Source organism: Parasteatoda tepidariorum, chromosome 8, assembly GCF_982258835.1.
Source record: "Parasteatoda tepidariorum strain Cologne lab strain chromosome 8, Ptep-v5.0, whole genome shotgun sequence".
In the NCBI taxonomy this organism is placed as follows: domain Eukaryota; kingdom Metazoa; phylum Arthropoda; class Arachnida; order Araneae; family Theridiidae; genus Parasteatoda; species Parasteatoda tepidariorum.
The window spans coordinates 68,310,059-68,547,782 of NC_141762.1; the positions used below are offsets into that span (position 1 = coordinate 68,310,059).

The 237,724-nt window shown below is 27.8% G+C and overlaps 3 protein-coding genes and 1 long non-coding RNA gene across 7 annotated transcripts; all 4 read right to left on the bottom strand.

Moving 5' to 3' along the window:
* Window positions 1–4,855: 4,855 nt before the first annotated feature.
* On the bottom strand, window positions 4,856–29,261 carry LOC147806254 (serine/threonine-protein kinase Pink1, mitochondrial-like). Of its 2 annotated transcripts, XM_087169041.1 has the most exons (12): window positions 28,515–29,261; window positions 26,033–26,192; window positions 24,631–24,699; window positions 23,369–23,467; window positions 22,926–23,030; window positions 20,095–20,193; window positions 18,104–18,296; window positions 15,548–15,715; window positions 12,356–12,519; window positions 9,150–9,268; window positions 8,505–8,735; window positions 4,856–5,380 (listed from the first exon to the last, which is right to left on the bottom strand). In XM_087169041.1, the coding sequence occupies exons 1-12, from the start codon at window positions 28,974–28,976 to the stop codon at window positions 5,120–5,122; spliced, it is 2,130 nt and encodes a 709-aa protein (XP_087025167.1). In that variant the 5' UTR covers window positions 28,977–29,261; the 3' UTR covers window positions 4,856–5,119. The 2 variants fall into 2 exon arrangements, with proteins under 2 accessions (XP_087025167.1, XP_087025168.1); XM_087169042.1 differs by lacking the exon at window positions 22,926–23,030 and having other exon boundaries at window positions 28,515–29,149.
* Window positions 29,262–31,272: 2,011 nt separating this feature from the next.
* Window positions 31,273–35,956, bottom strand: LOC147806255 (uncharacterized). 2 transcript variants are annotated; one of them, XR_015435877.1, is made up of 3 exons: window positions 35,862–35,956; window positions 33,428–33,616; window positions 31,273–31,431 (listed from the first exon to the last, which is right to left on the bottom strand). It is a non-coding gene; the product is annotated as an uncharacterized LOC147806255 (long non-coding RNA). The 2 variants fall into 2 exon arrangements; XR_015435878.1 differs by lacking the exon at window positions 35,862–35,956 and adding an exon at window positions 34,776–35,840.
* A 10,365-nt stretch (window positions 35,957–46,321) lies between these two features.
* On the bottom strand, window positions 46,322–179,532 carry LOC147806256 (glucose dehydrogenase [FAD, quinone]-like). The gene is made up of 11 exons (XM_087169043.1): window positions 179,022–179,532; window positions 85,728–85,930; window positions 80,406–80,595; window positions 74,292–74,423; window positions 64,343–64,464; window positions 61,788–61,958; window positions 55,980–56,133; window positions 54,435–54,598; window positions 53,367–53,544; window positions 48,155–48,377; window positions 46,322–46,629 (listed from the first exon to the last, which is right to left on the bottom strand). The coding sequence occupies exons 1-11, from the start codon at window positions 179,146–179,148 to the stop codon at window positions 46,458–46,460; spliced, it is 1,836 nt and encodes a 611-aa protein (XP_087025169.1). The 5' UTR covers window positions 179,149–179,532; the 3' UTR covers window positions 46,322–46,457.
* Window positions 179,533–210,250: 30,718 nt separating this feature from the next.
* Window positions 210,251–233,979, bottom strand: LOC107449345 (tumor susceptibility gene 101). 2 transcript variants are annotated; one of them, XM_087169044.1, is made up of 12 exons: window positions 233,745–233,979; window positions 231,689–231,747; window positions 226,851–226,935; window positions 226,561–226,626; window positions 224,797–224,960; window positions 224,585–224,717; window positions 220,274–220,381; window positions 218,194–218,441; window positions 218,024–218,116; window positions 214,534–214,667; window positions 211,352–211,454; window positions 210,251–210,545 (listed from the first exon to the last, which is right to left on the bottom strand). In XM_087169044.1, the coding sequence occupies exons 2-12, from the start codon at window positions 231,734–231,736 to the stop codon at window positions 210,462–210,464; spliced, it is 1,266 nt and encodes a 421-aa protein (XP_087025170.1). In that variant the 5' UTR covers window positions 231,737–231,747; window positions 233,745–233,979; the 3' UTR covers window positions 210,251–210,461. The 2 variants fall into 2 exon arrangements, with proteins under 2 accessions (XP_087025170.1, XP_087025171.1); XM_087169045.1 differs by lacking the exons at window positions 231,689–231,747; window positions 233,745–233,979 and adding an exon at window positions 227,625–228,139.
* Window positions 233,980–237,724: the final 3,745 nt, after the last annotated feature.

Genomic DNA, 237,724 nt, shown 5'->3' on the forward strand with positions numbered 1-237,724 from the left:
TGCACATTCGGGGACACTTTCCTAAAAGTATATTCTGAGACTTAAAAAAATACGTTGGCACTCATCTAGCGTAAACGCGCGAATGGAATTTTTCCTTTTTGAATAATTAGGCAGTATGCACATTCGGGGACACTTTCCTAAAAGTATATTCTGAGACTTAAAAAAATACGTTGGCACTCATTTAGCGTAAACGCGAGAATGGAATTTTTCCTTTTTGAATAATTAGGCAGTATGCACATTCGGGGTCACTTTCCTAAAAGTATATTCTGAGACTTAAAAAAATACGTTGGCAATCATTTAGCGTAAACGCGAGAATGGAATTTTTCCTTTTTGAATAATTAGGCAGTATGCACATTCGGGGACACTTTCCTAAAAGTATATTCTGAGACTTAAAAAAATACGTTGGCACTCATTTAGCGTAAACGCGAGAATGGAATTTTTCCTTTTTGAATAATTAGGCAGTATGCACATTCGGGGTCACTTTCCTAAAAGTATATTCTGAGACTTAAAAAAATACGTTGGCAATCATTTAGCGTAAACGCGAGAATGGAATTTTTCCTTTTTGAATAATTAGGCAGTATGCACATTCGGGGACACTTTCCTAAAAGTATATTCTGAGACTTAAAAAAATACGTTGGCACTCATTTAGCGTAAACGCGAGAATGGAATTTTTCCTTTTTGAATAATTAGGCAGTATGCACATTCGGGGTCACTTTCCTAAAAGTATATTCTGAGACTTAAAAAAATACGTTGGCAATCATTTAGCGTAAACGCGAGAATGGAATTTTTCCTTTTTGAATAATTAGGCAGTATGCACATTCGGGGACACTTTCCTAAAAGTATATTCTGAGACTTAAAAAAATACGTTGGCACTCATTTAGCGTAAACGCGAGTATGGAATTTTTCCTTTTTGAATAATTAGGCAGTATGCACATTCGGGGTCACTTTCCTAAAAGTATATTCTGAGACTTAAAAAAATACGTTGGCACTCATTTAGCGTAAACGCGAGTATGGAATTTTTCCTTTTTGAATATATTAGGCAGTATGCACATTCGGGGACACTTTCCTAAAAGTAATATTCTGAGACTTAAAAAAATACGTTGGCACTCATTTAGCGTAAACGCGAGTATGGAATTTTTCCTTTTTGAATAATTAGGCAGTATGCACATTCGGGGACACTTTCCTAAAAGTATATTCTGAGACTTAAAAAAATACGTTGGCACTCATTTTGCGTAAACACGAGTATGAAATGAGAATTTGCAAGATTCAACTAACGTTAATTTTCAATTTTTTCTAACTATTGCTTCAATTTCGTCTGAAGTAGGTTTATTTTGTTTCATAACCAGTGTTGAATAGTTTACGACAATCAATGCTCAACTCCGTGGCCATGTAATTTTGAACCCTACCCAGAAGACAAAGGGACTCCTGGATCAAGCATTAGTAGCATTTATGGAGGATTTTTTGATAAACTGACCCGCAATTGCGTTGCCTGGTTTAGGAAAACCACAAAAATCTCCCAATGTTAGCCCGACGCCAAGGGGATTCTAACCCGTGATCCATCTACGACCAAGAACATTTTTCGTTTGCACTGCGGTCGGTGCAAGCCTGTAGCTAAATTCGTATCAACCAGTCACAGCTGGGATTCGAATCTACCAGATTTAAATGGAAATGTAGCAGTTTTCGCTGCATTTTCTTTGCGCAACAGAAACTAAATAAATAATTAACAAGCTGTTCTTTTTTTGTTGATTGACTAAAAATTTGAAGTAGTTGTCGAGTTTGTCGTTTTCAGATGTCTCCAAGGAAACGCTTAACACTATTATCTACTTAACTTTTCCACAGAATTCTTTTTTCTGTTAATCATTCTATGTTAAGCTCTTCTAGCAACAATTGTGTCCTGGTCCCAAAAGGTCTTACAAGAAATGCTTGAAGGGACAAAAGTCTGAATCGGGTAAAACTATATAGGCTCAATATGGACTGATTATGAAATGTGGTTATAAAATATTGAGTGAATCGATATCTAAATTTAGGAATTTAGACAAAATATTGGCTGATAATAGCTTTTTTTAACCCTTTTTCGGTCAAAATTCTCAAATATAAGTTCCGTTTAGCCCAAGCTGTTTAATTTTAAATTACTTTGCATATTGGTACTATGAAAAATATTTCTAAAAAATATGTTCTGATTTTTATATGACAGGCAATATAATAGGCTTTTAACAGTTATGTAATAGGCGTTATTTATATGTAAAGAATGCATAATTCGACATCAAATAAATTCATAATTCCACTGAAAAAAATAAGCTCATTTTATTTCAGAGTTTGACTCGTTTAACACTTATGGATTTAAATTTGGTAAAGGCCAAAGCAAATAAAGACTATCTAAGAAATGGAAATTAACTAATGCATAAAAATTTGATGAGTGGGTCGATTTTCGTTAGAAATTTTAATTATCTGTGTTTCTGCATTAAGGATAGTATCGAAACAGCTGTATTTTTATTTCTTTTTTGTTCACGTCATGTTGCTATAATAAGTGACGTAAAGTAGTACTCTACCTTTCGATTGATTTTTAACTAGCCCTCGTAAATTATCTGTTAAATAAATTCATAATTACTGTGAAGTTATGAAAATAAAATTTACCACGAGACTGAAAACTGTTGCACGTATTACTTGTCATCAAAACAACATCAGAAAATATCGATGACGTTGATAAAAATAATGCAATGAATTTCTTCCCTTTACCTGAAAAACTTATTAGTGAAACAATTAAAAGAAAATAATTTTTTATAAGTTACCGTATATAGTCAAAATCTTTTTTAACCAGTGGTTAAAAAAGAAATAAATGTTTGGCTGAAACTTTTAATAGCAGAGGTTCCCAATTTTTTTCGACAGTGGATCCCTAATCGATTAACCTACTTTCGACGGTACCCTAATTTCATAGATAAAGTAAATAAAGACAATTGGGCGAACGTATTTATCAATAAAAGAATTCATTTTTAAAACACTTGATAAAAAGAATGAACTTCGTTTTATCATTCGTTCATCGTTTTATCATTAACTATATTAAGTCAGTTTTCAGAACCGACAGTTAAATTCGAAGTCATGGAGATGTATTTTGTCCAGTTAAAAATTTGTAATGTATGCTTATTTTACGTACATTATGTACTTCAGTTGTCATGTATGCTTCTCACTGAAAATGAATAAAACAAGCAGAAATATATAAATATATTTCTATTTATATAAAATATATCTATAATAAGCAGAGTTCGTTTTAGCTTCTATGATATAGAAACGAACTGCTGTAAAAGTTGAAGATCATTATTAGAGAATTACATTTCTTTATTAATAAATTTGGTAATTTTATTTTCATTTGATAAGCGCAAGGGAAAATAAGAATGGAAGTTTTATAAATGTATGATATTTTCATGATTTATACAGTATAGTGTTATTAGAAAAAAATATTGATTAAAAAAATTATCCATTTTCTTTTCAATGGCATTTTACTTTAACTTCATAAGGGTAACCGAAATATGAAATAAAGTAAAGAATTATTGATTGGATATAACTCTATCTAAAAGTTTCAAAGGTTACAGGTTAAAACAAATGTCCTAACTCTCGCAACCCCTTTAACTCTTCCACGAATCATCATTTGGCAATTGCAGGTCTATAGTTTCGTGTCTTAGTTAAGGAGGTTAGGAACGACACGAAGTAAAATTTTATTTCGACTATAAACTTTCAGTAAAAGCACATTTTTAAAGATACACAGGAAGCAATGAATTATACAAATAAGTTTCAAAAGCGAACCAGTGAATGAGGAAATTAATTAGTTAACCGATCATAAGAGAATCAACAAATAAACAATCCACTATATGAGCATGTTTACTATTGAGCGAATCAACCCAATTATCAATGAATAAGTGAAAACAACAAATCAGCGTCCTCCAACTTGCAGATTTGTTCATTCGCTGTTTCAAAGATTCGTTGATTCATAGGTCCGAAGATCTGTTAAATAATGAATAAATCCGCTTTCTTGTTTTCATCTATACAACGAAAAAAATAATTTTCTGCGCAATCCGATTACTTGAGCGTCACACGCATTATAAAAAGGATTCCAACTGAAAGTTGCAGTAAATACCCGAAATAAAGTTTTTCTTCATGTCTTCTTTAGCGTCCAGCAGTAAGAAGACGAAATTATGGATGCTCACGATAACACTTCAAAATTTTGCGAAAAACAATAAAATAATAATTTAATTGAAATAATACTTTTGACAAATATTTCTAAATTTTTAATCTTTAACTTGTTTTTTAGTAGGTTTTATTTAAAAAAATAAGCTGCAACAAACATTTTTAAATCATAATTGAATTTTGGTAATGCCCTCATTTTTAATCATTCAGCTGTAAGATTACACTTTAATAAATCTTTCAATTAAGAAGTTTTTTTAATGTTTGTTCCATCGCTATTTCATCAAAATTAGTTACATTTATTTTTTAGATTTTCAATCTGGAATGTCTTATTAAATAAATAAGCATGAGTAACAGTTGAAACTATTTGAAATGCAAATGATTTAGAATAAAAGTTCAGACAAATTAGTAAATACATAATCAGTAAATCAGAAATCAAAACCAAATAATTTTAAATGGTGGATTTGTTACATATTATCACACATTTTCCTTCTCTCAACAAACACTTTCTTTCTACGGCTTATTAATATAACTTAGTACTAGATATAATTGGTTGTGTTCGAGAATATTCTAGAAAATTTGCATAATCAAAATAAGCTTAATACTTTATAATCATTATCATACTATTGTCCCAAGCTCTTTATGAACAAAAAGTAAAATGAAAAATTGGAAAGCTAAATACAGTTAGATTATTTTTATTAACAATAGCAATCTATACATTGAATGCAATATACAACATATTGAAAAATATCCTTTCATTTCAATATAAATATATTTTACAATCTGAAAACTAAATATTTTTTTCAAACTTTATCCTAATAAAGCTGAAGCAAATAATCCATCATGGTTTTAAATAAAACTAAAATAAATCAAACTAATTCTAATAACAAAACTAAAATAAAACCTCAGCAACCACACTACAATAACTTTTAGTTGAGGTTGATTAAGACTTCAAAATAAATTGTAAAGCTTCAATAACTTCTAAGTACTGAATGCGAGAACAAAGTGTGCTTCTTAATTCTAACTTCACACTCATATCTTCTGGCTGTAAGACGGAAGCTTCTAAGTATGTCTTAGCAGACAGCTGAAACATCCATTTCAGAGCTCTTTTGTATGCTGCTCCATCAAATGTACCAAACAGCAAACTTGGTGGTGCATGGAGCAATAACTGACAAACTGTTGCAGCAAAATTTGGGCTTGGTCTCTGAATCAAATAGAAACAAAATAAGTGATAAAAAATACACATAAACATTTAACACTAGATATGGTTAAAATTGTTTATTAAAAAAGGAATTAAATAAAGGAAAAAAAGGGTGCATTCAATTTTTTTATCTGCTGTCCCCTTATTACTAGAAAACCATTAGGCGCTATAAAAAACTATTTTCTTTTCTTAACAAGATTTTGATTAAAAAGGAATTTTAAAAAATATAATTTAAAAAAGGTTACAAATTTTAGAATCTATTTAATAAAAAAAATCCATTCATTTCTCAATTTTCATAACTGATGATAACAATTTTATAATAGATTTTTCCCTTCAGTCTTAAAGTGGTAGAACAAAATAATGGAAACACTTCCCCATAAACGCATTTTTCGATCTTTCTCAAAAAACACTTTTGAGAATAATTTATAAATTTAGAAGCGTTTAGTTTATGCGATTTTTCATACTTATCAATGAAGCTTAAAAATTTTAGAGGTTTGAGGGACCGACAATAAATTACAAACGGAAGATATTTTTTATTACTTTATGCTAAAAAATGTAGCAATAAATTTGTAAAAATTATTTTGGTTATTATAAGCAACAAGTGCACAAAATTTCGTAAATCTAACTTAAATATTTATGCATAATGGCCATTTTTAAAGTTTTTTTTTTTTGCTAAATATTCAATAAAATTAAGCAAACTTTTTGGATTACTTAAACGTTGCAATTGTTTTAAAGTTTGAGAAAAATTTGTTTAAAACTGCAAAAGAAATGAGTAATTAAAGTATTTCTTTTATACTGTGCATGCGGGGGGGGGGGGGGGGTATTAAATTTTTCTTCGTAATTTTGTACTGAATCGTATTTGGCTAATAAAAAAGTCCAATTTATGTATCCCAAAAATATAAAAAGTTTCGAGCAATTTTCTAAGTAATTTTCGTACCTATTAATATAATGCTCAAAATGATAAGGATTTTTCAAAAAATTTATTACATTTACTAAAAATGACGCTGGCATTTTTGGGAATCATCCCCCATAAAAAGTTTATTTTCTTGTGCATATTTTCTTATCTTATATAAATTATATTTCAGAGAATGAATGTTCATTGTATAGTATCATGATTTGTTATTTAATTTTATCTTATGATGCAAAATAATATTTGTAGAAAACTCCTTATCATTTTGAGTTCTGTTTAAAAAGTACAAAAACTACTTAGAAAATTGCTTGATACTTTTTAAATTAAGATATTCAAATAGGATTTTTTTCATTCATTTGCCAAATGCGATTCACTACAAAATTACAAAAAAATGACACATTTTTTCTGTAAATCACTATAAAAGATCACTTTAATTACTTATATATTGCAGAGTTTTCAAAGATTTTTTTAAAAAAATTCTGCCAATTATTTTAAATTGCTCTAAAAATTTCGTTTAATTTTATTGAATATTTTTTAAGTTTTAGCTAGAAAACATAAGACCAACATTTAGTTTTTTATAAAAATGTTTACATCTCCATAATTATTTAGGCTAAGCTTACAAAATTTTGTGCAATTATTAGATATAATAACCAAAATAATTGTTACTAGATACAAATTTATTGCTACATATTTTGGCATAGGGTGTCCAAAAACAATATTTTCAGTTTGTAACTTATTGTTGGTCCCTCAAACCTAAAAAAAGTTTTAAACTTCATTGATATGTATGAAAAACCACATGATCTAAGCATTTCAGAAAGTATAAATTGATTTTACATATTTCTTGAGAAATATGAAAAAAGAATTAGTATTGAAATGTTCCAATTATTTTGTCTATCCCTTGTATCTCAGATCATAAAGTTAAAAAAAAAGAAGAAAAAGAAAGATACACATGAATAACTTTTGAATTAATGATCAGATTTTCACCTAATATGCAATCTTGATGGTTTTAGTGATTAACTTTAAATAAAGAATATATATATAATGAAATCAGATATAGAGACATACTTCTCCTTAATAAAACTTTTTTTACAGATTTGAATTCGTAATACTCAAATTATTTGGGGTATCCACTATATAGAAAATATGAGGCAAACACTTTAATGAGAAAATTGGTCGAAAATTTGAACCCTTTACTTTTCATATATTGCCTCAAAAAATGAAAAATCTTTTGCACACATTTAAAAAAATTGCCTCCATAAGCTTCTTATACTGGACATAGCTCAAAATGTGTATTTAAGAAAATATACACAGTATTCAATTTCATTTTTTAAAAGTTCTTCTCTCAAAATTGTACTTTTTTTTAAAGAATTTTTGAAATTTATTTTCTTAAACATACATTTTGAGTTCTGCTTATTTTCTAACACACCTTTTGGATTGTGTCCATTACTTTAAACAGACATTTTGAGCTGTCTTTATTTTCTTAAATACGCAATTTGAGCTATGCTCACTTTCTTCAACATTACTTTTGAGCTGTGTCCATTTTCATAAAACACATATTTTGAGCTGTGTCCATTTTCATAAAACACATATTTTGAACTGTGTTCATTTTCTTAAACAAACAATTTGACCTATGTCCATTCACTTTGAGCTGTTTAGAATAAAAAGCTCACTGACAATCGTTTTGCTAAAGATAATTCAAGCAAAAAATGCTATTTAATAACTATTTTTCTTATACTTTAATAGTCATCCAAAAATGTTTGAATCATACGGCATAAAAATTTTAACATTGTTCATTTATGAAAGGCAAAAAAAAAACATTTGAGTAAAATTGATTGAATAGTTTCAAAGAAATAAGTTTTCATAAAATTTGTAATTTCAAAATTTTCATTTCCTACTAATTTTTTATAAATGACCAATCTACCTTGATTTTTTCCTGTTTTACAACCAACTTGATACACATTACTTGTCCTCATTTTCAAAACATTTATATTGGTTTATAAAGAAAACATTTACATTCAGTTAAATAAATAATAAGTAAAAAAATTCGAATTGAAAAACCTGTTCATCTAGGAAGCTATTGTTATAAACCATGGGATTTAATTATTCTTCACAAACAAAACATTCAATACACATAAAATGGAGAGGATAATTTCTTATTATTTCACGATAAAACTTTATAATTTTAATCTGAATTTAAAAATAATTGATTAAGACTACCTGAGAAGGATTGACCGAAAGCATTTTCACGACTAAACTTTTAACAGCAGGAGGAGCATTTTTTGGAAAAGGTGGCAAATCTTCTTCTTTATAAGTACTGTTTTTCACACTTGAATGAGAATAGAATGGATTGTTACCACCAAAAATTTCATAAGCTATAGTTCCAGCAGCCCACAAGTCAGCTCTTGAGTAATCGATAACTGAAAATGGTCCAGGTTCGCATTTTACAACCTAGGGATTAAAAAAAAATTAAATATGGTTATTAAAAAATATATGAAACTAAAGAGTTTATACAAAGTATAAAAAATAATACCTAATGAATTAAATTTAAAATTAATTTCACATGTCTACAGAGTTCTGTTCTATTATCTATTAATTTAACGCATCTACAGAGAGCTCAGTGGTTAAGGGTGTTCCGGTGGCAGCTAGGAAAAGTAAAGCAGCCACCACAATACAGATCACAAAATTGTGGAACTGTTGCCCTAATGTTTAACAGCATTAGCTAAAATAATAAAACAGCAGAATTAAGCAGGCCTAATAAAGATAAGTACATTTTTAAATTCTTTACAATTTAAACCTTCACTTATCAAGATGTGGAATTCTACATGAACTAGAAATTTTAACCATTCAAAAATGTATTCTTACTTCAGGAGCCATTAGGGATATATTCCCACCCTTGTTGATGTCATAGGATGTATAAGGCAAAGAGAGATTTTCCAAGCAACAACCGAAATCTGCAATTGCCAACCTGGGGGATGCAATTCCTACAAAAAAATTTTACATTTATTTCATATCAATAATATTATCTATGAGGGGTAAACAAAACAGAAAAAAAGTTATAATTTCGTAAGTTTTTAAATCTCAGAAGTGTGGTTATTTTTAGTGTTAAAAAAATTTATTAAAATTATTCTTAAGAATTCTGATATAAAAGTTTATAAATATATACTATTTTATTTGTTTACTTAATTTTTGTTGTTGTTTGTTTACATTGATTCTGGGGTGAAAAGACTTCCAGCAAAAGGAATCAGTGCATCCTGTGTATTAGATCAGTGGTTCTTAACCTTTTTAAGCCGCGACCCAAATTTGAGAAATATGTTCATGTCGCGACCCAAAAGAAAGTCAAAATTAGGCTGAGTTAGCCACAATGACTTCTTCTAGGAGGTGTTGGTATTACTTATTTATTTGGTGTATTACTAACTTTTTTGGTTCGACTCAGCGCGACCCAAGAAATATGCTTCGCGACCCAATTTTGGGTCGCGACCCATAGGTTAAGAACCGCTGTATTAGATCAAAAACCGACACTAAATATTCCCAAAAGTGCAACATAGATAACAAGTTTAAATATAAACAAGCGTTATTTTCAATTTTGATTGCATTCTGCATAACTGAAAGTTTGAATGCATTACTAATCTTACTCTTGTAATATGCTATTGTTTTTGTAATATTTTTCTACTTTAGTTTTTGTGTAAATTTAAATATATGTATTGTAGATATTATATCTTACCTTTTCTAATAAATATTCACTTTTAGTATTATATCAATCATTTATCTCTGATCATGTTTCTGGACTTAACATTGTAATTTACAGATACTGATGTGGACAAAATGAACTCCGTCTTATGCATGTAATTAATATTTTGAGCAAATTACTCCAAAGTTTAAAATCATTCATAAAATGTTTTAAGACAGAAAAAAAGATTTTATAGAAACAGAAAAAAATATATAATTTAATAAAATGATATATAATTCAATAAATGATATTTATATACGTATAATATGTATACAGAGAAAACAAGGAAAAATAATAAGGAAAAAATATAATTTTAAAGAAAATCTATAAATAAATAAAAAAAATTTTAAAAATCAACAGTTTGCAGCTTTAGTGCTTAATATTATTTGCTGTTATCTCCTATTGCTTTACTTTCCTTTTCATTTTGTTTCAGTTTTCGATTTTTCTTCGTGTGTTTGGAAGGTTAGTCCATTTTTATAGATTTAAATAGAAATATCAATTTAGCGCCTGGTAAAAAATATGTTAAATATATTAATTCTTCCACATATTGTACCCTAAATGAGGAGTCTAATTCAGAAGGGACCTTTGGATCAACAACCAGCTACTCTGAAAACAAAAGTTTTTTTTAAATTTAATTCAACACCAGAATTTTTACCTTCTTATAAAGTGGAGATAAAAGACATAAAACTTGTGTGTGTGTGTATATATATATATATATATATATATATATATATATACATAAATGGTTAAAACCAGCATGGTAAAAACCTCTTTCTGCTTCATTTATGACAGAAACTTAGAAAATGACATAAATAATTTACTGACTAACAGTAGATAATACATAGGAAAAACAATTAAATGCTGACCAATGAAAAATTTATTTACAATAATATCACCATTTTAAATCAGATATTACGTACATTGCATGCTCTTTGCAGTAGTCTATATAACAAAACAAGTTTTGATGCGGTTTCTTAACCTAACAGATTCCTCAATTTATTATGCACGAATGAGAAATTGGAAAAGATTCTTTCAAGTCCAACATAATTGAAAGGCATAGCCATCGAAGAACAAGCAAGATTTTTAAAACTTTCATCAACTGCCCATTTTTTTTCAAAAAAATTGGTCTATCATGTAGTAGCTGGGAAAATTATCAAAACTTGACTTGAAATGACTTGAAAAATACATTTCAGGAAATGGGCAGCTTTGTTTTACAAAGCTATGGTATAAGATACAAAATCTGGGATAATATTGGCAATTAAAATTCTGGCACTTTCTTCTTAATACATAATTTTAAAAACCTAATTACATTAAGTTTTTAAATTATAAGTACAGTCGGACTTCTATTTAACAAACTTCCATTTTGCGAATTTCTCTATCTTACAAATTTTTTCTAGGAACCAAGAACATTTTGGAAATTTCTTCGTAAAATAACTTCCTAATAGCAAAGTGAATTTTCTATTTAACGAAATTTTCTTTGAGATCCACTTTCCCTATTTCCCAAAATATTTAAAACTTGTTAACACATTTTATAAAGGAAATGACCTTCAACTAATTTTCGAAACCCCTTAACTTTCAGAAAAAGCAGTAAAATCCCTTTCCCTTTTTTTGCATTTCAAACAAAAAACTCGGACAAAATTAAGGGATTTTATCAGGAGCAATTAAACTTAAGAACTCATGTGGTAATGTACGTTTAAAATTATTTTGCAGTTACAATTTTATACAGCAAATAAATGAAACCATAATTATATACATAAATTTAGCTTTTTTTTAGTTGAAAATGAATGTAGCACGTTTAAAATTATTTTGCAGTTACAATTTTATGCAGCAAATAAATGAAACCATAATTATATACATAAATTTAGCTTTTTTTTTAGTTGAAAATGAATGTAGCACGATAGTGTAACAATGGATAATGTTTTGCTCTATTCTCCCTTTCCATGCAGATTTCTTTTATGGCTAAGATTTATAAAATAAATAGTAGATACAAGTTTACAAGATAAAAGTGTATAAATTGCTATTTTAATTATGTCTAGTGTTTATAAATTTAAAACCTGTTACGTGTTTAAGTATTTCAAAAGGTGATTTTCGATTTAACGAATTTTCCATTTAACAAACTTATTATCGGGATTTAACAACTTCGTTAAATAGAGGTCCGGCTGTATATCAAGTTTCTTTAATGAGGAAATAGTTAAATTTTTTAGCTTACTTAAACGAATGTTATTTAGTAATTACTAGAACGATGAAAGACAGTTTTTGGTTTATACCGGTTATAACTATAATCTGCCATTGTCAGAGCAAAAACTAGTTTCTGCTAGTAAAAATAAACTGAAGTTCTTACCTAAAGAGAGATCAAGCAAGATATTATCAGATTTCAAATCCCTATGGGTGATACCATTTTGAAACAGGTGAACTAGAGCTTCTAATAACTGAGTAAACAATAGGAGAGATGTCTCTGGCCTGATGTTTTGAGATCGGAGATAGTCTTTCAAGCAACAATGATATCTACACACAAAAATATTTTTTAGAACAATTATCTTTTCTGCATATTAAATTATACCACAGTTCCTTATGTACTCAAAGGTGAAATGTTACAACCAAAATCAACAATAAAAATCAGATTACTTAAGTTATTAAAATCAGAAATTTTATTATTATCAGATTTTTTTCTAAATTAATCTTTTTCAGCAGGATATTTTTACTTTCTATTTTCTAAACAAAACTGAGTAAAAATACGAGCTATCTAAGGATTCTAAAGTTATTAAATTCTTGAATGGCACATAATTTATACATATTTAAGACTAAATTCACATAATTTTACAAATAATAAATGTTTTACTGATATTAGAATAAACAAAATTAACTCATTGTTTTTGTATCCTTTCTGCACCAATTGATTTAAAAAATCATAGCACACTAAGAAAAAAAATTCTCTCACTTTTTGCAGATTTCATCTACTTTTCCTGATATTTGCAACTTGTGGCTAAAGTTTTATTATAAATTTTTAAGCTATGTTTTATTCCTACACATAAAATTACACTTACGCTTTCTACAAGAATTAAAAAAATCCATTTTTCTTTTTTTTTAAATCATAACAAGACCAATACTTTGGAAAAAATATTTTGGCTTTAGCTATCTCAGACTTGTTCATTCATTTTCCTGTTTTTAAGGTTATTTTAATTAAATTTTCTAACTTTTTTCAGATTGATACAATTTCCCTTCTCCATCTTTTATGGCCATAAAAGATGGATGGTACTTTTATGGCCACATAGAAAGAAAAGAATATTAAAACAATGCAAAAAATCATTTTATCAGTAACTATGAGCTCTAAAAAATGATATCATATAGGTAGACAAAGAAATAAAATTGCTCTTTTCTTCAGAATCTTAGTTCAGAAATATTTACTACCAGACTTTTTATTCTGACAGCAATTACAAAAACAAGATGTTAGAAAAACATCTAATATCTGTAATCAGCAAATTTGTATCACTTATCTTTGCATAGCTAAGAACAAAATTGCTGTTTTATTATCTTGCAATCAAACTACAATATCAAATTCAAAGGAGAAAAAAAATTTTAATATTGAAAATTTGGGATATTGAAAAAATCATAATTTCTGTAATATATTTTAATGAAAATGATAACTGACTTGAAATTTTAAAAGGTATATAGCCTGCACTTAATTTTTAAAAAGAACATTAACATGAAAACGATTTTATAGGAGTAACATTTATCATGTATATATGAAGAATTTAACTTATGATAGAATACAATAATAACATGATTAGCAAGATTTGTAAGTTCAAAATTTGGAATATTAAGGAATTATAATTTTTGTAACATATTTTAGACAAAACGATAACTGAGTTGCAATCTTAAGTTATTTAGCCCACATTTAATCTCTAAACAGAAAAACCATAACATAATAACTATATTACAGGAGTCACGTTTATTATTTATACTAACAAAATTAAAATTTTGATTGCATACAAAATTAAAATGAATATTAAAATCCTTATGTATGCAAAATCCTGATTAAATTCACTTCCAACATAAAACTCACCCCTCAAAATCTCACAAAACACAATTAAATTTTTCTTAATTCTTTTATACTTTTAAAAAATTATAGTTTAAGAAAGCATTACAAAAAATAATAATAATAATAATAATTAAATAAATAAAAGAAGAAAAATTAATAATTTCTCTTTCTTTTTTTCTTTTTTTTTGTTCTTTTAAGCTATTTGACAAATTTAAATTATTTTTAAGCTATTTTAAAATTATTTTTTTATAAATGAGCCCTTTTTAAAAAAGAAGAAAATTTAAGATTTGAAAAACATTTTTAGAAATGTTAAAGAATGGCTATTATTGTAATAAAATTGAATCTTGAATTTAGTAGGGTCTCAATATTTCTTTGCATATTTGGCATGTGACAAAAGTGGCAACAATAAAAAAAAGGGAGCCAAAAATGGATGGAGATGGACAAAAATTTAAAATAAATAGATACAGAGTGTTAACAAAGCAGTTCCTACAAGCAAAATATAATTTTCATCAAAGCATTTTTTTAACAATAATTTATACAAGCATTAAATAAGATTAAGCTACAAAATAAAGTTCTTTTAATAATGCATTATAAAGTAGATTGATAAAAAAAACTTTATATTATTTAAAGAAACTTAACGAAGATTACATCATTGCCAAAATACATTTGAATTTTGCAACATATAAAAGAATAACAACTCGAAGAATCTGAAACATAAAGCAAAAAATCCTAGCATAAAGATCTCAATTATGGAAAACATAAAAACAGTTAAAGAAAACATTAAAATTACAGCTATTCAAAGAAGGAAATCAAAACTAATGAAAGCTTAAAAATCACAGTCATGGAAAGTATGAAAATTGCAGCTATAAAAAAATATGCTTTAATGATATAGTTTGTAGTTACTATTAAAATTTTTTTTGCAAGTATTAGCTTTTATAAAATCATTTGATACTTATTCAACACTGCTAAGAATCATCATTATCAACACCTACAAATCAGTGCTAAAGCATAAACTGATCTATTTACAAAACAAAAACTTTTACTTCCATTAGCAAGAGTTGTTGAAATATCAAATAACCAAAGAATTTCATTAAAGTTTATTCTTCTGTTTACAACATTAACAAACTAAATTTTAACATAAAATTAAACTGGGGCACGGAATTTTTGCATTCCCTGATCTGTCACGTCAATAAATGATAAAACTACAAATTTTTTTAAAAACTCACTAATGTCTAATAATAATGAAAAAACACATCACATTTCATCTATAAAATGTCGCAATTTAATAAAAATTAAAATTTCATAGTAGAAACTGAACAAATAAAATAAGAACAATAAATATATTTATACAAGAGATTATCAAATAATAACACTCAATAGAATTAAATCATTATAAGCATAACAGTTAAGATAATAGTTAAATAACTATCTTTAACTTATAATTTAAATTGAACACTTAAAAATAAATTGATAAAAAGGAATTATTTTTTTTACCTTTTCATTACAAGGAAAAGCGTCATATTTCTTCCGCAGCCATCATTCAAAAGACGTGAGGGCAAAGCTTGGGGAAAACTTTTCGTAGCTCCAGGGAGTAAAGGGAATTGGTCAGCAAACACAGAATACATTTTTACAATATTAGGATGAGGCTTCAGTTTCTTTTTTCTATAAATTTAATGTAAAATAAAGTAAGTAAAAGAAATAATTGTTTTAAATTAAGTATAAATAAAGCAAAAACATATTTCTCATTGCAATAAGTCAATAAAATTAATTTTATATAAAAATACAAAGTATCAAAATTACAAGTTTTTGATGTTGAAAATATTGTTTAAAGTGTAATAGAACACTAAAACATAAACAAATAAAACATTTTTCGTATGCTTTTTACATAAATTCTTAAAATAATTATATTAACAAAATCTTCTGAAAAAAGTATGGTAAAAAACAAACAATATATGTTATTTAAAGTATATTATTTGCTTTCTATTTAAATACAAATTAAAAACATCTGCTTTCAAAGTGGACATATGCAATTTCAGAAGTGAGAAAAATAATTAAAAACATTTAAAATATAGTTTAAAAAAATCTTATATCTAACAACTGACAAAAAAAATTTTGAAATTTGCAATAAATCATTGATTAAAATAAGAAAGGACTTGTACTTTTTAAGAAAAATTGGAAAAAAGCCACCTTTTTATGGTAAAAAATTATAAATGCTTTTACACTTTTTAAAAAATATATATATAAAACCAAATATTAAAAAAATATATCACTGTACTGTCTAGCACAGAGCATTGCTTCCATTTTTTAAGCAATAAAATACTTAACTGAAAACAAATTAAGTCTCTTTTAATAAAATAAAAAGTTGTCAGAAAATATTAATAGTCGGATGCATGTAAAATAGTGGTTTATAAACTTTTCAAGAGAGCAAGGTCCTCTGAGGGAAAAAATAGTCATGAAAATTAAAAGTACTTTAATCACACCATTGAAAACAAATTGAAGTAATCCAATTTTTAAAAAATGTTGAATGGTGTTATTCTACTTAAATTAAGAATGAAACATTAGAGTGTAAAAAGTAAAAATATATAAAATGATTCTACCTGATTTTTTTAAAGAAAATTAAACTGTAATATATATATATACTTTCTAATATTTTGACTATGCATAAATTACATATTTTTTTTTTCAAATATTAATGAGTTAAAGTTGTGTAAAGTTTCTTCAATTAAAAAAATTTTCATCCAATGCTTTCAAATTTTTAAATAAAATTAGGATTCCTTTGTTCTAGTTTAGATGTTTAATCAACATTTAATAATTTTTTTTTTAATTTTCTTAAGCAATTTTCAAATTATGTTTTTGTCTAGAAGGAGATGAGTATATCAGGGTGGCCATTCAAATTTCAAATTTCCCTGATTTTTCCAGGTTTTCCAGACAAAAATCTTAAAATTTCCAGGTTTTTTTTTTTTTTTTTCTTATAAAGTTTAGGATGTGTACAAGAGAAGTGTCTATATTATAAAATATTTTATTCACAATGTTATTTTTTTTTAACATATCATTTTGAAAAAAATTATTTTTGACAATTTGGCAAGATTTCTTAATGTTTTGGTACAAAATTTTGAATCAAAAATCATATATCAACCGAAAAAAGAGTAAAATTAAATATTAATATATAATTGGTTCTTAAAAAAAACTTTTTTTCTTAAATAAAATATGTTATAAAAGGTTAAAATGAAATTTAAAAAAAATAGCATTACTGCAACAATTGTAATGATTTGTTGACAAACATTGCTGTTAGCGATTGTAAAAAAATGTGCGATGGGTTGGTTAGCTGAGAAAAAATAATTCACAGATTTCTTTGAATGGGAGTAGAAAAGCTTTCAGAAAAAGAGTGCAATATAAAATCTATTTTTATTAAATTATAACCAAATAACTTTTGGAGAATTTATAAAGTTGAAAATACAAAAACATTTTATCAAAATTACCACTAAAGCATCAGAACAAACTTGAGAAATAAATGGAGCCATAATTGGGCTGAAGCCCAAGGACAGAATTTAAAAACTGAAGCTAATATCCTAATCCCTTTTTCCACCTCCACCAGAATCTTTCCTAAATTGCACAGTCCCATAGCGGTCAAAGGTTTCTATATTCGTTTAGCAACAGTGGGAGAATTTTATGTGGCATTCTAATTTAACAGAGCTGTAATGGAGCAAATTTTGATGCAAGCAAAGTATTCCTAAGTTGATGATATTTAAACTTTTTGGCAATACATTTCCGTTTAAAAAAAGGGAAGAAATAATTTAAACTAAGAAAATTAGTAAATAATTTAAATTAGTGAAATTATCAAAGAAAAAATTTCCAGGTCTTCTTTAAAATTCCCTGATTTTTCCAGGTTTTTATTCAAATTTCCCTGATATTTCCAGGTTTTTTCCAGTATAAAAAAATTCCCTGATAATTCCAGGTGGGTGGCCACCCTGTATATAAACCATTTGAGGGTCTCATTTGATACCAAGGCTATAATTTGTGCACCTCTAACCTAGAATAAAATATCCATACCTCACTTTAGTCTCCCATGCATCTCCAAAAGAAAATTCTCCAAACAGTGGTAAAGTTTCTCTATACATAGCGTTCCAAATGGCATAGGCATTGGATTCTGCACTGTAATTAAACATAACTTTTACAGCCATATTGTACTTGCCAAAAGTTTCAATTTCAGAAGTTACATTTTTTTGGACACCATCATTTTGATCTAAAAATACAAAAGTAAATAAAAATAATCAATTAATATAAAGGTAGTGTCAGAGGTTTTATTTAATTACTGATCTTTAAAACAATGTATTATAGGTTTTTAAACTTATGCTAGTCTAGGGAGAGGGAATTATGACCTAAAAGAGTTGTTTAATATTACGGTGCCACCAATCGTTGCACTATGCTACTATTTTGCCTACAATGGCACCTGTTATGTTGCATTACTATGGCAACAGTATCGAAAATGACTGCTTATGAAATTTTTTATTTTTTTTACATGATACTGGATAAAGGACATCATCTTGATCTTAGTTCAATCGAATAATATGACTAATAAAAGTGAATGAATGGAAGAAAAGAAAATTGGAGTTCTAAGCACAAGAATTAATATGAAAATGTTCTCCAATTTTGCTTATTTATTTTTGATAACATCAAATGTTCTGTATTTAAAGATGTAATCAGGCTGATGGTGGTACAGTTTCCGAAGTATTGTGCCAGTCTAATACAATGCACTATTTTTAGCGTAGTAGCAAATGAAAACTATTCATTATTAGAAAAAACTTTGTGACTTACTTTAAAAGTATCAAATTTGAACCTGCCCATTGAGCACTGCTTTTTCAAACTATACAAGAAAATGTGCTTCGCATAATGCTTTTAATATGATGTGATAGTAGAACCACAATGATTGTTTCCATAAGTGGTCTCATAATTTCTTAACACCCTTTAATTTTTTTTGCCTTTTTATAAAAATTAAAAAATAAATGGCATTTTTTTAAATTTCTTTAAAAAAAAGAGTACATTAAAAAAAATTAGTTTTAAGTTGCAATTGAAAAAAGAAAATGTTTCATTATTATTTTTGAATAAAATTGTTTTGAATGTAAATTTAAGTTATTTCTTACATCTTCATCTTCGGAAATGCACCAATTTGAATTTGCTAATGGTCTTATAATTTTTTAAGATACTATATTAGTTAATAATTAAAGTCTACCTTTTTTTTTAATATTAGGTGTTTCTTTAAAATATAAGTTAGATACTTCTAAAGGAAGTTGTCTTCATCATAAGATAGGTCATTTTTAACTGTTTGATGCAGATGGGACACCAGTGTCCTCTTCATTATTTTTTTTTTCTTTTCTAGCTTTAATAACAAGCAAAAATATATTTTGGTATTTTTAATTGTAAAAAACAGTCCAATAGTTACTAAAAAATTTTTGTTAGATTATCAGAATTATAATTGTTTTAAAATATAAAAAAAAAGTAGTTTAAAAAAATGTTTTCATTTACATTCAAAAAATTTTCTATAATTGATTTTGTAAATTAAAAAAATTTCAAGACTGAATAACTGCTTTTCTTATCTAATTGACTGAAAATAAGTACAATTTTGAAAAAATTATTGTTTGGAATATTACTGGAATCTGGAATATTTTACCCTTAGTGCAGAAAAAGACACCTAGGTTTCATGCTACATTTCATAATCATAAATTATTAAAATTCCAAACATAATATTTTTCACTTATTTTGATACAAAATAATGAAAAACATGTTTAATAAAAACTCTGTGTTAAAAGGCTATAAATAGTTCACATCATATTTTTAGTTAACATGAAAGAAAAGCTGGCAGACTCTAAGCTAAATTAGGCTAACTAAATTTAGTTGTTAATTAAGTTGTTAGCTAATGGCACTTAAGGCTGTTGTCTTTTAATAATGAAATTCTACCTTTAAATTTCCATTAGAAATATCTTATGCTTATTTTAGAATCTAATCTAATAATAATATTAATAAACACAATAAAAAATTCTAACTTTGGTGTCCTTCAAAATGTGGCATGAAAAACTGATTCTGAACAGAATTTTCAGGATTCTTTCCCATTTCTTTCGTTTCAATGTTTTCATCAAATATACCTAACATAATCAAATAAATAAATAATGTAAATCACACAAACTATTATTTACTAATTAAATTTAGAAAATTAGTAGGCTGGTTAATTAGAAAATTAGTAGGTTGGTTAATAAGTCCTAATTATAATTTAGTTCAGAAAACAAAATGTCAGCAAAGTCATAAAGAAAACTTATTTTTACCATTTCTTGTGTAAACAGTTTGGAAATTTAAATCCTTTTAACTTTTTAAATCAATAGAGATACCTAGACTATTTTCATAAACATCAACTATGATATTTTATTTCAGTAAATTATGTACAATGTACATGACTAACATTTTCCTCAGTTTGCATTTTTAATTGCAAACTGATTAAGTCCATTTACTATGAAAAATTAAGATAAAAAATTCCTGACAAATACATAAAGTCATCATGTTACGGTCTTTTATATAAACAGTCAAAAAATTAGTGGAAGTTTAACAAAACTTACCTTAAATTAAATTAAAATCAATTCAAAAATCTCAAAATTAAATAATTAAATCTTTCATATTTTAAGTTTGCCAATCCTTATACATTAATACTAAATGTCAACTATAATATTTTATCTAAGCTTATCAAGTATAGATACATGATTTTTTTTTCAACTCTTATCATTAACTGATTAAGTCCATTTTAAGTAAGCAAAGTGCTAGTCAACTTGGAGGTATTTTATCCATGAAATTTACAGTTTGTGTTCTCGAAAAATATGCACAAGCCATAACATGTTAAATAAGAATAGTATAAATAGTAACAGAAGCAAACATTATGGTACGCAAATAGAATTCACAAAATGTTTATGTCGTGCACAACTTTTATAATATAATCAAAATTTCAAAAATAAATTTCAAAAATTAATCCAACAATCTGGAAATTATATATTTTTATATTTTAAGTTTGTCAATCCTTAAATGTAATTCAATAAATTTCTTACTATGATATATATCAAATACACTAAGACTGCAAGGAATAACAAATAACTCACTTTTCAATCAAATAATAAATTTGGAGTTTATATATATTGTAAAATAAATAGCATTAAATTTACAACTTTAGTAGAACATTTATTAATATTTTTATTGCTTGTTTTCTTAAACTTTTATACTTCATTTTTTTTTTCTAATTATTCACTCCTTTTTTAGACTAAGTATAAAAACATAAAAGAACTTTTCTATGTTTTATAAAAACTAATAGTTCAAAAAAAAGTAAAAAGAAGAACAATGAAAGATAGAAAATGTTAACAGTAAACAATATAAACTAGAGTTTTAAATACCATAAAAGAAGTAATATTTTTCAAATTAAAAGTTATAAAAAAAGCAAAACAAATATTAATTTTACTAAAGCAAACATGTTAATTTCTAAAATGAAACTGAAAATTTAAAAAAAAAATTTCTGCAGCTAACAAAACACAGATATAAACCTAAAAGAAATAAACAACATAGACAATGTGTGTCATCTCAAGACTTATAAGGCCAGTGAGATTTTACAAAAATTGAAAAAATAAAATCAGGAGAGGCCAAATATTTTGTGCATTGAATCATTCACTGTTCTACTTCAGTCAGTTTTAATATTATTTAAAGCCACTGTATCTCTATGGTTTTGGTTAACTTTTATACGTAGATTAAAAAAAATATTTTTGAAATATTTCATTACTTCATTTACATCTTTGTTCAACCATTATTTTACTGATCTAAAATAATAGGTAAAAATGTAGTTTATGTAAACTATTACTTGAGATAATGTTTCAAAAACCATGCTGTAAATATGGTTAGTATAAGCACATTATCGTTTCACATTTTTGAAATAAAATTTTATGAGGAATAGAACCTATGTACCGAATTTTCTGAAACAGAAGTTAAGAACTTGGCAGTCTATAGACTCTATCAAATACAAAGTGAGATTTTCTCCTTTCTTATAAACGTAATAAATAAAAATGATATTCAACTCATTATGGGTTCTGATGTTTTTGTTTTCACAGCTTCTGAATACTCAGTTTTTTAAAATACAACTGTGGTTCAGGCTATCCCCCGCTTTAATCCGAAAACTGTGTAACAAAGGGTCATTTTTTTCTCTTATCTAATTCTAGATTGTGTGGGTTTCAGTTTTAAAATATCAAAAGCTTTTTTCTATATTTGGACTCTCTGTAAATTGAAAATGGAGTGAGGATTTTAATATGCATAACAATTTGGCAGGATAAAAAATTTGTCAGTTTTTATGTGCACAACACTGGTAGCAATTCTTCACATATCTGTAAGTGTGAAATATTACATAAAAATTAGTCAATTATATACATATACAATCTAAATGAATAACATTTTTGAGCAGAATGGCATATCTGAATTTGTGTGTACAATCAAAAAATCCTCTGAACTTGGTCCAATGGCTCCTGTATTCAAAAGCAGTGCAATGGTTTCCAATAATTTACTTTCTTTAACTCTCAGATACTTTTGCCAATGAGCAAAATTTTTAAAAAGGTTTCTTCTATATGCACTGTTTCATACACAAGAATAACTTGCTTGCTATATGATTAGGGAATAAAATGCACGCAAACTTACTGCCTTATACATTTTGAATTAGATTAAAAAAACATTCATCACTTTGAAAATTAGAAAAAAAAATAATTTAAAAAATAATTTTTGGACAAGTGAAAACTGAATAAGTTCAAAAATATCAAACAATTTCTAAAAAAAAATTATACATGATAATATGAAACAGTTTTACCTTGTTGCACTTGAAAATGAGGCATATAATTGGATGAAGCAGGCAAAGGAGGAATATTTTTTCCATATTCTGTTAACTCGAGATTATCTTCATCTTTTTTCATGCCTATAAAATAAATGTTTCTACATATTATCTTTTTAACAAGCCAAAACTAAAAATACCATAAAGCAATTTTTTTTTTTTGGCACTAGTTAATATATCAATGGGAGAATGTTTTAAAATTTGAGGCTATTAAACCTCATTAAAACTATGAATACATTATTTTATATTCCAATTTATCACATTTATACTTATGTATCTTAAATTGAATTCAAATATTATAATGCTTACAAAAAATAGTAAAAAAAAATCTGAACTATTTGTATAATAACAATAGAAAATTGAGTAACTTCAAAAATATTAATTTGAAAAATTACTTATGATCATATTAAATGCAATTTTACCTTGCTGCACTTGACAACGAGGCACATAATTGGATGAAACAAGTAAGGGACCGATATTTTTTCCACATTCTGTCAATTCAGGATTATCTTTTTTCATGTCTACAAAATAATATTTCCACAGTACAGTGTTAAAACAAACTAAAATTTAAAATACAGTAAAGCAAGATTTTTTGGTACTGACTGACATATCAATAATAATGGGAAACTTCATTAAAACGATGAATACATTATTTGTTTTCCACTTAAAAAAATAAAGTAAATGAATCTTGACTAATCTAAACTAAAATTAAATATGCTAAAAAAAAACTCACAAGGTTATTAATTCTAAAGGCTCAGTTTAGTTAGACTTTTTGTCACCTATCTATTTCAAGAAGCCGTAAAAATTTGCCAATGCATTATTAAAACCAATGTTGCTTGATTAAATGTTTGAGGTACAAGTATTGTGCTAATCGATATCTAATATACTATAAATACAGTAGGGAACCGATTATCTGGAACGATCGGGACCATCGCTATTCCCGATAACTGATTTTTCCGGTTTTCTGAATCGCTACAAAAAGCCGTTTTTTTTATTGTTAAACCAAACTAAAAAAAAAAAAAAATTGGAAATAATCTTAAAAAGAAGAAAAAACGAATAAGTAATACACTAATGAATATTTCCAAAATGATGCTAAGGTAAACATCTTTCAAGAAAGAAAGAAAAATCCTAAAATCTTATGAGGAAAAAAAAAAAATTTTTAAAAAATGGGGAGAAAATTTATCAAATTTTGTTACAGTTTTTTGGTTTTCTGAATTCCGGATAACGGGTTCTGTACTGTACTTTAAAAAAGGATTTTTACAGCCTTCTCAAAATGCAAATTTTTGCCAGGAGACTTCCTTTAGAATAAATATTCACTTTTCTAAGGAGTTTCAAAAATTTAAATTAAAAAAGCCAAAAGTAAATGATTATTTCTTTTACCTTATCATGAAGCTTACTACAATCAGATCAAGACCAAATATTCTTCATGATAATAAAAGAATCTCATTTTTACAGCATTTTGAAAATTAGTTATTTGAATAGTTATTTGAATTACAGTTATTAGTTATTTGAATAGTTTGAATAGTTATTTGAAATTTAATTTCACATACAACTCTGATTTTTGTAAACAAGTAACATGTAAGGAATGGAAAGAAAATAAAAAGTTAACCTTCTCACAATTAAAGCTTACATACAGAATTTTAAAAAAAATCTAAAACCTTTAAGCAAAAGTGGTACAGCTTACCATTGGATTTTTCAGAAGAAATATTGAAATATGAGACATCCTTTCCCAATTCCTTCAACTCAGAACTACCTAAAAATAAATTAAAAGATATAAGTTTTGTTATACATTGTTAGTTATAATAAAAATAAGGAGCATTAAAATAATTTTTTTTTTTGTTTGGTTGAACAAATTGATCATTGTTACAAAAGTTGCTTAAAATAGTTAAAATAATAATAATAATAAAACTGTGATAAATCAGTGATAAATGGATTAAAGGCTATCCATGAATGAGTTTGGTAAAAAATCAAAAAAGCTGAAAATAGAAATCAAAAAACACCAAGTGCAAAAAACTTTTTAAATAATTGAAAAATACTTGAAATTTGAGCAAGAAAGAGTGCATTTAGAAAACATATCATAGAATATTATCACAGTTTAAATAAAAAATATTTCAGTATGATACTTTTTTATAAAAATTGTGGAAATAGCATTTAGATGTTAGATTTTTAAATCCTGAGAATACAAGTTCTAATGTGGGATTTTTAAATTATGTGAATATGAAATGAGAGGTGGGATTTTAAATTTTGTGAATACCAATTGCAATGTGGAATTTTAAATTGCGTGAATATAAATTACAATGTATGTTTTTATACCATGTGAATGCAATTTAAATTTTTTTTCACAGAGATCAGAAAAAGCTTAAGAAAACTAATATTTCTCGGGAATTCGAAAATGCAGAATTTTTTTGAGAAGACAAAATCTATATTTTTGTTTAATCGAAAAAAAAAAAAAAATTTAAAAAATCAGTTCTGTATCCTTAATTGAAACAAGTCATTTTTAGCTTTTACTATCTTTAATTAAAATAACACTTTAAAAATAACAAACAGTATCACATTTTAATATTTAACAATATGAGAAGTTCACTTGTATATGGCAGTTCTTGTAAAGTTGAAGCATAACACAGACCAAAACTTTAGGTTCAGGCAACAATTAAATTGAATGAGAAAATTTTAGAATAAATTTATAAATCTAGAGACGGAAATTAACATAAATTATTATAAAAGTTTTTATCCTCAAAAAAAAAGAAGAAAATGGTGTAATTTTGATTATTTGAATTCAATTATTTTTAAAACATTAACAAATTGATTTAAATTAGTAAAATGACTGCAAACCTAGATAAATTGAAAAACAAGTGAAAGTGAGAACATTGGCAATCCATAAGCTTGTTATCTATTAGTTAGGATATCAAACAATATTTAACATGTATGACATTAAGCTCGTATAGATTTTACTTCATCCCTCTAAAGCATACATGTATATCAAACATAAAAATATTAATATTACATAATGAGATTTTAACTGTTAAAAGATTTCCTTACACTAGAACTTAGAAAAAGAAAGAAAAAAATATAAAAACATGTCTTACTTTTAATCTGATCGGAGACACAAGCACTATAAATTGCAGCATTGCAGCCTTTTGCAATCAATTCTCCAATTTTTAAGTCAGCTAGAGTAATATTGGACAACACTTTACCTTTGTCAATATTTAATCCTTGTCCGTGAAATGGAAGTGAGGAGAATGACTCCTAAAAGACAAAGTAAAAATTGCATAAAATTAGAACAAATTCATAATAAGAAGCAGGAAAAATTTCTTATTTATTCAGATTAAATATATTTCTAGCTCTACACTTTCAGTTTTGCAGCAAGGAGGGAATGTATAAATATTCTCTTTGCAGTTACATTTATAACAGAATTTTTAGATGATTATTTTTTTTCATTTCAAATGGAAAGTAAACAATATAAATCAACATATTTTTAATAATATGAAACATTTATATTTTAATTAAATATGACCATAAGTCATCCAAGGATCTTGAATGTCATATTTTTTAAAATATAAGAAAATAAAAAATATTAGATATGATAATGTATATTTTTTCAATAAAAAGTTAATTTCACTGTTGATAAATGTTTGTAGGAATAATATATTAACAATAGAATATGAAAAAGTTCATTAAATGTAGGGTCAAAATCAGACAACTTAGATGAAATGAAATAGAGCAGAACACCGACTTTATGTTTTCTGTCGAAGTAGTGTTAAAAAAACAGACAAATCAGGATAATGTAAAATTGGGGTAAAAAATGATAAAATATAAGTATTTCCAAGAAAGACTTAAGATGAACTTCTAGAAAAAATGTGCAATCTTTACTTGTTTTCAGATATAATTATAGCAAGATTCCTCCTTATATATTTACTATTTGCAAATTTGCTTTATGGTTTTCAGCCACAAATGCTACATGGTTACAAATGCTGCATTATTACAGATGCCTCATTATTTTATTTTGCCATCAACTTTAATGATTACAAACGCAAACAAATAATTTTGCCTTATTCTAAGCGGTACGTGTTTTATTTAATTGCAATAAAACATGTCTGCTTACTTCGTATGAATAAACAAATCACATAAATGTTCTGGTAAATTCAAATAAAAAAAGATTTTTTAAGTACTTATCAATTTTGGGAGGTAGAAAAATCCTCTAATTTGTCTATTGAAAGAACTCCCCTCTGCCACAAGGTCTAAGACTGCTCTGCTGCCACAGAAACAAGAAATAATGCATTTCAAAGATGGGAGCTTCTCTCTCCCAAGAATAATTTTTTCTTCCCGACTAAGGTAAAATTTATCTTAAATACATTGAAACAATTAAATCTTGTAACCATAATTACCTAAGCAAGAAGAGTTTTTTGCATACATAGACTATAATTGTACAGTATCTAAGTACTTTTTGGTCTTCGCCAACTTTTGTAAACACATAAAAATTGAAATGAAAAAAATTATAAAGAAAACTAAAAAAATAGTTGAATTGCCTAGCTTAACGAAAAGAACCAATACCACAGAAACATTACCCAAACATTAATAGTACCTATTAACACAATAATTTATCATCATTGTGTCAATAAAAGTTTGACGATTTTTTATAAGCCCCCAAAATTGAATAATAATCGGGAAGATTTCTGTATCATGATTTGTTGCAGAATGACATCCAAGTATAGCAATTTCTAAGCAGCTGGCCCACAAGAAACTAAAAAAAAAAAAAAATCAGATATGAATAACTGGAAGGGTATAACTCACGGTAACCTTGCGGAAACCTCTAAGATTTTTTATTACTTTTCCATTTTACTGCCATAAGTAAATGCAATTTTTTTCTTTGGTTCTTTTTTAATAGATATACCAAAAAATAAAAAAAAAAGTTGAATTAACATTAACTGGTGACTTTTAAGGGGATATTTCCGTATCATGATCTGTAGCATCAACTACAGTCGCCAAGGTACCAAATAGATTTTAACCTTGCAATTTTTTTTAAAAAAAAGATGGAGGTGTTTGCCAGGGGGCTGCTATGAGTTATGCCTTTTGAGTTGGTCCCTTTCTGTGATGTTTTTTTTTTCAGTTTCTCGCTGGCCACTGCCCGGAAGTTCCCAAGACTTGGCGATTATTCTGCCACACATCACGCTACGGAAATCTCCCCACTTTTAATTCGCAACTTTATTGACTGCGTCAAAAAATGGAGAATAACTATTTTCTTAAAAATTTGCAACCTTAAAATCTATTTTGTACTCATGGGATTAGCATGACAAATCACATTAGATACAGATATATCCCAAAAAAACCTACCTTGGTTACCGATTATGATTATTACACAATTATGACATTATAATAACATAAAAACAAGTTCCATGCTCATAGTGACAGAGTTCTAACATAATCTTTGTTATAATACTAAAAATCAAATACCAATGCAAAGTCTAGCACAAAAGACCGTTTGTCAGGTACAAAAATGTATGTCAGATCAATTCTGAAAAAATTTAAAAAAATATATAATGGAATTATACTGATTGAACATAAACTAACTCTGATTAAAAATGACACTCCTTCAAGCTCTTCCTCTTCAGTTAATAGAGATGGTTTCTTGGCCAAAGCAAATCCTACGAAGCAGAGCATAGGCCCCCTTCCTCCTCGATAGAACTTTCGAAATAAGTCTTCTCTCCATGAATTCGTCAAGGAGTTGGTACACCATCTTGAAGTTACTCGATAAATACTGCCAGATTTGTAAGAGCCAAATTTGAACTTGGTAGCAGATGATGGTTGCACATTATCTTTAAAATATTCTACGGGGAGTCGATGCTGTTTACGGTAAACTCCAGAGGACAAGGAATTGTTTTTAAATAAACCGCGAAAGAATTGTCGTGTCGCATTAAGGGTATCGTGAAACAAATATTGAATAGGGCAAGAACATTTCGAGGTACTGTCAGAGAATAATGCTGACCGAACAGGCAGCCAAGAAGATCCCGTAATTAAGTTCTTCGATATCATAACTACTCTTAGCCTAGATCCATGTACGCCATGATTTAGGAAATATCGTTAAAAATTGTCAAAATTTACAACTGCGTCAGAATTTTACAATTCTATCTCAATGTCTGCCTTGTTTTGTTTTGCTTAAAGGAAAAACATATGATTTGATTGGGTCATATATGAAGTAACAAAACAAAAACTTAATAGCAGTTACAGTTATTATAACCATCCGTTTTCAAAACATTTTACACCCACGGTAGCTGAGCAACACTCCCAAGATTGATGCACACGCCATCTAAGTAGTACGCAGAATAATTCCATGTATCATACTCTCTTTTTTTTCATTGCATGTGTTACCGGCAAAGTATAAAATCCAGCATTGTATAGAATGTCTAGGTCTTGTATAGAATGCCTAAAATTAGCCGCAAAGTATGAAATGATTTATACTTCATACATTGCCTAGGCATTCTATAGAATGCCAAATGAGAAACCGGCAAAGTATAAAATACATGTCCGATTCTTCAAAATGTCATTCAAAAATGGCAAATTCAAAACGTCATGCGATTTGATATTAATTTATTCGTGGATATAATTATATTTATTCGATATTTTAATACTGACGATTACATTTATTTATTTTAATACTGACGATTACATTACATTATCGAATAGATTACATTTATTCGATATTTTAATACTTACTGCGAGTGAAATACATTCTTATTTGAGCGAAACTCTTGCTTTGCGTTAACTCAAACTTGAGTGGTATTTATTAAGCAATATTTGAGTGCTTTTAACTCAAACTTGAGTGACTTATTTATTATTTAATTGTGTGCGAGATATAAGCTGGAATTTCGATCGTTTTATTTTAAAAAGCGAACGATAATAAATCTAAATAAAATTGTTATGTTCTGTGATCTAAATTCGCGATCGCAACGCTCGAGTACACCGTCTAGCGGGAGCCTGTAAATATCAGACATTAATTTATCACGTTTTCATTTAGTTCCATCGAAATCATTGACAGAATCAGACGCCATTTTTTAGCAGCAAATAAGAAACAAAATTTCCCTAAGGAAAAGGCCGAAGAACTTGAAAAAAATCTCCAGAATATTAGTAAATCTTTCAGGAACAGAACACGCCAAACATTTGAAGAAAAATTCCGCAATAATTTTTAATTTCTATTATCAACAAACTTGCAACTGATGACTTCCGATTTCGGATACTGTTACAGATGTGTGCCCACACAGCCACAACACATCTTTGAGATATCTCTTGGATAATAAAACTGGATATTGCCATATCCACCAGAGATCCCCGAGACGTCTGAATATCCATGAAATATCCAACAGAAATCCAGGGGTCGCATCTGTATGATGTCTAGCAGATATTTGGATATTGATGTCTGTTGCATATCCAAGAGACATCAGACTGATATCTTTGACCTATCACAGTTATCCAAGGGATGTCCTAAGTTAAACATTGATATCTCTCTCACATCGCTTAGATGTCTGTTATATTTAGTTTCTGGATATCCCAAGGATATTCTTTTAGATGTCTCAGAGACAACCCTGAATGTCTGAGAGTTTTTGTTTACTAAAGTATTTAAAAAATGCTTATTTACTAAATTTGTATTATTTATTATTAAACGATACAAATTTTTAATTGAGAATTTCTCATTAAATTGATTTATCTTGTATTATGAGTATATTTAGATTGTATATCACGTAAGTTTTGAGAATATTAATTGCAAAATGTTAGGATATATGTAAAATATACTCATAATACCCGATTCACATTATTTGACAAATTATTTCAGAATTCTAATTTGAAATATTTGTATACTTTAAATTATTTTTTGCTTTGATTGCTACCTTAAGAAATTTGTTAAAGTAGTAAATTTTATAATATACTGAATTTAGTAAAATTTTATTAAAATACATTTTTTTCCAAGGTGATTGTAATATTCAGAAAGAGTGTTTTTTAAATTAGAAACGTAATTACAATTATGGCATAAAAAATTTTATTGGAAGAAAAGAACTGGTTGTAGTATTTGAAAAATGAAGGTTGAAGGAATAATAGGAAAATATTTCAAGATTCTGAATTTTTTCAATTATGAAAAAAAAAAATTGAAAAACATCAATGTTTCATTTTCTAAAATTAAAAAAAAAATTTAAATTAACGTTAAGAAAAGTTTAAATTATTATTATGAGTTTTAATTTAAATTAGAAAAAAAGGAACATTTCTGAAACTGAAATTTCTTTACATTTTCACGCTTATTGAAAAGAATGTTAAATAAATAAGGGTATAAATCGAAACAATCATATATAAATAGTTTATTTACAAAAAAGTAAAATTTACAATTTAAAATTTTTTAATGAAGAAACATTTCTTGCTTTTTGCATGCCGTTTTTCATACATTTTTCAATTTCATGGTCTGTTGCTATGTCTTGGATCGAAGGATTTCTCCTCACAGCACCTAAAAACAGAGTAATGGCATAGCATAAGTTTTAGAAATGATTGAAATTAAATATTTATTTATGACATTCAAGAAAACTACCTATTCTTTCCTTAACAGATTTTTTTACCCCTCAATTCTCCATCAGAAATTTTTTTTTCATAAAAATAGTCAAAATTTTAAATTTTGTTTCTGTAGTTTAGTTTGTTTACAGAAATGAGTTAAAGTAAAAAAATGTGTAAAAAAGTTAAATGTGACTTTTTAAAATAGCATTTACTCTCAATAAATGTTAACTTTTTAATTGCATACAGAATGATATGATGCACTATTTTGCCACTATAAAGTACACATAATTTTTTTTTATAATCTGGTTAAAAGCAATAAGCTAAAACTAATTTGATTGATAAAAATAGAAGGAATTATGGAGAAGTCTACCAGAAAGAGCATAAAAATCCTTTTAATTTATGCTAAGAAGGAAAAAAAAAATTCTAAAATGTGTGCTGGTGAAAATTAAAAGACCAGTGGTTAATTTATTGGCATATTAGTTTAAACATTTTTGTTGTAACCTTTCTCCATATTTTTGCTTCTTAAAATTACCCAATTGTACTTTATCATTTAAGGATACAGTAATAATATTTATACAGCATGCATAATCAAATTTTTCAACAAAAAATGAGCACTCAAAAAATATTTTTTATCACTTTCCAAAAAAATACAAACACATTTTTGAAAACTTAAACTAGTTTCGGTTAAATATTGCAAAGAAAATCGTGAATATCACGTTTTTTTTTGTTTTTGTAATTTACAACAACAATCGCCACACTAAAAAATTTCTTTTTAAAAGATAGAAAATTAAGCACTTTTTTCAAACCCACAATAAAATAAAAACACCTTAAATATCTTTTAAAATATGAAAATAAAAAATAAGCACTTTTTAAAAATGCTAGGCGCTCTGTTATGTTAGAAAACGAAGGTAGATTTCATCACATTTTATTACACACCTTGCTTGCTTATATATATTAGATAATTATGTTTCAAATTTAAAAAATTAAATTTTTTTTCTTCTACAAATGCCATGAGTCAGACAATGAACAAAATAATTAAAAAAAAAATTTATGAATTGATGCATTGTAAATAAGGGCACATTATTTGAGTGATAGCTCATATGCTTTTGTAATTATGGTTAAATACTAACTCATAAAAAATTTTACTTAAGGAAAAAAATTTTTCTTAAGAAAACAAATAGTAAAAAGTGACAGCTATTTTTTTCTTAATTTAATGATTTTTTTTCTTCTCTTCACTTATTTTATAAATTTAAAATTTTTTATAAAATATGTGTGCATACATACACATATATATATTTCTTTTTTATCACATTAAAATCAACTCATAAATAAAAATGTTTTATACTTCTTATGTCATTTTGATTTATTTAATCAAATCGGTAAACATATGAAATAAATGAAAATTTTGTTGGGAAAGATTTGTAAAATATACTATTTTTAACTTCCAAATTATTTTGTTGAGAAATGGGAGTTTTAACAGTGTCTAGTATTGGGTCTGGTAACAGGTTTAGATAATATAAATAGGCTTTAACTTTCCAAAATTGGTTAAGAACAATTGTATCAGATTGAATGAATGTATATTCAAACTTTACATCTAGATCTGGGCTAGATCCAGTGGTGCACTGTAAAATTCTGAGTTAAAAAACTTCATAACAATAACAATATTGAACACTCAATGTAACACAGGAAAAATCCAAAGGGGAAGAAAAGTAAGAAAAGAGCAAGGAAGTAAATAATAAAATAGTGAAGTATACAGCACTCTGAGATTGTACTGATTGTATTGATTGAGAAGAACAAATTAGTAATTAAATAACAAAAATTATACAAAGTTCATCACATCCTATTTAATTATATACAAACATCGTGTCTTAACTGGTGTATACGTACCAGTTGAAATTGCATTTGGACAAAAAAAAAAAATTCTTTTAGTAAAAAGTTATTAAAATATTCACCCAAAAGTTTTGCTTCATGGCAAATCCAATCTGGAGAAGGTTTAGTTAGCTTCATAACAAGTTTCATTACTTCATACGCTTTTAAAGGAGGCCACACACACAACCTTTTGTTGACAACCAGGTCACTGGCAGAACTGCAACCTCATCAGTCAATAGAAACTTAACAATTGAAAAATTGTTCGGCATTATCTATATAAAGCAAAATTAAAAGTACTTTTGAACACATATTTCAGATATATACATGAATACAGCAATTACAATATCAAAAAAATGAAAATAAAGAAATTCTAAGTTAATGATTTTTTTAAATTAAAAGCTATATATACAATGATAATTCATTGTATTCAAGCAATCATGTCCGTGCATGGAAACATTGTTTTGATGCACTTGGTCATTATCCATATAATGCAAAATTAAACATACTTTTGAACATTTACATATTTCAGATATATACATGAATAAAGCAATTGCAATATTATAAAAAATGAAAATAACAAAATTCTAAGTTAAACATTTTTTAAATTAAAAGCTATATATACAATGATAATTCCTAACACTCAAGCAATCATTTCAGTATGTGTGGAAATATTGCTTAAGAAATATGATTTTTTTAAAACATGCAAATTGCACAAAGATAATATAATGACCACCCCTGTGGCAGAATTTTTTCAAGCTATTTGCAACAAAACTGTCTGGCACTAATATCTTTCTGTAAGATAACTTCAATATAACAAACATATATGTTAGTAATTTAAAAATAACAAAACAGCTGTGTTTCCAAAAAAACTATAATTTTTTTTAATTAAACATGTAATAATTTTTTATTCTAATATTATGGGTGTTATTTACGCATTTTGTTGGAGGGAGCGGATGTCACACAAATTATTTTCTTCTTCGCATTTTGTAAATAATCATCAAAATTTTAAAAAATAATGTAATCCATTATATAAGAAGAAAAAAACGAAGATTAACGATGAAATCATGCGAATTGGTCTCATCAAAAAGGGGTTACTCAAATGCGTAATAAATAATTTTAATACCGTATAAAAATATCCGATATAAAAACTATTGAGAAATCAATAGCTGCCAACAATTAGACAGAATCATTGCCTTAAAAGTAAATACTCAAATGCAAGATTTGAATTTTCCATATAGTGTGAAATAAATAGAGATATTTACAAAACCAGGTGAAAATCAATATCAATAACTGCCGAAAATATAATGGAAACTTTACATTGATTTACGATACTACCGGTGCAAATTAAGCACGTCAAAAAGTGATTATCTAAATGCATGGTTCAAATATTATGTGTAAATTTCTGTAGAAAAGAAAACTAATTTTTTTTACTTTTTAAAAGAAAAATCTTTCTGCAAGAACCGTAACATTCTGTGACAATGTCGCTGTGATTCTGCCATGGGGATGACCACAATAATAAAATATTATTAACAATTTCAGCAGCCAATATTACATATACAATATATACAAATAAAATAATGATGTATTAATATCATCAGCCTGACAAATGGCTAATGTATTCAAAATTAAAAATTTGGCTCAGCAATTTGCAAGTGGGTAAACAAAATAGAAGAATCGTATATATTTATATATATTGAACAGAATTCAACGCTAATATTAAAGGAATGATTTTGTGAGGAAAACAGGAATTCCTTGTTAAAACTTTCAATTCTACTAAGTGAAAAAAATTAATGTATTTAGACTTGTCAATCTGAACTGCAAAGTCTAGGAAAAAGGGGCTGTTGATATTAATAAGACTTTTAGCGAGAAGAGAAAAATTAGTTCACATTAAGCGTGTTCACATGAGGAAGATTAAGTAATTTATACAAGAACAAAACGATCCGTTTTATTTGCAATAAGATATAAAAAGTATGAAAAATAATAAATATGTATAATGTAATATAGGTAAGAAGCTAAAATCTAATTAGAACGTAATTAATATTTATAATACAAAGGAAATATGTTGTAATTATCATTTTCTTTTAAGGCAAGGCATTTACATAAAATATGGTTGACACACATAAAATAAAGATGAATGATTCCGAGCCAAAAATATATGAGATTTAGCAGGATATTCATAGCTGTGAAGATTTAGCAAGATATTCATAACATCAACACAGCTAAGAAATTTGGTGACTACAATATTTACACTACCATCTGATATTTTAATAATATTTTTTATTAAACAAATAGATTTATCTTTTAATAAGCATACATTATTAGAAAATGAAATCTTTAAAGAAAATTTTTCAAACAGTAACTCTTCATATTGTAAGCCATAACAATTTATCAAAGTCTGACTTATATCCAAGTTCATACATTTCAGAGATATGTAAAATGCATATAGGAGAAATAAAAATGACAATATAACCAATAAGAAGAAAACAAATATTTCAATAATAAAAAACTCTTACTTACTTCAACAATAAATGATTTTTATATCAAGATTGTATATGAAGACGCTCGCTAACAATAAATTCTGCAGTTTCGTATTTCTATTTTTGTTGAGTACGGTTAGAATTCGCGATCGCAACGAACTATAGGGGGCGTTGTTGTGTGAGCCGCTTACCTGCGATTTCTATATGAACCGTCATTCAGTTACTCTGGAGACGTCGTTAACGTAGCGTGTAGCATTGCAACGTTCCTTCTTTATTGTGGCTAATTAAATTTAAAAAAGAAAAATGCTTGATATTCTTTCTTCTGCAAACGAAAACTAAATGGTATCTCTTTTTATTAGAGAAGGAATATCCAAAACGCATCGGAAAAATATTTGTACATTAACAGAAAAAAATATGTATATTTCTTATAAGAGTTAAAACCTAATTTCCCGAGAAATAGTATTACTAAATTTAATGATATAACATGAAAGGCCCATTTAAACTTTACATTCTATAGTTTTAAGAATCATATTACTTCAAAAATTAAAATGAACAAAAAGTATACATAAGCCTCATAATTTTATGAAATTTAATTTTGTAAGCAAAGTTTTTTGACAACAATTTTTATCAAAAAATTTGAAGTTTCAATAAAAATCATTATTTAGAAACTAAGAAACGTAAAATAAAGAATGCTGACGAAACAAAAACAAAAAAAAACAATTCTTTTTTGTCGCCATTTTTAGTGCTACGAAAATTCGTCTTTGGGATTTGCCAAAAACAAAACAAGAAGCAATTTTATTTTTTCAGGAGGGAAATATTTTACCGAAAAAACGAAAATGTACCAATTCCCACAACATAAAACTTTATCTTGGTAAACGTACGTTTTGGAAATGTTATTTCATTTGGAATCTTATTTATCAGAGTTCATATGGCGATATGATTGTTTTGAATCTATGCTAAACTCTATATCGGCTCATTTTCCACCGAAATCCGATTGACTATTTTGATTTTAAATAAAGTGTTTTATTTTATGAATTGTCGCAAAAATTTTAAGTGTAGATTGGCGGCACTTAAAAACCGCCAAATCTGTAGCGGCGGTGGCGTTAATAAGTAAGTACCGAATTTTTATTCCATAGTTTTCGGAATCATATTACTTCAAACATTGGAATATACAAGAAGTATATATAAACACATAATGTTATACCATTTAATTTTTCAGAAAAAGTATTTTGAGAACAATTTTTATCAAAAAATTATAAACTAAAAAACGGAAAATAAAGAATTCTTAGGATAAAAAAACGATTTTAAGAATTCTTTACATTGAAATAAAAACTTTCATATTGTTTCTTTTTTTATTATTCTTATAGTTCTTAATCAGACGTAAAAAACCATTCTGTAGAGAACCAACATCAAATGAAAAAAAAAATATTTACAAGCAAATTTTTTATTGTAAAAATCATTGCACTTACCTGATTTATAATTCCCGGAGAATACCAAAATGATAAGTTCCTTGTTTGAAAACTTTATTCTCAAATAATATATGCATAGTTTATCCCTTCATTACTTTTAGATAACATACTACACAGTAAAATTTTATAATTGATATGAATTTGAATATGTAGCTAAAAACAGAATAGCTGAATTCTAGTTGAAATTATTCCTTCAAAACAAAATAATAATTTCCAAGAAAACGATTCAAATTTATTAATAATCAGCACAAATGAATCTATTTCAAGTAGTTCGGATGATTCTTTATTGTTGTTTTACGAATAATAGATACAGAAATATATACTGTTCTATAAAGAAGAACAATATTCTATAACTACATATTATACAGTTCTGTGCATATTCTGAATTCTTATTTATTCATTGGAATGACGAAAGCAATGCTGATTTCACTTTAATTTGTAATGAATTGAAGACAGAAAAAATTATTTTACCGTAATGCACACAATCTGTAACAGCAAGTTATCATGAAATTGGAAGTTATGTTGTTGGTAATAGAAAGGTAAAAATTATCCAGAAATTGTTCTTCAAATGCTTGGCGTGTTCTGCTTCAATGTTTGGCATGTTCTGATTAGTTTTTTTCAAGAAGTTCTACCTTTTCCTTAGGGAAATTTTGCTTCTTATTTGCTGCTAATGAAATGGCGTCCGTCGTTGCCAATGGTTTTGTGGGAACTAATGTCCGATATTTTCAGTCTCCCGCTAGATGGCGTACTCGAGCGTTGCGATCGCGAATTATAATTATCTAAGAATATTTAAAAATTCAAAATTCTGTTTTAATTCAGAAAAAAAAAAATCTGCATCAGAAAAAGAAAATTATATCAGAGTTTGGAATTGTAAATAAAAGAATATCAATATCCGAAAACTGAAATCTCTGAGATATCGAAAACTGGATCTGCGTCAGCTATTGAGTACGATTTGAAACATCTCTTAGACATTCTACAGACATCCAGTGATCCATGTCTTAAACTTATCTATATTAAATATCCAAATGATATCCAAAATGTCCATATCTAGAACTTAGATATGCCTGGATATCTCTATAATAACCAAATTACCACATCCCTCAGATATCCAAAAATGATATCCCAGAGATGTCTAAAATATCCAACTCATGGACTTAGATGTGTTTAAATATCTGTAAGAAGTCTGGAACATATCCGAATATCCACTGGATATTTGGATAAGCAACAGACGTGTTTGGATATCCCTGGGATAGCGGTGGCTGTGTGGGTGTATTAAGGTAAAATGCATTTCTTCTGTCTTCAATTCATTACGAATTAAAGTGAAGTCAACATTGCTTTCGTCATTCCAGTGAATAAATATGAATTCAGAACATACAGAATTGTAATAGTTAAAACATATTCTTCTTCGTTATAGAATAGTATATATTTCTGTATCCATATAATTCGGAAAACAACAATAAAAAATTATCCAAGTTACTTGAAATAGTGCCATTTGTGCTGATTCTTAATTAATTTTAATCGTTTTCTTGGTAAGTATTTTTTAGTTTTGAAAGAATAAGTTCAACCAGAATTCAGCTATTCTGTTTTTAGCTACATATTCAAATTCATATCAATTATAAAATTTTGCTGTGTAGTATATTATCTAAAAGTAATGAAGGGATAAACTATGTATCTATTATTTGAGAATAAAGTTTTCAAACAAGGAACTTATCATTTTGGAATTCTCCGGGAATTATAAATCAGGTAAGTGCAATGATTTTTACAATAAAAAATTTGCTTGTAAATATTTTTTTTTCATTTGATGATGGTTCTCTACAGAATGGTTTTTTACGTCTGATTAAGAACTATAAGAATAATAAAAAAAGAAACAATATGAAAGTTTTTATTTCAATGTGAAGAATTCTTAAAATCGTTTTTTTTATCCTGAGAATTCTTTATTTTCCGTTTTTTAGTTTATAATTTTTTGATAAAATTTGTTCTCAAAATACTTTTTTTGAAAAATTAAATGGTATAACATTATGTGTTTATATATACTTCTTGTATATTCCAATGTTTGAAGTAATATGATTCAGAAAAGTATGGAATAAAAATTCGGTACTTACGTATTAGCGCCACCGCCGCTACAGATTTGGCGGTTTTTAAGTGCCGCTAATCTACACTTAAAATTTTTGCGACAAATCATAAAATAAAACACTTTATTTAAAATCAAAATAGTCAATCGGATTTCGGTGGAAAATGAGCCGATATAGAGTTTAGCATAGATTCAAAACAATCATATCGCCATATGACCTCTGATAAATAAGATTCCAAATGAAATAACATTTCCAAAACGTACGTTTACCAAGATAAAGTTTCATGTTGTGAGAATTGGTACATTTTCGTTCTTTCGGTAAAATATTTTCCTCCTGAAAAAATAAAATTGCATCTTGTTGTGTTTTTGGCAAATTCCAAAGACGAATTTTTGTAGCACTAAAAATGGCGACAAAAAAGAATTGTTTTTTTGTTTTTGTTTCGTCAGCATTTTTTATTTTACGTTTCTTAGTTTCTAAATAATGATTTTTATTGAAACTTGAAATTTTTTGATAAAAATTGTTGTCAAAAAACTTTGTTTACAAAATTAAATTTCATTAAATTATGAGGCTTATGTATACTTTTTGTTCATTTTAATTTTTGAAGTAATATGATTCTTAAAACTATAGAATGTAAAGTTAAAATGAGCTTTTCACGTTGTATATCATTAAATTTAGTAAAACTATTTATCGGGCATTAGGTTTTAACTCTTATAAGAATATACATATTTTTTTCTGTTAATGTACAAATATTTTTCCGATGTGCTTTGGATATTCCTTCTCTAATAAAAAGAGATACCATTTTGTTTTCGTTTGCACAAGAAAGAATATCAAGCATTTTTCTTTTTTAAATTTAATTAGCCACAATAAAGAAGGAACGTTGCAATGCTACGTGCTACATTAACGACGTCTCCAGAGTAACTGAATGACTGTTCATATAGAAATCGCAGGTATTAGTCTCATACAACAACGCCCCCTATAGTTCGTTGCGATCGCGAATAGATTATGTCTTCCTTTTTATTTTACGTTTAAATTTTTTTTCTTCTGGGAAATATGTCATTTAATATTTTGAATTAAGAAAAATTAAAACAACTTTTAGCTCACAGCGGTATTTCTGAAGAAGACGCTGTTTCACTTTTTAGTAATTAGAAGTGCCTTGTTGCTTTTATTTTGAAAATAATTTTATTTTGCATTTGTTATATATATTACGGGTTATGTAATTATTTAGGTCAGTATTAATAATGCTTAGTTATTATGAATAATGACCATTAAAATTGGGCAATATGATAAATTTGAATTACTTTACGATAATTTCTCACATTGCCCGGTCATTATAAATACCGCTATTATTTCTTTGGGCACTTTGATTAATTGACAGCAATGGGACAACCACGTGCGTGTGGTGTGATTCTGGCTGGCCAATATTCACCGGTGAATGTTGACAATCAAATTAGTCGCTTTGGTGAATGTCCGAAATATTTATTACATCCAATTTGATACTAATTTATTCGTGGATATAATTACATTTATTCGATATTTTAATACTTACTGACGATAGATTAGAACAAACATCAGTGTTTGGAGTATCGGGCAAATATATACCGGGCAATGGCACTTGACTTTAAAAAAATATCAGTGTAGGGTATACCGGGCAAATGTATACCGGGCAGTGGCACTTGACCTTAAAAAAACATCAGTGTAGGGTATACCGGGCAAATGTATACCGGCCAGTGGCACTTGACCTTAAAAAAACATCAGTGTAGGATATACCGGGCAATGGCACTTAACCAGACCTAGTATGACTAGACCTTTGGTAAATGTCCGAAATGTATACTAGGTCTAGTGCCACTTTTGCTATAGCTTAAATATTTAAAAAAAATTAAACAAAACTTTTGAATCAATTTTAAACTGATACGGAAATTATTGCTTTAAAATTAAAAAAAAATAATAAAAACTGCGCCAGATAAGAGTAATTGAAGTAGTTGCTTTATACAGCGCATGTGTGGGAAAAAATTTAAAAAAAAATTATCCAGGTGCATCTAAAAGTGGATGAATATCCCAAGACACCCTGTGGCTGTGTGTGACAGAAATTGCCCACTTGACTTTTAGCATTATACATAATGACCGGGCAATGTAATAATTGCAACATAATTTATCATTTTGTCATATCCTTTTGGGCACTTTTTATATTGCCCGGGCATTATAAACAATGCCCAATTATTTACATTGCCCGTGACATATACACATTCTATTTAAATTAGTTGTTTTTCAGCGTTTTTTAATACAACACCATTAAATTAAATTATTTGTCAAAAAATTTTTTTAAAATTGAAAGTGTTAAATGTGGATGATTATGGAATATTAAAAAAATCTGATTCCTTGCTAGAATCCTTGTCAAAGCATGTGGGAATATATTATATCTGATAAGAGTTTTAGAATTTTTTCAGATTTCATATTAAAGTTTTAACACTTTATTTTAATATAATAAATTTATATCCATGTTTTAGTTTTTTCGATGTATAATTTTGGTAAAAAACATTTCTGGATAATTAATTTCATATCATTTACTTCTTTTATAAAAGATATTTACGAAATTATTGTTCATACAATCTATAATTGCTGTTATTTAAATTGCTTTCTATTAATAAAGTTGGCTGTCTTTAATTTATGAAAGTTCACATTTGCAACATCCATTCTTTCAAATCAAAATCTTCAGATATTCAATGCATTTTATTATAAATATATCATTCAAAGAAAAAGTGGAAAATATTATATTTAAAAAAATTAAGCAGTATTTTGAATTTTTCTGTTTTTATCCTGTTTTTAGCTTTTATTTAATTGGAATTCAGAATTAATACTATCTTCGTATTTCATAAAGTATTTATTACATTATACAAACTATTTTTCCTTTGTTGCTAGCATAAAAGTTCTTACCACTTTTCTTCAAGTTCAATTTTCGAGGCAAAATTGAAAACGCAGAATTAATATTTAATTAAAAGTAAAGTATTTGAAAATGCAAATAAATTAGAATTTTACAATAGTTATAGATTAATCGTAAAAAAATAGGAGCAGAATTAAAAATAATATTTATTATGAGATATAGTTCAATTTGAATTTATATACCTATATGCCAGCTGAAAATAAACTGTAGTTTTTCTACAGAACTGAAGTAATTTCGTAGTTTTTCTAGAGTTAACTGCAAATTTTCTGTAGTGCAATCTTAACTGTAAAAGCACTGCAGTTATTTTGCAGCTAATGCGATGTAATTTCTCAGTAATTTATTTCGAAAAAACTTTTAGCAATTGTTTTCACTTTATTTGATTTAACAAATAAAATCTACTTGAACTTTTTGTGCTTAAAAATTTGGATCAAACAGCTTATTTCAAAGCCATTCTCCGTAACTTAAAAAAATGCAGCCATACTTTTATAAACATATGTCCATCAATTTTTCAAGATAATTTTAAACTGTCCATGTAACGATTTTAAAAGTCATACATAAGCCATATTTTCATGAACACTATCGAGTTACAAGTGCCAATTTAAAAAAAAGCTAAAATTCCATTCATAGAATATGGCTTCATTTATTATAGAATAACATACGTAGCAACTTTTTAAGCCCAAAAATATAGTTTGCAAACCAATAAATTAATATTAATTTTATAACTGTCTTTTTGTAAATAGATTTAAAAATTTCATTGCCTTCAAAAATATGCTGATAGAAATTAAAGTCCATTTGTTCCAGGCTTTATTGCTTGGTCGAACAATGTAAATTCAATCAATGCCGAATTATTATACAATTTTTTATCTTACTATCAAGCTTTTTTCCAAGCATTTTAAATTTCAAGATTTTAATTATAATAGTTTGTGCTAATTTGACTAAATGTTAATTCAAACCACTTTATAACCCTATGCAATTTTTTCTCAGGATTTACTTTTTTGGATCGAGAGGTAAAGAAAGATTAATTAGTTGAATATATAAAGAATAAATTACACAGACTTCTATTTAACGATACTCAAAACAAATTTTATTAAACTTTTTAATAAAAATCAAACAATTATGGTGATAACATTATAAATCGAATTGACAATACTTTGTGGAATGTAGAATGTAATTACACATTAAAAATTTTATTAAAAAAATATTTGCTTTATTGAAACACAACAAATTAAAGGGAATTAACATCATTAATAGTTCTATTTTTTAATAAAATAACACGAATTAAGATTAAATGTACAGTAATATTTTTCATAGTCACTTCAAAAACAATTTTTTATTCGTGCATTTATTTAAAAAATATGTAATTTACTTTAGCAGACCAAAATAGCATTTTATAATTGTTCTTGCTAAAATTATGTATTATATGATTACATAATTGAAATAATTACAATTACAGTAATACAATTACAATAATTTCAGTTAATACAATTAATTAATACAATTAATTTAAATTCATGATGAGTTTTACTAATAATAAATTTGTAAAAAATATTATATTAATTTTAAATGTTTTGACTTCTTACAGAAACTTCATAAATTTATAAAAAGAAGTTCGAAGTTGCTTTAAAAAAAATCAGAATAAAACTTTTTTGGAGTTCAAAAACACTTTTTAATTACATTAGTTAAACATGAATAATGATTAAAAACAAAATACATTTTTTTCCTAGTTTTTTCAGAAAATATTTTTTTGGAATTACACTTATATATATATAAAAAAAATGAAGCTTCTTTAACAAATCAAAATAACAGGAAAAGCATTCTTTAAAAAACTTTTATCGAAAATGAGTTATGATTAAATGTATAATAATTTTTATTGATAGAACTTTCATAATCAAATTTTTTAGCACATAAATTTATAAAAAAGATATGATGATGGTGGGACTTGTAAACATTAATGATATTTCAACAAGTGCATATTTTTTTTTAAAAAAAAACACCATGAATTCCAATACATCCAACCCTCAAAGTACTTTTTTGCAGACATAGTCACCTCAAGAAGTACATAGAAATCAAATATATAAAAACACATCTGACTCAAAAGACCCGTATCAGGTACGATAAAATAAAAATTGCTAAGGCACGTAAAATCTCTCAGAAACAATAGAAATATTTATAAACTTTGAACAGTGTTTACAAAAACAAACATAAAATAAATAAATATATTTACAAAACATTTCAAGTACTACTCTTAGAGTAATACGGAATGGCAACATTGAGAATCATAGACTTTGATTTGAAAAGCTCAAAATCAACAAAGACTACAAATTTCTCTCGTTTGTAATGAAAAAACGAAACATTAAAATACATCTCCAACTTTGAAAATAGATCTAAAAAGTTAAAAAGTGGTGGCAAAATACATTTACTAGTTATTAGATATATTTGGACGCAAAAGTTTTAAAGCTCTTTATAAAAAATAAGAAATTAGATTTTGTTTGGAGCCTGGACAAACTGCACAACAATTCCCCTATAAAATGCTCATCGCCAGACATTTCTCCCCCTGGACTTCATATGGTTAGTTATAAATCGTTAGGTACTGTCTAAACAACCTAAGAACTCTTTCCGCTACAGGGCCGTCTGATGAAAATAAAAACAAGAAAAAGTGTGTTCTAAAGAGAGGAGCCTTAATATTCCCCTCACAACACCACTTGAAACAGCTTAACCTTGCAAAGACACCATAGTGTTCCAGACAACTAGCGAGGGGAGTTCTTTAGCTAGACAGACAGTAATAAACTCCTATAACTAAATAATCCTTGATTTGGTTTAATAATTAATTATTATTAAATGGATTGAATTACTATGTTAGAAAATTTTGAACAAGTTGAACCGTAACATTGTTTAAATTTGTTGCAACCTTAATGCTGTACCAAATTGAACCATAACATTGTTTAAATTTGTTCCATTTTTAATGTTGTGCCAAGATGAACCATAACATTGTTTAAATTCGTTGTCACCTTAATGCTGTGCTTAATTGAAAATATATGATTATGCAAATTAATTCTTCTTAAATTTAATTATCTGGCACTATGCTCTACCTTGAAATTAAAATGATTAAATTTAATACCTTAATATGAATTTGCACGTTGTTTTTAAAATGAAATTTTACGGGATAAAAAAATAAATAAAAAATTCAATTTCTTTGAATAATGTTTGATCTTATGTAAATTCCCTCTCAAATTTCGTTGTTTGCGTTAAAACTTAAATAAATGAAATACTGATACGATATTTATTTAAGTTAAAAAAAACAAATTTCAATATAGATATTATCTGAAGGTTGAGAAACTTTTTTTTTTAAGCATAGTTAAAAAATTTGAAAATTAAAAAAAAAATAAATAATACCCTGTTTTGAAGCATAATTGTTATTACTTCTCACACAGTACGAGTAATGAAGGCAAATTTTCCAGGGGCTGAATGTCTGTAAACCACCACTTTTTACGTTTTGGACACATTTTCTTGTCACATCAATCATGGTTTAACGTATTAATTTACTTTTAATTTATTTTCAGAAATCATATCTTTCGAAATGTGATTTATTCACATCTTGCAATATTTGACATATTTTTTTATTTGAAATTTCGATATTTAGAAAAAAATAAGCCGGCAATACAATTTGCAACTCATTTGAAAGATTTAACTTCTGAGCATAAAATAAAAATATTGTCCTTAAGCTATCGATTTCGAATACAGTTGTGGGTAAGCTCTGCATTCTTTCTTCATTCTTTTACATATTTCAGGATGCAATAGAAAAATATTCTATAAAACTCTTTCCCATAGATTTAGATAGTTATAGAGTTCTTATTTAAACTTGAATATTTGTTCTTCTACAATGTTGAAACGGTACATTTTTTTAAAAAATATCATAAATTGTCGATTCACAAAAATCACTTACATTTTTTTTCAAGTAATCTTTTAAATCCTATTAACATGACAGACTTGAATTTTTTCAATTTAACAAAAATTTCTTCATAACTTTCGAGACATAGAATATTAGCCGTTGGTTAAACCGCGTAATTTAAAGACTTATTATGATATTCAACATTCGGCACTATAATCTTAATGATATTTCACAATGTCAGAGAAACACTAATACACAAAACTAGCTATCACCGTTTTTTCTTTTTCTTTTTATCTTTTCGTCGTATTACCGTCCTTACACCTTTGATCATATCAGCAGCTTTTTCTGCTATCATAATTATTGGAGCATTTGTATTGCCAGTCACTATATTTGGCATTATTGAACCATCTACGACCCGCAAGCCATGCACCCCCTTGACCCTGAAAGGGAAGAAAATTATAGTTATTATCAATTTTGTTAATATTATTAATATTTCTAAATGAACGCATTTAAGATGAGTACTGAATTAGGCACTTCAGTGGCGCAGTAGGCTATGGCCTCGCTCGCACCTCCGGGGGAGTGCTAAGGTCAATAGTTCGAACCTACCTGGCAGCCAATTTAACAACCGGCGTGCATATGAAGTAATGTGCATATCAAACTCTGCTGTGGCTGAAAGTCCTGTTTTTGGTTGTGGCGTGAAAGTATGGAGATAAAGATGCCAGCTCCGTTGCTGGCAACGTCGTCTCACAATGATAAAAAATGCGCAGTATTCATACCATGGCCGTTAAAAGATATAGCCCTGAAAAAAGGCCTAAGTACTTGGACAGGGTACGGTGATGTGCACTGAAATGGCAATTTAAATCACTGAAACTATTCGAAACACCATTGTGACAATGATTTAAATTGATAATTAACATACAAGTTTCATTGTTTTATTCTCTATATATTTAACTAATAGGTGATTTAAATTCGTCAAATAATTTATAAATTTTTTCGAATCAGTGATATTAATTTGTTGAAATATTTTTATGCTGATTCGAAGCAGTGATTCTAATCTGTTGTGGTGAATTAATATTCGAATAAGTTTATTTGTAGCATTGATAACTTGATTTAGTTGCTGATTTAAATCAACAGACTAAAATCAATGATTCGTATGAATATCTCAATAATTAATTTTATTTAAATCAATAATTCTAGTATGTTTATTTGAATAATTTAGTTAAGGAAGTTGTTTTGAATTAATTTGAATCAGTGATTCTTGTCAGTTTATTTCAACCAGAAACTCAAGTCAGTTTATTCGAATAACTCAATTCAAATCAGTAGGATACATCAGGTGATTTATATTACGTTGATTTGAACCCGTTGATTTTTAAATGTTGATTCACGTTAATGGATTTTATTGTGTTAATTTGAATTTGCTAAAATTAATTCGTTTATTAACTTTGATACTGATTCAAATCATAGATCCTAACTTATTGTACGAATCGGTGGTTTTTCATAAGTGAGTTGAAAATACAAACTTTAATGAATTAATTTAAATAGCTTAAATAGAAAATTTATTAGAAATCGCAATTTTTAAATTTTTATCTTCCAACACTAAGACCATCTAAACTATTCCGCACATATTCATTGCAGGAAATTCTGTAGTGATCACCTGTAATATACATTTTCAGAGCTCTTGTCAAAAATGAAATCTAAATAGAACCAAAATATTGTAATCAAAATAGTATTGGAAAGTAAAATTTAAGTGAAAAAGAAACAAAACGTCATTGAAATCTGTTGAATCACTAGTGATGACGATGAATTGAAAAACATTAAAAACGATTTAATTGCCTGAGGAAATAGGAGACGTTTCTATTAATCACTTTTCAGCTCTTTTTACTTAGATTTTTAAAAATATGGATGAAGAATATTCATTACAAAACTGTTACCTGCATGTGTTAATCAAACAGAATAAGTTATTACCTCAACTGTGGATCAACCACTGCTGTTGGATCATTGGCAGCCCCCATTTTGCAGGTGCCTACAGGATGATAGATGGTTGATGTGTAAGTGCGAGCAACACAAGCCAGGTACTCATCGCTATTTTTTGTATAGATCTCGCATCCTGGAAATGTGGTCTCATAGGGGTGACCTCCGAATTTCTTGAATGCTGGTGATTCTCCGAAGGCCATGCAAATCTTCATTGCTGTAAAGTAAAGTTAGTTTAATTGGCCGTCAATAATCTCACTCTCCATATGTATACATATATGAAAACACAGTCCAGTCACATTAATGTGACCACCTGTCAAAAGCCAGAATAACCACCTTTGGCACAGCTGACCGCTGCTAGACGTGCTGGAAGGCAGTAAATTAGGTTTACTCTTGGTAGTCTTTTGGTTCATCTGGGCGGCCAGTTGCTCAACAGTTGCACGTCTATTCGCCCGAACGCATCTCCGTAGCCTTCGTTCGTCTTTATCATCTATAGCCCGTGGTGCACCACATGTGCCACGACGATGATTTTGGATAGTGCCATTTTGCCATGCACGGTATACTTTTACCACGGCGGCACGCGCACAGTTCGCAAAATTAGCCGCTTCCGAAATGCTTCCACCCTTGGCCCGAAAGCCAATAATCATGCCCATTTGGACGTCAGAGAAATAGTTATGTTTCTGCATTACGCCAACGATTGAAATGCTTTCCGATGCCCTAGGACATCCTTTATATACACTCTATAGTAATGTGCTGCCACCTGCCTTCTGTGATTGATTATTTCAAATTGACGTCGAGAGTGGGTGGTGTTCACATTAATGTGACTGGACTATAAATATATATATATATATATATATATGACCTTGGCCCATGTCCTTGAGGTCGTGAGTTTGATCCCCGACGATCGAAGACTCAGAGAACAAGAAGATGAAGTAAATGATGAGTGGTGCACGTTAAATTTGTCGGATCACAAGATCCCCCATGTTCCTATATCAGATCAATGCCTCTTGGGTTATGGAATTGGAGATGAATATTTTTCTAATTCAGGTCAAAATTACGATCTGTGAATGAATGAAAGGACGTATGAAAGGGTCCGTCCTATAAACGAGCTGTGACGTGTGTGTGACTGACGTCACATTCTTGCCCATAGATCAGTGTTTCTTAACCTTTTTGATATAATGGACCCCTTTAAGAAATTTTTAGGAAGTCACAGACCACCCCCTGTAAAAAAATTATTGCAAAAACCATCAATTATTTTTATTTTACTTTATTTTCAATTGAAATAAAATTTGAAAGCTACTTTGTGTTTTTAAAAATTTTAAATTTTTATATGGTTTGCGAATGTTCTTTTCCTCATGTTGTGGAGGATTGTTGGGATATCTAAGAAGAAAGAGCAAAGGGACGGCTCATAAAAATTAGGGGTCGATAGAGGATTATAAAAATAGTAAATCGGACGTAATCAGGGGGTTGCCCCTGATGGTGCAAACTGAAAGCCGGTTGGTGGAGAATGTTAAAAATATGACAGGGATATTAGAGGGTCCGCACTGAATTTGGGGTATCTCAATCACCTAGTTTCAAATATGTATGTATTTTCACCCTTTAGAAAAAAAAAGATCAATGTTATTTAAATATTATTGATCCAATCGTCTTAAAAGTAGTCGGCGTACCCCCAAAATATGACCCATGGACCCCTAAGGGGTCCATGAACCACAGGTTAAGAAACCCTGCCATAGATGGTGATATCGAAAAACACGAAACGCTACCTCTGCCTTAAATTCGCTTGGCTTCACCAAATAGGCTGGATGATAGACTGGATGATATTGGCCAGTTGTATCAGAAACAACAACAAAAATTTTTAAAATGTATATATTTTGAAATTTAAACAAAATAATAAAAAAAAAGGGGGGGGAAGTATTTTGATGCTATGATTTTTTTGCGCTATCGATGTGTGAGGAAAATAATAGAATATCGATTGTTCGTCACCGTTCAGGTGAAACAGCAGACAAGCGTTATCCGAATGAAATCCCATTTTTTAGAGCAAAATATTCTCGTATTTCCTCTTATTTTTTAAACGAAAACAAATAAAAAGATTTAACAAATATAATAGAATCAAAATAGCACTCAGTTCATCTGAAATATTTGCTTTGAATTTTTTTCATGTATGCTTTTGCTATCTGTGATGTAGAAAGAGTTCTGAAATAAACAGTGAAATGTAATGTTCGGAAATCTTAAATGATTGAACGACCTAGTTAATGCTAATTAATTGTACAATTTATTAAATACATTATAAAGTTGCGAGATAAAATTTAATAGCCTACTTAGATTTTCCAAATTTTCACGTAGGAAAATTTTTTGGATTAGTAACTATAACTGTCATTTCTGGTCAAAAAAAAAAAAAAAACTGTTAAAAGCCAAAATCTATGATATTTAAACCATTCATTTGGTAATTTTTCCCTTCGTGTAACGATTTACAATAAATTTTATTATTCAAAATTATAGTTTGTATTACTACACATTTAGTAAAAATACAAAACTGAAAAGTAAATTGAACTGAATTATGGTTTTTATACCCTGCTCTAAGGTACCATGATGAAATTAACCATATTTCATCCAATGCTATAAAACCATAATTTATTGATAGTTTTACTAAATTCATTACTATAGCACTTCGGTAAAAATAACCTAGCTTATTTATTTTTCCATAAGGTATCATGATACTATCAAATTTGACCGCATTTACTTCTAAACAGTATGGTAATAAAACCATATTTTTTCTTAATCCTACCCAAAGTCATTACCAAAGCGTTTCGGTAAAAATTACCCTGCTTTTCGGCGTTTACATGGGACCAGAAACATGGTAAATCTTACCATATTCTAGTAGTTTTGATCAAACTTTTTTTTCTTAGTGTAAAGTTATTCCGTGACTGAAAAAGTTGGATAATATCTGCTTTAAACAATATAGGAAATTTGAATGCATTACACTGATTTTTAATTTCAATTAAATCTCTGTTCAAGTTAAGATCATATAGTAGCTAATTTGCACAACATAATAGTTTAGCCTCGAACCAATTGTTCTGGGAATGTATGTAACAAAGTTAGATATTGTTAATAATGTATCAAAGTTAGATATTGTTAATAATATATCAAAGTTAGATATTGTTAATAATATATCAAAGTTAGATATCTCTATATAACATAAGAACATAATGATATAACACTGTTCTTTATTTTTGTCGGAGCATTGATGAAACACGTGGTAGGATTGAATTTTAACATAGTAATTTCAATTTTTCTGGTTGTTATTAGTCATGAAGGTACAGAGCTGCCAACTATAGTTGGCATATGGTTTTTATAAAAGCATAGTATACTATGCTTTTATAAAAAATATTTTATAGCGAGGTAAGCTATGGATACCAGCAAGTGACATACAGTGAGTATATCGATTCTGATTGGTTGATGAAGCGTGGCATTTGTGTACGTAAACAACTGTTCATTCTTTTCTATTGCGAGTAAGCCAAGTCTGTCAAGTATCAATTCTCTTACGTGACACATTCTATATTCTTTCACAAATATTTCAATTCTTTCACTACATATTCTTTTACTACTTAACATAAAGACAGGCGTGGAGCCATGTAGAACACAAACAAACTAACCATGCATCAATGTTACCAGGTACACAAAACAAAATATATCACGATTACAATAAAATACGTAAACAAATAATAAATCGAAGTTAAGTAAAATATATAGACGATAAAGAATTATATTTTAACAAATCCGATGTGTGATACGTCGTTGTATTTAATTAACTTCAAGTTAATAACATTCTAACTTATGTGGAGAAACTTAGCTCGACTTTAACACACCATGTTGCTTATAAATGATCAGCTGGCTCTGAAGTTATAGGTCACGTGTCTGTGTATCAGTGATTGTCTTCTTCTCGAGTTGCAAGCACCCAATCAAAAACTAAAGCTTTCATAATTTTTGGTAATTTTGCCCACATTTTAGAACACTTACGATAGAAGATCTGGGACATAAATGTGTTCCATATGAACTTTTGAATTCTTAGCATGTGGTGGTAAAATTAAGTTCAAATCAAATTTATAAAACAAAGAATCATACATTAAAACATAAACTTAGCTTCCACTAGAAGAAATTTTACCAAAAATCACTGAAAGTTGGCAATCCTGAATTTATTGATTTCAGATAAAATATTTTTGTATTCTTAATTTAAAGGTATTTACCTGCAATATTCATTTTTTCTTTTTCTGCTCTACTATTTTTAATTTTTTTGATTTTGATTTTTGTTCTAAATGAAGAGTTTATAACCAAAAGAATTGTTTCTTTATTATAAAGTATTTCTAAGATGTTACCTTATTATGTCAGATTTCAGAATGAACTTACATAAATATTGGACTAAATATTTTAATTATTTTACAATTATTATTTTTGGTATAAATTACATTAATATGTTATCATAAATTTTCGTTAGAGTGATTTGTTAAATGGCTTAGAACTTAACTATCAGCTTCAAGCAGAAAGTGACGCATGTGCTAATTAGATTTAATAAATCAGCCTAAGTGAAAATTTTCAATTATGGTTGTTAATTCACCAAATTTGCTTTAACAATATACCTCTAATTTTAAATGTCATTTAAAAAATGATTTGTAAGCTAAATTGTATATGTTCACTAAGCGATCCTAATAAAATCTTTTGAGATATATTTGGATGTGGAATGAGGGCACAGGAGTAAGTAAACAGAATTCTTTTTAGTATATATTTTAAGTCAATAATTTTAACTTTCGTAGAAAACTGTTGCTCAGAAGAAACAAAAATTATTGCTAATCAGCCACGGTAGCTCGGGGGATAGAGCGTTCGTCTCCCAATGAGGTAACCCAGGATCGTAACCCAGAGATGGCTGATTGATACGAATTCTGCTTCCAACTTGCACCGACCACAGTGCTGACGTAAATTATCTTCAGTGGGAGATGAATCATGGGTTAGAATCCCCTTGCCGTTGGGCTAACCGTGGGAAATTTACGTGGCTTTCCTCTCCATTTTACAGTAGGAAATTTTCCTAGGTTTTCTTCTCCATGCGGCTGCAAACAGGGTGCTGGGCCTCGAGTTTTAACAAAGCAAATTAACATAACAAAGGTCAATATTGTTGAAAGTATTAGGAAGTAACATAGAAAGCTATATATCTTACCATCCACCATGGTGAGAACATCTTGAGGATGAGTGAGGTATCTTGGATCGATTACTGGAGGATCATAGGGATCAGTTGTCCGCAATTTAATATATCCACGACTCTTTGGCCTCAGAAGAACGGGACAAAATGTATAAGCATCTCTGTAGGCATAAGGCTTGTAAACCTTCTCCCAAAGCTGCAACAGATTTTTTAAAATAAATTTGCTGTGGAAGTGTACAGGAAAATACTGTAGTATTACTAGCATATTTTTATTACTATGTTTTTATGAGTTCGCTATCGTATTTTCATAGTTTAAATTTTACAATTGTAAACTACTTTCGGACTAGTTAGCACCCTCAAAATTTAAAGCTACGTTCCCGATGAAAATAGAAGTTTGATTAATTTCCAGACAGAAATTATAGTGATGATATTGCCAAAGAAATTAACAATCAAAATTCAATCCTCAATCAAAATTTAAACCTCTCTCCGACTAACGAATGTCTATTTTAAGTAGCAATACAAGTTTCAATTGTTTAATCTGTAAAAGTCGAGAATTGACGCAATTTTCCTCGACCAATACAATTTATCGTCAATCAAAGTTGCGATATTTTTCCTAAATAGTTATGAGTTCTCAAATTTCTACTGGAGATTCGAGATTAAGTCTATTTAATTCGTTTTTTTTTAAATGATGCAGGCAGAATTTATCACCACTCAAAAAATGTGTTCACTTTTCGACATTTACAAACTAACAGACACCTAACTAGACAAAAAGAGAAAAACATAAATGAAGTAAAATATTTAAAAGCTACGTGTTTCAAAAGGATTTATAAATGGAAAATATTTTAACAAGACTTAGTAAGTAAGGCATAGGTATGAAAACTTCTATCGTCGCTGAAAATTCTCCACCACTCTTCTTTCGAAGGTGATGCATCCTAAGTTTTCAAAATAAAATTATTTTTACCTTTTTCTCATCAAATAACACGAAAAAACGAGTATTTTTTTTAAAAACAAGACTCTACAATTAATCTTGCTGTAAAGAAAGGTAAAAGAAGTTTTAGAAAGTAAGATGCAAAATTTTAACTTTACCTCTCTTCTTTGGCCATGTACTCGCTGAAACGTTTGGCCACCATCAGATGCAGGTGACCCTGACAAGAAATGAATTTCTACATCCGGGAAATCCTCCGATTTATTGGCATATTTAGTATTGATGAAAGCTAAGCCTTCCACACCTCCCAGCACAGTTAATGGTCCTAGATGAATAAAAAAAAAATTAAGTCTAAGAATAAAAACAAGATGAATTTAACAGCCGAAATTGATCGATTGATTAATTTAACATTCCCCAACACAGTTAATGATTTTAGTTGAAATTATTTTAAATTAGAAAACTAGCAAAACAACTTAAGTCAAAAAAGTGTAATTCTTTGATTGATTCTTTCAATATTAACTAATGTCATTTTCCGTTGAATACATTCTTTTTATGTAAACTCTGTGATGCATGAAAACAAAGAATCTTTATTAGCTTTAATACAAAATTTTGTTATCAAATGATACGAGAAAGGAAACAATCAGAATTAAACAGAAGGAATTTTCTTCATTCAACGGTATATGCATAACACGGTTCCCAGCAGATCACCGAAGTCAAGCATCACTGACTGCGGTCAGTGTGCGGGTGGGTGACCACTTGGATCAGTCTGCGTAGGGACCGAGGGTGTGCGGTATTGGTCCACGTTAAACTGTTCTACCGTAAAGTGCTCGACTTCGCGTGCAGGTCGTCGGGCTACCGAAGCGGTGGTGCCATCCCCTCTGCAGAGGATCAAAATTGTGATGGCATGTCTTCGGATCATCCTCAGGGATGTTTCCCAGACCGTCGCCAATAGCCCATTGTGCAGCTCTAGTGCGACGTAAATGAACAACAAAAACAAAACATGCATAACTTTTTTTCGATGTTAGGTATTTTTAAAATTAGTTAATAAAATTTTCACCAGATGTGATGGTGAGGATGATTCTTATCTCTCTGATCTGTATCCGATCAGATGAATGAGTTCGCTTATTTCAAATACTTCCAAAACATACATAGATCTCTTCAGAAGGCCCTCGGGTACTAAGTTAACGCAATTAATCAGATATTTCGAAATGACTTCTGCTTTTCTAGAGTTGATGCTAACTGGAAATACCTCAGAACCATGGAGAAATCTGAGGGTTTTTAAATCTCAGTAGACAATCGAGTTAAAGTTATTAGTCGCAAAAAAGTTTATTAGTCATTTTGGGGGACAAAACCGTTTCTGAAATTTTACATTATTTGATTAATGAGCTATTCTTCGGTAAGTAGGATGTATTTTTTAAAAAAAAATTTGATTTTTTATATTTTAAAGATTTAGAGAAAAAAATAAATTTTTTATATGTATATATGTGTGTGCCAGAAGCAGATCATATATACATTAAACATACATCAAAACTACGTCACTGTATGATATGCTATGTTTTGTTCATTTATTCATACAATGATTTAATACAAACTATTTTAAGGATTTTCATGCTCTTAAAGAAATGAAAAAAAAATTGTATAAAATGGCATCTAGTAATTGAGAAAAAAAAATTTCAGTAACCACTTTTTGTTTCCCATTTACTAACCTCGGCCGATTGAGAGATATCGAACTATTTCTTTGAATGTAAAAACTCGTGGCTGAACAATGGCAACTGGTTCACTAACTAAGTAATGGATTCCACCAGGGAATATATGATCTTGTAAGTTATATCCAACAGGAAGATCTGCAATAACAGGTATCTAAAAGAAAATTATCAAATATAAATAACTTATAACTGTCATTATCGCTTGTTTTTAAAAGAGATTTCACATATTTTTTTTTAAACATGCAGTTTACATTTGCCAGCATTTTATCCAAAACTAATATAAATATATCACATTTAAGAAAAACACAGATCTACGATATTTTTTTTACAATTTCGTTTTGTTTTGGAACCAGAAATTTTTACTACATTTGGCTTTTTGGGTATTTGATCTGTAAAAAAGTATATTTTTAATTAACTCTACTTTTAATAATTATTCACGGTAATTACACTATAAGAACTGAGGTGTAATATCGCTCCAAATATGTTGTTAAACAACGCAAAAAATAGTGTGAAGGAACACTTTATTCTGGGCTAACACCAATCCAGTGTTCATAAGAGATTTGAAGGATGTTATTTAAATCTAAACACTTATAAATAGAATAATTTTACTCCAAAATCACACACTCTTACTCATCAATGTTGGCACGCAATCGCAAAAAAGTAACGCCAAGTAAAATATTGCGAGTCGATCGCATATAATTTAGAATGAACTGGCGAGAGTTGGTTATTATTTTCAACGCTGTTGTTCTTCAGAAACAAAAATTTGCCTTTAAATATGTATTATATTATAATGATTTTATACTGCATAAATTCTATTCGCCTCCGCTCTATTAAGCCTAGTTCGAATTCATCTTAAGTTCTTCTCTGTGCTATGCGCATGCTTGTTGTGCAAAACTAATGTTAAAAATTAGTGTGTATATTGATTCTAAATTGACTTCTACTTTATGCTGCAATTAGTTTATTTTATAACCGTCGTTGAACAGCCGACCCAATTTTTGGGTTCATGATTACTAATGCTCAACTCCGTAGCCTTGTAATTCTGAACCCAATCCAGAAGACAAGGTAACTTCTGAACCAAATATTGGGAGAAATGCGCCTTTGTGAAAGATTTTTGATAGAACTAACCCACATTTGCGTTACATGAAGAGGAAAACCACGAAAATCTCCCGCGGTTAACCTGACGGCAAGGGGACTCTAACCCATGATCCGTCTACCACTGAGGGTATTTTACGTCAGCACTGTGGTCGACGCGAGCCGGGTGTGGAAATCGAATCGAATAGCCATCATCGGGATTTGAAACCGGTTTACCTTATTCGAAGGCGAGCGCTCTATCCCCTAAGCCACCACGGCTCTTTATAATGTATTGTAAAATTAACTTTGCTGACTCTTATGTGCATCTTATCTTACTGTAATCATAAATTTTAGTGTTACTGAATAATAAAAATTACTTTACACCAAGTAGTGTAAAAGATCTTTAGCGTAGTTAAACAATAGTAATGTATGACGTTTTACTACATCACTTTGGTGTAAAGTAGTTGCCACTATTTTTGTCGCTGAGAAACTCTAAAAGTTTTTACAGTGTACTAAAATATTGCTCTCATCACCTATAATTAAAAAAGAATTGCACTGATTATAGTTTATATGCTTCGGTTGAATAATGATTATTAAATAGTTTTTTCTGACTCATTTAGATTTGTGAGATGGAGAAACGTAGAATATATTCTTTATACTTCGCAATTTTAAAAAACTAACACCGATTCTGTAAAATTGAATGATTTTTTTTCAGCAGAAACAGTCGAATATCAAGTTTTTTTTAATAAAAAGCTGAAAAAAGTATTTTACTAACTTCAGAAAAACGATAGGAAATATTTTCAGAAATACGTTCTACTAAATTTTTGATAATGAGTAATGATTACATAAATATTATTATACGAAATTGTAAACATAATATACAAATACGATACGTAACATAATAATTATACAAATGATTATACACTGTAAAAAAAAAATCCGGATCAAATTACGGAAATAGTGACATCACTCAGGGTGCCAGTACTTTTCACCGTAAAACCCATTTTTTACAGTAAAATTTTGATCAAATAAAAAATATGATGTAGCAACAATTTTACAGTAATATTTATTTATTGTAAAATCACTGAATCACTATAATTAAATAAATATTAATGCAAAATATTTTTTTTACATTTTACGGTAAAAACTGATTTTGCGGTAAAATAAATTTTAAGGTTGCTGCACTCAGAGTGCCAGTACTTTAAACCATAATTTGATCAGGAATTTTTTACATTGCGTAACACACTATAATTCTTGTAGATTTTTTACACAAATTATACGGTTAAAAGGCGCCATACCATTGGATTAGAACAGTAGCTATGCTTTCAAATTTTTATACTATTTTGTTTCAGCATTTATTTTGAAACATAATAAATTGTATTTGGATTTATTGAATACTTATATAAACGTGAAACGTAATTAAAGAGTAATTTTTACAAATTAATACTTTCGGAATAAATTTCAGAAATTTGCTTAGCAAAATGTAGTTACATAAAAATAAAGTTGCTAAGCACATGATGAGCTGTAACTGTGTCTTAATATCCGTTCAGTTTAAATTTTTCTGTGATCAAAGCATGGGTGACTTTAAATGTTAAAAGAAATTAATTTCGAATTGCACATTATATCAACTTGCAAATTTTTAGTTGTAATTTTATCTTGAAATATCAGTTGACTAACGGATTTTACTTATGCACTGCAAAAAATCCCGGATTTCACTTACAGTATATAGTACTGGTAATTTAAGTGGATCATCCGTAAAATCCATTTTACCGTAAATCCCTTGTTACCGTAAAATATTATACCGTAATTTTGACAGTAAAAGTAATTAGAATGATTCAGTAGTTTTAAGGTAATTATTACAGTAAAAATTGCGGTATATCAGATTTTTCTGTCTGTAACATGATCCGGAAAAATGGATTTTATGGTAGAAAGTACCGGCAGCTGTAAGTGCTGATAATTTTTAGCATAATTTGATGCAGAATATATTTTTAATTTGGAATAGAGCATTTGAGAAGTTAATTTCAAAAATTACATCCTGTAATTTTCCATCATGATTATTTTTTTGAAGAAAATAATTTGCAAAATGATGCCATACGATTAGTATTTAATTAGAAATTTCCCTCCATATTGGCGTTCGAATACTACGATTTTTTTTTAATGAAAACCTGACAAACATATTACGACTGGAGGGAAATTTTAAAAAGTTTTTTTCAAATTTGCTGTGTTTTTCATTTAACCTTTTTTTATTACCCACATAAATATTTGTCATAAAAATCTCACTGTTAAATGGTCCATGAAGTTATGTTTTGATTTGTAATTCTTTTTTTCTGACATTGCAGTCGTGGATTAGGTCATAAAATTAAAAAAAAAGAAGAAGTTTATTTTCTAAATACTAAAATCTATTTTACAAAAAAACATTTATTAAATATTTTCTAGCCTGAAATTACACTATTAAATGCATATTTTTTTGTTTATTAATTTAATAAAAATTCAGTTGTATAACTTTTTTTGAGATAGCTCTTCACCGAAGAAAAATTATAATTAACAATTTAAATCAAATCGAGAGCGTTTTAATGGGAGCGAAACTTCATCCTCAAATTTCAACATTGAAAATTATTTTTTAATTCAACTCACTTTACATGATCTTATGCTACTTTCGAAGCATAAATATACATATAATTCCATTGAAAATATCATCTTCCAGAGATTTATCGAGAAAGAATTTACAACGAAAAACAATTATTGATTCGAAAAATATCAAAATTTCTTCTTTCCTTCAGGGTGAATATTTTCAAATTTGTCCTGATTTTTAATAAGGAACTAAAAAAATATCTTACAGATTCTATTTTAGTTATTCTATAGTAGAAGCAAAAATATCACGCAAATAAGCCAACAAGAACTGATTTTGGTCGATACTTAAAGGACGAAAAAAAATTAGATTATTATTAGATTGCGTTCCATCAGTTTTCTTATGCCTCATTTAAATTTGTTTGTTATTTTTCTTTTTGGAAAAAAAAATAATCAGTCAAATTGAAAGTATGGAAAGGTTGAAGGTTTTATTATAATCAAAAGTAAACGCAAAATTAATGTTCCCTTAAAAACGTTTTTTTTATTTTTATTTTTAATTTTTTTAGAGATCATTTTTTGGCGAGGCATTTCAATTAATGACCCGAGGCGATGTACAGATTTAAACAAGCCTTGCACCACTGAGTATATAAGATATTATATAGGAGAAAAATTAAAAAATAAAAAATAAAGAAACACGCGAGCACTGGATATTAACGTACTTTTTTAATTATAGCAAATTTATTGCCAGAAAAACTGCAGTCATAAATTTGCAATAAATTACCTATATTTAAATATTCTTAAAAATAGATTAAATTTTTGATCTACTGTTCGCAGATTCGTTGCGTTGACAAAACAAAACGTGAGTATTTCTCTTACTGAATTACTTATTGATATTTATAGAGTGAAAGTTTTGTAAAATGGTCTATTAATCACATTTATTCGGTTGGATTAGTTTTATACTGATAACACTTATGGATTGTTGTCTTAATTCTTAATATATTTTTTCTATTTACAAGGAAATTTAAGGTTTTTAATTTGTTAGTAGCTTGAATGCAATAACAATTAAAATACCAATGAGCATAGTTTAAATTCATTCGTTTAATTAAACAAATTGTGATGTATTCTTTTCTTCTTTATCTTTTTATTTTATCTTTATCTTTTAATTTAAATTCTTTTTTTTTCTATAGTTGGTTCCGTAATAAATTTTATAAATATACATAGAAAAATCGTTTCTAAAAGGAAATCATTAAAAAAAGAAAAACATAATTTTTATGGCTTTCACAATACTATGACGATGCAACTGTTATTAATTATCATGACGTCACCTTGTCAGGTGAATTAATAACAGTAGAATATAAAAATATAATTGTAAAATGTTTAAATTTATAGAAATTGCAATAGACCTATTAGAGTATTCATTAGTGTAATAAACAGATGCCTATGCAAAATGACTGATATATTCTCAAAATGATTTATTATTGCTTTTATAAAAATTTACATTTATGTTCAAAGGCTGATATTTCCCAAAATTAAACAAATTTGATAAGCTATTTTTCTTATTTTAAAAGAGATGCAAAGCAATATAATTTTTGACTAATAACCAAAATCACTGCTGTAAAATTATTTTATTACAAAAGAAGTTATAGCATAGTAAGGTTTTCAAGAGTTGTAATGGTGGTTTGCAGAAAAAAATGACGGTATTCGTTATTTAAGCTTCAAGAGGTATGCAAGGTTAAATAAATAATACCAAGAAACTGAATCAGTAATTAAATCACTTGATTAATAAAAGCTTCATTGGTTTCAGCTATATGCAGATGAACAGTGCGGACATATTCAGACCTGAATGCATACATCTAGCAAGTCTTGAGGATGAGCGTCCATTTCGAGTGCTTGAAACCAACTTCTATTTCCATCTGCATATTTTGAAGCCGATGATGCATAAGTATAGTACGTGCCTTATAAAAAAATTTTCATCCCGGTAATTAATGCTTTATAAAAAAAATTTATAATTTTTTTTCCATGTTTCATAAAAAAGTTTTTAAACTCATACTAGTGTGAAGTTTCCATCTTTTAAAGGATAGTAACTTTCGGTTATTCGACTGATTCCAGAAATGTATACTGGAATGGATGGGCACAATTATTTTAAATATGTATAAAACTATAACTTACTCCCATTTCTTGAAGGTGATGTTTTGGGCCGATTCCGGAAAGCATAAGCAGCTGAGGACTGTTGATGGATCCTGCCGAAACGATGATTTCTTTACGTGCTTTAACAATGTATGTCATTTTAAGTCGATCGAATTCAATTGCTTTTGCTTTCTTATGATGATCAAAATGAATCTAAAACAAAAAGAAAAGGAACGGTTTTGAACAAAAATGTACGAATTGGCAATAAATGTTAAAGAATTGCATCTATACGTTTTTTTTAAAAATAATATTTATTGTATTGTTACATGAACCAATTTTATTTAGTGTTTTTAGCCAGACTATTCTCCGTTTATATTGCATAAATAATAAATAAACAATGTTTAAAAGTGTCATTCAAACATAGTTGATTAAGTTCACATATAAAGATGATACAAAAATAGTTGATAGAAAGTCAGTTCACTTTAATTTAATCAGTTCTGAAATTTTAAACAGTTTAAACTTTTGTATAGCAAATTTTGACATTTTTAAAAGCATTTTTGCTCTTTGTGAATCGTAGACAAAAATCATTATTGGGATTCATACTATAGCCAAGCAAACACGTGCTTTCATGGAAATTTTCATTTAAATAGGAAATTAGGAAGTGGAGATGAATATTTAAAAGGAAATTAACGTGCCCCTACATCAGATAGTTTTTTAGAAAAAGGAGTTACAACTCCAATTCTAAGGTTAATAGCATAATTAAAGCAATGTCTTGACTTTTGCGAACCTGCATACTTTACTTCCAAGTTAACAATCAAAATTAGCAACGATCCATGAAATGCTGGTAGAGTTTCATGTCACCACCCGGGATAGAACCCCAGCCCTTCATAATGAAAACTCTGTACCTTACTTACTGTGCTGTCGTGACTCAGAGCTGAATATGTGATAACTATCCCCAGTATATGTTTGGGATTATTGCATCTTCAAACAGAGCAAAAGTATATAGTTATTTTTTTCAACATACAATTGAAAGATAATATTCAAGTAGAGAGGAATATGAGTTACCATAAAATTGCATAGCTCAAATGTATTTTAAAATAGGATGAATTACATTATATCATAGGAGCCCACAATGGGCTACGTTTTCAAAAATTGCAAAATCTACGATATCATTGGATAGTAGGGTATGTATTGTACAAATGTACGCCGTCATCGGGTAGGACGGTATGCTCAAATTTACGGTATCGTTGAATAGTACGGAATGTACAAATGTACGGTATCATTTTACAAAAAAGTAAGGTCTTTTTCAGGTTGTTTTGAGGTTTACAAACGTAAAAACTAGACCTGAGGTAGAATATGAGGTTATGTTTTGCTCCAAAAATAACCTCATTAATAAACGTCAATTTCAACCTCATAAACTCATCCTCAAATGTAACTCAGCAATACTTTTAGTTGAGATTGGGTGAAATTATTCACACCTCAAAAATACTAGTGCAGAAAAAATAGCCTGTACACCTCAGAAATAACCTCGCTTAGCTTGTGGCTATGAAGTAGATTTTCAACAACCTCAAATGTGAATAAAAACAACTTCATACACCTTGATTTTGCACCTTGAGAGGTTGATCTTTTAAGGTTGTTTTTGAAGTCATTCTTAATACTTCAACATAATAAATAAGTAAACCTTACCTTAATCAACCTTACTTTAATCTGAATAAACTTTAAATCAATATTGACATCTCAAAACAACTTCCAATAAACTCAAAACCACCTTAAATTTTTTAAAGGTCATAAAATGTGCATTAGTACAATGATGGGTTTTGGTCTGTTGGTCAGGTTCTACTTGCAAATGTTCAACATTTAAAAAACAATAAACCTTGGCAAGTTTGGCTTAGTTTTAACGTGCAGAGCACTTGACTTTTGGTTCATTAAAACTGAAATTTTTCTGTATCGTTTATTTAAAAAAACATTTAATAATACTTTTGAAAAAAAAAATAATTACAAAAGTTTATTGCATTCAAATTTCGAAGTATAGTTTTTGTGACTTACTTTACTATGGAAAGACAAAATTAAAATGAGATTTGACAATATAGTATATTCCTTATAATTCAACATATTTCAGATTATAAGTCTAACGTCAAAATAATGCATAAATTATTGAAGAAAATAAAAAATTAGGCATAATGAAAAATATTATCTAAGTTTGGCAGGTATATAATTACCAACACTGTTAAAAATTCCGGAACAAAGTGCGGTACAAAGCAACGGCACTTTGGGCGCATCTTCCATAAAAACCATTTCTACCGTAAAATATTATATCATAATTTTAACAGTTGTATTTATTTAATTAGAGTGATTCAGTGATTTTACGGTAATTAATACTATAAAAATTACGGTATATGCGATTTTTGGTTCAGTAACATGTTCCGGTAAAAATAGATTTTACGGTAAAAAATACTGAATTAACGTAATTTCATACGAAATTTTATGCAATTTGTTTGAGTATCATGACATAGTTACTTTCTTAATTTCAGTGTATTTATTCAAAAAGAAATCTAGAATTGTTCAGCCTAATTCAATATTGTGAATTCAAATCTTACCTTGGTTGCGTACGCATAAGTAACTATATCCAGGTTCTTTCTCTTTTTAGCTGGTTGTAAAAATGCTTTTGAAGTGCTGCATCTGGCTCCCCGTCTTGTTGTTCCTTGCGGAATCAAAATACCTAAAATGGAGTAATCAACATATTTTGAATGCGATAGTAGTTTGGGCAGTCATGACACGAACAAATATTAATAAATATTTGAAAATTGCAAATTTGTATTAAAATTCTGAAACGTCGTGGAACTTCGTTGAAATTTTAGTACTGATTTCATTTTGTTCCAAGTTTGGGATATCTTTACTTACTTGGTGTATTTCCATTTTGTGTTTCGTGCTATGTATCAACATCTTAATTATAATTTAGAACTCAGTTTAATTTTAATTGACGCATTTAAAGAAAACAAAGCATTTTGAGCTTTATCACGCGAAATATGCTTTCAACAAAAGAAATTTTTAATTGGCACATACGCTCTGAAATTAATAAAAAAACTCTATTTATGCAGTTCACAATTAATAATTAATCATTGCTTCTGAAGAAAAAAATAGTTAGAGAGAGCATTAGAGAGAGAAGACAGCTTTATACCATGATTGAAGTACTGTTCATTACAAAGAGTTTTAAACAGGGCCGGGATAGCCTGGTCGGTAGGGCGCTGGGCCCATACTCAAGAGGTCGTGGGTTCGATCCTCGCCGGCCGAAGACACCCCGTGTAGTAAATGGTGACTGATGCACGTTAAATCTGTCGAGTCTCAAAGTCCTCCATGTTCCCACAACAAATCAATACCTCTGGGGGTACTGATCCAGGAGTTTCCTTGTCCTCTGGATTGGGTCAAAATTACAAGGCTACGGAGTTGAACGTTAGTAGTCGTAAACCCATGAAATTGGGTCGGCTGTTCAACGACGGTTATAAAAAAAAAGAAAAAAAAAAGGAAAAAAAAAAGAGTTTTAAACCATTCTTTAGAGCTACTGTTAACGACTAACTGTCAGGAATAAGCCTGTTTGCTTATCTTATAATCACTATAGCAGGTTTTTTGGCATAATTTTACAACCGGCATAGAACTTTAGACCCAATTCTGCTTTTATGACAACCAATTTTCAACTAGGTAGACTTGCAATTTTGAGCCCAACCTAGAAAACAAGGGAACTCCTGGATCAAGCTTTAGGGAAAACTGGCCTTCTCAGTGGACTTTTAAATAGAACCAAACTACATTTGCGTTACATGGAGAGAAAAAGCACGAGAACTTCCCACGGTTTGCCGAATGGCAAAGGGATTCTAACCTATGATCCTTGGGAAGGAGATCCTAACCTAACTTATGACTGGGGATATTTTACGTCAGCACTGTGGTCGATGTGATCTGGGAGCAGAATTCGTATCAACCAGCTACCACTTGGATTCGAACCTGAGGCACATCATTAAAAAGTGAAAGCTTCCAAGAATCATTGCAACTCACTATAGCAAGTTCGAAAGTTCCTCAATGCAATTTAGCTCTTATACTTTAGCAATGGAATTAAATTAAAGCTTTTTCTCTAATCGATTTGTACTTAGGGCCAATTTATAAGAATCGATCCTTTAAGAGAAAAAATAGTACACTAAGTGCTTCATTATTATTTATTCTTATTTTCCTGAAAAAAAATTCTGTCTATCGTGATATGAAGCAATATAATATAAAGCAAAGTATCCCGGAAATACTGAGACAAGCTCATTGGCTCTGGGAGAGATAAGGCATGTAATGAGGATAAAGAATTACGTAGTAACCCACGACTAAAAATGTCATCGTACGCCATTAGCTATTCTGAACGTATTGTCCGTTTGTCTTCAAAGCTGAAAATATCTTAATTTGTTGTTAATTTTGCGTTAAACGAATAATGTTGTGGGCTGATAAAACCGCAATCGCCAACTGTCCTTCCGACGACAAAACCACAATTTTGTGCCAAGTTATACCTTCGTCTTAAATACATATCCGTTATTTAAAATATCAGTGTATCAGCAGGTATATAGATCGAAGAGTATAATTATCTTTTTATAAGTAATTATCAAAAGCTTATAAACTTAAATAAAATTTATTAAGAATATATTTTTTTATAAAACAGTATTTATAAATAATAGATAAAATACTAATATAACGTGAAATTACATTATAATTAGTCTTAGGTACTTCGAAAATTTTTTCATTTGTAGGTAATATCTCCTGAAATAATAATTAATAATACTTTATCTAATAAGTAAAACAAAAAAAGAACTATTGTTGAATAGTCTAATGAGTATTAGAAAGTTATCTAATGTTTAACATTTATGCTTAATTTGTTTCTCTTACTGTAATCTAATTAAAAATAAATAAATTACGTGCAATGCTTATTTAGGAATAAAGATATCTGAAAAATTTGGAAAAACAAGGCCCTTTAGTTATCTGGATTATTTTTTGAAAAACCGTAGGTGGTTTGGTTTTATCAAGACCAGATTTAATCACATAAATTATTATTGATTTTTTTTCTAAATAGTTATTACTATGACTTATTATTAACAATGATTTTTCATAATTTTTTTTCAATATTTACAAAAAACAGGTTCGACGGCTGTTATATTAGGTAAATTAAATTTAAAACATTCTTCTTAAAACGTAATTAAATATAATAAATTGATATAATAAGATTATGCTGTTCTATTTTTTTAGATAATCGGGAAAAGTATTTGTTTGTTTTCCCAGTAGCGAAGCATAACTTAACCGAATTATTTAAAATATCTTGTTAAAACTTTCAGAAACTTTTTGTTTAGCAAAAAAAAAAAAAAAATGTATAAAAATTGCAATGGGAATTGAAAATGAGCTCTCTGCTCTCTTTTTAGTTCAGTGATTCGGAAAAAATGGAAAGAAATCAAAAACAGTTAAACACGTGTACGAAGGATCAAATACTAACTTCATTGATATGCAAGTAGAGAGTGTATTCCCAGATTAACAGATCAAAAAGTAAAACCTACCCTAAAGTAAAACCTACCCTAAAGATACAAAGTCATAAATGAAATTAGGTTACTTTAAATAGGAATGTTGTATTTTTACTCAAAATTTTTTGTTTTTAATACTGTAAATGAATTTTTTCCTCGAGTGTTCCTTCGAGTCGAAATATTAAAACAAAACCGGTTGGTTTTATTAAAAGAACAGTCTCTTTTTTTATTGAAATGTCTATTTTTCTCACAATGTTTAGTGTTGGACTGCAAATTCAAGATGGAGATTTTTACTCTATTTCCTTAAATTTTTCTAAAGTATTTTAGTAGTTTTTTTAAAGGTATATATAGTTTTAAAGAATAAGTTCAACAAATATTTTACGCGGCACTTCATGTTTTTTTTTTGCTTTATTATTATTATTTGCATGAATTCCAATTGAAAAAGTTCTTTGATGTTAATTAAGGCAGTTTCATTTTCAAGATCGAATCACAGCAAGAAAAGAGAAAACAATAGCGATAGGTTATAAAAATGACAGGAAAAAAAAGCATTAGTTGCATCGTTATTAGTAACACAACAAAGAAAATGTGAAAAATAGTTGCATTGTTATAAGAATCACTAGAAAAAATAAATAAGTAATTGTATTGTCATAAAAATCACAACAAGAAAGAAAAAATAATAGTAATATTGTTATAAAAATGACAGAAAAAAGAAAAATACATTAATTGCATTGTTATTGGTAGCGCAATATGAAAAATAAAACTTTAATTGTATTATACCATATCACTGTATCATTGAAGTATTGTTATAAAAATGATAGCAAAAACTAAAAATATTAGTTGTACTGTTATAAGTAGTTAGAACAGCAGGAAAATGAAAACTTTAGTAGTATAGTTATAAGAATTACCACAAGAAAAGGAAAAACAATAGCTGTAAGAACCACAAAAAGCAAGGGGAAAAATAGTATTGTTATAAAAATGTCAGCAAAAAGGAAAAACATTAGTTGCATTTTTGTTAGTAGTACAAAAAAAAAGAAATCTTTAATTGTATTACTTAAAGAATCATTACAAGAAAAGAAAATCCATAACTGTCTTGTTATGAAAAAAATAACAGAAAGAAAAACATTAGTTGCATTGTTACTAGTAACACCACAAAAAAAGCATTTATTGAATTATCACAAGAAAAAAAGTAGTTGTAAAAAGAACAAGAAAGGGGAAAATAACAGTATTGTTATAAAAATGACAACAAAAAAGACAAACATTAGTTGCATTGTTATTAGTAGCAAAAAAAGAAAACTTTAATTGTAATATCTTAAGAATCGTTACGAAAAAAGGAAATACATAACAGTCTGTTATGAAAATGGCAGCAAAAAGAAAAACATTAGTTGCATTGTTATTAGTAGCACAAAGAAGAGAACTTTAGTTGTATTGCTTGAAAGATCACGCCGAAATAAAGAAAGCTTTGGTTGTATTGTTATAAAAATCACAGCAAGATATAGGAAACGTTAGTTGCATTATTGAAAGATCAAAGCAAGAAAAAAAATAGCTGTAATGTTATGAGTTATTAATATCACGGCAAGAAAAGCAAAACATTCCTTTTAATATTATAAGAAACACAATAAAAAAATGACAACGTTAGATCTATTATTATTAGAATTTTAGCAAGAAAAGGAAAATTCAACAACCTTGTTAGTTTTATTAACATTAATTTGATTAATTAGTACAATATTAATTATTCACGTATTCATATGAATTCTATACCCATTTTTATGCGATCACGTACTATCAAATAATTAGAATATTGAGAAGTTAACATAATATATTCTAATTAATTATTGCAGTGGATATTTAAAACTACGAATGCAGTTACAAAAGCACACTTTCTTGGAACGCTTCTCCATTTTTCGACGGATTTAGATTTTTGGCTCTCAAAATGATGGAAAGGGGAGATTTAGGAGATGGAATTAACACCATTAATAAAAAATAAACTCACCTTTTAAAAAAGCGGTGAGTTTTAACATTTTTATTCCTCGAAAAATATTAGAACTAAATCGCTCAAGTGCTTGGTTTTGACCTTTAAAATTGAATTAATTAAAATGAAAACTTTAAAAAGTCATAGATACAAATCCTATATAATTCATAAATACGACTGAAATTGCCTCATGTCACTAATGCGGAAATCCTCTTGTCACTTGTGAGGAAAATATTTTTTTCCCGTTTAAATACTTAAAAGAAAGAATGAAGAAAAAAAGACACCGTCGATCGCTCTTTTGAAAAAAAAAGTATTTTGATCATACTTTTCTGTTTCTGGAAACTTCAATACCCGAAAGAGAGCCTTGGTGACACAGAAGATGGAGAGCTAGCTTCCCAATGATATAAAAGGTTCGAATCCCAGCGATGGCTGGTGAATACGAATTCCGCATCTGGCTCATGCCGACAACAATGCTGGCGTAAAATATCCTCAGTGGTAGACAGATCACGAATTAGAATCTCTTAGCCATCGGGCAAACCGTGGAAGGTTTTCGCGGATTTCCTTTCCATGTAGCGCAAGTGCGGTATAATTCCATAAAAAGGTCCTCCACTATAGCAAATTTCTCTAAATACTTAAGAAGCTCCTTTGTCTTCCGGATTGGGATCAAAATTACGGAGTTACAAGGCTCCCGAGTTGAACATTGGTAGTCGTAAACTCAAAATTAGGTCGGCTGATTAACGACTGTTATAAAATTAATTAAAACATCTGAAGGAAAATCTTGGTTGCTCAGGTGATAGAGCGTTCGCCTCCCGATGAGTTGACCTTGGTTCAAACATTTGCGGTGGCTGGTTGATACAAATTCTGCTCCCGGTTCTCACAGACCACAGTGCTGATGTAAAAATATCCTCAGTGATAGATCATGGGCTAGAATTTCTTTGCCGTTGGGCTAACGTGGGTGCCTTTCTGTATTTTTCCTCTCCATGTAATGCGAATGCGAGTTAGTTCTCTCAAAGAGTTCTCCATTAAGAATAGTTCGCCCCAATGCTTGATCCGGGAGTTCTCTTGTCTTCTGGGGTTAGGTTCAACGTTTAAAGACAACGGAATTGAACTTTGGTAGTCATAAGCTCAGAATGTGGTCGGCTATTCAACGCCAGTTATGAAATAAAATGCCCGAAGGAGTGTAATCTTTATTGGGTTGAAAAGGAGTGTATTTATTAGGAGAAAGAACATTTTTGTGTTGATTTCGCAATTTAATTCATATATGAGACTAGCTATGGTTTAAATGCTCCATTTGAAACCATTAAAATTAAATCGTAATAGGTGAAAATCCGATTATTAGATAAAAAATTATTCAAGATTCTCTTTTTCTGCTCACTGTTCATGCATGATTACATAAATGATTGTTATTATGATACTATCATGAACACTATCACTAATTATTTTTTCATGCAATATTTTTTGACGTACTATGTCAGAGGTGGCCAACCTGCGGCTCGCGAGCCACATGCGGCTCTTTGATGGATTATTTGTGGCTCTCGATAAATGTACCCGAGTTCGCTTTCAATTTTTGTGATATTATATTTTAAAAAGTTATTATCGCTCCGTATGTATTTCAAAATGTCTTTTAAATTACTGAGAACAAATATGAAAGATTAAGTGCCACGTTGTTCAATTCAAGGTGAGTTTTCGATTTCCAATATAATTATGACGCAAAAAGCATCTGAAGAATTAGAATTAATAGAGATGCAAGAAGATCAAGCTTTACAATTAAAATATAAGTCGACGTTGATTACTGAATTTTGGAAATTGAACCAGAATCGAAGTATCCTGAATTAAAAAAGGCTGATTGTAGAATTATTTCAATATTCGGAACAACGCACTTATGTGAGTCATTTTATTCCACTTTAAAATTCGTGAAATCTAAAAACCGATCAGTATTAACTAACTAGCATTTGAAAGAATTACTGAGGAGTGCTGTCGCCAATTATTCACCAAATTTTAAAGAAGTATCAAGTAAAATAAATATGTTTAATTTTTAATATTTAAATTCAATACACATATTTTGTACTTTTGCTTTTATGTTCTCAATAAATATAATTTATGTAAAAAAAAAATTTTAAGACCTTTTTTTGCATACCTTTTGAATACGTATTTAATTGCGGCTCGCAGAAAATTATAAATTTTGAAAAATGGCTCGACTATCAATGAGCTTGGCCACCCCTGTACTATATCATCAAAAAATAATAAATAAATAAACAATAAAAAGTACGCTTTGTGTTTGATTTTGAAATTAAATTCCTAGTATAGGATGAACTAGAATTCAAGACGTTCTTTCAAACTTTTAAAATAAAATTTAAGTATGTGAAAATTTGATCATTGTATCGTCGGTTATTCAGAGTTATGTAATCTTTTTTTATTTATTTATTTCACGCATGAGTTTTCTTTAATGATTATAATTAAACTAAATACCATCGTTTAATGTACTGTATCACAAAAAATATTAAAAAATAAATTTTTTTTTCTATCAAACATTGATTGAAAACGTTTAATCGTTTCTGACAATTGACATTAGAAATTTTTTTAAAGATATTTATTCTAATTGAAAACAGCCTCGCTGATTGAATCCTTGCAAAATTGTATGACTGTTTACAGGTCGAGAAAGAATCACAAGAAGAAAAGGACAACATTAGTTGCATTGTTAAGTGTTTCATTAAGAACCTTTAGAACACTGTTCTGAAGTTCACCAGCAGTACATAATGACGGACAGAATGCAAGTTGATGACCAAGTCCAAAAGCTATTCAAAAAGTAGCCCTCCTGTCGGAGGCGAGTGACATTTGAAACGCCTTGAAGATGAATTACGACAACTAGCGTGGAGAAAAATAAAAAGCCTCTACTAACAATACAATATGGTTCATTTTAAATAGATTTAATTTCCGTTTTGTCAGTTTTGTGCTAAGACAGCAGGTGTTTTGGGAACTCTGGGTTGGAATGACTGACCTGCGAAGGTGTTGAACGTTTTTTTTCTATGACAAGTGTATCAGATCAGCATATTTTAGGTTAATGTCAAGGGTTAGTTGTTGTCCGAGTTCAGGCACATGAAAAGCAAAAGATGTAAATATGTGTATTTCGTTTCATAAAATAGTAAAGAATTGATTCAATGATAGATGCATCAGCATATTTTAAGGTTAATTTCAAGGATTAGTTCTTGTTCGAGTACTTCTTAGGTAGCTCTTAGGTGCATGAAAAGAAAAAGATGTAAATATGTGCTTTTCGTTTAATAAAATAGTAAAGAATTGATTCAATGATAGATGTGTCAGCATATTTTAAGGTTAATGTAAAGCATTAGTTGTACGAGTTCTTCGTAGGTAGCTCTTAGGTACATGAAAAGTAAAAGATGTAAATATGTGTTTTTCGTTTAATAAAATATTAAAGAATTGATTCAATGATAAATGTATCAGCATATTTTAAGGTTAATGTAAAGCATTAGTTGTACGAGTTCTTCGTAGGTAGCTCTTAGGTGTATGAAAAGCAAAAGATGTAAATATGTGCTTTTCGTTTAATAAAATAGTAAAGAATTGATTCAATGATCGATGTATCAGCATATTTTAAGGTTAATTTCAAGGATTAGTTCTTGTTCGAGTACTTCTTAGGTAGCTCTTAGGTGCATGAAAAGCAAAAGATGTAAATATGTGCTTTTCGTTTAATAAAATAGTAAAGAATTGATTCAATGATAGATGTGTCAGCATATTTTAAGGTTAATGTAAAGCATTAGTTGTACGAGTTCTTCGTAGGTAGCTCTTAGGTACATGAAAAGTAAAAGATGTAAATATGTGTTTTTCGTTTAATAAAATATTAAAGAATTGATTCAATGATAAATGTATCAGCATATTTTAAGGTTAATGTAAAGCATTAGTTGTACGAGTTCTTCGTAGGTAGCTCTTAGGTGCATGAAAAGCAAAAGATGTAAATATGTGTTTTTCGTTTAATAAAATAGTAAAGAATTGATTCAATGATAGATGTATCAGCATATTTTAAGGTTAGTGTAAAGCATTAGTTGAACGAGTTCTTCGTAGGTAGCTCTTAGGAACATGAAAAGCAAAAGATGTAAATATGTGTTTTTCGTTTAATAAAAATTGAAGAATTGATTCAATGATAGATGTATCAGCTTATTTTAAGGTTAATGCTAAGGATAAGTCGTTGTCCGAGTTCTTCTTAGTTCTTAGGTACATGAAAAGCTAGGATGTAATGATATGTATCTCGTCTAATAAAATATTGTAGAATTAATTTAATGATTTTAAGGCATATTTTAAGGTTAATGTCAAGGATTAGTTGATATCCGAGTTCTTCATAGGTAGCTAATGTAAACAATTTAGGCTCACGCAAAACAAAAGACGTTAATATCTTTAGTAGAATATTTGAAAATTGAATTAATGCAATGATAATTTCTCCTTCTTACTTCTTGATTATATTATTAATTGCTTAAAACGAGAGCATGGAGCTGAAATTCATTTTTAGGAATTTCATTAAGTTTTTTACTGTTTAAAAATATTCTAATTAATAATTTTAAATAAATATTTTAATAACAGAAAAAAATATATCATTAAATTTGATTAATTAAATTAAGAAATATTGTTGATATTCGTTAGTTTTCTTTAAGTAATCTTTAAGCAATAATTTTCATTAATTTTCGTTTCGTTACGTTATCTTTGAATACAGAAAAACTGCTAATTTTCGTGTGCGAATATTTTCTAAATTATTACTATTTTAGAAATATTAATGTTATTGAAATAAAATTTAATTTAAAGTAAATATCAGAATATTTTTAAATTTTCATCAGCATTCACTTATTGAAAAAAAAAAAGAAGATAAATCCCGTAACACAACCTATGTATTTTTGAAAGAATATTGCAGAAAGTCTTAGTGCGCGTCTTTTTTGGCATTTGGATAAATGAGCGCGTGTTTAAAAGTCATTTAGATAATCGAGTTTTTACTATAGGTGCGCTTGAAGATAATGCAGGAAAAATTGAGATATTTTATGATCTTACCTGTTTGCTGTGGTCCATTTATATCAATGTTTTGATAACCAAGGTGTACTCCGGCTTCAACGAAAGAGAAGGCTAAGGGTGTAGCATACGATGGCGTAGATACGGTCAAATAACCTCCAGTCGCGTGATAACCTGATTAATAAACAAAAGAAAAAATGAATGTTTTCACACATTTCGCTAGGTGGAGAAAATACACTTCATTTACTAAAATAATCCATGCATACGTCATTATTTAGGCAACACAATGGACACTCTTCGAAGAAAATTTAACTAGCACATTGCATAAGGTTTCTTGTTTATAACATATCAATGTGAAATTCAGAGCCAAAATAGCTTTGATAGCCTAATGCTATTCTAATGAAATTGTAATTTAAATTTAATTCGTCAAAAATTCCACTCAAATTCAACAATATGAGTATTGATCTGTGAAAAGCAGTTGGTGATTTTTCTTGTTTCAATAGTTATAATTAGAGCCCGGATTTTGATGACCTAAAACAAACTCAATTAATGCCCTTAAAAAGTGCAAAAAATGCCCTTAAAAGTGCAAAAAATGCCCTTAAAATGTGAAAATTGCGCTAAAAATGCCTTATGACATGACTTAAATAGAAGTAAAAATATTGAACTAAAACAATGTTTCACTCTTCAAAATTATTATGAGTCGTTTCAAAAAATATAAAGCAATGCAATACTTGTTCAACGTTCATTAAAGTTTGAAAAATATGTTTTATATCCTAAAATAACAAAAAAAAAGGAAAATATATTGACTCCAAAACATTTTCATTTTGTATAGAAACTTAAATGAATATAACAACTTCCATCTCATAATATTACTAAATATCAGAATTACAGTGGATTATTAAATTTTTTTTTTAATATTTTGAAATGTACACGAGCTTCTCTTGTCTGAAAGCAAATTTTTATACCAGGAGAAGCTTCTTTCAACGTCTACTGATGTTATTGGTGCGTACTTGAAAAGGACGGTCACACTTACTGACAATTCTTTTTCAATTTGAAAAGATGTTGCTTCACCTGTTAATATCCTAGAAATTTTCTTCATTGTTTGGAAGCCAGTGTAATAATAAAAAATAATGAAAATTAGAAAAATTTAACAAAAAAATTTAAAAAATGCTTTAAAATGCAAAATTCGCCCCAAAATTTTAAAGAAAATGCCCTATAAATCTCAAAAAATGCTCTAAAGGACAAAGAATGTCCAAAAATGCAAAAAATGCAAAAAAAAATGCAAATGTCATCAAACTCCGGGCCTTAGTTATAATCATTCTTTCTTTCTTGTTTTTCGTTCACCATTTAAAAATCTGATACTAATCAATTAAGTTTTTGAATTTAGCAGCAAACTTGTAAGCCTCATTACCACCCTTTATTACTAATTCAAATAAAGCCCAGAATACATTAATTTAAATATTTAAAATGAAGGATAGTTTTTCTTAAGAGATACTAATATTTAAAAGCAGATAGCAAAATTATAACACTCTTAATTCCAATCACAATTGTTCATTTAATTCAATTAGGTACTTGCAATGCCTAACCATGTGATCTAAATCAGATTTTATCGGATACCAGTAAGTGACGTCATTCGTGTGTGTTGAACCTAATTGACATCTGAATTGACAAATGCTACGATTTACCCAGGATCACTTGCAGGTACCAGTTGTATAAGCTATGAGGAAACTGAGTCGTAAATTTTTATCTCTGATAATGTCAGTAAATATTCATAGAAAATAAGAAATATTGCTACAAATTTCTGAGTTTTTGTTTGTTGGTATTTTAGGCGAAAATTCCAAATAAATGCTTTTTTACCAAATGAGTATCAACTTAACGAATGTAATTTAATTTCTCGTGTTTTTGAGATCTACTTTTTTTTAACATGATGTCAATCAATTCGTTATTTCAATTCATCAGTAACGTTGCAATCAAGAATGGAGAGAAAAACTATTCGTACATCTTTTTTTCTCAACTTCTTTCAACGTGTCTGTAGGAAAATACGAAATTGTGTTACAAAAAAAGAAATCTTTTGCATCTTCTTCTATAATGAATTATTTTTGATTTGTTATGTCAGGCAAGCTCAAGCAAACTGAGTATGTGTCTCTATCAGGTAATGTAACTCGAGAAGAAGAGATTATGCCTAATCGTGTGATTTGAATCAGATTTAATTGGATATCTGTGAGCGACATCACGCGTGTATGTCAAACCTGATTGGTTTTTGAATCGACAAATCTCACGATTCACCTATGGTGACGTTACTCACTGGTTTCCAATTAGTAATTTGTATTCTATAGAGCCCCTGAATTAGACCCCTAGTATAGTAGCTTTAGTACTCTATTTGAAATCACGTGTTTATTTGTATTAAAATTACGTTTTTGCAGAATGTTTATCTCATAAAAGGAAACGGAAATAAAAAAAAAACATTATTTACTTAAGTGACATTTATTTAAAAAAAAATTAATTGTCAAAAATATTCACTAGCATATGTTGGCAGCAATCAATAATCGATTAACATCATTTTCGATGCTGAAAAATACTGATATAGTACTGCTGAAAAATACTGATAAAATACTGATTCTTTATTTTGATGAATTTAACTTCGATAAAGCATGTTTTGAGGAGCCGGTATAGTCTGATTGGTAGGGTACTGGGCCCTTGTCCAAGAAATTATGGGTTCGATCCCCGCTGGCCGAAGATCCCCGGCGTAATAAATGGTGACTGATGCACGTTAAATCTGTCGAGTCACTAAGTCCTCTATGTTCCCATAACAAATCCTACCTCGGGGGTACTGATTAGTGACATTAGTAGTCTTAAACTCAAAATTGGGTCGGCTGTTCAACGACGGTTATAAAATAAAACAAAGCATGTTTTGAATAATCTAATAACGTAAAGTGTTCAAAAAAAATAATAAAAAGAAATGGAAACTATATTTTAACTGATTTGATGTAGTTGACACATGGCTTTCTGATTCGGATTTGATTGTGTAGTGGGAAATATTAATTATCGATGTTTTTATTAACTTTTTACTGACTGACCAATTTATCAATTATTTAACTTTTTCTACTCCGTGCAAAGAATTGGCATTCAAATAGTAATAAATAAAATTTCAGTGCAATACAACAGATTTAAGGTATACAATGAACGATTCACGTCAACTTTTTACTATTCTATATCATTATCATGACAAGCATTTCGTGTTTTAATTACGTTTAACAAATCAATTGGGGTTCAGAATTAAAGGCTTCTCTTTTTAACAATACTCTCCAAAATCTAATACGTGTGATGCAAAATTAAGTTAAGTCCAAAACAACATAATCTTACATGATGGATGAAATAAGTCGACATGTAACTATAGGGTCTAAGCACGAGTTACATTGTTAAACAACAATAAGCTGTTAACTTTTTATGACTTGTTTGAGGTGACAGAAGTAATATCATTCACATCTACTCACTTTTTATATTTGACTTCAGGCGTTGATTGTGTTTGATTGTCAACAGCTAAAGCTTAAACAGAGACACTACTTTTATATTACTTGAGTGAAATGCACAGTCAGTGGACTTTGGAAAGGTTTAGTTTACGAATTCAACTAGATAAACTTAATAAATATATCGCAGTGAGTTTTGATAACGAGCACACTTTCGACTTATTTAAATTTTATATACAGTGACCTCTCACTTATGCACCACCTCTTTTATGCACCTTTTTCATTTATACGACGATTTTTATAGGTCCTAATACATTAGATAGGAAAATAATGATAAACATCCTTCGTTTATGCGTCGCTCTAAAAATAAATTTTTCAATTATGCACCGAAATTTTAGGCTAACATTTTAATTTTTTAATCCTCTAAATATTTTTTCTTTTTAAAAAAAAGATATTTTAAATTAAAAATGAAGCAAATAAGCAATCCTTGTTACAGATAAAAAGAATATATAATGTTAGATCCTATTGAATTTGCTTCCCCCTGTGACCTTTTCCTTTTTGCTGTTTCTGGAAAGACATTCTTTCTAGAATTTTGAATAGGGTGTCTTATCTGCTACACCAACAACAGTGAAAGCCCATTCATCTTTTAGAAACTTACCATTCCTCTTGTCCAGAGGTTAGTTTTACTCCCATGCTGTTTTCTAGAAAAAAAAAAGACACCTGGAATACGAAAGATGAAAGAGACCGCGATCACTTACTTGCAGTCACATGGACATTATGAATAAAAAAAGGGAGGTGATCTGTTTAGTGACAGAAGTACTTGAACAACTTATTGTGCAGCATATTATGACGTCAAGTACTTTTCTTAGAAATTTATCATATGATGTTTCACCCCCTTCCATGAAACTCAAATTTTTTGTGAAGAACTGTTCATTTATATCTAACTAAAACTTGTGAACGATGGGAACGTGGTGGATGATACTGACGAGATGATAAAGTTCCTCCAATTCACATAGCAGTATTGAAAGCTTTAGACACTATTCCTGACTACTTACAATTTAATTTTGCTTCTGAAACTCCCCCTTATCCCATTTATACGAGCTGAAAAAAAACTGTTTTTGAATAACATCGGCAAAAACAAATACAAACATGTATTAAGATTATTTTGTAAGAAAATAAATTGTCTTAAGGTATGTTAAATTTTTCTTTGTAAAATTATAGTAAATACCAAAACAGTATAAATATTAACATTTTATCTTTAGAAACATATGTATTCATATTGACACTGCAATTTACGTTGCGTCTTAGAATTTTGAAGTTTTTCACTTATGCGCCTCTTTTACTTATGCGCTTTTTTCTCTTGGCCCCTTACACCGGTGCATAATGAGAGTTCACTGTAGTTTCAAATAATGAAGAACTACATACACTGTAAAATATTCTGGATCAAATAACTTAAAATGTCGGTACAAAGTACCGACAATTTGAGTGCATCATCAGTCAAGTCCATTTTTCCGTAAAATCCACTTTTGCTGCAAAATATTATGCAGCAAATTGTAGAGCAATATTTTTTAATTCGAGTGATTCAGTGATTTTACGGTAATTATTCCTGTAAAAACTACAGAATATCAGATTTTTTTGTTCCGTAACATGTTACTATAAAAATCGGTAAAAAAAATACCGACACCCTGATTGCTGATACTGTTTTACTGTTATTTTTTACAGTGTATAGTCTGGAGCAATTAGGATATAACAAATACATTGATCCAGGTAAAAATTTAAAGCTCTCTAAAAAGGAAAGTATTTAAAATATAATGCATTTTATCTAGTTTTTGACACAAATTTATTAATATATCTTTATATGTAATAGGACGACTGCTGAAAATGTATAAGTTGTTTTATTAAAATTTTTATATTATGATTGCATGGAAGTGTTTAAAATGTTTGTTTTCAGTACAAATGTATCAGTAAAAAAACTTAGAGTAAGTATTTAAGAAATATTAATAAAAAAAGTTTGAAAAATATTCGCTTTAATCAATGTATTAATTTAATGAGTTTAGTGGAAGGAGTTTAAGGAAATTTCTAAAAACTAAATGTTAGCATGATTGTTTCATATATTTACTTTTTATAGCGTGATAATGGGTTTTAGGCGCACTTGTAAAATTGTCTTTGATTTCAGTTTTTAAACTTACGTCTTAAGTCATTTACAAATTATACAATAAAATGCACAAGTTATACAATAAATACAAAAGCTACTAGAATGTGGTAAAATTTACCATTTTTCTGGCACTATAGAAACACCAAAAGGGTTGGTAATTTTTACCGAAGTTCTTCGGCAATGACTTCGGTAACATTAATACAGTGAAATATGGTTTTATAATATAGGTTAAAATTTGGTAATTTTATCACTATTCCTTAGAGCGTGGCATCAAAGCCATTTATTCGGTTAAATTTAATTTTCAGTTTTGTATTTTTTATTAAATGTGAGGTAATAAGAATTATGGTTTTAAAAACCGGAATTTCGGATAACCGTCATCATATGATTGTGAAAATTACTAAATGAATGGTTTAAAAACCGTTTATTTTGGTTTTTGTCACCAGAATAATGTTTTTTTTAATACAAGAAATGTTATTACCATACGGTACGGTAGTAATTTTACCAGATTTTTTTTCTTCTTGCACGAACACCTACCATTTTTAGCTATTGCAGGATCTCGATTATCTTCGGATTTCAAAAAATAAGGAAAAACTTCATTCCAGCTCCAACCATGTGCCCCTCCCAGGGCCCACAAATCGTAATCTTTCTTGTTGCCTCTCACATACAGCATGTAATTGATGACGCTGGATCCACCCAAAACTCGTCCTCTCGGCCACCGACTTCTCTGTAATTAAAGAAACAATGGAGAGTCAAATTAAGCAAAAATCATCAAACCTGATTAAAGCTTTAAAAAATAAGTCTTATTTTTGTTAATTATTCTTCTGTTTATTTCATTCTGTCGTATAATTTCTAATATCAACAAAGGAAAGAACAAAAATCTACATTAATAACGTTTTTTCGCAACTATTCTTCCATTGTTTTAATAAGATTAATGGCCCATGTGATTCACCTAAATATATATTTTATTCAACGTAGAAATAAATTTAAAATAAAGAAAAAGGGTGAGAAATTGAATAAAATAAAATAAATCATAATTTATTTTTTTAAATGTACTTTTGTTTTCATTTACACACGCCATCTTTGAAGAGCTTACAGAGAGCTAAAGCAAAACAATAGATCTAAAATAAACCAACTAAATAAATGTTTTAGTGAATTTATAATTTCAATTAAAAATAATGACAGAGAACAATAAACTTATCATTTACCGAGGCGTAAGGCTGAAATTATTTAAGTGAGAAAGGTGCTTCTCTTCGGAATTTGAAAATAAAAAGGCCTATTAAGTGTGGAAACTTTTTATATATTTCTTAATGGTTATTTAAATTTTAAATAACAATCAATTTTAAAAATCTAATAATAACAAAGGAAAATACTAAGAAAGAATGATAAATAAATACCATTTACCCTTTAACGCGGAATTTTTTATTAAACACATTTCTTTTTCCTAATTTTGTATTAATTTAGGTCAAAATAAACGTAAAGTATTATACTTAGTATTTTAGTAATTTATGGTTATGAAATACAACATGAAAGACCGGTGTCTTTTTTCTGCGATAAAGGTTAAATCTTCCAAACCCGGTTCACTGTACAAAAAAAAAATTTTACATTTGCACTTGTTTGCAATTATTTAGATCCAAGCTGAACAGTTATTCATTATTGAAATTTTTCCCTTTTACAAAATCAGTTAATTGACAAATATTACAATATGAATGTAAAAATATTTCTACTAATTTGGATTATCATATTTTACTACAAATATAGATCCAACAGTCTAAGTCTAATGGATGCCGATAGTTTAACGCAGTGTTTCCCAAACTTATGACTTTTGTGTACCCTTTCTAAATTTTTCGTAACGCTGTGTACCATTAATAAAAAAATGGATGCATTTTTTACAATAAAAAAATTGCACAAAAGTTAAAAATCACAGCTGGCTGTTGACACCACTAATTATTAACTGTTAACTCTGCAAAAAATAGTCAATAGAAAAATACGCAATAGTAAATTTGCATGGCTAGCTTTGTTTTTAAACAATATTTATGAATTTTCATTTGTTGCAATATATATCGCATAAGAACGCGTACCCCTTCTAAACTGTTCCCGTACCCTTGGGGGTACACGTACCACACTTTGGGAAACACTGGTCTGAGGGATATAGCTTGTAATTAAAGCGTCTGAAAAAAAGAAAAGTCGTTCTCCCATCTGCATCAAAAGCTTAAGTTAGGTATAAAGAAATATTAAAAATTAATTTTATGATTTCAATAATTAGGTGAAAATTAATTTTATTTTGTTGAAAATCGAAGAATTCTAAGTTTTCTTAATTTAAAATTTGATCCTGCCACATGACAACGGCCGATAACAATGTGAGATGATTTTTGACCATTATCTTTTTATATTTCATTAGGCTAATAGATAAGTTTTTGGGCAAATAATTTGAACGGCTACATTTCGAAGAGGAATCATCCAATTCATGGTTTTTTAGAATGTCGTGGAAAACAAAGAAATTAGGAAATAGAACTTCAAAAAGAAATTTTTTATTAATATGCAGATTTATAAATATTAGATGCTTAAATTAATGCATTATTTTAGCTTTATCAATATTCTTCAATAAATTAACAACCATCATGATGGAAATTTCCTGAAAGAAAACTACATGATATAAAAATATACCAATGCGTCATTCTCGGTAGTTAAAGATACATAATATGAAAACAAAATCTCATAGTATATTGAAATTTGCTATAAATGTAATAAACAACAAGTAATTGAAATTCATAAAGTATCGGATGACTTAAAATGAATTCAATATATTTATAGCAGTTATGATATGGTGAAAGGTACTAAGTTTTACGTTCGTCATTTCTGTCTCAAACAAATTTTGCCGAACTTCTCGAGACTCTCTCTAGCTAATGATATTTGCAGAAAATGCAATTTTTACTTCAAAGTGCATAGTTTAGAACCAAAACCTGAAAATTTTAAACTCAAAAAGGTGAAAAAAATATTTAAAACCTTTCGTTTTAACCTAAAAAATGATTAGTTTTAATTATTGACATTTTCTGTGGATTAAAGGATATTTTTATAGATAATTTTAAAAATTTTTTTCGCATAAAAATGTTAATGAATAGTTGCAACTATTTTTGGTTTTGAAGTAAATAAAAAAAAAATTTAAGCACTGAATTGCAGCTATCATGTTAAAAATTATGTAAAATTGACAAAAAAATCATTTGTTTAAAATATTTAGCGCGAAATTATTACTAAAAATGTGCTTGTTTTTTAAATTGATTGTTTTCGCAATGAAGCCATAAATTGATTCTAATGTGCATAAAAATATTTTTTATTAGTAATAAAAAAATAATATAAAATAAATTAATAATAAAAATAAATAAATAAACAAAAAAAAAATTACGCATAACTATATCATTTAAAAATTAAATAAAAAATGCGAATGCATGGATTGTAAAAAATTTTAATATACCTCAGCACTAAACGTTGTGTCAATTATACACCAAAATTTTTTACAGTGTTGACTCTAATAAAAAATATTTATATGGCTTAAAACTGCCCAAAAGTATACTTGAATCTAATTTCTTAACCTTTCCGGTAATTTTTTATTGCAATTGAAATCTTCGAAAAATGACCTTAAATCCAATTATACTGTAACATAGATACCAATCCCTTTCTAAAGTCAGGCAAACAATAAAAACTAATTATTTAAACAGAAAAATCTTATTTTATAAAAGATAAAATTGTACCAAATATAGTTCAATATATTGGACCCTAAGTTTAAGGGAAATATGTATACCATAATTGGTTTTCAATTACAAAATACGTGTAATTCAAATTTCCTTAGTAATTGAATATTATTTAAATAAGGAATGATTTATTTTTGAAAATGATAATAGCTGCAATGATAGTAGGAAGGTAGGATAGTTGAAAATGATAGTAGGCTACATTTATTATTGATGCCACACCTTATGAACTTTTGCAGAAGGAGGCAACAGGAATGTGTGGTAAGAATTAAGGGCAGCAACTTATTAATATACAGTGAACGAAAATTGCCGGTTTGTTAAATGCAAATATTAAGTGTATTGAACTTAATTTCAATGTTATACAGTTGTAAAAAACTGTTGAACAATGAAATAATAATTATTTCGGTTTCTTTTAAAATTCTAATATTATTTATTTATATTATTGCAACATTATCTTGATGCCTTATTTATGTCATATTTCAAGATTAATAATTATTCAACAACTTATACTGGCTTAAGTTAAATTTATTTAGCTTTCAAACCTCTAGGAAGAATATATTTTAAATTTAATAATAGTTGAATAACTTATCATTGGATCTGTAAGTAGGTTTATGCGTCTTTCAGAACCTTGACTAAAAATTTTAAGTCAAGTCGTCATATTTTAAGTTTAATAATTATTGAGCAACTTATAGTGGCTTAAGTCAAATTTATTTAGCTTTCAAACCTCTTTGAAGATAATATTTTAAATTTAATAATAGTTGAATAACTTATCATTGGATCTGTAAGTAGGTTTATGCGTCTTTCAGAACCTTGATTAAAAATTTTAAGTCAAGTCGTCATATTTTAAGTTTAATAATTATTTAGCAACTTATAATGGCTTAAGTTAAATTTATTTAGCTTTCAAACCTCTTTGAAGATAATATTTTAAATTTAATAATTGTTGAATAACTTATCATTGGATCTGTAAGTAGGTTTATGCGTCTTTCAGAACCTTGACTAAAAAAGGTAAACGAGACGACGTAATTTTTTACGTGTGCTTGATATCCAAAATTTTAAAATAATTTTGACAAACAAATACGTAAACTTGTTCCAAAATATATAGTTATAACATACGAGTACAAATCCTGTTTGAATGTTCATAATCTCCCTGCGCAAAATAAATAAATAAATACAAATTAAATAAAGTAAATATATGAAATAAAAATTATATAAAATAAATACATGAAAAATTAATCAAAATAAATAAATGGAAGAAAATAAGTAAAATGAATCATAAAATTAAAAAAAAACGCTTAATTTAAAATTGATTTTAAATTAATTTTAATATTAAGCTCATAAACAGGCTGCGTGTTCAGTAGAACAAATTTAACTATCTAAATGAAACTAATGAACAAATGAATCAATAATAAGTGAAAAATGAAACGAACTCCAGAAACAAACAGGAGGGAAAAGGTGAAAAAAAAGTTTATGATTTTCTCGTAAGGAAAAGTAGAAAAATGTCTAGACACAGAGAGAACTAACAGACATTTTTGTCTAAAAAAAATTAAAAAATATATGTAACTGTAAAAACCAATTATGGTCTCGGATTTGGAAGTTTTGGTTTCTCCGGTAGTTGGAGTCGAGACAACAGTTTCTCGTAGCATCTGTTTTCTCTTTTCCAAACAATACTCGAATTAAAGACAATAAAGAAATCGATAGAAGTTTTTATCTAATTGCATTCAAAGTCTTAACAAGCTTATAAAAAAAAGATTTTGAAAAGTCCTCATTATCGAATCTTTAAAAAAAAAAGTACATTTCTACATTAGCCTTTAAAGCGAAGATCATAATCACCTAAATTCACTTTCAAATGAGTTCGATTCCCATATTCTTTTTAAATCTTATGTTATTAAATAGCCTTCCAGCGATTAAAAGATAATAAAAGCCTACTGACAGAGTAACCTCAATTGCCTGTTTATCTCCTTTCGATATCGTTTCTGTGAGCTTTCAATTAAAACAGAGCATCAAAATCCATTACACAATAATACTCCACTCAAGGAATCCATACAAACAAAACTCGGTGATACACATTTTCCGCTTGGCTTGCGTGAGATACGACAAAGAAAAAACTACTCACCCTGTTGATGAGACCAAAACACGCCGCCTCTTGTGGTTCGGTCTGGTAGGCCCAGTCAACGGGTGTTTGCTGAAGCATAGCGGCTGCCAGTGGAATATCTGTCACCAAATTCTCCTTGCCACCAGCCTCGATGACCAGGACCTTGACATTGGGATCTTCGGACAGTCGGTTGGCCATTACGGCCCCAGCTGATCCTGCGCCAACTGAAAGAGAAAGGTGATACGTTGTAAGAAGGAAAATGAAGTAAGCAAAACAGTTTTCGAGTCTGTTTGTGAGAAAAAACGGATTTTAGAATGAAAGTTTCGTCCATATCCTTCATGGAATTAGAATGTTTAAATTTTAAAAGTTGCGTAACAATATGAGTTTGCAGCGTTTTCTGACCATCTGAAGCAGAGTGTTTGCTTCTTGTAAAAGAGGATGGAAAAAAAACTTCATATGCTCCCTAGATCTAGTCCATGTCAAGCAGCTTCAAACGCTTTCATAAATTAGTAGCACTGGTTAAACCCATTAAGGAATACTATATTTATAACATTCCAAACAGATCAAATATAATAAACCTACTTGTATGTTAAGACACGTACTACTACTAGTTACTCGACTCAGTGGCGTGACAGCTCATTGTGAGCCAAGGCCAACTGTGCCCATCTCAGTTTTCTTGAGCTTGGACTCAGGGGTGTAAGAGCAGGTTTCAGTTGGATGGGCAGCCGAACGCGGAACACTGAGCGTTTAGTTCTCAAACATGTTTGGAACTCATTTTATCAACTCACTGAAGGGATGAAAGGTTGAGTCAACCATCCCCGGCTTAAGAATCGAACCAAGGACCTGTGGCACGAGAACGCGAAGCTCTACCACTCAGTCACCGTGGGGCGTCATGTTCACCGGAAGTGAAGACACATATATTATTTAATAACCAACGTTGAACAGGCACCCAATTTTTGGGTCCATATAGTAGTGTCACATATAGAATAATATTTCGATCAAATATTTTGTTAATGTAGGGCATGTGTAAGCCCTATATTAACAATGAGTATAATTTTTTTAAAAATTTCATTGTTTAGAAAACTCTCTAGTATTACCAAGAATTAATGCAACAGAAAATTAGAAGAAAAAAAAATAAAATAACAATAACAATATGCAAATTCGAATTATACTGCTTAAATGCTATCGGTAAAATGTTAAAGTTTGCCAATTAAGTTTGTCTGAAATACGCTAATAATTTTTAAGACACCGAAAACAATTTTCAAGCAAAGTGAATAAATTATAGTCTCGAATCTACAGAAAGTATTATCTCTCTCAATCGAGTAATACAAAGTTCTTTTATCATTAATATCAAAATTACTGCAGAAACATCCAAATGCACAAAATAAAATAAAAAATTTTATTTTACATAAATTCCGAGTTACGAGTAAAAATATACAAATAGTATAAAAATTATTACAAATCATGATGTACTGTAAAAATTTTTTAATAAAATTACTGTAAAAAGTACTGGCATTCAGGGAGGGTGCCGGTACTTTTACCATAAAATCCGCTTTTACTTAAATATGTTACGGAATAAAAGAATCTGATCTTAACTTTTATAACAATAATTATCGTAAAATCACTGTAATTAAACAAATATTATAGCAAAATTACGATACAATATTTTCGGTAAAAATGGATTTTACGGTACTTTACACTGTAATTTGATACGGACAGTGAGCACGTAACATTAAGAATTAGTCGAAACAACAAATTTTTAAAAATAGATGTATTAAATAAGGATAAAACAATATAAAATAGTTCTATGAAAATTTATAAATATTATCCTAATTAATTTTTTTGTTTTTAAAAAAAAATAGAAAATATTTAAAAAACTCACACACAAAAAATATGGCTACGTAATTGCTCTTCGAAACTTTATTGAATTTAAGAGCAAATTTTGCTTCTAGAAAAATTAATTTTACTGAAATGTATAAAACTGTTAAAAAATAAAAAAAAAATAAAAAAAAAATATCATAATTTATCTTTACATGCCAATTTCTATGTCTCTCTAAAACATAATTTTAACTGTAAAATTGTCAGTTGTAAAATAACTGTTACTGCTTCGCGTCTAAAAACGGCCATTTCGAATGCCTTAAACAAAAAACAAACAAAAAATCTACACGTTTAAATAATTCATGACATAACGCTCATAATAGTTGTGATAATTTTAGTGCTACATCATATAGTGCATAAAAAAAGATATAAATGCCCTATTTCGCTATATTTTACTTCAACGGAAGTATGGTAACAGTTCTTCTGATTTCACGGACGGAAGAACACTAGATTATGCTTAGTAAGATAAGTGAGAAGCTCATAAGAGAGGATAGGTTCTTCGTACATGCATGCTAAATCACGTTTGCTGATATTTATCGTCGTAACCTACTTAGTTTTCCATTATTATTATTAGACATATTCTATTCTTATATGTCATTCTTAAAGCTTAGTATGGTAATAAAAAAAACGATAAGTGTGAAAGTTTTATTTCACATAAAATATCCTATATACAGTGTGCAAAAAGAGTGTATACCTTGATAACTTTTGATCCAATGATCGGGTTTTGATACGAATTCTTTCACACTCTTAATGGTTCAAAGGCTTAACCTTAAATATGCTTATTAATTAGTGCAGAGGATTTTTTAATTTCGATACTAAATGTTCTTTCTCTGAATAAACTAAATCTAATTTTAAGATCTAATAACTAAATCCAATTTTAAAATCTCGTAAAAATCTACTTTTTTACGACAGAATTGGGTTTTTGACTCTCAAATTATTGGAGGTAGTCTTAATCTGGAATATGTTATCTTAATTGCTTAGGCAGAACAGCGGACAGAATTTGAGCTCTTTAATATTTCCCTTTTTGCATTTTTTGCTATTGCAAAGAAATAGTAGTTTGAAAGTTGGAATTTATCATTCAAAATTATGCAGATTAAATAGCAATAAAATCTTGTATACCTTGCAATTTAAAAAAATTTCGACAGTTATTAAATAAAGTAATAAAAATGATAACAAATTATTATAAATCATTTTTTACGTATGAATATTTTTGAATAACAGGATTTAATAATTGTGTGCACAAATGTTTATTTGCTTTAAAAGTTATGATATAATATGCGACATGTGAAATAAATATTAAGGATCTCCAAATTTCGGTTGTTCTACCGTCATAACTAATGAGAACATATTTTTCGGATTGCAACTAGCTGTTTTTTTAGGCTTAAAAATTAAACTTTTTTTTAAAAAAACTTTTTTTTTAAAGTTAATTCAATGAAAGTACGTTTTTGAGTCTTATAAATATTGTTTCTATTGCTTAATTAGCAAATTTAAATTCACCATTAAGAACGATTATTAAAGGAGTATGAGCCATTGAATCTGCTTTCGTAAATTTAAATATTGCTTACACGAATTAATTAGCAAATTAAGGTCGCAATTAAAAATCATAAATAAATATGTTTTATAGTAGTATAGGAAAAAAACGATCATTAGATGAAAAATTATTATTTTCCTTCCCACACTATACTTGAAAAGTTTGAATAAAGCTTGCTTGATTAACTTTAAACAGAACTTCATGCAGTAAGAAGTAATTTTAACCGATAAAGGAGTGCATCAAAAGTACACTGAGACAAAAGTATGGTCAAAACTACCAGGTTAGGGTAAAAATTGAAATTCATCGGGCTCTATGGAAGCACCAAAAAAACTCGGTAATTTTTACCGAAGCGCTTTGGTAACTTGTTTTTATAAAACAATAAAAAACAGTTTTATAATAAGTGACAAAATTTTGTAAATGTGTTAAAGTTTGGGAATTTTATCATGATACCTTAGAGCATGGCATTAAAACCATTTATGAAGTCAAATTAGCTTTTCAGTTTTTATTTTTCTAATTTTTAACTAAATATATGATAATAAAAGCTATAATGTTGAAAACCAGAATTTCTGGAAAACTGCTTCAATTTGAATATAAAAATTACATAATTCATGGTTTAAATACTGTATATTTTGTTTAACAAAATTATGATTCTTTTTAGAAAATTTTATTACTTTTTTTTAACTAGAAATTTTATTACCATATAGTGTAGTAATTTTACCAGATTTTTTTTTTCTCCGTGTACTTTCGTGCAAATGCCTATTTCAGTTGTTTAATCAGTCACCTAAGTAATTTTTTATAAATAAATTTAATAAAAATTGTAAATATTTTGAACATTATGTTTATTTTTTTACAATTTTCTTAACGTATTTTTATGTAAGACATTTCCATATTTTTAGCGAATTGGATTGGTTTTAGCGAAAATTAATAAAAGATGTATTGGCGATAATTTATGTATCGAGAATTATTGAACAGTTTTCACCTAAATTTTGTATTATGACATTTTAAATTATTTACCAAAAATAATATTTTTAAATTTATATTTTTAAAGTTCATGTTTTTTTTCAAAAAGAATTTTAATGGTACAAGAATAACTTTCTCAAGTGTTGTATTTGTTTTTTTCGTCAGTATTATTTAAGGTAAATAGTATTAAAAATCGTAAAATACTCTTGTTGTAATATACATACCTATACCCATGTTATAGTTTCAATATTGTAAAATTCCTTTTTTATTTATATATATATAAAATAAAATTTAAAAATTCAATTAAGTAACGATTATAAAAAGAAGTAAAAAAATTTTGTTAAAGCTTAAAAATATTTTTTTAGCTATTTAATTTAAAAACTATTGAAAGAAAGAAGAAAGTTAGACATCAAAATATTAAATATAGAAAACTTGGATGTTTGAAATGCTAAAAAAACGTAAAAAAGGATTTTGTAAAATATAAATAAAGAAATAAACAGAAAAAAGGGTGAAATCCAGCTCAAAAGTTTAAATGAAAAAATACTTTGTCATAAATTTAGCATTTTTCTATTTAATTATGAACAATATTTTTAACAGTCTAGATAAATCTCTTTACTTTTATTCTGTTGTTATTAAACATTCTTAATAAGTAATCCACATTAAATGAATTTATTTCTTGCATTTTTTAAAAAAAATATTGTAAATGTGAAACAAAATTATAATTATTTCAAAAACAATAAAAATTTAAACTATAATAAATTAGAAAATAATATTTTTTTAATAAAATATGTTGCAAAAGAATGCTTTAACATTCAAAATATACAAGTGTAATATTTTTGGACATTTTACTTTCTTTATTAAAGACTTTTTCGCTATTGTGTAAATGAGTGAGCGAGATGAGTCAATTCCTGTTTGAAACTAAGACTTATCGTAATTCTCTAATAATGGAATTAAATTAAATTTAACATCAATTCATTACGTTTAATACAATATCGATTAAATATATTTTACTCTTATAACGTTAATTCTAATATGTTTTAATTAGTTAACATTTTTTAAAATTAAATAATAAGAATTTTTAACGTGATAAATAGTAATACTGATTTAATGAACAAAAATATGTTCGTCTCTAGAATAATTCAAATTATCTTGGTTTTAAAGCTCCTTTTTTTACTTTACTTACATATATTCATTGATTTATAATATATATATTCTTCACTTAAGTAATGCATTTTACTACGCATTTAAAATTTTCCTTTCTTTTGCTTAACTAATACATATTTTAATCATTTAATATTGCAAAAATTAATTCATTTATCATCGTCTTGAAATTCCTTTTTTCCCACATAACAATGACACATTTTTAGGATTTGAAATATGCTCGTCGTTGAAATAATTTAATTTATCTCACATTCAAAATCCTTTTTTTTTCCAAACCTGACACACTTTTTTTCCTCTTTCAAATTAAGATAAGACATGAAATTGTCGGAAATAAATAATATAACTGTTTACATAACTTCATCAAAAAAATAATCTTTCAAATAGATCAAAATTACCTTCCGAACTGTCGCTAAAAATAATATTTCAATCTAAAAAATGGCACCGCATTCAAAGAATTTGATTTTAAGACCATCTGGCAGCTGGTCATTTTACGTTCACAATTGATAAGAAACTCGCGTAGCCAAAAGAAAAGATAAAAATAATATTACAACCCTCCTAGCACAAAACAATCTAGGCTAATGGGCTAATTATTGGGCATTTTTTTCTTCATCTTTTTGAAAATCTAATCATCCCTAACGGTATAAAAAAGGAGAATCTTTAACCCTTCATTTTGAGTGATTGTGGAACAGAAACTACAAGTTGATTATGCTTTTTTTTTCTTCTCGTTTCCTTGAAAGTAGCCAGATGATTTTCTTTTATATAACTTGAGCAGACAGAACGAACAGCTTTTATGATTCTAGGTCGATTTGTAACCGCCTGATGGATGAGTATTTAGCTGTCCGTCAAAAAGTTAGCATTTCCTGACATATTTGCTTTACATTTATTTTGGCGAGCTACTCCACCCATAAGCGTGTTAAAACAAGAATGCATAAGTGTTTTCTTCATTGGATTAAAATATCGTTAAGTCAACTTAGATAATAAATATTCTTTTTATTACGCATCAATGTAATGCCTCGTAAAAAGGCAAAATTCCACGACTTATTTATTTTAAATTTTATTAAGTACTCCACCCATATATTTTTAAAAATAAATAAACAAACGGAGAATTAAATAAATAACAAAAAAATCTAGAAGTTTTTTATAGTTTTAACTAAAGCTACTTAATGAACACTTTATCGGTCTGTTATTTTTAAATTTTATTTAAATAAAGATCCTCCTCATTACGAATAAGGTGTGTCAGTATAAAGAGAAAAAATTTTGATGAAATTACCATACTTTATGGTTAAGATATTTTTGGTAACAAAAACTATAATTCCGGATAAATAAATCCAAAATACACTATATTTAAACCGTTCATCTGGTAATTCTTTCATTCATATGGTAACGGTTTAACGGAAATTCTGGTTCTTTAAATTATAATTCTTATTACCAGACATTTAGTAAAAAATACAAAACTGAAAAGTAAATTTTACCTGAATAAATTACTTTTATGCCGTATTCCAGGATATCATAATAAAATTACCAAATTTTATCACTTATTATAAAACCAAATGTTTATTATTATCTTTGCATGAATCATTGCCAAAGTGCTTTGTTAAAAGCTGCCTATCTATTTGGTGTTTTCATACTGCCAAAAGTAGAGTACATTTTATCATGTTCTAGCAGTTCTGACCATATTATTTTCCTTGTGGACAAACCATCGACGTCAAACAGCAAAAATTCCAGATAAAATTACGGTAAAAACAGAATGTTTATTAATTTTTTTATTGATTTTACCAAAATATCATTAAATCAATTCAGATAATAAATCTTTTTATAGGTCTTTTTTCTTCATGTAACTAATTGAAAAGTAAATTTTTTTCTTCAAATTTACCTTAATTTTTTGGCGAGTGTTTCTACCTATAAACCTACAAAACTAAGAATTTATATTTCTATTATTAATTGTATCAAAGCAACATAAATTGCAGTTTCATGTAAAGTCTGTGTTTCCTTAGTATAATTTATTTTTAAATTCTACACATTTATTTTCACGAAGTATAAATAAGTTGTTTTGGTATTCTCCTAAATGAGTTGTTTATTGTTTTTTTTACACTTTAAGTGAAAATAAGAAAAACTAAGTTAAAACTAACTTGCTGGTAACTTAAACTAATTTACACCTCTGTAAAATTAACCTTTCGACACAAAGAGAAATAATTTGTTAGTTATCTTGCAATTTCGCATCAATACAATAGCCTTTCCACTTATAACTAATAAATTAAATCATTATTATCTAGAATCAAAAGGTTCCTACTATGATTTATAGCCCAAATTGGAATAATACAATAAAAACTTGCTTCAAGGACAAAAAATAAATAAATAAATAAATCAAACATCCTTTTGACAATCTGAAAACATGTCTTTCGTCTGAAAGCTGAAAAAGTAATATAAAACGATCTATGACATAAGCAAACAATTATATTTTGACAAAAAGTCAAATTAGAAACCATACGACTAATTCTAGCATTTAGTCCAAAAATTAAGCAAAAATAAACACCCTTGAGCATAAATCTAAATAAAAAACAAATCTGTTATCATGTAAACCAACATACAAGTTTTGAGCTAATACTTTAAATTTTTTAATTGTATTTTTTAACTAAATGTTTATGCAAGCTTGTGAGGAAATTAAATGTACAGAAACTATGTAAATGCCCTGAGAAAGAAAATATGGCCAAAATTACTCAAATATGGTAAAATGTACATTATTTCTGGTTCTATGGGAACACCAAAAAACGCGGTAATTTTCACAACAGACTTTAGGTATTGATTTTGGTAAAATTAACATAAAAATTTACTCTTGTAACGTGTGATAAAATTTGATAAACGAGGTAAAGTTTGTTAATTTTATAATTATACCTTTGACAATAGCATAAAAACCATTTATTTAATAGCTTTTAGTTTTCAATTTTGTATTACTAAATGTGTGGCAATAAGAACTATAATTTTGAAAACTAGATTTTTTGGTCGACCATTATCACATGAAGAGAAAAATTGTCAAATAAATAGTTTAAATGCTATATTAACCAAAATTACGGTTAACATAGTATTTAATATTGTTTATATTTTATTTCATAACCGTCGTTGAACAGCCAACCCAATTTTGGGTTCACGGCTACTAATTTTAAACTCCGTAGCCTTGTAATTTTGAACGCAGTCTAGAAGACAAGGGAACTCCTGGATCATGTAATGGCAGAAATTTGGAGCAAGTAACACGCATTTGCGTTATATGGTAAGGAAAGCCACAAAAACCTTCCACGGTTAGCCTAACGGCGAAGAGACTCTAACCCAGAATCCGTCTACTATTGAGGATATTTTACGTCAGCACTTTTGGTGGTGCAAGCCGGATGCGGAACTCGTATCGACCAGCCATCACTGAGAATCGAATCCGGTTCAATTCATAGGTAGGCGAACGCTCTATCCCCTGAGCCATCACCTTCTTATGGAAACGATGTTTGAATTTTCTTTTAATGCTTCAAATAAAAATAATAAAATTTAGGGTTAAATACATTTACTCATTTTACCGCATTTCCAAAGGAACAATAAAAGTTTTATTCTATACCAAAATATGCATTATCTTAAATAAGGTTCCTATATTTCACATTATGTAGGAGTATTTCCAACACCAATTATCCGTTAATCCCAAAATTCTAATAAAGAATGAGCGCTATAACGAAGTGAATGACGGTAAAATTCGATAATTCGAAAATTCCATTGTGATTTTATTGCAGGGAAGATTTCTTCCCACATTTGTTTACTAACCTCATTTCTTGTGAATGCACCGCGCTCGTCCCATTTCTTTACATAATTTATATGCAAGGCATCTTTCTTTAATTTGATTGCCATTTGGAAAAATACCATGATTCTAGAATTATTAAATTTAACGGTAATTTAGAATAAGACTCAAAACAAAGGGTTCATTTATTTTTGAGGAAGGTCACCTTTTTTATTACTTTTTATTGTTTGATTCTTATTCTTCTTTGTAAATGCTTCAAACTTTAGAAAAGAAAATAGTTTATTTTTTTAAAGAATTCTAGCATTTTTTAGAAAATTTTCTGTTCTAATTATAGTATTTTATGTAAATTTTTTGGATATTATAATTGTTTTTGACTTAATATTTGGCATTTATTTCTAATAGTACTAGAAATTGTAACAATTGACTCTGTAAAAATACTTTTGTATTTTCAAATAAAACAAAACTCTGTATTTTATTATTTCGATAAATATGAAGCAAATACTTAGTATTTCCTTTACATGTATACAAAAAGTATTTATAATAGTATTATGCTTGCTTATAGTAGTGAAATTGCTTATTTGCTGAATAATTATGCAATGTAAATTTTGGAAATGTTCTAAGTTCCAAACGTTGCTTTTTATTTTCTTACAATATTGTGTTTTTGTATCTTTTTTCTGATTATTAACGAAAATTGATTGCCTTTACATGCAAAGTTTTGAACTGAAATTTTTTTTTGCTAAATTGCTGCTATCATTTATGACCATTTATAATCAGTTGACAAGTACTATATTAATTTACAACTAATTTACGGGAACTAAACTATGTATTTTTTATTCATATAACTTTGATATTTAAACCAGGTTTAAAACTTTTTTATAAGTTTTAGTTTTATAATTATAAAATATAAACTAATATTTTGGTTAATTTTAATGTTTTAGAAACTTAACAATGACAGCTATTTCGTAACATTAATAATTTACTGCTTAAAACGAACATGATGAGAACTACGTTTAATCGAAATAAATAATAAGGCAGATAAATAATGGAAAATATTTTTCAAACAATTTACTAGTAAAATACAAGAAATTTCGGATCTAATTACAGTAGAAAGTACTGGCACTCTGGGTGCATCATCCGTAAAATCCATTTTCAACATAAAATTTTATACTGTAATTTTTTGCAATAATATTTTTTTAATTACAGTGATTCTACAGTAAATATTACTGTAAAATTTACGGCTAAAAGTTCTGTAAAATGTACCGGCGCTCAGAATGCCAGTACTTTTTACCTTAAAATTTCATGGAACATGAAATATCATGTACCGTAAACTTTACAGTAATATTTACTGTAATACCACTGAAAAACTGTAATTAAATAAATATTACGGTAAAAATCACGGTTTATAGAGATTTTTATGCTGTAAAACTTCATAACGGATAACGGATCCCTGAATGCCAATACTTTTTTGCCATAATTTGTCACGAATTTCTTACAGTGTTGGCTATTTCTGAAAACTTTAGATAAATTCAATACATTTATATAATTGCAGTTGTTCAGTGTATTTGTAGTAAATATTCTAGTAAAAATTACCAGTACATCAAACTTTTTTCTCCCTTAAAATTTTAAAATAAAAACAGATTTGGCAGTAAAAACTACTGGTACCTTGAGTACCGGTACATTTTACCTGTGCTTTTTACTTTTAGTGATTCAGTAATTTTGCTTTCATCCGGAATTTTTTAGAGTGAATTTATTCCCATACAATATAATAACATTCTCTTCGCCTTGATACTGAAATGATTAAGACTGAATGATTGAAATTGAAGCTTAATATAATGGTACATAAACCGTTCGGAACAAACACAGAATAAATAATTTCAAAAGCGTAATTCGTGTCTATTACTTATCTGGAATGAGAATGAAGTACTGATACATAATTATTGAACTAATCATTAGCATAAATATTGACATAATTATGAAACTCAAATAGACGCTGAAAATGGCTAGCACAGAAAATATTAGTGACAATTCAGCAAAAGTATTTGCAAAAGTGTAACTTAAACGAAACGTTTCTGTATACTTGGCAATTGCAAAAACTTAACTGAAATTAGAATTAAATATTGAGACATAATTATTGAATTACACTGTAAAAAATTCCGGATCAAATTGAGATACAATTTACCGGTTCTTTGGGACCATTCCTAAAACTCCTTTTACCGTAAAATCCATTTTAGTGTAAAGTCCATGTTACCATAAAGTATTCCATCATAATTTTTACTTTATTGAATGAAACTGATTCAGTGATTTTGGGTCAATTATTACTGAAAAAATTACGGTACATCAGATTTTTTGTCCCTGTAGCATATTCCGGTAAAAATGAATTTTACGATCAAGAGTACCGGTACACTGAGTGCTGGATTTTTACCATATTTTGATAAGGAATTTTTTACCGTGTATTTATTGATATAAATATTGAGACATAATTATGAAATGTCTAGCAGAAAATGGCTAGCAGAAAATGGCTAGCACAGAAAATATTAATAACAAACGCTGTAAAAATATTTGCAAAAGCTTAATTGAAAGAATGTATAATTGTTAATTTTTGAAACTTTGAGAACATACCATGAATTTAGAAACGTTTTTATTTCATCCAAAAATCAAAACTATGTTCCTTTTTTAAAAAAACCTTTAGAACCGCTAGAATAAAGGTAATAAGTAGATATTCATGGACAGACTTAATCATTGCAAAATAAATTTATTTGCTTTAAAAATGATCAAAATTTATTTTTAATAAGTTTTAAAGAAACATTCTTAACATTAAATTTGCAAAATATTGCCTATTGCTGCTTATCTTAATTTTAAAAAGTATTTTCGGAATTATTTGGGAAATTAAAAAATTACAAAAGTTTTATGTTTGCTAAGTGTCCACACAATGAGAATAAGCGAGAACATAAATGGTTTCAAAATGCATAACACTAATACTACATTTTTTGCTTATTGAAACAGCTAAAAAAACTTACAAACTCTTTATTTTGTACAAGAGATGAAGGGATGTTATTTTTTTAACCGTATCTACTCGTTTTAAGAATTTTAATTTATAATTAAAATCTCTACAAATTTTTTTTAAAGATCTTGAAAAACTTTTATTCTTCCTACCGCATTGCTATATTTCTAAGAACATATTTAAAATAAAACCTAAATAAATTATCAAATAGGACAAAACTAGTAGATTAATATAACATTAAAATTATAACATTTCAATTATTATATATTCATTACTTATTTTATTTTATGAAATACATTAGTGTTTACAAGAATTCGAAAAAGGCTCATAAGTTGTTAAGCTTATTCAGTGATATAATATTAAGGAAAAACTAATTATTTTGTTTACATTTTGCAAAGCAAGCTTATTTTAGATCTTCTAAACTTAGTTAACTAAGTTCTTTCAAAAACGTTTAAAACATTTAATGTATTTAATGAATTGTGTATTATAAAAGCCTGACTTCAATGACCTTGTTTATAACTCACGAAAAAAAAGGAAAAACAGCATACAAATAAATAATAAAAAAACTCAGTTAATCAACTCTGTCAAAGGTCGTTCATGATTTAACAGTGTAAAGTCGTGAATTGTTAGTTTTTGAGTTCGTGAAGTGCGAAATTTCTTTTTTAGAATTTCGGTACATCGTTTATTGCTGAACTTGACACCGAATTGTTCTGCTTACCGGTATTTAAAATTACTACCCATTAGCCGATACATACTTCACTAAGCCATTAAAATGTTTGTTTTTTGTTTTTCTGGTGAATGTTTAACGAATACAAACACTTATTATTTAAAGTTGTACACGAAGCAAAATTGTTTTATTTTGCTTTTAATCACCTTGCAAATAAGTACAAAATTCTAAACATAATTTGCTTAATTATACTTTTGTTAAATATTTATTTAATAATTTTATTAAATAAATGTTATTTATATTAAACATTTATTTAGTTAATAGCTTAATAGGCATCATTATTTTAGTTAATTTAATCTTTTATGAATTTCTTTTGAATTCAAAAGTTTCAAATTTCCTTTTTACATAATTTTTAAAGATTTTTCAGAAACACATTTAATAGGGAGTTGTATGAAAGAAGGTCTAATTAAATTAAATTAAAAAAAACGTGCTAAGTTTATTTAATATCTGATTAAAAATGTTCAGCTAAGTTACAAATTACTCTGTTATAAGTCATTATGAATTAAATTAATGTTGTCAATTACTAGTTGTTGAGTTAGTAAAAGAAGAAAAAAAAAATGCTAAGATTTTAAAATAATTTATGTAAAAACTGCGTAAACTTAGAGCATGAACTTAGTAGTTAGAACTTTTTGCTCGCAATCTAAAACTTGTTAATTAAATTCAACATGTTATATTAAAAATATACCATGTTTTTTTAGCTTTTAGCCATTATGAAGTGTTACACGACGCATTTTATTTTATTTTATAACCATCGTTGGACAGCCGACCCAATTTTGAGTTTACCACTACTATGTTCCTCTCTGTTGCCTTGTAACTTTAAACCCAATCCAGAAGACAAAGGAACTCCTGGATCAAGTATTAGGAGATATTTGCCTTCGTGGAGGACTTTTTGATGGAACTAACCCGCATTTCAGTTACATAGAGAGGAAAACCACGAAACCTTCCCACGGTTAACCTAAGGGCAATGACACTCACAACACATTGTTTATAATTTGTTCATTTATATCATTCAAAATTTTATGTAAAGTTAATATCTGCTATTTCTCTTATTGCTTTGTTTTGCTTTTAGCCATCGTAAAACAATGTGCAAAAATTAAACTAAGTCTGTATAATTAGAGCAATTTGTTTGTTTAGTTTCTTATTGCCGTGAGATATTTCAAGTTTCTAACTTCAAAGTAAAGTTTCTTCTCCAATTTAGTTGCAAAAGACTTTGAAACAAACATTTATTTCATTGTTTATTACAGGCATGCTACAATAATGATCGTATTTTAAACTGTCATCAAAGTGTTAAAGGTATGTACTATTTAATAAAAAGTAACTCTTATAAAATAATTAACTATTAAATACTCATTGTTAGGAATTAGTAATTCTTCAAATTATAAATAATACATAACAAAACTGCTTAAAATTTAAAAAGCCTTGCATTCATTTGGAAGTTATATTTAACCAGAAATTTTGTATGTTCAACTGTCCCGCACCGATTTGATAGAGTGAACAAAAAAATCATTATTTTGCGTTAAATCAATTTATAAAAATTTACAAAAACTCAATAAATCAAAAGATTTTGAATATTAAAATTTTAAAAATGTACACGGAGAGAAAAATTCTGGTAAAATTACCGTACTACATGGCAAAGACATTACAAAAAAAAAAAAAAAAAAAAAAAAAAAAAAAAAAAAAACAGAGTTTTGGCTATGGAAACAAAATATATGGTATTTAAACCATTGATTGGGTAATTTTTCCATTCATTTGCTAATTTTTGAATTCATTTGGTAGTTTTTTTATTCATACTTTAACGGTTTTTCCGGAAATTCTGATTTTCAAAATTACAGCTCTTTTTACCATACATTTAGTAAAAAATACAAAATTGAAAACTGAATTTAACCGAATATATAGTTTTCGTGCCAGAATCTAAAGTATCACCATAAAATTACTAAATTTTACCTCACTCATTTGATTTTAACACATATTATAAAACTATAGTTTATTGTTAATTTCAACAAAATCATTACTTAAGTGCTTCGATAAAAATTGCCGTGATTTTAAGAGTTTCAATAAATTCAGGAACACAGTAAATTTTACCATATTAGGTAAGTTTTAACCATACTTTTTTCTCAATGTAATGAATAACAAAAAAAAAATTCTTAAAATTATCAATGTAAAAGCAAATTTTAAAATTACGTGTAAAAACTTTTTAATTCTTTTAAACTGCTTCAGTTAATAAATTAAATTAATTAATATTACTAAAATAATATTAAATAAATTAATATTATCAAATAATATTAAATTAATTAGTATTAAATTAATTCATAGTAAATTAATTAATATTAAATTAATTAATATTGATTTAACTTACTATAATTTAAATAAATATTATGCAGCTCAAACTCTCCTGCTTAAACTTAGAAAAAAAACTAAAAATATTAAAAATTAAACTTTTTTGCATTCCAAGCTCTTCAAGAAAATGCTGTATTTAGTTTTCAAAAACATTCAAAACATCGGCATTTATTGGTAATTCGTTTACTGCACGAGCACGACATTCACAAGCCTGTTTACAGCTCATATCAGAGCGTGAAAGACAAAACCATAAATAACGAACTCTGTTAATTCACTCTGTCAAGGATTGTCCATTTATTATATGCTCAACAAAGTGGATAACTAAGAGGGTTCATGAACTAAGAAAAAGTTCAACATTTCATTTTTCGGCGTTGATTGATAAGTTGAACTTGGCCATGAATTCTTCCATATTTCCACTGACCGATACCTGTTCAATCAGGTCATTCGGTTGCTGATTGACATTTCTGATTGATTATATAACCTAAACAAAAACTGTCACATTTGGTTGAAAAAGTTCATTTCATTCTTTTCCTTCCTTATCAGAGCAATTAATCTTTCCCGTTGAGCAAAAAAGCTGTTTTAATTGAGAAAATCCCATTGTTACTACTCTTTTTTTAAAAAGAAATAATTGCATTTTAAAAATGTTTCAAACTGACAATAACAAGTGTGAAATTCTGAATAAATTAAACAGAACTGAAGTGCTTACAAGAAAGAAGAGAGAATCTTGTTAACTAGCACGAGATTTTACCTCTGTGCCATTTTTCTTTTGTAAACCTTTGCTGCGTGCTGAAACACAATTTCTTTTTTTGAAAAGAATTCCATACTTTTTAGAACGTTAAAAGGAAAACTGTTAGAACGATAAGAGGGTAATTCGAAAAGTTTGAAATATATGGCTTTGCTTGTATATGGAAAAACTTCATAAGCAACAAAACTTAAGGTGGAAAAATCAGTGTTTCAAGCCCTCAAAACGAAGCACCTATTATCAAGATCCTATAAGCCGAAAAATCAAAACAAAATTTATAAAAGAATTACAATGGTGGTAGCTATAAACCGAAAAGAAATTACAAGTTAAAAACAAAATAAAAAAATTTTCAGAGACAGAAACACGTTAGCTCTATAAAATATTAATTTCTACCCAAGGTTTCAATAATATGCGGCTATAAATCATTTATTCAAGTCTTGATGACGAGCATATCATGTTTTTTTTAAGTTACGAAATTTACGAAAGATTGTTGGCCTTTTCGTAGATAAATCTCTACCCGAAATTTCAATAATGTGCGACAACAGATAATTTATCGAATTCTTGAGGACGAACATATCGTGTTATATTTTAAGTTTTAGTAGCTTGATTTTTCTCTCTGCAAAAAAATTTATACTCTGAAGAACTATATCTGCATGATGGCGTTATATGCGTCAAAATAATTCTTATAGCACAAATTTAAACAAAGTTGGAAAACTAAAAATTATACATATTAAACTATCATATAATGCAAACACAGAAGGTATAAATTTAAACCATATTAACGAGTAATTTAATCCTTATAAAGCTTTAAACGATATACTATAGCTTAAATCGAAAGGAACAACTTGACGCCTGGTTGCAGCACAACGTAAATAATTACAGTAAAAAAAGTACTGGAAACTCAGGGTTCTGGAACTTATAACTGTAAAATACATTTTTACCAAAACATATTACGGAACAAAAAATCCGAGAAGCCATAATTTTTACAGTTAAAACTACCGTAAAATCATTGAATCACTTAAATTAAATAAATATTACTGTAAAAAATTGCGGTGGAATATTTTAGGCTAAAAATGGATCTTACGGTAAAACGGATTTTACGGATGATGCACCCAAAGTGCCGGTACTTTATGCAATAATTTGAACCGGAATATCTTGAAGGGGTTGGTAAACAAAGGAGAGTTCTTCATTGGATTTACTTTCAAAAAATTAAATAAAGTACAACACATTATGAGAGTGCTCTTGCATTCAAACTTGTTATCATTTCAGAGGTCAAAGGTAAGGATTAACTATTACAATAAGATTGATGGATACATACTTTCCTCTGTACTTCCTCCAAGACTTTACATTAGAATCAATAAACTCCTCAAGCATTTCTTCCTACATCCAAAACAAATAGTTGATCGGACTCCCCTTTGCGGTACTTAGGACAATGACTCAGACCCCCAACTGGCTTTCAGTCAAATTATAGATAATTATGTTACTTTAAAAGAAAGTTGAGATTTCTTTGTAATTCATTTCTTACATCTGAACGGTAATAAGTTTTTCTGTTTCTTTTGAAAAAAGAATTTCTTTTGAAAGTATTCAGTTTTAAGAACATCATGGCAATAATATTTTCAAGGTCAATATCCGTTAGACAGTTAAAAATGTTTAAAAAAGTTTTACGGGTGATCGACTTTTGTTATCAGGAAATGAAATTATAAAGAATCGAAATAATGTTTGACTGAGTTTGAATAATAAATATTTATGGTGTGTGATAATTATGATTTAATTGTTGTCGTCATCAGGTTTTTAATAGTTTCTAAAATTCGTAAAAGGTTTAATATACAACAGTTTAATCTCTCAGTCATGCTGTTGTTGTTGCCATTTAATTCTATAATTTGATAAACTCTACTGCAGAGTAAAATTCTATACCAATAATTTATCAAAACGTATTCATGCACAGTAATTGCAAGTAGTAATACTTATTCTAAAATAATATTTTGAACATTCACTTATTATTTTTTACTATTTTATTTAAAAGTCGAAAAAATTTTGATTTAGAAGGCAAAAAAATTTTTACTTCATTTTAAAGAGTGTTATTTTCAATGGAAAAATACAAAATTTGAGAGCAATCTTTTGCGCTTAGATATCGTCTGCACTTATAACTAAAAAAATATCATCTGTGCTAATTAATTACCCTCTGTACTTAAATATCGTAAGAACTAATTACTTAAAATATCATCTGCATTAATAACTTAAAATATCGTCTACAATAATAAATTAGCATATTTAAGGTTCGACTTTTGAACCGTTGAGTCCCAGGACGTGAAACTCAGTTGTAATTTCATAAGTTATTCAGGGTGATCCCTTTTCATTTTGCGCACTGTATATTAGAAAGAAAACTTACTAGCATGGTTTAATCACAGGCGAATAGAACGCATCAGCTCAATTTGTAATAGCATTAAAGTAAATTAAATATTATTAAACAAATGGAAAAGAATATCAGTTTTAAATCATATAAAAACAATTTGTAAAACTAAATAACACTCCGACATTTTTGTATTAATTCATTTTTACGACAAAAAAAATAATACCTACAATTTAAAAATTCATAATTTTACATTGTATAAAATTGAATAGATTATATTTTAGATATTCAAATTTCATATTATTTATGTGTTAAATGCTTTAAAACGCGATCTATATGGTTTTTTGGCAATTTATTCCTTAAATATACAAAACGAGAAACATTAATAAAAGTAGACCACAGTAATATTTCTATTATTTAGCTTTCTCTTTTAAATAGAAAATGACAATTAAGGAATCACTATCCTATTTAATACCGCTATAAATATACTTTTTGTACTCGAATATAAACTTAATTTCTTACAATAAAACTTGAATGTTGCATTTAATTACTGATTTAATAAGATTCAGTTCTTAAGAAAAAAGCACGCCTGAACTACAGCACAGACTTTTAAATCATGCACTTGCTTCATTTACAAAAATTACAATTAGTTGTTGTGCACTCAAACAATAAATGGTAATTCCACATAATTTACATGCAGTTACGTAGGTATAAGAGACCTATTATACAAATTTCGTGACTTAAACAGTTCAGATAATTATGCTCCTATACAATATGGTTAAAATGCTTAAAGTTAAGAATTACTTTCAATCTTCATGGCATTTATGACCTATATAAGAATAGAGTTATGTGATAAAATTAATGGGCTTTTCAAATCGTTCTACTTCGCAACAAAAATTTGCCTTAAATTCGAGAAGTATTCTTTCGACTAAAGCTAATATAAACATTGTACATTTAAAGGAACTCAGGAAAATATAAAAATAAGCTTTAATCTTTTGCGAAAATAATTAGAGTGAAATTACTGAACAATTTTATTTTCAAAAGTGTGCCAAAGTGCCTCTTCATGTTTGTACATAAAAACAAATTTGAATAGATAATTCTTCAAAATTGTGACCACAATTACGAAATACAATTTATGGATCATAATCAACAATTGTTATCTACATCTGTATCTCATAATTATGAGACTTCCCAAAATTTTCGTTAAAGACAATGCAAGAAAAGTAATGAGCATTATTATTTAAACTGAAAATCTAAAAATAAATATAATTACTTTGTTTACATTTTCCAAATCCATTACAATCCAATGTAAAATCTCATTATCAATAATAGTTAATGCGTAATCCGGTGCATTACATTAACATAAATGCAATGAACATAATCAGTAAACTCACTGGCATTTACAAAATTTGTCTAATTTATATTTTTAGATTATGGCATAAAAGTAATGGTTAAGTAAGTATAATTTTTAAAACATTTTTCTTGTTCTACATTAAAGAAATACATTGCAAAGCGTGAGAAATTATATTGCAAGTGGTTGAAAATCATTGATCAAAACGTTCCGTCAAAAATCTCTTCTTTTCACGATTTTGGACTTATTGATTTTGTTTCTTCTATTTTGTTGTCACGCATCTGTAGGTTTTCGTTGAGAAAAATTGAGTGAAGCATTGCTTGGCGAGATTAGGTGTTTTGAAACTGAATGACCCGCTTACGTTTGGAAGAAAAAAAGATGTAATTCAAAATTTTTCATTGTTTGAATTCAATCTCGCTTTTGTTAGGGGAATCAGTAACAAAAAAACTTACCCTGAAATCTCTTATTTTTAGTTCCCTAGCGAAAGGATAAGAGATGTTTTATTTTAAGAGTGTCGATATAAAAAGATAATCTAGTTTCCTGAATATCCGGTCACTTTTATACTAGGCAAATAGAAATATAAACTATACCTATAAAAACTGCCATGCTTCACTGATGGAAGGTGGCCTTTTGAAAAATTTTTAAAACGTTAAAATGGTGTGGTGGGAAAACAATGCAGAGTTAGTCTAAAATACAACACATATTCAAATTTCTCAGTTTTTGTTCGTTATTTTTGAAATACCGAAGCATTAACATGCAAATAAATACATGAATGAAACTGGATTGTTAATAAAATACCTTCCTTTGCAAAACCACACAAGTTAGTAATCGATACCAGTTCGGTTATTGTTCGAAATCTAAAATAACCAAAATGAGTTTTTCTGCCTGCGTGTCTCCAGAATCGTTTGTTAAGGGATTCTGAAACTTTTTCTAAAATATAGTTATTTTAATTAGCTTTTTGAGAATAATAAAATGTTTACGTAAACATTTGGTAATTTTGTGCAATATTTCTGCACATTCAAACACTTAATTTTCACTGTAAAGATAAATTTTCACTGTAAAGGTTCTATCCTATTCTTGAAGTTAAAAACCGTGATAGCACAGTGGTAAAGGTAATGAATTATTTTAACCGACCAAGGGTCATTTGAAGTTAAGAACCGTGATGGCACAGTTTTAAGGTAATGAATTGTTATTGTAAAGGACCAGGGTTTTATTACCAAGGGTGATTTAAGGCCTACCCAGCTTTAGATCGATTAGTATGAGCTCATCAGGGTAAAAAATGCTGTCGGTGTGAATGCTAATCAGAGTGCATTATAAATCCATTATATCCGGAAGTTATGAAATCTTCCTCTACTTAGCCAATAATTTTCTTTTGAATATTTTTATCTGTAATAACTCTTCAAAATGGACATTGTTTAAATTTCAAAAAACATATTTTTTTAGAAAATCCTACTTTTATAAAGTAAGAAACACTATTTTATAATGTGACTTTTATTTGTTTAATTAGTTGTTTAAAATGCAAAAAATAAGTTTCAAAATTTTATAAAATTAAGTGAATTTTCGTAATTTAAATTGCGGCTACGATTCAATTTTTAATTAATTAATATTTTGCTGAACAAAACTTCACGATTGTTAGAGTAGTTCAAGGTCACTATAATTTAAATAGTTGAATGTGGGAAGAAAAAGAAATAAGAAATATTTTAAATTGTGACTTTTATTTGTTTATATTAGTTGTTTAAAATGCCGAAAATAAGTTTCAAAATTTTATAAAATTAAGTGAATTTTCGTAATTTAAATTGCGGCTACGATTCAATTTTTAATCAATTCCTATCTTGCTGAACAAAACTTCACGATTGTTAGAGTAGTTCAAGGTCACTATAATTTAAATAGTTGAATGTGTGAAGAAAAAGAAATATTTCATAATGTGACTTTTATTTGTTTAATTAGTTGTTCAAAATGCCGAAAATAAGTTTCAAAATTTTATAAAATTAAGTGAATCTTCGTTTTAAATTGCGCTACGATTCAATTTTTAATCAATTTATATTTTGCTGAACAAAACTTCACGATTGTTAGAGTAGTTCAAGGTCACTATAATTTAAATAGTTGAATGTGGGAAGAAAAAGAAATAAGAAATATTTTAAATTGTGACTTTTATTTGTTTATATTAGTTGTTTAAAATGCCGAAAATAAGTTTCAAAATTTTATAAAATTAAGTGAATTTTCGTAATTTAAATTGCGGCTACGATTCAATTTTTAATCAATTCATATTTTGCTGAACAAAACTTCACGATTGTTAGAGTAGTTCAAGGTCACTATAATTTAAATAGTTGAATGTGTGAAGAAAAAGAAATATTTCATAATGTGACTTTTATTTGTTTAATTAGTTGTTCAAAATGCCGAAAATAAGTTTCAAAATTTTATAAAATTAAGTGAATCTTCGTTTTAAATTGCGGCTACGATTCAATTTTTAATTAATTAATATTTTGCAGAACAAAACTTCACGATTGTTAGAGTAGTTCAAGGTCACTATAATTTAAATAGTTGAATGTGGGAAGAAAAAGAAATAAGAAATATTTTAAATTGTGACTTTTATTTGTTTATATTAGTTGTTTAAAATGCCGAAAATAAGTTTCAAAATTTTATAAAATTAAGTGAATTTTCGTAATTTAAATTGCGGCTACGATTCAATTTTTAATCAATTCATATTTTGCTGAACAAAACTTCACGATTGTTAGAGTAGTTCAAGGTCACTATAATTTAAATAGTTGAATGTGGGAAGAAAAAGAAATATTTCATAATGTGACTTTTATTTGTTTAATTAGTTGTTCAAAATGCCGAAAATAAGTTTCAAAATTTTATAAAATTAAGTGATCTTCGTTTTAAATTGCGGCTACGATTCAATTTTTAATGAATTCATATTTTGCTGAACAAAACTTCACGATTGTTAGAGTAGTTCAAGGTCACTATCATTTAAACAGTTGAATGTGGGAAGAAAAAGAAATAAAATGCAAATGCATCGTTGACTCCAAGAAAACTCATAAATAAAATAATAAATATCAGAAAAGAATACTCTGATATACAGTCAATGAGGCGTGAAAAAAACATCCAAGAAAAACCATAAAGTGTCGATTGTTACAGTTTTTATTCTTCCTAAATATAAAATAATAATAATAATCTCGTCCCCAAACTACCCATTTAGCATCGATAAGTTTTATTTATTTTGTTGTTAAAATATCACGGATTTTATTTTAAGTAGAAAAGTAACAACGATACATTTGTTACAAAATAGGTCATAAATTATTTTCAAATGCTGGATTTAATTTGAAATTTGCACCTTTTGAAGAATAAAACAACGTAAAAAGGATTTGAAACTTATTCATTTTACAAAGTAAGGTTCAAGGATACATAAAAAGAAAAGGATTATTCTAATCTTTTCTAATGAATAAGGTGCTTCTAAGTTATGTAGAACCTTTGATTTAAGTTGTGAGATAACAATTACCAGTTTATTTGATATTTGAAAGATAGAAAGGTGTGAATTCTTGTTCCTTGCCTTAAAGAAAATAGTTTGAGACAAATAGAACATGAAGTTCCCACAAACACAATCATCTTAACTTGTTAGTTGTATAAGAGCTAAAATATCTTATTTAGCAATTGTGATTAAAAATATTTATTATAGAGTTAACAATGGAGCAATAAAATAACAATAAAAAAATTTTAATAATTAAAAATCCCTTTCTTCAAAGTGATTAGAAAGGAGAAAATAGTTGTATTTTTGCAGAACACAAGCAAAAAAATGTGGAAAGCTGTTTGATTTTATAAGTTGTTTAATTTTTCTAGTAATCACATCTGTAGGCGTGATTTTGAACAATAAAACGATAGAACAAATGTTATTCTGTCGATGAGATTTGTTTCATTTAAGCAATTGTTATCGTAAGAAACTGAATAAAGTTATTTATTTTCTTTTTCGAAATATTTTTTTTATTTTACTTATTTCAAAATGTTTAACAAGTAAAATTTAAAAATAGATTATGAGTAAAATAAAGTAATTTCTGATGTGAAAAATAAAATTATTATATATTTTTGTATTTGAGACCTTATTTTTAAATGAGATAAAATTGATGAAATAAAAATTAATTCATGTAACTTGTCATGTTAGATACAGATAAAAAAAAGTTTTTCTTTTCCATTTTATGCTATTTCAGTCGATTCTGATACGTTTTTTTTTTGGTTTCCTTATCATTAATTTCAAAGAATTTTGACTGGCAAACAAAAACTTTCGATTTAATTTCCTGAAAAGTTCAACCATTGTCTTACAGGTAAATAAAAATATCTCTTTGAATGTCTATTACATACTATCAAATAAATTTCACATAAACCTAGAAAAAATAATATTTTCAGCTTAAATGGTGAAATATTAATTTGAATTTAGTCATGGATGCAAGGAGAAAAATATTTGGTAAAATTATTTCACCAAGTAATGACATTTCTGGGAAGAAAAAAAAAACAGAATTTTTAGCAATAAAAACTAAAATTTACGTATTTAAACCATTTTTTTTTTGGTAGTTTTTCTGTTCATATGGTAACGATTTACCGTAAATTCCTTTTTTAAAAATTATGCTTTTTATTACCACACATTTAGTAAAGTTAGTTTTAACCGAAGATATGGTTTTTATGCGAATTTTACCAAATTTAATCACGTATTATAAAAGCTTTATTTTACTATTATATTATACCGAAATCAATACCAAAGTGCTTCGGTACAAGGAGCTCTTTGGTGTTCTCATAGAGCCAGAAACTGGTAAATTTTACAATATTCTAGCAGTTTTAACCATACTTGTTTCCTCAGTGAGGCAAATTTCTTTCATATTTAGGTAAAAACAAATTAAATTCAACCATCCACATACTGAAAATGTTTAACAAATAAATTTCTTTAATACATTTAAAACATTTCAAAGCTTTAAAAAAGTTTATACATTTTGAAAACTACAAAATCTACCAGAAAGTTTTTCTTAGTATTTATAACATAGATATGTTTTTTTTCTACAAAATTTATTTAAACTTTTAATTAAATTTATTAAATAAGCTTACAGCTTTCTAAAAAATATTCACTTTTTTAAATTAATATCTTACGTGCTAAAAAGATAATTTGTAACAGTGTACAAGGCTTTGCACCCAACTGAACCATAATATCGTCCTTATTGCTTACAACCTCAATATGGTGCTAGGTAAAAAACATATTATCGCACCTCCTTAACTTAATTACATAACGCAATTATGCAACTAAGATGGAAAAAATATTCAGTTTAAGGCGTAGCCAATTTATACCGTATTGCGCACAGAAAAATAAATGTGATAATAATTACAGTAATGTATGGTAGTCAAATTTCTTTGTAAGAGAACTATAATTCTGCTAATAAAAAGAAAATATGTGGATTTAAAGTAATCATTTGATAGTTTTTCCGTTTATATGATAACAGTTCACCATAAATTTTGGTTTTCAAAATTCTAGTTCTTCTTGAAACACAATTAGTCTAAAATACAGATCTGAAAAGTAAATTCAATCGAATAAATAGTTTTTATGTCCTGCTCTAGAATATAATGATCAAATTACCAAACTTTACCACATTTGCTAAATTTAATCACACATCACGAAACTATAGTTTATTGTTAATTTTGCAATAATCTTTCACCAAGCACTTCGTCAGAAATGACCGAGCTTTTTGGTGTTCCCATAGAACCAGACACAGTAAATTTTGCCACATCCTAGTAGCTTTGACCATACTTTTTTCCCCAGTGTGATTTAAGATGTTTCTAATGAGTATAATTAACATTAAATTACTTTCCAAACAACTATTGTGGATTAAAGCAAGCAGACCATAAAACTAACAATAAAACTGAAGCGCGTGAAGAAATTCGTATGCACTTTTCTGACCACGAATGGTTCAGCCACCTTCGAAGATAAAAAAGAGGAGGATAACCATCGGGCGGAAACCGTATCGGAGGTAAAAGTTTCTCTTCTTTTATTGTTTACATTGTGATAGGAACGCGAGATATGTCACCCTAATACAAGAAGATTTTATAGCTTGACTACTTTTTTTTTATATATGTAGGTCCATAGCAGCGTATATGTAGGTCAGTGATTCCCCCACTCATGCCGCTGACCTGTAGACCTATAAAAATAAATACTCTCCCTAGTTTTTGCTTAAATTAAGAATTATAAGAGGAAGTGATATAATGATGCATGTATAAAATATTATAATTAGGTGGTAGAGCTTTGAGGTAGGGAAAGGTAGGTATTTTGAAGAAAGGCCTGTGAGCCATCATTCATAAATTTTATCATAATAAGGATACTATGTTTTAGACCTGAAAATTTAAATTTTCAGTTAGTAGACAATGACCGGTAGCCATTTTTTTCCTGAAAATGAATAAGTCCGGTGATCTATACCGATAGATCTTTTTTGTTTAACAGCCACTTTTTGCTAGGATTAAATAAAGTTTTTTTTTCTCAATGCCCACTTGGAGAATAACCTTTCGTCAAACAAGCTTTTGAAGGGTCTATTTATTGGCCACTCTATGTATGGCTTATTGTATTTTAAAAGAAGCAAATAATGTTAGAAATAATTTACGGTTATAAAAGTTAATTCAACATAATGTAAAAATAATATAAATATGTAATAGAATTTAGCTAAACATAATGATTTGACTTCCTCGTGCAAGAAAAATTAGTTGCGCAATTTTAAAAAAAAATAACGTTAAGAAAAAATTGCTGGTTGTTTATTTAATTAATTTGCCTTTTTTTGTTTACTTACCACGAGGCGAATGGTCATTAAAAGGTCTACCATGTTTAAATTTGCATTGTAAGATAATCGTTGTGTTGAACCATACTATCACACAAATTTTCTGCAACCTTCGTATGATGTCACTTGGATCTTATTAAAAAACTTCTTAAACTTTATTACTGTGGATTAACTTCAAAAAAAGTTAAATTTCGTTCTTAATTGTGCTTAAACAAATATGCACCTTATTATGGTTTTAGATACCGATAATATGTTTCAATATAGCAGATTTTTTTGTGAACATAAACTTTGTTTCAATTATTTCAATGCATTAATTTTTTCCAGTTTTTTAAAAAAAAATTTAAGAAATAAAGGATAACAGAAAACATTTCAATGTTTTCTTTTATCAAGTTAAAATTCCTTAAATAAGAATTTCTGAGAATGAAATTATTGATTCTGAGAAAGAAACCTTTTCTTTCAATTTTCTTATATTTGAATACCTTTTTTGGAATGAATAATTTGAATATTTTTTAGTTAAATATCCAAATTTAAAATTGAATATTTTAATGAAATATCATTTCATTGGGTATGAAAATTGTATTATTTTAAGATTTAAAAGCAATATCCAATCTTAAAGTAAAATCAATTTTAAAAGTTCTTTTATTTCTACAACAAATTCCTCTTTCAAAACCATTTTCTTCATTTATGCTTTAAATCAGTTTTTTTTTATTATTTTAATTATTCTACAATTTTTAAAGTTTTTTTTTTTACAATTTTCTTGCAATATCGTTATCGATTTACTTAGATCTTCGCACTCTTTTTCTTCATAGTAAGCATAATTTTTCTGAAATATTTAAAGAAGGGTAGACAAAAGGATCAGTTTTTGCTTGACTGTTGAAGTTTTTGAGTTACTAAAAAATTACTTTTGCTTCATTTTATTTCCGTCAAAATTATGTGTAACCGGAAAAAAAAGCTTTTTAATAATTATTTAAACAAATCAATCTTTATCCATAATTTAAATCATTATTAAAAGTATATGTTAAAATTTCAGAACAAAATTGAAAAGCGAAGAGTAAATGAAAAGTAAGAAGTCAAAAAAAAAAACATTAATGACAACAATAGTCTAACTTGTGTAAAAACAAAGTAATATTTCAAGTAATTATTATTATGTCTTTAAAAACTATTTTATGTACACAATTCTCAATACCAAATGACACCGATATTTTCTTTTCACTTTCTGTAAACAATTATTATTTTTTCTTCCTGAAATTTGCTGATTTTTAAGATCCAGCCGACCTTAAACATGAACTATTTGAGAGGTAGAATTATAGATAGAAAATATCGTGACTTTCGCATACATCTATCACAGATAAAAGTTACGATTAGATTAAATAGAACAATAGCTTTTATTAAAATAATTGATGGAAACAATTTGAGAGGCATGAAATTAATAATTGATATAATTAAACTAAATAAATAAGCTTTTCAGGTGCGGTGTTTAATGGATTAAAAAGGTTCTATTATTTTAATTAGATACACTCCTTGATTTTGTATAGAAAATTCATGATATGCTGCAATCAGAACGCAATTGTATGGAAGGGCGTGAAAAGGTTGTGTGACTAGATTCATCAATTTAAGGATAAACTAAGTAGGTTACAAAAGCCATATATTTTCTATAATTTAACTTCTAAGCGCATAACAACTATTTTTTTCTGAATGATTCTAAAATATAGTAATAAACTCAAATAAATATTTTTCTAATCTAAACATTGTTAGAAATTTCTCAGTAAAAACCGTTAAATAACAATTTATTTAATTGTTATTAAACCATATTCAAACCAAACAATCAGCTAACCATAATTGAGATTATATTCAAACTATTAACTGTGAAAAAAATCTTTTAATAACTGCTGCTTTCACCTATTGCGATACAAGAGAATTTTATCGCATTAACTAGACCTATTGGATGAAACCACTTAGTTCCTTGCAGCTGGGTACCTAACGTAGCCGAGAGAGATTATCTGTCTATCTTATGACCGACAGAATACGGGTTCAAGTCTCGACTCGATGCCATAATATTTTCTTTATTCCCCTCAACACATGAAGAGTTTCTAGTATACTGCGCTCCTCAATTTATGATCCTGGACTATTAGAATGCGACACTCTCGTTCGTGCACAGAGTGCAGCATAAGTAAAGCGGCTTTACACAAAAAAGTTTGGTATTTCTGAATTCCTATGAGAGGTGAAACAACCAGATAAACTAGTAAAACCGCATTCCATTGTTCATTTGATAAAGCACAATTAAACCACTACCTAACTTCAATGACCATTACCTAACGAAATATCTAGCTCCAATCTCCAGCAAAAAAAAAATTTGAGCCCTGCTAGATGCAAATGGTTAAAAAAACCGTATAGCTTTGTAATCATGATTTTTTTACCATTTTAATAGTAGATGGTTTCAAAATCGCAAATCTAAAAAATGTTCTTTACCGTAAACTTTATAATTAATACGGCTGCCGGTAATTTTACCGTAGTTTCAGAATCAAAATTCTAACAATTAAAAAGGCATACATAATTTTTAAATATTCCCATATATATTTATATATTTTTAATATATATATATATATATATATATATATATATATATATATATATATATATATATATATATATATATATATATATATATATATATATAATATGGGGAAGAGGGAATGAATGAAATATTGTAGCGTCAACGCTGACACTTAAACAGTGGCTCTGTCTGTCATGAGATTGATAGATTAGCCCTCTCGGCTATACCCATAGATAAAATTCTGGTTGCTTAACCGTATTAGGTAAAAGCAGTAAGCGATTGCTCTTACAGTTAACAGTTTGAATACTATCCTATTTAAAGTTATTTGACTGTTTTGTTCAAATACAGGTAAAATAACATTTAAATAAATTGCTATTTAACTATTTTTCCGAGAAATTTCCAACAGTGTACGCTCATTTCATAATTGAATAAAAGAAATATTGTATATCATAAACAAATATGCCATTTATATTACTACTTTTCTTAGAAAAAGAAATGAAAATGTGTTGGGGAAAACAAATTACAAAAAATTAATTAAAAGAACTAAAATAAATTAAACAAATATTTTACTTATTAACAAATATTAAATGTTTTGGGTAATCTAATTATAAGTATTTCTCTATCATAAAACAATTGCAAAAATTCATGAATTAATATAAACTATTTTATTATTTTAGTCTCTAAAAGAACTTAAAGAATTATTCGATTATAAAATGAAATAATTATTTCTTAATGATTTATTAATGATTTATTTAAATTACTTATTAGTGATTTTGACAGCTGAACATTTACTATAGTTAAAACTGTGATAAATATTTGTATTGGCGCCATCTCCAAAATTCTTTTTTACATCGCGGCCATAATCATTTGATAATCATCCTACTCTCACGGATATGATCTCATTTCAAAATTAGTCAACTTTTAACTATTGTTGCACTTTCTCCGCAATTGGAGAAACACCGGTTTTTCTTTGAATCAGTTTTCTTTTCCTTGTAGATAGATCCGTTTGACCTGCTGTTTCTGTTCCTTTTTATCTCCAAAACATCACTATGCAATATCTGATTAAGAATGTTATATAATTGAATATTAATTAACAAAATTGTTTTCAAAGCAATGTCAAAAATTTTCAATTAATTTGCAATTTCAAAAGCTTGTTATTTGAAGGACATTTTAAATTTGATTGATGGTATTATTTATCCAATGCTTCGATTTCAGAAAGGAGAACATTCTAAATTACAGAAACATTAGATTACAGCCTTAATAGGCTTAAACTAGATGTTGATTTTTTTTAAAAAAAAGTTTAAAAAACGAGAAAAAAACTTTTCTAATGTTAATTCGAATAAAAAACAAAATTTAGAATTCGTAATATTGTTTTCTAACATGTAAATTATATGTAGACTTTTAAGACAGAATTGCATTGTCAAATAGTTTTATATGTAATAAACTTAAAAGAATATTTATTAACAATATAAACTTTTGAATCTTTCGTGAATGTGACGTTACGTAAATTCTAGTAAAACAAATTGTAAATGTTTGTATAATTGGTGCAAATATTTGTTCTGACTCATTTCTTTCATTCAATTTTAATCCAATAAAAATCTTTTAGTAATCTGCTTAAATGATAATGACATATTTTTTTAATTAAAAAAAAACACGATAATACAGTAATTTTTTCTGTGAAATCACTTAATGACTGAAATTAAGTAAATAGTATTGTAAAAATTACGATATAAGATTTTACTAATGCTGTAGTCAAGGTTTCAGCACTTTTTACTGTAAATTGATCCGGAATTTTTTTTTAAATGTTCGTGGTTTCAAATACCTTTTGAAATACAAATTCAGTGACGTCATCACCATAAAGTCACGAAATTTTTAACATAGATGTTACTCGTAATAACATAAGATAGGAAACTAAACATAACTAATTCATAAAAACGTTCAACAAAACTTATTGGTTTGTTAGAGCTTCAGGCTGGCAAATTACTCAGATAATATATTTATCAAATCCTATGCGAAACGAGGGGTGTAGCGTGGTCGGAGGGAATTTTATATCAAACAATTAGTAAATTTGTATCATACATACACACATATACACATTCTGCACTATATATAGATTGAATAAGATGAGTTATCTAACAATTAAATAAAAAGGTATGCACCTGAGGAAGTAACGAAAAACACAGTAACTATTACATTAACATTGCTTTTATTAAACAACATGTATATTAGATCAGCAAAGCGTGTAGAAATCATTTACAAAATACTCGAAGTGTAACAACCTTTGACTTGGGAAATATTTTATTTTGAATATGAAGTAAGTTTAATGGCCTTTCAATAACTAAAAGGTTTTTTCACGTTGTATTGTGCTTTGGAAAGCAAAAGTAATGATTCCACATAATTCATATACATTTTTTTCTTCAATAGATCAAAATATTGGTTATATTTTTATAAGACAAATGGGCCAGGGCAATGAACTGAGGTACAAAAGTGTTTTCTGTTAATTGTAAATATAATAATGGTATTTGGCGGAGTAGCAACTATTAACAATTAAAGGCCTACTGCGCCTACTGCCTGCTCGATGGCTATTAAATAATTATTATTCCATCAGGTACACCCTTTATATCAACGTAAAAGATAATATTGTATTAGCTATTACAAAACGAGAGTTATTAAAGGTGTAAATATTCAAATTACATAATTTTTTCACTTCTTAAAATTCGCTTCAGGTTAATAATTACAATTTATTTGAACACTTTTAGCTTAAAAAAGGATACATATTAAAAAAAAATAATTTATTATTACAGACGCTTCACTAAAATTTTTGTTAAAATAAAATAAATGAAATTGACAATATTTTGAAGATGCAAAAAGTTATAGATGAAAGTAAAAAAAAAATAATGTAAAAACTTGCATGTCTTTCGACTAAAATTAAGTAAAATATTAGAAAAAAAATTCTCATTAACTTCGCAATTTAGATTTCAAAAAATATATAAAAATAATAAGAATTTAAAATACTATTCACTACAAAATGAAGAAAATTATGCTAGCCTTGCGGCGATCACATGTTACCATTGGCAAAATGACTGTCTTTTTTTTTTTTGGAAAAGAAACTTTATTGTGTTTTCACATCTTGGACATCTTTAACTTTTAATCCTGAACTGCTCGGTACACAATTTCGCAGATATATTTAAATGCAGCTCAGACGCATTCTTTTTAAATTGCTTTGATGACTGAATAGACATTGAACAGCCAATCTTGATTAATATTAACATTTTCGGATTGGTACAATGGTGTTTGATGGAGATTGTAAGCTGCGTCATACACCCGTTTTTAATTCGCAAGTTTATACATGAAAAATTATTTGAAAGCCAGGCTTTTTTTCAATTTTACATGAATAGTGAATGAATTATTTATATTGCGGAGAAGATAGTCTACGGTCTTGTGTAAGTTATTGGGTACGTTGACAATGGATCCTTTTATCCCTAACTGGTGATCAACATCCAGTTCTCGTATTTGCACGAAAGGGGTTCGGAGAGTCACCATTCGCTCTTCTGTAGGATTCAATTCTCTGAGCCACTTTGGTACTTTAGTGAGGGTCGGGCTTCGTGCTTGCGTTTGCGAACGGAATACTTTCGCTTTTTCGATTGTGTGTAGTGCTCAAGGTATTCCCGTCTGCGTTCTTTGGCTTTGGTTTTTTCAGCCTTGGTAAGTTTAGACCTTGGCATCATTTTTTTCTTGCTTCAACTCTAACTTTTGGGACCATGTCAATCAGTTTAGACCCTCTTTATTTGTGATATTCACCTGAATTAGTATTGAAAACGATCCAGTTTGAACTGTAGGTTAGAATTTCTGATTCTTTATTAAAACAATAAAAACAAAAATATCGTTCAAATGAAGAAATTCTCTTTTATTCACAACTCAAGAAGTATTTAAGGGATCTCTATGGTCCCATATCTCAAAAATATACTCACTAACTTAATGCATAACAAAATTAAATGTGAAAAAAAGAATTCTAAAAAAAATATCAAACAGCAGCTGTCGCCATAGCAACGCATGCGCACTGTTTTCTAATACTCTTGATTATTGTAATTGGAAAGTGCGGACGCCATGAAATCTAAACCAAGACCCATTTTACCAATGGGTAATATAACTGAAAATTAGATATAGCAAAATAGAAATTAATTTCGCAATTACTTTATTATATAGTGGTTACCTTGCATATGGTGTTTATGTGCAAATAGGAAAGCCAATATGATGAGCAAAAATGAGTGATATTGTTCAAAGCAAACAACCAAATACAGAGCTAACAGGGGTGTAGGAAAGGCCAAGGACAGTTTCTTGTTGTTATCTTATCATATCGAGGAGGAAAGTTCAACTGAAAATAATACAATATGAAACCGGAATCATGATTATATCACCCACCGGAAATGAATTAGAGTATGTTACTTCCCCGTAGCAGAATAGTTGCCTAACTCGCAATTATGCCTTCAGGTAAAATATTTTACGTGAAAAAGCCGGAGCAAAATTCGTTCACAATCTCATGTACTTGAGTGAATAATTCATATTATTATTACAATATGAAAATTAACAACTCAAAACAAGGTGAATGTATTTTATTTTATAACCATTATGGAACAGCCGACCCAATTTTGGATTTACGAGTACTAATATAGTATAGCCGAGTATAGTATAGCCTTGTAATTTTGAATCCAATTCAGAAGATAAGGGAACTCCTTGAATAAGTATTTAGAGAAATTTGCCATCATGGAGGACGTTTTGATGGAACTAACCCACATTTGCATTACATAGAGAGGAAAACCACGAAATCCTACCACGGTTAGCCTGACAGCAATTGAACTCTTATCCATTATCCATCTAACACTGAGGATATTTTACGTCAGCTCTGTGGTCGGTGCGAGCCGGGTGCGGAATTCATATCGACTAGCCATCGCTGGGATTCGAGCCCGATTCACCTCATTGGAAGGCGAACGCTCTATCCCCTAAGCCATCATGGCTCAAGTGAAAAGCATCGAGTTTTCTTCAAGCTTTCAGAAATAGTCTACATTGTAAAAAAATTCGGGATCAAACTAATCTAAGAAGTACCGGCACTCAGAACTTTTTACAGTACTTTATAATAAGATTTAATGTAAAATCACAGAATCACTGCGATTAAATAAATATGAATGCAAAAATTGTGGTATAAAATTTTACTATAAAAGTGAATTTTACGAATAATGAATTTAGAATGCTAGTATCCTGTACCATAATTTGATTCAGAGTTTTTTACAGAGTATGTAAATTCTACGCATTCTGATTTTGATTTTAGTTACTTTTTTAAGCGCTACTGCCAAGGAAAATAAAAAAGCCACTGTTTAAGCGTCGACTCAAACAAGCCCTTTATAATATATAATATACAATATATACTATTAATAGTATACTATACAAGTGGCCTAAAATTAAACAAATCAGTTAAACACTTTTTTAATAAAAATTATAATGTTTTTTTAAAAAAAATTTCACCTAGATTTTGTTTTCCAAATGAGCCTAGGTTTTCACTTAGATTCTTTTTAAGATTTTTTTTCACCTAGTTGCAGCCCATTGAAATCAATTAATCTTTTTACACATATTTATCAGCTTAAACAATACAGGTGCAACTTTTCAAGTGTTTACAAAATTAGATTAAAAAATCTTTTCGTTTTAAAAAAAAACTTTGGTTTTTCTCATTTTGACAGTAGTGTCATTTCATAACCAGCATATATGACTTTGGCGAGGAATCGGCTGAATAATAACTCTAATTACTGAATAATAACTAGTATATAATAGCGAATAATAACCAGTATATAATAGCGAATTATAACTAGTATATAATAACTATTACATAATAACGAAAAATAACTAGCATGTAATAACGAATTATAACTAGGATATATTAATGAATTATAACTAGCATATAATAAAAAATAATAACTAGCATATAAGAACATAAAATAATTAATATATAATAACGAATTATAACTAGTTTATAAAAATGAATAATAACTAGCTATTTGCTTAAAAAAATCATTTCGTTTGACTAAAAGAATCTGGAAAGAAACCTAACTCTCTTCTTAAAACAAATACCCATAAATCGATATTAGCACATTAACATTTTTTATTATTTTTATTTCATTTATGTTTCATTATTTCATTTTATTATGATATTTAGAAAAATAAAGTGAATTTAAATGGCCATTTCCCCAATTTTCATTCAAAAAGAATAAACTACTGAACAAGTGCATAACGCACCAAAATTCTTATTCAAGAGATACAAATGAGAAACAAAACCAGTTTCTTAGCGGTTTTAGCCTGATTCAGTAGTATGTGGAGATAAATAGATTCTCTTGTGTATAATAATAGTATCTTTTCAATTCGGATGGGTCACTTGAGAATTTCGTAATGACCGGTCACCTGTATAAAAAGAAGTAGATGAATACACCCACATTTCAGCTCTCATTGTTGTTTGGGAAGTTTCAAGGTTAACCTTTACAATGAATCCACTTCAAATTAATCCGCAAAATGGAGTTTCACATATTGAAAAAATGAAATAGAAATATAAGCTTCTGCATTTTAATAAAATTTTGGAAGCAACTTGGTTTGTTTGTAGATTTACTATTTTTTAAAATTTTCAATGTTTAGTTATTTTAAAACGTTGAAAAATGTAATAAAGTATTATTATTTTTAATATTTTTGTATTTTGCAATTTTTTTATAATAAAATTTGTTTAACGTTTAACTCTATGTCTCAGATTTTTTATTAAACTTATTTTTCATATTTTTTTCATTATTTTGTATTAATTTAGAACAAAATTATTAAAATACATTATATTTAGTATTTTAATAATTTAGGATTATAAAATACAGCATAAATAATTGCCAGTGTCTTCTTCTGAGTCTTTTCAAATTTTTACTTATTTGCACTTATTTAAATCTAAGAGAAACAGTGTTTAATCATGGAAAATTCTTTAATTTATATAATCAATTATTGATAAATTTTTGGATATGAATTTAAATAAAAAATTCTAACTCCTTTTTCTTGGATTTAATATTTTAGTACAAATTTAATCCCGAAAATCTAACAGGTATTTATAGTACAGGGTTATTCATAATTCCCTCCGGGGTTTCGAAGCGTTATAGTAAAAAAACGAAGACAAATATGGCAAAAAAGAACACATGAAATTATTTCGAAAGTATTCAAGTTTTAATTTAAGCAGTTGCCGGTAGATGGCAGTTACATGTACCACTGAAGCCAGTTGTAGTAAAGAAAAAAGGCGTTTACAGGCGGAGGGAATTATGAATAACTCTGTATATATTAGACTGTTTTTTATAATTAAAAAATGCCAAAATATATTTTTACTCGTAATTAGAGCTTCAAAAAAATATATATATAAAAGAGACACTGGCGTCAAAGGATTAATACGTTTCTCTTGGTATCTGTGTATTTTGAAATTATGTTATATTAATATTTTACATTTTGTTAGGTTAACAGTTTTTGAAAATGACGTAATTGGGTACAAATCATATGTAATTGGATGTAACTGGGTACAAATCAGAGTCAAATCAGATGTAATTGGATACCTATAAGCGACGTCACATGTGCGTGTAGAAACTGGTTGGCTTCTGAATCGTCAAATCCAACGGTATTCAATTGATATGATAAGGTATTCAATTGATTGAATCAGGTATTCAATTGATAGGTAATGATCAAATAACTTATTTCTCTGAATCATTGATGCTTTGTAAAATATTTTTAAAAAATACAAACCTCTAATGAACAATGATCCTTTATTTCAGTGTTTATTATATTATTTATTTTTTTATAAATACATTAGCTCTTTTATAATTATATTATTTTAACTAAAAAATACAGTTTATAAATTATAAACACTCAAATACTCATTATTTTTCTTTTTTTTCAGACTAACACTAAAAACGCTCTTCAGCTTTTCCTTTATTTATTTTTTTCATCTAATGTAAAACCATTGTTTCAATTTTTAATAAAATATAAAAACTACTTTGTTTTTTGCGTAGTTTAAGTTAAATAAAAGTAAATAACCACTTAATTCACTTTTAATTTAGATTTTTTTTTTATTAGTTCTGAATTTGCATTGTTTCAATTCACATTCAGTTCACAGTATAACTTTTTTTCTTCAAATTCTAGCTTATTTATACAGAATTATTTAATAATTAATGCTGTTATTTTAAAGAAAGCAATGTTTGGAATTTATTTTGTAACAATTGTAATCATTTCAGAAATTGGAAAGAAAGAAAAAGACATAGATTCTAGCGATCCATGTCATATTACATATTATTATGAATCATGATGAGATAATAAGCATTTTAAAACAATAGCCATATGCTATATATCATAAAAAAACGTTGATGACATTTTGGTTCTCAGGATATAAAAAAAAAAAATTTGACAACACAACAATGTGAACACATAATAAGATCAATTCACAGTTTTTTTTATCACATGTCTATGAATTAAAATTAGGTCACTGTTAAACACTTTGAATATATGTTAATTTATTAGAAAGTACGTTATTCTTGGAAACTAATAATAAAAATCACACGTTAACTTATTCAGAATTATTTACAGTAAAAAGCAACTGATATTTTTTAAAGTAAAATCCTTCTTTATTGGAACATATTAGGAAACAAAAAAAAAACTGATATAGTATAATTTTTACGGTAACAATTTCCATAAAATCACAGAATCACTCTAATTAAATAAGTATTGCTGTAAAATTTTTGGTATAATACGTACTGGTACTCTAGATTGTAATTTGATGCAGAACTTATAACATCGCACATTTCCTTTCGCGCTAATTAAGATACTCCTCCAAGTGTCCAAAGTTCAAATAATTCTTATCCTATTTTTGTACACGGATTATTATTTTCAAAAAGTTATTATTCCCTTTATATATTATAACTTTGTAAACAGCAATTGACCAGAATACCTAAAGATTTATAAATGAAGAGAGAGGAGTGGCATTGTGATAAACCACTTTTTTTTTTTTGCAGAAGATGATACTTTTTCATCAAACTTTTGATTAGTATTGTTTACCGTTCGTTACTTTGCAATTTCGCAATTTCCAATAGATAACAGAAACAAAATATACAGAAACATCATATTGCTTGCATGGAAATCGTGTTATCACCAACATTGCTCTCATAGAAAGCCCTCTTAAAACATTTGAGATGTGGCTCATGCCATTGAATTAATAATTTTTAGAAAACTATGCAATGTTTATCAGGAAAACTATGTAATGTTTATCATCCCTTCTCACTCCGCCTGTCAGCCCCTGGAACTGCTGTCTTAATTTCCTTTCGAATAGCTTCAAAATTCGAGCTCATTTCTTTAGCTCATTGTTTACTTAGTTTAATCTGGATTTGCTAGTTTGCTAGCACCCATTTTAAAATAAAGCTCTAAAATGTGCAACATAAACATCCCTTATAATTTATATAGATACCATTCAGATTCTACACATTAAGGTTAGTCGAACATATATTTCCCCTTTGCATCTAAATTATATTTGGAGCAAATAATTCCTAGAATTCCCCTATCGACGCTATTATAAATTTAATCGTTTGAAGGCACAAAATTTATAATTCTTCTGTGCTTACATACTCGTAAAAGGTATAAAAACCAAAGAAAAAAAATAAGAAAATAAGAAAGTTAAGAAGCAAGGTAAGGAAATAGTAATAATATTTCAGAGATAAAACAAATACTTGCACTTAATAAATGAACAAACTTTTTTCTGGCTCATCTCTTTCTTGCATTAAGTAAGATTAATTAAAACTATGAAATATAGTTCTATATTGTTCCTTGACTTGTGTAGATTAATAAGCATAATTAATGCAAAAATGTAGAATAGTTTTAAACAGGAATATCCACTACGTAACGATTAACGTGCCCTGTAAAACATTCCGGATCAAAGTACGGTTTAAAGTACCGGCACTTTGGGTGCAACATTTGTAAATTCCATTTTACCATAAAATCCATTTTCACTTTAAATAACTGTACCGTATTTTCTACAATAATACTTATTTATCTAGAGTGATTCATTAACTTTAAAGGTAATGAAAACTTCAAGGCTGTGAAAATTACAGTACATGAGATTCTTTGTTTCGTAACAAGTTCTGGTAAAACTGAATTTTGCGGAAAACACCTAGGTACTCAGGGTGCCGATATTTTTACCGTAATTTGATCCGGAATTTTACTACTGTGAATGTAACTTGAGTAAATTTGATTAAAAACATGATTGAGATTAAGTCAAAAATACAGAAAACAAAACAATGAAAAGTTTTCCTTTACTTTTCATGTATAGTTCCCAATACAGATTTCAATTTATTTCTCAATTTCGTTGTCTACGCGAAAAAAGAAATTTCATCCAGGAACAATATAAATACAAATTAATATATTATTACAAACATAAATATTACGTTTTACAAGAAAAAAAAATACATTGATTATAGCAATTCAATGTCATAATGCATATTATGATGAATCACAATGGCATAATTAGCATTTTAAAACAATAGCTCATATGCAGTATCATATCAAAACGTTGATGACATTTTCGTTCGCTATAGAAACCTTTGACAACAGATTGATGTGAACACATAAAATATTTAAAGCACAGCTGTTTTATCACATATTCATGAAGTAAAATTGGGTCACTGTCACATACTTTGAATATATGTTAAATTATCAGAAAACTACTTCAATTGTTCACGCAGCTTTCGGAAATAGATAGTTAAGAACGACTTCCTTCCGCCTCAATTAAAATACTCCTTCATTAGCGATGTTTTTTCTTCCGATTTTCCATTGTCTCCAATTTTAGAAACAAGCAATAGAGTAATATCGCTATACTCTAATGACAGAAGAATAATTTTATCGAATATGTCTTTGCATGAGGAGAGAATGTTTGATTTAATCATCATTAATAGGATTTATCGGATGACTGATATCAAGGGAATCATCGACATTTTTCACGATACGCGTGTGCCGATAAAAATAATAATAATAGTGCGTGTTTGAATTTAGTTTACTAGGAATTCAGTGTATCAGGAAGCAAAGAAGAATTTCATTTTGTATGCATAGATATTCAAATGGCATTTTAATGAGTTGTTCGATTTGTTAGCGGTGCAGTTATTCTTAATGTATTTGCTTTCATGATATTTTTAAGAAAATTGTGGTACATTTTTAATTCAACAATGTTAATTTTTATAAATAGTTTTATTATTAACTGCAAAAAAGAAACTAAATATATGAATAACTTAAAAAGTAACTTGTAAATGAATATAACCAATTAAAACTAACTTAACAAAACTACAATTGATAAAATAGACTAGCTACGATTCTTACTTAAACGTAGAGAACAATTCTGCTAAAAATACTGTACTGTATGATAAAAAGATTTGTGGTTGAAAAACATAATTCTGGTAATAAAACCAAAATATACGGTATCTAAATCATTCATTTGGTATTTTTTCCTTTCGTATGGTAACGATTTACCGGAAGTTCTTGTTTTTAATATTATAGCTCTTATTAACGCAAATTTAATAAACAATACAAAACTGAAAGCAAATTCAATCGAATAAATAGTTTTTACGGCATTCTGTAAGGTGTCTTGATAAAATTATCAAATTTTACCACATTCACCAAATTTCATCATTCATTATAAAACTATATTTATCATACATTTTACCAAAACACTTTGAAAACAGTTACTATGCTTTTTAGTGTATCCATTGAGCAGAAACACAGTAAATTTTCCCATATTCTGGTAGTTTTAACCATACTTTTTTCTCAGAGAGTATAAGTTAAAAAAAGTAATAACAAATCATTATGGAGAATATAAGAAAGAAGATTTACAAGTGTCATTCGAAAGTAACGAAAATGAATTTTATATATATATATATATATATATATATGCATAAATGCTAAATCGCATTGTAGATCCAGATGAAATTCGCGATTAATAAGTCGATTTATAATTTTTTATCACGATTTATCAATCACACATCGCGATTCGTTTTTCGCGATTGAAAAATGTGATATCACAATGAATATCACGTGAAATTTAGAAATCTCACATTGCCTGCTCACATGATTAAACAGCCATCGCGATGATTCGCATTTTTCTAGTTTATAAATATATAAATTATATAATATGATAGAGTAAATTGAATTAATGTGATTTCAGAATTAGGCATATTAATTAGTATTTACGTGATTTGTAAACCACACATTGTGATTTATTGATCGCTGATTACAGAAAACCACAGTGCAGGTTTAAAAAACATCAAAAAAGTCCCATTTTTTAAAATTTTGATAAAATATTTCATTTGTTTTGAATATAAGCCAAAGGGATGTAAGATAACTAAGAGTGGCAATTAATCGGATTTCGGATAGTTGTAGTTTTACGGTACTCCGAAGTAATTAATCTCTAACTGATATCATTAGATTTCCCTCGAAAAAAGTCATATGACCTGAATTCATATATAATATTTGCATAAACTATTATCAAGCGAAAATAAGTGTTTGACCTTGAAATAAATAGACGCTAGTAGTAAAATTCATCAGAGGAAAGAAAAATTAAATCAGAGATGTCACAATTACCACCAAGTTTGATATGGCACGGAAACCTCCAATCCAATATCCACGGGAACTGAAATAAGGAAACAGATCTTCATCAGTTTCTTTTTCTGCTTATAAATATTCGTTAAGAAATCTTCAGCCTTTCAACAAGGATTACGCCAACTAATTTAGGAAATCACACACATTTGAAGGATAATATAGGAAATAATAACTACAGCGTGTTCTACAAGTTTAAAAATTTAAAATATGTTAGTATTTTGTTAAAAATTGAAGTTTAATTAAAGACGAATCAATTTATTTCATGCATTTTGTTATTGTCTGAAAAAGATTATACTATAAAATTTCAACATCTTCTGTATTACAGTGCAATAATAATAATAATAATAATAATAGTCCTTATAAATATAATAGTAGTAAAAATATTGATAATAACAATAGTAAAGAAGAAATGAATGACATTTTACAGAGAAAATTCTTTTTTGGTTAAATTAGCGTACTGCATGGTAATGATATTTTTAATTAAAAGCAAAATTCGGGTAAACAATAAAAACCGAAATGTACAGAATTTAAACCATTCATTTGGTAATATTTCTACTGAAATGGTAACGCTTTACCGGAAATTGTGTATTTTAAAATTGCAGTTTTTTATTAACATACATTTAGTAAAAAATACAAAACTTAAAGGCAAATGTAACTAAGCAGTTCGAATCCCGGACAAGGCATGGATGTTCTAATACTAAAAAATAGTGTATCAAATAGTGTAGTTGAAAATGAACTCCCATTTGTTTTCGATGGATAAAAAAGACACAAACGTTTTCCTATGGTTAACGGGAAAGTAAAATTATTCTATTCCTCGATCTGTCTACCTCAATTATTTGGAGCTTTTAATAATTATATATATATATATTTCTTAATTTTAATTTTGTACCATTTAAATTCAGCATAATTTAATCATTAGCTGCTGTGAATAATTTAATAATCATAGTAATAAATATTTCCTCGCCAAAGTCAATAATTTAACGTAGCAAACATTCATAATATAGAAACATTTTAAATTTAGGTGAATTTTTAGAAACTGTATACGAAGTAAGCTTATCTTAAAAAAACGTGTTTATTTCAAAAAAATTAGTTTATGTAAAAAATTATATATATATATATATATATATATATATATATATATAGTATATATATATAGCAAAAACTAATTATTAGTAGCTATGGATAATTGTTATACCATGTTTCTAAAGCAATAAATCAGTAACAATTTTTTCTTCATCACAGACAGTATTTGATATGTTAATTAATATTTTAATTTTCTTAATTTTAATTTTGCACCATTTAAATTCAGCATAATTTAATCATTAGCTGCTGTGAATAATTTAATAATCATGGTAATAAATATTTCCTCACCAAAGTCAATAATTTAACGTAGCAAACGTTCATAATATAGAAACATTTTAAATTTAGGTGAATTTTTAGAAACTGTATACGCAGTAAGCTTATCTTAAAAAAACGTGTATTTTTCAAAAAAATTAGTTTATGTAAAAAATTATATATATATATATATATATATATATACACATATATATATATATATATATATATATATATATATATATATATATATATATATATATATATATATATATATATATATATATATATATATATATATATATATATATATATATATATATATATATATATATATATATATATATATATATATATATATATATATATATATATATATATATATATATATATATATATATATAGCAAAAACTAATTATTAGTAGCTATGGATAATTGTTATACCATGTTTCTAAAGCAATAAACCAGTAACAATATTTTCTTCATCACAGACAGTATTTGATATGAAGACAGTTCATAATAGAGATAAATCTGAAATTTAGATCGATTTTTTATTAAGAAATAGTAGGCTATTGAGGCATATTCTTAAGGAAAAAAAAGACATATATTATTTTTAAAAACAAGCATTCTTAATGTCTTAATGGAAGGTATACGCATAAGTATCAATATATCGGATTGCAGAAAGATGTAACATTAGTATAGGACAGGGATGGCGAACCAATGGCACGAGACACAATATTTTGGGCACGCCACCGATCACAATTGTTATTACACTATGAATTGTTATTACACAAATGTTTTTTCGCTATGAAGCATATGTAACAATTAAATTAAAATTTGCAAAAACAAACAAAATAGTAAACAATTATTAATAAAAAAATTAACAATTAACCAGCAAAAAAAAAAAAACAGTCCTGCTTAAGCTAACATCTTACAACTTAATATAAGTTATTTGTCATCTAATCTGCAACAACAGAAGTCACACTGATGTAACTTTAAGTTGTTTTAAGACATGGCAAAATGTATTTTTTTTTTCAATGTAAATAAAGAGTTTTGAATTGATAGCATTTAGCATTATTATTTTCTCAATAATCACAAAGTCAAAATAATTTGAAGGCACGTCTATGACCTCATTAAACAATTTTTTAGAAAAATTGGCACGTTGGTGTATAAAGGTTCGCCACCCCTGGTATAGGACATGTGGCAACAGAATATGTAGCCACATTTAAACTATCGCTGTTGCTTATTATTTATTATTAAAATGGCCTTTTTTTCTATAATATCTTCTCGCCTCTGTATTTGATTTCCTCGGAATTTTATTTCCCCTGAATTTCTTGCTATCTAACCTAACCATAAATGACGCAGCAGATATTTTTTTCGAAATTTTTAATTTCTACATTTTTGAATGCCGTTATTCCATCGCTACATTTTAAATTCCTCTGGTGAAATTTTAACTGCTATCGAACTCACCATTGGCCTACAAATTGCCCAGATAATCCCATTTCATTATCCATCCTTACCTTACATAAAAAACATGTATTATTCTTAAAAAAACACACATTCTTCTTCAAAATCATATATTCTTCTTAAATAAAATCATACATTAGCTTATCAAAAGAACTTTTTAACATCAAAATATGCATTCAAAATTAAAAAATAGGAATGATAATGCAGTCGAATTGAATGAAAGAAAAATTATTTGTCTTATTAAGAAAAGTGATTTATTATGGATTGAACACGCAGCAATAAAATGATATGTGACTCTACAATTGTGCTTTTACTCCACTAAGGTTACGATTTCATTGTAGGGAAAAAGTGATAAATCTCAGTAAGTGCTGAATGTAAAAGTAATTTATCAGAGTGTATCATTCATAAAAAAATATGTCTGCTGCACAAGAAAATTGAAAACTGCTTGTTTTCACTCATTTCTTAAAAAGGATGACTTACTCCGAATAATTATGGTCTTCTTGTCTGACCTTGAAATTCATTGGTGAATGAAGAATTAATGATAGTTGTAAAATTACAGTTATAAAATTAGTATAGTTGTAAAGGTAAAGCAATAACTTTTCATTGACGGAATGAATGTAGTTTGAGAATTACATCGTAATCTAATTATAATAATTTTATTGCTAATTTTATAATCAATTTATAGCATAAGTGCGTTGCATTAATTAAATTTTTCATTTGCTACTTCTAAAAATAAAATGAGAAGAATCAAGCCATACTTCTTGAGAAAAGTTATTAAATTAGCATAGTTATTAAGATAAAGAAATTTCTTTTGTTGGCTAATAGTGTAGTTACAGAATTGCTGTTAAGCCTAATTACAGAATTGTTACTCCTAATTTTTTAAACTTATTAAAAAAGGTGTGTTACACTAATTAAATTTATCGTTTATTTTCCCTTTTCCTTTCGTTGAAAAGAATAAGAAAAATTAAAACTCACTAACAAAAAAATATGATCAAAACAATCAGAAAATGGTAAGATTTTCCGAGTTTTCTGCTTAGTGGAAAAATCAAAATTGAGACTTGAAACAAACCTTGAAACTCGTTTATGAATGAAGAATAAATGACAGTTGTAAAATTATAGTTATGAAATTTGTGTAGTTGTAAAATTTGTGTAGTTGTAACGGTAAAAGCAGTAACTTTCAGCTAACAGAACGAATGTAGTTCGAGAATTACAGCGCAATCTATTTATAATAATTTTGTTGCTAATTTTATAATCAAGATATAGCAAAAGAGTGTTATAATAATTAAATTTTTTATCTGCTACTTATTGAAATAAACTGAGAAGAATTAAACCATATTTCGTGAGGAAAATTAAAAAAAAAATTAGCATAGTTGTAAAGGTAAAGCAATTAATTTCCACTGGCTAATAGTATAGTTTCAGAATTGTTGTGAAACTTAATAACAGCACTTTTATTCTGTGATTTTAAAATCTTATTCTAGAAAAAGTTTGCTACATCAATTAAATTTATCGTTTTTTTTTCTTTTTTTGATTTTCCATTTGTTGCAAGACTAAGAAAAATCAAAACCCACTGAGAAAAAAGCATGGTCAAGACTACCAGAATATGGTAAAATTTATCGAATTTCTTGCTCAATGGGAAAATTAAAACGTATGGTAATTTCTCCCGAAGCACTTTCGTAATGATTTTGTAAAAATTTACTATAAAATATGGTTTTATACTATTTAATAAAATCTGGTAATTTTTTTGAAGATACCATAAAGCATGGTATAAAAACATTTCATTCGGTTAAGTTTTATATTCAGTTTTGCATTTTTTGTTAAATATTTGGTAATAAGAATTATTTTCTTAAAAACCAGAATTTTCTGTACCTTTACGAATGCAAAAACTACCAAATTTATGATTTTAATGCCGAATATTTTGGATTTAACAAACTGAATTATGTAATTTTTTTGACAGAAATTTCTTTACCCTGCAAGATGCTAATTTTACTAGAATTTGTTTTCCTTGCGTTTATAGATTAATCATATGTAAAAAAAGTTCTATAATGTTTTTGAAAAGTGGGCGACTCTTAGAAGAGATATACTATAAGACTTCACTACTTTCTTACATTAGTTCTATTTACAAGGGTGAGGTGAGTGGTTTTGCACTTTAATCTCTTACCTTTTTCAGTTTAATCTGTACAACGCAAAATATAGACATAACGAACGAAAAGAGTTCAAATTATTTGGTTTGAAGCCATTTGTACTACTTCTATGAAAACACCTAGATTAAATTATTTTCAAAGAATCAAAATGCTTAGTCTTTAGCATTCAGAAACAGCATGGATGCAGTCGCTCTTTTGTCTAAACCTTAAACTTAATTACTTAAACCTGAATTAAAAGTTTTCCGTTTTAATACGCAAGGGCAAACTTAAGCGTTAAATTAAGAGATTTGATTAGTAGGGAAGAAAAAAGTCAGTTGATGAACTTCCGGAACCACACAAGTAGATTTCTCCGTTTAACAATATTGAGCGTGACGAAAAGTTAATTCGGTCCTTTTAGGTGCATGGTCAGTCATTTGTATAATCAACAAACTAAGCTCCGATGTGAACAATATTTGTTTCATGGCCAACGATGTATAATAAGTAGATGCCAAATACTACAACAAGTCCAAAATATTCAATCACTAAGAAAATAGGATTAAAATCATCTAATCATGAGCATTGGAATAGAAAACCATCAACTAATTACTCCCAAGACAGTCTAATAATATTACAAAAGCGTACAATCATCATATTTGAAAACCAACGGGGAAAAACATGAAAACTGATTCTGAGAAAAAAAATGAATTTAAAGGATTGAGATTGTTCAGGAGCTAGCATACGATTGAAATTTTAAAAATAAACATTTAAACTAATATCAAAAACATTTATTTACATCCCCCAAAATTTTCAAAGCAAAAGTTACAATTTTTGATGTTGAGAAAAAATGAAATTTTAAATTGGATTGGACAAAAAGCGTTTTTCCTTCTAAGTACCTTCGTCCTCTTCCTTGTCTACGCGTGAATAAGATACCGTTTTTTCTCAGCATGGTCCATCTTCAAAGCGTAATAACTCTCGGAGAGAACCTATTTACCTCGTTATTGATTCGTCAAGACTTAGAAATCCTCATGATGCAACAGATTGCGATCCAATCGTCATTTTTGGGAAAAATGGACAAAAACCATTCTTCCCCCTTGGTTTTCATTTATCGAATTTCCCACAAAAATTTGTTAAAAAATTTTAATTTTTTATTTGTAAAACTGATATCTCGATTCTTCTATAAAGTAGAGTGACTATAGCTCATGAACTTTATATTATAGTTCAAATATTTATTTCATAATTCATATAAAGATGTCCCAGGTTTGAATCACAGCTATGGAAATTCGATGCGTAATTCCCGCGGATTTTGTTGATTACACCACGGTAAAATTGAGTAATAATAATAAAATAAATATAAAAAAACTTTATAGCAAGATGTTTTTACTTGGAACTATTTGATTTGTAGGAAAAATGTGTATTAATGGTTGCTTACTTTGAATTCAAAATAAGTTTTCCTTTAATACTTAAAGTTAAAGTTTAGTTTTCCTCAGAGGCCGACCAGGTGGCCGAGTGCCTGATTTCAGAGCCGATGGTTGCGGATTCGAATCCTGCTCAGGGCATGGTTGTTTCTTTCTCTTTCTCTGTGTTCTATATCCTTTCTCCTTTGTGTGTGATTGTGTGAATGTGACCCGCCCTATAAACGGATTTGTGGTTGTGTGAGGTGGGCGACGCTGCTCCACAGCCGTGGCTTCGCGGGACAATACATCCCAAATGCCCGCCATTTAAAAAAAAAGTTTTCCTCGGTGTGTTCATAGTGAAATATTAATTTTTTTAATTACAAAAATTAAGATTTGTAAAATGATTCAAGTGAAACATCCGAAAAAAAAGTACTGTGCTAAACAGAGAATGCTTCAGAATTACCTTGTGCTCAACCGTGGAAGTTAAAGAGATTTTACACATCACTTAAAGCAAATGCGATACAGAATTGCTTAGATCCTTGCCACTACATTTAGTCTTACAGAACATCAAGTGTCATCTAAGTCTATTCTAGTTTCATCATTTTACTGATCAAAAGTAGAATTATTCCCTCAACTGTAGGCATTAATACTTCTCTAATCGATCTCTAATTAAGCTTTTATTTATTTCCTCATTACTGCTGTTTTAACGGTGAGAGCCGTTAGCACTCGCAATAACAAACACACACAATAACAACAAAATATATATCTGTGCACCCTGTTTCTCACTCTTGTCTATTCACTTTTGTCTGTTTTTCACTGTGTCCCTAAGCTGCGAAGGCTTAGGGGATAGAGCGCTCGCCTCTCAATGACGTGAACCAGGTTCAAAACCCAGCGGAGGCTGATTGATACGAATTCTAATCCCGGGTAGCACAAAACCATAGTGCTGACGTAGAGTATCCTCAGTGGTAGACAGATCATGGGTTAGAATCACCTTACCTTCAAGCTAACTATGGGAGGATTTTTGTGATTTTGTACTCCATGCAACGCAAATGCTGGTTAATTCCGTCAAGAAGTCTTCCGCGAAGGCCAGTTTGTCCCAAGGCTTGATCTAAAAGTTTTTTTGCCTGCTTTGGGTACAAAATTGCAAGTTTACGGCATTGGACTTTGATAGTCGTTAACTCAGAATAGAGTGGGCTGTTTAAAGCTGATTATAAAATAAAATGTTATCATCAGGAATTTACCTTCAGAAAAACTAATGGTGTAACACTTAAGACTTTTTTTAAAAAAATAATAAAAGAAATGTAACTCAAATAGGTAAATAAGCTATGAAAAATTTTGAATTTTTAGTATTCTAATTAAAATTGAATTGAAACTACATTTTTCATAAGGTTACTGAAAATCTTAAACCTGAAATCATACTATTCATATTTAAAACTTTTTTTAAATGTTAATACTTTCAGGTCTATTTCTTTTCTAATTACAGTTGCAGTTTCAAATAGTTTAAAATATCTAAACTTAACGAATCTTTTTTTGCATTTTTCTTACATACTCGTAATGTTCAATTACGCTCTAATTTATTCAATGGTTAAAATACAGAAATATTTTGTGGAAAAAAATAACACGGATTCTTTTTATAAAACAATTTTGTACTTTAACCACTGAATGAATTAAAGCGTAATAGAATGTTCAAAAACTTAAGAAAAAATTAAAATAAGTTACAGTTTTTTTAAAAAATGTTTTCCATCTCTAAAACGATATTTCAAAAAAATTAAAATAATTAACTCGATGAGATTGCGTATTTTTCAAACACTTTAATTTATCTTCAAAAAATCAAAAATTTTGCTTTTAGTTTTGATGTATAATTTTAAAATATTTTAAATTCTGTTAACAAAAATTGATAAGTGGAAATGGAAGTTTAGATTCTTTCAATGTAACTAAATGAAAAAATGTTAAAAAATTTAATTATTATAATTTCAATAACGTCCAATATTAAAAATCCCATTTTAAATTTTCTTTTAAGAGCTGTGCAGAAGATTTTCTTTTTATTCAGTTTTGAATATTTTTAAACTCGCACAATACAAATTCAGAAAAATACACGTGTTTTCAAAAAAAAAAAAAAAAGCTTAAATGACACGCCTTAAATCCCGTAAAGAAATAAATAAAATGAAAGGACCTTGGTCACATACAAAAATTTGATCCAAACAACCATGACGACCCTTTAAATTTTTTAAATTTTCCTTTGCGTGTTTTGCAAAGATTCTCGATCGAGCTTTGTATATTCTTAAGATAACACAACACAAATTCAGAAAAATATATGCACTAAAAAATAAAGTTTCAAAAACATGCCCCTTGACTCCTCAAAGAAAAAATAAAAGGAAAAGGAAATGACCTGGCCACATACTAAAATTTTACAGAAACGACCATGACCTTAAATATTTGGTACTCGAAGTTTGAAATATTAGCAAATTTCATCACAATTAAGTAAGTTGCACAAGCTTTTCAATCTTACTTTGTATTTTATTATAAAAGCGCAACACAAATTCATGCATTTAAAGAAAAAGCTTCAAAAATATGCCCTGGACCCCTTGAAGCAAAAAAAAAAAAAAAAAAAGAAAAAAGAAGAAGAAGAAATGACTTTGACCATGTACTAAAATTTTACTGAAACGACCATGACCTTAGAAATATTTTTTACCCAAAGCTCAAAATATTAACTAATTTCATCACATTGAAGTAAAACGAAGGGGGAAAACTAAGTATCAGTTCAGTTCATTCACACATACACTATACGTGATGTCTTCACCGCACTACAATCCTGTCAACGAGGTAAGTGAAGACATTCCCTTTTAAAATTTGACCTTCATTTTCTCTAACAGAGGCAGCTTCATCAGTTTCCGAAATGGCTAATTGATCGCTAAGAGGCGACATTTGGGAAGAAAAAACTAAAACAAAATACAAAAGATGACCCAAGTATTTGAAAGGAAAGGGATTTGGAGAAAAAGGAAGAAAAAAAATTATCAACTAGATCACAGGTGAGTTAAACCTAATTCAAGGGCTAGTTGAATGCGGACCATTCCAGCTCAGACTGAAATGCCCTAGAAAATTGGGTCTCGATTATTAACTTGATGGGCAAGATAATGCGTCTCATAACATTCCTGAGAGAGTGGTACTGTCTTCTACTCGAGGCACTTTTTTTGTTACTTTTTAGCAGAGCTCCTTATCACATGCTTAGTTAATTTTTAAATGATATTAAGAGGTAAAAGTAAATACATGAAACATAATTTGAATTCTTCTTATTTTTAGATTCGCATGGTTTTTTGCTAAGATAAAATTTTATTTTTAGATCTTTTCGGATGCTGTCGGATAGAATTATCATGATATCTATGCATAAGGTGATGTATATTAGCTTATATTAGTTAAAGTATGATATAAATAGCCAGTAAAAAAGCGAAAGTATGCGTTTTGTCGGTCATGAGATTGTTAGATTAGCCGTCTCGGCTATAATATGCATCCAGCTGTAAGGAACTAAATGATTTCATTAAGGTGTGCCTAGTTGGTGTGATAAAATTCTTGCTGTTTAACCGTATAAGGTGAAAGCCATCAATAAACGGTTTTTCTAACAGTTTGCATACCATCTTTATTATGGTAATTTGACTTAGTTTAAATAGAGTAAGATTACAATTAAATAAAGTGTCATTCAACCATTTTTTAAACAATACATCAGAAAGAAAAATAGGCAATACTTCGAATGAAAGGTTTTTCTAAAAGTTACGGTTAAGAATACGTTATATACTTAATTATTTATGAACTATTGAAAATTGCTTTGACATTCTATTTTCTACTCTTTGTAAATATGTATTGTTTTTAAATAATTTTTTCTCCTAAACCCACTGCATAGTCCATGAAAATAGATTACTCTAAAATTTGAGCTCATTTTTCAGAACATATGTTTATATAAACCGGCTTTTTAGGTTATGTAAACATGAGATTAAAGTTTAAAAACAAACTAATTATTCGAATAAAACTTCCCACCCTTACGTTGCACCTCTGGTTTTAAGAAAACAACTGTACGTATGTCATTATTTCTTCAAAAAAAATATCTTTCAAAAGCATCAAAATATTTATATTTTTGAAACAACTCATTTTAGTACTACTTTTCATAAATTTTTTTTTAATTTATGCATGTCTCTTCTCTAATTTTGATATTTCAATCGAATCTATTTGAAGAATCACACTAATTATTTGCATAAAAGGATTGTAATTATTCATTTCAGCTAAAATGATTATAAAGTAGAACAGAATGACAATAGGAGTTGTTGTTGTTGTTTCTAATGTCACTTGCCACACGGGAAAGCCTGCTTGGTGAAACCGAGCAAATTGAAGGCAGAGTGTACGTTTCTTGTTTTTTCAGTGGAGCCATCCCATGGCCAAGAATTCGTCTTCAGCCATACACACGTCACAGCCCGTTTTATAGGGCGGACCCATTCATACATCCACCGATTGTAATTTTGACCTGAATCAGAGAACGATTGATCTCCAATCCAGTACCCCCAGAGGTATTGATTTGTTATGGGAACAAGGAGGACTTTGCGACTCGACAAATTTAACGTGCATCAGTCACCATTTACTACGGATGGAGTCTTCGGCCGGTGGGGTTCGAACCAACGAACTCTCAGACATGGGCCCTGCGCCCTACCGATTAAGCTATACCGGCCCATAGGAGGACTATTTTTATGATATTCAAAAGTATTTTTATAATATTTTCTATTTCCAAAAAGTTTAATTAAAAACAAAAATAACATTAGATGTACTAGCTCGAGTTCAATTCACACTGAAGTTCTATATCCCAATGCTAACAGCAAATTGAGAAAATTCTTTGTAAATTTGTTCACTTATTAATTAAATATCATGCAGCCTGTAGAAAAAAAAATTCAATAAATTATCGAACAAAAGTTTAAATAGGGTCATTTTCAACGTATCGTCTATTATCGGATTACAATGCGCATTTAGTAATGCTTGGATTTATATTTCGTTTTAAGCAAACATTTATGACATTATACATATGATAAGGGAGAATAAAATTGACTTCTTTGAATGACTTTTTTAATGATTGGATTTTCACTCACTAAGGTGTGATCTTAACACTTTAAGTATGTTAATTTCTACTGTATGCTAATTAAATTTTTAAGTCATAGTAAAAGATTCACAGTTCCTGAATAAATATACCCTTTTTTTAACTTCATATTTTGGAATTTTCAGATCTTAGTTATGAGCAGGATGATAGCATTTTGCTCATTCAGCAGATCTGTTTAAAGATAGATAAACCTCTTCCTACAAGGAGAAATAAATTCTGGTAAAATTACCGTACTGTATAATAATAAGATTTCTGGTTAAAATAAAAAACATAATTCTGGTAATAAAACCAAATTATACCGTATTTAAACCATTAAATTTCGTAATTTTTTCCATTCATATAATAAATTCCGTTTTACAAAATTATAGCTCTTATAATCACACATTTGGTGCAAAATACATAGTTGAAAAGCAAATTTACCCGAATAAATAGTTTTTTTATTCCATGCTTTAATGTATGATCATAAAATTACCTAATATTGTGACATTTACCAATTTTTATCACTATATTTTCTTGTGAAATTTACCAAAAATCGTTACCAAAGCGTTTTAGTAAAAGTTACCAAGCTTTCTGGTGTTCCCCTAGAGCCAGAAATACGGTACATTTTACCATGTTCTGATAGTTTTGGCCATAATTTTGCGCAGTGTACTGTCACATCCAGTGGTCGGAAGTAGCCCGCTGCAAGAGGTGAAACTACTGAAGTCGTAACTGTTTTTCCGTAGTTTGTAGTGTAGTACGCTACTTTTTAAATGAAGTAGTGCAAAAAAGCAGTAGTTCACAGCAATTCCTGGAAACTACTTTTAACGATAGTTAAATATAGTAACAAAGTTCAAACGCAAAAAAATTTTCGAATCTGATTGATGCAAGCTCGCCTTCGCGGGCCCGTCAACGTACGCAATGAGAATGCCTCTGTGTCCAAATGTCAGTAAGATCTACGTCTTATGCTCGGAAAAATTGGTGCGAAATCGGTTGAATTGATCCTGAGAAATCGAATTTTAAATATCTGACTTTTTTTAAAATTTGATTTCACAGGTACTATAAAGTACGTTTTTTTGTATGATTTCGCTACTTAAAATATCGTATGTATTAATTTATGAGCATATTTGATGTCACCCCCTCAAACTAATAAGATTGAATCCTGGAACTTAAAGATCCGATGCTTAGATCAAAAGTTATTCAGGGTGGTCCGTTTCTTGTTTTTCTCACTGTACTTTATTTCTTGGGGGATATAAAAAAGCATTAATCACTTTAAATCACAAATATTTGATTTCCTAGTAATTCTTAAATCACTGTCGAAAGAAAACATAGAGTTTGAAAGTTAAGAGAACAAATTCGTAAAAAGTGCTTTGAAATAAAAAACTATTTCATTTAATCATGAATGAAAACTTCTTAATATCTCCTCATTCAAAATTATTTTGAATATTGGTGAAAAATAAGTTCTAAAGTTAAGTTTGTCTTCTAACAGTAGCAAAGTTGTGACTACATTTGGAAAGTAGTTTGTAGTCGCTATGTTTAAAAAAAGTAGTTTTGGTTGTTGTTGACCATGATTGTAATAAAGTAGTTGCAGTTGTAGTTAATTACAAAGAAAATGCTTTTTTTCCTACCACTGGTCATATCTATGACATTTAAGTTTCACATAATAGTATTTTTTAAAACTGTTTAAGATAACTTCCACGAAAACAATTATTTTAATAATTATTTTTAACTTTTATTATTTATTATAATAATTTTAACTATATGTTTTTTTATAGATCTTGTTCTGAAGCAAAATGCCAAGTCGTATCCAAAGTTCAAACACGTTTCTTATACACCGGTAAACAGAAAATTTATAAAAGTTTTCTCAACTATGAACATCAAATTCTTTGATTTGCTTCAAAAATTTTACGAGAAAACGGCTGCATCAAATAATAACGATGAGAAAATCATATTAAAGATTTTGTTGTAAACAAGGTTCATAATCCTCCTATTTCATGAATATCATACCAATCGAATCGGATCATTGATATTTTCTCATTCCTAATTATGATATACTACTGCAGTCTTCAAATTATTGAAAACTACCTTTATCATGGAGCTATCAAGATATTATTTTGTCGGAACAAACAAACAAAACTGTCTTGTTTTCATATGCTCAACAAAAATGCATTCAGATAACTTTGCAATCAAGTTACTATTTCCGATGTAGTTTGATTGCCTCGCAGCGTTTTGTCAAATGCAGCATCTTTAACTTCATAGAATAACTGGCTGCCTACTTGCGACCGACATATCGCCAAGTGAATGCAACAGCAACAAACGCGGAAGCCTGGAGGGGAGGAAGATGGAGTCAAGGTTGGTTAGGTCCACTCACACTGACTAAGTTGGGATAGAGTAAAAAATAGCAAAAAAGCTGTTTTGAATTGATTGCAGCTACCTACGATAGCTCAATAGGTCGTCTTCAGCCATGTGTATATATTATGTACACTATTGAATGGATTTGCCGGTAAAAATGAGTTGTTCAAACTAATTTCACCTTAAGCTCGTTAGAGTAAAGCTTCTTAAAATATCACTTTCAAATCAATCATTGTTTTACAATGGTTGCTAGGAAGTAACTCAATAGTATAAAAATAGTATTCAAGTAAATAAGTTTTTATTAAATTCTGTTCTTAAAAATAGATAGTGAACACTCGGGATTGTAATCCATATAGTTTAAAGATTATATATTTTTTAAATGATTTCTTTAAATTATACGGGTAATCAGGGGTCTGTCCAGACATTTTGTAAAGAGTCCGTTTTTGTAAAATTGTGAAAAAATTACTCGTAATTTGTGAATATAAAATAAACGTTAAGACACATTCTTTCAACCAGAGTCCGCTTTTGTGAATTTGTGCAAATAGGGTCCGTTATTGCAAAAAAACTTTTTCAAAGGGTTTTTAAATTGTAAAGACATACAAGATTATGCTCAACACTGTAAAATTATAATTAAAAAAAATTAAATATTTAAAAATAAACAGCAATTGCAGCTACTAAATTAGCGATGCAACATATAAATATTTGGTATTTAGCCTATACTGCTGAACGCAGAATATTCATTTCTGACGAATAAAGGAAGAAGCGTCTGCGGAAGACAAAATTTAGTTCGTTTACTTCTGTGTTTCTCCCCCCACCCCTTCCTGGGAAGGGTTTATTCGATTAACAAAACAATAATGAAGATAAACAAATTTGTGAAGGGTCCTATTAAAAGATAAATTATTTTGTGAAGGGTCCGTTTTTAAGTTAAAATATTTTGTGAAGGGTCCGTTCTTATGAAAAGATATTTTCTGAACCAAATGTTGGACCCAAATTTCTTCTAAACAAACCCCTGGTAATGATAATAGTTATAGTTCATACTCCTACCACGTTCTCCGTAACGTTCTTGCAATGTGGGTTGTTCTACTAAAATTATGGGTTTCTCTAAAAAATAAATAAACCTGATATGAAAATATTTATTTAATTATTTCGTAAGGGTCAAAAGTTAATTTAGAATAAGATTTTAGAATCAAAATTTGTTTAATTTTTATAAATTATCAGTAATTCAAATAATGAATACGGAATTTTAAAAAATTGTTTAATAAACTTACTATGGTAATTAAAACAAGTAGAATATCTTTGTCGGCAATTCATATAAATGGTTGGCCATATGAAGGCATTAGCAACGAAAATAAGTCAAAGGAGAGTTAAAAGCCAGATAAAGTAATTATTGCTTTCATAAAGAAAGAGATACTTCTTAATTCAAAAAATTAAAATGAAAGCAACATGCGCTACATTGTCAGCATTTCCATTCTAAAATTATGGTAAAATAACCGTCAACAGCCTGTCTACTCAATTAACCGTAAAGTTTACGTTAACGAACAATTTTTTTTAACATTACGGTTTTGAAGCCATTTACAACTACTGCAGTTATAAAACCATAAATACAAAACTACGTGGTTTTTTAAACATTTACAACTAGCATAGTTTCAAAATAGTAAAAAAAAAAGAAATTTAACTGGTCATTGGAGCTAGGCATTTCGATAGATCATGGGTATTAGAGTGTACAGGACACAAATTGGAGAGTGTAGGGCACTGGAAAAAACCCATGTCTTAAGGGGAATTGAATAAATATTGCAGTGTCAACGATGGGACTCAAACCCCCATTCTTTTGGTTACGAGATGTAATATGTACACAGCTACAAGGAGCTAAGTGGCTCATTTGGTGGGCCTAGTTGGTGAGAAAAATTTTTGGTTGTTTAACCGTATTAGGTTAAAGCAATTAATAAACGGTTTTTCTCACAGTAAGAAGTTTGAATACTATCTTTTTACGGTTATTTGATTGTTTTGTTTGAATATGGTAAAATAGCAGTTAAATAAATTGTTATTATAAACTGTTAATTAACCATTTTTTCCGAGAGTGGACATTTGCTCAACCAGTTTAACCATGATGGATTAGAAGCTATATTAAAAGGGCTCTTCCAAGGCCATCTAGCCAAGTGTTTGATTAGCTAACTTAGGAAATGACAATGCAAGAAACGTGGCCCTCCCATGAAAAAAAATATCCTTTTACCAAACTTTCAATTTTATGTCAAAATCAGTCATTTAAATTACCGATTTTTCTTTTCTTTAAGTTTAAAGGTTTCAAATATTCAAATGTAACTTGTTGTATATGTTGTAGGCTAATTCGAAAAATATGTTTCTTTAAAGGGAGAAATATATTCTAGGAAAATTACCGCTCTATACAGCAATAAAATAATCAAAATTTACCCCATTTACAAAATTTTACAACATATTATTAAACCATATTTAATTGTTAAACTTACTGAAATCATTACAAAAGCGTTTCGGTGAAAATTGCCGAGCTTTCTGGTATTTTCATACAGTCATAAACATGGAAAACTTTAGCATATTCTGGTAGTTTTGACCATATTGTTTTCGTCAGTGTGCAAACCATCGACATCATTTTGCAATACGCCTGTCTAATTTTATAATCCTCCATTATCTTCAGAACAGCCGAACAACTTAATGCTTATCATAATGAGCCGTGATGTTTATAGACTAATTAGGCATCTATCATGATAAAAGACTCATTGCAATAAGTCTAAGCAAATTAAAGATTATTGAGTACATCTGTGTATTTTCTATTATTGCGTATTTTCTATTAATTCTAAAGCATACTAGCTGACTGTAATAAACTAGAAAAATATCAAGCTGAGCGAAAAATAATTTAATTCTTTTTCCAATCAATTTACGATCTAAGCCAATTATCATATTTATCTTCATAACAGCAAAACAACTTTATACTTATAACAATGAGCTGAGATTAAATACTATTTTTGCTTGCATCCCATTGGGCATGAAGCTGATAGTTAAGTTCTAAATCATTTAAAAAATCTCTTAAACTGTAATTTATAACAGTATATTAATGCTATTTGCACAAAAATGATAATTGTATGACGGTTAATAAGATTAGACCACCCTTCGAAATCACTTTATCTTAAAATGTAATACAGAATTACATTATAATAATAATAAATAACTCAAGAACGCGAAATCTAATTAAATCCATTATTTTTTTCCCCAACAGTTTTCAAATTTTTAATGTGTGGTTTGTAAATAATCATATCTTTCCGGCATTATGTTGCTCGGCACAGTAGCGTTGATACGAAATTTCATTCAAGAAAACCATTACTTTAGATTAAAGCATTCGCTGTCATGGAAACAATTTTCAAACAAATATTAAAATAAGTAAAACTCAAAATCAAAACCTTCAATGCTATGAAATATTTTTTTCAGATAAATATTTTTTTATATAACTAAATCCAATCAACCAATTCACACGTGTAATGGAAAGTCTCCTATAAACACTTGGAGAAGGTATGAAGATAAAAGTTAAACAAAGGAATAAATTTTGATTAAAAAATTGCGATCGCCAAAAGGTGATCACAGGTTATCCATTGGCAAAATGGTTGTCGTCTAATTTTTTGTTCAGCCTCAGTAAGTTTAGACCTTGGCATCGTTTTTTTTTCTTGCTTTAACTCTACCCTTTGGGACCTAGTCAGTCAGTTAGGGACCCTCTTTATTTATGATATTCACCTGAATAAGTATTGAAAACGATCCAGTTTGAACTTTAGGTTGTAATTTCTGATTCTTAATTAAAGCGAAAATATTGTTCAAATGATGAAATTCTCTTTTATTCACAACTCAAGAAGTATTTATGGGATCTCTCTGGTCCCATATCTCAAGAATAAACTCACTAACTTAAAGCATAACTAGATTGGGTATAATATGAAAAAAAAAACAGAACTACTTCCACTTCAAAAATTTTACTAGGAATAACATTTACCTTTTAGTTTAATTAATAAACTGAGTTTTAAATATGTTAACTAAATTCATAAACTTAGGTAAAACAACAACAAAAATTATTTCCAAAGGAACTAGACTAATACAATTCCAACCTGGCGAGTGACGACTTATAACAAGACACTTCCATCAAACGAAGTGTCTTGTTATAAGTCGTCAATCAGGTTCGTAGAAAATGCTGTTTACTAGTTAAATTTAGTAGGAATAGCGCGATCTGTGACGTAGGCTATAGTATACCTAGAGCCCCTGAATTAGACAGGCCGACTCATCATCTACTTTTGCTCCAGAGAGCTAACATAAGCACAATACTAAGATAACGTTAACTTGTGAACTTTTTTGCTCCAATATTGCTTGATAGGTCAGCTCTGATAGTATAGGAGCCTTAAGTATACCCAATTAAAAGTGAAAAAAAAAAGAATTCTAAAAATTTTTTCAAACAACAGAGGTTGCCATAGCACAGCATGCAATGACGACTCATGCTCACTGCTTACACATGAACACAGTTGAAAAATGTGATGACGTCCAAATAAGTTGAGCACGCAGTCAAACCCAAAACAACACCCATTTTTCCAATGGGTTAAAAAAAAGAAACAATTCTCTTAGTTTTAAACTCTTCAATTAAAAGCGTAATAATAGCAGTACAGGAAAATAGGTTTAAATTAGGGATATAAAAATATTTATAGAAGAACAATTCGCGATCGCAACGAACTATAGGGGGCGTTGTTGTATGAGACGCTTACCTGCGATTTCCATATGAACCGTCATTCAGTTACTCTGGAGACGTCGTTAATGTAGCGTGTAGCATTGCAACGTTCCTTCTTTAATGTGGCTTATTAAATTTAAAAAAGAAAAATGCTTGACCTTCTTTCTTGTACAACCGAAAACAAAATGGTATCTCTTTTTATTAGAGAAGGAATATCCAAAACACATCGGAAAAATATTTGTACATTAACAGAAAAAAATATGTATATTCTTATAAGAGTTAAAACCTAATGCCCGAGAAATAGTATTACTAAATTTAATGATATAACATGAAAGGCCCATTTAAACTTTACATTCTATAGTTTTAAGAATTATATTAGTTCAAAAATTAAAATGAACAAAAAGTATACATAAGCCTCATAATTTTATGAAATTTAATTTTGTAAACAACGTTTTTTGACAACAATTTTTATCAAAAAATTTCAAGTTTCAATAAAAATCATTATTTAGAAACTAAGAAACGTAAAATAAAGAATGCTGACGAAACAAAAACAAAAAAAAAAACAATTCTTTTTTGTCGCCATTTTTAGTGCTACGAATATTCGTCTTTGGGATTTGCCAAAAACAAAACAAGATGCAATTTTATTTTTTCAGGAGGGAAATATTTTACCGAAAAAACGAAAATGTACCAATTCCCACAACATAAAACTTTATCTTGGCAAACGTACGCTTTGGAAATGTTATTTCATTTGGAATCTTATTCATCAGAGTTCATATGGCGATATGATTGTTTTGAATCTATGCTAAACTCTATATCGGCTCATTTTCCACCGAAATCCAATTAACTATTTTGATTTTAAATAAAGTGTTTTATTTTATGAACTGTCGCAAAAATTTTAAGTGTAGATTGGCGGCACTTAAAAACCGCCAAATCTGTAGCGGCGGTGGCGTTAATACGTCGTAAGTACCGAATTTTTATTCCATACTTTTCTGAATCATATTATTTCAAACATTGGAATATACAAGAAGTATACATAAACACATAATGTTATACCATTTAATTTTTCAAAAGTATTTTGAGAACAATTTTTATCAAAAAATTATAAACTAAAAAACGGAAAATAAAGAATTCTTAGGATAAAAAAAACGATTTTAAGAATTATTAACATTGAAATAAAAACTTTCATATTGTTTCTTTTTTTATTATTCTTATAGTTCTTAATCAGACGTAAAAAACCATTCTGTAGAGAACCATCATCAAATGAAAAAAAAATATTTACAAGCAAATTTTTTATTGTAAAAATCATTGCACTTACCTGATTTATGATTCCCGGAGAATTCCAAAATGATAAGTTCCTTGTTTGAAAACTTTATTCTCAAATAATAGATACATAGTTTATACCTTCATTACTTTTAGATAACATACTACACAGCAAAATTTTATAATTGATATGAATTTGAATATGTAGCTAAAAACAGAATAGCTGAATTCTAGTTGAACTTATTCCTTCAAAATTAAAAAAAACTTACCAAGAAAACGATTTAAATTAATTAAGAATCAGCACAAATGGCACTATTTCAAGTAACTTGGATAATTTTTTATTGTTGTTTTCCGAATTATATGGATACAGAAATATATACTATTCTATAACGAAGAAGAATATGCTATAACTATTACAATTCTGTATGTTCTGAATTCATATTTATTCACTGGAATGACGAAAGCAATGTTGACTTCACTTTAATTCGTAATGAATTGAAGACAGAAGAAATGCATTTTACCTTAATACACACATCTGTAACAGTATCCGAAATCGGAAGTCATCAGTTGCAAGTTTGTTGATAATAGAAATTAAAAATTATTGAGGAATTTTTCTTCAAATGTTTGGCGTGTTCTGTTCCTGAAAGATTTACTAATATTCTGGAGATTTTTTTCAAGTTCTTCGGCCTTTTCCTTAGGGAAATTTTGTTTCTTATTTGCTGCTAAAAAATGGCGTCTGATTCAGTCAATGACTTTGATGGAACTAAATGAAAACGTGATAAATTAATGTCCGATATTTACAGGCTCCCGCTAGACGGCGTACTCGAGCGTTGCGATCGCGAATACCTTTCTGACTTTCATTAATTTTATGCTGATGACAACCAAAACAATATGGAAATGAATGAGGAAAAACTAGATCCTACCACGGGATTTTCCGATCAATAAAAAATGCACGGACAACAATGGAACACTGCGACACCATAATTAGCTAATTATATATATCAAGGTATTGTTCTTAGAAAAATAATATTTTTATTTAACAAAAAAATTTGCTTTAACTAATTTCATAAAGACAACAAAAATATTATGTAAATATTAGATTATTAATTAGATATAAATATGAATAACCTTTAAAGAAACATTACTGTGAGCTAATTGGGTATAATATAAAAAAAACACAACTACTTCCACTTAGTAGGAATAACATTTACCATGACGCAATGCTAAATTCTATGCCACTATCCACATAAATCAATTATTAATCAAAAATCGAATATCAATTACTTTTCTTTATAATGCAATAAAATCTGGCGAGCAGCTATTTAAACGATCAAACACTTCGTTTGTTTATTTGTGGCTTGAAGTTAGGCTCGCAGAAAATGCCGTTCATGGGTTAAATTTAGTAGGAATAACACAACCTGTGACGTAGGCTATAGTATACCCAATTGAAATGTCCTAAACCTAAAAACCGCTTTTTTCTTTCGGTGGAACCCTAGCCTTTTGTGGAACACCATTTGGGAGCCACTGCATTAATAAACACAGGTCCGTTTATGGACCGTATACTGAATTTCTTTATACCTTATTGAAATATATCCTAGTTTTATAATGCATCAATAATTATTATAATATACAATTATCCTAAATATTTCTATTTCTAAAACATCCATGATTTATTAAACACCTTCTTTAATGAATCAGTGCATCTGAATTAAACATAAGAAGAAATACTATATTCAGGTCAACGATTGGTTATTTTATGATCAGAGTAAGGAAATGGAATAAAACACTATTTAAATAAAAGGCCAACTCATAAAAAATATGTTTGATTTAGGGGAATTATTGTCAAACAGATGACAAAACCGTTAGCGTTTCGAGTTATAAATAATAAATGTAAGCAATATTTTTTTTTCACGCGTATTGAATCAAAAACTTACGTTTTTTATTGCAACTATAGAATGATAAAAATGAACTATATAGAAATTTTGTTACGATAAGTTATTTTAATTTTAAAAATCTGAGGTTAAAGAATTTATGAAATTTGTTCATATTTTTTAAGAAATTCATTAAAACTAATTATTTATTTCACACTTTCACAAAATGAAAAGTTACGACAAATTATTCAGTGCAATAAATTGCTTTTGGAATTGAGCTTTTCCTGAAACGTTGTTAATTTAATTTGAAAACAAAAACATTAAAAAAAATGTTTTAGTTAGAAAAAGCATAGTAAAATAAAGTTATACTACAATTTTTTTAATTAAATATTTGAGTAGCATAAAAATTTTTATTTTCTACAGTAAATTATTCAATATTTACACACATAGGATATTCTCTTTTGAAACCTTGAAAAATGCATTTGAGAAATAAAAAATATTGCATTCAATTAATGGTTGTTTTTTATTAAATAAATAAGGAAATTATTTATTACAAAAACTATTTATAAACTTTTTATGAATTATATAAAATAGTACAATTAAGTAGTTTTAGCAAACGATCGATGTTTTAAGGTCATTCGTTATACAAAATTTGAAAATCAGTTAAGACAGTAAAAAATTGAATAAATTTTTTTAATCAAAAACAGTTTTGATAAAATATAAGATAATAATACCCATTTACCAATTAATGAACGTTGAAACATATTGTTTCAAGATATATGCATGTATGTAACATATATATGGTTGCCCATATAAATGAAACAACAACAAACTACCTATAAATGTAATTTGCTGCAGTGAAATAATTTCCTATTTTTACCATCAAGAATAAATTTACGAAAAAATAAATATTTTGCTTACAAATTTTTAACAAGTAGAATTGAAATGGTAATTTTCTGAACTAAACAGATTGTCTCCATTAAATGTTATTAATATCCTAAAAATACATTTTTAAAATAACTGATATGGTGTTTAATTAGGTTTTTACTTTGGCCCACATAATATGGTGCCCATTAAAGAGTGGCTAACAAATCTGCCCTAATACGCCTGAATTGACGAATGTCAGCGCAGGTGGGGATTGAGAAAAAAATTTCTAATAAAAAAATAAAATAGAACCGAGTCGAAAGTTTTATCAAGTTATTCTGAATATTTGACAATCCTGTGAACTAATATCTACTTGATAACTGTTTAAAAAATATTGATTTCTTAACAATTGCAAGAAAGAAACATTTCGTACCTATCTCTTTAATCATATTTATATATATTTGAAGAAAGAATAGCGCTTAAATTCTGCTTTGAAAAGATCTTTTTCGAAACAAACTTCATTAAAAAATCAAGACTTTGGACAAACTTCTAAAACATTTCTTTTGAAGAGGAAGTACAGAAAGGAAAATAAAGTAAAAAGCAAATTAATCTTGTCAACTAAACTGCCGGAATCATTCTATTTTAAACTATTCAATCCGAAGAAAATTTCGTTTAAAAAAAACTTGAGTAGAATAGTTTCGTTTAAAACAAAAACAAATTGAAAGTTGCCATCAACAATTACAATTTTCTTGGGAACTAACGTCAACTTAATATTTTTGCTTAAAAAAAATTGTACTTATGTTTTCTTCAAATTGTCCCGATAGATATTTTCTTCTCTGTTTATTTCACCCAATTTTTCACAGTTCAATGAAACTATAACAAATAGATCTGCTCTTAAAGTCAATACGTGATCAGACATTTATCATCGTAAAAAAACAGTTGATGAAAACATAAAGTTTTAAAGAAACTTAATTGTTAAAAAAAAATTGAAAACATGAAGTTGCGTCAATCATTTTTCAACCATGAAACGCAATTGCGTCAGCTTTGTAAATATAAAAAAGAACAGTCGTTATACGGATGGAAAATATCAAATAATTCGTGATATTAAATGATGATTTTCTTGTCCCAGACTAGTAAAAGTCATACACCAATAAGTAGGGGGGAGTGGGGTCAATTGTAACAGGGTACGATTGTAACAGAGCAAAAATTTCGAGTATCGGGTTCTAGATTGGAGCACAAGGTGTATTTAATAAATCTACATGTACACCCCTGATGGCAACCATTTTTATGTACTTTTGAAAGAGTTACATCACAAAAGATATTTTCACGCCCCGAAAGTACTTTTTTTGGTATTAGAATATTATATTGTAACAAAGTAATTTTGTTTAAACAAATAAAAATTAGTAACCAAATATGTAAGTGGACACCTTAATTAACATTTCAATAAAAAAAGATTAGTTTTGCAAATTAACTAGCATTGTTTTTAACAAATGAAGCTGAAATGGCGTATTGGGGACAATTGTAACAATAAGTAAAGGGACGAATGTAACAGCTGAAAATAAATAATCTTATGTTTACAAACCATTACTTAACTCTTTAAGAACCACCAATAGTTTCCTATATCATTTATATTATGTTGCATGTGCATTATTTTATTTGTCACCTTTCACAGCATAAATTAAAATTTTTAACCCCTTAAAGTTAAAAGTTTAACCCTTTAGGTCTCTGCTCATTATTATTTTTACTCCTAAAATATCACTACTATTTTGATCAATACAAAAATATATCACAACTATGATAATATGTATAATTAACTATGTTTTAGTTGAATTTATGAACTGTTACAATTGACCCCGTAAGTGGGGACAATTGTAACAAGTGCACGATAGTCAAAAATTGTTAATAACTAATATAATAACATTTAAAATCAGGGTTTTTTTTTCTAGTAGAGGATAGTCTACTTTACTCGTCTGTCAATTAATACTAATAATATATGGGATTTTTTGTTAGTTAAAAATAGTTAAGTAAAAAATGTTACAATTGACCCCACTCTCCCCTACCCTAAAACAAGCAATGAAAATAACAACCAGCTAGAAGTTGTGTAATGTAACCCATAGGTATTTACGTCATCCATGGTTGTCACCTGTCCATCATTAGTCATTATCAAGTCAGTTACGCCATTAGTTATGTAATATATTAATTAGACCATTTAATCCGTTATTATTAAATGCTAGATAACAGTAAACTTTGGTAAAACTTTATGAAATTTAAAGTCAGTATTTTATATCTATAAATTCTTTTAAACGAGCCACGATTAAGAAGAGAAAATATAGAACAGGAATGACTAGAATGGGTAAGGACACGTCATCAGGATTGAAATTGCATTAATATCCATGCCTGAAAAAGTCGTCTTACGCGACCAAGGGCGTTCATTCACTAATATAACCTGTTCAGAGCCACACGAAGATACAGTTCATAACAGGAAAGCTCCCCTTACGGCGTATGATGACATTTCCGGGCATGGGTTCTCAAGTAGTTTTAATTCTGATGACATACCCTAACTCCCCAACATGTTTATCCTAAAATTTCTGTAACCCTCTGCCAGGGTTCATTCTAGACTGAAAAAAGGGCAGGGTGCTAAAAATTGAAAAGGGCACTATACTTTTAAAAAAAAGGGCAGCAAGTTTAAAAAAGGACATTGTATTTTATAAAAAGGGCAAATATCTTACCCTTCTTTGCATAGTTAAAATGAATAATTATATATAAGTTTACTTTTATCACTAATCACAATTATAATTATCAAATGTATAACTACAATTTTCCAAGGAAAAAAGGCTACAGTTTGAATTGAAAAATTTAAAAAAAAATTCAAACGAGATTTTTTTCCTTTATCTCAATATTTCTTAGTTCACTAAAAATATATTTAAAATTTTACATATACCTTTGAAAGACCTGGGGAAACAACTGAAATTTTTCAGATATGGTTTTCTTTCTCGAGTTGATGATTAGAATAACTATTTTCAGATAAAATATAAATATTAATCTTGAAAATAAACTTATTATGTATCTGGCTCTCCCTTATAAAAAAATAAAATAAACTGCGTTTTTAAGCTTAACTGTTGAAAACGAAGTTCTGAAGTATATACATAAAAAACAATATTAACAAAAAAAAATTGCAAAATAAAATTCATACTTCCAGTCATTTTAAATAAAAAATACTGGAAGTTTTATACTTGAATTCAGTCGCAGCAATAATATCAAACTTACACGTTAATGGCAAATGTAGTAATATTTCTTTTAACATTAGTGTTCTAGTTTTTTTTTATCAATAAACCTAATAATATATTTGTTGAAAATTAAAGTCGTTCAATTAATAGAATTCATTTGAAAATAAAAAAAACTAATACTTTTAAAAAAAGAAAAAATGCCATTTTTATCAAATCATGCAATACAAAAATTCATTTTAAAGATAAATTCTAATAAAAAAAAAACTTCAATGCTAGCAGAATGAAAGTAAGAAAAAAATTTGTGTTGAATTAAGTAATATAAATTCAAATTAAATATTTTAATTGAAGAAAACTTATAAGTTTTCAACAAAAACCTAAAATAAATACAAAACTTATAGTTCAAAATAAAATTCAATACTTATTTGGTAATGTACTTTATTATTTCATTTTATTAATTCTTAGATTTTTTTATATAGTAAACGTTATCTTTTTTTTTTTTTTTTTTTTTTTTTTTTTTATCGAAAATGATTACTTAAGCAACAAACAGTGAGCAGTTTAAAAATTCACGTTTTCCACCACTTATGAATTTCTCAGGTTGCTATCATATTGCATTTAAATTAAGGATTTAATGAGCATTTGGCACTTTAGTCAAAAATTCAGTTGGTTAAATGAGCAGTCAAATATTCCTCAGAATATTTCTTTAAAAATATATTTTTCTGAGTTTTTTTTTTCTTCTTTTGAATTTGTATAGATATGATAAAAAATATAAAATTGTATTTTGACTATATTATAGTATTGTTTATTATAAGAAATAGTTTTAACATAAATTTCAAAAATTTTAAAATCCATGTTTCTGCACATGGCTTGCAAATTTATCTTCTAGAAGACTAAGGGAAAAAAGAAAGTTGGAAAACTAGATTACTTTATTCTGAACCACAAGTTTTTGAATTACTGCTTTTTTTTAAAAAAAAAAAAAATTTTTTTTTAATCAGACAAATCTATTTCGTTATTTTTTCGATACTTCTAATTCTGAGAATTGAGAACGATTTTTTTTTTTTTTCATTTTTGCTTTTTTCTATTCTGCTTCAGAGCATTTCTGTTGACTTAGTTCTTTTTTTTTTAACTTTTTATGCTGCTTTTATTATAACGCAGCATTTTAACAGAACGTCTCATACTATTAATTTATTATCACTCTTTCCCTGTACTGTTATATAAATAACTGGAAATATAGAAAACTGATTTTCAGTGTTAAAAGTTTGTTTTAGGAACCAAGAACAATTTGTTTTTTTCTGTTTTTCTTTTTCATTAACTTTTCTTTTTATAGGCATTTTTATTATGACACAGCATTTTTTTCAATGAACGTTATTAATAAACTTTTCTTTAAAAGAAAAAATGAAGAAAAAAATTCCTTTTTGCGTGTTGTAATAACATCGTAGTTACAAAATCACGTGGAAAAGTATGGCAATTCAAAAAAGAAAAAGTAATAATAATTACTTAAATTTATGCTTAACTCAGCAAGAATAAAGTTTGTCGAATGTGAGATTTAAAATTCGCATGTCGTAATGAAATTATAGGAATTTTTTATAGTACGTGGGAATGCATAGCAATAACTACCGAAAAAAAAATAGCTTAAAAGAAGAAAGAAAAGCAAAAAAAAAGAAGGAAAAAAATTAGATTTAGGATTAAATTGTCACAAATAAATTGCACCAAAAAGTGTTTATTGAAATTAATAAAAAATTCAGGATTTTCGAAATCACGTTACAAAGTGGAAATAAGTGTTTAACAAAATAATTTATATTTACGATGAATTCGAATTAAAGAAAGCGCGTTAAACATACGTTTACTATTGAATCTATTAAAATTGAACGTGTCAAAACGCGATGACTCAAAAGTGCGATTAAAATTTTTTATTGTGATCAGTAGCTCTCGCGGGCCGCACTTCAGTAATAGGCGGGCCGCAGGTTATGCACCCCTATGATAATTAATTGCAAGGAAAGGGTAAATAAGACTAAAGGAATTTACAGAGCAACAAAAAAAAAATAATAGAAAATAAACTTTTTTATAGTTACGAAGTTGTTTAAAAAATTTATACAAATAAATCTGTGTGAAATCAAAATTAAATCCAAATTAATGTAAGAACATTTTTGAACACAAAAGCACTACCGAAAGCTAGAAACGCTACCGTTGTTTTTTAACACAAAAACGCAATAAACAGTTAAAATATCCAATACATGAGCATCAATTAAAATGTTAATTATAGGAAAATAAGATTGCAATAAAGTGTTACAATAAAAATAAATTATGCAAAAAAGAAAAAAAAAACATTAAAAAAGGCATATTTTTAATATCAAATCACCCTAAAAAGAAACTAACAAATCAAAGTACAAGCAAAAAAAAAATAAAGGATAAAATCGCATATTTTTGTCTGCTAAAAAATAAAATAAATTATCCTAAAATATGAAACAAAGCTGCAAGACAACGAAAAATAAACGGAGAAATTATTAATAAAAAATAAACAAACTAATAAATAAAAAAACTTCTCAAAAACTAAGTCATTCTAAAAAAATTTAATAAAAATACTACCCAATAATCTGCATTGAAGCGAAGTAAAATCGTACTTCATCAATTCATGAACTTTTGCAAGAAGAGAAGGAAAAAAAACCCGAAAAAAAATAATAAAAATGCACTTAGTCAAGACTTTCTCTTACAAAAAAAAATTATTATAAATAAGATGGATAAATGGATAAAAAAAGAAGTATAAATTAAGATGTTAAAGAAACGAAATTAATAACAAATAACTAAAAAAAAGAAAATTGCTTTCATGATAAATACTAAATCAGCACAAAAAGTAATACTATATATTAAAAAATAAAAAAGAAATGTATATAACTTATCTGAAGTGTAAGAAACTAACGCTCGCACTGTTCAATTTTCTTAACCATTGAATGACCATGGAACAGCCCTTGGCGAACAAAGAACACGGGGCGCGCTCAAAAGAGCAGAAAATCAGGGTCATGAATCGTGGTTGCCGGGAGAAAAGTGTTGCACCAAGCAGACTCCTCAATTCTGCTTTTAACATGTAAAGTCTATGGCGGGCTTGTCGTACTTTGAATCGATTTTTCTTGTTCAAGAATCGGAGTGATCAATTAAAAAAAAATACTAATAATTTTTTCAATCTTTCCTATCCACGAAAATGTAGGTTAATTTTTTTAATCTTTATTACTTTTTGTAATATTGCCTTTGAAACACAAGTCACTTTCTACCTTTGAGTAAGGGAGGAAGGCAACTTCCACCCCCAAGTTCACTAATCTTCTCGGTGGGAGGTCTTGCTCCCTTAAGAAAATCTTTTTCTCTCTCTGTCCTTCTGAAGAACTGATATGGGGAACGCTTTAAAAACCGATAGCTTTCTTTTTAGTTATAAGCTTGTAATTTATTATGAAAATTATATTTGCTGATAATTCGTTCATTCTATATACATTTTATTTATTTAGTAGTAATAATTTTCTTGTTTTTATTCATTTTGAGAATGGAATTTATTTTTTAAATACATGATTCCCCTTTTTTTAAACTTTGTTTCTTATTTTTTAGAGATGTTTCAGAATTAAAAAAATTAGCTGCTGAATAAAGTGAGATTAATTAAAATCGAATAAATGACGTAAAGATCTTCCAATATACTATAAAGCATCACAAAACTGCAGTTTTCCTTTTTTTTTAAAAAAAATATATCGTACACTCATTTGTAGGTTTAAAAAAACATTTACATTAAAAAAATTTAAAAGATTCCAATTTTTTCATTCCGTAAATAGTTTTAATTACTCCAATAGCTGGGATAGTATGTTTTTTCACGGTAAGGAAAAAAAATAGCTAGTACACAAGACCACGCATCATCCAAACATGAACAAGCACTTAACCCTGTTTTTAGTGCTTTAATGTAAATACACAAGAACACTAAAGTATTATGAAATTTTCATTTTAATCAGCAAATGAAGAAAAATATGAAAATACACGCATGTATTGTAAAATTCTTTTAAAAAAAAGGAAGTAAAAGAACATTAGTGGCTATAATTAATATTCACGAGAGAAAAATACAAACGGTATCAAAATATAATGAATCGATGCTTAGGAACGCAACACTGAAAATATTGAAACCAGTTTGATTGCCGGATGAAATAGAAAGAATGAGAAATGTGATTATTATAAACACCACGAAATTTCATCACGATAAATTAAAAAATAAAAATAAGCTGTAATACTTAGAGTTAAGCTACTCTTTGCTACTTCAGACAGTCAAACTGGTTTTGATGTTTTCAGACCTGATTCCTTAGTTGATTCCCTGATCTGTAGTTCCTAATTAATACACTTTTTAAAACTTTTTTTCGCAATATTCTAAAAATATATATTAAGAGTAGTAATTATGCAATATCTTATGTATTTAATAACGAGAAATTTTTCGAATTCATATTAAAAGTGTATATGTAATTTTTATTCATAACGTTTTGCTAGAACAAAGTATGTAATCAATGTGTTATTTTAATTTCTCTTCCCTGACCCTTTTTTTTTGACATTCATGGAGAAGAGTTTTAGTAGAAATTTCTATACTGCAAACTTTAATTAGTGTAATTATAGTTAATTAAAATATAAAAAAACTAACCGTCATTAGCATTACATAAAGAGGAAAAACACGAAAACCTCCCAGGGTTAGCCAGCATGCCATCTATATGAATATATCTCCTAGATAACCATAATTTTCTGTATTTTTGTATTTGATAAAATTTTGTAAAGTAAACTTGTCTCAATCTGTTTTTATGTTGTAAGTTTTAATCAAAACCAATAAATGCCTTTTCTTTCAAAAATTTCGTTATCGTACTTTTTATAAATTAATTTCGATTATTTTGATAATTACAGTGAGCAGTCTCACAAATCTATGTACTAAAATGTAAAATAACATAGAATTGTTTTATTTTGTTGTTTTTAATGATCCATCGAAATGATCTATTAGAAAAATAAATTTAAACTGTCACTTCAGCTTATTAGTCGAAAATGTTATAATTTACTTTTACGACAGAAATAATGGTATTTTTTTATGAATCCTCAAAACTGAAATGAAAGAGTTACATCAATTTTCTTATAATATTACTTCTACGTTTAGAAAATTATAAAGCTTATCAAAGATAGTTTTTAAGGAATTCCTTAGAAATAAGTTATACTTTTGTAAGTTATTTATTTGTCCTTTTATTTACGACATTTACAAATAAAATGCGTTCATTACCCACTTTTACCATTATTCTTTGTTATTAGGGTTATAATAATTTAATTAAAAATGAAGTTCCTTTATTATATAAAGTAATCACAAGATATTACTTGATAAAAATTATTTGATAAAATATAAATACCTTTTAACAAGCAAAAGCTGATAAATAAAATATATTCACTTTTTAATAAGTTATATTTTCCTTTATTCCTTTAAAATAAACTTCATATAAAACTGCGCTCTCAAAATATGCAGTTTAATAAATTTATACGAAATAACTGCTTTAGATCAATAAGGAATTTCTTTTGTATTATTGTTAAACAATATATCTGGCGATAAGTTTTTAAAGTAACTATAACTGAGAAGAAATAATGTAAGTAAAAATGATGAATATGAGTTTGTGGGTGAAGTTTTAAATGTATCCGAGCTAAATTATTTGAATAAGTTAAGTGATATAATCGGAAACTAGATCTGTCTTAATATGATTTAAAATTTTGTGATAATTAAATCGAATAATTTTCAATATTGATGTTTCAATTTGTTTGTGACAAATAACCCCGGTGTTTATTTTTTAAGATCGAATCATAATTCCAGTTCGGAGTTATTTATACAATAATAATTGTAGTTAGCAAAAGTAATAATTAAAATGAAGTGAGTTTTTAGTGAAGGTTAATTTAGTTCATTCAAATTGCGAAATTCAGATATTTAAGTCTAAATCAAATTTACATAGAAAGCAACCATATTTGCTTAAACAATGGATTAAATGTTAACATAGTTTTTTAAAGTGGTAGAATTTAATTAGTTTCAAAACGGTGTAACAATCTTTAAAAAAAATTAATTAAAATTAAAAAAAGATTGTGAAAAATATTTGTATTTGAATTGTAATTGAAAGAAGAAAATTAAATACGTAATAAAAAAATAAAATCTTGAACTCAAGGTTTTACTTTAACATAAAAAGTTTTAAAAATTAGCAAATCAATTTTAAAAAAATTAACAAACTTTATTTGATCTATAGAGAAAATATAAATTTATTTTTAATGTAGTTACTTTATATGAATTACTTTCATATGACTACATAGTAAAATTTTATAAATTTAAATACTTTGGTTATTATTAGTTCTCTAAATAATCAAATCAAAATAATAAACAATTCAAGATATAATTAGAAAAAGTGCATGTTAAATAAAATGATAAAACTATTTTGAAAATAAATAAAGTCGTTTTAGAGTTAAAAAAAATATTTTTTAAGTTTTTCTTAGAAAGAGAAAAAGCATAATATAAGATGAAGAGTGAGTTTCTTCTGATATCTTTTGAAAGCTAGTTGACCCCCGCAGGTTGCAATCCCCCTTCTGCGACAGTGGTTAGTCGATTAGTTTCGGGTTACTTAACTCACGCACCCCCACAAAAAATGTAGGGGAGACAGAGGAACGGGTTTTGGAGGTGCAATATATTTCGTCCCTTTTCGAACCTATCCTTACTGAAGGTTAGAATTGAAATGAAAAGGCCTCTTTAGGTATTCTTTGGCCAAGGAACAGCCTAAGTGATTCTCTATTATAAATCACTGTCACTGTACTAATTATGCCCTGCCTAAAGGCGACGCCCCCTGAGTGGAGACTTACCACTGATTTCGCCAATTCAGATTTTTTTTTATCTGGGTATGGATGCACCTAATAAAGATCGGTGTGGAAAAAAACTTTTTTTTCCTTCTTAAATTTCAATTTCGAAAGGGGAAATGTCGCAAATTACGTTATCAAAAACTTACAAGTACGTTACAAGTAAAATTACGTTTTTCTATGACAATTCCATGACTTATCAAGTCTGGCGCGTACGGACCCTGTGATTAAGAGAAATAAAATAAAACAATTAAAGCAATTACAAATTATTATAAAGTAAATAAATAAGTTATTAAAAAAGATTCATTTGCGACCGCAGCACTTTTTATTGTATTTAAATTAACATTTTAAGTTTTAAGAAGAATCAAAATAAAAATTTGCTCATTATATTAAAATAAATTCAATTTACAATATTTACGACGCACGATCTTACAAACGCAGAGTTAGTAAAGCGATAACATTGATATTAAGAATAAATTAATAAATAAATAAAAAGCTGAAAAATATTAAATGAAAAAAGTTTGGTATTTAAATTAATCTATCTAATATTACAATGCATTGTCAAATCATGGTATGTGATATAGATCATAGCCGAAATTGCAATAAGCGCAAAAATAAAGACCAAATTTCTGTAATAACGAGAAAAAAATAATTTAAGTAACAGTATAGAAGTGTCATATTTAAATATATGGAAAATACAACATAGAGTTATCGATCGGCTTGGTAATTGTGATAGTGTCGAATCAAACACCTCATTTGAAAAATATCGTCAAACAAACGAGTTACTATTAAAGAAAGAAAACCATTTCTTAATTTATCAATTTATTTAGTTCTATTTAAAATGGGCGGCCAAATTAAAGCTGCATTGTGATCATTCAGAAAAAGAAAAAAAAAAAAAATTGCGCATAACACATGTTGTATCTTCAAATAAATTTCCTTTTTTAATATTTTTGAGGTACAAGCATACAGCTATAAATAAATTTAATACTTTTAAATAAAGGAAAGTTACGTATTTAAATTTACCGATATAATTACATCACTCGTAATGTCTGTTCAGTTATGAGTAAAAAATTCTAAATGTATGAAAGGGGGAAAAAAACGATTAATTGAATTAAATATGCTTCATCTACAAATAAATTGTGTGCTTGATTCAACTTTTATGAGGAGCAGTCATACCTTTGCACACACTAGTAATAACATAAATAAACAAATTAATAAAAAGATCGACTGCTAGGATAAATTCTAATGAAAACGAGAAAGTTAGAGGTTTTATAGCGCTAAACAATATTTTAAAAGAGTAAAAAAAAAAGAACTGATATGTTTATACTCCTGGCAGCGTGCCAACGAAGAATGAGAAAAATATTTAAAAAAAATAAATAAATAAATAAAAAATAAAAAAACGGAATAAAAATTATCGTTTGTTAATATCTTAAAATAACTTGTAATGCAACTTGAAACTTATTATTGTAAGAATTGTATTGCGTCATTGTAAAAAAAAGTTTATTTTAAAATTAGAATTTTTTTTCTTTTTTTTTTGGATAAAAAAGCTTTTTTATTTCGTAGTTAATTGTCTAAGTCCCTTCACTTTTGAAATCAAAAGTAAAAATTTCTTTCTTCCTTCAAAAGAATAAAGCTGGACAGAGGGGTCCAGAAGCTACATGAGAATGTATCTTTTATCTATATGACCTAGTCTGACCCCTAAAATTGTCTACAGGCCTTGTGAACAAGATTTCTTCCCTTAAAAAATTCTTTCCAGGAAAACTCTTGCCAGGCCAACTGACCGTCATCATAGCAGTATGGTTTCTTAAAATAAGCAATACGTCCATTTCTAAGAAAAAGAAATTTTTCTAAAAAGAGAAAATAGGAACCCACACAGCTGCAGGAGGGGTTGCATTCCCCGAGGAACTTCTTGGAAGATCTCTTATTTAAACTACTAACTTCAAGAGGAAATAGTAAAGGGGGGGGGAGCTTTTCGGAATCTCATTTACCCATAGCTTTTGAGCTAGAGGGAAGACAAGTTGATTTCAAGAAAAGTATTACTAAGCGCGGGGAGGGGGGGGGGAGACAGGACAAAGAAATCCTTTCTTACCGGAAAGTGGTATCTTTTTGGAGGGGACACAACAGGGCGCATTTAATTATATCAGGGCAGGATAAAAGGAGTAAAGGGCAATAGGGCGGATATTTTATATCAAAAGGGCATACGGGGCGGGCCGCCCCGTAAACCCCGCTTAGAATGAACCCTGCCTCTGCTATATAAAAGGCTTTTAAACTTGTAAAGTGAGCCAAAGAAACGGACCATCAGATACTTAAAATTAGAATTCTCAGGAACTACTGGATCGTTTTTGCCCAAATTCTGTATTTTGCAATGCAAAATACAGTCTTTAAAATGATTAAATAAGGTGTATACCTTATAATTAAAAAATTTTCGACCTTTATTTAAAAAATAAAAAATAATAATAAATATGCACCGAAATTTATTTTTTGCATGGATTTGTCTTTGGATAAAGATATTTTATAACTGAGTGCAAATTTTTTAATTCGCTTTAAAATTTCTTGCGATATACCGGGGTACGCAATTAGTAAAATTAACATTGAGGGTTCTAAACTTTGGATCGCTCTCCTGACCAAACTAGTGGGACCATATTTCTCAGATTGTGGCTGTATTTTGGGGGTTAGAAATCTGAATCTGTCGAAAAAAGATATGTTTATTTAGAAAAAGTGCGTTTTTGTGTCTGATTTCATAACTAAAAATATATTACGCAGTTATTAATTAGCAAATTTGATGTCACCTCCTTGAGCCTTTAAAATTGAGTGCGAGAACGTAAAAACTGATAATTAGATCATAAGTTGTTTGAAATCAGCGACGTAAAAAATATGCAAGATTTGTTACGAAATTTCATGGAACGAAAAACATTTAAAAAAAGTTTGTTCCCCTATGTAATATATTGGCGTTTTAATGTATTGAAACAATAAGAATTCCTTGAAGAAAAAAATGCTTTACTAGACTTTTGCTGTTACTAAAATACTTTTTAGTATTTTAATACGACTCTATCTTTTATATTTTGAAGTTTTAAATAACACACTATTGTTGGCATAAAAAATAGAACTTTTTGAGTACTTGCACCTTATTTGTTATTTGTTATATTTTCTGATTTGATTTCAACTCTTCAAACACAACAGAAGTGTTTTTTGCAGATGCTGCTTTGAAACATAGATAACGTGCTAAGTAAGAACGTTTGAGCACGCGTTTAAATTCACACGACATTCTCCAAAAAACACTTCAGCGTTTAGTTTCGCTTTTAACATTCTTAGACATTTAATGACTGATAATATGTTGCTTTCTAACCTAAACCCATTTACAAAAGAACTCATTTGTACTAAAAATGAAGAAGAAACTAATCGTAAGGAAAAAAGTTTTCGAATGCGTAACAAATAGAGCAGCTAATATGTGAACGATTGGAATTTAATCTTTTTATATTTTATTATACTTTGGGTGTGTATGTGTGAAAATATCTCACGGTATACATTTTAAAAGCTCAAGATTATAGTCTTCGATTGAGTAATGAAAGTTTAAATTAATAAAGATCCTTTTTAAGTTTAATCACTCGTTTCCTAATGAATTAAGTTGGTTTTTTATGATAGATTTATTCTGGTTTAAAAGGAATATTTTAACCCAAATCAAAGTTCAATTACCAACTAATTTCCAAAGTTTAATTAATAACTTATAACTTAAACGTATAGACCAATTTTAAAATACTAAATTGGGTCACTACAATGTAATTCGTTTTAAAAACTACTACAATTTGCATCAAAAGTAAATATGCGTATGTATTCAACATTTTAGTTATGTCACTAGAAGCGTTTCTATATTATTTGCTGAAAAAACTTCATGATTCTTCACTGAAAAAAATAATATGGTCAAAACTGCCTGAATTTGTTAAAATTTTCCGCATTTTTGGCATAGGTTTTTTTTCCGCATCTCTAACGAGAGACCAAAAAGCACGGTAATTTTTACCGAAGCAATGATTTTGGTAAAATTAACAATAAAATATGATTTTATAACGCGTTAAAAATTTTGGTAAATGTAGTAAATTCTAGTAGTAATTTTATCATGATACCTTAAGACATAGCAAAAAAAACCCATTTATTCGATTAAATTTACTTTTCTGTTTCGTATTGTTACTAAACGTGTATAAATAAAAAAAATAATTTTGAAAACCAGAATTTATGGTAAATTATTACCATATGAACGGAAATTTTTTCAAATGAATGGCTTAAATACCTTATATTTTGATTCTATTACCAAAATTATATTGTTTTTTACCAGAAATGTCACTATGGTAATTTAACAAGAAAAATTTCTTGACATTAATCCAAAGTTTAACTAATTAATAATACTTGTATGTAAATATCTAATTTAACATATTTAATTATTTCACCAAGTAATATCTTGTACGGAACCAAAATGTTATTTAGTTTTAAAACTACTACACTTTGCATATAGTTGCTTTGATATGTAATGATGATAGAAAATTCTTTTTTATTTTTTAATCGAAAAATAGAGATAATAATTATACATACTGTGTGTAAACTTGAGAATTACGAGTGCGAATATTTCCAAGCTTATTATTTTTGTACAATAAGAGTGAAATTTATTGAGCATTAACTATAATTTGAACCATAATATCGTGCAAATTTGCAGTAATAATCATAATTAAACCATGTTACAGTTCAATCTGAACTACGATATCGAGTAATCGAGTAAATATTTTCAAGGAAGTAACATTCAGTATTGAGTAACAAAATGAAATGTTTCAAAACTGAACAGTAACAAACGTGTGAACGCTGTGAAGTTTAAAAACAATATTTAAACTTCACAGCAGCCTTATAAATATCTTATCTAATTCTAACCCTAATATCGATGAAATATTTCTGTAGTAGTGACATAGTGATTGAACCATGTTTCCTTCAATCTGAACCACAATATCGAGTAACAACGAAAAATATTTCAAAAAAGAAGTAGTCATTAGAAAAACTTAAAAATACTGACAACAGTGCATTCTCAGAAATATCTGTTTTAGTTGAACTATAATATCACGCAAATAGCTGCAGTCTTATTGTGTTGCTAAATTAAACCATGTTCCTGCTCATTCTGAACCACAATATCGAGTAATCGAGTAAAATATTTTCAAAAGCAAATATCAACCGTTATATGAATGTAAAAATAGTATTTTAACTTCGCTCTAAACTCAACTCATAAACATTTGATCTAAGTTGAACCTTATATAGTACAAATTTATTGAAATTTTAATATGGTGCTAAATTAAGCCAAATTTTCATCCAAGTTGAACAACAATATTGAGTAATCAAGGTTTACATGGTTCAATTTGCAAGATATTTGTATTTGCGTGATTCATAATTTCAAACAGTGTTTTAGAAGATACTTAGAGATCGTTTTGAAAATTCGACTCATTGAGAGAAGAAAAAGCGATAAATATCTAAAAATAGGGTCAAAGTAAACAATTTAGTCTGTGAACCAGAACAAGATTGGTGGGTTGAGTACTTGTAAAGCATTAGCTTTAGGCTTAAAGTTATGTAACTATCAAAAGTTTACAGTTTTGTTTAAAGGCTACAAGTTTCTTGCTGTCAATTACTCAACATTCAGAATTTGAACAAAAACTTCCGGCAATTTTAATTACTATCAGAAAGCGGGAATAAGAATAGCTCCAATTATTAGCAATGGAAGTGGAACTATTTGTAGGAATGAAACAAAAACTTAGAAAACTAACTAGATGGAGAAAAATTCTTGGAAAATTCTGGTTAGAAAAACACCTTTTTGGTTAATAAAACAAAAATATACGATATTTAAAGAATAAAGTTGGTCGTTCATATGATAATGGTTCGCCAGAAATTATAATTTTCAAAATAAAAAACACAAAACTAAACTTTCTTAGTATAACTGAAATGTGAATTTTACCGAGGAAATGGTTTCTATGCCATGCTCTTAAGTATCACGTAAAAATTACTAAATTTAAATGCATCTACCAATCTTTATCATATATCACAAGCCATATTTTGCTGCAAATCATTACCAAAGAGCTTCGGTAAAAATTACCAAGCTTTTTGGTGTTCCTGTAGAGTCAGAAATACGGTAAATTGTAATATATCCTGGTACTTATAACATATATTCTGGTAATTATAACATATTCTGGTACCATACTTTTTTTTCTCAGTGTATTTTCAACTTATTTCTCATTTTATTTTGTCTTATTTGACACGATAGAATGCTAGTGGTGCTATAGTATTTAAAGTTTGAAATTGAATTTTCAAAGCTGATATTTGCTACGAAAAATGCATTAAAAGAGCTTCAAAAACACGAAATATATATGTAAAGGAGTTTTATGTGCCACATTATAATGCCTTTACATTTTCAATAGTTTTTTTATTTCATAGCTAAAATTTCAAATTGAATATAGTAAAATATGATAAAAAATTAAGTAACGAAAGCTTTCAACCTTCAAAAAACACACATAATAGATTTTTAGAATTCATATCAAAATGTTATTATGATTTAATGTTTTACTACATTACATAATACAATATTCAAGGAAATATTCAAGACCTTTAATTTAAAACATCTCTAATTAGATTTTAATGATTTTATTAAGTTTTCAGCTAAATTTTTGAAGAAAATTTTATAATATTTAAAAAAAAAATTTAATTTCGTTCCGAAAAGCTAAGAGTGATTTAGATAGATTTGAATCAATCGCATTTTAATTTTAGAATGCATTTTAATATTTTATAGCTATTATCCTTAAAAAAGTAACTTGTTTAATTTTCTTATTGTTGAGATGCACATTGTGTAGCAACGTGTAAATCTTTCTCACGTGGAACTATTTTTAAGAAACTGAATTTTTATGAATTCTACTAAACTTCTTTATTTTCCTTTCAGAATGAAAAATCGCAGTCAAACTGAATTCTCAAGTAAGTTTCTCTCATGTAATTAGAATTTTAGTTTAGTTGTTAGACCTAAACATATTCAAAAACACCATTCCATTTGAAACTGGTATTTTCGGATTCTTTTTCGGCAAATAGGACTGAAGTATTAATTCCCGTTAAAGCACGGTTTTTTAAAACTTAAGCACGTTCGATAAACTGTAAATCCCTGCTTGAAACAAATGCTTTGGAATTATTTTTTTTTTTGGGGGGGGGACAAATGACTCTGACATATTAGTTTCTATTTAAGACATAATTAATTCTATGAATAATTATTTATTTCCAGACGTTAGGCGGATTATTTAAAACTGGCTTGACCTCCTGTCATTGCTCAAATTTGTTCGAAAGGTTCAAACTAGATAATCAAATAGAAATGTTTTGATTAAAATGGGAATTCACAAGAATAAAATCGAATTCAGAACTTGCATGGTATTTTAAAAACTTATGCATTTAGATTAACGATAATATAGAACAAAATGTGATCAACAATGGTAATAAAGTTTAAAAATCACGAAAGTTTTGCATTAGTTAATAGCACGAAATAATCAATAACGCGAAAACTTTTTAAACGTTTTCATTATATATATATATATATATATATATATATATATATATATATATATATATATATATATATATATATATATATATATATATATATATATATATATATATATATATATATATATATATATAGTCATAATAATAGCGAATGCAGTATTGTTTTGAAAAAGAGTGATTTTTACTTTATCCCAAATAATTTGCACCGTGTATTAATATTTTTTTATTTACACAGTTAGAATTTTCATTATGAAATTACAGTAAAGTAGCAGGTAGCAGTCTGTCCATTTGATTAACCATAAAGTTCATGGATAGTAGCCTCTCTTTACCTTTATAGTCTTGAAACCGTTTGCAAATGGTACAGTATGAAAACCATGAATACATAACTGCACGAATTTGTAACTATTTTACGACTAGCATAGTTTCTAAAAAATAAAAATAAAACTTCAGCGGACTTTGGAGCTCTGTGGGCCTGGCTTCATAAGGTGAACCTTGTTGGTGCGAATAGAATTCTGGTTTAAAAACAATCAATAAACGTTTTTTCTCATACTTAACAGTTTGAATGTCAGTTTTTATTGTTTGACTGCTTTGGTTGAATATGGTAAAATAACAATTAAACAAATTGCTATTTAATCATCTTTAATAAGAATTTTTTAACAGTGAAGTTCTTAACAGTTTGATTAGAGATTGCTAAAGGTAAAATACTATTTTTTTATATCTAGGATTTTTTTATGATTTATAATTCATAAGAAATGAAAAAAATTCAATTAAAAGTAAAACAATATTCATTTATTTATGAAAGTAGAAACGAGATCAATATGTAATGAATAAAGTCCCAAAGATAATATAAAAAGAAAAACAGAAATTAAAGAAATAATAGTAGTTTTTTTTAATGATATTTTTGACATATATAAAGAATAAAAAGTGATAAACAAAGAACAAAATAAACTTAGAAGAAGTTAGTTTTATTTTATACATTCCTGCTTATGACGATGTTTATGTTTCACTTCTTACATAGTATCGAGAATGTTTTCACGGACAGTTTAAAAAATACTTTTCACATGTTTACGAAGCTGTATTTACTGCATAACAAACATAAATATAAATCATTTTTATTTTTAAAAATGCATTACGCTTGTTCATAAAGCTGAAACGTAGCATTATTAAGCTATAAGCTTCTACTTATGGTATGCTAAAAAAAGGGTTAGGGTGTGTGTCAAACGTGAATGCCATGATCTTTGTCGACCCCTAACCTTCTATTATTGTTCTCACCACGTGTTATATCATTTTCAATCTTCCTGGTCCATGGTGTAACATATCTGCAAGATTGGGTTACTTGAGATAGAACTTAACCCCTTTCTCTCCTAACCTAAATGCCGAAAAAGCAAAACCATAAATTACATTTTAGAGATTCTATGGTGCAAATTGCGAAACAAGATAGTTAATTTGATATCATTACTTTTCGTTCAAGGTTGTGAACACATAAATGAATAAAATAAACTGTGTGTAAAAAAAGGAGATAGGTGAATACCCGCTCCATCGACTCTAAATGAAAAAGGAGATGTTTGTCAACCGGTACAAAAATAAATAAATATAAATAGACAATGCAACTTTCGGTTAGATAGTGGCTCTTTGTAACGTATATTTGTAAGTTATAAATAAAGTAAAAGTTTAATAGAGAAGGCAACTTTTGTTAAGATAGGGATTCTTTCTAACTTTTTTTTAAAGTCATTAAAACGTAAGCAAAGCAATTTTGTAAATCATAAATGAAGTAAAAATTTAGTAGAAAAAGCAACTTTCTTTTAAATGCTAACTGTTAGTGGTAACTCTTAGTTATAAATAATACAAGCAAAGCAATTTTCGGTTAGATAATTCTCTTCGTTTCGCATATTTGTAAGTTATAAACAAAGTAAAAGTTTAATTGGCAAAGCAACCTTTCGTGGGATTGTAACTCTTTGTAACATACATTTGTAAGTTATTAAGCAAAAGTTCAATAGACAAAGCAACTTTTGTTGAGGTAGTGACTCTTTGTAAGGTATGTTTGTAAATTATAAGTAAATAAATTAAAATTATAAATAAATAAATTAAAATTACAAATAAATGTATTAAAATTACAAATAAATAAATTAAAATTGTAAGTAAATAAATTAAAATTATAAATAAATAAATTAAAATTAAAAAGTAAAGTACAAGCTAATATGTTTGTAAATTATGTATTTATATTTGTAAATCATAAATAAAGTATAAGTTTAATAGACAAAGTAGCTGTCGGTTAGAAAGTGACTTTTTGTCACGTATATTCGCAAATAATAAAAAATGTATAAGTTTAATAGACAAGGAAGCCTACAGTGAATTAGTGATTTTTTTTAACGTATATTTATAAGTTATAAATAAAATAAAAATTTAATTGGAAAAGCAACTTTCTGTCAGATAGTGATACTTTGTAATGTGTATTTGACAATTATTAATAAAGTTAAATTTTGATAGACATAGCAACACTTTTTGTCAGATAATGATTTGGTGTAATGTATATTTGTATATTACTAATAAAGAAGAAGTTCAATGGACAAAGCAACTTTCGGTTAGATAGTGACTTTTTGTAACGTATATTTGTAAGTTATAAATAGAGTAAATTTCAATAGTCAAGACAATTTTCGTTTAATTAATAACTCGTTCTAACATAATTTTGAAAGTTAAGAATAAAGTAAAGAAGGCAATTTTCGGTTAGATAGTGAGTCTTTGTAGCATATATTAGTAAATTATAAATAACGTAAAAGTTTATTAGACAAAGCAACTATGGGTTAGACAGTGACTCCTTGTAACGTATATTTATAAGTTATAAAGTAAAAGTTTAATAGATAAAACAAATGTCGGTTAGATTGTGACTCTTTGTAACGTGTATTTGTAAGCTATAAATAAAATAAAAGTTTAATAGACAAAGCAACTTTCTGTCAGATAGTGATACTTTGTAAAGTGTATTTGAAAATTATTAATAAGGTAAAATTTTGATAGACATAGCAACACTTTTTATTAAATAATGATTTGGTGTAATGTATATTTGTAAATTATTAATAAAGAAGAAGTTCAATGGACAAAACAACTTTTGGTTAGATAGTGACTTTTTGTAACGTATATTTGTAAGTTATAAATAAAGTAAAATTTCAATAGTAAAGACAATTTTCGTTTAATTAGTAACACGTTCTAACATAATTTTGAAAGTCACGAATTAAGTAAAGAAGGCAATTTTCGGTTACATAGTGACTCTTTGTAACTTATATTAGTAAATTATAAATAACGTAAAAGTTTATTAGACAAATCAACTATGGGTTAGACAGTGACTCCTTGTAACGTACATTTATAAGTTATAAAGTAAAAGTTTAATAGATAAAACAAATGTCGGTTAGATAGTGACTCTTTGTAACGTGTATTTGTAAGCTATAAATAAAATAAAAGTTTAATAGACAAAGCAACTTTCTGTCAGATAGTGATACTTTGAATTTTGTATTACATTCAATAAAAATCTCCCTGTATTATTTCATTGAGATTTATAATATTTGGACGAAATTGTGTTTAAAACATGTAAGGTTTTTAAATACTGTTTAAAAAAATTGTATTTTTAATACGCATAAGGTATAATTATTTAATTCCCCATTGCTTATACACATAATTTATAATTATTAAAATTATCAATATCTTTGAGATTTATATTATTTGGACAAAATTGTGCTTAAAACATGAAAGGTTTTTAAATACTGTTTATAAAATTGTATTTTTAATACGCATAAGGTATAATTATTTAACTTCGCATAATTAATACGCATAATTTATAATTACTAAAATATTAAAATTATTAATTTCTTTCAGATTTATAATATTTGGACAAAATTGCGTTTAAAACATGTAAGGATTTAAAATACTGTTTTAAAAATTGTATTTTCAATACTCATAATTTATAATTATTTAATTCCACTCTACAAAATTTAAAATGTTTTTATACTATATATAATATAATAATGTTTTAACTAAAATTAATAATAATTCAAGGTTTGGTGGGGTGACCTCAATTTTGAAAATTAGTTAGTGCAGACGATATTTTTAGTTACGAAATCAGACACAAAAGCGTACGTTCTCTGAATGAACACACATTTTTCTCGACGCATTTGAATTTTTGATCTCAAGAATATAAGGAGTAGAATTTTCCGAAATTTAAAAACGTGTATTTTTAAAATTAGCTTTTTTAAAAAAAACTATCCGACCTATTTCGTTCGAATTTTGTATTTTGTCATTTAAAATTGTATTCTATAAATTAATGCAAAAAATCGTACACCTCACAATTCGATTGTTTTCAGATTATTAATAAATAAAATAATAAAAAATAAAAAATACTTATTCTGAAATTATATTTTACCATAAATTGTCTCTGGATAAATAGGAGTTATAATTCTGTGCAAAAGTTTTTCGATTCGCTTAAAAAGCTCTTGAGTTATGGCGAAACACGGAAGAAATAAAATTAACATTAGGGGGTGGGTCCAAACTTAGGATCATTCTTTCACACCCTCTACATTTAGAGAATCGAAGTCAGAATCCATTGAAAAAAAAGGCATGTTTATTCAGAGAAAGTGCGCTTTTGCGTTTTGTTTCGTAACTTGTTGTTATATCATCTGCTCTAATTAACAAGCATGTTTGAGGTTTACTCCTCAAACAATTAAGATCGAGCCCTAGAACGTGAAGATCCGATCATTACATCTAAAACTATTCTGGGTGGTCTGTTTATTTTTTTTGCGCAAAGTACTGCTCGCATATTAACGAGAGTTATTTAAAAACTTTTATCGATAATATTTACTTTAAAAGAAGCTGCTTTAGATGTTAACTCTAACTTTAACTGAAACCAGCTGAACTCATTAATACTATAAACAAACTATTTTTGGAAGTTCTCATAGCGAATAATAAAATTTTTGCATTCGAAAAAAAAAAACTTTTCTTACGCTACTTTAGCTAGAACAATATTGCTACTTCCATTGCGACGTAAAGACCGTGTAATAGTAATATCCTATTACGAGTGTTACGCAACAGAGTACAATTCTGCTACAAAGTACATTGATTGCTTACATTTTTAAAAAAAAAATTTCTTTACAAGCTTTAATTAACGAAGCATGTTCGTTTACTCTTTGTGTTTTAAAAATACTTTTTTTTATTAACAATAATTTTTTTTGCGCAGTTACTGAAGCTGGTCAAATTCTTTTTCTTTGGTACTCCTTTTCATGTTCCGCTGTTTTTTTCTGTTTTATAGAATTGTTATTCAATTCCCTTTCTTAAAAAAAAAAATCTATACCACTTTCTTTTCTTTTTAAGTATGCTTGATGAAAAAGATACTTAGTTTGAAGTTTTAAGAAAAGAAGTTTGTTAAGGTTTTTTTATTAATAAAAGTAAAGGGTATAAAAAATACAATAATTCATGTCAAACGTGAAGAAAAATTTTTTTAAAAAAATTACACACGCTGTTCAGCATCAAACTCATACGCATAACATGACGTATCCTTTGTATCTCTTTATAAGAATACGGACATAATTTTACTATGGATATTAATTTGTTATATTATTATATCAGGGAGACCGGAAAGTAATGTCGTTTCGTCGCATTAAATATTCGTTACTCTTAAAAACCAATTCATTTTTTTAATCCATTTCGATTCATTTTCGATCCGTCAGTGAAAGGTTGTTTTTAGCGAAGGTGAATACATTATTGATTAAAAATAAAATCTTGGTAAAAAATACTAAATGCACTGAAACTACATTACTCCCCGATCCCCTAATAGATATCAACATATTAATAATGTTTTTCAAAATTTGTTGTAACACTTTTTTTTACATAATTGATTGATACTTGCATCAAAATTATTTGAAAAAATTCATATTTTAAAAATATTTGACGCATTTTTATTTACGTACTAAAGAAAATGAATTATGTTTCCAGTTTTTCTTCAGAGTTGGAAATATATAGTAAATAGAATGGGTTAAAGAAAATTTAATTTTGTAATAAACTAACAAAAAGCTAGAGTAAAATCTTTAATAAAACTGGTAAATAATATTAATAATAACACAAATAACATTAGGAAGCAATTTTTTTTTCTCCATTGCATAAGATTTTCGTAACGGATCTTAGATTTCATGTCACTGATTTCAAATTTAAAGTCGGTTTCTCTCTCTCAGCTATAGCTTTTTTTAAATGACATTTTTACAGTCGATTTTTTGTCGAAATGTACAAGTTTAAAAGCGTTATTTATAGTAGGGGTAATATAAATGTTGCGGCAAAGTTCTAGGGGAGTTAGGGCAGATAATCCGAATTTAAATTGTGTAGGAATCCATGGCTAAAAATATCGTCATACTCCTCTAGGGGCACTTTCCTATTACGAAGTGTTTCTTTGAGTGCTTCTGAACAGATCATAACAGGGAAACGCCTTTCGCCGCGTAAGACTACATTTCAGGTGATGGTTTCTTATGCAATTTTAATCCTGATAATGTGCTTAAACTATGCAAGAAATTCGTGGCAACATTTATGCAATTCCCTGTTGTATATAACGTTTTTTAACTTGTACATTTCCACAAAAAATAGACTAAAAATGTTATTTAAAAAAGTCTGTAGATTTAAGAGCACAACTAATATCAGATTTGCAATCACCACACCTGAATATGCAAGATCAAATATTTGCTTAAATGCAACAATTTATTCCTCAGTGTTACTTATACTAACTCATGCATATTATAGTTGTGATATTAAATAATATTTAGGTAAATAATATTTAAGTAAATAACATTAAATTAATATATTTCTCAATGGAAAAATTTTCAGAATTTATTTTAACTCTGGCGGGGATAATCATATCAAACCACAACAGTAATTCAATCTGTCATTAGCTTATCATTCTGTCATGTTTTTTTACGATTTTAAATTTAAAAAAAAAATATTGATATTGATAAATAACGTGTAACTGATATTTCATTTATCAGTTATACTTGCAGAATGACACTTAAAACTTACTTTAAAGTAAAAACAAGAATTTAACAGAAATGTATTTGTAAACCTAGGTAAACTATCTGAACTCTAAACTAATTTTCTTACCATGTTTTATCCTGTGAATCAAAAAGAAGAATTTCGTGAAATCAATTGTTTCAAGCTCCAGTTGCTCATTTAATAGTGTAAAATATGTTTCAAAGGTAAGAAGAGCATTTGATCAATGAAAAGATGAATATTCCTTTAATCTTTTTTGTTCATCTTTATTTAGTAAATGAGAAATAGAAAGAAAAATGTTTTTATATTTGTAAGCATTTTGTTTTAGAAGATAGCAGACTCGTAATTATTTGTAATGGTTTTCTACTGTTACAATCCAAAACAAAAATTGGTTTCATTTTAGTCATTTTAAAATTGTTTTAAACTTCTTTTTCCTTTTTAGGCCATGCATTAAAATATGTTTTTAAGTTTATACAACTTCTTTACCATTACTGTAAAATGAATAACTATCTAATACAAAATTATTTCTAATTCAAATTAAAGTTATTTCTAATCTTAATAAATTCTAATTTTCCAATTTAATTTTGAATAAAATGTCTAGTAATTAGATAACTAAAATAACTAGTTAATTAAATACACACAAGAAATTTATTACTGAGACGGAGGAAAAGGAAAAACTTATTTTACATAAATATTGGCTTTAAAACAGGGGGGGAAAGATCTTTTTTAACGTTAAATTCTATAAAACTTAAAAATAATTGCCTTAAAAAAACAAATATTTATCTAAGTATAATATTTAAGCTATATTTTATTATAGAATATCCTTTTGAAGTTTAAAAAACTGGAAATTTATTCAAGAATGATTTTCCATTTTGAGCAATTGTTTTTGAATGAAATCAACTATTATATAAATCGAAATTTCTTTTCCTTTAAATTGTTTAATAATCATTTTAAAAAGACCTCGTTAAAAGTAACATATATCTACGACAGTAATAAATAACTAAATGTTAAAAAAAACATGTTGACTTATAACGTTAAACTCCTCTACTAAAAATTTTACAGTTATAACACACATATACTTAATAACATTAATAAGTCAATGAATAAAATTAATTAACACGATCAATCAACCCAATAAAACAATTTTAAAAAATTAAATTCATAAATTTAGCTTGAAACCAAAAAAGTTTTTTTAGAGAATGAGTCACCATAAGGAAAATTTACTAATATTGGTTTAGAAATGATTATTTAATAATTATCATTCTAGTATTTTTTCAAATATTTTTGTGTAACAATGGTTTTCAATTATCTTTCTTCTAATAGAAATTTTTATAAGGATTTCCTCAAATTTAGATTAGCAAAATCTATAATATTTAAAATTTTTCTATTATGTACTTCGCTCATGACTTGTTGTTGATATGTACTCGCTATATTTTACATTTTATTTAATACTCTAGACTCTATTTAAAATTTTTATTTTTTTAATACATTTAGGAAAGACGAAACACAGAAAAAATTTAAAAATAATACCGTTTTACTTAAAAAAAACTGCTTTCAGAAAGAAGTAAATAACACAATTGTAGTTTAAGTAGTTAAATATTTTCATGAAACACTGAGATAAAACTCTCAAAAATAATGTTTAATACTTCATTGTAAATACTTCAACTTTAATTATTTATCAAAGATTTTACAATTAAAAGAATTTGAATTAATTAATTTAATTTTTTTTCTTACTTATAGATTTTATATCATACATTCACTAGTTGAAACTTTCTAAAAAATAAGAAAGCATATCAAGTGAAAGAAAATTTTTAAGCGATTTTCCAACTTATTATCTGTGTTATAGTATTCAACTCATAACTCTTTAGTTGTTTATATGAGATCGAAACATAATATTTGTAATATAACATGCAACTAAGGAGTTTTCAGTTATTTGTATCGTACACAAATTTATTACTTAAGAGGTAGCATCCGAATCTTACTTTCATTTTTGTTTATCTCTGATACGAATCAATTATTTGTGACATTTTAATTTAATAGCAAATGCTTAAGTTTAACATTTCTGCTTTACAGTTTTTCTGCTAACAGTCTGTTTTTCAGACAAAATGAACCTTTACGACTAAAGATAAATTCACAAGATTTAAATTTTAAATTACATCGAATATTATGTGAATTAGCACTAAACTTTATTAAAGTAACACAATATTTTTGTTTTATGACAGAAGGAATCTTTGCGACGAAAGATAAATTCACAAGATTTGAATTTTAAATTACGTCGAATATTATGCAAATCAACACTAAACTTTTTAAAAGTAACGCAGTTTTTTGTTTTATGACAGAAGGAATCCTTACGGCAAAAGATAAATTCACAAGATTTGAATTTTAAATTACGTCGAATATTATATAAATCAACGCTAAACTTTTTTAAAGCAACACAATATTTCTGTTTTATGACAAAAGGAATCCTTACGATGAAAGATAAATTCATAAGATTTGAGTTTTAAATTACATCGTATATTATATAAATCAACACTTAACTTTTTTAAAGCAACGCAATATTTTTGTTTTATGACAGAATGAATCCCAACAATGAAAGATAAACTCACAAGATTTGAATTTTAAATTACATCGAATATTATATAAATCAACACTAAACTTTTTTAAAGCAACGTAATATTTTTGTTTTATGACAGAAGGAATCCTTACGACGAAAGATAAATTCACAAGATTTGAATTTTAAATTACATCGAATATTATATAAATCAACACTTAACTTTTTAAAGCAACACAATATTTTTGTTTTATGACAGAATGAATCCCAACAATGAAAGATAAACTCACAAGATTTGAATTTTAAATTACATCGAATATTATGTAAATCAACACTAAACTTTTTAAAAGCGACCCATTGATTTTGTTTTATGACAGAAGGAATCCTTACGACGGAAGATAAATTCTGAATTACATCGAATATTACATAAATCAGAACTAAACTTTCTTAAAGCCACACAACACTTTTATTTTGTTACAGTATGAATCCTTACGACGAAAAATAAATTCACAAGATTTGAAAAGTCACATAATTATTAACAATGACATTTAACTATTTATACTATTATCAATATCCCTTAATAATAAACCTCTATTTAGCTTAATATTTTTAAATTTACAAAACTTTATTACTAATATTTTTTATTAATCAGTAATGCAAGAAATTTTGATTTAGTAATTAAATGAGCACATTGAACATATCAATATAAAGAATCTGGTAACCACACATAACTAATACCCACACGTAACCAATGCCTACACGACAAGTTAGTACTGTGCTCTTTTATTGAGTTCCTCAACATTAACGAACTTTTCATTGTTTATAATAGCCCTAAGGTCTTCAGAATAAAATAATTTATTGCTAACTGGTTATTTCAAGTAGATTATAATCATCGAATATTTTGCATAAGGTGAATTTGGTCATTTTCGCCGTTCTTGAGACATGATGCAAACAACAAGAATTCGTGCTGTATATATATATCCTAAGCGAAATGATAACTTTCTTCCATTAGCGTGAACAGATATATTTTAATGATAAAACAACGATATATTTGTATTGAAATCAGAAGATGCTGGCTAAGGTCAACCAAAGGCATAACTGCTGATTTAGTACTTCTTTGTGATAGTGGTAGAAAAATCTTGTGATATTTGTTAAGTGACAAAATAGAAACAAAAAATTAACCATACATTAATAATTAAAAATAAGTTATTAACTAAAGTTGATTTTGTAATAATTTTAATTTATGAATAACAATTTTAATTTACATTTAGGAGAAGAAGAAAAAAAAGGAGTATTAAATATAATTTTTGTTATTCTTCAAATTACTGTTTGTTGATATTGTTCTTAAATATGAAGTATTTAAGTTTTTCTTATCCAGTTTTTCTTTAGTTCTCAATAAATATCGATTGTAGTGTTTGAGTTTTTCTCATTGTTAAAAACGATTTAATTATTCTTTTTGTAGCTTTCTTTGTAAGTTTTTGTGATAATTAAAAGCAACGTAAAATACCTTTTTTATATTTTTTGTTTCCTTCGCAAAAATAATAACAACTCTTTAGTTTAAGATACATCTTTCTTTACTCCCTCGCTTACATTAATTCTACATTTACTTATGATATTAATGATCACATTTTGATCACATTATTAATCTTGATCACGATCATCAATTTTGATCACAATATTAATCTTAAATAAAACATAGTTTTTAAGTTTTTGATTTGTAAAAATTATGCACTTAGCTAAAATTACTCTTAAAATTTAAAATCTACTCACCAACTATGTAATCATATTCTGAGTCAACTTTGTCGGTTGAAATAGGAACTAAATATTCCGAACCGAACACATATAATAATGTGGCCAAAGGTACAAGAGCTGGTAAAATAGGGGCCACATCCGGCATGTTGTGACACGGGCCCTCTTCGAATAAATACTTAAAATTCGTGAAATGTTATTTTAAATCACTTTATCCAAGCCCCCGTGCAATATTTGCAACAGTTGGGGATGCCTTTCGCTCCCACATCCTTGTTCCATTCCGGAGTTCTTCCGGCGATCCGTCTAATCCCTGTTTCCCTTTGCTTGTTTGTCAGTTGGAATTCGACAAGAACTTTGGTCTCGCTTCAAAGAATCGAGCTCAAAAACGCGTGCACCATCTGCTATATCTGATCCGATTCTGAAACACCGTGTGGAGAGGCCCACTGCTTGCCTTGAACTTGACCGAGTCTTGCTTTTTCGAATTTCGTACGCGGGCCGACGACCGGTTCTGGCGAAGTCACAGATTCTGTTTGGCGAATAGATGAAAGATTCTTCTTTTTTTGATGATGGTGAGAGGGTTTCTTGATGAAGATGATTTAGTATGCATCTCTGCATGTCCCTCGAAAACACCGAGTGTCCTACATCCGTTATGCAGGTGGAAGAGGTTGCTAGCCCCGTTATTGAGGATGCTCTGGGTGGTGGTGGTCGTTATCATCCGCTGAAGATGACCGTAAGCATTGAAAATGAGTGTTAGGCACACAATGAAATTTTAATCACTACTCTCACTGCTAATGTTAAATATTCAACATTGTTATTTGTAATAGATGCGGCGAGAGTTTTCCTTTAGTAATTAGGTAAATGTCATTCACTGTTTCCAGTTATGGTCAGTTTGCATTCTGAGTTACAGCCGTTCTCTGTTAAAATAAAGGAAACTTCTTTTTTATATATATATATATATATATATATATATATATATATATATATATATATATATATATATATATATATATATATATATATATATATATATATATATATATATATATATATATATATATATATATATATATATATATATATATATATATATATATATATATATATATATTTTCGGTTATAATACAGTTTCTATGGGCCTCTATGCGGAATCTTTGCATATACAGAAACATGTATCAAATGCAGGGAAATATATGTTAAAGTATTGGTGTAGTCTATAATATAAGAAAGAATAAATTGTTTCTGTTTAAAAAATCCTATAACGTTGAAACATGTGTTTTAAAATAAAGGGGAAAAAAACTTAATGTTCGAACATATGTTCTAAAATAGATAGATGAATTGTATATTATAGTAAGTTAAAGTTGAACTGCAATAATACACTGCTTATATATACTGCTTCACAATCTCTATTACAGCATATGGAAAAATATGAGGATAGGAAAAATAATATAATGAAGGAAAAATATGCGTTTAGTACTAAAAAAAATATGCTGTACAGGAAAATATGTATTGAAATATTCTATAATAAAGGAATAAATCGTTTAAATATATAAAATTTTACGTTAAACGCATCAAATTGTTGTCAGCTAAAATGAAGGATAACTACATAACACAGGAAGTTACATGTGGAAGAATCAGAATTTTTTGTAACATAATAATATATATTGTAATATAAGTAAATTTGCATTAACTTTTTTCTATAATACCAAAGTGTAGGAAAAATATGTGCTAAAGAACAATAAAATGCAATCAAAATATGAGGGGAAGTGTTAAAAATATACATAAGTAAAATATGTAAAGTCTGGAAATCTACATGATATACGAACATATGTGAAAATGCAATATAGGAATATAAAGTTAAACCATAATCCTACATAGGAATATAAAGTTAAACTATAATCTGCGAGCATGCAGAAAAAGTATGTGTTAAAAAAATAATATAATGTAGAAAAAATATGCGTTGAAGTACAGAATTATTATGCAACATAGATAATTAAAGTCGAAGACCTTACATTCAAGCTTTCTATGATACTACTATATTAAAGGAATATTTTGGAAAGTAAACTAACAAATATATGAAAATTTGTTAAAATGTTAGGCATAGTTTATGTAAAATGTGGTATAAACGTCTCGACAACAACATGATATGAAAAACAGATTTTTTTTAAGAATAAAAAACTGTATTATCTAGAAAAATAATATTGTTACGTTGGAAAAATCTACTTTAATATTTTATACTATGACAGGTGTAAGAATTCGCTTGAAACCTTTATATACTTCTTAAATTATCACATGAAAAAATTTTTAATCCAAAAAGACAATTTACGTCTATTTTATTGATACGAGAAAAATATTTAAACAAATATAAAATCAAATTATAGAACTCAAATGGTACTCTGGAAAATATATGTATGATTTTTTAGATAAGTAATGTAGCCAATTAATTTCAACAAATATGCTATAGAAAATAATTCAGATATAGAAATTACTCATTAAAATAATCACTTTTAAACTGCCAACTTCGTAGCGCCTTTTCTCGGTTTTCTTTTTTAAATTATGGTGCACCTTTTAAGCAAAAGCTGTTTTTTTTTCATTGTTCTCTTAATTTTGCATCAATTTTTAAAGTCAGTTGCTTAACAGCAATTTTCATACGTTTTAAAAGCCAAAAGTCAAAGTAAAATGTAGTCTCTATAGTGCACATTTAACTTTTAAAGTAAATTATCCGAGAAAAGCAGTCTAGTTAATAAAACAATACGATAGCTATCTTCTCATCCATTCCCTACCAGTTCTACAATATATTTTATTAATCTGATTCTTAAAACCGTTTGCTTTCTATAATAGAATAGCAAAGGCATACGGTTAGAATTTTCATTCCAAAATTATGGTAAAATGACCGACAGCAGTCTGTACATCCAATTAACCATAAAGTTAAGGCAAATAAAATATTTTACCTTTACAGTTTTGAAGCCATTTACAACTAGTATGGTTATAAAACCGTAAAAAAGAAATTTTACTATACATAGAAGCTAGGCTATTCTTTGTGTAATGGACATTGCAGAGTGCAGGACACAAATTGGGTAGTGCAGGCCATTACAAACTCTTCATGCGCTGAAGAGAAACGGAGAAATATTGTGGTTATCAACGCTGGAACTTGAACCTCGGTTCTGTCGGTCATGACACTTATATATTTTCCCTCTCGACTATATGTAGGGGAGAGGGGGGCACATGTAAAAAAAAATCTTATTTCTTCATTTTTCAAAAAATATCATCAATTTCTCACAATAAAGAAGTCTATATGTTTAAATAATCTTTTCTTTGTGTTATGGAATTTTTTGAGATTTTCAATAAAATATTTCCTTACTTTATGATATTTTAGAAAAATGACTTCAATTGTTCACATGTGCCCCTATAAGGAGCACATGTGAACATGCCTGGGACATATATGAACAAGATTAAAAGCACGAAGCGATCATCATATTTAAAAGAAGTTTTTTTATTAGTATAACAGATATCGATGCATATTTTACTGAAGGGGTTGTAGCTTATTATGTGAATTTAAATTGTACAACAGTACTGTCAATAAGAAAAAAAAATTTCCGCTGTTGGGTTTTTCAAAACTTCATGTTCCTCATTAGTTGTAATGGGCCTTTTTCTCTCTTCTCTGATACTCTTTCATGCTTTTTTTTTTTCTTCATTCTTTCTATCTTTTCATTTGTATCTTTAACAATTCTATCTTTCTCAGGTGTATCAGTTAATATGAGCGATGCGTGATCAACCATTCAACAAAAAAAAATTTAAAGAAAAAATTAACAATTAATAAATTAATTACCGGAAAACTAAATAATAATTTTAAATGCATACATATTTTTTAAACTTATAATATCGTGAGGATAATAATCTTAATATAGGGGCACATGTGAACTGTTCACATCTGCCCCAGATGTTTTGTTCGCAAGTGCCCCTTCATCTTTCTTAAACATAACTTGAAAAATAAAGAATTTTTAATTGAGTAGAAGAAAATAATACTTATCATAAACTTACCTGAATGTTCATATAATGGTCTGCAATAGTTAATTTTAGCTTATTAGTTGATTTATACTATGCTTTCACTTGAAGAAGCAAGTGATTATAATATATACAATACCAGCTGATACAAAGAAATTGTCAGAATAGAACAACAAAATGGCTCATTGTTCTGAAAGTTTTTCAGAGAGGTAGGTCTAGTACTGCCATCAATTGAAAATTTTTCAAGATTTTTTATTTTGAATCATATTGGTAAGACATACCATATTCCTCCTGTTCACGTGTGCCCCCCTCTCCCCTACGCGGTTGCAAGGAACTAAGTTATTTCATTAGGTGGGCTTAATTGGTGCGATAAAATTCTGGTTGTTTAACCGTATTAGGTGAAAGCAGGTAATAAAGGTTTTTTTTCCACAATTAACCGTTTGTTTACCATCTTATTCATGATTACTTGATCGCTCTATCTGAATATGGTGAAATAACAATTAAATAAATTATTTAACCATTTTTCTCGAGAAATTTCTATCAGTGCATTTATTCGTCAAGCAAATTTCTTTTGTTTGATATCTCGCAATTACTGAGTACTGATCTCAATAACTGAGTACTCATCGCAATAAATGAGTATACTCTGAGTACACATTTTTTTAGTTTAAAGTTATGTTACCCAATTATTTGTGTTAATCTATATGTTACATTTTACTAATTACTTTTTATGAAATTTGTATCCTTAAAACATGTGCAATAAGCATTTCTTAGAAAATAGTTCATTCAAAAACAAAACGCTTCGTTAAATTTCAGTATACATTTTTTACAGAGACCAATAGCGTTATTTCACCTAATTATTTCTATAGAAATCTAAGGAAAGCATCTACATCAAACCCATATAATGGCAAGAATAAAAAAAATATTGCAAATTTTCTTAGATAGCAAAATATGTTATCTAAGAATGCATAAAAGAGTATTTCATTACCTATTTTATTTTGCATTAATCAAGTTCAATCCATAATTTCAAAAATGTTTCAACTTGACTCGTTATGACATTCTTATGATTTGTGTTGTATAGATTTCAAGTTACAGGAGAGGAAATAGCTTTAAAGAATGTTTCTTCTTTTCAGTTCAAACAGGTGCTTAGGTCACAAGAAGGTTACGAGGAAGGAAATTGCTAATTAATCAGCAAATTCATCAAGATGCTTAAGATGACTGGTTTTCAATCAACTTCAGTATGTGTCATCTGTACAAAAATTATATTTAATCAACATAATAGATTAATACGATGTTGAGAAGGATTACTTTTTCTTAAATCGCCCTTACAAAAAAATTCTAAATAAAGTAATAGCAGAAATTTTTTAATTCATATAAACTTAAGTTGATAAATACCAGTGAAATTAATCATACACTGTAAAAAATTCCGAATTAAATTACGGTATAAGTACCGGAACATTGGTTGCATCATCCATATAACCCATTTTATCCTAAGAACTATCTTTACCCTAAAATATTTTACCGTAATTGTTAAAGTAATATTTACTATAAAAATTATGGTTTAATAGAATACTTGCTCCGTAACATGATTTGGTAAAAATGAATTTTACAGTAAAAAGGTACTTATTACAGTAATTTAAACCGGATTTTTTTACAGAGTAGATAAGGATGCATTCTTAGACTGCTGTATGCATATTTAATTATCTAAATTGTTAAGAGAAACCATAAAAACATTTTTTGAATAGCCAAATAATTTTTATTTGATTACTTATTTGTTGTTCTTCCAATAATAATACATTACTATTTACAAGCTTCATAACTTTATTTTTTTTAAATATTTATTATTATATAATGATAATTGTACAATATTTGTATAATATTTTGATATATATATTGATTATAATATTTGTATAACATATTGATATTTGTATAATATTGTTGCCTATTGATTGGTTCATTAAATAATTACTGATTGTCTTTTAAGAAACATTAAAACAAACGAAAAAATAAGTTTTAAGGTGCTGTTAGTGTTTTTTCAAATTAAAATTAAACTACAACTAGCTACAACACATGAAGAGAGGTTAAAAACAAATAAGTAAGAAATTAAGTTCTTGTTTAAAATATCATTTCGAAACAATTGCCAATATCACCGTTGGGGGGAGGGTTTAAAATGAATGAGGTGACACGCAAAATTTACAACTGTTCTTTGTCCTTAGACAGTATAAAAACCCTATGGGGCTAGTTGTACCTTTGTTACAACATCCTAATTTGATTAAAATTGGAACTTTTAAAATTTATATGAGTTTAAAACAGTCATACAATTTACTTCTGTTTTTAAATAGTGCCATTGTAGTTTTTGACATTTACTGTACATAAATATAATACTCAGTGTCAAACGAAGAAATATTGACTTAACCTCATAAATATCAACAAAAAAGACGCCGAAACCACTTTTTTTCCCCAGCAAACTGGAAATACTTTGTCTATTTTCCAATTTCATTAAATGCAGGAAATTAAATGTTGATATTTGGTGCAATTAGAAATTATTGCTAAAAAATCACAAACAATTGACCTGGTGTGAGAGGTCACGATGAATAAAAAGAGGGGGGAGGGAGAAAGAAATAGCTGAAAAATTGACAAAATGTACATTGTTCAAAACTTTAACGTCTTTTCTTTAATATAATTTACTTATGTTTTTAAAATTGAATGGAAAATTACATAACTTAATAGCATTTAGTGTTTACTAGCAAAACAATAGTTAACAATACCTTGTCTTGGCTTTTTCTCACTTTCCCGTGTTTAAAATATTCCCAGGATTCTAATTTATATATATATACACTGAGAGAAAAAAATGCAAGGTCAAGACTACCTGATTATGGTAAAATTCTCTGTGTTTTTAGATCTATGAGAACTCCAAAAAACTCGGTGCTTCCGGATAGTAAATTTGCCAAAATCAATAATAAAATATTGTTTTATAGTGTGTGATAAAATTTGGAAAATCTGGTGAAATTTGGTCATTTTATCATGAAACTTTAAAACATGGCATAAAAAAACATTTTTTCGGTTAAATTTACTTTGAATTTCTTACTAAATGTATGGTAATAAGAACTATAATTTTGAAATCCAGAAATTTCCGGGAAACCCCATTACTATATGAACAAAAAAATGACCAAATACATGGTTTATGTACCAATGACCAGATGACTGGTTATGGTATATTTTAGTCTTATTAACCAGAATTATGGTTTTTGTTCTTCCGAATTTGTCATTGCCATGCAGTTCGGTAATTTAATCAGATTTTTTTCTTTCGAGTAATTATGGTGATTTATATTTTCACTTGATTCAGAAAATCATAAGAAACAATTGTAATATGGAGTCAAGAAATATTTTCCCGAACTCTTATTAACAAATGCTTGAAATACAAACATAATTTTTAAAATTATCAACAATTGTAGGATTATTAGACAATTTAAAGAACAAATACGATAGCTGTAATTTTTTGAAATACGTTTTTGTCTAAAAAAAAATTTTTTTTTAACTGAAAACAATAAAAATAAAATATTCTTAGAGTCAAACTTACATTCTAATTTTCATTTTCGAACTTGTACCTTATGGATTGACAACAACTTTAAGCATTATATAACGTTTACTGTGTTTTCTTATTTAGAGGCTTAAAAAAAGAAATAAACTAAAGATTTCTCATTCTTAATTTTGCTTTTTTACATTTCTATACGCGACGAGCTTCCAAAATCATTATTTAATTTTGTTTTCTTTGAAAAATAAAAACAGTTTTAAAAACTATTTAAGGGTCAGTCAGTCTTACTTTCTAAACTGTTTTCTTTTTTTAAAAATATAAGAATAAAAGAATGTTTTGATTTCTTTATTAACTTAATTTTTTTATGATTTCATGAACGATAATTTTAAGTTATCTTTTCAAATTTTCATTTTGAACTTTTGCCTTGGAAAATTAAAGTTTAAAAAGAGTTGTAGTAATTTTTTTACTAATAATATAAGGAAAAAGGAACTTAATACTATCTTTCAATCCTAATTTCACATTTTTCCGATTATATAAATAGTGTGTTATTTCAGTATCATTTTCTACTCTTCATTTCTCAAACTTATATTTTAGGAAATAATATCGGTTTTAATAATTATTTATTAGTCAATGGTAGTATTTTTTTACTTATATGGCTTTTTAAAAGAAAAAAAAGCGAGGACGGTGCAGTTCTTTATGTATTTTTTATGATTCTGTAAATAACAAGTTCTTATAAACATTTTGTTCTTTTCATTTTGAAATTCGTACATTAAGAAATAAAATCAATTTTAAAAATTATTTGTGAGCCAATTGCAGTCATTTTCTTGTCAAAATGATTTTTTTTTTTAAATGAAACCTAATTATAGTTATTCTTCCATCTATATGGCATTTTACCCTTTGTGTACCGATGGGACTTTGACATCAGTCTAATATTATTTCCATATAGTATTGAAGTAGAACAAAATATGACTTTCCATACATTATTACTAGTTGACAACACAAGTTAAACATCAACTCAAATTTACTATTGATATTTCGTTCGACGACGTCTTTTTACGATTCCTCAATTTCCTTCTTCGATTCTCATCTAAATCAATTCTTATCTAAATCAATTTTGCAAGTGAGGCTTTCATATCTTTCTGTTGATTTATTAACATTTTCAATTAGTTCTTAAACAAATTATTAAATGTTTGACTTTAATTAAATTTCATAACATGGTGGGTAAGTTCCAAATTAAAAATTTCATGGAAACTTAGAAAATAATATTGAATATTAAAAAAATATTTGTCAAAGTGTTAAATAGACATAATTAAAATTTATACAAAAAATTTCGTACATTTTTTGAAATTTTTTATTTAAAATTTGGTAAATAAAGGGTTGAAAAAGAAAGACATAGCTTTGCGTTGTAATTCTTATTTCTTTCTTTCTTTATGTACGTATTTATTGCAGCAAATAATTACCAGATCGAGATTTTTTTGATTTCAGAGAGTCCTTTCATACATAATAATCGTGCATCTGATAAAACTAAACAGTATTTGCGTTACACGAAGAGGAAAGCTACGAAAACCTCCCACGATTAACATAACGGCAAAGAGACATTAACCCATGATCCATCCATTACTGAGGATATTTTCACGCCAGTATTATGGTTGGTGCAAGCCGGGTGCGGAATGCGTATCGTTCAATTGTCGCTGGAATTCGAGTCACCTCATTGGGAGGCGAGCACTCTATCCCCTGAGCCACCACGGTTCTTAAGCCAGTAGTTGACGTTTTCTTACCAATCTGGTGTTAAAAAAAGAAAGAAACAATTTCATGAAGTCATTTTTTTTTTACCTTAGTATATCCAAAGAACGCAGTTGTTTATTACTATCCAACAAAGGTAGAGTGTGCAATCTATTACTCATAAAAACTAATTGGTTGTACAGAAACTTGTCAAATAAGCGTGAAACTCATTTCAATGGATAATCCAAATTCTATGGTTTTATCCAATTAACCAAGAATATTAAATAAAGATGTACATTGCTGCACAGTAAATGCTTAGTTTTCACGGTAGCTAGTTTTTATTGTTTTACGGAAGCTTAAATTGCTGCAAATGAAGCGCAGCATAGTTAGAAGTGAAAGATCACTCATAAAAAAAAGTTGTTGCAACATAATAAAAGGAATAAGTGTTAATTGTGCATTAAAACTTGGCATGAAAATAAAAAATAAACTAAGTTTGTTCTTTGTATAACGTGTGTTTATCTTCATTATAGAATTCGATTTTTTTTTTAAAACTACAAATGCCTAACTATCAGAGTTCGAAAAATTTTGATCCATAGTGTTTTTAAATCATCGAAATTACTTTAAACTTTTATCTGAAACAATATATGAATTAAATAAATTAAATTATGTTCAAATTCGTTAATATTTTGCTTTAGCTTTAATCATATTGTTACACTGTTAAGGAAAAATATGTGTCTACATTTTGATTTCTAATCTTTAGCTAGAAATTCTTTTGCAGCATGAATGAGAATATATTCTGAAACAAAATAAAATTTTTAAATATTTAATTATTAATATTATTAATTTGAACTATTTAATGTCTCAGACTATTAGTAATTTTTGAAAATCGTGCTTTCAGTTCACACAAAGAAAACTTTTTTATTATGTGTCCTTGTCAATGATAATTTATTTTATCGGATGCTTACTAATAATTCTTACTCCACGATCATTGCATATTATTAAATTGCATTGTACAGTCAGCTTTAAAAGAAAGACATACACTTAAAATGTTAATATCTTTAAAAAAATAAAAAATAAAAAAACGCTTATTATACTGAATTAGTTTTGACCCTTATTACGAAACTCAATCTATGCCAGTGAATGCTATAGATAAGCAAAGATGATTTAATTTGATTGTAAAGTTGTTTAATATCTGTAATATTTAGATTTGCAAAAAAAATATTATATATATATATATTTATATAAAATATTTATGTAAATATTATATAATTTATATATTTATTAATATAAAAATATTTAAATATTTTATATCTTTAACATCCATCTGTACTTGAAAATGTTTTTGAACTAAATGAAAAATGCTTGCATGTAATTACTATTCGAAGGAAATTCCATGAAAATATTATTTTTAATTACTATTTAGTATATTTTAATATTATATTTTATTATTTTATATCATAATAGTCGAAAAAGTTTTAAATTGTAAACTATACAAACATTTACATCATTTTAAAGAATGTAGTTTTACATGGCAAAATAGAAAATATAATTAATAATATATTTTGTATTTTACCATTCACAATAGTAATTGCTATTAAGTTTGAACGAAATCGGTTGAATAGTTTCCAAGAAACTGAATTTGAAAAAGTTGTAATTTAAGAAGCAAGCATTCAAAAGTGAAATTTAAAAACTAAGGAAAACAAGCTGTATATTTTTTATTTATATAATTTCGGAATACAGGTAATTTAAAAAAATATCCACATTTAATTGAAGGCGTTGAAAACTTTTCAGAATATGAGCATTAGTAGAACCTTTCAAATACTAAAAATTTAAAATTATGAGACATAACTTTGAAAAATAAAATCGCATTTAAAAGAAATTAATTGAAGGGAATTGATAATATGAACATGAAGCTTAAAAAAAAATTATTATCTCGTTCCTACTTTCAAGAAAATGAAAATTCTACTCTGGCTTAATTTATACTCGTATTAAATAATTAAATAATCTAAATTACTTCCTAAAAAGGCTACAAAAAAGAATTAATACAAAACTAAACATCGCTTTCCGCAAACTAATGTCCTGCTTACTATCTTATATCTTATAATTATTTAGTTTGCTGAATTTTCATTCTTAAAAATGTCTTGTCTGTTATCATCAGTTACCCACACTAGTAACAAATATAACTAACTTAGTAACAGACATGAGTTAAGATTTTCTATTAAAATTTAAATTTACTCGCTGTTAATAATTTTAAAGCTTTAATAGATGTATCTCTGTCCAGAAAAATGTCGAAATAATTGATATTTCGATAAGACACATAATAATTTCCATCGTATTCAGCCAATGAAATATCAAATAAAAAATAATATTAAAAGTCAGAACTGTTAATGTTGAATTAAAAATTACATATTCTCATGTATTATTTTCTTTTTTTTTTTGCAATGCTCAAGTGACCTTAACCTCAATGAGATTTGATTCACACTCTTAGAAAAACGTTTTCACTATCGTGCATACAGTAAAATTACGTAAAAAAATTAATTAATAAAATTTTTGTTATATTTTACAATGAAATTTCCCTCTTAGTAGTAGTCGAGTACTTAAACAGTGAAAAAAATTAAAATATGTTTAATACTTCCTGCGAAACAGGACATCAAAGTTAGCATTCGAACATTGGCTGGTTGGAAACATACGACACCCTTGAAATTACGTGGTTATTGATAGGGCAGTTGTATGCCTATATACTCATCATGTTGTATAATACAGACCTATAAAATTTCTGCCATTTTATTTTAAGAAATATGATGCTACACTTATTCGTTCCATTTTATCTTTTTCGTTAGGAACATGAATTGAAATTTTGGGATTCTTAACAATGTTTCAAAAAATGTCACTTCCTGGAAAGGGTGAGGGTTAATTAGATCCCACCCGTATCGTTCTTTACGACTTCCGTCATTGAGCGAAACACGGAAAATATAATTTACTTAGAGAAAATAATTGAATAAGTAGAAAAATAAACCTCAGGGTGCCAACAGGTGTCAATGTACTTATAGTTTTAACCTTGACTCTCAAAATGATGATAGCCTATTTAACATGCTTCGAATAAATAAATTACAAAAATTCAGAAATTAAATAGAAATTTCATATAATTGAAATAATGTAAAAAAGAATCAAATTTATTGCGAATGACTAACTTTATATTATTATAAGCAAATATTTTTATTAATATGCATATATTCAACTAAAGCTTTAACAGTTTAAAAGAATTCAACGTTATCACTTGCTCAAGAGGCAGCATTGCAAAAAAATTCGAAGTATATTTCGTAACTACGTGAATTTTATATTTCATTTTTATACATAAATAATTAAAATGTCTATTTCAAGGTAAATTCTTTTTTAATAACTTTTCTAAATCCTGTGGTAAAGTTCATACTTCATACTTGGTTCATTGAAGCTGTTATATATTTTAATTACTTTTGTAATTTCTGCTGTGAAACTTTATCAAGTTCATACTACTTGAAGTTGTTACATAGCCCAAAAAGCTAGGATTGTCATTCTGATCTAGGGTTAGACTCCCAAAGTTGTCATCACACACTTCCATCATTTATTATATAATTTGAAAGTTGCAATTTTGAACAAACATAGATGGCAGCACCAAGACATACTCATCCCCATCCGACACACAGGAGAAAAACTCCAATACTATCTATTTTTCCATCCAGTGCACTGTAGACGATCCGATTAGATTAACTAATTAATCCACATTTCATAGTTAGATGATGTGACATAAAGAAACACAACTTGAAGTTACATATTTATTCCAGAAACATAACTCGCTTTTTCTGGAAAGACTTCTGAATTCTACAAAAAGGTTCCTGTTTATTGCCAAAAACATTACTAGTATATTCTAGGCTGTCATATTCTCATTGGCTGTCATTTATTAACATGAATATCCCGGATTTCTTTTCACAGTGTATTATCAAGAAATATTATACTCTCCCCAAAAGCCTTGGAGCAATAAAAAAATCGTTTGCTGCAATCTGGTTAAGCGTTTCGACTCAAAAGTTTCAAAATCTTTTTAATGTATTGCATATCAAATGTCAATGAAAATAGCTAAGAAAAATATTTATACAAATTGTAACTTTTTCTTCGTTGAATTCTTAGTCTACCGTACATTGGAAAAACTTTTTTTTTCACTTTTTCATTCGAATTGAATTCGTCTTTCATGGTTTGGAATACAGCGTCCGGTGATAAATCATACCATTTGCTTAATTTTAAGAAATTACTTTTTAATTCAACTTAATCTACAGTATTGATTTATGTTTCAGCACTCAACGAACCGTAACAACAAACTTTCAATGCAACTGGAATGATTTATACATTCGTATGCAAATTATAAAAATTTAAATGAAGTGAAGCATGTATGTTTTGTTGAATGCTTCTCAAGGTTCATCTTTTATTTAAATAATTAAATGTCAGTGATTTAAACTGCATTGAATGACAATGAAATTAATAACATTTTATCTTGCTTCGAAAATCTTATGTCATAAGCATAAAATATAAGTTTCTAAGCCTTAAAAAATTATTATTATTTATATTTTTTATTTTTAATAATAATGGTGTAATAACAGTTTTTATTTCAGGCGGAATATTCAATGTACGCAGCCTTTAGATTAACTACAGTTTTAATTTATATATCATTTTAATTTCAAAATTGAAGGGCTGCTTTATCGAATATAATTCTAGAAATTGCTTTTATTTAACGTCGTTTATTTAAAGTAAACGTCAGTGAAATCAAAATAAACCTCAGAGAATGGCGTTCCAAATAAACTAGCTCCCTCGTTCTTAACGATTTCATAAATAACTAATTTCTGAAATCGTAGTCAAGTTATCATTTTAAAACTTATTCGTTAAAAAATAGCAAAACTTTTAAAAATAATTTGTTAGTCTATATGGCTTCGAAATAAAATAGGAAAAAGGGTAAATCGTTTTTATTTAAACTTCTTTTTTAAGTAACCATCCTAAAACCAAAATGAGCTTCTGCATCAAAGCATCGAGCATAGTGTATGACATTCCCTATTATAGAATTGTTTTTGGTGATTTCAAAAAATTTTTAAAAGGTGGAGCCCTCCCCTCCTGCTCTTTCAAAAAAAGTTTAGTTTAAAATCCCTAAACAAGAAAAGAGTTATCATATATTATATATCAATCAGAAATACTCACTCAGACTATTAATCTTCTGATAATAAAGAGCATTTACAAGAATTATGAAATATTTCTTTATAATATGCATTTTTTTTTAAATCACTTGTCTAAAAAGATTTATTTTAAAGATTATCATACCCCAATAAGTTTCATTATTATATATATATATATATATATATATATATATATAACGAAACTTTTCAGTGGTCGAGTGTCTCAAAATTGAAAATCGCTAAAATCATGACAATTTAAGCTACTCCTTGTATATTAATTTGAAACACACAAAAATAAATGTTGTTCTATTTTTTCACTCATTACTCCTTTCATGATAAAATAGGAATTATAAAAAAATAAATAGGATAGATAATTTTTCTTTTCTCGTTTTTTTAATAAAAAAAAGGGAGATCTTTTTTTTTTAAAAATATTTTTTCGTAGGCGAATTCACACTAATCTGTTGTTAGCAAACAAGTTTGAATAAAAAAAAAAAATATTCGTTCCATAAACTGCTGCAGAGAAATAAACATCAAAGGGGATCGTGTGGCCCTCCTTGAAACTTTCAAAATATTATTAAAATTAGATTTTCTTTTGATAAGTTTTAAATTTTTGTCAATGTAAATAACAAAAAAAAAAAAAATAACAAAAAAAAAAAATTTCATCTATATATTTAGAAATAATGAAACACTAGAACACTGTATTTTTTCTGAACTTGAACCATATTTAAATGGAACATAACTTTTGTTAAATTTGTTTAATTCCTTTTTAATATTGTTAAAAAATTGTTAGTTTTCGCTCAAAAATATGTTTTTGATAGAGAATGTTTTGAGAGAATTATTAAATTAATCAACTGCAGTTGATTAATTTAATAATAATAGTTGATTTAATAGCAATAAATTAATTATTGAAATTGTTATTTAAAACTCTTGATAGGTATATTTGCAGATTACCGAAGTCAAGCATCACTGGCTGCGGTCAGTGTATGGGTGGGTGACCACTTGAATCAGTCTGCGTAGAAACCGGGGGTGAGCGGTATTTGGTCCTCGTTAAACTGTTCTACCGTAAAGTGTTCGACTTCGAGTGCAGGTCGTCGGGCTACCGAGGCGGAGGTCGCCATCCCCTTTGCAGAGGATCAAAATTGCAATGGCATGTCTTCGGATCATCCTCAGGGATGTTTTCCAGACCGTCGCCAATAGCCCATTGTGCAGCTCTAGTGCGACGGAAATGAATTACAACAACAACAATTAAAATCTCACTATTTCCTTTCTAAAAATTTATTCTTCAAATTCTAAAAATTTATTTTACAAAAATGTATTCTATAGAATAGATTTTTATAGATAGGTTCTCTTTAAATCTGCCGGAGCTGAAAGTTTGAAGAAAGGTGCATCCTGTGCGATTCATCCTTGCTGTGTGTTTGTGTGATATGCGCAATTGTTGTGGACCATTTACGTGTTCTTAACTTATATTTTAAGAAAAGAATATCGATAAGCTTGTATTAAACAATGATGATAAGAATGTATTGCTTTTATAGTTGAGTGAAGTTATATTTATATTGTGTTTTGTTTTAAAATAAAATAATTAAGTAGTGAAATGTTTGTCATGATTTTATTTGATATATTTTTTTATTCTTAACTACTGCATTGTGTAATTTATTTTAGTCATTATAGTTATGTTTAAGTATTATGAAAATTCAAGAAATTTTAAAGATATCAGAAGCAATTTTATTTTAACATCATTGTAAAACATTAACTCTAACTTATGAGCAATTATACTACTAGCATTATATTTATTACTTCAATTTTGCAGTTCAAATTTAAGATAAGTGTATATATATTTTTATGATGTTTAAATTAATGTAATTGTAAAATAATGATAATGGTAAAAATTTATTTGGCTTAATATTTAAAATTTAGCAGAACATTTATTTACATTATTGTAAAAACAGAAAATTTAAATCAGAAAAGAATCTTGTTAAAATTTTTATATATAAGGTTCTTTGCAAAAGCAACTTTTTAAAATGCATAATATATGTTTTTATAAGGGTAATTCTTCATAACGCATACTATATACTCATAGAAAAACGAGGAATAGAATTGTTTTAATCAAAAATCCATTTTGTTATAGTAACTTTCTCAAAAGAGTAATTGATTGTAGTCAAATTTTGATCTTTAATACTAAAGGCAACTTTTAAAAGATAATGTAAAAAATTTTATTATTTTTTCGTCTGATTCTTGTATGCAATTATATGTTTGTGCAAATTTAATTTTGATAACACATAATATTTACTAAAAGTTTTGATTGTTGTTGTAGTTCATTTACGTCGCACTAGAGCTGCACAATGGGCATTTGGCGACTGTCTGGGAAACATCCCTGAGGATGATCCGAAGACATGCCATCACAATTTTGATCCTCTGCAGAGGGGATGGCACCCCCGCTTCGGTAGCCCGACGACCTGCACCCGAAGTCGAGCACTTTACGGTAGCACAGTTTAACGAGGACCAATACCGCACACCCTCGGTCCAGTGGTCGCCCACCCGCACACTGATCGCAACCAGTGATGCTTGACTTCGGTGATCTGCTGGGAACCGTGTCTTAACGATCAGTCCACTGCGGGACCTGACAGTTTTGAAATTAAAATGTTATGTAAATTTTTTGCAAAGATTGTTAGTTTAATCGAACATAACACCTTTAAATAATTATCGAATTGATGAAAATTTCTGATGTGCCCATAAAAGTTATTTTAACATTATAAAAAAAATATTAGCAATTTTCATGATATTAGTTGCCTTCCCGGTTTCATTCCCTGGAAAAATTTCTACCGTGTGTTGAAGTTTTGTTTTTAGGTGTTTTGCTAAATAAAATTTCAAATACTAAAAGAGTAAAGTTACGTAAGTATTTTTCCATTTAGCAATTCCAGTGAAAAGAGAAGGGGAAAAAATATGTGTAAATTTGAAGTAAGTAATTTGAATATTTTTAAATTTTGTTCTTTATTGTGCCAATTATTACAAGAAATGTCCACTTAAAAATCGAACAATTTTAATATTATAAAGGGAAAAAATTTTAAGTTTAAATTTCCACTCAGTTCAAATGTAAATATATAACTTTATAATTATATAGTGTGGTTTTTATTATATAATTTCAGAATATAAATAATGAATGATTATTGTGAAATTACACATGGCTGAAGTTACACATTTAAAAAATATATATATTACAAACTAACAAATTAAATTGAGATTTTGATAAAATGAGTCCAGTTTTTTAAAAAAAAATTAAGAGTACATTTTAAAATTGAAGACTTAAAAATTATTAATGATATAAAATTTGTCAGAAAACCCATTGTATGAATAAAAGAAAAAAATATTAATAAAAGTTGCAATAAAATATTATTTCCTAATTAAGTTTGAAATATTCAAAAAAATCAGCTGAACATAAGACATACTTCGGAGTAAGGAGGAGAAAAATGGAAGGTAGCAGAATTCGCTAATATAATTTTATTTAGTATTTCTGTATTGCTAAGTAAATAATGCATAGAATGACATAAAACTATTGTTCTATGTTTCATTGCTTCACAACAATACAGAAAATTAAGTAAAAATATATCGCCGAATTATTCTACTGCTTTCCATATCTTCCTCTTGCTTACTTCAAAAAAATAAAAAGCAAAGCAAAATAACATCAGAAAATACAAAGTCTAATATTATATAGCATCAAAACTAATGCAAAATAATATTATGGTGAACGCTAGATAATATTAGTTTGCATAGAATCTAATATTATATAATGCTGAGCAAACAGCGACCTCTTATATCTTTCTAATATTAGAAGTTGTGCAAGATAACGTTAGATTTTGCCGATTTTCTGATGTTATCTATTATTAGGTGCTACTTGGATAAGAATTTATTTTTCAAAAGTAGAAAAAATTATTTTTATCTAATTTTTTAAACATTTTATTACATTATTTCCCATTTCCCAGCGAGTACTAAAATGCACTAGAGATGCAAACAAAGGTTTGATTGTTTGATGTTCTAATTTCGCAGATTATTTAGTGTGTTCACTATAAATTTAATTTTGTTGACATATTTCAAATAATATTGAAAAATTGACAACAGTCATATATTTTTATGGATGGTGTTTTCTACACTAGGGAACGCTACAAGCTCGGTACCGCCTAAATTTCCGGTTTACTGTTTCCGTTGTATTTTAAAGCCATTTGGCATCATTGTGTTTTGAGATTCTTGCAAACAATGTGTTTGATTACTTATTACTGTTTGTCTACGATAGGTACTCTGTCCGCCATTCGTCTGAAGGGGTGGCGGGGACTATGGTAACGTGATTATTTCAAGTAGGGGTGCGGGGTCCCTCTTTAAGACTGGTTTCGGTGGGAGAAAAGGAGACTTCTTTCTTCGATCTATTGTATTAGCCCTAGAGTTAAGAGAAATGAGCATTCGCGCCTGAAACATCGTTTAGAGCGTGTGATTCCTTTTTTTTAATCTTTTCTCTTTTTCAAAAGCTTCTGTTTTAGAAAAAAAATTTATATGTATGTATGGAAATTGTATAAAATTGTTTAAAGCAGCTCAATGTTTTATTAATAAATAACTCATCTATAAATTTATCATACATAGTAAATTGGTTATTAAGAAAAAAATAAATTTGCTAATAAAAACTGTTTTTAATAAATAGTGAAAAAAAACTGTACAGGTTACAATAAAATATGAATAAGAAAACGTAATTTAAGCAAAAAAAACTTCAGATAATTTCAGATGGTTTGATGGGTGCTGATAAAAACCATCGTTGATAGTTTTAGATTTCATCCTAGTTGCGGTCACTTGCTTTCAGTTTCAAAAAAAAAATAAATAAATAAATAAAATATTTAAAAATTAATAATCAAAACAAAGATATTTAATATTTCTCCGGCACAGATAACGTGAACTATTTTTATTTTCAGCGAAAGTTTTATCTCCTTTTAAAATCAGAGTTATTAAGTTTAAGCTCTTCACTTTTTCCAGAAAATTCAAGTAATAAAAGAAATTAACTGCTTTAAAAAATGTGCAAGTTTAGAAATTAAACCATCTAACAATCAATGAACATTCATATCGTAAAATTAAAAAGTAATATTAAAAAAACCTGTACTACCCTTAATGTCAGAATTTGTTCACTTTTTTTCCTTTGTATTTAAAAAATAACAACTGATTGAATCGAGAGAATTATTTTAAGTAAGAAAGAAATATTCATGCGAATCTTAAAAAAGTTCTTGAATCAGATTAAATAAGTCTCCTAACTGGTGGCTGAGTCAGCCAATCTGGTATACTCCCCATACAAGCTATCATCGAAGGCGAAAGAAAAGGAGACCTCTTCATCGAAGCCACCCTCCCTAAAATGCTCTCTTCTTGTTTCCATAGCACCAGACTGCCGCAGACTTTGTGGCGGACAGAGTACCTATCGTAGACAAACAGTACTTGTGTTTACAATGCTAACAATACTGGTGTTTACAATGCTAAAAGTGTTAACACTAACGTAAGATGGTGCACAGCTTGAAACAAGAACAAAACAGTAATAAACTTATGGAAAGAGGCCATATCAAGACTGATAAAAAAGCGAGTTATTCAAAATCTAGCAACCATGTCACCTTTTTTTAACAATATAACTCTAAAAAACTAAAATAAATTTTCACTTCAAACTCACCAGAATTACATATTAACATTAATATCTTATGAAATATGGCAGATTTGAGCTCAGAAATTATCTAATTTATTTCTTTTATTGAAAACAAAATTATCCGTTTGAAAACATCGCCTATCAGAATAACATGTAGTAAGCAGCTGCAAACTTTTTAACCGGAACTAGAGTAAGCAAATTGTCAGACATAGGATGACAACGCCATCTACTAAAGAAAAAGTGAACAATAACATGTGATATTATTTGTTCAATTAACTGCAATTTTATCCTCTATAAAGAATCAGGCTGCAAGTTGTTTGTTTACATTTTAATTTTTGTATCTCGTTGCGTTTGTCTGCTTATCTATTTATCTCTATGGAGCTTGATAGTTGCCTTTACTGTTTAAGAAATTTTCTGTAATCATCAACATGTTGAAAAAAAAAACTTATTAACGCAGTGTGTGTAGTATGAAAATTTCTATGATAGTTATATAATTTATAGAATTAGTCATGAAATATAAAAGTGTAAAGATTCGCAGAAAAGTTATTTTCATTACAAATATCGTTTCCCTTTCTATATTAAGTAAAAGCCTTTTTATGTGGCATGAGTGTAAAAAATAAATGAGCAAAAATTTTAAGGGACGTTTTTGTCAACAATCACTTGTAAGCAATTTCAATGGAATGTAAACCCTTATTTATGTAAAAAGAAATTCCGTTGTGAGTCATTTGAATTCTTGCTATTTTATTCTTACTGAAAGAATGAGTGATGAAATATTGACAGATAACAATATTGGCAATTACTCTAAGGAAAAAGCTTATTCTTGCAATTTGTGTGATAAAAAATTTTCCTATAAAAGTAATCTACATCGACATGTCAGCAATCACTCTAAAGAAAAAGCTTATTCATGCAGTGTGTGTGATAAAAAATTTGCTCTAAAAAATTCCTTAACTCGTCATATTAGTATTCACTCTAACGAAAAAGCTTATTCATGCACTATATGTGATAAAAAATTTACAGAGCGAAGTAGTTTGACTCAACATGTTCGTATTCATACAAAAGAGAAGCCTTATGTGTGTGATATATGCGATAGAGCATGCACTTTCAAGGGTGATTTAATTTCTCATTATCGTATTCATACAAATGAAAAGCCTTATTCATGCAGTATCTGTAAAAAAAGGTTCACTCAAAAAACTAATTTAAACCAACATTATCGCATACATACTAATGAAAAACCTTATTCGTGCAACATATGCAATAAAGGATTTCCACGTAAAAATTATTTAAATTCTCATTACCTTACTCATACCAAAGATAAGTCTTTTTCATGTAGTTTGTGTGACAAAACATTCAAATATAAAAGGAGTTTAACATATCATTCTCGATCACATACTAAAGATTAACTTCATTCATTTGTGTATTACAGTAAAACTAACTTGACTATCTGGAATGCATAGGAATCGGAAAATTTAGGACACTTTTGTGCCAAAAATATGAAACCTTACTGTATGAGAAAAAAATGCTCACCTTAATGAAAACAAAATAGTAGAATTCCAAGCGTAACAGAGGGGAAATCACACAAGTATTTTATCCTTAAAAATGTATTAAATATATGTGAAAACAAAAAAAAAATTGCAATATTATGCTAATTTAAGGTGCAATGTTTAATTTAATTGCATAAAATAATAAAAGACCCTCATAATTTAATTGCCAAATAATTAAAAGTGTCCGTAACAGAGGGGACAAAGAAAATCCCATATTTTTGGCATGCACTGTTATTTCTGCTATATTCTGTGATTCTTAACATCCTAAACATTATTTGTATTTTTTTTTTTTTAAATCACATTGCAAGGTAAAATAAATTATTATAAGAGTTTTTAAATTACTTACACATTTTTATTAACTTCAAAAAAATGCCATGTAACAGAGGGGACATTTTACAAATTTGACAAATAGTTACAGGGAAATATCATGCCATATAATTAAACATTGCACCTTAAAGTAGCATATTATTGCACAGTTGTTTGTTTTCGCATATATTTAATACATTTTTTATGAAAAAATGTGTGATTTCCCCTCTGTTATGCTTGGAATTCTACTACTGATTTCAGTTGGCATGGAATTCAACAATAATTGTCATAATGCTAATGATTATTATTTTCGATCCTGGGAATAATATATCAAGATATCCATAAAAGGAAATTTCGCAGCACATGTTCCTAATAAATCTTTCAAAGAAGTTGCTGCTTATAAAAAAAAATGAAGAGGAAATAGAAAAATTATAATAGCCCATAAAAATTACTTGAGATTTTTAAAAAAAACTGAGAGGTAGTGTTTTTTCTAACCGCTTTTTATAATTGAGTGAAAATAAATGGTATGGGAATGTTTATTGAGAATTGATTGGTATTTTGCTATCTATTTTCAAACGTTACAGATTTTTTAAAAAAAACTGAGAGGTAGTGTTTTTTCTAACCGCTTTTTATAATTGAGTGAAAATAAATGGTGAGGGAATGTTTATTGAGAATTGATTGGTATTTTGCTATCTATTTTCAAACGTTACAATTCATTTTTAGGCGAGATTATATACAGTAGGGAACCGATTATCTGGAACGATCAGGACCATCGCTGTTCCGGATAACTGATTTTTCCGGTTTTCTGAATCGCTACAAAAAGCCGTTTTTTTATTCTTAAACCTAACTAAAAAAAAAAAACAACATTTTTTTTTGGAAATAATCTTAAAAAGAAGAAAAAACGATGAAGTAATACACTAATGATTATTTCCAAAATGATGGTAAGGTAAACATCTTTCAAAAAAGAAAGAGAAATCCTAAAATCTTGTGAGGAAAAAAAAAAAATTTTTTTTAAATAGCGGGGAAATTTATCGAATTTCGTTCCGGTTTTTTGGTTTTTCTGATTTCCGGATAACGGATTCTGTACTGTATTTCTGAAAATTCCAGTTACTCGGGTTACAGTTGGTTGACTTCTGCAAAGTCTGGCTTTTATTGTATTTATATGTCACTCCAAGGAAAGTATTTAAACGAACATCACTGTGTTTATTAAAGAGAAGCCTTATTTGTAAAATTTGTGTAATAAATGTTATTTAACATAAATATGTTTTTACTAAAGAGAAAGCTTATTCATGCATCATTTGGGATGTAAAATTTAAAGGTTCAACTTGTATTACTCTAAAATTTCACATTAAAATGAAAACTTGTATTTCCAATAGTAGGTGCATGCGTTCCAGTATTAATGTGAAGCATATCCATCAAAATTTTATTTACATTCATATGAGGGAAAGTCAAACATTTTTTATGTATGTAATAAAATATTCAGGCTTGGTAGTTAAGTTATAATTGGATTAAATTATATTAATATAAATTATATTAATATGAATTATAATGTTAAATAATAATTGAATATGCAATTGGTTTAATGCTTAAATTATAATTGAAAAATTATAATTAAAGCAATTGCATATAAAATTGCTTTAGTTAATATATTTTTATACATAAAAAAGAAGCCTTTTTTATGCATTACATGTAATAAAATATTCACCAAAATGCTACTTAGTGTGTACAAAGTTAGATTGATTTAATTAATATTGTTTGTTATTGCAGGTAGGCTGTAAGTATATACCTCCCTTATTATTTCGGGGGGAAAATATTGATTTAAATTCAGCAAAGTTAAGCTCAAGTAAGAGATAAAAAAATTATTAATCTTTTATCAGATATTCAGCAAATGAAAGATTATTTTTTTATTTTTATGAGTGAAATTTAGAGTGATAAAATTATTATTCTAAATTTCACTCATAAAAATAAAGAAAAATAATCTTTCATTTTGTTGAATATCTGCTAAAAGATTAATAAATTTTTTTTTTATCACCAAGCACTAGGTTTTTATTTATTGAATCCTGGTGATAGCTTATGAATTTATAAATACTATTTTCTGAGTGTAAATCTACTGAGACCAAATATTTACATTGTTGAATCAATTCTGCTGCCAAGTATAGTTTGTCTAAAGTAAGAACTCCCCTAGCCATTCGTCTGGACCCATGTAGATAACCATGGTAACGATGTATAACTATTTCAAGTAGGGGTATGGGGTGATTGTTTTGGCGAGAGAAAGGGAATCTTTTCCTTCAGTCTAATGTGTCAGCCCCAAAGTGAAGAGAAGGTACCCTCCCTGAAATGGGCTATTCTTGTTTCCATAGTAGCAGACGGCCCCAGACTTTGCGGCGGGGGGAATTCTTACCTTAGACAAACTATAATTAATATTGTGGTGCTAAATTTTCATTTAAGGGTGAAATAAGCAGGATTCATTTTAGAAGTCTTTCTTGAATGCAAGTTTTCCTCAAAACCTTTGTTATTTTCTGAGCCATATTCCAAATTTTGTTTGCAAGGTTATGAAAGCTAATAGTTGGGATTTACAAATATACTTGTAGTAGTACTAAATAGGATGTTAATTGATGGCAAAGTAGCTGAGATTTTTTTCAAGGAGTGAAAATACTCTTTGACTTTTTATGGTAGAGTGAAATAGGAGTATGGTAAAAATATGCATTGCATTATAGATTTCTAAGATGAATTTAATAATAATAATAATGAAAACTTTTATGGATGATATAAAAAATTGTAAAAAGATATATTACTATTTTGATTTTTTTACAGTTCACATATTTCGTATTGATGCACTCAAGAATTTAAATAAAATATTTTTATTAAAATTTGAATTGCATCTTTTTTTTTTTTTTGTCTTTATCATTGTTTTACAGCATCATCGAATTTAAACCTTAATGATTTTATTTTGCTCTTTAAATTCAGTTCCTTGCTCTGATATTCAAGTTAATATTTCTAATAACTTTTCTTTCAACAACTTTTAAAAATTTTCTTCCTGTTCAGCATTGAAAACCCTTTTACAGAGGCAGCTATTGTCAAGGATTAGTTAAATTTAGATTATGGTTACTGTTAAAGAAATATTATTAATGTGGATTGTTCAGGATTATGTAATATGAATAATGTAAATAAACGTGTCATTAATAACAAGTTGTATTGTAAATAGAATAATAATCAATTTCAACTAAATACAAAAAATAAATAAAGGAACAAATTATAAAGAAATTTGATAAAATTAAGGGTAATGTGTTTGTTTAAATGATTTGTACAATGCTAATTGTTACGCAGTAACTCTATAGGCTCAGTGGTAAATTTATGCGAGATCGACAAATTAGTATCTCAACTCTTTCTTAGCTATCCAACATCAAGTTTTTAATCATTCTTTTCTTTAGGCACACATTACAGTATTATTTATTTTTTTGCACACAAAGCATTAGGCGAACTGATCTCCGCAATTTGTAAGCGCACTGCATTAAGTAAAGTGATCATTCCATTTTTGGAGAATTTTAGTCTTATCTCTCAAAATAACACCAATCTTAGTTCTAGGTATGAAATCCTGTCAGCCAAGGTTTATACCACGAAAGAAAGATCTGCACTCATTTGACCCTCTAAGATGTTCGACATCTCTGAAAAGGTCTTTGTGAAATATCTTTTTTCTATTCAGGGGACTTTTTTTCCTCTCTTCCAGCAACTCTATATTCTTCCACTGATGATCTAGGATATTTTTTATTGAACATGTTTTTGTTAGCATCATTTTTTCTTTGGGTCACATAATGTCAGTCTGCATCAAACCAATCCCTTTTCAATTTTAACTACTACTGTATTACTTGAGTCCAAAAATGCTTCTTTGAATTTAATATCCCTGATAGTCTTCTAAGACTCACTACCCTTACACTAGATAAGACCATGCAACGAAATTAAATTCAGAACCAATTGAAATTAGAAATGCATAGACAGGGTGATGCACTGGTATGCTTAATTTTAAACATAGCATTAGAAAAGATCATTCGTGACTCCAAAAGAAAAAAACATCAGAGGAAATATAGCTGCATTTGCAGATGAAATTGATATCATCGCAAATACACCTGATGTGAAATAGGTTTTACTAGTCCTGGAAAAGGAGGCAGGTAAAACGAATCTTACAGTCAACCAGAAAAAACTAAATATATGCAGGGCTCTAAGGTAACGGACTCTACTCATCGGCAAATTGGTTAATTTAAATTTGCGTAAGTTGATAGCTTTACATAACTGAGCTTTGAGGTTAACATTGACAACAACATCACAACTGAAATTCAGAGGCAAATCAGTGCTACTAACAGATGCTTTTACGGATTAAAGAAGTATCTAAAATCAAACTTATTTAAAAAGACTAAGTTATTAATTTATAAATGTTCAATCAGATTTATACTTATCAGATACTATGGACTATGACATAAAAAGATGAAAATGCTCTGGGAGTCTGTAGATAGTAAGGACTATTTTTGGAGGAATATAAGTTGATGGCTTGTGGCACAGAAACCCAAATTTAAAACTTTATAATACATTCAAATAACCTAACGTCATCAAATACATAAAATTCCAAAAATTAAATGGGCTGGTCATGTTACTAGAATGAACAAAGAACGTCCAACACAAAAAATATTCTTGGTCAGATCCAACCTCAGATGGGTTAACTGTCTAGAAAGGGATCTCGCCATTTTAAGAGTGATTAATATTGGAAGATCATGGCCAAAAATAGAGAAGAAAGTGAAAAAAATATTGAGAAGGTCAGGGCCCAGCCAGAGTTGTCGTGCTACTGAAGAATTGTGTACAAAAATCTTTTGTAAAAAAGAATGTTTACAATTAAGGTATCGGGTTACCAATCTTGGATCAAGTGGTGCAAAAAATGAGAAAAAGGAGGTCCAATTAAAAAATTTCAGAAAAGATTAGAAACTAAAGCCTATGAATAGCTAATGTTGTTGTTCATTTACGACGCACTAGAGCTGCACAATGGGCTATTGGCGACGGTCTGGGAAACATCCCTGAGGATGATCCGAAGACATGCCATCACAATTTTGATCCTCTGCAGAGGGGGTGGCACCCCCGCTTCGGTAGCCCGACGACCTGCACGCGAAGTCGAGCACTTTACGGTAGAACAGTTTAACGAGGACCAATACCGCACACCCTGGGTCCCTACGCAGTCTGATCCAAGTGGTCACCCACCCGCACACTGACCGCAGACAGTGATGCTTGACATCAGTGATCTGCTGGGAACCGTGTCTTAACGATCAGTCCACTCTATGAATGGCTAAAGGAACACCAAAAAAGTAATTTTAATGAAAAGGAGCCACACCTTTTTCTGTCTGATACTTTGGAAAAACAAAGCCATAAAGCACAAATCTGTAACACGTTAACAGAAAAATTGACAGTATACAACTGTAACTAAATAGAAAAACTCTGCCCGCAGATAAATAAAAAGGACATGAAAAATACTAATTACGTTGACCCTAACGAAGAAGTAAAATGAATTTTGGAAATGCTAAAAATAAGCAGCATTTCATTATTCATTGAGAGTATATTAAAAAATTTACATTTAAAAATATATAACTGCCTTTAAATTGGCATCGAATAAAGAGATTTTAAATAGATCTAGTAAGCAATTATTTGTAATAGTGATTATCCGTGAAGCTTTTAGGAGATAAGAGTGCAGAATACAAGTTCAGTTATTTCAAGGGTTTGAAAATTTTTAAGATATCTCCTACTAACAATGATACTATAGTATAGTGGGCTAACTGTCCTTATGAAAAAATTCTCAATGCATCTATTTATTGATTCATTTGAAGTGCATGTTAGTGCAAAACCAATCATTTGTCAAAAGTTATTTAAGAGCCCTCTGTGACTCATGGTATAGAAGCATTTGCCTCCCAATGAGGTGATTGAGGTTCGAATGGAAACGGTTGCTGGCTGATTCAAATTCTGCTCTCAGATTGAAATGAACACATTGTTGATGTCAAATATCCTCATAGGTAGACAGATCGTGGGAGAGTTCTCTTGTAGTCAGTATAACCCTGGGAGAATTTTGTGGTTTTTCTTTTCCATGTAACGCAAATGTGGGTTATTATCATCAAAAAGTACTCCACAAAATCTATTTTGCTGTAATGCTTGATCCAAGAGTTCCCTTGTCATCTAGGTTAGGTTTAAAATTGATAGCTATAAACTCAGAATTGAGTTGGCTATTCAATACTAGTTTTAAAAAAAAGTTATTTAAAGTTGAAGAAATAATCAAACTGATTATATTGTCAATATTCTAGAATATGCAAAAAGCAGCATAAAATTTAATGTTAACTTTCCCTCTGCTCAAGAGGACATTCAAAACTTTAGCAGATTGTTTTCTTACTTATTCTTCACACAGGGTGCATAGCCAGATTTTTCAGCAAAAATGAACGCCTTTTAAGTACTTTGTAGGCACTCAAAAAATATTATTAATCACTTTCCAAAAAAATCATAATTAGGATCTGTGCAGTAGTAAAAAAATTTTTTTTTTCTATAGTTTAAAGTTCGTAATTTATAAACATAAAATTCAAAATTTCTGATAAATATTGCAAAGAAAATTGTGAAAATCATGTATTTTCTGTAATTAAGAATGATAATTGATATGGCAAAGAAAAAAATATCTTTATAAAAGATAGAAAATTAAGCACTTTTTATAAACCCCGAATAAAAAAAAGTACCTTTAACGGTTTTTTAAAAAACGAAAATAAAATATAAGCACTTTTTAAAAATGCTGTGCACCCTGTTCACAGTTTAAAAAGCTCCCATAGGCACCACTGAGGTAGAGAAACACCTTAAATAGCGTGTTCTATCGAGTTATGAAATAAGACACGAAAATGTTCTTTCTGTCAATCTTTATTTACATTTAAATTCCTGATCCTAAAAACATGAGAACTAGGTGCAATTTGAAAAAATATAGTAAATTTAGGTCCCTTGTTACGTCATTTATTTTTATGCCAATACTTAATTATTATAAAATTTTTAATGTTCAATTTAATTACGATTGAAGCATTTGATTAGAATCACCATTTCCTACATACATAAAAGAATATCCAAAATTGGAACAAAATTAGTTGAATAGCCAATTGAAAATTGTGGAAATTTAGATAAGTTCTACTTGGTAGTAAAATGATGCGAGATTCTATTTAGTAGCTACAAAATGACTATAAATTCTGCTTGTAACAATCACAAAACTACTGAAACTTGTGTTGTGATATAAGACACAGAAGGGAAATTGCAATTTGAACACTTTCACAAATTGGATAGTGATCAGAAGTTTGATCAACAATAAAATAATAACTAATACTGCTTGTTTATTCAGAGAAAGTACATTTTCTTAACATAATTAACAATTAGCAGCACTAATTAATTAATATTTCTGAACCATTAAGATTAGCACTCAGTTCATGAAATTGCAAAAATGAGAATAAAAGTTATTCAAGGTAATAACTTTTTTCTATTTGACGATCTCTCCAGCTAGCATGCTGCGCATACAAACTTTAAGGTGTGATCTAACGTGGTAAAAATATGGGACAACAACTGCAAAGATATAAATGTTCATCATTAGAAGGTTACTGTTTTGTCAGTAAAGAGAAAATTGTATAAACAATGATTATCAACATGACAATATAGGCAGTTAAATAATTCTAAATATTCCAAACAAAAGTTAACAAAAAGGTATTACAAATATTTTGTTTTAAAATGTTTTATCACCAGAACTACTGATTCAATTTACTTCATTTTTTATCTTATAAATAAAAATGTAACAAAAAAATTAAATTTTTTCTGTTTACTTTATTTGCTGCTTCCTTTTTCTCTTCTTAAAAATCCAAGCTTACAGCCTGGGTGCGAAATTTCCACTCACCAACAATGACCAAATATTTAAGACTGGCAAATAAATATCATATTATAAAAAGTTATTACTAATCAAATTGTCATTTTTTCCCCAGAGTTGACGGTCTCCTCTGTAAATCGGAATGCAACACCGACAAACCTTATGGAAACCTAACCATTTAGTCAATTAAAAAGTCGTGTTTTAAAAATAAAATCACAAAAAAAGGTTCAAAAACAAAAATGATGCTTTATTATTCTTATTTTTGTCTAATAATAATTATAGCAGGTTATAATAGAGCTATTAAATGAAAAAAAAAGTAAATAAAAATAATACATATGAAATAGAGAAAAAAAAAAGACCTTAATTCATAGGATGATACTAATAAATCAATAAAATAAATCTTTTTAACAATGTTGGCAATTGTAAAATTAAATTAACAAAAATTAAATAAAAAAACAATCTAAAGTAAAAAACTTCTGCGAGTACATTTCTAAAAATCTAAATTTCTAAAATATTTATCTCAATAGAATTATTTTAAAAAATGTTCAAGTTTTTCATGCAAATGGCAAGCAACGAGCAAAAATTATCCTATGGCTGATAACTTAAGAATTGAAATTTCATGGAATGCTTTTGCAGTTACCTTTTGTATTTGTTTTTCCATTTTTCTATGGTATAAAGTTTAGTTTTAAAAAAAAATTTAAGTTAAAAAAATTAGATTAAAAAAAAAAATTTAATAAATAAAGTAATAAAATTTGGTCTTTAATTTTGAGCTAAAGAATTCCTGATTTAACATCATTTACAACTTTAAATTAAGATAATATTTCACGCTGACTAAGAATGTGGATCAGGTTAATATATATATATATATTAATGAATAAAACCCTTCAGTTTTAGCATGCATTTAAGAAAGTAAACATTTAGCTCATTTAACTGTTCTTTTAAAAGTACTCATCAAGTTGTCAGAAACTGTAACAAAAGAAATAATCAAATATATTTAATTTTTTACTGAAAGCTGAAATTTCAGAATATTTTTATTTCAATTTGTTCTTCCAATTCTTATGTGAAAATTTTACAAAAAGAAAAACAAAAGTCGGGATTTTGTTTAACATCGTAATAATACAAAAAAGTTTCTACAAATTTAAAACCTAGAAACTTTTACCAAAGTAATTTTAACTGAAAGCTTAATTCTAAGCTTTTTTCAAAGCATGATACCTTTTATGCAAACATTTTCCTAAATTATTAGTTATTCATTAATTACTAGCATATTTTATAAAAATAAAAGAGCAATTTTTTTGCCTAAATCTGTAAGTTTAAACCGGGAATGAGAAACTAGTTTAAACCAGGAATAAAAAACATGTGATGAAAGCAGCATTAAAAGACCCAAACTATAATATATATTATAACAGGTTTATTTAAATTAAAATATTTATTACAGTCAAACAATGCACATATTATACAAGATTCTAATAAAACGGAATAAATTTAATCTTGTGAATGCCTTAAATCCTTCAAACGTAAAATCCAGAGATTTTTTATATTCATTTTATAGTTCAGTATACATTTTTTCTCTGGAGAACATATTGTAGGCTTGGGAACTTCTACCATCAATGTGGGAGGTTTGCTTTCTCACGACACTTCTGCATCAGCGCTTTAAGCATAAACTGTTTCCAGGAAAGTGATCGCACATGCTGCAAAAGTGAAATAGATACATTTAATCTAAACCAATTCTTTAACATAACTAATTTGAAAGAATTAAACAAATTAATAGCCTCATTAATATAATAAAAATGTGCTGCAATATTTTTTTAAAACCTTTTATTCCAAAAAGGCAAAACTGTTTAGTTTTCCTTCAAGTATTCTTACTGCAATAATACTATCTTTAAAGGCTGTGGTAGCTCAGTGGGGAGAGAATTGTACTCCAGTCCGGAAGGGCCGAGGTTCAATCTTCGACTCTGTAGAAGAAAGGCCCACCGAGCACAAGTAATATATGTGCTCGTAAAATCAAAAGTCCTGCGGTCGGCCACTGATTAGTACCATGGTTACAGGGATTTAGAAAATGAACAAAGAGAAATAGTACTAAAAGGAAATCTATCAATATCTAATTTTACTGATTGCGCCAGTTCAGACTAAAAAAAACAGAAGCATTTAACTTTCTCCTGTATTAAACCAAAATATTGTCCCATTTAATAGCTAGATAAAATAAAAAAAAGTAAATTCTGTTCCATCATCACCTTAGAAGGAAAGATGTTTGCTCAACTGAAACTCAATTCCTTTCAGTTAATTAAAAAAGAAATATAAAATATCCACAATAAAGAGCTTTACATAGAGATAAGAACTAAACAAGGTCCATGTTCTTTTCTGAACACTGACAGCGGTCCAGGTAGGACTTCATTATAACAAAAAACTAACTAGCAGTTTTTCTAGGAAAGTGGAAAAAGGCAGCAGATATAAATTTATATAAGTCATTTAAAATGAATGTAAGCTCAATACTTACCTTTAAGTAAAGATCAAGGTTGATTACTCCTTTTCTTAAAGCTTCTCCCAAATAATAAACAGCATCTTCAGTAGCATTTTCTTCAGCAAATGCATTTAAGAGTCTAAAGGAAAATACTACATTAAAATCGCAATTTCAGAAAAAATATAAATGTACAAAATTCATTACAAGGGAGGAGAAAAGCACAAAGAAATGCTGAATTACTGTATTCCCCTAAAAAAAAACTACACATAAATTTTTAAGTTGATATACTTTGTAGGAAAATCATGAATAAAGTACTATTCTTGACGTCCTGTTTTTATACGTCTAGTCTAAAGTTTCATATTTTATATGATATATATACAAATTGGGTGTGTTAAACATGTTTCTTGATTAAAATATTATCAGAGGTAAGTTTCCAAAATAGCAACACAACTAATGTTTTACATTTTTTTTTAATCTGACTTTTTTTTTTCCGTATGCATTCATTCAAATTTCTAGTATTATGAATGGCATTTGAAAAAGTGTTAATTAGCAATAGAACTTAATGCAAAAAAATAAATAAATAAAATACAAATTATAATTTTAGAAATTAGTTTTTAGAACTGCCATACTTTATTTTGTTTATAATTAAATTAACAATTATATCAATTTTATAAATAAAATCGATATTTTAAACAGCATTTTAAGAACTATGAAATAGTATTAAATATACAAATACACACCAGATAATACTATTTAATTCATGAAATAAGTTTTTAAACCAAATTACAAAAAAAGACTAACAAAATATAAAATTAATCATAATTAACCAATGCAATTAAAAGTAAAATACACGAAACCAAAAAAAAGTTAATGCATAATGTGTCATAGTAACATGGTAGCTGTAAAATATTTGACACAAATGAATAACTTTAAAAAATTTTTTACCAATATTTATTTAAGTGTTATTTTTTAATTTAGCCATTTTTTGGGTGGCATTAGCAAATGGGGCAATTCTCATCAGGCATTTGCTATGTCATCAGGATAGAAAAAGGAGTTAAAATTATTATAAGAGTTTACTCTTTTCAATTACTTTATATATTTATTTTTTAAGAAAAAAAAAACAATTAGAAATATAAAACATCACTGGCAAAAAAAATAAGATGGTGAGAGCACCAAAGGCAATATTAATCAATTGAAAGAAAATATTTTAAACAATACCATTGATTACAAATACAAATAAGTGAAAATCACAAGTATAAAACATTTATTTTAAACATTGTTAGTTTGTATTTAATCAATTAAAAATTAATGTTTTAAGAATAAAATCACAAAAGAGGTTAATAAAAAAATATGAAACTTTATTACTCTAATTTTTGTCTAATAACAATTATAAAAGGTTATAATCCAGCCATCAAATCATCGAGAATAAAAAACAGTAAAGAAAAATAATGCATAAGGAATCAAGAAAAAAATGGAGCGAAAAGACCTTAATTCATAGGATGATATGAATAAATCAATAAAATAAACCTTTTTAACAACGTCAGCAATTGAAAATTAAATTAATAAGAATTAAATAAAGAACAATCAATAATAAAACAAGTCTGCTAAAACTTTTCTAAAAATTTAGGAGATAAATAGACCTACTGATTTCTGAGGTGGGATTGCAATGACTTTTTTTTTTTTACAAAATCAAACAATTCTAAAATGAAACTAACAAAAAATAAATAAAGCAATCAATAGCACAAACTCTTCTGATACTTTTCTGAAAATAACTTTATATAAATAGTACAAAATTTCTGAGGTCTACTTGCAAAGACAAAACTCTTACTCAAAAGACTTTTTTAGAAATAATTCATGCTTTCACAGATTCTTTCACTTTTAATTTAGTTCTAAGGGAAAGCGATAAAAGTGTCTCAATAAATGCATTTTATACTCGTTAGCTCTGCTTTCAGCTTTAATTTCAATTGTAAAATAACATTTAAGGGGTCACAGTACCCAAAAAATGACAAAAATACCAAATTTTTTTTTATTGCTTATAATAAAACTTCAAAGTATTTCAAATGTGCAGAAAAAAATTCATCTCTCTATCTACATTTTTAAAAAAGTTATGAATGATTTTAAATTGTTCTAATACAGAAACTTGCTCAGCAGTCTGACTTTAAAGTGCTTTTTCGCATAGATGATAATTTTGTGTCTTAATCTTAATTAAATCCCTAAGGAATTTTTTCTATTTAAGATAAAGCTTTGAAGTAAACTTTTTTATCTTGAGTATAATACACTTATTTAAACTGTGCATGGAATAAGCATTTTATGAGGTATTACAATTTTTATGGCATGTTATATATACCTAACAGGAATTTTTACCCTTTTTTTCCTACTTTTTTACAAAATAATCTATAAAAAATATTCTAATTGATATATCAACAAATGAATGCACAAAATTATTAAGATAAATATTTCAAGCACTATGAAAAAAACTTTTTTTGAAAATATGTTAAAATAAAAAAGCCTTAGGGATTTAAAAATTTAGAATTTTTTCAACTTTTTTTAAAATTTAAAAAAAATTAAACAGTTTAATAACTTTTTGAAGATAAATTATTGATTATAACTTAAATGAGCATGTAACGCATCCTCAAAATGAATGATTATACCTTTATTTTAAAAAATTGTTAAAAAGGTACTGTGACCCCTTAACTAGGTTTGGTATTGATTGATCCAGTATCTTTTTTTTCTTTTTCTATAGTGCAAATAAAATTAAATGACTGTCTGTACAATAATTTATTTGCTTGCATATAAATCACTACTTGATACTGGTAGAGCAAAAAAGAAATAGTACTTTGAAAATCGTGTTATTGCATGGGTAGAACAGGAGTGTCATGACACCATGAAATATTTTTTGTTAGTTAAAGAAAAACAACCGCTCCTGTAATACAAAACATTACACTAATATAAACCCTAATAATTAAATAGACTTTTAATTTTAAGCATATAAGTAAATTATAAAATGAACACATTATAAAACTGAATTGCTGATATGCAATGAATTAATACTATATAAAAGTCATGAAAAAAATTTAATAAAAAAAGAAAGCTTATTGTGTTAGATAAAACACTCAGTAAAAGCAGTTTAAATTAAACTAGATTTTCAAATCTATCATAAATTTAACATCAACGATTAAAATGAATTGTAAAATTAAAATCTCAATTTTTATACATACTGCTTATAAAGAGGAGCTGGTGCTACAACAGCTTCATCAATATCAACTTGATCTTGTTTTTCTACTTTAGCTAATAACTCATCCATTTCTGATTCTTTGGATCGCAAAACATGAATATTCTTTTCTAATTGACCCTAAAAAAATTTTTTTTCACTTATTAAACCGATTACTTAATTTAGTCCTGAAATACAATAAGAAAACTTTGAATTCAGATTTTCTGGAGAAAAAAAAGCGTGGTAAAAGAAAGCTTTCAAATTTTACAAAACTTACAGACTATTATTGTTATGAAGGCGGTGTGTGTGTGATCGCCATTATTAATATTATAGTGGTGGTTGAAGTATTGCCTCGAGGAAAATGAATAAAATCGTCTAAGTAAAAATTTGATTTATTAAGTAAGAATTAATATATTCAAAATGGCCATATTTAAAATATACAAATCATAAAAAAAAAAAGAAATCCCTCAAAGGGATCAAAATAACATTCCCTACATCGAGAAGTTTAATGAAACTGGGAGGCACAAAGCATCCCCAGTCACCACAAATTTGAAATTGAAAGTGAATGAATTTGTTCCTAACAGACACAAGAGCATGGAGAAAAGATTCAAGATTGGCGAATTATTGAAATATAACTTAGCCAAAATAAAGTCAACCCTCCATAATCAATATTAGGTTTGAAAATACTTCGGGAGTCGCCAACAAGACTGTGAGAATTATTATAACCATTTAGCTGAAACATATTTGTATTAGAAATTAATAATAAAGAGTTATAAATAGATTTTTGTTTTTGATTAGGCGTGGCAGTGAATTAATGAGTCTACATTAGTATTGAAATAAAAAGTTAACCATTACATTGATCAATAAGAAAAGAATAAAATATTTTATGTTCACTTTTATGAAGATTAACTCATTGATTTAATTTAAATATAATTTGATTGAGAATGACTAAAAAAAGTAAGTTTAAATAACTAAAAATAGTTTAATCGTTAGGAAATAGGTAATGCCCATTGTGGCATCACAGTTGTGGAATAATTTATTAGCTGTCTTGATATGAATTGTTTCGTCAAGAAGTTAATAATTAAAAAGATTATGAACAAGTGCCAGTTATGGCATTGTCTGCTCAAAAAATAGTGTTTTTTTCCTCTCATTTAGAGTATAAATTTTTAACAAAACAAGGCATAATCAAGATACATTGCAAGGAAGGAAGATAATTTTACAGTTGTAGATATAGAATGTATAAAAGGTAGCATAATTTTTACAACATCATTTAATATGAAAAATGTTAATATAGAAATTTCAAGGGAAATTATTGTAGCTATTACAATGGGAAGTGCAGAAATTGAATGTGTGTGTGTACAAAAATAACAACAAATATATTTTTGTACAAATTACCATGGCAATCCCTGTAAACTAAACTAGTAGCAGAACACTATCTAGAGACAATATAGTTAGTCTATTTTGAGCTGCTGAACTATTAGGTTGTATCAATGTCTCTAAGAACAGTAGATGTTTAGTTTCATTTTAATTATTATTATTTATATTTGAGTATTTCTTTGTAGCTGTTATTGTGGTCTATTTTATGTGATTCAATAAATTAAATAAGAGCTAGTAGGGAATCTTAATTTCTAGCAATGTTAACAAATGTTAATTTTAAAAAGAAAAGCATTCCAGAAATAGCTAATTGCTGTCCAAAGGGGTCATGGAAGTAAGGCTCCACATATTCAAGACCAATTGAATGGTAGTGACGATGTGAATATTTCTCACTGACAACCTTTAATTTCGAGGCAATGCAGCATGTCGATAAGATCCTGGACCTTTACAACAATAGTTCATTGTAAAGAAACAACTACAAGTCTCAAAAAGGCTTGTAGTTGCCTTGGTAAACATAGTTTTAAATAGATAATGTTAATATAGAACTTTTCTATATTGATCAAACAACTTTGAATGGATAAATGAATTTCTTGGTGTAAAGGACAACTTGTCAACTAAAACTGATGGTTTTATGCTTTTTTTGCAACTAGTATTTTTACCCTGGTTCAAAAGAAACTAAAAATACGGCACAATATGTTTTGTTTGTAACTTAATTTCACTTTAATGCAACTCTGGAAACAGTTTAGTTTTGTAGCAAATGCCAAAATATTTCAAACTACTTTACGTGTAGTGTTCCTATAACACTTGCTTTAGCAATAATAGAAAAACATTTTCACCACAAATATTAGGCAAATAACTAATAGTTGCATACAAAATTTGATACTACATAAAAAGAACTTAAATTTTCTAACTAACTCAATGCAATAATAGAAACATCCAAGGACTTTGAGAAATGAGTTTGAAGGCATTGCAGATAGTTTTTTAACTGATTAAATTATCAGTTTAATTGCTCATGGTTAGGGCTGCAGGTCTGTCGTGGCGCGAATTTCCGCGAAAATGTCCCTTTTTTTCTAAAATCCGCAAATTTCTCAAAATGCATTGATTTGCGCAAAAATTGCTTAAAATTTGAATTTTTCTTTCATTTTCAATTTATTATTTTCATTTAATAGAATTGTTTACTTTCCTGAAGCCTTAAATTTAACATATAAAATTGATTAGATATTTAGGGGAGTGAATCAATAGCAAAATGACAAGAAAATAGTTCAGAGATACGAGATAATCACAATCTTGTCAAGTAAGGTGGTCTCTCCACACTTAGGGAGGGTAATAGACTGATAGGATTACCTTCCTGAAGTCAGTAGGAGTGCAAAAGAAACTGGAATCACAAAAGAAGGAAAATGTTATAAATCAAATCTTTGACATAAAAATTCTTACACAGACTATTGCACTCAGCAATGAAATTTCTACTGCCTCTCCAGACAATTTTTCCTGGGCGGCTTCTTGCGATTTCTTAAATAGGGATCAGTTTCTTTGATGAGAGGGAGATAAGGCTTTTGTAACTAGTACTTTGAATGCAGAATGTTTGAGTTTTCACAGCAATTACGCCTTACAAATCAAAGGTAAAAATTCTGGCGTGGAAAGACGTGTCGAAGAAGAAAAATTGATCGAGTTTTCGAAATCAGCAACTGAAGGCTATCCGAAATTGGCAATTCCATGTTTGTCGGTGCCTACAAACAGTGTGGACGCAGATCGTATAGAAAGTATAAAAATGTATTAAGTGATGAAAGGCGAAGCATAAATCAGAATATCCTGACAATGTACAATACTTTGTACCAAAATTCTGTTCATTTAAATAAATATATTAATATTGCTTGAAATTAAAAGAAATACTTTTGTGTATTTTTAAAGCTTTTTTTTTTTACTATTTGCGCAATTTCTGTCTCTTGCATCATTTATATAGTACATTTTGTTATGTTTAAAATTGGTGTAATTTTCAAAATTTCCCGCGAATTTCGGGTATTTTTTCCCGCGACAAACTTGTAGCCCTACTCATGGTTAATAAAAAGCTAGTTTAAACTGCAGATCATGTCAAATGCACACAATGATTAAGCATAGTTCATTACCTGTTCCATTTGTAAACGGTTAATAATATCTTCTAGTTTAGCTTTTCCTTTGTTTAAATCCTCCTCTGTTTTTTTCAAAACATCCATCTCAGCCTAAATAATAACAATAAAAAGAAAATAAGTATACAGCATTGCATAAGAAATTGTACAGTAATCAGAAAGTATTTTACCTGTGATTGAGCAAGAACTTCTCGAAGATGCTTTTTAACTTTGTCTTCTACGGCAGAATATAATGAGGCATGTATATGTTCTTGGGTAATTGTGCCAGTGCCACTTTGTTGTGTAGTCATGTTCGATGCAGTTGTTGGAGGATAAGGGGTGGCAGTAGTTGGAGGATAACTATTGGTTGGAGGAAGGCCACCAGAGGCAGAATTCATTCCACCATAGGCACTGTAGCCTGATGCTGCAGGGTAACCACCTACAAACATAAAATGATTTTTAACGCAAATGGAATGGATAACTTCAAGTTAAAATAACATATACATTGGATTTGAAATAATAACCAGCTTGTATGAAAAATTTAAAATTGTTAAGGTAGATACATAAATATCAGTAATCACAAATGAAATCTACAGGGTAGTTTAAATGTAGAGAATTTCCTTATGTCACTAACATCTAATTCTAGTTTTTTCTTTTTTTTGTTTTGTTTTACAATAAATTGCAGACAAAATAGATTTTATGCACATTGTATGACAAATTTAGACCCCAAGACTTTGATCTGAGGTTTGCGCTGATTTCCCCTGAGGATAATAAATACTTTTCATATGCACAAAAGCTTCATATTTACAAATCAAAATTTCCAGTATAGTGATCCAAGTTTTCAAAATGGTATTGTGTTAAATCTGTACAAATCTCAAAGGGCTTTCTTTTCGAACATCAATTTAAAAACATTAATTTTTGCCAATAAAAATACAGCTGAAGATTATATTTTTTTAAAAATTTTATAGCTTGAATTTTGTTTTTACTTAGAATACTTTATAGTTCGAACATATGCTATAAGCACATAGATATTCACAAATAATTCAAATTTTACTTAGTTAAAAGTGGTATGATTTTTTAAGAGTTTTCGTCATTGATATTCCTAAAAAATGAAAAACATCTTTGCCTTAATTGGATGTTTTTATCCCTTTTTATTAACCTCGAAAGTTTTACGAATTATCAAAATGAAAACCTTTAAAAATATCAATTTCATAATATTTCACAATCTTTTTTACTAATCAAAGACAAACAAATCTATGTTTTTTTTATAACATTTAATTTACTCTCAGAAAATAAATAAAGTCATTACTTGATATTTTTTAACATGTTTTTGAAATTAAAAACAAACACTAAAATATTTTTCAAATGAGAAGAAGAAATTCAATTTTTAAAAAAATGAACATGCATTATTGTTAAATGCAACTATAAATTTCTTAAAACTTTATTTGAATATTAAACTTGTAGTTTTATAAAAAAATATATATTACTATGATTAGAAATGAAACGTATATAAAAAAGCAAGAACGCACAAATATTTTATTAGTTTTAAAACATATACAGCCAGACCCTGAATTAATCAAACTTTATTTACCTGATTTTGATTTTAGCAAATTTATTTTTTGCCAATTAAAATTAAAACAAAATCCTTATTTGATGAATTATTAACACCAGGTTAAAGAATCGTTACAAACACTAATAATATTTTTTATGTATATTTTTTAATGAATTCGATTTTTATTTGAAAAAATTATTTTATTAAATTTAAAAAAAAATTTTTAAGACATTTTAAAGTCTTAAAATATTTTCATGAAAATACAGAAAAAAATAATGTTGCTTATGAGAAAATTACAGCAGTGTTAAAACAAAAATCCAGAGAAAAGAAACAAACCCAACATTTTGGATACCCTATATTTTATGAGACAACCTTAAGCTTAGAACCATAACCAAGTTTCAAAAATTGCTTTTACAAAGGTGGGACATTCAAGCACACTAAACCAATTTACAACATTGAAAATATGTCATATTTTGAAAGATGAATAAATATGTACAATTTCTAGCAATTGGTATTTTTAAGTCGTTTTATATTAGGACTGTTCCGTAAGATAAGCTCAGACGGTTTTAATTTAGGATACAAAATCACAGCAATCCCGATTTAAGAAATAAAATTTCAGATCCTATTGAGTTTGTTAAATCGATATTCAACTATATATTTCTAATTTAGGATTAGTTTGCACAAATAAAGTCACTTTTTTTGCATAGTTATACTTTTACCTGAATAAGGTGGAAATGCAGATGACACTGGAGGGTAAGGAGTAGACCCTGGCTGAACTGGAGGGTAAGAAGGATAAGTTGTTCCCACATTTGGCATTGGCATAAAACCTGAGACAATAAATAGGTATTGTACAAAAATAAAAAAATCTAAATTTATGAACAAATTAGTCAGCATTTCTAGAATTACAAAATTTTCTTAAGGAATGTCTATGAAAAACTTATTTAAAGGTAAAACTTAAATTTTTAGAATTTAAAAACATTACAATGAAGCACAAATTTTAAAAATTGTGGGAAATTAAAAAGCAGTTTTTAAAAACAAAACTATATTTAGGAATTGAAGGTTACAAAATATTAGAATAAACATAGAAATATTGAATAGCCTCGCAATTTAAACAATAGTTAGTTACTGTAAAAGTAAAATGACACTAAGTAATGTTTATCTATAGTTCTGAGGACAATTTTACTGTCTTTAAATATTTGTACAAAGACATAATGTAAATCCATTTTTCAAATAATGAATCTAGTTAGAAAAAACTTAAGCAAAATGTGATATTTTAATTAAAACAAGTGTTTTTGCAAAGGATAAAAAGCATTAAACTTAGCCCCCACTATATTTTTTTATATTTTATAATGATGGACAAAATCATAATGAGTCATAATTAAAATCAGGAGTAATCTATAAAACAGAAACAAATACTACAACATTTTATAGTAATTATTATGTTGAAAGTAGTAATTGTTGAATGCATAAGCAATATCTCAATATTTATCTAAGAATTATCAGGAAAAAATTACAAATATGCATGAATCTGAATTTTGCAAAATAAAGTAAAATTAATTTAAGACCAAAAAAACAAAAGAATCTCAATTATTCTTAATTTAGAAAAAAAATTATTTTTTTTAAACAATATATTTTAATTAGTTTACAAAAATAAAGAAGCCACCTTTTTTTCCCTAAAAGTTAAAATTTAAATTTTTGAAATCAGTCAATAATTGTGCTTTTGGTTTCGAATGAGTAACATTAACACTAAAATAGGATATGAATATACTAAATTATTATTATTTACTAAGTTCACCAATTTTAATTAAAAACAGGCTAGAATATTATTGTAAAAACTTTTGAAAAAATTGCTAAAAAAGGAATTATAAGAAATATGGTTTTAAAGAAAAGGAAAGCATTAGAAAGTATAAGCCAATTAGGATTTTCAAGCAAACAAAAAATCAAAAATTGATGCAAAGAAAAAGTATAAAAGAAATGAAAATCAATCAACTAATATGTTATAAGTAATTTGAAGAATTTTTTAAACATAATAAAAAGTTCTATTTAAATCCTTGAACTTAATAATGGAAGGTGGGGAAAATGCTAATATATTTTTAAAAATATTTAATTTGGATCATGAATTAAATTGATAAAAACAATAAAAATCTTACGTTGAAAATGATTCAAACAAAGTTATAATAAAAACTAGGTTTTTATAACTTCATTCATTGGAATCAAAAATAATTTTAATAACTTATTTTGCAGTCAATTCGTATTCTTTTAAAATATTTGTTGAAAAGGAAATTAAATTGCAAGAAAAAATATGGGAATTTCAAAAAATTATAAAAAAATTATTTACATAATAAATGAATTTTAAATGTTACACAACTAAGTAGATTTACTTTTAATAGAAAGATATTACTTTTCAGATATTACAAATATAAATTTTTTGAAATTAATCTCTTCCATGTTTAAATTTTACACCACTGCCCAAGACAGTATAATGCTGAATAATAATAAGGCTTATCTGTGACAGAAAAGTTCTATGATAAACTGGTTTTCAAAAATAAGCTTTCAAAGGTTGATTTTTTATTAAAAATATAATTATGGCAAATAAGGTTAAAACGTTTTTGTAATCTGAGAAATGTGATATTTCTTCACTCTTCTATGTGTTATTATGGCTAATATTGTTAAAAGGTTTTAGCAGCAAGGCAAAACTTGTATTTCAGTATGGCAAATATGAACAAAAGATTTTGTCAGTATAAAATGACAAAGATTATCTCAGATATAAAATAAAAAGGTATTTTATGATACACAAGTTCATATTTCTCAACTGTTTCATATTTTACAGAAGCTCAAATTAACAACGGTTGACTTAACTTTATCTTGCATATTCTTCCAGAAAATATGATATTGAACAAAGTGCTAAGAATATTGAAAAGTATGAATTTGTTTTGTTGATAACAAAAAAAAAAGAAAGAAAAACAGCTTTAAATAGATGCTTAATAAAATTTTGTCTCATAATTTAAAATAAGCAATCAGAGTTTCTGTAAAAAACTTATAAGAATTTTATTAATACATGCAAACAAGTATAATGCAAAGAAATTTCATTTCTAAAAACTGAATTCAACACAAATCAGTTTTTATTTCTAATGTAGAAAAAAATGGACTTTATTGATCAGGTAAAATATATCTTACAGGAATGATTAACATTCCATTAAAAACTTGAATTGTAGAAGAATAAAATAGACATGTGCAAAACCATTCAGAAGAAATTTATTCTTTTAAAACATAAAGAAAAGAGCGAACAACACAGAAGAAAAGAAAGTCTTAATTGTATTACTTTTCAGAAAATCAGATGGTGCACAAGTCATTAAATATTAAGATATTTCACTAACTTACATATTTTTCCATGGTGAATGGTAATCAATCCTGTAAGCCATGTAACATTAAGTGAAAAAAAATTTGAAAAAATTACTAAGTGTGAAATATATATATTATGAATAATGTAAGTTACTTATACAGTGTGATTATATCACACAGGTGTTTATAATTAAAAAAAAAATATAACAGAAATTAATGCTGAAAAAATTTATAAAACAAATATAGAAAATAACTAATAATCAGCAAATTTTTATAAATTTAAGTAACTATTAAAATCAAAAGAAATTTTTTTTGATATATATTCATTGAAGTTATCCTTTAAAAAATTATTTATTTATTTTCTTTTTTTAGAAATATTAGAATCAAACTTCATGCTTAATATAAAAATTAAAACAAAATTTTTTAAATAGATAATTACATTTTTACACAGTGCAAAATCTTAGAGAAAGAATGGACAAAGAAACCTTCATGTAACTTACCTGAAAGCAAACAACTTCATAAAAAATATTTTTAAGGAGAATAGATGATTGAAAGGTTTGAATAATTTATAACTTAACCATTAAAAAATTATTAATAAATTATGAACTGAAGTCTAAAATTGCCTTTCATTCAATACTTCTTACAAATTCCTTTCTTTTGAGTGCTGATGAATGCACAATTAACAAAAGAACATTCAAAAAATTAAGTGAATAGACTAATAAAATAAAAGAGCAAAGATATATAAATAATAAGGCCTTTAATGGCATCAAAGTTATTGCCATTAGCAACAATACACTTTTCAGGTAAATTGTAAGACTTTTAGAAACCACAAAAAAGGCAATTTCAACACAGCATACACTCCATGGTTCGAAATTAAGGATGGTCTGCTGGTTTAGGACCACTATACCTTCACTCTGAAAACTATAAAATAATTTTCAGTTCAATATCGATATAAAGAGATGGTTTAGTGATTTTAGCTTCATGTTTTAGTTTGTGTTTTATTTCCAATGCATATTCCATAATAATCGAGGACAATACACTCTGTATTATAATTCTTATTTTAAATTCACTTCATTAATTTTCTTTTTTTAAATCTAACAGAGGCATGTATGTTTACAAATGAAAATGTGTGTGACTAGTAATATTTTCTAGTTAATGGTCTTTTGGACTAGTGGTTAAATTTTCTTAATTTCTACCCTTGAAAATCTGTCTAATTTGAAGCAAAACTTTATGTTCATGTGTTGGATCATTTTGCAGTAACATACTCTCCCACATTAATTCCGTCGTAGCACGAACTTCTGCTTAAGATTTCTAATTTAGAGCCTTATTGCCATTCCTCTCACTGTGCCTGCACATGTGCAACATCTTAATCAATGCTGTGATTCAACTATGGGATTATTAACCAAACTTTTAGATGGAAAAAAGGCATGAAAACGCACACGAACTTCTGCTCAACATTCCTGATTTAGATCATTGCAATTTCTCTCATTTTACCTGCACAACATCTTAACCAATACTGTTATTCAACCATGGGACTATGGAAAGAGGGAAAGGAGGGCATAAAATTTTTTTAAAAAAAGCATTATTTTTATAATTTTGCTAATTTAAATGAGAGCAATAAGTAACATGCATAAAAAACAGTAACTAAAAAATTTTCACAAAAAAAAAAACAAAAGTATTTAACTTACTTGATGGCTCAGTAGGATAAGGTGTAGAAGAAGTATAAGCTGAGGAGTTTTGTTTTGGTTTAGAATAAACTGGTGGCTGTTCACCGAATACTATAATCATTACTTGTATGACTCCTAATAAATCTGAAGTATCCTATAAGAAAATAAAAGAAGAAATGTTACCATTTGCTTAAAATGTCATATGTATGTAAAATAAATATTTTTATTCTTACTGGATTCCAGTTGTGCAGGTATGGCAAATAAACTCGTCCATTAGTATCAACATGTCGAGAAGCTTTTATCTGCATGTCAGAGGTTGGTTTTACATAGCACATAGGTGAATTGTAAGGATGTGAATCCAAAAGCCAGATACATACAGGTATATGATAATAAGTTCCTAAAATGAATCGAAAAGATATTTATGAAATATTCACATAAAAGTTTAAAATAATAACACATTATTATTTCAATTCAGAACTTTTTTTTTAATATTTTACACTATTAAATATTGATTGTTATAATTCACTTATTTCTAAACTTTAACTGGCTTAAAAAAGACTTGAAATCGTGAGCTCTAGATACCAACTTAAAAAAAAAAAGGTTTACAGAAATCTAATAATAACAATGCAATTATATATAAAGTAGGTAAGCTTTATTTTAACTATTCGGTTAAAGAAAATAAGCACGCAAACATAAGAAAATTATAAACTTCATGAAAAACAATGACTCTTCTATTTGTTTCAAAATTACAAAATCCACATTTAACCTTAGAATCATTCTGTTAAATGATAGCTTATTCAATTGATTCCAACTTGCATAAATTATGCTTCAATGTGAAATAAGCATGTAAAATAGAGTTGCAAATAAATATTTTTCATTAGCAACACCATATTAACTGATGAATCAAAAATACATAATGCCAACAACAAAAAAAAAATATTATAAACTCTTAAGAATACTTTATAAAAAACTGTATTAGAAATTAGTTTGGAACAAGTGAATTTTCCTTTCTTTTTTTTTTCTTTTTGTGAAACAGATTAAAACAAAATTAGAAATAAAAACAATTTGCTGCTTTATGTGAATGGGCAATAAATAGTTAAATGACAAAATGATTAAAACAAAACATTTTGCTTTTTATAGAACTTAGGTTCTGATTCCATAAGCATATCTTATAAGTAACACTTGAATTTGTTCTAAGCATGAGGCACTGGTTAACATCATAAGGCAATTACAAGTCATGTAATGGAAAATAAGATTAAAATTAAATTTCTTTTTAAGTTTTATAAGAAATGTCACTTTTAAAATATAAATAACTAAGGCATACATGTTTACAAATTGTATTTTCTTTTAAATACTAATTAAGTTATATCTATAAGTTAAGTTATAAATCACATGCTGTTTGTCTGTAGCCAGTAGCAAAAACAGGATATAAATAAAATTTAACACAATAAATGCTGATTTAATTAAATATGTCACTTAGTTAAAAAGTCAGAAATACAGGATATAAATATATCATTAAATAACAAAATTTAAACTTAATTTAACTATGTAAAATTTTTTACAAAAAAATTGTGTAACATATCAAATAATATGATTTTTTTTGCATAAATACATACATTATACCATTTGAAGAACAATATAAGAAAATTAAAATATATTTTTATTTTTTGTACTTGTATAACAGACTTTTTACATTTATCTATCATGTTATATTTTTGGAGTACCACGTAAAAAATAAACAGGTATTTTTGGACCACTAAATTTTCATTGGTGGAGTCAACTCATATAGTAAAAAAGGAAGGAAAAGTCAGACATGTTATATAACTTAAATATGTCTAAGTTGAAAGAAGTTTAATTTTATCTTTGTTAACTATTAAAAGAAATTAATTAGAAATGAATGTTTTGACAATTGAAGTGAATCAGTCAATGGTCCTGAACAATTTTATCATAAGGAATTTTATTTTTTCCTTACCTTTATATACAAAAGAATTCCTTACCTTTATACATAACAGGGATAGTACCATCAAGGCAAGCTAATTCTTGTCTATTGCCATCATTAAAAACTAGAAATAAGAAAAATATCATCAAAAATAAGGACAAGGAATTTTAATGTGGGAATTTTAATTTTTTAACAAATTCATATACCAAAATAAATAAAAATTAATTTAAGGACTTTTCTAAGATAAAACTAAGATTTCAAGCTTGATGGCTTTTTAATGGGGTTTTTTTTTTTTTTGTAAAAATTTAACATAACAAGAAAAATACATTTTGAGATATAATTACTTACCATAAGTGTCTAGTTTAGGCCTTAAATTTTTATAACGTTGAATGGCATTACTAACATCACGTTTTGCTCTATCTGGATATTGATACTATAAAAAAATAAAATATAATTAAAAGAATGCCCAACTTCTTATTTCTGAATTAATAAAGAGAAATATACACAATAAATTACATGTATTTAGCACTAAATGCTTTAAGTAACAATAAAATTTGAATTCAACTAAAAAAAAAAAAAATCATTGACAACTGATGATGAGAAAACAAATGCCTGATAATGATAAATAATCAATTATTTAAATTTATAAATAAGGACACGAAAAAAATAAATAAAAACAAAAATTAAAAATAAATAGGACAAATTTTTTAAAAGATATATCCAAGAAATATTGAGATATTTATATTCTAGTATGAAATTTGGTGAAAGAAAGTTTTCAAAGACATTTTATCGGATTTACAGATGTTACCGGTAAAGTATGGAATGATATAATGCTGGACGCTTTAAGGCAAAATATAATGAAAAATCTTACATACTTTCCCTAGGCATTGTAATAATACATAGGCATTCTATAGAATGACAAATGCTATTTAGGCAAAGTAAGAAAAAAGATCTTAAGAAGGTTGTTACATAAATGACATGCATTCCTCAAAAATGCATGTTAGTCTAAAAAAATGAGATTCATTAAAAAAAAAATTCAAAATACATAAAGAAATTTAACGTTCTTATTAAAAAGAAACAAAATTTCCATGTAAGAAAAATAAGAAATTAAAATTAACCTACTTGATGTATCAATATGGAAGGCTTGAATGACACTTTGACTAACATTTGAAACAAATCTGAAATGTATTTGATACTTTGCCTACTTCTAATTTGGCATTATGTACGAAAAGTTTATAATATAAATTATTTTACACATTACTGGCTAGTTTTAAGCATTACATACAATGCCCAGGCACTCCACAGAATGCCAAACTTTGAATTTTGCTGGTAATAAATACAACAGATGTAGAAAACATAGAAACAGCTGGAAGCTACTTTCAAAACCTTTTTTCCAAATAAAAAATGATCTTGTTAAATGATATGGCAGGAAAAAAATCAAAATCTATCAGGGCAGGTAGTCAAATTTTCCAGCAAAAAATGAGCATCTTTTAAATACTCGCGAAACACTCAAAAAATATTTTTAAGAACCTTCACAATTAGGATTTGCACACTAAGAAGAATATTTTTGTTCCAATTGATAAAAGTTTATCTATGTGTATATAAAATTAGCAAAATGCCAAAAAATGTTTGGACTCTAAAAAACAAATAGATAAAATTATGATAATGATATGAAATAATGATAAAATAACTAAAGATAAAATAATGATTCAAATAATGATAAAATAACAAGTTTCAGACAAAGAGCTCTGTGATTGTTCATTGCTCTGAACCTATATGGAAATACTTTATTAGTGAATGATCCCTAAGTTACAAACATAGTGAAACTGATTTATAAAAGAAACAATGTGAGAACATAAGTTTGTCAGGGCTTACACACATTTCACTGAATAAAGCAATTAAATCTTATCTTAAAAATGTTGCTGTGCTGTTAATGAGAATGAGAAAATATTACTAGACAAAACATTGTGATCAAAATATTTTTCACTTTATTACGTAGTACTAAATTATTAGTCTCATTTTAATGTAGCATCTTCAAGAAGAAAACTGTTAATTAATAGTAATTTATCAATTTCTAATTAGTTTAAACAATTAACTTTATCTTGAAAGACAAGAATGTTATCTTATTTGTTATATCTATCAAATACTAAGTTTCTGTTTAAAGAATCAGCAGTTTCGCTTATACGCTATAGCATGTAAAATGTCGAAAATTGTAGAAGGGATGTGGAAAAAAAGTTATGACCAGCCCTTTGGGATACCTAATTCTGCATCAAGAACAAAAAATAGCACATAAGCAGAACATAGCTAAATTAAACCAAAAAACAACATTATTGCTTTTTCTTGATGTAGTTGGTAAGTTCTAATGAAAAACTCAGGTTTCAAATATACTAACTCTTTCCTTATTCAAATTTTTTTGTTAAGTCTATCAAGTAAATAAATTATATTATATTAATTGTTTGTTTTGAATTCCTTGTTTTGTCAGTTTAAGTTGAACTTTATTAAATTTAGAGAAAAAAAATATTTTCTTTGCTTTCACTAAAAAATATTTTCTCTGCACAATTATTTGGTTTAATGTACATATTTAAATTGTTTATATGTAGCGTTGGAAAAAATCAATCTGAAATTAATTCATAAAATCATAATAAAAAATTAAATCATAAAATTTAGTGTCACTCTAAATATTCAAATAAAAATATTTTGATAAATGGGAGCAAGTTGGCAGGTATGTAATGAGCAAATTAATAGATAGATAAAGAAGATTCATTTGCGCAATATCAAAGATTTTTTAAAAAAAAAACTTAATTTATATCTCCAAGAATTTTTTTAAATATTGGACACAACTTTCCCCTCCTTTTTCTAGTTTCAAACACCATTTAAAGTGTTTATTTAAATTCTTTTATGCAGAATATTTTAATTTTTAGAAACAAATAACATCTTAAGTGCTTTATATTATACTTTAAATAACAACCTGCTTTTAGTAAAGAAAAGACACGGAAATTTTTAAGTCCTGGGTCTTAAGGACCAGTAGTTTCCAAAATCAATCAGAATTACTGAGAATAGTAATGATTTGGATTTATTCCACAATTTTCAATAATTATTTAATTTACATGAATCTGGTCTTACATATAGAAGAAACTGAAGTTAGTCCACTTTTCAGTTTGTATTTTTTATCTTATTGAACAATTGTCCATATAATTAAAAAAATTTTCTAAACGACAAAATACATACTTTTCTCCATTAATGATTATTTTAAAAATGTTTTATTGAAACAAATTTTACTTCAATTAATCATTTTTCTTTTCAACAAATCTTGTACAGCGAACCAACGTATCTTTTGTAAGAATACCTTGGTCCAAATCATACTATGTTGACACATTTACAAAAATATACTTTCAAATGCAAAATATATATATATATAAAAAAAAGATCATGTTTCACACAATTATTTATTGAATTTTATTAAAAACAAATTTTTATTGTTTAAATGATTTTGCACAGCGAAACATGACAGAAGTTTAAAATGATTTGTATTATTAAACTATTATGATTTATACTACTAAGGGTCATACCAAACTATGGCAGAATTTTTCTAGATGTCTGCAAAATCTTTACTAGAACTAATATCCTTCTAGGAAATATTTATAACAGTAATAAATATAAATCCAATTTATACTTACAAAAGAGCTTTGTGTTTATAAAAAAGATATGTATAGAAATAAATGGTATATAAGCTTTTTTAAGTGTATTAATTGGATAACTAATTATTTACTGAAAAATGACTTATTTTTTTATAAATCAATAATAAAAGAAAAAAAATTAACTAAGTGCAAATGTTACACGTTTGTTTATGCACATTCCTTTTTCTTTTTTGCCATTTGCAAATCATAATCGCATTTAAAAAAATAACAAATATTTTTAAAAGTGGCAATATAACTGTTGAAAAAGAGATAGACCCCAAAAGCATGTGGTTTTACTAATGCGCAACTTGTGCATCGAAATAAATAATATTGTTTTAAAAAATAGTAAGATTTTAAAAGTCATTTGAAAATTAGTAACAATTACTTTTGGAAAATTGTGCAAAAAAAACTATATAACCTTCACAGAACATATTGAATTATTAAATGTGTGATTCTAATTTCACGTCATAATAATATCGTATAAAAATAACAGTATTTTAAAACTCGTAATAACTGCCTTTGAAAACCAAAAATGTTACACTAAATAAATAAGACTATTAAAAAAATTAAATAAGACTATTTTAGAATGAATGATCGTTTTAATATTTGCGATTTTTGAACTATTTTTAACATCATTAATTTTGCCTGTTTGTTTTTGCCACAGCAATTGAGGGATTCAGGGGTAATAGTGAGCCCAACTCAAAAATCCTGAAAATTTCTTCAGGACACTTGTCTTTATAAATTTAAATCATTGATATTTTCAAAACAGGAAATTCTAAATAAATTATATGCAGCAAAATTTAATTGAATAATTATGTATAAGTTTATTTTTATCTCTAATCACTTTTATTATTCGACCAGAAAAAAATATTTACAAATGAAAGAGTTGTTAAGTATGAATTCTAGTTTTAATATTTTTAAATAAAATACACAAGAATTTTCATACACGTATGTGATCAATGATTTCTTGAAACTTCTTGACTTTGGATTTCCGGAAACTTCCAGATCACGGTTAAAGAAATAATCTGGATTTTTTCCGGAGTACAATCATCTACGGGGATTCTAACCCAAGCCAGAAATTTTGGAATTTCTTTTTTGAGTCTCCTATTCTCAAAATTAAGCCAAGTAATTAACTACATTATGAAAATGTTAGACATATAAATCCATACATGTTCTAATATCATATGACTGTCTAACTGAATATGTATAATGGATATTTTTAGAATAATTTATATATTTTGTTCCACATATCATTTTTTATGTGTCTTCAACTTTTGTATAATTACTGTTTGTTAAATTATTATTTTATAAATGGACTAAAATTCGCAAAAACACAAATGAATTATAATTCAATGAATTGTTTTAGATCAGAAATAATTAAAGTTTCACTTGTTGATGTTTATCCAATAAAAAATATAAATTAAAAAAGTAAACACGCATAGAAGTAGCAAACAATACAGTTAAGACAAAAATTAGATCAGTACACATTTTCCTACTATTTGAACTTACCTTTGACAATATCTTTGTTACATACGAATCAAATGTTTCCTGCGGCATTTTTGTTCCACCTAAAAGACAAATCATTAAACTTATAATATTAAAGAAAGAAAAGTGTTTGCCTACTTGTTAATACAGTAAAAAGCTAATAATCAACGCATTTTTATTTCACACTAGTGAGAAAAGAAATGAGCTTTAATAAATTTAAATTAGAAGATGCCAAATTTATATATAGTTATAGTATCATATTAAAGAAAATCAATTATAAAAAGTATATTGAAATCGGCAACAATACTATCGAAAAGTGATTGGTATAATCATGTAGGCTTACGAAGAAATCGGCACTGGTTATACGTGTCAAAAATAATTTCTGATTGTATATGACGTAAAATGAATAAAAATATTGGAATTTTGAAAAAGCTATAGCAAATAATACTTAAAAAAATCATTGTTAAGACTACATAAATGTCTATTAAAATCATTACTCAAGAGCATTTTTAAATGCACAGAGTACTAACATTTAATTTCAGAAAAATTACTGTATAATACAACTCTTCCAAAATAAATTCTACTCACAAGTGCAACACCATCAGTTTTTTTTAATAAATGAAACTACCTTGTTATTTTAAATTTATCTATATCTAGCTTTAAAAAGAACATTTTTTTAATCTTTTAAATTGTTTAAAACTTAGTTCACTTTATTATAACTTATTTGTTTCTGAAATATAAGGACTTTTTTAAATTTCTAAATATTGAGAGGGATATATATTTACTGCCTCCCGCATCATCCGTAGTTCATGAATGAAACTCACTATGAAACAAAATAGATAATTAGCTATAACTTATGAAGCACCTAACATTCTTGTAAGTTTTATTTTTTAAAAAAGATTAGTATCAAAAAATGAAACTAAAAATATGGGGATCTTCTGTTAGTCAGAAGAGATAATGAATATTAAAGTCAGAAGAGATGAATGTTTAAGTGCTGTTTACTCAAGATACGCTTTCTAATGCATTATATTCCTTGTAAGGTGACAATTAACACAAAGTTTAATTTTTAGAAAATAAGCTTTCAACGAATTCAACCACAACCCAATGAACAATATGCATTAAACACCCAAATAAGTGATAATACCCGATAGAGACTAAATATTTTACTTTAGTTGGTCAGGGATTCCAATAGATAAACACAAATTTTAATTTTTCAATAAGAAAATAGTATAAGGTGGGATTTCACTAGATAAACACAAATTGTAAATTTTTCAATATGAATATAATAAAGGCAAATTCTTCAAGAATGGATTGACTTATTGGTGTTGTAATCCTAACATTTGTTTCAGTAATTGAAACAAAACAGTATCAGAGGTTTAATGTATAAGTAATATAAGTAAGATTAAGAATATAGCTTTGTTAAAAATTAATACTACCCGTAAGAAGTTATTTGAGAAAAGGTTATTGTCATGTATAGCAACTAAACTAATTGTTTGTAAACAAATTTAAAACAAATTAATTAAAAGAACATGGTTAATTGCAACATAGATTCAGCAAGCATAATAAATACATTAACAGAAAAATTACTTGAAAGCCTTCTAATTATCTTAAACTGTTTCATAAGTATAATTTAACTTTATTTTACCAAGGATGAAAGAAAACAATGAAAATGAAACGTTATTAAAATAATATTTATAAACTAAAAATAACAACAAAGAGTCACATTATAATGACAGAACATAATATTGACACTCTGATAATTTATTTTAACACCATATTTTTCCCGAAAGAGGGGAAAAAACTAACTTCTATCATTTAAGATAATCGATATATTTATTCACTCAAAACAATTGATATGACTCATGATCCCTACTTGAGCGAGCACAATTACTTTCGCGTAAAATAAAAAATTAGGTTTTAAAAGTATATAAGTAATGGTTTATGCATGTTTTGACATAAAACGTAGATAAAATCAAGATAAAAAAAATTGAATGATGATCAACAAACCAGATATATTTAGAAATTAAGTAATATATAAAATAGTATATTTGTTGACCATTTGATAAACAACAAATCTTACCGGGATTTATAAAATATAGTTTTGGTAACTATTAGTATATACTATAAGGCAATGTCTCCCAAATAATCATAACTGACTTTTAGTTTTGTTTCCGTAGATTATTACCACAAGAGAGAGTAATTAAAAAGACGAAGCGAGAGGGCTCTGAGTAAAGTATTGCCATTTATCAAACAAAACAACCAAAAATAACAAAAAAAAACTATACAGATGTCATTAATGAGATATTTAGACTGGTACTTCTATCTAAAAATGGTTTCTTATTTAGGATTTTTTTTCATTTCGCATAATCCGGTTTTAAGGATAAATGAGATACTAATAAATAAAAGTTATGATGCAATCCTGAGAGCTCTAATGTAAAAGAGTAGCATGAAGGGCTATTTTTCAATAGATAAAGTGCGCTGGGAAGAAAATGACCTTCAACGCAATTGCGTTATAGACGAATGTGCGCCATTTACCTACACTACTTTGCTATTGTATCAAGCCGATTTCAGCCCGAGTCCATAAATATACGGTTGTCTTCAAGTAGCTTTCAAGGTTCAATTTTTCAAGGACGCTCCAATGATTTGTCCTCAACTGATTGCTTGTACCTTAATTAGTTACACCTTAGTTTAAACTGAAAAGACATGCACCAATCAGGTTCTCAAAAGTCCCCACATGAGAATTTGATTGGTGTCAGTCTCAATACATCTTAATTGCATCAGCATTTAAGTGTGGTTAAAATTCATGCATTTGTGATCAGCTAGGCTATCCCACAGAGAAAAATGGAGAACCAGCTTATAGAGTTTTTAGCGAAAAAATGTTTTTCACCAATCAGACACTTATTCTTCCTTGATGTTGCTTAGAATTGCGTATACTGCATTGAGTAAGAATGGCCCTTGATTTGCACTTTGAAGAGAATGGCACTTAAGGAGCCTTCCTCTTCTTCTGAAATCGTACATAGAAGCATAATTCTCACTGAATACGGCTCATGTTCTTTCGATAGCAGTCGAAGGAGAATGATGAGCTAAGTACAAAATACTTATTGGTGAGAAACTGACCAATCAGGTTCTCTTTTTCGTTCGCTGATGGTCGAAATTGCGTGAAACGCATCCGGTATAAGCGATCCTTACTCGGCATATAGGCAATGTATTTAAGGATCATTCTCTCTGCCTGTGAATTTTTCGCACACTATGAAGTCGCCTGCGAATAGGATCCAGAAGTGTGCAATCACAGATGGCGCTAGGGGCTAAAATTTGCTGTAAGAGTTCCGTGTTACTGCTTCCGATTCATTTCTCACCTAAGCTTGAAAAAGCGCACGATTCAACATTATTATACTTTCAATGTAACGCGTTCTCTCTATTTAACTTTCAACGAAAAAGACAGCAATTCGAATTCCGAAGCTATGATGCTACCCAAAAAATAACAAACGGTTCTATTTCACACAAATGCACCCAAATAAGGGATAACACTTAAAACATGGCAAATCTCACACCTAATTTATGTTGTGATATTTTATTTATGTTATGTTGTGAATTTTTTTTGACTCTCATGACCTATTAGAATTTATTAATTACAGCAAAATCTTATGAAAGGTAATTGCGAATAAATTTAAATTCAAGTCACAAAAATAAAACTTTTTAGATTATTAAGCCGGTTCACACATCCCCTCGTAAGCATGATATAAGCGAAGGGATACACCGGAAGTTTTCTGAATTACTTCCAGTTTTAGAAAGCCTGTTATTGTTAGTCAACCATCCATTCTCGTTCGCTAGCATGAACTAAAAATGACTATTTCCCCGCAAAATACTTCTCAATCTGATTCTCATGTGAGAATCTGATTGAGAAGTATTTTGCGGGGAAATAGTCATTTTTAGTTCATGCTAGCGAACGAGAATGGATTACTCGCAGTTTCTCTGCATCGGAATCGCATATACCAGGGCATATCCTAAAGCTAAAATTTTGTAACGCAAAAGAATTCGCATATTCTAAGTTATGAAGCTAAATATTCTCATATCCTAAATTCTGTAAGAAAGTCACATAATAATTAGTAACGTAAATAATTAACTGTTGCTAGGTAATATACTAAGAATAAACTAATAAATATAAATAGCTAAAATAAGGCTGTAATTAAAAAACTAATTAATTAGGCATATATTTTAATATTTAATACTCATACGTAAAAAAAAATATTGCAGAAAAAATAGTTTATTCCTAAAAGGATTGAAAACAGTACTAATTGACCTATTTGTGTCCCACAGTGGACTGATCATAAAGACACGGTTTCCAGTAGAACGCCGAAGTCATCCATCACTGGCTGCGATCAGTAAGCGGATAGGTGACCACTTCGATCAGTTTAAGGGACCGAGGGTGCGTGGTATTGGTCCTCGTTAAACTGTTCTACCGCAAAGTGCTTGACTTCGCGTGCAGGTCACCGGGCTACCAAAGCGGGGGAGCCAACCCACTGCAGAGGATCGCGATGCATGTCTTCGGATCATCCTCTAAAATGTTTCCCAGACTGTCGTCAATAGTCCATTGTGCAGCTCTAGTGCGACGTAAATAAAGCACCTACCTGACCTATTAGTATTCTAGATAAAAAGTATTTAATATAGAAAGGCACCTTAATACCGAAATCAAAAATTAACTTTAAGAATAATTTCAGTTTTAATAGGTATAAAAATCTGAGTTTCCATAGAGAGCTTAAGGCATGTTTCTTAAAAACATTACTTGTTTTTAAAAAAAAAAAAAAAAGAAAATCATGCCTTTATTAAAGTCAGTGGTTTTTATTTATTGGTTACCACAAATAAAAGAAGCATGAATAATTTTCTTGACGTATTCGGTGGTGTCTAAGAATTGGATATTTTTTTTTCAAGAAGAAGAAGAAGATGACGGATACCCACTCCTGTGACCTATGACGTCAGCGTCAGCTGGTCTTTTGTTAGCAAATCAAAATGCTAAATTTGCGTCAAGTTTCTCCACTTAAGTCAGAATGCTAATTAACGTGAAGTGAATTAAATACAGAGCAGAACACACAGAGGCATTCCTTTTGAAATATTTCATAGCAGGTACTCGCCATAACAGTTTTGCAACTACTTTTTCTAAGATTCATTTAGAGCATGCGCAACACGTAATTTTGGCGTACTGTGTTAATATTTATAAATTTTTGGGCATTTATATATACATTTTGTATAGTGTCTTGTTAAGACTTATAAAAGATTAATAAAAAAAATGAATGTTATTTTAGTATTGCGGAGACTATAAAATTATTAGGAAATTTTCCTTTCAGTTTGTCTTTTTAAGCAACAATGGCTAATTGTATTTTCTTTTGTAATCTACAGTAATATTACCGTAAACAACAGCATTATCTTATAGACTGAAATATTACTGCTCAAAAAGTATTTTCAAAACTAATTTTTGTACTGTTATGTTTAGAGACTTCTTTTCTTTTACATTTGAGAGATTTTTATATTTAGGGGTCGTCCTTGAGTGATGTTCTACAATTTTCAATATTAAAAGTATTTTATTAATATTTTTTATCCTTCCTACCTCTTGTCACAAAGATCGTTCTTCACCATACCCCATTACCCTTTTTCTGTTGCAAGTAACGCTATATTATGTAAACATACGATAGCAGTTCTGAGACAAATACAGGTAAGTTCATGTTTCAAATTGCATTTTCAAATACATTGATGAACACAGCAATAATGATGATTAGATTTGTACTATTTTTAATGAAAAATATGAAGAAATGAATATAAAAAACAAGAAATATACAAATATTTAATCGCCTAATTTTCAATATATTTCCTCCCTCCTCTTCGTCACAATTTCTTGTAATCACCCTCGAAGTGTGGGGCTGGTATACCTTAGGTAGTAGGACGTTGGGCCCGTGTCCAAGAGGTCGTAAGATCGATCCCCCCCCCCCGACCGAGGACTCCTCATGTACATAATGGTGACTGGTACACACTAAATCTGTCGAGATCAGTCCTCAAAGTTTTGTTAAT

Bases quoted from the DNA above. Each gene is read 5' to 3' on its own strand.
- LOC147806254 (XM_087169041.1), bottom strand. From the start codon at position 28,976: ATGATATCGAAGAACTTAATTACGGGATCTTCTTGGCTGCCTGTTCGG. The intron at 20,194-22,925 runs GTAAAACTGTTT...TGATTATGTTAG, and splicing joins TCATTTTCAAGTGCAACAAG to GTATATTTGATGAAAACATT. The intron at 5,381-8,504 runs GTAGTCTTAATC...TATTTGATTCAG, and splicing joins TTTCGGTCAATCCTTCTCAG to AGACCAAGCCCAAATTTTGC.
- LOC147806256 (XM_087169043.1), bottom strand. From the start codon at position 179,148: ATGCCGGATGTGGCCCCTATTTTACCAGCTCTTGTACCTTTGGCCACA. The intron at 85,931-179,021 runs GTGAGTAGATTT...TTTCTCTTTCAG, and splicing joins AGAATATGATTACATAGTTG to TTGGCGCAGGATCAGCTGGG. The intron at 80,596-85,727 runs GTGAGTAGTTTT...CTTTAATTACAG, and splicing joins GTTTTGGTCTCATCAACAGG to AGAAGTCGGTGGCCGAGAGG.
- LOC107449345 (XM_087169044.1), bottom strand. From the start codon at position 231,736: ATGCCGCAGGAAACATTTGATTCGTATGTAACAAAGATATTGTCAAAG. The intron at 211,455-214,533 runs GTATGTATAAAA...ATTTTCCTTTAG, and splicing joins CCAGCTCCTCTTTATAAGCA to ACTCTTAAATGCATTTGCTG. The intron at 210,546-211,351 runs GTAAGTATTGAG...TCACTTTTGCAG, and splicing joins ACCTTGATCTTTACTTAAAG to CATGTGCGATCACTTTCCTG.